Source organism: Diospyros lotus, chromosome 1, assembly GCF_014633365.1.
Source record: "Diospyros lotus cultivar Yz01 chromosome 1, ASM1463336v1, whole genome shotgun sequence".
Lineage (NCBI taxonomy): Eukaryota > Viridiplantae > Streptophyta > Magnoliopsida > Ericales > Ebenaceae > Diospyros > Diospyros lotus.
Window position 1 is genome coordinate 22,395,763 of NC_068338.1, and position 264,932 is coordinate 22,660,694.

At 37.3% G+C, this 264,932-nt stretch overlaps 7 protein-coding genes, 1 long non-coding RNA gene and 1 pseudogene across 18 annotated transcripts; 2 read left to right on the forward strand and 7 right to left on the reverse strand.

Annotated features, from left to right (window-relative positions):
• Window positions 1–10,654: 10,654 nt before the first annotated feature.
• Window positions 10,655–18,469, reverse strand: LOC127809786 (pentatricopeptide repeat-containing protein At4g28010-like; annotated as a pseudogene).
• Window positions 18,470–34,573: 16,104 nt separating this feature from the next.
• On the forward strand, window positions 34,574–127,010 carry LOC127799374 (protein CLT3, chloroplastic-like). Its single transcript, XM_052333363.1, is given in 11 exon segments — window positions 34,574–35,300; window positions 37,910–38,055; window positions 40,211–40,248; window positions 40,722–40,837; window positions 41,568–41,632; window positions 41,635–41,663; window positions 41,725–41,760; window positions 42,107–42,157; window positions 42,308–42,431; window positions 68,126–68,251; window positions 126,817–127,010. Coding segments are annotated over 11 exon segments (1,332 nt in total). The 5' UTR covers window positions 34,574–34,878; the 3' UTR covers window positions 126,996–127,010.
• LOC127799332 (pentatricopeptide repeat-containing protein At1g62350-like) lies at window positions 71,444–160,777 on the reverse strand. Of its 10 annotated transcripts, none has more exons than XM_052333299.1 (4): window positions 145,184–145,598; window positions 137,897–137,964; window positions 136,655–137,003; window positions 122,264–122,995 (listed from the first exon to the last, which is right to left on the reverse strand). In XM_052333299.1, the coding sequence occupies exons 3-4, from the start codon at window positions 136,994–136,996 to the stop codon at window positions 122,579–122,581; spliced, it is 759 nt and encodes a 252-aa protein (XP_052189259.1). In that variant the 5' UTR covers window positions 136,997–137,003; window positions 137,897–137,964; window positions 145,184–145,598; the 3' UTR covers window positions 122,264–122,578. The 10 variants fall into 10 exon arrangements, with proteins under 10 accessions (XP_052189235.1, XP_052189243.1, XP_052189259.1 ...); XM_052333291.1 differs by lacking the exon at window positions 122,264–122,995 and adding an exon at window positions 131,403–132,134 and having other exon boundaries at window positions 145,184–145,589; XM_052333307.1 differs by lacking the exons at window positions 122,264–122,995; window positions 145,184–145,598 and adding exons at window positions 131,403–132,134; window positions 138,184–138,202.
• LOC127799319 (pentatricopeptide repeat-containing protein At4g28010-like) lies at window positions 76,563–91,839 on the reverse strand. Its single transcript, XM_052333246.1, has 2 exons — window positions 91,393–91,839; window positions 76,563–79,168 (listed from the first exon to the last, which is right to left on the reverse strand). The coding sequence occupies exon 2, from the start codon at window positions 79,061–79,063 to the stop codon at window positions 76,892–76,894; it is 2,172 nt and encodes a 723-aa protein (XP_052189206.1). The 5' UTR covers window positions 79,064–79,168; window positions 91,393–91,839; the 3' UTR covers window positions 76,563–76,891.
• On the reverse strand, window positions 150,287–151,855 carry LOC127799381 (uncharacterized). The gene is made up of 3 exons (XR_008022613.1): window positions 151,357–151,855; window positions 150,972–151,024; window positions 150,287–150,380 (listed from the first exon to the last, which is right to left on the reverse strand). It is a non-coding gene; the product is annotated as an uncharacterized LOC127799381 (long non-coding RNA).
• A 1,289-nt stretch (window positions 160,778–162,066) lies between the features above and the next one.
• Window positions 162,067–162,888, reverse strand: LOC127809850 (pentatricopeptide repeat-containing protein At4g28010-like). Its single transcript, XM_052349028.1, has one exon. The coding sequence runs from the start codon at window positions 162,886–162,888 to the stop codon at window positions 162,067–162,069; it is 822 nt and encodes a 273-aa protein (XP_052204988.1).
• LOC127809927 (pentatricopeptide repeat-containing protein At4g28010-like) lies at window positions 162,889–163,629 on the reverse strand. Its single transcript, XM_052349146.1, has one exon. It carries the CDS (start codon window positions 163,627–163,629, stop codon window positions 162,889–162,891), a length of 741 nt encoding a protein of 246 aa, XP_052205106.1.
• Window positions 163,630–183,548: 19,919 nt separating this feature from the next.
• On the forward strand, window positions 183,549–212,141 carry LOC127799325 (protein CLT3, chloroplastic-like). Of its 2 annotated transcripts, XR_008022598.1 has the most exons (11): window positions 183,549–184,236; window positions 187,032–187,177; window positions 189,517–189,554; window positions 190,028–190,143; window positions 190,877–190,973; window positions 191,050–191,085; window positions 191,476–191,526; window positions 191,676–191,799; window positions 210,114–210,239; window positions 210,965–211,110; window positions 211,214–211,357. XR_008022598.1 is itself a non-coding variant. In XM_052333259.1 (10 exons), the coding sequence occupies exons 1-10, from the start codon at window positions 183,815–183,817 to the stop codon at window positions 211,390–211,392; spliced, it is 1,335 nt and encodes a 444-aa protein (XP_052189219.1). In that variant the 5' UTR covers window positions 183,553–183,814; the 3' UTR covers window positions 211,393–212,141. The 2 variants fall into 2 exon arrangements, 1 of the variants encoding a protein (XP_052189219.1); XM_052333259.1 differs by lacking the exon at window positions 210,965–211,110 and having other exon boundaries at window positions 183,553–184,236; window positions 211,214–212,141.
• A 1,386-nt stretch (window positions 212,142–213,527) lies between these two features.
• On the reverse strand, window positions 213,528–261,952 carry LOC127799283 (E3 ubiquitin-protein ligase KEG-like). The gene is made up of 16 exons (XM_052333197.1): window positions 261,064–261,952; window positions 236,514–236,873; window positions 236,205–236,435; window positions 228,212–228,337; window positions 227,790–228,120; window positions 227,541–227,698; window positions 226,069–226,226; window positions 221,885–222,006; window positions 221,619–221,753; window positions 218,041–218,165; window positions 217,797–217,901; window positions 217,479–217,712; window positions 216,701–217,034; window positions 216,368–216,556; window positions 215,967–216,272; window positions 213,528–215,205 (listed from the first exon to the last, which is right to left on the reverse strand). The coding sequence occupies exons 1-16, from the start codon at window positions 261,756–261,758 to the stop codon at window positions 213,922–213,924; spliced, it is 4,893 nt and encodes a 1,630-aa protein (XP_052189157.1). The 5' UTR covers window positions 261,759–261,952; the 3' UTR covers window positions 213,528–213,921.
• Between the last annotated feature and the right edge of the window lie 2,980 nt (window positions 261,953–264,932).

Here is a 264,932-nt window from a genome sequence, read left to right on the forward strand (position 1 = left end):
CACTATTCTCTTTATTGTTTTTAGGTCGTTTTTTAGTTTTTTTAAAATAATAAAAAAATGTTTATTTTAATATTTGTAAAGAAAACTCAAAATAATAAAAAGTTATTTTAGTTGTTTTCATCACGAATACATTTAAAATTTTAAAAACGTAAAAAATGCTACCAAAAAAAAATATTTTTAATAATTTTAAAACAAACACTCAAAATACAAAACTGAAAATTGAAACGTGACGACAATATGTGATTTTAAAATTTAAAATCCTCACAATCATAATAACTCTACATAATTGATTGATCAAAGATTAAGGACTCAATATGTGACCATAAAGTTATCATTAATAGGTGAGAAATGTTATTAAATTATTATGAAGTTATGTGTTAAGAGTGCTTTACAACCAGATAACTAAACCATTTGTCAATGATGTCAACCAGATAACTAAAATCATGGGTTTAAAGTCTTACCATCTGCAAGACTTTTTCAGCTTGACATAAATTTATAATTTTTTCTTTGATATAAATTGGTAATTAGGGACTTCATTAATTATATTTTATTAAGTGATTCGTGTACTGATTGATTAGTTATATTTTATTAAATGAGCCATTGGGTGAAGAATTTATCATTAGCAAAATTTCTCAATCCTTTGTTATTTAAACGTAAAACATTTTACATGTAAAATTATTTTTATGTAAAAATGAAACTAATATATTTTTACCTTAACTTATCAATTCATCATAATGATAATTTTACCTTAAATTAATTTTTAAAAATATATTTATAATGATATATATATATATTTTTTATAATTGAGGAACACTTCTTTGATCTTATTTTATATAAAATAAACTTAGTTCAAAAAAATTTACAAAGTCTCAAAAATCTTGGAATGCTTTCCAAACTTCTTTTATTCATTTCATGTATTGATCTGAAAAATATCTTAATTTTGTCTTGATATGACTTTATCTTAGTTATGGTCAAGATAAGATTGAAAAACATTACAAAATTTTTATTAGACTATTTGTTAATTTTTTTTTAAATACATTAGGGGTTGTATGAGTAATTTTTTTTTATCTGTAAGATTCAATATAAATTTATTTGGAGGAGCAGAAAAATAAATTTATCTAAACAATTCTAAATAAAAAGTCACGTGATTTCTTTTTCAAAGATTACCAGATAAATTTAACGAATACAATAAAAAATATTTTTGTATAAAATACTTTTTATATTCTATTTTTTTAACTTATATCTTAATTAACAAATACTATTTAAGTCAATGGCGGATCCAGGCAGGTGGGATAGGCTGGGATGGGCAAAATTGAAGGTGGGTTGGACTAAATTAAGGCTGGACTACTACTAAAAATTGAACAAATTTACATTAAAAAAAAAAATTTCTTATGAGTTGTCTTGGGCTGAAGCCCGGGATAACTCACTACTATATCCGGCCTTGATCTGAGTGAACAGTAAACATGCTTCGTCAATATCATTAAATATCTTAATAAAGACAAAGGAAATAAAGAAAAGAAAAAGTTTACACCTTTCATTATGAATAATCATCAATTGATGAGATAGCATTAAAAATGTTACTGGTCTTATCATATATGCCTATATGGAAGAGCTTCTAGCTTTTATCATTACTTACTGCCTTCATATCCCTAATTCACGTTGTTCACCCAAACGTCCTAAAATCATTTTCCTTGTAAAATATTTTATGGGAAAATTTGCTTTCCAAACACTACTAGGAAATATTAAATGTAAAAATTATCTAATTTCATATTTAATTTTAAAATTATCTAAGTTATTTTATTTAGAAATGAAAATTTCTCCCCCTTTACTATAAAATAATATTTGTTATGGGTATTCCCCGCGTTATTTCTCAGTGGCTGGGCTTGACCCAGCAGGCCAGCCCAATCGCCTAAAATCCAATAGGGCTGAGCTCGTCATAATAACATCACACGTCGCTGAAACCTGAACTCAAATCGCGGAACCAAACGAGCTCCCAGTAAGGTTTCCAACGAGCTCTTAGCGATATACCCAACGAGCTCCTTCTAGCTCGTTGGTCTAACCGTTCAGCTCGCCAGTCAAACTATTCAACTTGCATAACAATAAGAATGTGAAACAATCGGAGGAGGGGACTCACTTACTCTATGTGAGGTAAACCAGATCCCTGGTAATACGGAGTCCCCTCCCGATTTTATAGAGATAATAAAAACGCATTATCTCCCATGATATCATCTTTACACTTTTGTATTTTAATGAGGTAGAGGTAATATACCAGTGGAAGCCGAACAGAGCGAAGGCGAAAGAATTATGTGAGATAGAATCACAAATTGTTAGAGAATAAAGAAAAAAATAAAACCAGGAATAAGAAAATCAAGAAGAAGAAGACAAAACACACACCCACCGAATGCTAGTAATTATTAGTAGGGGTTTTTCGTGTAAATACAAGAAAAATGGTAAATGGCAAGAGAAAAGAAGAATCTGCAAATTAACAAGTAATCTTAAAATCAGGCTCACATTGCGAATGTGTCAATCTGTCAACATTGTCTAAATGAAGCACAATCGATCCTACTGATTTACAGAACCCAGAAAACCAAATTTCCTAGAGGCTCACTTCATAATATTGAATTTAATAATAGACGAAATGTCAGGCCAATCTCCAAATATAATTTCAAACAAATCATTCAAACTGCAAAAGGAAGTCGCTGACCCCATAAAAAGAGTGTTTATATCATCGCGTCCTTTTAGTTCATGCAAATCTGCACCCAGTTTTCTACTCAAATTATGTACCAGCGGGGGAGCTTTGGAGGTAACTCTATAACTTCTGGTTCTTGCCCAGTATGTGGCATTGAGTGCTATCAACTAGCTGGAATGGTCGCTCCCCAGGTATAGTCCAGTACAATGATTTGCTCACATTAATCCTCTTCGCTTTCCCTTCTCCGCTCCTGATGCTCAAAGAGGTCTTCAGGTAGGTCATACACAACCATATCTGGGAAAATCTCTCTCTGGTTCCAATGATTTTGGAACCCACCATCAAGCAATCTTCTAGCTAATGGTTTGAGCAGAAACAATCATTTCAGGCGAAGCTTCATCATTGGTGGCTGTTTTATTTTTTTACATTTTTCATGTTTTATTTTAACTTTAATTTAATATCATTTAATTATGACTAATTAACTTAATTAGTTTAATTAACACTGTTTGTAACAAAATGGGGTGTTTGAGCCAAAAAAATAAACCACAGAGACCTTCAAAGCCATTTCTTAACCACAGGGGGTCATTGTGCAAATGACACAATCCACGGGGGGTTTGGGTGCAATTTACACTTAAATTAAGCCTTTTAAAACAAAAAAAATCATTAGGTTACAAGCAATTCTGGAAACATTGGGTTAGTCTCCAAGAACAAAACTAAATAAATATATAAAATGCAGCAAAAATCCTTCATACCTCCCTGAATTGTTCAAGTCGATACCCCCCAAAGTAAGATTTACTTCACCACCCCTCTGGGGGAGTGCACTCTGCTTGAAAAAAAAAAGACACAAACAAACAATTAGTACCTTTCCCATAAAACAATGCATCTGAAGTTTTAGGCAGTACAGTGTCAGCAACCAGAGTCCCACGACATTCACACATTTGAGACATCAAATTTTGCAACTATGGAAGACATGCAGACTAGAAAACAATGTTTTACATGTATACCAACCAAATTATAGCATTAGGTGAAAACAAAGATTACAAGAAAAGGAAACTTCTTTTATAAAATTGGAATGCAAGGAACAGAAGTTTGTGAAAGTTACATAGAAATATGAAATTACCTCACTTGAGGCTTACAACAATTATGGACACCTACCAGTGATGGCCAGCCCCTAGAAGAGTAAACTCAGTGGAGAACGGCAAAGAATGGTTGTCAAATAGTAGATAAAAAGATTCAAATAGCCACACACGTGGTTGTCAAAATTGGGATCCTACATATGATCAGTGGAGGACTTTTCCAAATTGGATTGTAGGATCAGATCAAGTGTAAAATCCTACTAGAAGAGAAATATAAGCCTGGCAATTTTATAAAATAGGGTATATACTTCAAAATATATAAATAATAAGCCACATTTTTTTTTTTTGGGGGGGGGGGGGGGTGGGGGGGGTAGCTGAAATAACATGACAAATAGAAATAAAATGAATTTTTAATCTATAAGAACAAAGATGATGATAAAAAAATGCATTAGACTGTACATTCAGAAGAAGCGAAAGAAGAATAGCGCTGAGCTTTAAAGAAGAAGAAAAGAAAAATAATGAAGAAATGTTGCATCCACAGTAGAAAGAAGTAATTGCTACCACTGCATTGACAGTTGCAGCAAGGAAGAACTGTTGATGCTACAACAATGGAGAAGACAACAATATATATATATATATATGCAGCTGCTGCAAGGAAGAAGAAGAAATGCCACCACTGCTGCAGTTGCATTGAAGAAGAAGAAAAGATATGCCGTTGTCGCTGCAGCAGAGAAGAAGAAGAAGAAGGCACCTAATCTGCTCTGGGTCAGGATGTGATATGACGAAGCTTTTGGACTATAGTCTCTTGGGACAGAAGGCACAACCAAAAATAGGCCACATTTGAACCCAAAAAGTGGCTTAGGTACAATCATACAAGATTGGGATCGAAATCGCAGTCCTACACAATCTTAAAATCCTATAATAATCTTACAAAGATCTGTCCAAATAAATCCACGCAAAGGATGATAGGATTGTACAATCCCGTGATTCATATTGCTCAACCTACAAACTTCTCCAAACCTATAAATGAATTATTATTGTTTATTGTTCTACAAAAAATGCAAAGGAAATGTTGCTTATAAAATATAACCCTCTCCCCCAACCCTCACAAAACAGGGAGCCTCATGCACTAGGGACGCCCCCTTAAATAAATAGTTTTAATATATTATTCTACATATAAGCATTCTTATGGAGATAAGATTATTGGAGTTATTTTAAGTGCTTTAAAGAATGATTCTACATATTTAACTCTAAAATATACCTCATGCACTAGGGACGCCCCCTTAAATAAATAGTTTTAATATATTATTCTACATATAAGCATTCTTATGGAGATAAGATTATTGGAGTTATTTTAATAATATTTGTTATGAGTATCCCCACGTTACTTCTCATTAGCTGGGCTTGACCCAGCAAGTCAGTCCAATCGTTTGAAATCCAATAGGCCAGAGCTTATCAGAACAAGGTCACACGTCGCTAAAACTCGAGTTCAAATTGCGGAACCGAGCGAGTTCCCAGCAAGGTTTCCAGCGAGCTCTTAGCGATATACCCAACGAGCTCCTAGCGATACTTCTAGCTCACTGGTCTAACCGTTTAACTCGCCGATCAAATTATTCAACTCGCATAACAACAAGAATATGAAACAACTGGAGGAGGGGACCCACTCACTTTATGTGAGGCAAACCAGATCCCTAGTAATAAGAAGTCCACTCCCAATTTTATAGAGATGATAAGGATGCATTGTCCCCCATGATATCTCTTTTATACTTTTGTATTTTATGCAATTGTAAGCACCCCTCACTATAAATAGGGATCAAAAACATTATTGTAAAAGAGGATAACGATAATGATATATTGTTACTCTGTCGAAATAACCAGAGGATAGTCGTGGAGTAGGCATCGTTCTGGTCGAACCACATAAAAACCTCCCGTGTACGTTCTATTCTATTCCTCCTTCTTGCATTTAGACTTATTCCTTCATTGCAGCCCTACGAATTATGGTCAGCTAATTCTGAACGTCGATAATATTAAACTAATAAAAAAATTATTTTTCTCACAAAAAAAAATCATCTCTAATTATTTTTTAAGTTTAGAGTCGTAATCAATTAGGGGAAATATTTTTTTGTTATTGGAGACAAAAATTATTCTATTTTTGATGTTTTTTCTACATTCAAAGATGAAATCAAAGACAAATTTTATGTTTGAACTTAAAGATAAGAAAATTTCGTTTTCAATTTCTTTCGCTATAGTTAGAATATAAATTTTTTATTTTTTGTTTTTAAATTTAGTCTCTAATTCTGTTTTTAAAATTGGTCGTTAAGTTGAACTCTTTTTGTAGTGAACGAAGATGAATGAGAGAGATTGGGGGGGAACAAACTTGAAATTTGCACAAAACAAGATTGTAATGAGGTACAGGTAATATACCAGTGGAAGCCGAACAGAGCGAAGGCAAAAGAATTATGTGAGATAGAATCACAAATTGTTGGAGAATAAAGAAAAAAATAAAACTAGGAATAAGAAGATCAAGTAGATGAAGACAAAACACACACACCCACCGAATGCTGGTAATTATTAGTAGGGGGTTTTCGTGTAAATACATGAAAAATTGTAATTATTTCTACATTTTTTAAAAGAGCCAGGGAAGAAACCTAGTAACTATATATCAAAATAAATAATGTCATTCCTCCATGTTTGTTTTCTGAGATTTTTATTATTTTATCTAGTGTTTTAAGAACACTGTAAATTTCTATCATTTTATCTTCCTAGTTCCTTACATTTATTTTAAATGAGATTATCGATTTGATCATGTTAGTTTCTAGCATTTTATAACTTATTCTTAAATGCATTTTGGGAGGCCGTGCACTACAGGACTCGGGGGTGGGTCGAGACATTGACAAATGCAATAAGAAGTTTGGTTGTATCAAATGGAGTAGGAAAGGGTCACCTCGCAACAAACGCGTTGCAAAATTCATCACAAGCATGACTTTTGGGTGCTGAGAGCCAGCCAGCCATATGCCACGCACGAACATTCTTCAAGTTCCTACAAATTTACTGATAGAAAACACTACTTTGTCTGAGAGAGTTATCGACGGACTTATCGAATGAGGTTGAAAAAACTCAAATGCCCTCTCCAGTCTTCGCCTCTCTCTCTTCTCCCATAGTAGCGCGCAGAGCCCTCGCCTCCCTCCTCTCTCCCTTCTGTAACACCCCGTCTCGCCAGACGTGTCACTATAAGGGTATCCCCGGGATTTCTTTTTTTTTTCCTCCAAGCTCAACACGCGCGGTGTGTCAGAACAATCTTCTCATGTAGATACAAACCCCGAGAACCCCAGCCTTGCCCGTTTAACTACCAAGATCAATAATATTAAACTAAACGAGACATAATACAACGCAGCGGATACATTAATATCAAAACACCGTAGTTCTTACATTGCATTTCCTTAGCAAAATACGCAATACAGATCAAATGATAACATTGCTAATATACAACTGTTCATTTACAACCTGAAGTACGTATTAAAGCCTCCAAACGTTACAACGACTATCAAACTAAGCACCATTGGCCCTCAACTGGCCACGTCCTTGCCCTCGCAGTAGTCCCTGGCTGGAACATTAAACGTTCCAGGGGCATAGCCCAGGTTAGATGATAAAACATCTAAGTGACGGTATGAACAGTTTATACAATGCATGAAAGACACACGAGCATGGCATACGAAGACAACAATATGCAAGACACGTCTAGCTTGAGAAATCACCCTGGCATACTCAACCTCCCGTGGAAAACACCATTCCACACACCGTTGGGGTTGAGCTTGCCGCGACATACTTAATCCCTCGAATGCCCTACTGTGACACCCGTTCACCTGGTTTAATATTAATCCCTCGAGTGCACCGTCGTGACACCCGTTCACCTGGTTTAACATTATTCCCTCGAGTGCCTCAGTGTGACACCCGTTCACCTGGATTAACATTGTCCCAATCTCAAGTAGACCCCATCTCGTCCCATACGGACACAACACCAACACGAAGATCAATACCCCGATGATATGAAAATCACACGCCATGCACCGACTCTTTTATAAGTAAATATAGTTGATGCAATATATCACATGTTCAATATGCAAATGATGCCACAAATACATAAGTAAAACGCCTTTGCAGAACAACCCAAGTTCCGGAGGGTAAAACCGCTCACTAGAACTGGTCCCAATTGCGTGTAACCTAAGTTCGGGAGGGTAACACCGCCCACCTGAACCCACTACACACCTTCCAACATATTTTCAAGATAAGGTAAAGATAGGATCAGACCACTCACCTTGAACGAAACTCAATTGCCTCAAATCTTGTGCTGAACCTCAACTTTTGTGCAACTCCTCAAGTTTTTTGACCAAACCACCTCCTTACACGCCCTGACGCGTTATCCAAGTGCTCTGCGCGTGTGATGCTTCGCATATGCTTAAAAAGCCCTCTATCTACTAAACCCGAAGCTCTCTTATCTGGCACGAACTTCTCAAAATTTCAAATGAGAAACCTTTGGTTATGAACCCCTATTTATAGGTTTTGGAAACTTAGCTACCAAGAAACATATATTCTGCAATCATTTCAAATATTTCAAAATCTTTTACAATCATTCCAAATCTTCTAAAGATCTTTTGCAATCATTGTAAATCTTTTAAGATTTTCTATAATCATTTCAAATCTTCTAATATCTTTTGCAATCATTCCAAAATCTTCTAATATCTTTTGCAATCATTGTAAATCTTCAAAGATATTATATAAGAATTACTAAATCTTCTAAGATATTCTGCAATCATTCCAAATCTTTTAAGATTTTATATAATCATTACCATATCTTCTAAGATATTCTAAAATCATTCTAAATCTTCTAAGATTTTATATAATAATTGTTAACCAAATCAAATCTTATTCAAATCATATCCAACAAAATCTTATCCAATTAAATCTTATCCAAATCTTATCTTATCCAATCAAATCTTATCCTTAAAGTCATCATGAGCTTTCATCTTATCTCTAACATCATCATGAAACTTCATCTTTAGCACTAAAGTCATTTATGAGGCTTTTCCTGAATTTTCCAAATGTCCCTAGTAAAAAGGTTTCAATAATTACACTTTGACCCGAACTTTTGGATAATTGCACTTTAACCCTTTTCAACATGGTCCCCGGACTAATTTTTAATTTCATTTTAGTCCCTAAAAAATGGACTAATTACGCTAATGCCCTTAATTTTTAGGTAAATTACACTTTTACCCCAACCTCAAAAATTACGATTTTGCCCCTGGTTCAAAAACTGAACTTCTCTTTAAAGACCTTTATAACCCTTTGAAATATCCTAAAACATTCTCTTTAAAATTCCAAAAAAATATCGTTTCAATCTCCCTCTATCAATTTCGAAAAATTGCTCTTAGGCCCGAATCTTCGTTTTGGCTACAAACCCTTTTGTTTCTTTCAAAAACTACTGAAGGGTTACTCTATATGCCAAATATGAACTTATTCGGGGTTTCATTGACTTCCCGGATGCCTCGTACGATAATTTGATTTTTCAGCCTACATCATAATTGCCTTTTTAGCTGTACCGGAAGTCGTTCCCGATCCGACTTTTTTTTATGCCTAAAATCATAACTCGTATTACTTGTCGATACTATACCCTTTTCCTTGGCTATCTAGGGTCTAGGGTACTCCCTCTGACTAATTTGATCGTCCAAAGTTACGTTAGTGTACCCTATAGTCTTATTTTTCCACAAAGTCCATTTATGCCCTTCACTAAATACCGTTTATATCCTCAAATCATTCCTGGGTATTACACCTTCTCCTACGACCATCATGCCTCGCCTCGCCAACCGTCGCTCCAACGACGGTTGGTGAGACGAGGCGTGGTGGTGAGGCGAGGCGCGGCAGTCGCGCGGCCATGGGGGAAGGGGGGAGGAGAGAGGCGAAGCTGTGTAGTGGCATCCTTGCAAATTTGCATTAGGAATGAGAGTATTTTAGTCTTTTCAACCCTATTATGTAAGTCTCTTGATAAGATTTTCTGGCCGTAATAGAACTCTTTACTGATATATGGTTATGCATGCAGGCACGTCACAATACAGATTTCTTATTTGCCTCACATGGTCAAGCGAGGCGCTGCACGGAGACACAACTGCCAGCCTCGTGACAATTACAATAACGAATTACTTAAATGAATTTTCCCTATTAATGTTTTGTATTTTATCCGTCCCTCTTACTGGTGGAAATGTAGGTGGTGCAACCTCCAGTTAATGTTAATCCATATGGTGACATATTCTTCATAAAATTTATTTCTCAATTCTTTTTTTATAATTTTTTGTTCTGTTCCATACAATGCTAATTTGAAAACCTAAATGCAGAAGGTTTAATTTTCAATATAAGAACAATATGACCAAAGTAAACATAAGCCAAATGGCAAGAGAAAAGAAGAATATGCAAATTAACAAGTAATCTTAAAATCATGCTCACATTGGGAATGTGTCAATCTGTCAACATTGTCAAAATGAAGCACAATCAATCCTACTGATTTACAGAACCCAAAAAACCAAATTTCTCAAAGGCTCACTTCATAATATTGAATTTAATAATAGAAGAAATGTCAGGCCAATCTCCAAATATAATTTCAAACAAAACATTCAAACTGCAAAAGGAGGTCGCTGACCGCATAAAAGAGTGTTTATATCATCACGTCCTTTTAGTTCATGCAAATCCGCACCCAGTTTTCTACTCAAATTATGTACTAGCGGGGGAGCTTTGGAGGTAACTCTATAACTTCTGGTTCTTGCCCAATATGTGGCATTGAGTGCTATCAACTAGCTGGAATGGTCGCTCCCCAGGTATAGTCCAGTACAATGATTTGCTCACATTAATCCTCTTCGCTTTCCCTTCTCCGCTCCTGATGCTCAAAGAGGTCTTCAGGTGGGCCATACACAACCATATCTGGGAAAAGCTCTAAGAAGTCATCCTTCACTTTCTCCCTCAGTTCTGGGTATGGAATGAGCCCCTTCAATATGACTCGGTATGGCAAAGATAGTGGAGATTCAAGAGATCTTCTCATTTCATCATATATGTCCATTGCCTCTGAGGGCAAGCCATTATCAAGAAAGGCCCTAATAATGTCCCCAAATGTATGCTGGTCGAAAAGAACCTCCTCTTGCTTCAGATCCTCCCAGACTCTCTTTGCTTCATCCACTTTCTTGTTCCTTGCAAGCATCATAAGCATGTCTCTGTAGAAAAACATGTCTGGTCGGTACCATATTTCTTTACGCACCGCATCTTACAACTGCAAAATAAGATATGAATTAGAGCAAAAAAATGTTGAACTATTTCTTTATGGACATGAGCATGTCAGCAACAGCTCGTAATTACATTATCCAAACTAAGGGATAATTAGAGGGGTAGGTTGGAGATTAAGAGGAATTAATGTAAAAAATTTCCCTTTCCAAACATTATTTTTCTTCAATGTAAACCCTGCTTGCACTTTAACCAAATATTGCACGATGGAAGTTATCCCAAAGAATCTTGCAGCTCTATTAGCCCATCTGGTCTTTCAGTGCATGATGGGTTGAGCTGGAGTTTATTAAGGTTATCCCCAAAACCTCCATTTATACATGAGCATACTATTTTTAAGTTGGGTTTGTCAAAACAGTTCTCGTTTCATGAAAACTCTCAACTCAACGCATCAGGTGATCCATAAGGTGCCATTTCAAAAGCATCAGGTGCAGATTCATCCGTCTGGCAATTCTTCAATCACCTTATCCTCGCCTATTGGTCTATAGGACCTGATTCAATCACCTATCTTAGTGACCGTCGTTCCCGTAACGCATTTTTTCTTCCCAATTTCAACCTCAATCACTCTAAAGCAAGGACTTCATTGTAATGCACAACAACATCAAAATTTCGAGATCTACACTATCAACCTCCCAAATGCACAATATAAACCAAATATGCATATTTTCATGCTTCTAAGCTCCTAATCTCCTCACAACAATCATGAAACACTGTGTAGTATGGTATGAGCACAATGGCTTGGTAAGATTCCCATGTGGCATTGAAGACATAATGCGACTCATGCTTATCCCAAGCCTCTCCAAGGCTTCCAACCAAACCCCACTATTTTTCATCAAGATGGCAAAACCAGTATTCTCAACTTGATAATTAACACCACAAACTGATTTCCGCTAAGGCGATGGTCCTCTATGAACATATCCCACCTTGGAGACCCATATGCACTGGTCACTAATGCCTATTAACAACGACATTAATCCAACATAAAATAGCGATGCATCACAAAATCACACCTTCTCAAACTATATCATACTCTGTCATGACCCTAGGGGTATGCTTGTATTGGGGGGAAATTCTAGGTGTATAAGTTGTTAGGTGGGTAACTGAAAGGGGTTACGAGGTTAGGCAGGAAAAGGGAATAACTCATTGTACAACAGCTAGCATAGCCGTTAGGTTAGGTGGATGGTTGGATAACAGGTGATGATGTGGCTAGAGGCTCTATAAAAGAGACCTTCGGCAGAATGGAATGGGTATCAAAGAATACAGAAGTTTTTATTCCATATCATATCTCTCTCGTTCTCTCTCTCTTTCTCTCTTGTTTTCGATCTCTCTTTCTCATTCTATTATGTTCAAACCATTTGATTTCCATAATTGTCCCTCCTCAAGTCTTGGGGCTTGACATACTCTGCCAATGCCATTCATACAAATGAAGTGAGTCTGAGAACTTACATTGATGCAAGATAAAGCCATAGATATCCCAATATCAGTTCACACCTTGTCCCTAAGACAAGGATTACGTCCATTCACATCAAGTATTTAAGCTCCCAACATGTTTCATTCATGAAAATAAAACCCTGTTTGGTTTTGAGTTTCAAGGCAAGTTGAGGAGAGTTTGAAGCCAAACTCAATAAATTAGTTGTTTGGTCCAATGGTAGTGTTCTCAACTCAACCAAGTACAGGCGAGTTTAAGGGTTCAAGTTTAACCTCTTGGTGAGGTTGAGGCAAGCTGGGCGAGCTGAAGTCTTCTACTTTTATGATATTATTAATATTATCAATAATACTAGTATTTTACAATTATATTACAATATTGTATAATATCATATAAAAATAACATTACATTAATATTATACAACATAACATCATAATATAAGATAATATCATATCATAACTAAAACACATTATTATAATTTTATTAGTATAAAGTTAGATTAAATTATTAGTATATTAAAAATGACAAGATTAATATAACATTATATTACATAATATAACATCATATTTAATATATTATATTACAATAATATTGTATTGATAACTAAAACTAAACTCAAATTTATAAATTTACGAAATAGTTCTAACAAAAAGTCTAAAACTCATCTTGAGAGGATTGCCGCCTTAGTGGGAATTAGTTTGTGGTGGTCATTAACAAGATGACAAAGTTAAGTTTGCTACCTTGATAAAAACTGATGAAGTTAGGTTGGAAGCCTTAGAGAGGCTTTGGATGACTACGGATTGCATTTGTGTCTTGCATGTTGCATGTGGGACTTACTGAGCAGTAATGCCCATACCATACTACACAACGTTTCAGGTTTTTTCTTAGGGGATCAGAAGCTTAGGAGCATTTTTTCCAACTTTATTTGATTTCCTTTTCATGTTAAATACTAAAGAGTAAAAAAACTAACTTGTACTTTCTCCATGCATTACTTATACAATGACTACTCCTTTCTCCTCTCTAATTCTAACACTACTTTGCAAACAAACAATTATACATGTTACCATTGAATTACTAACCAACATGCCATCTAAAAGTTTAAGCTAGTAAATAGAGGGTTAACTTTATCTTTTATAGATATATATATATATATATCTTAACTTTTAACACACTCCCCTCATCTGTGGCTAGAACTTCATTATATAATTGATCCAAGCACATTCAACTACTTAAATATTTAGTTAAGGATGAGGTACAAACTTATAACCCTTGCCTACTCTGATATTATGTTGAAAAGTTGACCGTTATATCATTTAAAAGTTTAAGTGATAGATAGAGCGTTAACTTTATTTTTATATTATTATTTTTACACTCAACATAATCAACAAATTCAACCATTTAAATATATACTCATTATGATTTAATTAAATGCAAATAGATGCATTCATGATAGCTTTAAAAATTACGATGGCAACAATCAAATATTTAATTAATTTTACAACTCAAACTGATGGCCTTCCAATCAAAAAGGAGCAACCTTAACATTGTGACCAAACTTCACCTCATTATAATTTTTTAATTAATTTTGATATTTATAAAGGTGGGCAACAAGCCAAAGTCAATCTCTCGATCAATAAAGGCTCTATCATCATTACAACCCTTAATTCTCCTAGGTAGGATCAGATACAAGAATTCTAGCACTCTAATCATCTTTATCTATAATTATTCTTTTGTAAAGTAGTTAGCCTTCCTCCATTATTATAAATTTAAACTTTGCTTATAATTATTGTTTAGTATAGCAAAAAAAAATTTAACTCTAGCATCATTTTCATGTTTTTCACAACTTTACTTGAAATATTGAGATTTCTAAACATGACGATAGCTTTGTAAGTCCATTGTTCAATAATTCATAAAAGGAGTTGCTTATGATATCTCTATAGCACTTTTTTTGAATTAACCATTTAGACCCCACCCCAACTAGTCTAGCAATCTGTTCCACAAGTTTGCTAAAGAAAACAAATAAGAATCAAGTCAACTGGGCTCAAAGCAAGCAAGCAATTCAAAGTAACAAGTAAGGGATACTTGGTATTGCAATAAATTATTTATTGATGAAGGAACCATATTACGCTCTACCAAGCAGGTAACTTTAAAGAAAATTTGGGAAAAAGATTAGTTAAGTACACTGGAACTCTAGTCAAACAAGAACAACATGCCAAGACTTTATCCTACTATGTGGGGTGTCAGAACTCTTTTCATAACAAACCAAAAAAAAAAGAAGGAAAGTTATTTTGCATAGTTGAAAAGTTTAAAAGAAAAGGAATTGATAATAACACTATATTTTATTTTTATCACTGGGGTTCTATAGCTCAGAGCGAGTTTCATGAATGTATTTAGCAATAATAATGAGTTCGTAGAGTGTTTCCAAAGAGTTCTTAGTTCTAAATAATTTTAAAAAAGTAATATCACAAGTTTGGACAAATACTAGATGTTTTGGAGTGTTTCAGAAGTGGCAGAATCCAAAACAGCACCACTAGCAATATTCGTGAATGACACAAACCTAGCATCAAGTTTGTTGACAGTTGCACCTTCGTTAATGTCATCATGGCTATTTGAATAGCATAAAGAATATTTGAGTGTTATATGACATATATGAATGATATAAATGCATGGCATTCTAACATATCTATTCATGGCAATGATAATATTAGGGGCTTAATCCTTCCTTGAGTCTTTCGAAAGGTGGAGGAAAAAGTTGAAAAATTAACAAAGTAGAATTTAGACAAAAGCAATGTTAGCTGTGAGCTTCCAATGCGCACCTTCAAATTCAGCTACCAGAGCATTTCTTTCTGTCTACTTACTATCCTACATACACCTTGCACATTTGACACAAAGACATGAAAATGAAACAACACTCGCACAGAAGTATTTTCGCGGGATAAGAACTAAATGTTGATAGAGCTCAAAACAAAGCAACCCTAACATGTAAAAAAAAAAAAATTGTCCAAGAAACAGTGCAAGATTAGATTACCAGAATTGACCAATGAAAAATGGCTAATCTGTTGCAACTGTGTCCTTATTCCCATTAAATTCTAACAGTCGGGCTTAATATTTTAATTGGTAAATTATCTCAGCAGCCAAACAACAATGCAAGTAACGAAGAAAAAGAATAAGAGTTGGAAAACCTTCAAAGAGAGAAAGACGAGGTTCTGTCTCTTGAGCTTGGCGAGGACGGCTATGAGGTCGGACTTGAGGAGGCGAGAATCATGGGACTTCATGAACCGTTCGAACAGCACAGGATAGGACTACAGCCTCTTGAGCTCCTTGACGGCGATAAGTACTTCCTTGCTCATCTCTTTCTTGCGCCGCCATATCGATAGGCTCGGCCTTGATGCCGAAAGGGTGATGCAGCGCGTGAGCGGATCTGGACAACAGATCTCGGAATCTAGGGTTTTAAGAGGGCAGTGAGGGCTTGCAGGGAATGAAGATGAGCATCTCCGCATAAGATTTCTGCCCGCTCGCAGCATTCCAAGACTGTCATTGCCAGCAAGGCAAATAGATAGACCGAGGAGTTAAATAAGCATTTATCCCTACTCCACTCTCAATTTTGCGTTTTATGAGCTACTCATATTTTAATTTTTTAAATCTTATGTTTTTTTTATATTTAAAATAACATTCATGTATTAATATATAAATAAATTATTTTCAATCCAGATTGTATTTATCTTTTTGCAAATCGAATTATGAAATATTTTAATTTACACTATTTTTCATCAGCATAATACTCTTTCTCATTAGTTCTAACGTAGCATATATATTGAGTTAGAAGAAGAATAGTAATTTGTTAAATAATTTAAAATTTTATTAATTATTTAAAAAATTATAACATTTTTAAAAAATTCTTCTCTTTGGTGCTGCATGGTCAGGGAATTTTTTTTTTTTTATAATTTACGTTTTTTTATCTATTTTTATATTATTTGCCTAATATTTAGAAATATTGTCAAAAACAAAAAAAAATATTTTTTTTTTGTCATACAACAGAATTAGGCAGAAGTAGGAATTTTCAACTTCTACGGGGCCAGAAAATATATTATTAATGAAACAAATTAACTTTCTTAAATATTTAAATTTACAATTATTAAACTTTATATATATATTGAATATATATTCTAAAAAATATTTACATATATGTTAAATGCGTATAGCATTATATTTATATATATATGTTAACGTGTGTTTGTATATTGACTGAGTCTGCTATAGGGTCGATTAGAGCAATTGAGTATATCCTTAGACAGAAGCCCTCACAAAATATATATATACAAAAAAAATCAAAATAAATAAAGAGACTAAATAAACTAACAGTGGCATGTTTCAACAAATGGCTATGAAAAGAACTCTAATTCATTTAGCGGGTCCCGTCATTCAGAATTAAGATAATTAAAGAGCTAAGTATACGTACTCGACTCTACCTTACAGAGCTAAAGATCTAGATGGTGTTGCTGATCAAAATCAAAAGGATAATCTCACCTGCATTGTACAATACAGTGCCATGTTATAATCCGAAAAAGAAAATTACAAAATGCATCCTGACCTGTCAACATTAATACAACAATGGGAAAAAAAAGTCAATAATATAAAGAAGGAAAACTGTATATTGTGGTTATTCCTGTTAGGACCACCAACAAGCAAGCAAGCATTATAAAATAGATGCAAAAATAATCAGGCAGGGCTTAGCTGTTGGCTAGGATGAATTTTTGGAGTTTCGTGTGATGCTTTATCCTTCGGTGAAGTTTGCTGAGGAAAACTTGACAAAAGCTTTACAACATCAGGATCTTTGAGATCTTCAGATGTAAGACACGTCAAGATGGTTGAAGTTATTACTAGGTCGAGAAAAGCACCCAGAGCAGCCATTTTATGAAGCAGGTGAATGATTTCTTCCTTTTCACCCCATGAATAAAAACCCTTAAGAAGAGAATCAAATACGTAGGCATCTGGTTTAAAGCCATGAGCAATCATTTTCTCCAGAACACTCTTAGCATCATCCAACTGGCCAGCCCTGCAAAACCTATTTATTAATATGGAAAAGGTCACAGCATCAGGGGCCAAACCCCTTTAAAGCATGTCTTCAAGTACTCCTTTGGCAGATTGAATATCCCCTGCTTTGAGAGTTGCGTCAATTATTATATTAAATGACACAACATCAGGTTCACAGTCCAAACTCCTCATCTCATCAAACAGTCCTCTTGCCTGCACCAAGCTGGCTTCTTTGCACAAAGTTGCTATCAGTTGATTGTAGCTAAACAAGGTAGGGTAAAGCCCAGAAGCTCTCATTTTTTTAAGAATCCCTATCGCTATATTAGCCATATGCAATTTACAGAATCCATTTATCATAACACTATACATGAATGAATCTAGAGTTAGCCCTGACTGGAGCACCTGTTTCCAAAACCCCATAGCTTTCTCAACATTCCCTTCCTTTAGACAGCCCTGAATCAGCGAAGTATAAGCTACGTTGTCACAGATGTTCCCATCCACAACCATCTTATGGTGAATCTCCACAGCTTCATCAAGACGACCTTCTTTGCAAAGCCCTTGGATTAGCACACTAAGTGTGTATACATCTGGTTTAACATAGTTATTGTCTTTCAACATCATATCAAAAAGAATGATTGCCTGATTAACCTTCCCATTTTTGCAAAGTCCCGTGGCTAAATTGTTGTAAGTAACCACATCAGGCTTCTTCCCCCTCTCAATCATCATTTCAAATATTTTAGAAGCATCGCTTACCAAATCTTCCTTGCACAATCCATTTATTAGAACATTGTACGTTACAACACCCGGCTCTTCACCCTTCTCTAGCATCAAATCAAATAACTTGATAGCTTTGCTGGCTCTCCCATCCTTACAAATAGCACCAATTAAACTTGTGTAAGTGACAATATCAGGCCGAACCCCTCGTTCCATCATAGAGTTCAATATTGTTGTTGCTTCCTCCCATTAACCTATCCCACACAGACCATCTAACAGGCAACTATATGCGATCATATTTGGGGAAATTCCTTGTGCCAACATTTCATTAAAGAGTTCCTTGCCCCTAATAACATCCCATCTATGGCAGAAACCACTTATAAGTGTCCCATAGGCAACAACATCAGCAACCAATCCATTCATCCCCATCTCCTTGAACAATCTCATAACTTCGTCCATTCTACCCTCTTTGCATAATCCATCCAGCAAAATGGTGTACGTAGTCAAATTGGGGCTACAATTTGTTACCTCCATCTCATCTCTTAATTTCAGAGCTCCTTCCATGTTTTTTGCCTTGCAAAGTCCCCTTATAAGTGTATTAAAGCTAACAATATCAAATGAGATACAACCTCTACGCAGTTGTCGAAAAAGCTCCATTGCCTCAACAACCTTGCCATTTCGATACAAGCCCTTCAATACAATATTCACATTGTATACAGTAACACTAAAACCACGCTTGACCATCAGACTCAATACCCCAAAAGCAAATTCAACCTGATGTGTATTCACAAAGCAGTCAATCACAGCACTCAGAGTTAGAAAACCAGTGGAAATGCCAACATGGCTCATTGTATTGTACACTTGGAGAGTCAAATTGTGGTTCTCCGACTTGGCAAGGGCTCGAACAAGGAAATTGCATGTGGGATGCGAAGGAATGAGATTTAAATCAATGAGTTGGCTGAAAAGTGAAACCGCATCATCAAATTAGGGATTAGGTTTTTCACATAGGGATCTTATCCAGAATTCTGCTTCCTGTAGATAGTCGGTGACACTGGAATTGGCTGGTAGTTTTGAGAAGAAAAGTTTGATGAGCTCACGATGGTGCAAGTGGAGGCAGCGATTCAAGAGTGGTTTCATAATCATTTCAAGTGTGGATCCAATCCCTTGTGTATCAATAGAGTGACAAGGGCAATTGAGAAGGCTGAGTTACTACTTGCAGAGAAGAGAAGCTAAAGAAGAAATGGTTTCCTGAAACGATGAAATCATTATTGGTCATCTAGTGTGGTAAAGAAAAACAAAAATTTCACATAATATGGTTGCACAATCATTCCATTCACCAAGGAAAAATTGAATCCTAACCCCTTCAGAGGAGAACACAAAAACATCCAAAATAAATCTATCTTAAAAGCACTATGGACCATATCTGTACAAGTAGCCAAAAACAACAAACCTAAAATAACATGAGAAACCTAAGTAGGAACACCTTAGGGATAATTGGAGATGAACAAATGAACTACTTTCTCAATTTGCATTGCACGTAGATGAGGTATTTATACATGAGCAGACCTCGATTTTCTCCTAGAATACAAGAATACAAGATACAAATTTAAATTGGATACAACAGATAAGATATAAGATACGATTTAAACTTAAGTAATAGTCCTATCCTATCTTTATGGAGCTACTTTATCTCAAACTTCTTATCCCTTCTTTATCATCTCAACTTGCTTTAATTTTAAATCTTTCAAACCTCTTCTTATCATCCTATCTCCCTTTGGTACAACAACAAATATTTTCGTATCCCCTTTCTTCAACACTCTCCCCCCCCTCTCAAGCTGGTGAATAGATGTCTCTCATTCCCAGTTTGTCTCTAATCAATTCAAACCCTTGTTTAGCCATTACTTTGGTAAGAATATCAGCTTCTTGTGAACCAATAGGAATATAGGTAAGATTAATCCCTCCGTCTTCAATTTCTTGTTTAACAAAGTGGCGATCAATCCTCACGTGTTTCATCTGTTCATGTTGTACCGGATTATTCACAATGTTTATTGTTGATTTGTTGGCACTGTATAACTTGGTAGGAGTAGTTATTGACATCTTTAAGTCTTCCAATAGTTTTTCAAGCCAAATTATTTCACACACCCCTTAAGGTGTTTGCTAGTGGATGAATGCATAAATTGACTCAGTACACTCACTGCATAAGCTATATCCAGTCGTATAAGGGAAAAATAGATCAATTTGCCCACTAATCATTGGTATCTTTCTCTATCTACTGGACCCTCTGTTCCACCCTCTTTATCCTTCCAATTTGGTTCCAATGGTGTGCTAGTTAGCTTACAACCAAGTTCTCGATAGTTATGTGGAGGTGTGCACAATGGGACTTGGGGTTGAGACTTCAACAAGTATACAAGGTGGCGTCAAATGGTTGCGTAGGAGACGACATACTGAGCTGGAGGAATTGACACTAAAAGTTTAAACTGATAGATAATATGTTAACTTTATCTTAAAAATTATTATTTCTACATTTAACATTAATCAACAAACTCAACCATTTAAATATATACTCATTTTGATTTATTTAAATACACCGAGATGAATCCATAACAGCTTTAAAATTATGATTTATTTAAATATATACTCATTATGATTTATCTAAACCATACTACCATTGTCTTGAATTCATTAAAATTAGTTATCATAATGTTATAATTTTTAAATAAAGAGCATCTCCAATGCATGAAGCCCTTTGCTTTGCAAGACTTGAGAGAGGGTTGTATTTATGCAACCTTTCATTTGCTTTTTAGTAGAAAGTTGGTTTCTACAACTCAAACTCATGGCCTTCCAATCAAAAAAGAGCAACCTTGCAGTTGTGACCAAAGTTCACCTCATTATAAATTTTCAAGTAATTTTAATATTCATAAAACTGGGCGAACAAGCCAAAGTCAATCTCCCAATCAATAAAGGCTCTATCATCATTACAACCCTTAATTCTCTTATCAATTACATGAATTTTAGTACTCTAATCATCTTCATCCACAGTTATTCTTTTGTAAGGAAATTAGCCTCTATTACTATAAATTTTAATTTTATGTTTATTTATTGTTTAGTATACCAAAAAAAAAAATAATAATAATAATAATTATGGTATTCTTTTCATGTTTTTCACAACTTTACTTGAAATATTGGAATTTCTAAACATCATAACGGCTTTGTAAGTCCATTGTTCAATAATTCATAGAAGTAGTTGCTTATGATATCTCTATAACACTTATTTTGAATTAACAATGTAGACCCCACCCCAACTAGTCTAGCAATGTGTTCCACAAGTTTGCTCAAGAAATCAAATAAGAATCAAGTCAACTAGGCCCAAAGCAAGCAAGCAATTCAAAGTAACAAGTAAGGGATACTTGGTATTGCAATAAATTATTTATTGATGAAGGAAACCATATTACAAGGCTAAATAAGCTTTCTACCAAACAGGTAACTTAATAGAAAATTTGGCAAAAAGATTAGTTAGGTACACTGGAACTCTATTCAAACAAGAACAACATACCAAGACTTTATCCCACTATGTGGGGGGAAAGAAATTAATAATAGCACTATTATTTTATTTTAGTCACTGGATTCTATAACTCATAGCGAGTTTCATGAATGTATTTAGCAAATAGTGAGTTTGTACACTGGCCAAGTGTTTCCAAAGAGTTCCTAGTTCTATATACTTTTAAAAAAGTAATATCACGAGTTTGAACAAATATTAGATGTTTTGGAGTGTTCCAGAAGTGGCAGCATCCAAAACAACACCTCTAGTGATATTCATAAATTACACAGAAACCTAGCGTTAAGTTTGTTGATCATTGCAGCTCTATTAATGTCATCATGGCTATTTGAATAGCATAGAGAATATTTGAGTGTTATATGACAGATATGAAGGATATAAATGCAAGGCATTCTAACATCTCTACTCATGGCAGTGATAATATTAGGGGCTTAATCTCTCATTGAGTCATTGGAAATTTAGACAAAAAGTAACGTTAGTTGTGAGCTTCCAATGCGCACCTTTAAAGTCGGCTATTAGAGCATTTCTTTCTGTCTACTTACTATCCTATGTAAACCTCACATATTTGACACAGAGACATGAAAACGAAACAACACTTACACAGCAGTATTTCAGTGAATATGAACCAAAAGTTGATAGAACTCAAAACAAAACAATCCTAACAAGGAAAGCAAATAAAATTTGTCCAAGAAACAGGGCAAGACTAGATGACGATAATAAACCAAAAAAATTGGCTAATATGTTGCAATTACGTGTCCTTATCCCCAATAAATTCTAAGAGTCAAGCTTCATCTTTTAATTGGTAGATTATCTCAACAACCAAACAACAATGCAAGTAATGGAGAAAAAGAAGAAAGAGTTGGAAAACCGTCAAGGAGAGAAAGACGAGGTTCTATCTTTAGAGCTTGGTGAGGACGGTGACGAGATCGAACTTGAGGAGGCAAGAAACGTGGGACTTCATGAACGGCTCAAACCACACAAGATAGGACTGCATCTTCTTGAGCTCCTTGGCGGCGATAAGAGCTTCCTTGCTCACCTCCTTCTTGGGCCGCCTATTGACAGGCTCGATCTTGATGTGGAGAAGGTGATTCAGTGCACGAGTGGGTCCAGATGGCAGATCTTGAAATTTAGGGTTTTCAGAGGGCAGTGAGGGCTTACGGGGAACGAAGATGAGCTTCTCCGCATAAGATTTCTGCCTGCTTGAACATTCCAAGACTATTGTTGCCAGCAAGGCAGATAGATAGACAAAGCAGTTATGTTTGGATTCTTTTTGCAAATAAATCGAGGAGTGAATAAGCAGTAACATTCTGAATTTTGAGTTTTATGGGTTCCTCTTATATTTTAGTTTTTAAATGAGTGAAGGCATAAAAATACCTTTGTATTTTAGCAAAAATGTCATGTGGCATCTTGAACTTTCAAAACATCCCATTAGACACTTTTATTCCCAATAGGTGAAACTATTAAACACTTTTTTATATAATTAACAAATTGTGAAAAAGCACATGCTAGTGAGCGCATTTAGTAAGGGGCGCTCGTGGACTAGGCCAATAGGGGCGCGTCACGTGCCTTGTGTATATAAGTGTGTGTGTGTGTGTGTATGTGAGTCATCTGTGCGTACATTTCATGCTTCCAAACTATCTGTGTTGCTATGTTTAAAGGTATTTAATAGTTCTACTTTTTGGGAGTATAAGTCTCTTGTGGAATATTTTAAAAGTTCAAGGTGCCAAATGGTGTTTTTGGTAAAGCATAAGGGTATTTTTATGGCTTCAACATTTTTAAATCTTGTGCATTTTTTTTTATATTTTAAGTAATATTCATGGATTGATATATAAATAAATTATTTTCAGTCCAAACTGTATTTATTTGTTTGCAATTCAGATTATGGAATATTTTAATTTGCACTATTTTTCATCAGCATAATACACATGACGAATGGCATTTAGTCCCAGAAAAACATCAAGATTCGGTATCTCAACTATTAAAAATTATTTTGAAGTCTTCACTGTGATGAAATGTTAGCGCATGTATGAACCCGCCAGTTTCTACGAGTGATACACCTCATGGATGATCAGTTGGCACTGTTTGAATTGACTGACTGATTTGTTGTGATCCCTCAACAATAACATATCCAGCTTTTATCCCACTATGTGGGGTCGGTTACATGAATTCTAGACTTTCATGTATTTTTGTCTTTTGTCATATCTTCATTTAGGCCCATATACTTCATATCAAACTTTAATGTCTCTCCTAAAGTCTTCTTAGATCTGCCTCTATCTCTTTTTTTGACTAATTGTTCCATTTCATCAACTCTCCTCACAGGAACGTCTCTTGGTCTTCTTCTTACATGACCAAACCATCTTAGTCTAGTCTCTCTCATCTTCTCCTCGATTGGCACTACTCCTATCTTAATATGAATAACCTCATTTCTAATTCTATCTTTTCTTGGATGGCCGCACATCTATCTTAATATCCTCATTTCTGCTACGCTCGTCTTTTGCTCATGCTGGTATTTGCCTGCCCAACATTCTGAGCCATACAACAAAACTAATCTTATAGTTGTCCTATAGAATTTTCCATTCAGTTTTAATGGGATTTTACCATCACATAACACCCCGATACATTTCTCCATTTTAGCCAACCTGCCTTAATTCTATGCGTGACATCCTCGTGAATTTCTCCATATTTTTGAATCATTGATCCCAAATATCGAAAATGGTCTTTTCTTTGTATGATTTGATCTTCCAATTTTATTATAATATCCTCCACTCTTACATTCTTACTAAATTTACATTCAATATATTCTGTTTTCCTTCTACTTAATTTAAATCCCTTGGATTCTAAATTGTTTATCCACAACTCAATCTTAGTGTTCACTCCCTCTTTTGTTTCATCCACCAACACTATGTCATCTGTAAATAGCATACACCATGGCACCTATGTCTGAATGTGTTTAATAAGTTCATCTATTACTAAAGCAAATAAGTATGAACTTAGTGCAGAACCTTGATGTAGTCCCATTGTAATTTTAAACGGTTCAGGATCCCATCCGCGTGTTCTGACCCTTGTCTCTGCACAGTGATACATGTCCTTAAGGGTTTGTATATAGGCTATTCGGACTCCTATCTTCTCTAAAACCCTCCATAATACTTCTCTAGGGACCTTATCATAGACCTTTTCTAGATCTATAAACACCATATGCAGGTCCTTCTGATGATCCCAATACCTTTCCATTAAGCAACTCAGTAGGTATATAGATTTCATTGTTGACCTACCAGGTATGAAATCAAACTGATTTTTCGAGATGTCTGTTTCTTTTCTGAGCCTCTACTCTATTACTTTCTCCCAGAGTTTCATGGTATGACTCATTAACTTAATTCCTCTGTAATTTTCACAATTTTGAACATATCCTTTGTTCTTGTATATAGGAACCAAAGTACTTTTCCTCCACTTATCTGGCATCTTTTTTTATTTATGGATCGCGTTAAATAATTTTGTTAGCCAGGAAATGCCCTCTTCTCCCATGCATTTCCACGCTTCTATTGGTATATTATTTGGTCTCACCGTCTTATGATTTTTCATCTTTTTTAATGCTTGCCTTACTTCTTCTAAACTTATGCGTCGATAAAATGTATAACTCATGTTCCCTTCGGAGTTACTAAGATGTCCCAACCTAACTCCTGTGTCCCCACCATTATTGAATAATTTTGTGAAATACTCATTTTATCTATCCTTAATCGCTCCCTCATTCACTAATACATTTTGGTTTTCATCTTCTATGCATTTCACTTGGTTTAGATCTCTTGTTTTTCTTTTTCTTGCTTTAGCTAATTTATATATATCATTTTCTCCATCTTTTGTATCAAGTCGTTTATATAGATTCTCATATGCTTTTGACCTTGGTTCATTAACAGCTCTTTTTGTTGCATTTTTTGATTTTTTATATTTTTTAAAATTTTCTTCATTGCTGCACTGATATACAGCCTTATAGCAAGTTTTCTTATTTCTAATTTTCAATTGTACCTCTTCATTCCATCACCAAGACTCTTTAAGGTTTGAGACTCTACCATTTGTCTTTCCAATGACTACATTTGTTGTGCTTCTCAGGCAGTAACCATTTCCTTCCACATTTGGTTTGCCTGTCCTTCTCCATTTCATTCTTTTCTACCCCTTAATTTTTCTTTGAAGATTAATTGTGATCCCTCAACAATTAAAAAAATAAAGTTTTTGATCTCTAATGTACAAAAAGATTAAGATTTTGTATTTCAACTATTAAAAATTATTAATTTAGATACTTACCTTGAGTGAGAGTAAACGAAATTGTTAACTACGCGACGTAAAACATACACATAGAAAAGAAAAAGAGTCTTTATCATAAAAAAGTCACGTTAGTAAGACACATCAAATTAAAATTTAAAAAGATCAAATTACCCATAACTTAAAAAAAAAAAAACTAAATCTCAAATATCTAAGAATCACTAACCAAAAAAATCCTACCTTCTTCCATTTTCAATCACAGAATATAACATAACTAATCTTCATCATTTCTCTTTGTTGAACTCGATTCCATCAGTCTCTCACTCTCTTATTTATATCATCTTTTGTGGCTTAGGGTAAAGACTTAAAATAATAATTTTTAATAGTTGGAGTACAAAATCTTGATGTTTTTGTACAATAGGGATCAAACACTATATTTTTTAATCGTTGAGAGAGAATAACAAACCAGTCAGCCTATTCAAATACTGACAATTAGTCATCCACGTGGTGTGTCACTTACGGAGACTGGCTTGTTCATACATACGCTAACATTTCGTCACAATAAAGACTTAAACCAATAATTTTTAATAGTTAAGATATTAAATTTTGATGTTTACACATAAAAAATTAAACAACACATTTTTTAATGGCCAAATACATATTTTAACTCTTGTACTTGCACGTTTTTTTCATTTAGACACTTGAACTTTTTGTTACTTTAATTACACCCCTAAACAATGCAATTTCGAGTCAAATGCACCCTGAATTTTCTTTGTTTCAATTATGTATCTGAACTATGGAAATTTGAATTAATTGTACATCTCGACAAATTTGTTGAGAATAATGAATTTGAGGGTGTAATTGAAACAATAAAATTTTAAAGTTGTAATTGATTTGAAATTACAAGTTCAGAAGTGTCTTTGAAATAACAAAAAAATGTAAATATTTAAATTAAAAAATGTATAAGTACAAGAATTAAAATATATATTTTGCTTGGCGACGCCCACCACATTCCGTTGCCATCTCTCTCTCTCTCCCTATATATATATATATATATATATATATACACGCGTGCGCGTGCAAGGGGGTGCGTGGAAGCATACACGAAAAACACGTTCTCTTTTCATCACTTCATCCTTCTTTCCATTTCGATCACCATTTCCTTTCCCATAGTTCAACAACCCACCACCATATATACGCAAGCACACCAACGCAGAATCCATAAGCTACCATGTCAATGTGTTTCCGCCAGGTAGCCATCGGCATCTCGGCGTCACCAACAGCAAGTCATCAGCAGGACTACCTTCAGAGAGTAATCTGGCTGCTCCCGAACTAACGATGGTGCATCGTCTTCCAATCAGCACCGAAGAATCGAAGGCGACAGTGGTTGATCGACGCGAAAGGGGGAACCGAATAGGAGTCGCTGCAAGGGGAAGGAGAAGACAGGGCAACACATGTACGTGGTGAGGAGTTTGGTGGAGAAGGAAGAACAATGACGATAAAACAATGAACGACAGGGAAGACCCTAAAAGGCTATTTGGCTTACCGTTTTTTAAGATGGCTTTTAAGCCTTCCTACTTAAAAGCTATGTAAAACTTTATAACTGTCTACCTTTTAAGTTGATAACGTATTTGGATGAATGTGCTTTAAAATGTCATTTATATAGTTACGTGTTTGGTTTGAAAAAGCTTATAAGCTATTAGAACTTAACAAAAAGATTAAAATGAACATGTTGTAGAATAATACAAATAAAATTCATAAAAATACTAATTTTAATAAAAATAAATTATAAATTGATGTTCAATTAATAAAATATTTACCACTAGATTTTGATCAATTATATACAACTATTAAAAAATATATTAATATAATGTTTTATGTTAAAGTTTAGATTTAATTTATAAAAATGTTAAATATATATGTTGAGACATTAAAATATATATATGTTAAATATATATATAAGTTATATATATAAATATATACAAAGAGATGGAGGAGGAAGACGGAGAAGATGGAGGCAACATCAAGGGACAGAGATGGAGGAGGCGACAACAATAGGGATGGGGCTAGAGGTGGTAGCTGTCATGAAGGAGATGGAGGTGGCGATGGAAGGCACAAACGGAGGTGACAATAGAGATAAGGCAGAGAATGAAGGAAAGGGATAAAGTTGAAAATATGATTGTTGTTTAAGGGAAAAATCGTAAATCACTTGGTCAACGAAATAAGCTGATAACAATGTTTTCAAAAAAGCTAGGGTGAGCTTTTCTAAAATAGCGTTTAAGATCGGCAACGTTTAAGCTCTTTAATTTTTAACAAACGTATAACTAAATAAACCATACAATGTTTAAGCTGAAAGGGCAACTTATAAGCGCGGTCAAACCGCTAAGCCAAAAACCCCTAAATCTAAAAGGTTTTAGCAAAATGAATAAAATAAACAAGAGTCCGAGTAAAAATGAAATCTGATTTAGAGACGACAAGAATTTTGTATTCAAAATTAATATTTTTTATTCAAAGATGGAATATTTTCTTTTCTAATTCTATCTCTAAGACAAAGTTGTACTTTAGAGACGAAAATTATTCATATGTTGTCTTTGTTAAATGCTATTATTTTGTATAGAGATAGAAATTTATTGATTAGTAATTTTATCACTAATTGACAATTGTATATTAGAGACAGAATTATTGTGTGTGTGATTTCGTTCCTGTGCAAAAATTACTTTTTTAAATATAAGAAAGAGTTCATTTTAGAGAAAAAATTGCATTTTAGAACTGTTTGTTAATGACAAGGAAGAAAATAATTAACAATCATAAAACTTAAAAAAAGTTGATTGTAGAAAGAGAAAAATAATTTTACATCAATATATACAAATTAAGTTATATATAAATATATGAAGTATATTTTAACAAATATTTGTATAATTTGAACTGAGTTAAGTTGTGTAAAAATATTAAATGAATAAAAAGATTAATTATTTAAAATGTATTATAAATTGTTTTTTGAAAATTATGGAAAATAAAAGACAAAAAAGTATTTTTAATAAAGTATGATCGAATTGATTTTGGTATTTAAAACAAATAGATTATTTTTGAAATATATATTATTTTAAAAAATTAATGTATAACTTATAATTGCAAAATATGAGAATAGTATGAAAAAATATTTATTTTAACAAAAGAAAGGAAAAAAGAAAAGAAAAAAAAATTAAAAGAAAGGATGTAGAAGAATAAAAAATTCTATTAATTATTTTAAAAAGTATAAAATAATCAAACATATTGAAACATTTTTTAACTCATCGAAATCTCTTTGTTTTGGTGAGATCGAGCTCATCCACCGCAACAAAATCCAAATGAGTTAAGTTCAAAATTTTAAAATATTTTTAAACACTCAATTTTAATATTAACGTGAAGATCAAAACTCAACCCAACTCAATTAAACAACCGTTTATTTGAATGTAAGAGAGAATGTCTTTGATCAAGGTCATAAATGTCTAAAAATTACTATTTTCAATAGAGACAAAACAAATATATACATCTCTTTCAAAAATAATATTAACAAAATAAAAAAATATTTTTTAATGCTGTATTTGAGTCTGTATTTTGAACAGATACAAAAAAGTATATGTCCCCATACAAAAATAAAATTAAAAGAAAGAAATTTTTTTTTTTGTTCTCAAAGACAAAATAAATCTGTCTTTGGGAAGAAATTGTACAATAGAGATGGACAAATTCCGTCTTTGAAACTATTTTAGTTCAAAAATTAGTATTTTAAATAGAGATGAAAATTATTCATAATTATTCAAAAAATTAAAATTAAAAGAATACAAATTATTTTTTTCATGTCACAAAATTGGACAATACAGACAAAATATTCCGTTTTTGAGGCTATTTATATCCAAATATTTCTATTTTGTATAGAATCGAAATAGTGTTCATTTCTATTCAAAAAATAATATTAAATAGGTAAAAAAAAAATACCATTAGAGAGGGGCATTTTTCGTCTCAGATCCCTTCTCAATAATGCTATTCATAAAAATTATTTTCTCTTCAGAAATAAAAATATTTCATCTCTAATTCCATCTCAGATTTTAGAGAGAATTTTTTTTGTCTCCAAGCTATTTTACTTAAAAGACAAAAAAGTATCCATCTCGACTAGAAAATAATATTAAAACAATAAAAAAAAAATTCCTCATAGACAAAACAAAGTTTCATCTCTAACAACATTTTAAGTTACAGAATTAGAGAGAGAAGATAATTTTTTGCCATTAGAGACGGAAATCATTCCGTTTTTGGTGGTTTTTCTACACTTAGAGATGGAATCATTAAATCATTGACGAATTTTGTGTTTTAACTCAGAGACAATAAAATTTTGTCTCCAATTTCTTTCGCTAATGCTAAGAGACATTTTTTTTTATTTTTTCAAAATTTGGTCTATAATTCTGTCTCTAAAGTTGGTCGCTACATCGAAATTTTTTTAGTGAATGCAGATGAATAAGAGAGATAGAGAGAGAACGAATAAGGAATTGGGGGGGGGGGGGCGCCAAAAACAAAATTGAAATTTGCACAAAACAAGACTGATATGTGGTAATATACCGGTGAAACCTAAATAGAACTGAGTCAAAAAACCTATGAGAGATAGAACCACAAATTGTTAGAAAACAAATAAAATCGGGAATAAGAAAATCAAGAAAATGAAGAAGAGGAAGAAGAACACATAACAGACACCTACAAAATGTCGGTAATGGGTTGCAATCGAGCCAAGGCTCGGCTTGGCAAATTTGAGCTCACGGTTAACATAGTCCAAGCTCGAGTTCGGCTCGGGCTAGACAAGCTTTTGGCGAGCTCAAGCCGACCCGGGCTCGGGCCCGAAGGAACAAAAGATTTCACAGTAAGACATTTCAGCTTTCATAGGGTTTCTAAGGAACAAATAGGATCAAATTCTGTGTTGAATCAAACACACACTGTCCAAAAAGATTGAGGAACACTTGCACAAATGACGAATAGTTGATTACACATAATAAATTGAAGATTAATGGAAGAGAAGTGTTACCAATGTGCAGAGTGGATGGATTGAAGAAGAAGAAGAAGAAGAAATCTCTCTCTCTGAGACGACGAGGTGGCGAGTACAACGGGGATAACTGCCTTCGGCTGAGAGACCAACGGCGCTTCACCAGAAAGCACAGTCGGGTGAATGGGAGAGGAACCCTAGGTTTCCTTCCTTACAGTATGTCTGGGCCTTGGCCTGCCCACGGGTTCACAACACAACTGCCAACTGGGTCAAATTGGCCCCTGAATTTTGGGCAATGTGATTTCTTCCTAATGTAAATTAATAATGGCAATTGAAAAGTTTTATAATTAAATATATTGTAATCTAATTTTTATTTTATTTTGATGGTCGTACAAATATATTTTTTTAATTATGGAACTATTTTAATAACAGAGAAAAACTTTATAAACAAATATATAATTGTTATTAAATTAATTGAGGGTGTATTAAAAATAATTTAATTTATTCTTCATATATCACGTAAAATAGGGTAGTAAAATTTTAACAAAATGGTATAATAAATATTGATGAATCACTGCATCTTTACAAATACAAATAGCATAAATAAATGATTAGACTTAAAAAATAATATATAATAAATATGTATTATCTAAAAATTAATGTACGATATGTTTTGCAAAATATAATATATATAATAAAAATATTCTTTATTATGCATATTACTCAAAATATGTATAAATTTTATATCTTTTAAATAATTATTATATTTTCATAATAATATTATTTATATATATCGATATAATATTACATAATTTATAATAGTCTTATTTAAAATTAATAATAATTTTAATCACTATTATTAATTATTATTAATTTTTGATGTGACTATTATGGATTGTTATTGATTTTAAATAAAATTATTATAAATTTTACAATATCATACCAGTTTATAAATTTTATTTGTAGATAAAACACTTAAAATGTGCATTTAATGTTGCCTTTAATGATTAAATTTTAAAAATTTAATATAATATTAGTCGAGTAAATTAGGTATTACTCGAATGAAATACAATTATGTAAATCTTTTTGATACTCAATTAATATTTATTCTTAATCAATTAATGATATAAGTATAGAGATTTCTCATTTTAATTAATATTTATTATTAAATTAAATATTATAATTATTCAACTAATGTACTACTTAGTCAATTAACTCTTTAGTTATTCAAATAATATTATTCCATCATATATTAGAGTAAAATAAATATATAATCGATTAATCTTTTAAGTGTTTATATTTTACTCAACTAAATATTTTATTACTCTAATAAAAAGATAATTACTCTATTAAACTCATACATTGGCTAATTAATTTTCAATCATAATATATCATATTATCAACACATTATATTAATGATATTATTGTAGTAATTTAAAGTTTAATTTTATTATGTTAAATAATATTTTTATAAAATTATAAATAAATTTATTAATGTATTTATAAACAAATTATTCACGAATCAATAATTGATCTTGCTTGTGAACCTTTAAACTATCCAACTCGCTCAAATATAATTGAGCATATTTATGAACCTATAATCGAGCTAACTCGCCGCGAGCTATCGAACTGAGTATTATTGAGTTCAAGTTTGGCTCAATTACAAATAAAGTTTCAAGGTTAAGTTTAATTTTTGCTCGTTTACCTTAATAAATGAACTTTTAACGAGCCGAGTATCAAGCCGCTCGCGAACGGGTCAATTAGGCTTATTTGCGACCCTAATAATAAGTGAAATTTTATTAAGACTATTGCCAAGGGGTTAAGAGAGTATATACGTGCGTGCGTGTGTATTATACATGTATGTGTGAGTCATATACGTAGATATTTCACACTTCCAAATTATAATTGTTGTTGTATTTAAAGGTATTTAATAGTTTTATTTTGTGGGAGTATAGATGTTTAATGGAATATTTCAAAAGTTCAAGGTGCCAAATCATATTTTTGGTGAAATATAAGGGTATTTTTATGTCTCACCCTTTTTAAATCTTGTACAATTTTTTATATTTAAAGTAATATTCATGTATTTATATATAAATAAATTATTTTCAATCCAAACTTTATTTATTTGTTCGTAGTTCAGATTACAAAATATTTTAATTTACAATAGATTTCACCGATATAACACACACTATATTATTTTAACAATTAAAAAATATAGTGCCTAATCATTGAAAAATATTAAAATTTGATATATTAACTATTAAAAATTATTATTGTAAGACTTCACTATGATGAAACATTAGTAAATGTATGAACACACCAATTTATGCGAGTAACACACTTTGAGGATTATCAATTGACAGTGTTTGGATTGACTGACTAATTTGTTATGCTTCATCAATAATTAAAAAATGTAGTTTATGATCTATAATATACAAAAAGATCAATATTTTGTATTTCAACTATTAAAAAATATTACTTTAAATACTTATCCCACGTGGGAGTAAACAAAGTCGCTAACTATGCGACGTAAAACATACACATAGAAAAGAAAAATTGTCACATCATAAAAAAATTATGTTAATAAGACATATCAGATTAAAATTTATATTAATAAGAAAAATATCAAATTACCCATAACTTTGAAAAAACTTAAATCTCAAATATCTAAATATTTGAATTACTAACCAAAAAAATCTTACCTTATTATATTTTCAATCACAAAATATAACATAACTAACCTTAGTCATTTACCTTTGTTAAACTCGATTCCATTACTCTTTTGCTTATATCATATTTTGTGGTTTAGGATAAAGACTTAAAATAACAATTTTTAATAATTAGAATGCAAAATCTTGATATTTTTATACATTAAATATCAAACGCTATATTTGTTAATTATTGAGAGAAAATAACAAAATAATTAGTCTACATAAATAATAACAATTTGTCAACCGTGTGGCATGTTACTTACGGACACTGACATGTTCATATACGTGTTAACGTTTTGTCTCGATAAAAACTTAAATTAATATTTTTAATAATTAAAATATTAAATTTTGATATTTATACATCAAAAATTAAATATCATATTTTTTTAATGTCCCAATACATATTTTAATCCTTATAATTGCATATTTTTTTATTTAAGTATTTAAATTTTGTATTCTTTCAATTACATCAATAAATTATGTAATTTCGAGTCAAATGTACTCTGAATTTTTTTTGTTTCAATTATACTATTAAATTATATAATTTTGAGTTAATTGTATATTTTAACAAATTTATTGAGAATAACGAATTTATAGGTATAATTTAAATAATAAAAATTTAAAGATGAGTATTTCTGAATTAATAAAAAAATTAAATATATTTAAATAAGAACGTACAAATATAAAAATTAAAAAATATATTTTACCTTTTTTTTTTTAATTGTCGAAGCCACGCACCCATTTTTCATCCAATTATAACCTCTGCGTTGAAGCAAGACAATTCTAATTCATCTTCTTCTTCTTCTTCCTCTCTCTAGTTCGCCCCGGAAAAGGCCAAAACTCTTCTTTCAGACGGCGTCGCCCACCACAATCCGTTGCCATCGCTCTCTCTCTCTCTCTCTCTCTATATATATATATATATATACGTGTGTGTATGTGTGTAGGGGGGTGGTGGAAGCGTACACGAAAAACACGTTCTCTTTTCATCACTTCGTCCTCCTTTCCATTTCGATCACCATTTCCTTTCCGGCTTTCCCATAGTTCAACAACCCGCCACCATATATACGCAAGCACACCAACGCAGAATCCATAAGCTACCATGTCGGCGTGTTTCCGCCGGGTAGCCATCGGCATCACGGCGCCGCCAACGGCGAGTCATCAACGGGACTACCTCCAGCGAGCAATCTGGCTGCTCCCCGACCGACGGCGCTGGATCGTCCTCCGATCAGCGCCGGAGGATCGAAGGCGGCGGTGTCTGATCGATGTGAAAGGGGGAGCCGGAGAGGAGCCGCTGCGATCGGGCCGCGGCAGGGGGAAGGAGAAGACAGGGCGGCGCGCGTACGCGGTGGGGAGTTTGGTGGAGAAGGGGGAGGGCGGAGATGAGAGGGATCGGACGGTGGAGGTGTTGGTAGCAGCGGGGGTTACGGTGGTGCTGGGAGTAGGGAATCGGGTGCTCTACAAACTGGCATTGGTTCCCCTCAAGCACCATCCCTTCTTCCTGGCTCAGCTCGCCACTTTTGGGTACTAATCATAGCCCATTATTTCTTTTTTGCCTTTTAGTTTTCCGAACTATATCTTAAAAAATTAAATTTTAACTTATTTTAATTCTGAAATCTTCAGACAGTTTAATTCGGAATATCCACAAATTTATAATAGTATTATTTAAAAATTAGATTTATTGATAATTTTAAATAAATTATTATAAATTTATGTATCTTATATCAAGCATTTGTGAAACTTATTCGTAAATATAAGGCTCCCTTATTAATTTCCCGGTCAAGTTACATTTACATGTCACAGTCTTCCCTTTTTTCTCCTCAAAAGTTGATATTGATTATTGAGTCTTTTGATAAAATTGTGGGATGACCATCACTGCGTTTGATGTGATATTTTTATATTAATATAAACGTACAATACACTAATACAAGCCCATCACACTAAATGGCACTTGTGAGTATTCCAAGCAACATCTTGGAGATTAAAATTGGCGTGACAATCTTGGTTTGCTTCCACTGTTATTTTGGGATATTTTTCTTTTTTTTTTCCCCAATATTTTAGTGGGTCCGACGTGAATAAAAACCATCCAATATTGTTTAGTGTTGGAAAAAAAGAAACTCTTTCTTGCCGTCCATAGAATCTTCTGCTTTTAATAATGAAAAATGACAAAAATATCATTTTTATGAGGATGAAACGATGAAATACATGACTAAAATATCCTTTACTTAAGGTATTAAGGCAGTGCGAGACGGTGAGACGCGCACGTGTATAGTCTAAGGTGCAGTAGATTAACCCTTAATCTACGACCAGCATGGTTCTTTAACAATTTCTTTATGCAACTTGATGGGTTGGTGTTGTAGAAAATTAGAAATCGATTTCCATCACCCGCGGCTCCTTTAATTTAATGACATTTTGTAGTAGGTGCAGGGGAGACATGTGGGGTCCACCACGTTCTGTCTGAATCTTGTGGTCCTCGGAATATCGCATGCAGGTTGCTTTTTCCCAAATTTCATTTGCATCCCATTCTATTTCCCGTAATTACATTTGAAACCACCAGATTTCTTGACGGGCCCGCCTTCCAATTCAAGTCTGCATAATCAAAGTCAATCCTTCCTTCTCTCCCCACTTCTGGTTGATCCCCAATGGCTGGTGACATCAATTCAAGTTATGGAAATAACCTCTTTATAGAAATAGTGAACATAGAGAGCTGTTGTATTTAACTGGGTTGGAATTGGCTCGAGGGCTACCATTCCCACATCTGCCCTCACCTGTTCAAGTTTACCATTTGCACCTGCTTGCTCAACCTGCCCCTGATTAAATACTGCATGAACTTGTGTTAAGATTTTATTTGGTTAGAAACTTTAGAGGACTAGGATTGTTTGATTTCTATCAAGATGTATTTTAATTTTGTTAGGAGGACTTCTAATAGATTATGTGATTGAATCTAAGTGGTATGAGGTTATCATATTTGATACAATTAATTTTGAAAGAGTTGTATCACACTTATAAATATTACTTCTTGTTATAATCCAAAATTATAGTTCTTGCCAACCCTAGTCATAGCTAATTGCTTTTTCACCCAACTCTATTATATTAGTAACAACTCCAGACTGCACTTGAGTCTTTACTTTCAAGTGCCAAAAAGACTCCATTTATACCAATACCACAAGGACAGTTATCTGCACCTTTCGATCTCAGCGATTGAGATAGGCATTACATATAATGAGTTTTTACTCAAAATGGCTGCTTGCTAGATCAATATTTCAATTTCAGAATTCAGGGTTTATAGAATAAATTTCTCAAACTCAATGTGTTCATTAAACTTGTGATTCTGAACCAGAGTTTCAGTTTGAGCAATCTGGATTTCGTTGTATATTAAAAGTTGAAAATAGCAATACACTTCGCAAAAATATTGCTTGGGTGAGCAACAACATGGAAAATTTGAAAAATGATTGTCCAAAGCAATGATTTTAAGCTTAGGAACAGAACAGTTAATATTGTTTTGGTAAAAAATGATTCTCACACAACATGAAATGTATGGTTTTTAATAATATGTCACCACATACTACTTTGTAATTGGACAAGACTCCAGCTTACATTGAAAGGATTGTAAAGTTTTAGCGGGAGAACGCAACCACTCAACTTATACTTATGGTCCTTGACATCTATATTAAAAAATGGAGGAGCAAGAATGATATAAAACTAAACCCAAGAATCAGATGGTGATTAAAATGTGAAAATCAAGCTATCTTATAGGAAAAACATGTGACAGAACAGATGGGTCTATGGAGAGGCTAACCAAATGTGGGTTGAGAAGGTTACAGCGACGAGTCTTTGTGGAATAACAGTAAATCATGTTGTTGAATGGAAAGCCCAAAATCTATTTTGTTGTTTTCTTTTGGTGGGAAAACTACTATTGACTTGCTATCTCATCGAACAAAAGCCTATATGACTTCTAGAACTACTTGTTCCGTGAGCTAAACCATGTGGTTAACAACTTATTTTTTACTACCCTTATCTAGGTGCCCAGTCAACAAAAGTAGAATTAAAGCATCCCTACAAGGAGATGAAATCTTTTGTGCGTAAATCAATGGAATGAGCTAACCTCAGTATTTCTTTTGCATCCTTTTCAGATATGTTATTGTATACTTCTCAATCTTGTATCTCCGGTATCATGCTGGCATTGTTACTGATAAAATGCTTTCCTTGCCAAAAGCTCCATATATTTTCGTTGGTCTGTTGGAGGCTCTGGGTGCTGCTTCTGGAATGGCAGCTGGAGGTAGTAATATCTCATTGTTGTTTGATTCCTTTTCTTGTCCTTTTCTTATTATCATTTTCGTCGCCAATCAAATGCTTTTGATTTCTGTCATTTTATACCACTTTTATGGATTAATGTTTTGAAGTTAGTTGGAGTTAGGGTGTATGTTGTAACTTGAAGGTGTTAGAAAGTAAATAGTGTGGGTTTTCTAAAACTACAAGTAAAAACAAAGGACAGAGAGAATTCTTGGCTGATCTTTACTTTTGTTTTTTGTCATGAAAGAACTAAGCCGGGGGGAGCTAAGGTGCATTATGAAGGTCCATGACCTGCAAGAAGGCCCTTATACTTGGTTGAATTGCTTAATTCCAATTCTTTGTTATACCCACACGGGTCCCCCTAACATAAATTCATATTTTCATCTCCATTGAGTTAAACAAAACCTATATAATATGAGCTTATGAAAATGGAATCAACAAAATAAATGTTGAAGCAATGTTGTAAATCTGAATGTGTAACTCTAGAGTGAAAATGAAATAAAAAAATAGAAATAACATTATTGTAAAGACGTTTGTCAAAAGTTTGTATTGGGAAAGGTCTTGCAATAAATAATTCTAACCACCCACAGATTCCAAATACTTTCCCCTCTCTGTGTTAATGAAAATAAGATATTAAATAGCTCTCACTCCATTCAAATAAATTAACAAGTCATGCACAAGAACATGCAAATTTTTATGTAGAGAAGTCCTCAGTGTAGGGGGAGAAACCACTGACACTAGTTTAGGCAAAACTTTGACTATCAACAATAATGAGTTTACTGTAAAGTTATTCTCTAGCAATTCTAGAGGCCATCACACATCAAAGCATCAGGAAGATAGTATTCGTAGCTGCCTCAATCAATATCATTACCAACACAGGTTGTAGAAGAGAGCAATTTGAAACAGAAAACAATGATCCAAACTGGTGAAAATTGATCTTGTATCACCTGGAACAACATACTGAAATATGGCGTGAGCCAGTGAACGTTTCACTGTCAGATCTTCAAGTGATATGAAAAGTTTCTATTTCTTTTTATTTTCATCTGCTGTTTCATCTCTCCATAAGTTTTCTTGGATTATAAAGTGGTCACCTCATGACCTAAACAATGCAAGTTTCTTTTATTTTAGTTTTGCCCAAAAATTTATTCTTTACTCTTAACATCCACATGTGGTGGGACCCAACAGTTTGAAGCAGAACCAGTTGAAAATAAGATGAATCTTACTCTTCTAAGCTCAATGGTAATGGAAAATGTAGACTAACTAGCACTCCATTCCAACCAAGTGATGATTCAAAACGAAAATGTGAGGAGGAAGGAGAAAAGAATTTGGCTGAATTTATCAGTGAGGTTAAGTTGGCTGGATTTAATGTTGAAAATGCCCTACTTATAATTGGGGCGAGGACTTAACCCCTACAAAGTTTTTATCAAGTTGAGATGAGTTGTTTGAGGTTGTTTATTTTAATTCATAGATTTTCAGATTAGGATCAGCAGTCCAGAAGCTACTACTCTGAAGTTTTAATTCTTCTTTTAAAGTACAGAGTGCCTCCATAAATTGCAGATCCATATTACCAAGCCCTGCTTGTCTATCGGGCAATTATTTTTTTGATTTTTTTTTCTTTCTAAACTAGCACATGCTTTTTATTAGTAATTCAGAGTTAAGGTACTTGCAGGAATATAAAGTTCCCTTTAATGTAAAATGTTCTTACCTTGGGTTTTTATCCCTTAAATATAAATGTATTAAGGTTGAAGGTCTTGCTCCTTATCATAGTTGGTCCCAAGAAGAGGAGGGTTGTCTTAGGCAGTTGACAACCACTGGCAAAACTGTTGGACCTTTTAAACATTGATTTTAGTTACAGTATTATTTCAAATTTTATTGGAGGGTAGCCCTCTTTGTGGGGTGCTGTGCTGCCCAAGTGCAGTACAGAAGATATGGTTGTGGATCAAGATGATTGGTGAGCTAGAATACATATAGGCACCCCACTTCCGTAGGATTAAGGCTTTGTACTGTTGTTTTTGCTGTTGTTTTATCCATAACAAATCTCAAATGTGTAGCTAAATTAGTTCAACTTGATTAATAATTTCTCTGTATATGTGTTTAACTGTGATCTAATGTATTGTGTTCATTATGCTCTTCTTGAACAGCATTTCTTTCTGGGGCAGCAATTCCCATTTTATCCCAGGTATTAAAATCAGTGATTTGCGTAATCTCATTTATTTGTTCATCTTACTTATTGGTTTGGAAACCCTTGCTTTATTAGTCCTGTTAATTATCATAATACTGTTCTAAAACCGTGTTTCCTGAACCAGGAAAGCTGACACCTAATGATTAAGCACTTGCCCAATGATGATTGGCCATTAAAGCCAATATCTTGATGATACAAATAACATGTATCGTGAAAATCTTTGAATTTGAAGCTGTAGTAAACTGTCTTGATATAGTGGGGAGACAAATTTCATGTATCTTTACATAAATGAGTTTCAAGTACAAGGAATTTTTTGCTTACAGAACATATTAAATACTGCTTTTCATTCCCAACCAGGATAAAAAGAAACGAAACTTTAGAAAACCTGAAATCCTGTTTGAGTGGCTCCCTTTTAAATTAAGTTGCTTTGAAATATGAGATAATTTCATCACCAACTTCCTTGTTTGCAGAGCTTTTTGGTTTGGCAACTTCTCCTGTCATATATATTTCTTGGAAGGAGGTGTAGATTTAATCAGATACTTGGGTGCTTTCTGGTGGCTATTGGTATAATTATAACAGTAGCAAGGTATGCAACTTGAGCTGTTGAATATCAATCTTAATTTAATTTGTTAGCACATTTGTATTTCATTTTATAGATTTGTATATAGATCTTAATCAACATTGATTGCCAGTCATATTGACTGAAGTGAAAGTCATTTCAAACCTCTCATTCCTTTGTGTAAGAGATTAAAAGACAGCAATGACAAGAGGCTAAAACCTTGCAGCTGGGCATTTTAAGCCTCATACTCCTGCAGTTTTTTGTTTTAATCTCTAGTTTTTGTCTCACAGTGGTTGACAATAATTAATTAGAATGATAAGCAATGCTGCTCTTTTTTCCAGATTATCTATTTCTGTCTCTATCTTGTTTCAGTGTGTCTATTTCCCTCATTGACTCTCTTGCAAAGTACTTGACCCTTTGCTTATTGTCATGACAATATTGGAAGCTTGTTTGATGCCCCAGGAGGCCAATGATATTCTGTCTTGTAATTGTTATGAGATTACTTAAAAAGTTTGATACTCATGACTTATCATATGTCTATACTTTATAAACATTTTTTTTGTTATTATGGTGGGAATCTCACGTAGTCTCTGTTAATGTTGTGGAGAAATACTTACACTACTTTTATCAATTAATTTCATGTAACCAATCTAGCAAGAACAAACCAAGTTCCACTGTTTTATTGTGATCCTTGTGTTGTATCCCGACATCCATCAAATATGTGATTATTTATTCATAACAATGGTTAGTTCTGCAGTGGATCTAGTGCTGGTTCGTTGATGGAAGCTGGAATTTTCTGGAGCCTACTAATGATAATTTCCTTTTGTTTCAAGCTGCTGATACAGTATTGAAGGTTGTGACTTACCTATTGGGAGTCGTAATTTCCATTTTGTTGAAATAATTTTCATATGCAGGAAATAATTTTCTTAAATGCTACTCAACAATTGAAGGTATTGTCTTGGACTTGTTTTGGATGTTCTGAGCACCATAATAGGGTTGGATAACTTTATCTTTTTGCCTCTGAAAGTATGGTTCAATCTGTTGGAGGTTCATGTGGCTTGTAAAAGAATGTGCCCCTGTTCATGGGGGAAAAAAAAGAACAAGAAAACCAAGATTTAGACATCAAGATTGTTGCAGTTTATGGTTTTGAAGTACTGTCACCGCCCAAAGACTTCCACCTAGCCATTAAGATAGAATAACTTATGCTTTTCAAAGTTTGTGATGGCGGAAGTGGACTGTATAAAGCTTCTATGTTTTCCTCATTAATATTATTAAATTATCTTTCATTCATCACAGGGACGTTCACTGGATCTATTTGTTGTAAATTCTTATGGATCTGCTTTCCAGGTAATACCTTCTTGTGTTTAATAGCTTTTTTCTGTTACTTGGTAAAAGAAACTCCTGTTCTTCTGAATCCTTTATACATATGGTTCATTCAAATTCTGTTTTATGTTGCGCATTTGGGTGGGAGTCCGACAATTTTTATGCTTTATGCAGGCACTTTTTATAGGCCTCCTCCTACCTTTTCTATCCAAGTTGTGGGGTATCCCATTTCATCAACTGCCAAGCTATCTTAAAGATGGTGCAGCTTGCTTTTTGAACAGCGGCACTGTCTCAAGTGGTATACTTGATTTTCCACCTTTTTAACTTATTTTGGTGAAATAAATATGAGAACATAGTAGCAAGCTAGCAAGAAACTATTCTAGAATCATGTTATGAGTAGCACAAAAATAATTTTTGTGGTTATTGGGTTGGGTTCAGTTTTTGCTTCCCCTCTCTTCCTTTATGACTCAAAATTATATAAAATTGTTTAGGTGAAAAATTTGTTTTGTTAACCATGCAAATCAAATGCTACTAAAGAAAATATGATTGGTTTAGTGCCTCTTGTCTAACATTTATTCTCTCTTTGGACAAAATTATGATAGAGAGTTTATCTTGAACCAGTTAGATTATATATTCATTTAGCTGGTACATTGTCTGCAACCATGGATTCATGTTTCAAATCAGCTTGAATGCCTTCACCTACTTGGATAATAAATAAATAGTTCAATATTCACATGGAAAGATTGATAATTGAGAATTTCTTACCCAAATAGGAAGAAATAAATATATAATTGAGACAACAGTGTGCCTATCTGCCACTACTTGATAAATGTTCCTTAATGGAAGATATACTCGACTCGCATTCAGGGTAAAAAGGCCAAAATTTGTGACTGATAAATGTTTCCTTCTTCCCTGCTCCTTCTGATGCTAAGTTGCCATGTAAATGCATCATTTTCAGCATCATTCCAAGATAAGAAAATATTAAGCTACTTCCAATTAAACTGATTTTAGCATACATGATATTGGACCTGCAAATATGTTCTATTACTAACTAATGAAGATTGTCTTATTTTTACTTATAATCTTGTTGCATTAGTAGTTGTCTATGATAGTTAATATATTCAATAATTCTTTGTAGTGTCATAATGAAATTCCACAAGAATCTTTGCCTTGCAAAAGGAAAGTGGGGACAAGGCCCTTCTGGGTGTGAAATTTAACACATTTATGAGATATACAAGGATTGGTTAGAGAAACCACTTCTAAGGGTGAGGGAAAGCCTTTTTTTTTTTTTTTTTATCAAGATGTAAATATGTATAAAAATCAAAATGTACAGTATACACCGAGTATACCCGAGACAAAGAGAGACACCAAAACTAAAGCCCCTGAGCAAGAGACTCGTACTGGATTATGATAGAGTTCCCACTCAATTCTGCAGCTTCACTCTCCAAATCAGTAGATAACCATCTGATTTACAGTCTTCTAGTAAACTAATCAAAAAGAAGAAGAACAAAAAAAATGAAGAACAAGGCCAATTCGAGAGGGCCTCCTCTCCCAGAATCTTCTTCAAAATCCTTCACACCTTCTCTCCTCTTTCCTCTCCCTTTTGTATGGATTCTCCCGACGGTTACAGCCACGCGAGGTTGTTATTCCTAATCGCCTCTGACAATTCTACCCCTGTATTCTTTTCCTCAATTACCCTCTTGCCTCTTTTCTTTCCCTCCCCTGCACTAATGCATGTGTTGTATTGGTGCTCTATCATGACTCCCGCCCAAAAGACTCACCTTGTCCTCAAGGTGAAACTCGTGAAACTGCTGCAATATTTGATTGTATGGTTCCCAGGTAGCTTCTAAGGGTGGCAATCCTCTCCATTGAATTACCACATCAAGGCCCCTTAGGTTCTTCCCTCTGCCTGGACGTACTCCCAATAGAAATTCTGGTTCCACTATCATCTCTAACTTAGCCGTCAATTGAGCTGGAATGGAGGCAGCTACTGCTGGTACTGTTCCCTCGGCCTTACGTAGTTGAGATACATGAAATACGGGATGGATGGCACAGGTGGGTGGAAGTTCCAACCTATATACCACCTTCCCTATCTTTTTTTCCACAGCAAAGGGCTCATAATACCTTGGTGACAGCTTTTCATTTAACTTGGTAGCCAAAGTCCTTTGTCTATATGGTTGAATTTTCAGGTAAACCTAATCTCCCACTTCAAATTGAATGTCCCTCCGCTTTTTATTCGCTATGGATTTCATCTTGGCTTGTGCTCGCAACAGTTGGCCTTTAAGTTCTTCTAGCACTAAATCCCTTTTTACTAGCTGCTGCTCCAATCTGGATATGGTAGTGGTACCCTTCTCAAACCGTAGAAGAGGAGGCGGCTCTCGCCCATAGACTATCTGAAAAGGGGTTAGCTTAGAAGAGGCTTGATAGGAAGTATTATACCAATACTTGGTCCAAGGAAGGTAAGTGTACCACACCTTAGGTGTAGAAGAGGCAAAACATCGGAGATAAGTCTCTAATGTCCTGTTGAGCACTTCTGTTTGGCCATCGGATTGGGGGTGGTAGGCGGTACTCCTATTCAGCTGTGTGCCTTGTAGCTGAAATAACTCTTTGCAAAAATGGCTGATGAAAACTGTCTCTATCAGAGACGATAGAATTAGGAATCCCGTGCAGCCGTACGATTTCCTTGATAAAAACTCCTGCTGCACTGGCTGTTGAAAAGGGGTGCTTCAATCCAATAAAATGCCCATACTTTCCTAGCCAATCCACCACCACTAAAATAGAGTCCACTCCTCCTGCTTTTGGCAGTTCTTCTATGAAGTCCATTGACACATCCTCCCAAATTTGATATGGAATAGGGAGCGGTTGAAGTAGGCCCCCCGGTGACAAAGCCATATACTTGTGTTGCTAGCATATGGGACATTGGCGGACATACCGATGGATATCCTTTTTCATTCCTACCCAATACACATTAGCAGCCAGCCTTTTGTAAGTTCTCAAGTAACCCGAGTGGCCTCCAATCTGTCCGTCGTGACCCTCCTTCATCAATAATGGAATCAAGGTTGAGCCAAGGGGAAGCAACAACCTGCCCTTGAATAGTAACTGCCCATCCACCAAGGAATAGCCTGGCCTACTTGAAGGTGTAGCTTGCAATTCCTTGATGATCTGTTGGAAGTGGCGGTTTTCAGCCACTTCTTCCTTGAGCTGATCTAACTGCAGCACTTGAGGAGCAGTAAGAGCCATGAATGTGACCGGAAAGGAAAATTGGGAGAGCGCATCAGTAGCACGGTTCTCCAAACCGGGCCGGTATTGTATCTCAAAGTTGTAGCCCATTCATTTCATCACCCATTTTTGACATTCCGGGTTCATCAACCGTTGCTCCATCAGGAACCTTAGACTCTTCTGATCTGTTCGGATGATGAATTTCCTCCCCAATAAATAATGTCGCCATTTTTTTGCATTGGCATACAACCTGTTTTCAGCTAATATTCCCATTACGCAAAGCAAATGATCTCGATGTTCTTGCATTGTTCTCCTGTACACTAAAATGTCATCAAAAAATACGAGAACAAACTTGATAGGCAGCCCATAATATTCCGCTACCAGCAATAAGGACATAATAGGAATTGAAATAGGAGAAGGCCAATTGGTGCATGTGCAAACTAACAAATTCAGTTAAGGGGTAGAATGGGAAGAGCAAAGAGAATGGGGCATGTGAGGGCAACATATTCCTATAAATAAGAGAAGCAAATAGAGTAGAAGGGGGGAATATTTTAGTAAGGATATTGGGAGAGTGTGGAACTCTCGAAAGTCCACTTTCTTTTCATTTTGTTAATTTCTTGGTTGGGAATCCTGATAGTTGTTGATAATTGCTTGCTATTTGAAATTTTCTAATTGGGTTCCTATCAATTTGGTATTAGAGCACACTTCAATCCTAATGGTGAACTTAACGGATCGAGTTGGAGATTTAGAGACGAGATTGGATAGCATACAATTGAGCGTGGACGGCATGAGAAGTAAGGTTCGGTCGGTGGAGGAGAACGTTACTTCCCTGCTGAAACTGTTTGAATGGATGAGAGTGAGGTGGGAGGAATAACAGCGAGAGAGGAAGGGAAAACAGGGTGAGGAGAACCTACCTGTGGGCTCGTCCCTCACTAGGGAGGCCACGTTGGAACTTAGGGAACGGAGTGAGGAAGTAGGCAGTGGGTTCGAGATCTTGGGGAGGTCGGAAGTGAGAAGTCTACGCTTGGCGATGCTCATGTTTAAGGGAGACGGCCCTGATGGTTGGGTTTTTAGGGTCGAACAGTACTTCTCCGTGAATCAATTAACGGATGCGGAGAAGCTGGACTCAGCGACTCTTTGTTTTGAAGGAGTTGCTCTTTCTTGGTTCCAAGGGGAGCAAAGACAATGACGGGTGAGGAGCTGGGAGGAGCTCAAGGCGATGTTGAGGAATAGGTTCAGGCCCACGTAGGAAGGCACGATGGAAGAGAGGGTCCTTGCGCTTTGACAGTGGGGGTCCGTCAAGGACTACCGCCTTGGCTTCGAGACTCTGGCCTCACCGCTCACAGGCATGCCAAAGGCGTTGCTGGAGGGCCACTTTATCAACGGAATGGAGCCGGTCATCCGAGCCGAGATGAGGGTGTCGAGGCTGATTGGACTGGAGTAGATGATGGACCTAGCCCAACCAATTGAGGAGATGAATCCGGTGATTCGTGGAAACATTTTTGGACCCAACCCAAACAAAGGTCAGGCCCCTTCGTCCCCAATTTTGAATCACCAGCGGGTAGTGATATTGCATCCTCCGATGATGGCACAAAAATGGGTGATGCCCAACCTCGTCTCATCACACTGGCCTCCAGTTGTCACTAAGGCGACGGGTGAGGAGTGGGAAGTTGCGGTGCTGGTTGATGAGGAAAAGACGGACACAGCAACACTGTGTGTGGGGGATGTTGCACTTTGATGGGTCCAGTGCGAGTAACGGAGACGAAGAGTGAGAAGCTGGGAAGAGCTGAAGGGGCTGCTGAGAAACCGGCTAACGATCCCAATGGCGAATTTGTCGGACAGAGTTGGGATGCAGAAGAGAGTCGACGCCATAAGAGGGGAGGTGCAATCGATGGAAGGAATGTAGCAATCATGCTGGACCAACTTGCATACTCGAGGACAAAGTGGGTGGATTAAGAGCGAGAGCGGAAGAGCAAAGCGAAGGAGGGAGATAGACCTTCGGAACTTACCCAGAATTTCGAGGGATCACCTGGAATCGAAATGGGCAGGGAGTTCGAGGGTGGAATTGGAGGAAATTGGCGGTCGGAAGTGCGGGAATACCGCATCCTCTTTGAGATTTTGGCAGCCTTGGTGGGAGAAGTTTCAGTGACCATACTGGAGGGCACATTTGTTAACAAGTTGAAGCAAAAAATCAGGGCATAAGTTAGGGTGTTACAGCCATCGGGTCTATTGCAAATCACAGAGACAGCCCAGCGAATTGAAGACAAGATTCACATACTCCAAGCCCAAGTGGGTCCTGGACCACCTGGGAACCCTACAACAGTTCCTTGTTTTTCACCTTGAGGACAAGGTGAAAGTTGGGGGGGGGGGGGGGGGAGTATTGATAGGCAGCCCATAATATTCCGCTACCAACAATAAGGACAGAATAGGAATTGAAATAGGAGAAGGCTAATTGGTGCATGTGTAGACTAACAAATTCTGTTAAGGGGTAGAACGGGAAGAGCAAAGAGAGGGGGGCATGTGACGGTAACATATTCCTATAAATGAGAGAAGCAAATAGAGTAGAAGGGGGGAATATTTTAGTAAGGATATTGGGAGAGTGTGGACCTCTCGAAGGTCCACTTTCTTTTCATTTTGTTAATTTCTTGGCTGGGAATCCTGATAGTTGTTGATAATTGCTTGCTGTTTGAATTTTTCTAATTGGGTTCCTATCAAAACTGTCTCAATTGTTCCCTAAAAACTCATTCATCAAAAACTGAAATGTAGCGGGTGCATTAGTTAATCCGAACGGCATCACCATAAACTCATAATGGCCCTCATGAGTGCGAAAAGCAGTTTTCGGAATGTCATTAGGTGCAATACATATTTGATGGTAACCCGATTTTAAATCCAACTTAGAAAAGACTGCAACTCCATTCAACTCATCTAGGAGTTCTTCAATAATCGGAATGGGAAATTTATCGGGGATAGTTACCTTGTTTAAAGCCCGATAATCCACGCAAAACCTCCACCCTACGTCCTTTTTCTTGACCAGCAACATGGGACTGGAAAAGGGGCTGATACTTAGCTTGATGATACCTACTGCCAGCATCTCCCTAACAAGTTTTTCAATCTCAATCTTTAAGAGATGGGGGTATTGATAAGGCCTCACATTTACAGGAGAAACCCCGGCCTGCAGTGTGATGGCATGATCCCGTCTTCGTTGAGGAGGCAACCCACATGGCTTTTCAAAGACTGCCTTGAAGTCAGATGGTACCCCCTGCAAGCTGTTAGGGATTTTACCCTCCACTTCTTCAGCCATTAAACAACCCAACTCCAATAATACTCCTTCCCCACCCTTCCGGAATGCCTTCATCATAGACTTCATGGTCACTAAAGTCTTGCTAAGGTTGGGATCCCCATGTAAGGTAATGGCCGTGTCTCCCACCTTGAACCTCATGATCAGGGAACCCCAATCCACTTGTGTCTCTCCCAATGTGGCCAACCATTTCATCCCAAGAATGACATCAGAGCTGCCCAGCTCCAAAGGAAGGAAGTCCTCCACTACCCTCACATTTTGCAACAACAGGGGGACTCTCTTACATACTCCCGCCCCCTGCACCGCCATACTTGAACCCATTATCACCCCATATCCTCGGGTGGGCATCCTCAGCGGCTCTGAAATTGTGGGAAACCCTACTGTCGATTAAGACAATCACTTCTTGGCCTTCTATTGTCCCTTTAATCTTCATCGTTTGAGGAGGAGTTAACCCTACCACGGAGTTTAGTGATAACTCCACCATCTCCCCTTCCTTGACAGTATCTTCCCACTCCCTAGGAGCCTCCAATGCCTCATCATGTTTTATCTCTTCTTCTTCTCCCCTTTCTTCTTCATAAATAACCATCACTTGCAGCTCCTTGTTTTTACACCTATGCCCAATTGAATATTTCTCGTCACAGCGAAAACATAATCCCTTCGCACGCTTGGCTTGTAGCTCATTCTCACTCAATCGTTTGAAGGGTGGTGTGGTCAGCTTCCCGCTGATTAGTGATCTTGAGGAATTGGAGGAAATAGAGGAAATAGCTGTGACTGTCTTGGGAGAATGGGAGGCTGGAACCCTAGATTTCGCTGCACCATAGGGGTCGAAGCTGGTTGTGGGGTTACCTTACTTAGGCCGTAACCAAATCGATTCCCTTGGAGCACCTAATTCCGATCCTCAATCCTCTGGGCCATTTCCATGATATTCTCGAGGCCCAAGGGCCTAAATACCCTAATCTCCGCCCTGATTTCCGGTTTGAGCCCATTAACGAAGTGTCCCTCCAAGACAGCTTCGGGCATCTCTTCAATGGGCAATGCTAGAGTCTCAAAGCAATTCCGGTAGTCCCTCACCGTTCCCCACTGTCGAAGGGCCATGAATCGCTCCTCCACGATCCCTTCTTGTGTGGATCTGAATCGGTTCCTCAGCAACCCCTTAAGCTCCTCCCAACTCCTTACTCATCGCCTCCTTTGCTCCCACTGGAACCACAATAAAGCTCCTCCCTCAAGGCACAAAGTTGCCGACTCCAACTTCTCCGCATCTGTTAGTTGGTTTACGGTGAAGTAGCGCTCAGCCCTGAAGACCCAGCCATCTGGATCATCACCTTCGAAGATGGGCATTTCCAGGCGTCTCCCACGGAACTCTTGCCTTCCGTCACCATCGACCCAGTTGCCCCCTTTGCCACTTCGCCTTCCAGTCACCGGCGTTCCCTCCCTTGACAAAGAAGAACCCGCAGGTTGGTCTTCCCCATCTCGCTTCCCCTTCCTCTCTCTCTCCAACTCATCCCATCGCGCCATTAATAGGTTGAATCGGTCCATCATCCCTGCCATGTTTTTTTCGATATTTTGGACCCTCATGACTGCCGCCTTCACCGATTCTACCCTCTTGCAATCCCGCCATACGCCCCTCCAGCTCACCCACTCTTTCAGAGACCGTCATCCCCATGGATCGATTGCTCTGATACCAAAATGATAAGAGTTCAACTTCACTCTCCAAATTAGTAGATAACCATTTGATTTACAGTCCTCAATTTTAGTAAACTAATCAAAAAGAAGAAGAACAAAAAAAATGAAGAACAAGGCCAATTCGAGAGGGCCTCCTCTCCCATAATCTTCTTCAAAATCCTTCACACCTTCTCTCCTCTTTCCTCTCCCTTTTGTATGGATTCCACCGACGGTTACAACCACGTGAGGTTGTTATTCCTAACCACCTCTGACAATTCTACCCCTGTATTCTTTTCCTCAATTACCCTCTTGCCTCTTTTCTTTCCCCTGCGCTAATACGTGTGTTGTATTGGTACTCTATTAGATTAAAACACGGGGATACAAAGAAAGTATAGCTTTGTATACAAAGGTTTTAATCCTATAGGAAATGCTCTCATAGCAGGGCTTTACATTCTCAAAAACAACATGATTTCTAGTGACCCAAATGTGGTAGACCGTGGCTGCCAAAGCCATCCTTTTAACCCTGCTTTGCCAAGAAGAACCTTTGGCATGATGCTTAATACATTTTAATGCCCTTGACAACGAAGACATAGGACGAGCAAGACCAAGCCAAGCCTTGATTGAGCTCCAATTGTCCAAGCTAATCTGTCATTGAAAGAAAAGATGACCCACGGACTCATCAACAGCACCCCACACAAAGGGCATGAACGATCAATATCAAGGAACAAAAGCTTATCCTTCGTGAGAATTTTCGCCTTGGCACTCAGCCACAAAATGAAAGCATGTTTGGGAATAACATTGGACTTCCACACCACCGAAACCCATTTAGCTCTCTGCCCCTTGGGCCTAAAATATTCATACGTTGCCTTAGTGCTAAAGGACCCATTCTTGTTCCACCCTTCTAAAATAGATAGTGCACCATTGAGGGAACCTCCATCTTAAAAAAGAGAGTCCATGATACTCAGCAATTTCTTGAATAAAAAGGAATCATCCTCTCTGCGCTCCCTCTCCCATATGGAAGTTGCCCCTAAATATTGATGGCCAATCCATTTCACCCAAAGAGAGTCCTTCTTGGAGTTGATGTTCCATAAGATCTTGGATAGCAGCCCAGTGTTCCAGCTTCTAAGATCTCTGAGACTAAGGCCACCTTCAGTCTTCGGCAAACACATAGACCTCTAAGGAACCAATGAGAACTTAGAATTCCATAAGAAGAGCCTACACAACTGGGAGATATTGTCAATCATAGCACCTGGGACATTGAGGATTGAAAGCCAGTAACATTCGGTCCCCTGCAGAACAGCCTGAATTAGCTTAGCTCTCCCAACATACGATAATGAAGATGCTGTCCATGAACTGATGCAATCCGAAATTTTATCAATGAGAGGAGCATAAGGTGCCTAGTCTGAATGTTTTCATGGTGGCCTTCTTTTCTTATCATTTTTGAGTAGGTAGGTGGGGATTGTTGGCTATTGGCTGCCATTCGGGCTTTCTAGTTTCTACTGTTGGTTGGTTTCTAAGGAGTCTCAACACTTAGGTTTAGTTTGGGAAAGTCGAGCCTGCATGAGTTAAATCTTAGGTCAATTGATTTAATGAGTCATGTCAACTTGAGTTTTGCCTATTAAGTTGGAGGAAGTGGTGGAGAATGTTGTCATTGAGCAGCAAAATACTTTTGCAAGAAGCTTAATGTTGACTTAGTGTATTCAGTGGTTAATGGATGTATTCTATATTGAAAGCTTATGATCATGTGTTGGATTTCTGTTTCACACTTGGAAAAGATTGGGTTTGGGTTTAGAGGGTGTCACGGCTATGGCTACTTTTACATTTAATTTCAATCTTATTTCTGTTTGTTTAAATATGTACTGTTGTATTTTCCTTATTGCATTTATATTCTAGCTAACAGTTATATTCTAGCTAACAGATTCTGTTAGCCATAGGAGGCCACGTGTAAAGGCCTTAGAAAAAGACAAAACATTCTATTGTAACCGCTAGGGAGGGAAGGATCTGCTGCATCCACTCCCACTCCGTGCGCCTATATGTATTACTCCCATTCCACGAGAGGAGGATATGAAAAGATTGAATACAAAATCATTCCGTTTCTCTCTATCTCTCTCTCTCGCACCCCTTAATTCTCTCTAACTCTCTGTTCTTTCTACTCGACTCTCTTGTCATTTCCTTCTAAACCACCCAGCCCAGGATAGCTCATTGTCACCGTTGCCCAGGTCAGTGACAACTTGGTGTCAGAGCATTGATTCCGACAGAGACTTGTAGAAGCTTATGGCGGACGGAACCCGCATGAAGAATATGGAGTCACAGTTGCAACAAGCCAACTCGTCCATGACAGAGGTTTAGAGGCGGGTCGACCAACTGGAGCTGGGAAATGGTCGCAACCATGAGGCGATCATGGCAGTGGACCACAAGCTAGAAGGAGCGATAGACGGCTTGGAGAGAAGGATGGATGGAACGCTAGTCCAGATGCGAGAAGAAATGACACAAATGCGAGAGGAACTCGAGACGCAACTTCAGCAATTCATGCTGATGTTCACTTGCCAAAATTCGGTGAGTTTGGCCCCTGAATTCCCTCCTAGAGATAGAATCGAACTCCTCTTAAGGAACAATAGAACAATACATCGTCCAGAGACCCTTGATATAGAAGGAGTACAGGATGGAGAAGGGGAGACTAGTGTTATTAAAGGCGCGCCTTGATACCAGGCGCAAGCCTGGCGCCTAGAACCAAACTAGGCATGCGACATCTGCCCAGGTGCGACTAGGCGCATCCAGGCCCTCAGGCGTAGCCTTGGGCTTAGGCGTGCCAAGGTTGCGCCTGGTTGGTTTTAATTGAATTTCAGTTTAATGTAATTTAATTTTAGTATTTCTTGCTATATTTAATCAAATATAATCCTAATTCAAATTAAACCTAAATAAAAGAAAGCAAGATATTCTGAAAAGCTGAATTCAAAGAGACTTATGATAGAAGAAATCTCAAAAGTTAAGTTTGCAGTTGTCCTCTCCTCTCCCTTCTTGGCTATTCTCGACTATCCTCTCCACGGCAGTCACGGCACAGCAACAAGACAACCAGAACTCCTCCTCCTTCTCGGCTTTCCTCTCCCTCTTCAAACGGACGGCTGCAACAGCACAGCCCTCCCTTCTCGCTCGGCTCTCCTCTCCCTATTCAAACAGATAGGATCGGCTGCACAACCACCCTTCTTGGCTCTCCTCTCCCTCTTCAAACAGACAACACCCATCTCGGCTTTTCTTGCTCTCTTCAAACGGACAACACAGCTTCACTTCACAACTTATCTCCCTTCTCGACTCTCCTTTCTCTTCTTCAAAGCTGAAACGGACAGCATAGCTACAGCCTACTGCATCATCTACCTTCTCGGCTCTCCTCTCCCTTCTTCAAACGGCTTTCCTCTCCCTTCTTCAACGGTTTCTAGGTATGTTCATTGTTGTTTCCTCTCTTTATTTTTTTTCTAGTTTTGAGTTACAAGTTTCAACAAAAAAGGCAGCAAGCTAGCTGCCAGCAACTGTTGATTTCTTATTGTTGTTGGATATTTGTTTGTTCTTAGAGGAGTTATTTTATTACTCCAAACAGTTTATTACTATTCTATAAAAAGAATAGTGGTCAGCAACTCTTAGTAGCATGAGTTGCATGGCTCCAATGACCCTTAAGCCAGCTGCCAGCAACTATTGATTTCTTATTGTTGTTGGATATTTGTTTGTTCTTGGAGGAGTTATTTTATTACTCCTAACAGTTTATTACTATTCTATAAATAAAATAGTGGTCAGCATCTCTTACTAGCATGAGTTGCATGGCTCCAATGACCCTTAGGCCTTAGCAATTATGCCAATTCAATATTGTTCATGAATAGAACAGTGGTCAACTGCATCAGCAATCAGCCCCATGAGTTGCATAGCTGCAATGACAAATGACCCTTTGCGGTATTTTTTTTTTTTTTTCTTAAGATGGTCTTTAGAGTGGTATTGTTGTTGACATGTTGTGAATCTTGCAGGAATAAAAAATTTAAAATGTCATCCAACACTATTGATCCTAATCCTGATAGTAGCTCTGTTGGTAGAAGAAAAGATCCAGCATGGAAATATCATAGTTTGGTAAATCCCAAAGACCTTAACACTTTCAAATGTAATTTTTGTGGGAAATTAACTAAAGGAGGTGTATACCGAGCCAAACAACACCTTGCTGGAGGTTATAGGAATGTTGAAATTTGTTCAAAATGTCCTCATGTTAGAGACGAAATTATAGAGTTTATGTCAAAAAAGAAAGGGAAGAATGACTTTGATGATATGCCAGATTTTGATGATATAGACACACTAGGAGATGATGTCGATGAAATGGACGTAGGGGCCTTCCAAAACCGTGGTAAAAGGCCTATGCAAGGACAAGCATCATCTATGCAACAAAAAAAACAAAGGCAACAGCAAAAAGGGCCTCTTGATTTGTTTTTATCTGCTAAACCTAAAGTGAGTAATCAAAAGGATGCAAAAGGAAAGCAAACTATAATAAAAAGTCATGTCAACAAAGAGTTGAGAGAGAATGCATGTGTTTGGTTCAGTAGATAGATGTATGAAGCTGGTATACCATTTAATGCAGTCAATTACCCTAGTTTTAAGCCAATGATGGAGGCTGTTGGGCGAGCTGGTCCGGGAATGAAACCCCCAAGTTTTCATGAGGTTAGAGTACCTTATCTTAAGAAGGAGGTGGAACACACAAAAGAAATTATGAAGAGTCATAGGGAGGAATGGGCAAGATATGGATGTACAATCATGTGTGATGGTTGGAAAGATAAGCGAGATAGGTCTTTGCTCAACTTTTTGGTAAATAGTCCAAAAGGGAGTGTGTTTATTGAATTTATTGATACATCTTCCTATGCTAAAGATGGAATGAAACTTTATCAATTGCTTAATCGATTTGTAGAGGACATAGGAGAAACAAATGTTGTTCAAGTTGTAACTGATAATGCTTCAGCTAATGTTCTAGCTGGTAAATTTTACTTTTACTAATTTATTTTTTTCTTTTTAACTTTTACTGAAATTAAGGATGATTTTTTTCTTGAATTAATGTCTTGCAGGAGAGTTCTTAATGACTAAGCACAAGAATTTGTATTGGACGTCGTGTGCTGCCCATTGTTTGGACTTGATGTTGGAGGACATTTTTAAAATTCCTAGACTTAAGAGCACATTTCAAAAGGCATGTTCAGTCAATGGGTACCTATATAGCTCTGCACAAGTATTAAATATGATGAGATCATTTACACAAAAAAGAGAGATGCTAAGACCTGGAAAAACAAGGTTTGCCACAGCTTTCCTCACCCTTTCAAGATTTCATAAACAAAAAGCTAATTTGAGGAAGATGTTCACTTCAGAAGAGTGGACTAACTCTAGATTTGCAAAGGAAACACGAGGTAAGCAAGCAGCTCAAACAGTGCTCCAGGAATGATTTTGGAAAAATATTCTTTTTGCTCTCAAGGTGTCTGGGCCTCTTGTCAAGGTGCTTAGAGTGTTGGATAATGAGGAAAAACCTACTATGCCTTATATTTATGAGGCTATGGATAGGGCAAAAGAAGCCATTGCAAAATCTTTTGATGATGAGAGCAAATACGAGAAAATATTTAAAATCATTGATGAGAGATGGAATGTTCAGTTGCATCATCCTTCACATGCAGCTGGATATTATTTGAATCCAGAATTTTTTTACTCAAATGAAAGTATTAGAGAAGACAACGAGGTTATTGAAGGGTTGTATGCTTGCATAGAGAGGCTGGTTCCCACTGCAGAAGTGCAAGACAAACTTTCGAAGGAGTTGAGCTTTTATAAGAATTCTGAAGGGTTATTTGGAAAACAAATATGTATTAGAGGAAGGAATCAATTATCACCAGGTAACACGGTTTTCTAAATTATCTAATTTAGATTAGATCAATAATCTATATTTTTAATTGCTAATTTGTATGTGTTTTTCTCAGTTGAATGGTGGTCTCAATTTGGTACTGGAACCCCTAATTTGCAAAAGTTTGCCATGAAGATTTGTAGTCTCACTTGTAGCTCTTCAGGTTGTGAAAGAAATTGGAGTATCTTTGAGCATGTAAGCATTTCAATCTTATTAGTAATATTAAGTATTAACTAGATGATTTCTTATATCTTTTAACTTACTCTAATTCTAATTTAATTATTATGGCAGCTTCATAACAAAAAGAGAAATCGATTGGAGCAACAACGTCTTAATGATTTATTATTTGTGAAGTATAATAGAGATTTGAGACGTCGCTTCAATTTACGTAAATCAATAGATCCCATTTCCTTGGATGAAATTGATGAAAGTAATGAGTGGTTGCTTGGGACAATTGACCAACTTGATGATTCAGATAATGAACTTGTACATGAGGGCGATGATTTAACATAGGCTGATGTTTCTAGAGCTTCCGGTGTTGAAAAAGCTCACTATGCAACTAGATCAAATGCTCCAACTCTAAATTTGACAAAGAGTAGAAGAAGGGCTACTACTTCAAATGCTCCAATTGAACCTGATGAAGATGAAGAGGAAGAGAGATATGATGTGGAAGAAGAGGATATTGGAGATGATGTTTCTGATGATGGGAATATGGAAATGTTAGATCTTGATGTTGACAACGAGGATGATTTTTAGATTATCTAATCTTAATTAGGATTTAAGATCTACAAACTTCTTTTGAATTTAATCTAATTTTAGTTAAAGACTTTTCTTACAAATATTTTTAACTTCTGTGATACTTATATATTTTGGTTGCTGAAATATGTTTGGATTTGTTGTGCTGGAATTCACAGGTATGTAACTTGTTTTAATATTTATTTCTCTTAGTAGTTAGTATATGTTGAATTTTTTATTTTTTTTATAACATGCTTGTTAAAATATTATTAGAAGTTAAGACTTATTTTATACATTTTTCTTTAACTAGGACATATATATATATTTATTTTATTTTTTTTATTAATTTGCGCCTAGTTCCACCAGGCTCGCGCCTCACCTTGCGCCTCAGGCTCCAAGACCCTTGTGCGCCTTAGTGCACCTTGCGCCTTTAATAACACTGGGGGAGACGATGTTGCACTAGGGTCGCATGGAGCAGGCACCTCGACAATAGCCGGGATTTCCCATGCCCCGAATGGAGATACCCATCTTTGAAGGGGATAACCCGTGCTGGTGGGTGAGGAAATGCGAAAGAATGTTCGAATGGTATGACATCCCAGAGGGTAGAAGGGTGTCCTTAGCTGCCGCTTACTTGAATGATGTAGTAGATGCATGGTGTCAAGGGTGGATTAGTGTAAGGAACCATCCTACTTGGGGTGAGTTCATTGAGAAATTATGTGAGAGGTTTGGGGAAAGAAGTATGTCTGATATTGTTGAAGAATTCAACAAACTCAGACAGGTGGGGGAGTTGAAAGCGTACCTGAAAAGGTTTGAGGAGCTTAGATCTATTATGAGAAGCCATGACCCACATCTCTCCGAGGCCTACTTCGTGTCCAGTTTCTTGAGTGGATTAAGTGAGGACCTAAGGCATATGGTCAAAATGATCAGACCCCGAATAGTGGAGCAAGCGGTAAAGTGCGCGAGACTGTAGGAGATGGTGGTGGAGGCCTTGATGAAGAAGCAGAGGAAGCAAAGTAAGGCTATGGTGGCAGGGACCTCTCATCAGGGAGGCAGAGGATTTAACTGGGAGTGGGCACCTAGTAATCTCGGAGCTAAACCGCCGGGTGTACCCCAAGCCATGGGGAGGTTTAACGAACAAAGGAGGCAACTAGGTATGTGTTTTAAGTGCGGGGATAAGTACTTCCTAGGGCACCAGTGTAGGAGACAAATTCTCCTACTGGAAGGAGATCCAGGAGAAACAATAGAAGATGTAGAAGATGTTGATGAGTGTGAAGAATTGGGGGAGGAAGACAATGGGGAAATATCACTCCACGCGTTAAAAGGAGTGACTAACAACAAGATAATTAAAGTAGAGGGAAAGGTGAAGGACAAGAGCTTGATGATCTTGATAGATAGTGGAAGCACCCATAGCTTCTTTGATGAAGGCACTGCGAGGAGATTGAGAAGCCCGCTCTCGGATACTCCACCCCTTAGTGTGACAGTGGCTAATGGGGGTAGAGTGATTAGCAACTCGGCCTGCCCAAGGTTTAATTGGGAGATGCAAGGGGAAGAGTTCGAAGCTGACCTCAGGCTTCTGCAACTGGGGGGCTATGATGTGGTTCTAGGGGTTGACCGGATGAAGGAAGTTAGCCCTATCAGTTTTGACTTTAACCGTATGGAAGTATCTTTTGAAAAAGGAGGGAAAAAGATGACACTCAAAGGAGGGAGAGAAACTGGAGCCTGCAAGATGATGACATGAAGGAGCCTACAACGAGTCTTTTGGCACAACTGGAGTAAACTGATTCAGTTGTTTTCGATTATAGCGGTGGAGGAAGGGCAGGAGACAATGAGGACCCGGGAGCTCACCTTATCCATCAGCAGCCATCACAGAGAAGTTGGCAAGGTACACTCTAGCCATCTTATTAATGAGCTGTTGGTAGAATTTGGGGACTTATTTGTTGAGCCTAATACCTTACCGCCCAACCGAGACTTAGACCACTCCATCAACCTCAAACCAGACTCCGAACCAGTAAATATCAGGGCTTACCGGTATTCACCCATATAGAAAACAGAGATCAAAAAGATGGTAAAAGAAATGCTGAACCAATCCTTTATACGGCCTAGCCACAGCCCCTTCGCCTTATCGGTCCTTCTAGTCAAGAAGAAGAATGGATCTTGGCGCTTCTGTGTAGACTACCGACGATTGAATGCCCTCACCATAAAAGACAAGTTCCCCATACCCTTGATAGAAGACCTAATGGATGAGCTGCATAATGCCACCATTTTTTCCAAGCTAGACCTTAGATCGGGCTATCACCAAATCAAAATGAAAGCTGAAGATGTCCACAAAACTGCCTTCAGAACTCACTATGGGCATTTTGAATTTTTGGTGATGCCTTTTGGACTCACCAATGCACCAGCCACCTTTCAATCTCTCATGAACAGAATATTTGAACCTTATTTGAGAAAATTTGTATTAGTCTTCTTTGATGACATTCTCGTTTACAGCCCAAACCTTGGACAACACCTATCCCATCTCAGAACCACCCTAGAAGTCCTCAAATCCAACCAACTTTTCATAAAAAGGTCTAAGTGTTGCTTTGGCCAAGATCAGGTGGAATACTTGGGCCATATAATATCAGGGGGGGGGGAGTGAGGGCAGACCCAAGGAAGGTGGAAGCCATGATCAATTGGCCCAAACTCGCGAACTTGAAGGCTCTAAGAGGATTCCTTGGCCTCACGGGATATTATAGACGGTTTGTTAAGGGGTATGGCATCATCAGCCGCCCCCTAACTGATTTGCTAAAGAAGGGGAATTTTAAGTAGGGTGAGGAGGCCAAAGTAGCCTTCGGGAAGCTTAAGGAGGCAGTGAGCACAGTGCCGGCTTTAGGGTTGCCAGATTTTAATGAACCCTTTGTACTGGAGACAAATGCTTGTGGAGTTGGTGTAGGGGCAGTCCTAATGCAGAAGGGTAGGCCTCTGGCATTCTTAAGCCAGGCTTTGAGCGCCAGGCACTTGGGGTTGAGCATATATGAGAAGGAATTCCTAGCAGTCTTGATGGAAGTCGAGAGATGGAGACATTACCTAGAAGGGGGTAGATTCATCATCAAAACAGATCATGAAAGCCTAAAATTTTTACTACAACATAAGTTACAAACTCAACTACAAAAGAGAGGCATGGCCAAGCTGAGGGGACTTGATTATTCCATACAATACAGGCGGGGCAAGGAAAATATAGTTGCAGATGCACTATCAAGGTGTCAAGAGGAAGGCAGCTTGGCAATTATCACTACAATAGTTCCCGAATGGTTTCAGGAAGTGGTGGACAGCTATGTCGACGATGAGAAGATTAAGGAGCTAATGGAGAGGCTGGTGATGGAACCTAATGGGGCTGGAAACTATACCCTAAAGGAAGGGATGTTGAGGTTTAAAGGTAGGCTTATCATAGGGAGCAAGGGAGACCTTAAGCAAAAAATTTTACAGTCATTGCACGTCTCACCCGTGGGAGGGCATTCGGGGATCCAAAATACCTACCTCCGAGTTAAGCAGTTGTTTTATTGGCCTAAGATGAAGGCAGAAGTAAAGAACTTTGTGTTAGCATGCGATATATGCAAGAGATGTAAACTGGAGAATGTGGCTTACCCGGGTCTCTTACAACCTCTACCAGTGCCGGATCGAGCTTGGTTTAGTGTAACTATGGACTTCATCGAGGGGCTACCTAAATCAGAAGGGAGGGATAGTATTTTGGTTGTAGTGGATCGATTCACGAAGTTTGCGTAGTTTATAGGGCTGGCTCACCCCTACATAGCCAAGGAAGTGGCTAGAATGTTTAGGGACATAGTAGTATCACAACATGGAGTGCCGAGCACCATCATATCGGACCGCGATAAGATGTTCACAAGCCATTTTTGGCAAGAATTGATGAGATCTATAGGGATTAAGCTCAATATGTCAACAACATATCATCCCCAAACAGATAGACAAACTGAAAGAGTCAACCAGGTGCTGGAAACCTACCTAAGATGCATGAGTATACAACAGCCCAAACACTGGCATAGGTGGTTAGCATTGGCACAATGGTGGTATAACACCACCCACCGTACATCCTTAAAAATGTCCCCCTTTGAGGCACTGTATGGATGCCCACCGCCGCTATTACCTGCCACTGGAGGGCATGCAACAGAGATATCGATGGAAGAATACCTACAACAAAGGAGGATGGTCTCGCAACAATTAAAGCAAGAATTGGCATCGGCCCGGAATAGGATGAAACAGTATGCTGATAAAAGAAGAAGTGACCAGGAATTTAAAGTGGGAGAAATGGTGTATCTCAAGCTAAGGTACCCTCACTTGAAGGCTTTCAGCCAAGGGGCAGTATCCAAGTTGAGCCCCCGGTACTTTGGACCATTAGACATAGCAAAAAAAATAGGTAAGGTGGCTTACAGACTCCAACTACCCGAAGGCACTCACATACACCTTGTCTTCCATGTATCCTTGCTGAAGTGATCAATTGGGGCGGAGTTGGTAGACACGGTCCTACTAGCATCGCGTAGGGGTAAAAAGGGTCCTATGGAACCAGAAGCTATTATAGACAGAAGGGTGGTACACAACCAAGGGGTCCCTCTAATTGAAGTGTTAGTGAAATGGAAACAAGGGAGCAACAAGGACAACTTGTGGGAATATCTACCAGGTCTACTCCAGTGTTTCCCAAGAACAGCAAGCCTACTTAGCATTTCTTGAGGACAAGAAATGTTCCAAGGGGGGAAAATTGTCACGGCTATGGCTACTTTTACATTTAATTTCAGTCTTATTTCTGTTTGTTTAAATATGTACTGCTGTATTTTCCTTATTGTATTTATATTCTAGCTAACAGATTCTGTTAGCTATAGGAGGCCACGTGTAAAGGCCTTAGAAAAAGACAAAACATTATGTTGTAACCGCTGGGGAGGGAAGGATCTGCTGCATCCACTCTACTCCGTGCGCCTATATGCACTACTCCCATTCCACGGGGGGAGGATATGAAAAGATTGAATACAAAATCATTCTGTTTCTCTCTCTCTCTCTCTCTCTCGCACCCCTCAATTCTCTCTAACTCTCTGTTCTTTCTACTCGACTCTCTTGTCATTTCCTTCTAAACCACCCAGCCCAGGGTAGCTCATTGTCATCGTTGCCTAGGTCAGTGACAAAGGGGTGGATTCAATGGCTTATATCCATGATTGGGAGTAAAAATATTCATATAAATGGTAGATATTTCTCTCTCTGGTAACTTAAGCTTTTAGATGAGTTGATGGTCAATAATCTAATATGGTATTTTAGCAACCGAGGTCCTAAGTATTATTTTCCTCACCAGGCCAATATTTAAATGGTCGCACTTATTTGGCCTACTTATATAATGAAGTTCAGCACGTGAGGGTGTTTTGGGAGTGAAATTACTAATATAAACATAAAATTACCCTTCTTTTAACAGTTTAAGTTTTTAGAGGAGCTGTTAGTGAACAATTTAATGTCCATAATTGGATTTTCAGTGTTAGTAAATGGCATGTCTAAAAGCCTTTTTGATAGCTTTTTGAGATAGGGGTCATCCTTCTTTATTACTTCAGTTGTGGAAGTATGTAGCCTCAAGCTGCAGAAGGTTAAGGAAAAGTGGGGGGTAAATTCTTTTGGAGGGTATGTAACTGAAATAGGATCCATATTCTTTTGTCCGGTATTCTAATACTCTTATGTTTTAAAGGCCCATATTGTTTGAGATTTCCAAGGTATGTGAATCCCTGCCTTGAATATTTATTTAGGTGAGCATGGGCTTATTCACAGTGGCGGAATCATTGGTATCAAGGTCCTGGAGGCTACCTTAGCTGTTGGATTGGCTCATTGGTATCAATTTATTTAGGGTTGCCACTACTATCGTCTTTTAGAACTATGGTTATATGGTATGGGAGTGTTGTAGAGATTTGAGAAATGACTTGTATTCATCAAATGGTGTTTGGCTCACAGTTATTCAGAGTACCCTGTTGAGGATTCTTAGCCTTGCTATGTCTCTACTTTTTGTGCCTTAGTTCAATAATATCGCTGATGTAGGACAGAATAATAAATTTTAGGAATTAATATTGTTTATTTTCTTTTTTTTATTTATTTTCTATTTTTAATTTGTTTCCTGATTTCTTTTGATATCTTTTTGTTTCCTTTAGTTAGTAGAATCCTAATTAGTTTGGATTAAGGAATCCTAGTTAGAGTAGATTTTATCTATTGGTTATCTCTAAATAGTCTTTTAGATTGTAATTGAAGGTAGCTTTTGATTATTAACAATGATTAATAATATTGATTTGCATAAATGAGTTTACTCTTGTGTTTTGTTTTGGGTTCTGCATCTAACTTCTAACAGCTATCATCATCAACCATCAGTTTCAGCGCTCTTGAAGTGCATATTGTTCATCCGTGTCAGGATCCTGTCCTAACTTAGGGTTTGATGAAGAACAAAATGTAGAACGAGAGAGGGAAAGAGAAAGGAGAGGGAGAAAATTGAGAGAAATTAGCGAAAGACAGAGAGAACAAAGAGGGAGAATTGAAGAGAGAGAAAGGAATTTCAGATTCTTATTTCTCAACACCTTCAATACAGTTTCAAGCCTAGTTAGCAATTTGGCGTATGGAAAAAATTCGGGATGGTAAAAATACAAGTATTATTTGGCTCGACATATTTTAAATACGGTAAAAAATTCAATCAAATATTCGTCATATGGAAAATATTTGGGATATAATTAATTCATGTTTAATATGTTTCAACTGAATAAATTTGGCAATAAAAATTTGGCATATTATATATGCACACAAATATAATTATTATGTGCATTGTTCAGTGGAAGGAGACTCATGGTTCAAACTTCAAAGAGGGCAAATGAAAAGTTTTTGTGCTTTTTTCAATAGAAGGAGGACAGTTGGGTTTCCTAGACGAATTTTTCAGCCGAATTTTTAAAAAATTCGTTTGGTACACGTTTTAAACTTTTTAGTTTTAAAAGTCATGTATTAATCCGAATCTTTCAAATAGACGCGAGTATAATACTTTTCTGAAAAATACAGAATAATTCGTGTATTATACGTGAATTATTCGGCTGATTGCAAACAAGGGTCTCAAGTAGCTTTATATAGCTACTCTATATTTAGTTTTCAGTCACATGTTGTAACTGAAAATGTACAACTGCCCTACAACTAATCAACTAAGTTAACAGATATAACAGTTGCTAACTACTCCTGGGAATTAATCTGCTACAATTGGCTCTCTTGTAAGCCCAATACACCCGAGGTCTTGACATTTCCACTGTCCTTTAGAATTTTCTTGTCCTCAAGAAATTAAAGAAATTGGGCAGCCTGAGGGAATTGGGTGAGCAGGTCTGGCAGATACTCTCAAATGTTGTGATCTGGATGCAAATGGGATCATTGGACTAACACCTATGTAAGGGGCAAACTATCTTTATAAATCACCCTTCTGTCTAGTATAGCCATTGGTTGAATCTCAACCTGATTATCATCTTCTATAGCAGGTAAGGCTGTGCTAGATAGATCCTGTGGATCAATTGTCTTCTGAAGTAAAGAAAGATGGAAGACTGGATGTGTATTAGTGTTGGATGGCAGCTGCAATCTCTGGAAAGGACTGAAGTGCAGCATTGCAGGCTGCCATTGAATAGTCTGCCTCGAAAATCCACCGCTCAGGTTTTCTGTATCTTCAAATCCTTCCGCTTCCAGAGCTTGTACAGAAAACAACTGAGCCACTCGACTTATTTTATTTCTGAGGAATTTCTGTAGTTTCTTCCCTGAAACCAGTTTACAAGCTCCCATCTCCATGCTGCAAATAAGAGTCAACTTCTTCCCTTCTATTTCAAATGTCACCTCAAGTTTATTAAAATCAAAGATAATGGGGCTAACTGTCCTCATCCATTCCACTCCCAACACAATGTCACAGCCCCCCACTTTTGAGAATCTTCAGGTTAGCAATAAATTCATGCCCTTGCATCTCCCATCTGAAATCCACACATCTTGACTTGCTGTATGTCTTGTTCCCATTAGCCACTGTTACTGACAAGGGTAAAGTAGTTTTCACCTTGCAGTACAATTCCTTGGCAGTATTTTTATCCAAGAAGCTATGAGTGCTGCCACTATCGATCAATACCATCATTTTTCTAATCCCAACCAATGCTTCCACCTTTATAATCTTATTTGTAGGGCAACCTTTCAATGCATGCAAAGAAATTTCTCCATCTTCATTCCCCGGTACATTCTCAGCAGCCATTTCTGCCTCTTCTGAGATTTCTTCTTCTTCTCCATCCAAGCCTTCTATTCTCAACAACTGCCTCTTACATTGATGTACAGAGCTATATTTCTCTCCACATTTATAACACAGTCCTAGCGGTCTTCTCTGTTCTGAAGCATAGAGTTTCACCACACTAGGACCTTGAGGAGCCCTAGGATAGGAATTTCCCTTAGTCACCCCTTGGATATTAGCCCAAGAATTATTCAAAGACTGGTGACTGCCAAAATTATTTCCTTTGTAAGGAATCTGATGCTTCTTAAAGATGGCTTCTACTGTAAATTCTTGCAGTTTAGCATTCTCAGCTGCCTGTTTAACTGTCACAATTTGCAACATTTTTATAGTAGGCCTTAACTTCTCATTTAGTCCACTAATAAAGATAAGAGACAAAATAAGCTTCTGTTAGTGTAGGATGTGCCACTATCATCAAAGATTTTAATTCTTCAAACTTGATTTGATAATCTAGTACAGATCCTTGCTGTTTCAATTTGTTAAATTCCTTGACGACATCAGTCATATTCTGATCACCAAATCTTTCACAGAGAATAGAGAGGGAGAACATTCTGCTCACATAAAATAATGTTAAATTCAAAGTCACTGTGCATACCAAAAAGGTTTTTGTAGTTGGATCTTTGATTTAGGAGCAAATTCAAAGTAATGGGCTACCAAGAGGTTTATTGAAAGGTAAGGTCAGTTGTGAAACATTATTAACGGGCAGTTCAAGAAAAGGCAACTGGTAAAGGGGTTTAGAGAGTTCCTCAGGGAAAGTATCAAGAGATTTTTCAATTTCCTGACATGTTTCTTGCTGAGGTTCATGAGGACTTTCCTCATGTAAACAATTCCCCCTTGTGCTTCTATTACTTCTTCCTCTTCTTCAAAACATTCTAAAAGGATCATGAACAGATTCATTAGAATGAAGAGACTCAGTTGATTCACCTTCATTGGGTTGTATGCCCAGTAGTTTGAGGACTTGCGCCCTCTGTTCAATAAGTGTTCCCACTATACCCTAAAGACCCTTGAGTTTTCTCATTCTGGTTTTCAAGGGATTTTATGGAATTTTGCAATGACTGGAGATCAGCAGGTGTAGTGGAGGAAGGTTGGTCTAATTGATGAAAAATGAATGAACACTCTTCAGTTTGTGAGCAGTAAACAGATGGTAAGAATATTGTGACTCAACAACTGAGGGATGCATTCTAGGCAAAGGAGAACCTAAGATATACCTTTGGTTCACATAGGAGGTAGGGATCATGGGTGAATAATAATCCCTATGCTGGTGTAAGTGAGTAGCTATGAATCGTAGATTTTGATATATTTGGGGCATGGTTGGGGAAATAGGGTTATTGAAAACCTAAGCACACAAATCCAATTAGCATTATTTCAGAAAACAGAATATTTATTCCAAAGAAGGAAAGAAACAACCTGTTTTCTTTGCAAGAAGAAACATTATTAATTGGGTTAATTAGTTTTTGGGTTTAATTTGCAAGGAGTTGGGCATGGGTTATCAGATCAATAAATAAAAGTTATGGGCTGTATTGAAGTAGTAAATTAGGGTTAAGAAATTGAGCAAACCAGATGAGAGGTTCTGGCGAGGCAACAGAGAATGGAATTGGGTAAATGGGAAATTGGGTAGGGTCATTGCAGTTGGGTAAAGCAGAGATTGTTTGAGAGACAGCTTAAGGGGTGGACAACAGAGCAAGAGGATGCAACGGTGTGGTTGCAAGTGGTGGTCGATGATGGCTGAAGTTCTCGACTCTGGAGGATGTAACGACAGGCTACATCTATGTTGTCAGGAGCTCCAGTGAAGGTGGTCGACCTCAGTTGAGGGCTTCTGGAAAGGAAAGCAGAAAAATTGGTATAGTTGGCTTCTACAAAGGCTCTCAGCTCCAGCAACTCAGTTGGCTAGGATTCCAACTTCTCTGGCAAGGCTATGCAAGGATTCCAACCATGATGCCAGCTGCTGCAATGTCTTCAGAGGTAGGACTTTCACTTTGTGAAGGCTCTTCAGAATGCTAAAGGTTGCTGTGGATGGCTTCAGGCAATGGCTGAAAGTTGATGGTTCTGTTTGCTGAATGCTTGAAGAACTTCAACGATGCAGATTGTGTGTGCTCAAATGATGAAGGTGGTGCATCAGCAATGGAAAGACAGATGATTTTCTAAAATTAACTTTAGAAAGTCCTCTAATACAATTCAGAATTTTGGCTTTGATACCAATTAGTGCAGAATCTGAAACAAAACACAAAGAGTAAACTCGTTTACTCAAATCATTATCATTAATCAATGTCAATAATCAAACACTACCCTCAATTACAATGTGAAGGCCTATTTGTAGACAACAGATAAAAATTTACTCTAACTAGGATTGCTTAATTCAATCTAAATAGGATTCTACTAAAGGAAACAAAAAGATATTAGAAGAAATTAGGAAATAAATTAAAAATCGAAAATAAACAATACTAATCCATGAAATTTACTATTCTGTCCTACTAGCATCCTAAGAGGCTTCTTTGTGGGGATTATTTTATGGGGGATGCTAGTGATAAATTTTAGTGTGAAGGAGAGGATGGTCTGTCATGAGATTTTGGTCCACAAAAGAGGAACCTCATCCGTGGGATTTGGGAATTGGCAAGCTCATCCACACCATTGCTCTGATAACAATCCTATGGAATAGGAACCTCCTTAGTAAGTTGTGGAGATTGAGTGGATTCCTCCTAGATCTTTTCTTATTGTGGATAAGGCGCAGCTAGTAAATATTACATTTACACCTTCTGGAAAAGTAAAATATAATTTTTCCTTTGTGCTGCTGGAATTGTTATAGACTTCGTAATATAGTAGAATTCATGCAATTGATGTTTCAATAAGGCCAGAGTAATTGTTCTTATTTGTTTGGTATCTATATTGCAGGATGTGATGGTGCACCACTGCTGCCTTTACTCTTTGTTATAGTCAACATGGGTTTCAACATATCTTTGCTGCATCTGCTAAAAATATCCTCTGCTGTGGTATCTTGTCTTGCATCCACAATTTCAGGTATGCCATTCACTTGGCCAAAGCAGTCTTCATATTATTGTCAATGATATAACCCTCGGTGCTCTACATGGAGCCTGTGTAAAACTAAATTCAAGTTGACTTGGTGGTCAGACAGAATTATAAAATTCCAAGTAATAAAGCTTTGACAAAATCAATTGAGGTGTTCCATTAGCATGGCCTTGTAGTTTGTAAAGGTGCCACTCTGGCAAGGTCTGGTGTCCAGAGAGTCTACATTTAAAGTTGAAATAGTTTTGAGTTTCCCTGGAATGCCAACCTCAGCTAAATCCAATAGGACATGTATCACAACCAGATATATGATCTCTGATATATTGCTATCATCCATTTACATAAAAAAAGAAGATATATTGCTATCACCCAGTAATCATCACACAGGTCATTCTTTCTACCCACACCTACCTGAAGTATATATGGCTTACCAACTCATCCTTTTTGATTTCCGTTGGGGCCCTGCTTGAGCATGGCTAAGATTAAGTTGGTCTTGCTTTTTTTCTTTGAGGTGCAGTTTGCACATTGACCAATATAGTCTTTTGGCTTTACCGGGAGAGGCATAGCCTCAGTTCAGTTACTGTTAGGTGTGGTCGGCACCTACTCATTTATTGTTCTTGTTTCTAAATAGTTTTTGTACTTGTTTTTGGTGGTTGGCTTCTTAATGAGGGTAGAACATATTTTACAGTTAAATGACATTGGTTTGAACTAAATATATAGGAGAATATATAAATAGTGCTTCCAAGAGGAGAAACAGTAATCATCCCTGACTATTGGAAATGGAAATTATGCCCACATGAATCAACATGCGAAGCAACTAGCTGGATAGAGATAGGATCCTACAAAGCTTAAAGTACCTGGAAGATGTAAACAATCTCCTGTCTGTTGGATAATGGAGCATTTTTGTTGTTGTTTTGTTTTTTTATCCCCCTCTGATTTTTTTCTTCTCCATTTGGATTTTGCATCGCAGTGCCAATATCAGTGTTTCTCTTCACGCTCCCATTACCATACATTGGCGTTGCATCGTCCCTGCCACCGGATCTGTGGCTGGTGCTGTCGTCCTAATGGCTGGCATGCTGATTTACACTTGGTCTCCATCATCAGCTCCCCGTAACCATAGCGCCATCACTGGTCCGACTGAACCATGATATCATGATCATGATCATAATTGCCGCAACCGAGCCGACCCAGTGCCGGTTTGCTTTCAGTCGGGCAAGAATGTGGTTTTTGTAGCAGTTATCTTTGTTCAAACAAATTCAAATAAATTTGTTGGTCCAATAAAATGGCTTGATTTGCTTCCATTGAAGAGCAGTTCGAAATCTCATTTTACCATCCAATTTTTATGCGCGTACAGCTGCAGGACGATGAAGAAGATGGGATGGAACTTGAAAAATGGAAGCTGGTTGGGTTGGTTACATGTGAAAGCTGAAAGACAACATTCACTACAAGCTATTAGAATTCATGATGCTTAATCTGATAATTCTCCTACTAATATTTGTTGGTTACCTAAAACAACTTGTTCCTTCTATTCGAGTTTGGGTCTGATTAGAGGATGAGAGTAACATTTTTTAGAAATTCTGTAAAAATTATTCAATCTACAGGCCGAGTTCTATTCAGAACTAATGTGGAAAGTTTTCATACCAAGCTTCAAAACAACCCAAGGCCACAGCCAGTACTCCACAACACCAAGTGTTCCTCGCCAAAAATACATCATCATATTACATGAATGTTAGCACAAAGTGGAGGGCCAACTCATCTCGCATGTATTCAAGGGCTTATGACATATGAGCTAGAAATAAAATAGATAAAGACGCTTGATGTATTATTACACTATTTTTGATAAAAGAGGATTTTGGGTGTTTTGACTCCTTGTTTTGTGAAGGCTAAAGTAAGAGAAAGATCCTATTTTATGGATTCATTATTATATTTATATGTTGCTTCTTTCACTTTGAGATGGACTAATTAAGTATAATCAAATATCTTATTGTTTTATATAGCAATTGTTTATTAATTTCATCAAATATACTAAGATTTGAAAAATGTTAATTAACCTGAGTGTGAGGCCTACTTAGTAGGGTCCAATTGAAAATTTCACTTAAACATGTGAAAGTTGAGTTTTGAAAAAAATATTTCATATAACAAAATCCAAACAAAACTAGTTGCCACAAATCAATCACCTTGTCTTCTTCTTTAAAAGAGCATCCAATTCACAAGACTAAAAAGAAAGAAAGAAGAAACTACTAAATATAATTTTCACCTTAAAGGCATAATAAACCCTTTAGGAGGTTTCTCCTAAAATAAAGATACCACTAAAATAATTTTAGCCTAAACTTAAAATAGCTTTCGCAATTTTTTCTAAACACAAAAGAACTAAAAGCGTTTATTCTTTATTAACTTGTTAAGTTTTTTAAGGAAAATCTACCCAATGAATTTGTTCGGATGATTGTTCGCAATGCTTAATGAAAAGAAAAGGAAAGTACTTATCTAAATAATGTCTTTTTATAAAAATATAATATAAATTTGAAAGATATGTCTTTTGGTAAAAAAATATATTCAAAATAATATATCATGTTTTGTAGCTAAGATGATGCTCAACAAAAATTCTTTTAAAATATATACCTTTTCAATTAAAGTATAGAATCAAAATACTCTTTCTTCGATGAAGAAACCGTTTTGATTTATAGGTGAAGTAAAAACTTTTAAGTGGCAAGAGACTATAATGGTTTGCTTCTTTCTTTGTTTTTTTTTTCTTGTCAACAGATACCAAAGGTCTTCAAGCTCTTGCAATTTATTATATGACCTGCAACCAAGAATATCCATTTTAGGCAACAGTGTAGATTGACAAATGGGTTGAATCAAAGAACATCCCAAGTGTGTCAAACTTCCCAAATTATAAGAATCAATCGATCTTAGGCTTCAGCTTCGCAAATTCTTGAATATTTCAAAAACATAATGTCATGCTTAGCACTTGCCAATAGACATGGGATCCAATTTGAACCACCAATTTACATGAATATTCCCAATAATGCACGAGACCACTCCTTGTTTCACGAGAATCGGGAAACAAAGCACTAGTCTTCAGAAGTAGCTTTGTTTTTACTTCACAAAAAGGCTATTTTCACAATTTAAAGGGACAATTAAAATGGACCCTAAATTAGAACAAATAAATAATACACACACACATCAGTTCCATGCATCCTTAATTTAAAAATGGAAGAAGAAAAGGAATGGAGAAAACGTATCTTATTCCCCCACGATGTTGACCGTAAAAATTACAATCATCTATACAGATATTAAGTCAAAATAATTAACTGGTGTAAGAGAGAGCAGCCCAGATCATGGATCCCAACCCTGTACAGATCTATCTATGAGAGGCCAATTTAAGAAGTAATGCCACCCACAGTGGCTGCTTCAATCTAACATAGCATATCCATGACCCCCAACTTATGGACCAACCATAGTACTTGGCGACTTGGACTTGGATTTTGATACATCCCCCATCGATCTGAGAACTTGTAAATGAAATCTAGAAGCTTCTTTCGTCATGCATATCGATTTATCAGCCATAAAACAAGCCTACTTTCCATGCGGCAACGAGAGAAACCACCTGAAACCTTACAGATGCTCAGGCAGGCTTCCATAAGAATGGAAACACAAGGATTGATCCCTCAGGAAATGTTCACTAGAGCTCTGGTAAAGAACAAGATCAGCAGGGTCTCCAATCCAGGGGCGTCCTTCCCTCCATCTAAACATGATTCTTAACTTCCCGTTGGCATCAACTCCAACCACCTCGCCCTTGCTGGCAGGTGTTTCCATCCCCCATCCCCACCTCGGTTTTGTTAATCCCTCTCTAAATTTCACCTTATCACCCACCCTAAAAGGTCTCACCTTTTCCATCTCTCTTTCTTTACATACCCAAAGTCTATCCAGAAAACAAAATGAAACCCAAAGCTCTTCTCCCTCCATTCGGTGAACCACTCCAATACTCTCACGAGGTAACCTCTCCCCAGTGATGAAATGGTGTTGCTACACATGACTTAACCCTCACCCAATCTCCAGTTTTCATATTTTCTTCCACCACCAGATCAACTTCAGATGGATCAAGCATCCAAGTCTTTGAGCCAGCTGGGGTGTATATTCTTAGCTTACCATCAGCATCTATTGCTGTTACAGTACCTATGCTTGCATGGGTATGGCCTGACCACCCAAATCTTGGCTGCTCAACAGAGAGCTTCACCCGCACCTCTTGGCCTATTTGAAGCCTATTCACTCTTTCAAGCTCAGAAATGGACCCTACCCACAATTCTGGCTCTCCACAAAAACAAACAGAGACAGTGCCATCCCACTGATCGGTTTGATATCCTAGTCCTTGCACAACCCCAATACTGCCAGGTCCCAAGGATTTCCGCCTGGCAGCATGATCCTTCAGTTTCACCCATTCACCCACCTCAAGCATCTGCTCCACCTCAAGATCTGCAGGATCTCCCCTCCACAAGCCTGGTAAATTGAAAAATGAAACCTTAACTTCTCCATTATAATTTACACCAACTATGACACCTTTGTTAGTGGGACAGGCACCTCTCCAGCCCCATCTTGGCTCACTAAGTCCGACACGGAAGCTTACATGCTGTCCTGTTTTAAAGCATTCAACCTTTTCAACTTCGGAGTAGTGGACATCCCACCTTCCTTTACGATAACAACATGCCAACTCTAAATTGAAAAAATCGTGTACACTGTGCACCACTGCTAAATTCTCTCTTCCAGATACATTTCCCTCAGGACAAAGCCTATTTCCCAGAAATTGTTTCACCCGAACCCAGTCACCAACCACAAATCCTGGAAATTTTTCTGCATCACCTGGAGCAACTTTCCACAAACTATCTCTGCCAGCCACTCTTACCTACATAAAGGACAAGGCACAATTTTTCATTGCTGATTGTTCCAAAGTTCAAATGCTCAAAGCCCCAAAACAGTACCGTAAGGAATTATAGTACATAAGAGAGATACAAGCACAATGCTCTCTCAAAATCATCAAAATAGATTAAGGGTCGATTTCGCACCAGCTTTTTTAGCAAAAGGGCATGCTTAAAAAAAGTTAGAAAAATAAATAAAAAGAACTAGCTCGAGAAGAGTTGCACCATAGTGTTCGGTAACTGTATTAAGAAACTAACTTATTGGTAGTCATTCCTGTAATAATATGATTCCAAAATAATAATAATACCACTGTAATAAATCTACTGTTATATCTTACAAAAAGAGGTGCATAGAAATGTAGAATATATCTTATCTCTTCCATCACCTCTTCCATCACAGTGAAACCAAGCTAAAAAAAAGCATAATATTTTTGCTTTTGAGCTTTTTTGTCTGCACACCCCCCCCGCCCCCCCCCCCCCCTAAAAAAAAAAGAAGCAAAAAGGGCAAGCTTCCATCAAATTTAACTTTTTTAAATAAAAATTTAAAATCAAAACTAAATAATTGGTGCTAAACATACCCTTAAGTATTCTAATCAAATAGTAAGATACCATTGATGGGGAGCAATTTGTAGGCACATTGATTTATGCACAACAGAACAGCAGTCAGAAAACCTTTGGCCTACTACTGCCAAGTAAATGCACAGGCCAACTCAAAACACCCATGCCAAGCAAAATAAATTGAATCAAGAAACAAGAGACTTACATTAAGGGTCCCATCCATGTCGATTCTTGCAATTTTACCAAAGGTAGCTGGAGTTTCATTTGACCAACCAAGTTGGGGCTGAGAGATAGATGGCATCAGGCGAATCTCTTGGCCCACTTCAAATAGCAATACCTTCTCCATATCTGTTACAGAGCAAGGAAAAAGCTTGCTCGGAAGCAGAATGCAACACTCATGTCACCAGAATCATCCATGTTGTGGATTATACCAATGCTCTGTCGGGTAACATCCTCCCACCCATATTTGGGGGAAGGCACTGAAGTTTTCACTCGAACCCAATCTCCAATGTGCTGGGGTGTTGCTCTTTGGGCCCCTAGGTTCCGTGTTTGAACCCTGAGCAGAAGATAATTCAGCAAACAATGAGCAATCCTGAAAAATAAAAAATACTTACGGCCCTCACGTTTGCGGTTGTACTAGGGGTCGAAACTTGTCTGTTAAATTCCCTGATTTATCTCTCTTGCTGAAATCATGAGACCGAATAATGGAGACGCTCGTGATGATACGTTAACCAAAAAACAAAAAGTGTGATACATTTAAATGGAGTCATGCTAGATGTACACCCATTTTGTACATCTTGGGTTACACACACAGGGATATTATGACCAAAATACCCCTTGCCTTCATGCGCCTCTATGCGGCTCATGAGGGACATTTTTGTCATTGATATACCTTTGTATAGCCTAAGGTGTACACAAAGGTATACCAATAACATTATTTATTTAAATGTACACATCCAATTTGTTCAATACCAATAGTATACCATACCAATGACCATAGCATCTTGTCTTTTACAGCATCAAGTACACACGATATCATTAAAATAGCACAACATTACTGTTACAAAGTAGCAATGAACATTTTTCTCATTAGAAATGGTGAGTTGCCAGTCAAATTTTTTCTTCTTTAGATAAATCAACTCTTCTAGACACGAGATCCTCAAAAGCAACATGACTCGAGTGATATTGGAAAATTGTCCACCCAAACATGCCTTCCATGACACTGATAGCCAATATTACACTAAACAATGAAGGGGGCTACCTTGTCATCCCAACAAACATGTTTGAACTCGAAGTCATGATAAATATGAAACTTGCTTTAGAGGGCATCCACAAAATGGTTGTGTACACTCTTCGAAGAATTGGAGTGGATTTAGAAATCTAGGTTGGGGAATGACAAAATTTTAAAATGTTGATGTAATAAAATTATTATATAATTAATAATAAGATTTGAGTTTGAAATTAATGATAAAAGTTAATTTTAAAAAGTTATTATTTGTGTTTATTTGAAATTAATGATAGAATTTAGGCGAGTTTGATATTGGGCTTATAAGTTTTTACTTATAAATGGATTATGATTAGCAGTTCAGAGACATTTTCTCTACCTACATTCAAATCAAAAGGTATCCAGCTGGTGTTGTTTCATTCCTTATTCTCGATATATACTGCCCTTTTCTCGAGGTTCTATCTCTGGAGCTCGGCGAGGACGGCTACGAGGTCGGACATGAGGAGGCGAGAAACATGGGACTTCATGAACCGTTCGAACCGCACAAGATAGGACTGCAGCCTCTTGAGCTCCTTGGCGGCGACAAGTGCTTCCTTGCTCATCTTCTTGCGCCGCCATATCGATAGGCTCGACCTTGATGCCGAAAGGGTTATGCAACGTGCGAGCGGGTCCGGACGGTAGATCTCGAAATTTAGGGTTTTAAGAGGGCAGTGAGGGCTTGCAGGGAATGAAAATGAGCATCTCCGCATAAGATTTCTGCCCGCTTGCAGCATTCCAAGACTGTCATTGCCAGCAAGGCAGATAGATAGACCGAGGAGTTAACTAAGAATTTATCCCTACTCCACTCTGAATTTTGTGTTTTATGAGCTACTCATATTTTAATTTTTTAAATCTTATGCATTTTTTTATATTTAAAATAACATTCATGTATTAATATATAAATAAATTATTTTCAGTCCAGATTGTATTTATCTTTTTGCAAATCGAATTATGAAATATTTTAATTTACACTATTTTTCATCAGCATAATACTCTTTTTCATTAGTTCCAACGTAGCATATATATCGAGTTAGAAGAAGAATAGTAATTTGTTAAATAATTTAAAATTTTATTAATTATTTAAAAAATTATAACATTTTTTAAAATTCTTCTCTTTGGTGCTACACGGTCGAGGAATTTTTTTTTATAATTTATGTTTTTTTTTCTATTTTTATATTATTTGCCTAATATTTAGAAATGTTGTCAAAAACAAAAAAATAATATTTTTTTTGTAAAACAACAGAACTAGGCAGAAGCAGTAATTTTCAACTTCAGCGGGGCAATAAAATAGATTATTAATGAAACAAATTAACTTTCTTAAATATTTAAATTTACAATTACTAAACTTTATATATATATTGAATATATATTCTAAAAAATATTTATATATATATTAACGTGTGTATGTACGTTGACTGAGAGTGCTGGAGGGTCGATTAGACCAATTCAGTATCCTTAGACAGAGGCCCTCACAAAATATAAAAAAAAAAAAAATGTAACAAAATAAATAAAGAGACTAAATAAACTAACAGTGGCATGTTTCAACAAATGACCATCAAAAGAACTCAAATTCATTTAGCGGGTGGTCCCGTCATGTAGAATTAAGATAATTAAAGAGCTAAGTATATGTACCCGACCTTGCCTTGCAGAGTTAAAGTTTTAGATGATGTTGCTGATCAAAATTAAAAGGAAAATCTTACTTGCATTGTACAATACAGTGCCATGTATAATCCGAAAAAGAAAAATTACAAAATGCATCCTGACCTGTCAACATTAATACAATGATGGAGAAAAAAAAAAAAGAGTCAAGAATATAAAGAAGGAAAACTGTATATTGTGGCTATTCCTGTTAGGACCACCAGCAAGCAAGCAAGCATTATAAAATAGATGCAAAAATAATCAGGTAGGGCTTAGCTGTTGGTTAGGATGAATTTTTGGAGTTTCGTGTGATGCTTTATCCTTCTCTGAAGTTTGCTGAGGAAAACTTGACAAAAGCTTTACAACATCGGGATCTTTGAGATCTTCAGAGGTAAGACACGTCAAGATGGTTGAAGTTATTACTGGGTCGAGAACACCACCCAGAGCAGCCATTTTATGAAGCAGGCGGATGATTTCTTCCTTTTCTCCCCATGAATAAAAACCCTTAAGAAGAGAATCAAATACGTAGGCATCTGGTTTAAAGCCATGAGCAATCATTTTCTCCAGAACACTCTTAGCATCATCCAACTGGCCAGCCCTACAAAACCTATTTATTAATATGGAAAAGGTCACAGCATCAGGGGCCAAACCCCTTTGAAGCATGTCTTCAAGTACTCCTTTGGCAGATTGAATATCCCCTGCTTTCAGAGTTGCGTCAATTATTATATTAAATGACACAACATCAGGTTCATAGTCCAAACTCCTCATCTCATCAAACAACCCTCTTGCCTGCACCAAACTGCCTTCTTTGCACAAAGTTGCTATCAGTTGATTGTAGCTAAACAAGGTAGGGTAAAGCCCAGCAGCTCTCATTTTTATAAGAATCCCTTTTGCTATATTACCCATATGCAATTTACAGAATCCATTTATCATAACACTATACATGAATGAATCTGGAGTTAGCCCTGACTGGAGCACCTGTTTCCAAAACCCCATAGCTTTCTCAACATTCCCTTCCTTTAGACAACCCTGAATCAGCGAAGTATAAGCTACATTGTCACAGATGTTCCCATCCACAACCATCTTATGGTGAATCTCCAAAGCTTCATCAAGACGACCTTCTTTGCAGAGCCCCTGGATCAGCACACTAAGTGTGTATACATCTGGTTTAACATAGTTATTGTCTTTCAACATCATATCAAAAAGAATGATTGCCTCATTAACCTTCCCATTTTTGCAAAGTCCTGTGGCTAAAGTGTTGTAAGTAACCACATCAGGCTTCTTCCCCCTCTCAATCATCATTTCAAATATTTTAGAAGCATCGCTTGCCAAATCTTCCTTGCACAATCCATTTATTAGAACATTGTACGTTACAACACTCGGCTCTTCACCCTTCTCTAGCATCAAATCAAATAACTTGACAGCTTTGCTGGCTCTCCCATCCTTACAAATAGCACCAATTAAACTTGTGTAAGTGACAGTATCAGGCCGGACCCCTCGTTCCGTCATAGAGTTCAATATTGTTGTTGCTTCCTCCCATTGACCTATCCCACACAGACCATCTAACAAGCAACTATATGTGATCACATTTGGGGAAATTCCTTGTCCCAACATTTCATTAAAGAGTTCCTTGCCCCTAATAACATCCCCTCTATGGCAGAAACCACTTATAAGTGTCCCATAGGCAACAACATCAGCAACCAATCCATTCATCCTCATCTCCTTGAACAATCTCATAGCTTCGTCCATTCTACCCTCCTTGCATAGTCCATCCATCAAAATGGTGTACGTAGTCAAATTGGGGCTACAATTTGTTACCTCCATCTCATCTCTCAATTTCAGAGCTCCTTCCATGTTTTTTGCTTTGCAAAGTCCCCTTATAAGTGTATTAAAGCTAACAGTATCAAATGAGATCCAACCTCTACCCAGTTGACGAAAAAGCTCCATTGCCTCAACAACCTTGCCATTTCGACACAAACCCTTCAATACAATATTCACATTGTATACAGTAACACTAAAACCACGCTTGACCATCAGACTCAATACCCCAAAAGCAAATTCAACTTGACGTGTATTCACAAAGCAGTCAATCAGAGCACTCAGAGTTAGAAAACTAGTGGAAATGCCAACACGGCTCATCGAATTGTACACTTGGAGAGTCAAATTGTGGTTCTCTGACTTGGCCAGGGCTTGAACAAGGAAATTGCATGTGGGATGCGAAGGAACGAGATTCAAATCAATGAGTTGGCTGAAAAGCGAAACCGCATCATCGAATTGGGGATTAGGTTTTTCACATAAGGACCTTATCCAGAATTCTGCTTCCTGTAGATAGTCGGTGACACTGGAACTGGCTGGTAGTTTTGGGGAGAAAAGTTTGATGAGCTCACAATGGTGCAAGTGGAGGCGACGATTCAAGAGTGGTTTCGTAATCATTTCAAGTGTGGATCCAGTCCCTTGTGCATAAATAGAGCGAGAAGGGCAATTGAGAAGGCTGAGTTACTACTTGTGGAGAAGAGAAGCCGAAGAAGAAATGGTTTCCTGAAACGATGAAATCATTATTGGTCATCTAATAGTGTAAAGAAAAACAAAAATTTCACATAATATGGTTGCACAATCATTCCATTGACCAAGGAAAAATTGAATCCTAACCCCTTTAGAGGAGAACACAAAAACATCCAAAATAAATCTATCCTAAAAGCATTATGGACCATATCTGTACGAGTAGACAAAAACAACAAACCTAAAATAACATGAGAAACCTAAGTTGAAACACCTTGGGGATAATTGGAGATGAACGAATGAACTGCTTTCTCAATTTGTATTGAACTTAGATGAGATATTTATACATGGGCAGGCCTCAGTTTTCTCCTATAATACAAGAATACAAAATACAAATTTAAATAGGATACAACAGATAAGATAGGACATACGATAAGATTTAAACTTAAGTAATAGTCCTATCCTATCTTTACGGAGCTACTTTATCTCAAACTTCTTATCCCTTATTTATCATCTCAACTTACTTTAATTTTAAATCTTTCAAATCTCTTCTTCTCATCCTATCTCCTTCGGTACAATAGCAAATATTTTCGTATCTCCTTTCTTCAACACTCCCCCTCAAACTAGTGAATAGATGTCTCTCAGTCCCAGCTTGTCTCTAATCAATTCAAACCCTTGTTTAGCCATTGCTTTAGTAAGAATATCAACTTCTTGTGAACCAATAGGAATATAGGTAAGATTAATCCCTCCATCTTCAATTTCCTGTTTAACAAAGTGGCGATCAATCCTCACGTGCTTCATCCGTTTATATTGTACCGGATTATTCACAATGTTTATTACTGATTTGCTGTCACTATATAGTCTGGTAGGAGTAGTTATTGGCGTCTTTAAGTCTTCCATTAGTTTTTCAAGCCAAATTATTTCACACACCCTTTGATGTGTTTGCTAGTGGGTGAATGCATAAATAGACTCACTACACTCACAGCATGTGCTATATTCGATCGTGTAAGGGATAAATAGATCAATTTGCCCACTAACTGTTGGTATCTTTCTCTGTCTATTGGACTCTCCATTCCATCCACTTTATCCTTCCAATTTTGTTCCAATGGTATGCTAGTTGGCTTACAACCAAGTTCCCCATAGTTATGTGGAGGCGTGCACAACGGGACTTGGGGTCAAGACTTCGACAAGTATAGAAGGTGGCGTCGGATGGTTGCGTAGGAGACGACATAATAAATTGGAGGAATTGACACTAAAAGTTTAAATTGATAGATAACGCGTTAACTTTATCTTTTAAATTATGATTTCTACATTTAACATTAATCAACAAACTCAACCATTTAAATATATACTCATTATGATTTATTTAAATACACAGAGATGAATCCATAATAGCTTTAAAAATCACAAAGACACCAATCAAATATTAATCAATTTTACTTGCAAACCTTGAGTAAATTTGGCAATATGAATAATCATCTAAACCATACTAACAATGTCTTGAATTCATTAAAATTTGTTATCATAATGTTATAATTTTTAAATAACGAGCATCTCCAATGCATAAAGCTCCTTGCTTTGCAAGACTTGAGAGAGGGTTGTATGTATGCAACCTTTCATTTGCTTTTTAGTCGAAAGTTGGTTTCTACAACTCAAACTCATGGCCTTCCAATCAAAAAGAGCAACCTTACCATTGTGACCAAAGTTCACCTCATTATAAATTTTCAAGTAATTTTGATATTCATAAAAGTAGGCGAACAAGCCAAAGTCAATCTCCCAATCAATAAAGGCTCTATCATCATTACAACCCTTTCTCTTATCAATTACATGAATTTTAGTACTCTAATCATCTTCATCCACAGTTACTCTTCTGTAAGGTAGTTAGCCTCCATTACTATAAATTTTAATTTTTTTGTTTAATAATTGTTTAGTATACAAAATAATAATAATAATAATAACTCTGGTATTCTTTTCATGTTTTTCACGGCTTTACTTGAAATATTGGATTTTCTAAACATCATAATAGCTTTGTAAGTCCATTGTTCAATAATTCATAGAAGTAGTTGCTTATGATATCTCTATAGCACTTATTTTTAATTAACGATGTCGACCCCACCCAACTAGTCTAGCAATCTGTTCCACAAGTTTGATCAAGAAAACAAACAAGAATAAAGTCAACTAGGCCCAAAGCACGCAAACAATTCAAAGTAAAAAGGGATACTTGGTATTGCAAAAAAAATATTTATTGATGAAGGAAACCATATTACAAGGCTAAATAAGCTTTCTACCAAATAGGTAACTTGATAGAAAATATGGCAAAAAGATTAGTTAGGTACACTGGAACTCTATTCAAACAAGAACAACATACCAAGACTTTATCCCACCATGCGGGGGAAAGGAATTAATAATAGCACTATTATTTTATTTTTGCCACTGGATTCTATAACTCATAGTGAGTTTCATGAGTGTTTCGCAAATAATGAGTTTGTACACTGGCCAAGTGTTTCCAAAGAGTTCCTAGATCTAAATAATTTTTAAAAAGTAATATCATGAGTTTGGACAAATATTAGATGTTTTGGAGTGTTCCAGAAGTGGTAGCATCCAAAACAGCACCTCTAGCGATATTCATAAATTATACAGAAACCTAGCATCAAGTTTGTTGACCATTGCAGCTCTATTAATGTCATCATGGCTATTTGAATAGCATAGAGAATATTTGAGTGTTATATGATAGATACAAAGGATATAAATGCATGGCATTCTAACATCTCTACTCATGGCAGTGATAATATTAGGGGCTTGGCTGAATCTCTCCTTGAGTCATTGGAAAGGTGGAGGAAAAAGTTGAAAAACTAACAAAGTAGAAATTTAGGCAAAAGCAACATTAGTTGTGAGCTTCCAATGCGCACCTTTAAAGCCCTCATGAACCAGATATTTGAACCCTACCTACGCCAGTTCATTTTGGTCTTCTTCTATGATATCCTAGTTTACAATCCCAATTTATCCAAACACCTAGAGCACTTAAAGACAACTCTATAAGTCCTCAGATTCAATAAGTTGTTCATCAAGAAGTCCAAATGTGTTTGTGCACAAACCCAGGTGGAATACCTTGGCCATGTTATATCAAGAGCAGGGGTGAGCACAAACCCCCAGAAGGTGGCAGAAATGATTACTTGGCCAAGGCCGATGAATGTGAAGGCTCTAAGGGGAGTCATGGGCCTTACAGGCTATTATCGAAGGTTTGTTAAGAACTACAGTATCATCAGCAAGCCCTTAACCGAATTGCTGAAGAATGAGGGATTCCTTTGGGGTGAAGAGGCTGAAGCAACCTTTGAAAGGCCAAAGAGGGCCATGAGTGATGTTACCACATTGGGCCTCCTGGATTTCAACCAGCCTTTTATACTAGAGACCGATGCTAGCAATTATGAGGTGGGGGCAGTGTTGGCGCAAGGGGGCAGATCTCTAGCCTTCATTAGTCAAGTCTTAGCCCCTAAACAGTTGGGCCTCAGCATGTACGAGAAAGAACTACTGGCCATCCTAATAGCAATAGAGAGGTGGAGGCATTACCTAGGAGAGTAAAGTCATTATCAGAACAGATCACGAAAGCTTAAAGTTTCTACTATAGCAGAAACTCCATACACACCTCCAGAGAAAAGGTATGTCCAAACTAATGGGCCTTGACTATGTTATCTAATACAGGAAGGGACATGAGAGCAACGCAGCAGATGCCCTCTCCTGATGCATGGAAGAAGGAGCCTCAGGTGCAATGACCTCCATTACACCTGAGTGGTATCTGGAAGTGGCATCTAGTGATGGGAAGGGAGAATGGACCAAAGAGCTTATAGAGCATTTGACCTTAGATCCAACTAGTAGGTCGGGCTATTCACTAAGGAATGGGATGCTAAGGCACAAGGAGAGATTAGTGATTGAAAATGATGAGCCACTAAGGAGGAAGGTAATGACAGCCCTTCATGACTCCTCGGTTGGGGGCCACTAAGGGGTCCAAAATAATTATAGCAGAATCCATCAACTGTTTTATTGGCCTGGACTAAAGAAGGTAGTGCAAGAGTATGTGAAGGGTTGTGACATTTGTAGCCAGTGTAAACATGAGAACATTCACCCCCCAGGACTGATACAATCATTGCCTCTCCCGGAACAAGCATGGTCAAGCATAAGCACAGACTTTGTGGAAGGATTGCCCGAGTCAGAGGGCAAAGATTGCATATTGGTAGCCGTGGACAGACTTACGAAATACGCCCATTTTATGAGCCTAACATGTCCCTTTACCGCCCAAGAGGTAGCAACTAGCAAGGGTGTTTCTGGACCAAGTGGGAAAACATGGGTTGCCTCAAGTCATTGTATATGACCGAGACAAAGTCTTTAGAAGCCTACTTTGTAAGGAGCTAATGAAGTTGTTGGGAACACAACTCCATATGTCTTATGCCTACCACCTCGAAACAGATAGGCAGACAGAATGAATCAACCAATATCTAGAAACTTACCTCAAGTGTATGTGCTTAGTGCATTCAACAGGATGGCACAAATGGCTGCCCTTAGCATAATGGTGGTACAACACCAACCACCATACCACCCTAAAAATGACCCCTTTTGAGGCACTATTTGGGTATAAGCCACCCCTGTTACCCATCAATGAGAGTCCTACCTAATCTAGTGGCCACGGTTAACGACTACTTGGCTCAGAGGCAGCAGGTAGTGCAGACTTTAAAGGAGGAGTTGGCAAGTGCCCAAAATAGGATGAAACAATACGCAGATAAGAAGAGGAGTGAATGGTCTTTCTCAGTTGGGGACAAAGTGTATTTGAAGCTGAGGCAAGCTCAATTGAAGACCCTCTCTTCCAAGGCAGTGACTAAGCTCAATCTCAAGTTCTATGGCCCTCATGAAGTGTTGGCTTGGGTGGGTAAAGTAGTGTATAGACTACAGTTACCTGAAGGCTCCTGCATCCACCCCGTGTTTCACGTGTCCCTTCTCAAGCCATCTCCAGGCTATAACCCGGTGAGTGCTACCCTACCCCCAGCAACCCAGAGGTCCAACAGGTGGCTGAACCTATAGCTATTGTGGGCAAGAGAGTTATCCACAAACAGAAGCTACCCATCACCCAAGTGCTCGTGCACTGGTCTACTCTCCACCCGAAAAATAATACAAGGGATTACTTGACAGACTTACTCCAACAATTCCCGAAGGCGGTGGGACTACTCTGAACCTTCTTGAGGATAAGAAGAATTTCAAGGGGAGGGGAATTGTCATGTGACAAGGGTAATCATGTAATAGCATAATAAAAGAAGAGCATTATTGTAATAAAAGATTATGGTGGTTACGGGTAGAAGGCTATAAAAGAACGACAGTTAGAAGGTTGTATTTCAAATATTGGCACCAATCCTCTAAGGATTGGTATATAAGCTAGCAGCCGCGACATTAGTGGGCATGCTTGAATACAATTAAATTCTCATTTCCCTCTCTTCTATTGTTCTCTCTCTCTCTCTCTCTCTCTCTCTCTCTCTCTCTTTCTCTCTCTCTATTGTTCCTTTCCCCTCTCTCTATTCATCAATCCCCGCGCAATTCCTCTCTGAATTGCGAGAGAATCCCTTTGTCAGAATCGAGATCCGGCACGCGCATACACGGTGGGGAGTTTGGTGGAAAAGGAAGAACAATGAGAAGACGAACGGAAAGGAAAAGGAAGAACCATTGAGCCAACGATAGCCATATGTTCCAACTCTTTGGCTTGGCAAAGCACATGCACCTCAAATAAGCCTCTAGGCATTGGTTAACCCTCTTTCTCTGTCCATCCATCTCAAGGTGGTATGCCGTAGACATGTGTAATCCAACCCCTACGCTCTTGAACAACTCCTGCCAGAAGTAGCTAGTGAAAACCTTGTCTCGGTCTAAAACAATGGACTTTGGGATGCCATGCATCTAGGCCACTAAGTCTAGAAATAACCAAGCTACCTCTTGTATTGTGTAGGGAAGAGTTATCGAGGAAATGCCCAAACTTGATCAATATGTCAACCACCACCAAGATCACATCCCTACCCTCTAACTTTGGAAGTGTTTCAATGAAATCTATAGAAATACCTTCCCATGCTTGTTCAGGTACAACGAGTGGTTGTAGTAGGCCCAGGTGTGCCACCTGTTCATGCTTACAACATTGGCAGGTGGTGCAAGTTAGGACAAAATCAACCACATCCTTTTTGAGGGTTAGCCAAAAGAATAACTGCCTCGCCCGATAGTAGATCACCCTGACTCTTGAATGGCCCCCTAAGGGTGAATTATGCAGTGTATGCAGTATTCTTGCCTCCAATTCCTTGTCATCTCCCACCACAAGTCTTCCCTTGAATTTGATTAGTCCATTGGAGAGGAAGTACCCTTAGTTTCATGATGGTCGAATGGCCAACTGGGCGTGCATGTCCCTTAGCCACTCTGACTTTCCATAGCTGTCAGTCAAGTCCTTCACCCAATCTGGTACTATGGTAGTGATAGCCTAATAGGCCCCTTTTTCTTCTCTCCTTGAAAGAGCATCTGCCACCACATTTTCTTTCCCTTTTCGATACTAAATGGTGTAGTCAAGGCCTAGTAGCTTAGAGACCCCCTTCCTTTGTAACTAAATGTGCAACCTTTGTAGAAGTAGAAACTTTAGGCTTTCATGGTCAGTCTTGATAATAAATTGATTGTCCTCCAGGTAATGTCTCCATTTATCTATGGCTATTATCACCGCAAGTAATTCCTTATCATACACACTCATCCACAAGTATTTAGTGGCCAGGGCCTAGTTGATGTAGGCTAATAGCCTCCCTTCTTGTACCAATACTACTGCCACCCCACTATCACAAGCATTTGTTTCAAGGTTTAGAAAAATCTGGTAGGGGTAGGACTGGGGGCTTGTGTCAAGCTCTCTTTAGGGTTAAGAAGGTTGCTTTGGCTTGGGGGGTTCCATTTGAAGCTGCTTTCTTGAGTAGTTCTGTTAGGGGTTTACTTAGTATGCCATAATGCTGTATGAACCTTTAGTAATATCCTGTCAACCCCAAAAATCCTCTCAACTCCTTGATGGTCTCGAGCTTGGCCAATCCAACATAGTTGATATTTTATTCAGATTTGTGCTAACTCCCTTCCCAGATATCACATGCCCTAAGTACTCCACCTCCCCCCTTGCAAAGGTACACTTAGATAGCTTGACATACAACTGATTCGCTTTAAAAGATATCAAAGGTGGTTTTTAGGTGAGAGAGGAGTCCGGGCTATAGATCACGATATCATCAAAAAAACTAGTATGAATTACCTTAGGTAGGGAGCAAATAGGTTGTTCGTCAATGCCTGGAAAGTAGATGGGGTATTGGTCAACCCAAAGGGCATGACCTTGAATTCATATAGGCCCTATTGAGTCTAGAAAGCTATCTTTGGGATGCCAGCAGGGTTCATTTTGATTTGATGATACCCTGCCTTGAGGTCTAATTTGGAAAAGATAATGGCTCCAGGCAGCTCATCCAATAAGTCTTTGATCATAGGAATGGGAAATTTGTTTGTAATAATGATGGAATTGAGTTGGCGGTAGTCTACACAGAAACACCATGTGCCATCTTTTTTCTTTAACAAGGAGGATCGGTAAAGCAAATGGACTTTGGTTGATTGAGGAATTGAGCATACATTTGACTTGTTTCTCAATTTATGTTTTTTTTGCAAAGGGGGGTAGCAGTAGGATTTGATGTTTACTGGTTCAAAATTGGGTTTGAAATGAATAGAATGGTTATAGGCTTGGTTAAGGGGTAAGGTAGAAGGTTCAACAAATAGATCCTTAAATTTCAACAGTAGTAATTGTAGAGCTTTGGAGTGTGGTACTTGAGCAAGAAAAGGATCGGAAGTAGGGCTCTCTTGATGGTGTTCCAACTCTGTGTGCTCAACCGCCTCCATTTCCATGGCCTGAATTGAAAACATCTGAGATATCTGTTCCCCTTTCTTAGACATCAATTTCTACAACTTCTTGCCAATAATCATCTTACATTCCCCGACCTCCAAGCTACCTGCCAAAGTCAGCTTTCTTCCCTCAATATCCACTACCACTTCCAATTTGTAGAAGTCGAAGGTTAGAGGACTAACTGTCCTCATCCAATCCACCCCCAAAACGATATCACAACCTCCCATTAGGTCAGTCACAAACTATTGCCCATGCATCATCCATTTAAAGTTGGCACATTTAAAATGGTTGTACATTTTGCTCCCATTAGCCACTGTTACTGATAGGGGGTAGTGGCTGTCATCTTGCACTTCAACTCAGTGGCAGTGGCTTCATTTAAGAAGTTGTGGGTGTTGCCATTGTCTATCAGTACCAAGAGCTTCTTCTTACCCACTTGTCCCTGTACTTTAATGATCTTCCCTATAGGCCCCCTTAAGAGCATGAAAAGAGATCTCTCCTCCCTCATCTCCCAGTTCTTCCTCTAAAGTGTTTTCTTCCTCTTCTTCTCCTTTCTCCTCATCTGTCCCTTCCATGTTCAAAATTTGTCATTTGCATAGGTGGCCCTGGCTATATCATTCCCCACACTTATAGCACAACCCCAATTGTCTCCTCTGTTCCATGGTAGTATTTTTTATTGTGATAGAATTTGGATTCGCCTTAGGCAAAACCTGGGTTGACCCCAGCCACAACCACCTAGTGGCTTCCCCCTCTAAGTTGGTTCATAGTAAGCCCTGTCCTTAGCAATAGCTTGTGCCTCTTAAAGATGGCTTCCAGAGTTAGTTCTTGCCTTCTCTGCCACCTATCTCACCGTAGCAGGCATCATCATCTTGACCATGGATCTCAATTTATCTTTGAGGCCACTAATAAAAATTAATACAAAGTATTGCTCCGTGAGGGATGGTTGAGAACTCCACATTATGGCCCTTAGCTCCTCAAACTTCTCATGATATTCAATCACCATTCACTCTTGCTTCAATTTGCTGAATTCCTCGATTACATTGGCAATATTCTTTTCTCCAAAGCGTTTACACAGTTCCTCTGCAAAGTCAATCCACCTGGTGTCAACACCCCTAGATCTGGCCCATCCTTGGTACCAAGAGTCAGCCGCATCATTCAGATAGGTTGTTGCCAAATGAATCCGTTGATTTTCAGCTACATTCTAGTATTAAAAAAATCGTACACACTAACGGATCCACCACCTCGACTTTTATCCGTCAAACAAAGGTATCTCCAACCTCAACATGGGTGTATGGTTGGAAAAGGGAGGGGTTTGTTCCCTTACCTGATCCCTTGACTCCATGTTTGGTATTTCCTCAACCTCCATAACTCCTTGAGGTCATAGAAGAATGCCTTGACTAGCCAAGCCCAATTCAGAGACCGATCGGGGAGGAAATTCTGATGGTAACCGGAATTGGGGAAGGGATGACAACATATTGAACATGCTATTGATCCTCTGGTTGTATTGTTCCATCATCTCCCGATGTCTTTCCAATTCCCGTTGCATACTCACTTTGTAACTACCAAGTCCTCCTGCATGTTCTCTCCGATCGCAGCCACATCTTCGTTGCTTTGAGTGACCATCTCTTGCATATGATTCATGCCAAACTCCAATGCTTCCATTCTAGATTCAAATTGCTTCAACCTTGTCCCTTCCACCATGGTTTGCCGCACTGTACTGCCTCCTAATCAGAGAGATATGATTTCCCCAATCACTGATTGCAATCGCACCAAGATCCGATTGACTCTTCGATCTGCACCGAATCAATTCCCTTGTCAAGAATTGTCAACTCTGATACCAAAATGTCAAGCCTCGAATCTAAGCCTAGGCCAATTCCGGAATTATAGAACAGGCAAAGAATTTGGAGGGAGAATTTGAAAGGAGGGGGGAGAATTCGAGAGAGAGAGAAAGGGAAAAGAAGTTGGAGGGAAAGAATTAGTATTCTCATTCATGATTCTCATCCTCTTGCACATGGCCTTTTATAGGCTATTCCCCTTGGTTGAAATATCATAACTGAATAGGTACAACAGCTAAAGCTATAACTGCCTAGTACAATAGGCTTATTCACCACAACAATTACAATAATGCTAACCTTACAATTACAATAGTACCCTTAGGGTCGTGACAATGTGTAATTCTAGCAAGGACACAAAGATATCCAAGTAGACATGTAAGTATAAACATCATACATAGACCAAGTAGACATGAAGTGCTTATCAAGTAGGACCCATGGTTTGAAACTACCTCTCATGGTGTAGACTTCATATAAATTAATTTTATATTTCCAAATCTCAAGTTTACCCTCTAAATCTCCACTTCCACCAACTTAAATTAACCAACATTCTTTTCGCAAAAGCCTATTTGCAAACAAGGATAAGGCTGCCTACAAAAATGACCCTCCCCCCACCCGCCTACAAGAAACCTGGGAGCCCTATGCAATAAAGACACCCTTTTTCACAAAAGTGAGAATCAGTTCCAAGAACTTAAGGTAAAGTAATATATACTATCTCATGAGAAAGAACAACTTCTTGGGTTGTATGCTCTAATGAATGATACATTCGAAAATAACAAGCTTCATAAAGTGCTTGTACATCTTGAAGTGTCCAGCAGCTTATAATAACACTCTTTCTTCAAAAGCTCATCTTCAAGAATACATTTCAAGTGAAAGATCATTCCAATGTTATTCCCAGTCAGTTACAAGATTCTTTATCCTAAAACATGTGTATATATGTACATATTTATATATATATATATGCATATATCTTCTTGACTAACCAATTTTTTGCCACTTCCTACCATACCACATATAAGGCTCCACAACCCACTAACCAAGTTTTTCTCATTAGAGAGAAGCCACCAACCAATATCTTCCTCCATTTTTAACCATTATTTCCTACTTTTCCTCATTTTTCTGCCACCTTTTCTCTTATAGTAACATTATTTTGCATATGGAATGGCATTGTAGAAGCCTTTTTCTAGTGATTGTTTATATGCCATCTTCCTAACCTTTGACATCTTTTTTAATACAATTTTGACTCACTTTTACAAGCTATGACAAAATACTAGCTGAGTTGATGAGCCTAAAGATGCTAAAAACAAATAATTCATCAAAAAAGAAAATTGTTGCCCACTACCAGCATCCTCAAATATTCAAAATCTTTACGGCAACATAACTTTCCTGTCATCTCCTGCTTGTCCCTCTGTCTACATAGCTCTACTTTTATGGCTTAGAGAAATTTATCAAAAGAAAATGTCCTCTCACTAACCTAAAGTTTTGGGAATATATGTATTCTACTAACAAAATAAAACATGAATTTTTCTTTTTTTTTCTGTTTTCCTTTCTAATGAAATATTTTATCACAACAAGAGACGAGAATAAATCTATCAATTCAAGTATTTTAACACAATCTTTTCAACAAAAGGAAAATTCAAAAGGGCACAAAACATAACAAAAGAAAAAAAAAATGAAATTCTGAAGTTCAAAGCACCTCTAATCATTCTAAGTGCATGAAGGTATAATGTTATCTATTTTGCATGATTAATTATTGATCAGAGCTTACCCATCCCTAATCTAGATTTTGCATTTTGTTAAGCTTTATCATTAGCTGTTTTTTACAATGATTTGGAGTTGCAGCCTTTGTCTCAATTCCTTGGTATATGGATGCGAGCTAGCTCCTTAGTACGGTCCTCTCGAATAAGGGCACGTAGAGTGCAGTTATTTCAGCAACATTCACGTCTTCTATCAGATTAACTAAAATCTAGTAATTTGTTCAAATCAGAGATGGACATGTTTCTTTTTTCTTTTCTTTTCTTTTTTTCTGTGCACAGACATTGTGTGTGTAGTCCACACATAGGATCTACAAGAAGAATCATCTAATTTTTAAACACAATTCAGACAACAGCCAAACACGTGGGCGATGTATGAACGCGTGCCAAAATGAGGCGTCTTAACCGACTAAAAACGACAAGACGAGAAGATCTCGAGATAGAAGGCCCTAATGCTTCAACGGAACACGGAATAATTACGTGAAAGCAGACAACAGAAAGCCGCATTCTCCTATCTAGCACCCAAATGAGGAATCGACCTCGTAGCCACGCTCACGGGGCATTCCAATTGGACAACGACATCACGCGTAAAAAGAGACAAGCTCCAATTCTGAACTCCCCGATTTTCAATCAATTGAGCTCAGCATCACTACAATCACTCCATCGAGTCAAAAGACCCAACATTTTCATCTTTTCATCCCTCTTCTCCTCACCCAAACGGAAAGCCAGTATCCAGTAAAAGCAAACGGAACATACCGTATTAGAAGCCCCGACTCTGGGGCGCTCGAGCGCCGCCAACGAAGCCGACATTGCGAGACACTAACATCAACCGCGAGACCGCGCCATTGCGACCGCAATCAAACCAAAGACGAGTCCTCCGAGCCAGGCGTCGCGGCAACTCGGATCCGTGGCGGCGAACTAGCCGAGATCTGGCTGCTGGAGCGGGAAGAGAAGAGCTAGGGTTTCGATAAAGGACAGATGGAGACGAAGAAGCAAAAAAGAGATCACACTCCCTGTCTCTCTGTCTCTGGTTTGGCTGTATCTTTGGCCTGGATGGGGGGTAATTTGGGGGAGTAGATTAGGTAGAGAGAGAGCAAGAGTGGTTGTCGTAATACTATGGCAACCTATTTGTTTTCTTCTCTCTCTCTCTCTTTCTTTACTCCTTTGCTTTTCACCTACTTCTGCTGGTTTTTCTATTCTCTCTCCCTCTATCTGTGTCTGTGAAATGGGTCCGGGTCAACCCGTTCAACCCTTCTTCCTTCCCTGGTAAGCCTCCAGTCCATCCGTGATCTGCCCGCTCAATTACTACTTAAATTCTTAATAAATTTGGTTCCGGTCAAAATATCGAATAATATTGAAAATGTAATTACTTCATAATACAAACTAATAGAGATTTTTGTTATCTTTTGTGTCTTCGTTTAGAGTCTTTTTTATATGTATTCTTAATATTTTATTTAAGCAATGTTTAGTAATAGCAATATTTTTTTTTTTCATGTTTCTATGATTTGATTTTTGTTAGGATACTTAAATTATTAAGAAATATAATTTTTAGTCGCTCGCATAAAATTTTATTATATTTTATTTTTTAACAATTTATTTTCGCTTCTTTAGTCTTTCAATTAATTAAGAATTAATGACTAAATTAACAATAACACGTAAAACGATGTCAAATAAATTTTTTTAAACTAAATATATAAAAGATCCATAAATTATTAAAAAATAATCTTTTATCCCACAATTAAATATTTAACTAATTCTCTCGTTCAACCATTTATTTCATTCTCTTTAGTCTTTCAGTTAACTGAGAGTTGGCGATTGAATTAACAATAATAAATAATACAAAACTTCTATTATAACACGAGTTTAGTTTTGATGAAATTGTCAAAATTATAACACGAGTTAATTGAAGGAATAAAATGAACAAAAATAAATAATTTAATGAATGAATATGTCAAAATTTTCGTTGAAGGGTCATGGGCCATATTTTTTAATGGTCTAGAGTCTTCGTTTGTATTCAACCTGAAAAAATTAATCTGACGTGTAATAAAATTTTCTTCCCGTGTGTCACTGTTAGCTCGACTGTTAACTTTTAATTAATCGAAAGCTTAAAAAGAATGAAAACAAATAATTGAATAATGAAATATAGTAAAATTTTAGTTAACGAACTAAATGTCACATTTATTAATAGTGCATAACCCTTTCCTTATGTATTAAGTCATTTTTGTTTAGAAAATTCTATTATGGTTACACATGTATAAATTTAAAAGAGTGATGAGTAACAATGTGTTGGGGTGTTGCTCTTTGGGCCCCTAGGTTCCGTGTTCGAACCTTAACCAGAAGATAATTCAGCAAGCAATGAGCAATCCTGAAAAATAAAAAATACTTACGGCCCTCACGTTTGTGGTTGTACTAGGGGTCGAAACCGGCCTACTAAATTCCCTGATTTATCTCTCTTGCTGAAATCATGGGACCGAATAATGGAGGCGCTCGTGATGATACGTTAACCAAAAAACAAAAAGTGTGATATATTTAAATGGAGTCATGCTAGATGTATATCCATTTTGTACATCTTGGGCTACACACAGGGGTATTATGATAAAAATACCCCTCGCCTTCATGCGCCTCATGAGGGACATTTTTGTCATTGATATACCTTTGTGTAATCTAAAGTGTACACAAAGGTATACCAATAATATTATTCATTTAAATGTACACATCCAATTTGTTCAGTACCAATAGTATACCATACCAATGACCATAGCATCTTGTCTTTTACATCATCAAGTACACACGATATCATTAAAATAGCACAACATTACTATTACAAAGTAGCAATGAACATTTTTCTCATTAGAAATGGTGAGTTGCCAGTTAAATTTTTTCTTCTTTAGATAAATCAACTCTTCTAGACACGAGATCCTCAAAAGCAACATAACTCGAGTGATATTGGAAAATTGTACACCCAAACATGCCTTCCATGACACTGATAGCCAATATTACACTAAACAATGAAGGGGGCTACCTTGTCATCCCAACAAACATGTTTCAACTTGAAGTCATGATAAATATGAAACTTGCTTTAGAGGGCATCCACAAAATGGTTGTGTACACTCTTCGAAGAATTGGAGTGGATTTAGAAATCTAGGTTGGGGAATGATAAAATTTTAAAATGTTGATGTAATAAAATTATTATATAATTAATAATAAGATTTGAGTTTGAAATTAATGATAAAAGTTAATTTTAAAAAGTTATTATTTGTGTTTATTTGAAATTAATGATAGAATTTGGGCAAGTTTGATATTGGGCTTACAATTTTTTACTTATAAATGGATTATGATTAGCAGTTCAGAGACATATTTTCTCTACCTACATTCAACTCAAAAGGTATCCAGCTGGTGTTGTTTCCTTCCTTACTTATTCTCGATATATACTACCATTTTCTCGAGGTTCTGTCTCTGGAGCTCGACGAGGACGACTACGAGGTCGAACTTGAGGAGGCGACAAACATGGGACTTCATGAACTGTTCGAACCACACAGGATAGGACTGCAGCCTCTTGAGCTCCTTGGCGGCGACAAGTGCTTCCTTGCTCATCTCCTTGTTTAGCCATTGCTTTAGTAAGAATATCAACTTCTTGTGAACCAATAGGAATATAGGTAAGATTAATCCCTCCATCTTCAATTTCCTGTTTAACAAAGTGGCGATCAATCCTCACGTGTTTCATTCGTTCATATTGTACCGGATTATTCACAATGTTTATTACTAATTTGCTGTCACTATATAGTCTGGTAGGAGTAGTTATTGGTGTCTTTAAGTCTTCCATTAGTTTTTCAAGCCAAATTATTTCACACACCCCTTGATGTGTTTGCTAGTGGGTGAATGCATAAATAGACTCATTACACTCACAGCATGTGCTATATCCGGTCGTGTAAGGGATAAATAGATCAATTTGCCCACTAACTGTTGGTATCTTTCTCTGTCTATTGGACTCTCCATTCCATCCACTTTATCCTTCCAATTTTGTTCCAATGGTATGCTAGTTGGCTTACAACCAAGTTCCCCATAGTTATGTGGAGGCGTGCACAACGGGACTTGGGGTCAAGACTTCGACAAGTATAGAAGGTGGGGTCAGATGGTTGCGTAGGAGACGACATAATGAATTGGAGGAATTGACACTAAAAGTTTAAACTGATAGATAACGCATTAACTTTATCTTTTAAATTATGATTTCTACATTTAACATTAATCAACAAACTCAACCATTTAAATATATACTCATTATGATTTATTTAAATACACAGAGATGAACCCATAATAGCTTTAAAAATCACAAAGACACCAATCAAATATTAATCAATTTTACTTGCAAACCTTGAGTAAATTTGGCAATATGAATAATCATCTAAACCATACTAACAATGTCTTGAATTCATTAAAATTTGTTATCATAATGTTATAATTTTTAAATAAAGAGCATCTCCAAAGCATGAAGCTCCTTGCTTTGCAAGACTTGAGAGAGGGTTGTATCTATGCAACCTTTCATTTGCTTTTTAGTCGAAAGTTGGTTTCTACAACTCAAACTCATGGCCTTCCAATCAAAAAAGAGCAACCTTACCATTGTGACCAAAGTTCACCTCATTATAAATTTTCAAGTAATTTTGATATTCATAAAAGTAGGCGAACAAGCCAAAGTCAATCTCCCAATCAATAAAGGCTCTATCATCATTACAACCCTTTCTCTTATCAATTACATGAATTTTAGTACTCTAATAATCTTCATCCACAGTTACTCTTCTATAAGGTAGTTAGCCTCCATTACTATAAATTTTAATTTTTTTGTTTAATAATTGTTTAGTATAGAAAAAAAAATAATAATAATAACTTTGGTATTCTTTTCATGTTTTTCACGGCTTTACTTGAAATATTGGATTTTCTAAACATCATAATAACTTTGTAAGTCCATTGTTCAATAATTCATAGAAGTAGTTGCTTATGATATCTCCGTAGCACTTATTTTTAATTAACGATGTCGACCCCACCCAACTAGTCTAGCAATCTATTCCACAAGTTTGATCAAGAAAACAAACAAGAATCAAGTCAACTAGGCCCAAAGCACGCAAACAATTCAAAGTAAAAAAGGATAGTTGGTATTGCAAAAAAAATATTTATTGATGAAGGAAACCATATTACAAGGCTAAATAAGCTTTCTACCAAACAGGTAACTTGATAGAAAATATGGCAAAAAGATTAGTTAGGTACACTGGAACTCTATTCAAACAAGAACAACATACCAAGACTTTATCCCACCATGCGGGGGAAAGGAATTAATAATAGCACTATTATTTTATTTTTGCCATTCGATTCTATAACTCATAGTGAGTTTCATGAATGTTTCGCAAATAATGAGTTTGTACATTGGCCAAGTGTTTCCAAAGAGTTCCTAGATCTAAATTATTTTAAAAAAGTAATATCATGAGTTTGGACAAATATAAGATGTTTTGGAGTGTTCCAGAAGTGGTAGCATCCAAAACAGCACCTCTAGCGATATTCATAAATTACACAGAAACCTAGCATCAAGTTTGTTGACCATTGTAGCTCTATTAATGTCATCATGGCTATTTGAATAGCATAGATAATATTTGAGTGTTATATGACAGATACAAAGGATATAAATGCATGGCATTCTAACATCTCTACTCATGGCAGTGATAATATTAGGGGCTTGGCTGAATCTCTCCTTGAGTCATTGGAAAGGTGGAGGAAAAAGTTAAAAAATTAACAAAGTAGAAATTTAGACCAAAGCAACATTAGTTTTGAGCTTCCAATGCGCACCTTTAAAGCCCTCATGAACCAGATATTTGAACCCTACCTACGCCAGTTCATTTTGGTCTTCTTTGATAGTATCCTAGTTTACAATCCCAATTTATCCAAATACCTAGAGCACTTAAAGACAACTTTATAAGTCCTCAGATTCAATAAGTTGTTCATCAAAAAGTCCAAATGTGTTTGTGCACAAACCCAGGTGGAATACCTTGGCCATGTTATAACAAGAGCAGGGGTGAGCACAAACCCCCAGAAGGTGGCAGAAATGATTGCTTAGCCAAGGCCGATGAATGTGAAGGCTCTAAGGGGAGTCATGGGCCTTACAGGCTATTATCGAAGGTTTGTTAAGAACTACAGTATCATCAGCAAGCCCTTAACTGAATTGCTGAAGAATGAGGGATTCCTTTGGGGTGAAGAGGCTAAAGCAACCTTTGAAAGGCTAAAGAGGGCCATGAGTGATGTTACCACATTGGGCCTCCTGGATTTCAACCAGCCTTTTATACTAGAGACTGATGCTAGCAATTATGAGGTGGGGGCAGTGTTGGTGCAAGGGGGCAGATACCTAGCCTTCATTAGTCAAGCCTTAGCCCCTAAACAGTTGGGCCTCAGCATGTACGAGAAAGAACTACTGGCCATCCTAATAGCAATAGAGATGTGGAGGCATTACCTGGGAGAGTAAAGTCATTATCAGAACAGATCACAAAAGTTTAAAGTTTCTACTATAGGAGAAACTCCATACACACCTCCAAAGGAAAGGTATGTCCAAACTAATGAGCCTTGACTATGTTATCTAATACAGGAAGGGACATGAGAGCAACGCAGCAGATGCCCTCTCCTGATGCATGGAAGAAGGAGCCTTAGGTGCAATGACCTCCATTACACCTGAGTGGTATCTGGAAGTGGCATCTAGTGATGGGAATGGAGAATGGACCAAAGAGCTTATAGAGCAATTGACCTTAGATCCAACTAGTAGGTCGGGCTATTCACTAAGGAATGGGATGCTAAGGCTTAAGGAGAGATTAGTGATTGGAAATGATGAGCCACTAAGGAGGAAGGTAATGACAGCCCTTCATGACTCCTCGGTTGGGGGCCACTAAGGGGTCCAAAATAATTATAGCAGAATCCATCAACTGTTTTATTAGCCTGGACTAAAGAAGGCAGTGCAAGAGTATGTGAAGGGTTATGACGTTTGTAGCCGGTGTAAACATGAGAACATTCACCCCCCAGGACTGATACAACTGTTGCCTCTCCCGGAGCAGGCATGGTCAAGCATAAGCACAAACTTTGTGGAAGGATTGCCCGAGTCAGAGGGCAAAGATTGCATATTGGTAACCGTGGACAGACTTACGAAATACGCCCATTTTATGAGCCTAACATGTCCCTTTACCGCCCAAGAGGTAGCAACTAGCAAGGGTGTTTCTAGACTAAGTAGGGAAACATGGGTTGCCTCAGGTCATTTTATATGACCGAGACAAAGTCTTTAGAAGCCTACTTTGGAAGGAGCTAATGAAGTTGTTGGGAACACAACTCCATATGTCTTATGCCTACCACCTCGAAACAGATAGGCAGACAGAATGAATCAACCAATGTCTAGAAACTTACCTCAAGTGTATGTGCTTAGTGCATTCAACAGGATGGCACAAATGGCTGCCCTTAGCATAATGGTGGTACAACACCAACCACCATACCGCCCTAAAAATGACCCCCTTTGAGGCACTATTTGGGTATAAGCCACCCTTGTTACCCATCAATTAGAGTCCTACCTAATCTAGTGGCCATGGTTAACGACTACTTGGCTCAGAGGCAGCAGGTAGTGTAGACTTTAAAGGAAGAGTTGGCAAGTGCCCAAAATAGGATGAAACAATACATGGATAAGAAGAGGAGTGAATGGTCTTTCTCAGTTGGGGACAAAGTGTATTTGAAGCTGAGGCAAGCTCAATTGAGGACCCTCTCTTCCAAGGCAGTGACTAAGCTCAGTCTCAAGTTTTATGGCCCTCATGAAGTGTGATTAGTGATCAATTTTGTAAAAATTTTATTATAATTTCACCCTTATTTTGATCTTAAAATGGTTTAAATTGAATATTATTATGCATTTTGTAATTTTGTGCATGTTTAAAAATATTAATATAAAAATATATAAAATATAAAAATTAAATATAATATATATAATAATATAATATATATAATAATATAAATATGGAAAGCCCAACACAAGGAAGGCCCAAGCCCAAGCCCAACACAAGGAAGCCCCAAGCCCAAAAATATGAAAAGCCCAAGTTCCACAAATTGATGACATCATCGCTTACATCATGGGTTGGAGTGACATCATTGTTTACATCATGAGTTGGAATGATATCATCGCTTACATCATGTGTTAGATATTTTATTTATCTTTGTATTTTTAAATTAGTTATTTTATTTTTCTTTAGATATTTTGTATTATTAAATTATATAATTGAGTGGTCTCTATTGCATCTTTTACCCTATAAATAGAGCACTTGGGGTGCATTTGTAACCATTCAATTTTCCTATAATGAAAGTATAGTTGTGTTCTTGAGATTTCTCTCTCAAAATTTTCACTTTAGTTTCAATATGATTTCGTTCTTAGAATTTCTCTCTTAAATCTTCAACCTTTGTTTCCATATAGTTGTATTATGTTATTCATATTATCTTTTTATTATATACTGCCTATATGGTCGGTTGAATATTGTCTTTAAATATTGTCTTTTCATTATAAACCGCCTATATGGTCGGTTAAAAAATAGTCTTTCAATTCTTGTCTTTTCATTATATACCGCCTATATGGTCGGTTAAAAAATAGTCTTTCAATTCTTGTCTTTTCATTATAAACCGCCTATATGGTCGGTTAAAAAATAGTCTTTCAATTCTTGTCTTTTCATTAGAAACCGCCTATATGGTCGGTTAAAAAATAATCTTTCAATTCTTGTCTTTTCATTATATACCGCCTATATGGTCGGTTAAAAAATAGTCTTTTAAATACTGTCTTTTAATTCCCGTCATTTAAATTCCTGCCAATTTATTTTAAAAATGAAGATGAGTAACTGAATCCGATCTTGGGTTAAGGCAAGGACAGTGTCCAACGCCAATGATTCCTAAAGAAAGCTGCGCTTCAATTGTGTAATATTAATCTGATTTAATTTGAGCAGTGTGCGTATAGTGTATCATTGAGTTTGGATTGGAGCATAAGCCTAACTTAGAGTTTCCATGCCACGTATGGAGATTGCTAGACCTGGAAATGTTTTCATACCCAAGCCCAAATGATTAATCTGTACCTATAAATTCTATCTGTGGGATATAATTCAATTTATGATAATTGCTTGACTTAGAATTTCCATGCCATGTATGGAGATTGCTTAAACAAGAATTATCATTATCTTGAACTAAAATTACTCATAGATCTGCAAAACTTAATTCAGATGAATATTATTGATTTTTTCTATTAAGTTGGGAATTAATTGGTTTTGACACTGAAATTGTCTTGACCCAAGCTACTTAAACTCATTGTTAATTTAGTTTTAATCATTTCCTTTAGATTATCTTAATCACCTCTTAAAATCAAATATTCAGTGATTTCTGTTTTCATCCAAAATAATCTCCCTGTGAACCGACTCGGACTCACCGAATTATAAATTTAAAATTGTACTACACGCACACTCGCACACTGGCGAGTATAATCGCGCTATACCTGCTTTAACAAAAGGATTAATGTTTGAGAAATTTGGTTGTTGTTTTGATAAATAAATGTGCAGGGTAGCGTAGCAGTCAGTTTTTGGCGCCGTTGCCGGGGAGATTAATTGGTAACTTAGTGTGTTATTTTTGTTGTTTTACTACTTTTAAAAAAAACAAAAAAAAAATAAATATTTTAAAGATAAAGAAAAAAATCTATATACTTAAAAAAAAAAAAAACTTGTTAGGTAACTTTTAGTTACTAAATAGTGTATGAGACTTAAATCAGGTAGAGTGCTAGAACAAGAAGTCCATTCACAATCTCTAATGTCTCAACAAAATGATAACATGTCTGCTCAAGGGGGTGATCATGTTGATCAAGATCCCTTGGGAGCTGAAATGCTTGGACCTCTCAGGGACTATTTGCACCCTCCGAGGCAAACTACTCCCTCTTGCATTGTACTTCCAGTTAACCATCATAGATTCAACTTTAAACCGGGTACCAGTCAGATGTTACCTACTTTTCATGGTATGGATTCGGAAAATCCGTACACTCACATGAGAGAATTTAAAGAGGTCTGCGGCACTTGTGTCGATCAGAATGTCAATGAGGATACTGTGAGGCTAAAATTGTTCCCATTTTCATTAAAAGACAAAGCTAAAATGTGGTTAAACACATTAGAGTCGAGATCAATAGGAACATGGAGAGAAATGCAAACTAAATTTTTAAAGAAATACTTTCCGGCCAATAGGACAGCATCCCTTCAAAGACAAATGATGAACTTTGCTTATAAACCCACCGAGTCATTTGCTCAAGCTTGGGATCGTTTCAAAGATCTACTTCTTACTTGCCTACATCATGCTTTTGAGCAGTGGCGGGTGGTTAGTTTTTTTCATGATGCCTTAACCCCCAACCTTAAGATGTTAGTGTCGACCATGTGCAATGGTGAATTTTATGAGAAGACACCTGAAGAAGCTTTTCACTTTTTCGACACTTTAGCTGAGAATACTAGGAATTGGGAGGTAAGTCCATTGTCTTTGGAAGACTCAAGAGAGCATGTCAGTCCACAACCTCGAGGAAAATTTCAAATAAGTGAAAGTGATAACATCAATGCCCGGTTAACAGCATTAACAAAGAAGATGGAAGAATTAGAGTTAAAAAAAACCAAGGCCGTTCATGAGGTGGAAGTCCTTTGCGTGGTTTGTGAGACGAATGGCCATATGACAGAAGATTGTCCTACCATTCCTGCTTTTAAAGAGGTCCTCTATGGCCAAGCATTTGGAGCACAACCACGTCAGACAGAGGGTAGGCCTTATCAGAATCAGAATCAGAGTGGGAACTACTTAGGGTACAATCCTAATTCCAATACATACCACCCCAACTCCCGTAATCACCCTAATTTTTCATGGAGAAATGATTCTGCCGCCCAACCCCATGCACCATTCCCCTCACAGCCACAGTCTTACCAACCAAACCAAGGGTCATCTGGTGCATATCAACCTCCTCATAAGAGATCTCTAGAGGACACCCTACAACAATTCATGCAAGGTCAAATAGGAACTAATACCCAAGTAGCCAAGTTTCAAGAACAAACAAATAGGGCTCTAGAAGACATGAGAAGTCAGCTAACTAAGTTGACTCAGACCTTGAGTGTTAGAGAACCAGGAAAGTTTCCCTCACAACCAAGTCCGAACCCCGTAGGTCAAGCCCATAGAGCTGAAGGGTCATCTAGTGAGAATCATGAACAAGTCCAGTCTGTCACTGTCCTTAGGAGTGGGAAAGTAATTGAGAAACCTAAGGACCCTAGGACAATGTGGCCTACCACTAGTAAAAAAGACCAAGGGCATGATGAAATGAATGATGAGGAAGTGAATGAAGGAAGTAAAGAGGGTAAAAAGAAAGCTGAGAAGGAAGAAAGAGAGCAAGAGAGAAAGCAAAAGAAAAAAGGGAAGAGTGTTGAAGAGAGATCCAAATTTGAACCTCGACCACCCTTTCCTCAAAAATTAACCCAATCAAAAAGAGATAAAACAAATGCAGACATATACGAAGTATTCAAACAAGTAAGGATAAACATTCCTTTATTGGATGCAATTAAGCAAACACCTTCGTATGCTAAGTTTTTGAAGGATCTCTGTACAGTCAAAAGAAAAATCAATGTGCGAGAAAAAGCATTCTTGACAGAACAAGTAAGTGCTATCCTTCAATTTAAGACCCCTCCAAAGTACAAGGACCCAGGATGTCCTACCATTGCTTGCATAATTGGAAGCCAAAAAGTCGACCAAGCACTTCTTGACCTAGGGGCTAGTGTCAATCTGTTACCTTTCAGTGTCTATCAGCAACTAGGGTTAGGAGAACTCAAGCCCACTAGGGTCACTCTTCAATTGGCTGACCGATCAGTAAAAGTTCCTCGTGGGATTGTGGAGGATGTCCTAATCCAAGTGGACAAATTCTATTTCCCAGTGGACTTTATTGTCTTAGATACCCAGCCCCACCAGGGTCCTCAATCACTTATTCCCGTTATCCTAGGGAGACCATTCCTTGCTACTTCGAATGCAATCATCAATTGTAGGAATGGGATCATGAAACTATCATTTGGGAATATGACGGTGGAGATGAATGTTTTCAAGGTAACTAAGCAACCAAATGACGAAATGGAATTGGAGGAAGTAGATTTAATCCAGACCTTAAGTGAAGAATACTTTGAGGAGGCTCTTTATGAGCAGGTTATTTATAAATTAGAGAAGCAAACTTCGAAAGGGATAGAGCCTGACGTTGAGTCAGCCAGGGTGATCACACAACTGATGCTTGGCCTAGAGCCATTGAAATTACCTGGGAATGAAACCACACCATCTTTGGTTCGCCCACCCCAACTTGAGAGAAAACCATTGCCGAATCACCTTAAGTACGCATTCTTAGGTGAAAGGGAGTCTTTGCCAGTAGTGATTTCATCAAGCCTAGAATTGCATCAAGAGGAAGCATTACTAGATCTCCTCAGAATGCACAAAAAAGCTATAGGATGGTCTATCTCTGACCTACATGGCATTAGCCCCCTCACCTGCACCCATAGGATATTCTTAGAGGAAAATGCGAAACCTGTAAGGCAAATGCAAAGGCGTTTGAACCCGAACATGAAAGAAGTTGTCCGGGGAGAGGTTCTTAAACTGTTAGATGCAGGTATCATCTACCCCATCTCAGATTCCAAATGGGTCAGTCCGACTCAAGTTGTACCTAAGAAGTCAGGAGTCACTGTGATAACAAATGAGAACAATGAGCTCATCCCTACGCGCATCCAGACTGGATGGCGTATGTGCATTGATTATAGGAAGCTCAACTCTGTGACAAGGAAGGATCATTTTCCGCTTCCATTTCTAGATCAAGTCTTAGAGAGAATAGCGGGACATGCCTTCTACTGCTTCTTGGATGGGTACTCTGGGTATAATCAAATTGAAATTGCGTTAGAGGATCAGGAGAAGACCACATTCACTTGTCCATTTGGGACATTTTCTTACAGACGAATGCCATTCGGTCTATGCAATGCCCCTACAACATTTCAAAGATGCGTGATGAGCATTTTTAGTGAATTGGTAGAGAATGTGGTGGAAGTTTTCATGGATGACTTCTCAGTGTATGGAGACAGCTTTAATAGTTGTCTGAAAAATTTAGAAAGAGTCTTAGAGAGGTGCAAGGAAACGCATTTAGTGCTAAATTGGGAGAAGTGCCACTTCATGGTCACTCAAGGAAGTGTCTTAGGACACATTGTTTCTTCTAAGGGTATTGAGGTCGATCAGTTTAAGGTTGAATTAATTCAAAAATTACCCGCCCCAAAGAATGTGAGGGATGTTAGGTTTTTTCTTGGCCATGCTGGTTTTTATAGGCGCTTTATTGCTTCATTCAGTGCCATAGCCAAACCTTTATGTCGCCTTTTAGTCCTAGACATGCCCTTTGAGTGGACCAGTAAGTGTCAAGCTGCTTTTGAGAAATTAAAAAACTCACTTGTTTCTGCACCTATCATTCAGTCCCCTGATTGGTCCCTACCATTTGAGCTGATGTGTGACGCCAGTGATTACGCGATAGGAGCCGTGTTAGGGCAGAGGAAAGACAAGAAACCTTATGTGATATATTACGCTAGCAAAACTCTTAATGAGGCTCAAAAGAACTACACCACGACAGAGAAAGAGTTGCTAGCAGTTGTCTACGCCCTAGACAAATTCCGGTCTTACCTCGTGGGGTCACTGGTGATTGTTTTTACTGACCATGCTGCTCTTAAATATTTATTAACAAAGCAAGATGCAAAACCCCGTCTCCTTAGATGGATCTTATTGTTACAAGAATTCCATATCGAGATCAGAGACAAAAAAGGGGTAGAAAATGTGGTAGCCGATCACTTGTCTCGTCTACCATGCCAAAATCTTAATCAATTTGAAAACCCAATCCAAGATTCCTTTCCTGACGAACAATTGTTTCAAACAAACACTCAAACTGAACCACTCACCTTTCCATGGTATGCTGATATAGCAAATTATCTAGTCACTAGACAGATCCCAGATTATTGGTCCAAACTAGATAAAGAAAATTTTTTTAGGAAGGTGGTGACATTTTTCTGGGATGACCCGTATCTGTTCAAATATTGTCCTGACCAAATCATTCACAGATGCATCCCTAATCATGAACAACAAAGTGTCATAAATTTTTGTCACACTCTTGCTTGTGGAGGCCATTTTTCCATCAAGAAAACAGTTGCAAAAATTCTACAAAGTGGATTTTATTGGCCAACATTATTTAAGGATGTGTACAGATTTTGTTCAAGTTGTGATCGATGTCAAAAACTAGGCAGTCTATCCAAGAGAAACATGATGCCATTACAACCAATCCAGGTGTTAGAAGTCTTTGACTGCTGGGGTATAGACTTTATGGGTCCATTTGTTAGTTCGTTTGGGCATGAGTATATCTTACTTGCTGTTGACTATGTGTCCAAATGGGTTGAGGCAATCCCGACAAGGAGCAATGACCATAGGATTGTGGTGAAATTTTTAAGGGAAAACATTTTCAGTCGGTTTGGGATGCCACAAGCGATCATTAGTGATGGGGGTTCCCATTTTTGTAACAAGGTCGTGGCAGGTCTCATGAAAAAATATGGTGTGTTGCACAAGATTTCCACGCCGTACCATCCCCAAACCAGTGGTCAGGTTGAGCTAGCTAATAGGGAGATTAAACATATCTTAGAAAAGACCGTTGCCACCAATCGCAAAGATTGGTCTTTGAGATTAGTAGACGCTCTTTCGGCATATAGGACTGCATATAAAACGATCTTGGGAATGTCTCCATATAGATTAGTGTATGGTAAACCTTGTCATCTTCCCGTGGAAATTGAACATAGAGCATATTGGGCAATTCAAAGAATCAACAAAAGTTTGACCGAAGCAGGCTTCTCTAGGAAGCTCCAATTAAATGAGCTTGATGAAATAAGAAACGATGCATTTGAAAATGCACGACTGGCTAAGCTTCGCATGAAAGAGTTACATGACCGACGCATCATTAGGAAAAGCTTTCATGTCGGGCAACAGGTACTTCTATATGATTCTCGATTGCATTTATTCCCAGGAAAATTAAAATCAAGATGGGTTGGCCCCTTCATAATCAAGTCCATCTCGGAATATGGGGCTTTCGAAATTGAAAATCAAGAGTCAGGGCAATGCCTTAAGGTCAATGGTCATAGGTTGAAACCTTATCAGTATAGTTATGAGGAAGACGAAGGAAGTGTGGATTTAGGGGATCCACCATTAAATGAGTAAAAGAGGTTTCGTATCGTCTGGGAATCTGACGTTAAAAAACCACCTTTCCATTTAGGTTAAATGGATGTCTTTAGGTCCAGGACATTAATAACAACCCCTGTAGCTATTCAGGGTGAAGAAAACATCACATATTCATGCATCGATGACCGCCAGGTATGTCTATCCTCTATCTTTTCTATTATTGTCGATTGAGGACAATACGCAATTCAAGTTGGGGGGTAAGGTGGGAATTGTTGTTTTGTGTGGTATATGTGATTTTGATTTTATGAGGCCCCTTAAAAAAAAAAAAAATTATTAAAAAATATATAATAAAATAAAAACTTTATTTTCTTAATATATATATATAACGATATAAGAAGGAGACAAACTCAACGCCGATGACAACTATTTATTTATTTTTTGGGCAGAGCAATCACACTGCCCTATAAAGGAAACGACACACTGCCCTATAAAGAAAAAGGAGACGCGGAACGTTGAAAAGAAACGCCGAACGTTGAAAAAGGAGACGCCAGAAATGACCCTGCACTTGTGGCACGTCTCGAGCCAAGTGTAGTTGTTGGAATGGTGACTTCCACAGCCCTATAAGAGACCCCGTATCTGCATGAGGCAAGCCACACTTCTTTGAGCTCAGTCTTCTCTCATTTGTGTTGTTCTCCGATTAGGTAATCTTGTTCCTTTTGTAAGGTTCATTATTTTGTTTTACTTTTCTTTTACTATAGTTCTGTTTTAAAAAAAATGAATCTTCAGCTCTTGAAAATTCGTAAGTACTATCCATCTCTCCCACAAAATGATTTAAAAAAGATTTATGCCACTAGGTGTGAAAGACTTCGGATGTTGATGTATAAAAATATCCTTGAGGATATTCACTGGTTAATTGAAGCAAAAGTTCGATTTCTTGGCGAAACCTCACCTAGTTTTAAGCATTTTCCAAGATTGGGAAAGAGTAGTTTTTCGAAAAAAAGAAGAGCGAAAAGATTAAATGGTTGTCACAAATGTACTCGATGGACTTGTAACACACGATGTAAATCTGTGGGGTTTACTTCCATAAATCGAGATGATAAAATTTGTTTCATAAAGGATGGGCTGAGTAAGGAGTCTTTGGATGATATCCGATTGACTCTTGAGACGCATCCGTGTGGAATAGTGCAACGAGAAATTCTTGCTTTATGGACCCAGTTTAGAAGTGACCACCAACGCTATAGTCTTGGGAATCTGACTATAATTGACCCTATTTGCCAATCTATAAGAAAATTGGATGGGAAGCCTATCCCCGCTTCATAGAAGGTGTTTAAGCCGTTTCTGGACGTAAAACCAGAGGAAGATGTGAGCCACAATCACAACTACTTGTATATACGCATGATTTTTGTTTATGTTTATTTATTGTTGAATTTCTATGTAGTTACTTTTGATTGCCAAACCTCTTTAACCAGTTCTACTTTCAGGGCATACATAAAGAACTAACATAAATGGAAGGCCAGCCAGTTCGTCGAATCAATACCATATGTGTACTATGTGGCTCTCAACCTGGGAGCGATATTTGTTACACACTTGCAGCAAGCGAACTTAGCATAAAATTGGGAGAGAGAAAAATTAATTTGGTCTATGGAGGGGGAAGTCGTGGATTGAATGGATGTGTTTCACAGGCTGCACATCTTGGGCAATCATATGTGGTAGGTATTATGCCAATCCCTTTGGCTGATCCACAGATTTCCGGGTACACACGAGTTCAACTTATAAGAACGACTTCTATGTCTGAGCGCATGGCTTGTAAGATTTATCAGTCAGACGCCTTCATTGCTTTGCCAGGAGGTTTTGGTACACTTGAAGAAATCTTTTGTATAATCTCCTGGGCCAAGAGCAATCTCCATACCAAACCCATTGGACTTTTAAATATTAACCATTTTTTTGATGGGTTGCTCTCTTTTCTTGATCAGGCTGTGGAACAAAAGTTCATTTCTCTTTCTGCAAGAAATATTCTCATTTCCGCATCCACCATTGAGGAGCTACTAGAGAAATTACACACTTATGTTCCACAGCATGATCCTTACGAGCCTCGGATAAACTGGTCTAAGGTAATTGGAAGCAAGTGCAAAAGGGGTCCGATTAATTTAGATTTATCCCTCTAAGGAGAGCAAGTCTATGATAACATGGCTGAGTAAGGAGTACTTTTCTGTACTCTTGAGACGCATCTGTTTATTTTGACTTGCATGAATTTTTTTATGTTTTGTTTTAAAAAATTATGGAATGTTGTTATTCTCACTTGTTTGTTGAAGATTTAGCAGTTCACAGTAAACTTACAGACTCGTGGAGTTACAGGTATTCCTAACAAACCCTATTTTATTACTACAATTCAAGTTGGAGGGAGTAAGGTATATTTATGAACTATCTAGTCCATGTTTAACTGTGAATTTGTAACTGCATGCTTGTAGTTTTATGTGAATTATTTACTTTTATCTACTCCTATTAAAAATCAAAAAATTGTGCGTGCTTTAAATAATGCTATCCCTAAAGCTTTGGAGTTATAAACTGATAGCCAATTGAATTTGCAGTATGAATCATGAATGCATTAATTTCTTATTTGAAACTGTAGATATATGGGATTAGAATAAGTGATTTGCATGCATCGGGTGTTCAATAATTAGAAATTGGTTTATCGGTCATAAAGTCAAAGGCAATGGTAATTAGCACACTGCATGATCCCTTAACAGAAGTGGAGACTATTACCCGAGTGAGTGTTTGAGCCTAATGATCATTAATTCTGAGTGAAATAACACTTATTCTAAATGCGTTTTATTGTTGATCTCATATTTTCAATAGGTTCAAAACATCAATTTGCTTTGAATGTCTAGTATGATGGCGGATGAATTTGGCTGATTTCAAACTCTGAATTAGTTGACTGAGTAACATCGTTTTATAGAAGCATGATAGGGGATCAATTTCTTTCAATTTGGACCTATTAACCTTTTTCTTTCTTCACATTAACCCCCTTGCTAGCCCATTTGAGCTGTTCTTAGCATAATTCCTTTCATTACCCTTGTCTAACCTAGAACCATATGAAGTTTATCCAACCTGGTGTGTTTTTAGGAATCAGTTTATCTCGGTACTTTCATATTAAAAAGAAACACAAAAAAAAAAGAGAAAGAAAAGAAAAAAAAAAAGAAAAAATGGAAGTTCTCTTAGCTTTTCAGCACGAGTGTTTCAAAATAAATGCTGAAGAAAAAAATATGTTTAATTTGATATTAGTGTAAAAAAAAAAAGAAAAAGAAAATCCCAACACACCCTTTGCACACTTTACCCTTTTCTTTGACAACCCATATTAACCTCATAGCCCCATTACAACCCGGTCTGGTCCCTCTTGATGCTATAAATCATGTGATCTTAGGATTCGAGTTCAGAGTAAAGAATTCTGTTTAAATTCAGAAGTTATTTATCTATGGCATTATTCCAGTCATGAAGCTATGTTAAATTCCCTATTCTTTCATGAAAATACGTTCTTTGTATTTGGGACGACACCGAGTTTGAACTTGTTTTACATTTACTCTTAAAACGGTGGCTCCCTTGTGTGTACACCCAAGGAATCATTTTTTTTATTTGAGGGAAAATTCATAGTAAGGTTTGAAGTCGAAACTTCGAGGGAATAAGGTAGAATAATGATCATCCTAATTGCCATTCCTAAGATTGTATAACCTTTGACCGAAATCTAATTTAGAATATTCGACTGTATGACAGATGGCTTGTTCTGTTCTATGTATTTCCGTCTTGAATTTGAAATTTTTATATTCATGTGATTATTGTGAATAAATCTGGCCAGTGTAAAGTTTAATTGCTATGGGACTAGCAATGTTTAAGTTGGGGGGTGTGATTAGTGATCAATTTTGTAAAAATTTTATTATAATTTCACCCTTATTTTGATCTTAAAATGGTTTAAATTGAATATTATTATGCATTTTGTAATTTTGTGCATGTTTAAAAATATTAATATAAAAATATATAAAATATAAAAATTAAATATAATATATATAATAATATAATATATATAATAATATAAATATGGAAAGCCCAGGCCCAAGCCCAACACATGGAAAGCCCAGGCCCAAGCCCAACACAAGGAAGGCCCATGCCCAAGCCCAACACAAGGAAGGCCCAAACCCAAGCCCAACACAAGGAAGGCCCAAGCCCAACACAAGGAAGGCCCAAGCCCAAAAATATGAAAAGCCCAAGTCCCACAAATTGATGACATCATCGCTTACATCATGGGTTGGAGTGACATCATTGCTTACATCATGAGTTGGAATGACATCATCGCTTACATCATGTGTTAGATATTTTATTTATCTTTGTATTTTTAAATTAGTTATTTTATTTTTCTTTAGATATTTTGTATTATTAAATTATATAATTGAGTGGTCTCTATTGCATCTTTTACCCTATAAATAGAGCACTTGGGGTGCATTTGTAACCATTCAATTTTCCTATAATGAAAGTATAGTTGTGTTCTTGAGATTTCTCTCTCAAAATTTTCACTTTAGTTTCAATATGATTTCGTTCTTAGAATTTCTCTCTTAAATCTTCAACCTTTGTTTCCATATAGTTGTATTATGTTATTCATATTATCTTTTTATTATATACCGCCTATATGGTCGGTTGAATATTGTCTTTAAATATTGTCTTTTCATTATAAACCGCCTATATGGTCGGTTAAAAAATAGTCTTTCAATTCTTGTCTTTTCATTATATACCCCCTATATGGTCGGTTAAAAAATAGTCTTTCAATTCTTGTCTTTTCATTATAAACCGCCTATATGGTCGGTTAAAAAATAGTCTTTCAATTCTTGTCTTTTCATTACAAACCGTCTATATGGTCGGTTAAAAAATAGTCTTTCAATTCTTGTCTTTTCATTATATACCGCCTATATGGTCAGTTAAAAAATAGTCTTTTAAATACTGTCTTTTAATTCCCATCATTTAAATTCCTGCCAATTTATTTTAAAAATGAAGATGAGTAGCTAAATCCGATCTTGGGTTAAGGCAAGGACAGTGTCCAACGCCAATGATTCCCAAAGAAAGCTGCGCTTCAATTGTGTAATATTAATCTGATTTAATTTGAGCAGTGTGCGTATAGTGTATCATTGAGTTTGGATTGGAGCATAAGCCTAACTTAGAGTTTCCATGCCACGTATGGAGATTGCTAGACCTGGAAATGTTTTCATACCCAAGCCCAAATGATTAATCTGTACCTATAAATTCTATCTGTGGGATATAATTCAATTTATGATAATTGCTTGACTTAGAATTTCCATGCCATGTATGGAGATTGCTTAAACAAGAATTATCATTATCTTGAACTAAAATTACTCATAGATCTGCAAAACTTAATTCAGATGAATATTATTGATCTTTTCTATTAAGTTGGGAATTAATTGGTTTTGACACTGAAATTGTCTTGACCCAAGCTACTTAAACTCATTGTTAATTTAGTTTTAATCATTTCCTTTAGATTATCTTAATCACCTCTTAAAATCAAATATTCAGTGATTTCTGTTTTCATCCAAAATAATCTCCCTGTGAACCGACTCGGACTCACCGAATTATAAATTTAAAATTGTACTACACGCACACTCGCACACTGGCGAGTATAATCGCCCTATACCTACTTTAACAAAAGGATTAATGTTTGATAAATTTGGTTGTTGTTTTGATAAATAAATGTGCAGGGTAGCGTAGCAGTCAAAGTGTTGGCTTGGGTGGGTAAAGTAGTGTATAGACTACACTTACCTGAAGGCTCCTGCATCCACCCCGTGTTTCACGTGTCCCTTCTCAAGCCATCTCCAGGCTACAACCCGGTGAGTGCTACCCTACCCCCAACAACCCAGAGGTCCAACAGGTGGCTGAACCTATAGCCATTGTGGGCAAGAGAGTTATCCATAAACAGAAGCTACCCATCACTCAAGTGCTCGTGCACTGGTCTACTCTCCACCTGAAAAATAATACATGGGATTACTTAACAGACTTACTCCAATAGTTCCCTAAGGCGGGACTACTCTGAACCTTCTTGAGGATAAGAAGAATTTCAAGGGGAGGGGAATTGTCATGTGACAAGGGTAATCATGTAATAGCATAATAAAAGAAGAGCATTATTGTAATAAAAGATTATGGTGGTTACGGGTAGAAGGCTATAAAAAAATGACAGTTAGAAGGTTGTATTTCAAATATTGGTACCACTCCTTTAAGGATTGGTATATAAGCTAGCAGCCGCGACATTAGTGGGCATGCTTGAATACAATTAAATTCTCATTTCCCTCTCTTCTATTGTTTTCTCTCTCTCTCTCTCTCTCTCTTTCTCTCTCTCTATTGTTCCTTTCCCTTCTCTCTATTCATCAATCCCCGCGCAATTCCTCTCTGAATTGAGAAAGAATCCCTTTGTCAGACCCGAGATCCGGCACATGCATACATGGTAGGGTGTTTGGTGGAAAAGGAAGAACAATGAGAAGACAAACGGAAAGGAGAAGGAAGAACGATGACGAGATAACAATGAACAAAGACGAAGGGGACAACAAATCAACGGCTGTGACACGACAGGGAAGATCCTAAGAGACTGTTTGGCTTACCGTTTTTTAAGATGGCTTTCTACTTAAAAACTATGTAAAACTTTAAAATTGGCTAGCTTTTAATTTGATAACGTGTTTGGATAAATGTACTTTAAGATGTCATTTATATAATTATGTGTTTGGTTTGAAAAAACTGATAAGATATCAAAACTTAACAAAAAGACTAAAATGGACATGTTGTTGAATAATACAAATAAAATTCATAAAAATACAATTTTTTAATAAAAATAAATTATAAATTGATATCCAACTGATAAAAATTTTATCATTAGATGTTGATCAATTATATACAACTATTAAAAATTATATTGGTACAATGTTTTATGTTAAAATTTAGATTTAATTTATAAAAATGTTAAATATATATGTTGAAATATTAAAATATATATATGTTAAATATATATATATAGAGAGAGAGAGAGAGATTGAAGATGCAGACGGAGGAGATGAAGGCAATGATGAGGGACAAAGATGGAGGAGGCGGCAATGGAGGCGACGGCGATGGACGAAGGGCATAGCTACAACGATAGGGATGGGGCTAGAGGTGGTAGCTGCCATGGAGAAGATGGATGCAGTGACAACAATGGAGAGCACGGACGGAGGCGGCAACAAAGAAAAGGCAAAGGATGAAGGAGAGGGATAAAGTTGAAAATATGATTGTTGTTTGAGGGTAAAATCGTAAATCACTTGGTCAACGAAATAAGCTGATAACAACATTTTGCAAAAAGCTGGGGTGAGCTTTTCTAAAACAGCGTTTAAGATCAATAGCATTTAAGCTCTTTAATTTTTAACAAACGTGTAACTAAATAAGCTATACAACGTTTAAGCTAAAAGGGCAATTTATAGGTGCGGTCAAACTACTAAGCCAAAAAACAAGAGTCGGGGTAAAAAGCTTTTAGCAAAATGAATAAGAAAAACAAGAGTCGGGGTAAAAATGAAATTTGATTTAGAGACGAAAAGAATTTTGTATTTAAAATTAATATATTTTATTCAAAGATGGAATATTTTCTTCTCTAATTCTATCTCTAAGACAAAGTTGTACTTTAAAGACGGAAATTATTCGTATGTTGTCTCTGTTAAATGCTATTATTTTGTATAGACACAGAAATTTATTGATCACTAATTTATCTCTAATTGACAATTGTATATTAAAGACATAATTATTCTGTGTATGACTTCGTTCTTGTGCAAAAATTACTTTTTTAAATATACAAAAGTGTTAATTTTAGAGAAAAAATTGCATTTTAGAACTGTTTGTTAATGACAAGGAAGAAGATAATTAACAATCATAAAACTTAAAAAAAGTTGATTGTAGAAACACAAAAAAATATTTACATCAATATATACAAATTAAGTTATATATAAATATATAAAGTATATTTTAACAAATATTTGTATAATTTGAACTGAGTTGAGTTGTGTAAAAATATTAAATGAATAAAAAGATTAATTATTTAAAATGTACTATAAAAATATTTTTAGAAAATTATGGAAAATAAAAGACAAAACAAAATATTTTTAATAAAGTATGATCAAATTGAGTTTGGTATTTAAAATAAATACATTATTTTTTAAGAATATATTATTTAAAAAATATATTTAACAAAATTAGTGTATAACTTACAATTGCAAAATATGAGAATAGTATGAAAATATATTTGTTTTAACAAAAGAAAGGAAGAAAGAAAAGAAAAAATTTAAAAGAAAGGATGTAAAAGTATAAAAAATTCTATTAATTATTTCAAAAAGTATAAAATAATCAAACATATTGAAACAAATTCTTTAGCTCATCGAAATCTGTTTATTTTGGTGAGATCGAGCTCATCCACCGCAACAAAATCCAAATGAGTTCAGTTCAAAATTTTAAAATATCATTAAACACTCAATTTTAATATTAACATGAAGATCAAAACTCAATGTAAGAGAGAATGTCTATGATCAAGGCCACAAATGTCCAAAAATTACTATTTACAATAGAGAACAAAAAAATATAAGTCTCTATTCAAAAATAATATTAACAAAATAAAAAAAATATTTTTAATACTGTTTTTGAGTCTGTATTTTGAACAGAGACAAAAAAAGTATATGTCCCTATACAAAAATAAAATTAAAAGAAAGAAAATTATTTTTTTGTTCTCAAAAACAAAATAAATCTATCCTTGGGAAGAAATTGTACAATAGAGATGGACAAATTTCGTCTTCGAAACTATTTCGGTTCAAAAAATAGAGATGAAAAATATTCATATTTATTCAAAAATTTAAATTAAAGGAATAAAATTTATTTTTTAAAGTGGACAATATAGACAAAATATTCCATTTCTGAGACCATTTATATCTAAATATTTCTACTTTGTATAGAATCGAAACATTGTTCATTTTTATTCAAAAAATAATGTTAAAAGGGTAAAAATAACTATTTTTTTCCATTAGAGACGGACATTTTTCGTCTCAAATTCCTTCTCAATGATGCTATCCATAAAAATTATTTTTTCTTCACAGATAGAAATATTTCATCTCTAATTCCATTTCTAATTTTAGAGACAGAAAAAAATGTACTTAAAGACAAAAAAGTATCCATCTCGACTAGAAAATAATATTAAAACAATAAAAAAATATTTTTTTCCTCATAGACACAAAAAAGTTTGGTCTCTAACAACATTTTAAGTTTAGAGACAGAATTAGAGAGGGAAGATAATTTTTTTCTATTAAAGATGGAAATTATTCCGTTTTTGGTGGTCTTTAGAGATGAAATTAGAAATAGATTTTTTGTTTTAACTTAGAGACAATAAAATTTCATCTCTAATTTCTTTTGCTACTGTTAAAAGATAATTTTTTTTATTTTTTCAAAATTTGGTCTATAATTCTGTCTCTAAAGTTGGTAGCTACATCGAAATTGATTTTAAGTGAATGTAGATAAATTACAGAGATAGAGAGAACGAGTAAGAAATTGAAGGGAGGGGGGAACAAACTTTGAAATTTGCACAAAACAAGACTGAGTTGAGGTAATATACCGGTGAAACCTAAATAGAACTGAGTCAAAAAACCTATGAGGGATAGAACCACAAATTGTTAGAAAATAAAGAAAACAAATAAAACCATGAATAAGAAAATCAAGAAAATGAAGAAGAAGAAGAAGACAAACACATAACACACACCTACAAAATGTCGGCAATAAGTAGGGTTGCAATCGAGCAGAGTCGAGACGGCAAATTTGAGCTCAGGCTCGAGCTCGAGCTCGAACTCGGTTAACATAGTCTCAGCTCGAGTTTGGCTTGGGCTCGAAAAGCTTCTGGCGAGCCCGAACCCGAGCCGGCAAGGGCTTGGGCTCGAGTTCGAAGGAACAGAAGATTTCACAGTAAGACATTTCAGCTTTCTTGGGGTTTCTAAGGAACAAAACATGATCAAATTCTGTGTTGAATCAAGCACACTGTCCAAAAAGATTGAGGAACACTTGCACATATGACGAATAGTTGATTACACATAATAAATTGAAGATTAATGGAAGAGAAGTGTTACCAATGTGAAGAGTGGACGGATTGAAGAAGAAGAAACCTCTCCCTCTCTCTCTGAGACGGCGAGGCAGCGAGAGGGGCGAGTACAATGGGGATAACTGTCTTTGGCTGAGAGACTAACGACGCTTCACCGGAAAGCACAGTTGGCTGAATGGGGGAGGAATCCTAGTTTTCCTTCCTTACAATATATTTGGGCCTTGGCCTGCCCACTGGTTCACAACACAACTGGGTCAAATTGGCCCCTAAATTTTATGTGATTTCTTCCTAATCTAAATTTTATATGATCAAGTTCGAGTGCAGATTCTTGGAAGGGAATTCCTTAATGAAGTGTTTTCAGTTGTTCGAAGTGAAGAAAAGAGGAGGATAACAATGCTGGGTGATATGATTTCTGAAGGATCAGCAATGTTTACAAACAAAGGAGCTGGGTCCAGATTTAAACCACTGCAAGGAAGAGGTGATGTGCAAGGTAGGCTGCATGGAAAGGAAGGTATGTGGACTGATGGACAAAACAAAACGCATAGAACAGAAGGATTATGGTGTTCCCATTGCAAGAGGCCGGGGCATACTCGAGAGACATGTTTTAAATTGCATGGGAAGGAGGCTGTGTTGCAGAAACTAGGGGGCTTTAAGAATATGACCTCTCAAAATCAAGCCTATTTTTCAAATAGGCAAGAAGAGCTGGTGGAAAAAACTGAGGCAGCACCCGAGTTGGAGCAGAATCAACTGAAAGCTGATGAAATCAGCAAGCTTGCTGATGAAGTTAGCAAACTCAAGATGTTCTTGAAAACTCTCCAGGATTGATCATGTTCTATTGCCCAGCAAAATAATCAGCCAGGTAATAGTTTCCATTTGAGTTCTTTAACAGCCTCTAAAACCAATAGGAATGATATGTGGATTCTAGATTCAGGAGCTACAGACCATATGTCCTCTAATCCAAATGTTTTTGATACCTATTAGCCTCTTGTGACACCTAAACAGATTATTATTGCTAATGGGACTTCTATTCCTATCAAAGGTCAGGGACAAGTCACTATCAATCCTAAACTTTCTGTTCAAAGAGTCTTGCATGTTCCTAATTTGTCCACTAACTTGATTTCAATTCATCAACTCATTAAGGATCTAAATTGTCGAATCATTTTCTCTCCTTATTCTTGTGAGTTTCAGGAAATGGCTACGGGGGGGATGATTGGAGCTGTTGAGGAGAAACATGGGCTGTATGTTTTGAGAAAGGAGACCTTGCAGCCCCATCACATTCAGTCCAGATTTTAGCCTAAATCAACCTGCACTTCTCAGTCTTCTAGTAGTGACATTTGGTTTCATCACTACCGCTTCGGGCATCCACATTTTCCCTTACTCAAAGCTATGTTTCCTGTTTTATTTGAACATGTGGATCCTGGTGTTTTGCATTGTGATGTATGTGAACTTTTCAAACATCATTGTGTTTCCTATCCTATTAGTAATAAAAAATCCTCACATCCTTTTGCTCTCATTCATTCGGATGTTTGAGGTCCATCTAGGATTCTCAATTGTTCTGGGGCTAGATGGTTTGTTACCTTCATAGATGATTGTACTAGAATGACTTGGGTTTTCCTTCTTAAGGATAAGGCTACTGTTAGCACTATGTTACCGCACTTTTATTCAATGATGCTAACTCAATTTGGTACTCCTATTCAGAAATTTTGAACTGATAATGCAAGGGATTATTTTAATCAACACTTGCATAAGTTCTTTCAAGACAAAGGGGTTATTCATGAGTCTTCCTACATCAACACTCCACAACAAAATGGAGTGGCTGAGCAGAAGATGAGACACCTCCTCAATGTCACTAGAACACTTCTTCATCATCATAATGTTCCAAAAATCTTCTGGGGAGAGGCTATCTTGACCGCAACCTATCTAATCAATCGGGTACCATCTAGGGTTCTTGGGAACAACAGTCCTTTTCAATGCCTTTCTACATTTTTTCCCTCTCTTAACCTACATACCCCTATTCCTTTTAGGGTCTTTGGTTGTGTAGCCTTTGTTCATGTTCCACCTCATACTCGAGACAAGCTGGACCCTAGGGCACTTAGGTGTCTTTTCCTTGGTTATTCTCCTACACAAAAAGGTTATAAGTGCTATCATCCCCCTACTCGAAAATTTCTTGTTTCAAAAAATGTGACTTTTGTTGAGTCACAACCCTATTTCGGTCATTCTACCCTTGGTTTTCAGGGGGAGAATCATACGATTGAAGACCACGTGTCCAATCTCCTTCCTAGTCTTGACCTTGGTCCACATTCTTCAACATCAATAGACCCTAAACATTCTATTCCTAATCCTGCCCTGCATACTGGTTCTGTCCCAAATGAGTACCCAAGCCCTCAGCAAACTCATCAACCTGGATTATCAACATCTCCAGTAAGGTTCAAGGTCTCTCCTTTTGTGTATCACAGGAAACAACAGTTCATGCCTCATTCTCAGCATGAAACAACATCCAATCCCCAGCCAGATTCTATGAAGGTTTGTTCCCTTGATCCTGTTCACTCCTTTGCTACTAATTTGGATATTCCTATTGCCGTTAGAAAATGTGTTAGAAGATGCACTCAACATCCTCTAAGCCAACTATCTCTCCTATCACAGGTTGTCCTCAAAACATATAAGTTTTTTTACCACTCTAGATACCATTGTTATTCCTAATTCGGTGGAAGAGGCTTTAAAGGATAAAAAATGGGAACTAGCCATGTAGGAGGAGATGCGGGCATTAAAGAAAAACAACACATGGGATTTGGTACCTAAGCCAAAGGGAGTGGTTTCAGTGGGCTGTAGGTGGGTGTTCAACCTAAAGTACAATGCAGACGACTCATTGGAGAGGTATAACGCTCAATTGGTGGCCAAAGGCTACACCCAGACATATGGAATTGATTACCTGGAGACTTTTGCTCCAATGGCCAAGATGACCACGATAAGAATTCTCTTGTCCTTAACAGCTCATTATGGATGGCAATTATACCAACTAGATGTGAAGAATGCATTTCTTCATGGTGATTTAGAAGAAGAGTTCTTCATGGAGTAGCCACGAGGATTTAAGGAAGGAAAAGGAGATGAGGTGTGTAGACTTAAAAAGGCACTATATGGCCTCAAGCAGTCACCAAGATCTTGGTTTGACAAGTTCTCTAAAGCTATGAAGTGTATGGGGTATCACCAAAGTAGAGGAGACCATATTCTCTTCTTCAAGCACTCGGGAAAGGGAAAAATGATTGCATTGTTGGTTTATGTGGATGACATCATTGTGACAGGAAATGATATGGATGAACAGCAAGACCTAAGGAGCAAACTGGCCCAAAATTTTGAGATCAAAAACTTGGGATTACTTAAGTATTTTTTGGGAATAGAGGTAGCCTACTCCAAAGAAGGTATATTTCTATCCCAATGTAAATATGTATTGGATCTTTTGAAGGAGACAGGTTTATTGGGAAGCAAAGGAGTATGTACTCCAGTAGGGCCTAATGTGAAATTAGGAGAAGACACCGAAAGCCCACCAGTGGATAAAGGCAGATATCAGAGGTTAGTAGGGCGTTTGATTTACTTATCACACACTAGGCCAGATATAGCCTATGTAGTGAGTTTAGTAAGTCAATTTATGCATTGCTTGACAGAGAGTCATATGCAGGCTGTAAGGAGAATATTGTGCTATTTGAAAACAGCCCCAGGTAAAGGAATCTTATTTAAAGTAGGAAGTGTTTTGGATATACAGGGGTATACAGATGCAGACTATGCTGGATCTGTAAGTGATATGAGATCTACTATAGGGTATTGCATGTTTTTAGGAGGGAACTTGGTCTCTTGGTGAAGTAAGAAGTAGAGCATAGTGGCAAGGTCAAGTGCTGAAGCCGAGTTTAGGGCTTGGCACTTGGCCTATGTGAGTTACTATGGATGAGGATTGTGCTAGAAGATTTGAAGATTGATGTCAAGGAACCAATCAAGTTATTTTGTGACAACCAATCAGTCATAAGCATTGCACATAATCCTGTACAGCATGACAGGACCAAGCACGTTGAGATTGATCGACATTTTATAAAGGAAAAGCTTGAAAAATGTATCATTCAAATTCCATGTGTTTCTTCTGAACAACAGGTAGCATATTGTTTGACAAAAGGATTAACAACTAGAAGATTTGAAGATCTAATATGCAAGCTAGGAATGATAGATATTCATTCACCAGTTTGAGGGGAAGTGTTAACATAAAAGGAAAGGAAATAAGAAGAGGTTGCAGCCTGTTTTGGAATGCTTTATTTAAGGAATGATTTATTTAAGATTTTGATTAGATTAGTTTCTTAAAACAGATTAGGAATCTTTCCTAATCCCATTGTATCATAATCTTTCCTAAATGTGTTGTAATCCTTCCTATTGTAAACTTTCTATAGCTGTAATTTCCAACCCTATAACTAGGGTTGCACATAATGAATATTTATGCTTTTTGTTCAAAATCTTCAGCAACTTTTAAATTCCTTAATTCTTTAAGGAATTTCATGCACATTACCATGAATCAGGAACACATGAATTTTTTAGTAAAATGACAAAGAACAAGGAGGGAAGAGTTGAATCATTTTTTTCAGTCAGAAAATAAAAAAGAACTGAAATTTTCCAAATATCTATTCTTAGTTTCTTGCAAGATCAACCAGAAGATAAAATGGAAAGTATAATCTTGCATATATGTTCCCCTTTTAGTCTAATGAACCTTTAAAAGGGCACTCACCATGATAGAGTAAATATAGCATTAGCAACAACCAATCCAACCACTGGACACAAACTATGCTGTAAGGAATTGTGACAAGTCAGTAGTCACTGATACTGACTTCCACACCCCACCCCCCCCCCCCACCCCCCCAAAAAAAAAAATGCGCAACATAAACTTTGCCATAGTACACATACTAGAATTAGTAGCAAGTAAAGCAATTTGCATTGACATAAATTTTGCCATATTTTGGACCTTTTTTTGGATTTTGTGGATCTCTGGAAATAGCATTGAAGAACGTGAGTTTAGGAATTTAAGTTCCTTCATTTTCAATGAGCAACAGCAAATCCAACCATTGGACACAAACTATGCTGTAAGGAATTGTGACGAGTCAGTAGTCACCGATACTGACTTCCACACACCCAAAAAGCAAAAACAAAAACAAAAACAAAACAAAAAAAAGTGCAACATAAACTTTGCCATAATACACACACTGGAATTAGTAAATAGAAAAGCAATCTGCATTGACATAAATTTTGCCATTTTTTGGATTTTGTGGATCTCAGGGAATAGCATTGAAGAATGTGGGCTTAGGAATTTAAGGTCCTTCCTTTTCAATGAGCATGGGCTTAGGAATTTTGGACCTATTTATTTTTTAGTATATTTATTGGTATTACTTATAAAAATGTCTGTTTAAATTCAGATTTCAAACCAATGCGAGCACATAAAACTAGTTATATGTACCTAAGTACTATGGTGGGACAGCAATATACCTAAGCATAATCAATGACAATAAATAGACGGTCGACGAGGCGAGGCGCGACAGTCGCGCGGCCATGGGAGAAGGGGGGAGGAAGAGGCGAAGCTGTGCAGTGGCATCCTTGCAAATTTGCATTAGGAACGAGAGTATTTTAGTCTTTTCAACCCTATTATGTAAGTCTCTTGATAAGATTTTTTGGCCCGTAATAGAACTCTTTACTGATATATGGTTATGCATGTAGGCACGTCACAATACAGATTTCTTATTTGTCTCACATGGTCAAGCGAGGCGTTGCAAAGAGACAACTGCCAGCCTCGTGACAATTACAATAACGAATTACTTAAATGAATTTTCCCTATTAATGTTTTGTATTTTATCCGTCTCTCTTACTAGTGGAAATGCAGGTGGTGCAACCTCCGGTTAATGTTAATCCATATGGTGACATATTCTTCATAAAATTTATTTCTCAATTCTTTTTTTATAATTTTTTGTTCTGTTCCATAAATGCTAATTTGAAAACCTAAATGCAGAAGGTTTAAATTTCAATATAAGAACAATATGACCAAAGCGAACATAAGCCAAATGGCAAGAGAAAAGAAGAATATGCAAATTAACAAGTAATCTTAAAATCATGCTCACATTGCGAATGTGTTAATCTATCAACATTGTCACAATGTTTATAAATGAAGCACAATCGATCCTACTGATTTACAGAACCCAGAAAACCAAATTTCCCAGAGGCTCACTTCATAATATTGAATTTAATAATAAACGAAATGTCAGGCCAATCTCCAAATATAATTTCAAACAAATCATTCAAACTGCAAAAGGAGGTCGCTGACCGCATAAAAAGAGTGTATATCATCGCGTCCTTTTAGTTAATTCAAATCAGCACCCAGTTTTCTACTCAAATTATGTACCAGCGGGGGAGCTATGGAGGTAACTCTATAACTTCTGGTTCTTGCCCAGTATGTGGCATTGAGTGCTATCAACTAGCTGGAATGGTCGCTCCCAAGGTACAGTCCAATATAGTGATTTGTTTACATTAATCCTCTTCGCTTTCCCTTCTCCACTCCTGATGCTCAAAGAGGTCTTCAGGTGGGTCATACACAACCATATCTGAGAAAAGCTCTAAGAATTCATCCTTCACCTTCTCCCTCAGTTCTGGGTATGGAATGAGCCCCTTCAATATGACTCGGTATGGCAAAGATAGTGGAGATTCAGGAGATCTTCTCATTTCATCGTATATGTCCATTGCCTCTGAGGGCAAGCCATTATCAGGAAAGGCCCTAATAATGTCCCCAAATGTATGCTGGTTGAAAAGAACCTCCTTTTGCTTCAGATCCTCCCAGACTCGCTTTGCTTCATCCACTTTCTTGTTCCTTGCAAGCATCATAAGCATATCTCTGTAGAAAAACATGTCTGGCCGGTACCATATTTCTTTACGCACCGCATCGTACAACTGCAAAATAAGATATGAATTAGAGCAAAAAAATGTTGAACTATTTCTTTATGGACATGAGCATGTCAGCGACACCCCGTAATTACATTATCCAAACTAAGGGATAATTAGAGGGGTAAGTTGGAGATTAAGAGGAATTAATGAAAAAAATTTCCCTTTCCAAACACTATTTTTCTTCAATGTAAACCCTGCCTGCACCTCAACCAAATATTGCACGATGGATGTTATCCCAAAGAATCTTGCGGTTCCATTAGCCCATCTGGTCTTTCAGTGCATGATGGGTTGAGCTGGAGTTTATTAAGGTTATCCCCAAAACCTCCATTTGTACATGAGCATACTATTTTTAAGTTGGGTCTGTCAAAACAGTTCTCATTTCATGAAAACTCTCAACTCAACGCATCAAGCGATCCATAAGGTGCCACTTCAAAAGCATCAGGCGCAGATTCATCCGTCTGGCAATTCTTTAGTCACCTTATCCTCGCCTATTGATCCGTAGGCCATGATTCAATCCCCTATCTTAGTGACCATCGTTCCTATAATGCATTTTTTCTTCCCAATTTCAACCTTAATCACTCGAAAGCATGATATGCTTTACACAATAAATTGCAAGGACTTCGTTGTAATGCACAACAACATCAAAGTTTCGAGATCTACACTATCAACCTCCCAAATGCACAACATAAACCAAATATGCATATCTTCATGCTTCTAAGCTCCTAATCTCCTCACAGCAATCATGAAACAGTGTAGTATGGTATGAGCACAATGGCTTGGTAAGATTCCCATGTGGCATTCAAGACATAATGCGACTCGTGCTTATCCCAAGCCTCTCCAAGGCTTCCAACCAAACCCCACTAGTTTTCATCAAGATGGCAAAACCAATATTCTCAACTTGATAATTAACACCACAAACTGATTTTCGCTAAGGCGATGGTCCTCTATGGACATATCCCACCTTAGGGACCCATATGCACTAGTCACTAATGCCTATTAACAATGACATTAATCCAACATAAAATAGTGATGCATCACAACAGGAGGTAGGGATCATGGATGAATAATAATCCCTATGCTGGTGTAAGTGAGTAGCTATGAATTGTAGATTTTGATATATTTGGGGCATGGTTGGGGAAATAGGGTTATTGAAAACCTAAGCACACAAATCCAATTAGCATTATTTCAGAAAACAGAATATTTATTCCAAAGAAGGAAAGAAACAACTTGTTTTCTTTGCAAGAAGAAACATTATTAATTGGGTTAATTAGTTTTTGGGTTTAATTTGCAAGGAGTTGGGCATGGGTTATCAGATCAATAAATAAAAGTTATGGGCTGTATAGAACAAGTATATTAGGGCTAAGAAATTGAGCAAACCAGATGAGAGCTTCTGGCGAGGCAACAGAGAATGGAATTGAATAAATGGGAAATTGGGTAGGGTCATTGCAGTTGGGTAAAGCAGAGATTGTTTGAGAGACAGCTTAAGGGGTGGACAACAGAGCAAGAGGATGCGACCGTGTGGTTGCAAATGGTGGTCAATGATGGCTGAAGTTCTCGACTCTGGAGGATGTAACGACGGCCTACATCTATGTTGTCAGGAGCTCCAGTGAAGGTGGTCGACCTCAGTTGAGGGCTTCTGGCAAGGAAAGCAGAAAAATTGGTATAGTTGGCTTCTACAAAGGCTCTCAGCTCCAGCAACTCACTTGGCTAGGATTCCAACTTCTCTGGCAAGGCTATGCAAGGATTCCAACCATGATGCCAGCTGCTACAATGTCTTCAGAGGTAGGACTTTCACTTTGTGAAGGCTATTCAGAATGCTAAAGGTTGCTGTGGATGGCTTCAGGCAATGGCTGAAAGTTGATGGTTCTGTTTGCTGAATGCTTGAAGAACTTCAACGATGCAGATTGTGTGTGCTCAAATGATGAAGGTGGTGCATCCGCAATGGAAAGACAGATGATTTTCTAAAATTAACTTTAGAAAATCCTCTAATACAATTCAGAATTTTGGCTTTGATACCAATTAGTGCAGAATCTGAAACAAAACACAAGAGTAAACTCGTTTACTCAAATCAATGTCATTAATCAATGCAAATAATCAAACGCTACCCTCAATTACAATGTGAAGTCCTATTTGTAGACAACAGATAAAAATTTACTCTAACTAGGATTGCTTAATTCAATCTAAATAGGATTCTACTAAAGGAAACAAAAAGATATTAGAAGAAATTAGGAAATAAATTAAAATCGGAAATAAATAAATAAAATGAAATAAACAATACTAATCCTTGAAATTTAGTATTCTGTCCTACTAGCATCCTAAGAGGCTTCTTTGTTGGGATTATTTTATGGGGATGCTAGTGATAAATTTTAGTGTCGCCCTGGTTAACCTTTGTGGAGAAGAGGATGGCCTGTCATGAGATTTTGATCCACAAAAGAGGAACCTCATCCATGGGATTTGGGAATTGGCAAGCTCATCCACACCATTGCTCTGATAACAATCCTATGGAATAGGAACCTCCTTAGTAAGTTGTGGAGATTGAGTGGATTCCTCCTAGATCTTTTCTTATTGTGGATAAGGCGCAGCTAGTAAATATTACATTTACACCTTCTGGAAAAGTAAAATATAATTTTTCCTTTGTGTTGCTGGAATTGTTATAGACTTAGTAATATAATAGAATTCATGCAATTGATGTTTCAATAAGGCCAGAGTAATTGTTCTTATTTGTTTGGTATCTATATTGCAGGATGTGATGGTGCACCACTGCTGCCTTTACTCTTTGTTATAGTCAACATGGGTTTCAACATATCTTTGCTGCATCTGCTGTGGTATCTTGTCTTGCATCCACAATTTCAGGTATGCCATTCACTTGGCCAAAGCAATCTTCATATTATTGTCAATGATATAACCCTCGGTGCTCTACATGGAGCCTATGTAAAACTAAATTCAAGTTGACTTGGTGGTCAGACAGAATTATAAAATTCCAAGTAATAAAGCTTTGACAAAATCAATTGAGGTGTTCCATTAGCATGGCCTTGTAGTTTGTAAAGGTGCCACTCTGGCAAGGTCTGGTGTCCAGAGAGTCTACATTTAAAGTTGAAATAGTTTTGACTTTCCCTGGAATGCCAACCTCAGCTAAATCCAATAGGACATATATCACGACCAGATATATGATCTCTGATATATTGCTATCATCCATGTACATAAAAAAAGAAGATATATTGCTATCATCCAGTAATCATCACACAGGTCATTCTTTCTACCCACACCTACCCGAAGTATATATGGCTTACCAACTCATCCTTTTTGATTTCTATTGGGGCCCTGCTTGAGCATGGCTGGATTAAGTTGGTCTTGCCTTTTATCTTTGAGGTGCAGTTTGCACATTGGCCAATATAGTCTTTTGGCTTTGCCGGGAGAGGCATAGCCTCAGTTCAGTTACCGTTAGGTGTGGTCGGCACCTACTCATTTATTGTTCTTGTTTCTAAATAGTTTTTGTACTTGTTTTTGGTGGTTGGCTTCTTAATGAGGGTAGAACATATTTTACAGTTAAATGACATTGGTTTGAACTAAATATATAGGAGAATATATGAATAGTGCATCCAAGAGGAGAAACAGTAATCATCCCTGACGATTGGAAATGGAAATTATGCCCACATGAATCAACATGCGAAGCAACTAGCTGGATAGAGATAGGATCCTACAAAGCTTAAAGTACCTGGAAGATGTAAACAATCTCCTGTCTGTTGGATAATGGAGCATTTTTGTTGTTGTTTTGTTTTTTTATCCCCCTCTGATGTGTTCATCTCCATTTGGATTTTGCATCGCAGTGCCAATATCAGTGTTTCTCTTCACGCTCCCATTACCATACATTGGCGTTGCATCGTCCCTGCCACCGGGATTTGTGGCTGCTGCTATCATCCTAATGTCTGGCATGCTGATTTACACTTGGTCTCCATCATCAGCTCCCCGCAACCATAGCGCCATCACTGGTCCGACTGAACCATGATATCATGATCATGATCATAATTGCCGCAACCGAGCCGACCCAGTGCCGGTTTGCTTTCAGCCGGGCAAGAATGTGGTTTTTGTAGCAGTTATCTTTGTTCAAACAAATTCAAATAAATTTGTTGGTCCAATAAAATGGCTTGATTTGCTTCCATTGAAGAGCAGTTCGAAATCTCATTTTACCATCCAATTTTTATGCGCGTACAGTTGCAGGACGATGAAGAAGATGGGATGGAACATGAAAAATGGAAGCTGGTTGGGTTGGTTACATGTGAAAGCTGAAAGACAACATTCACTACAAGCTATTAGAATTCATGATGCTTAATCTGATAATTCTCCTACTAATATTTGTTGGTTACCTAAAACAACTTGTTCCTTCTATTCGAGTTTGGGTCTGGTTAGAGGATGAGAGTAACATTTTTTAGAAATTCTGTAAAAATTATTCAATCTACAGGCCGAGTTCTATTCAGAACTAATGTGGAAAGTTTTCATACCAAGCTTCAAAACAACCCAAGGCCACAGCCAGTACTCCACAACACCAAGTGTTCCTCGCCAAAAATACATCATCATATTACATGAATGTTAGCACAAAGTGGAGGGCCAACTCATCTCGCATGTATTCAAGGGCTTATGACATATGGGCTAGAAATAAAATAGATAAAGACGCTTGATGTATTATTACACTACTTTTGATAAAAGAGGATTTTGGGTGTTTTGACTCCTTGTTTTGTGAAGGCTAAAGTAAGAGAAAGATCCTATTTTATGGATTCATTATTATATTTATATGTTGCTTCTTTCACTTTGAGATGGACTAATTAAGTATAATCAAATATCTTATTGTTTTATATAGCAATTGTTTATTAGTTTCATCAAATATACTAAGATTTGAAAAATGTTAATTAACCTGAGTGTGAGGTCTACTTAGTAGGGTCCAATTGAAAATTTCACTTAAACATGTGAAAGTTGAGTTTTGAAAAAAATATTTCATATAACAAAATCCAAACAAAACTAGTTGCCACAAATCAATCACCTTGTCTTCTTCTTTAAAAGAGCATCCAATTCACAAGACTGAAAAGAAAGAAAGAAGAAACTACTAAATATAATTTTCACCTTAAAGGCATAATAAACCCTTTAGGAGGTTTCTCCTAAAATAAAGATACCACTAAAATAATTTTAGCCTAAACTTAAAATAGCTTTCGCAATTTTTCCTAAACACAAAAGAACTAAAAGCGTTTATTTTTTATTAACTTGTTAAGTTTTTTAAAGAAAATCTACCCAATGAATTTGTTCGGATGATTGTCCGCAATGCTTAATGAAAAGAAAAGGAAAGTACTTATCTAAATAATGTCTTTTTATAAAAATATAATATAAATTTGAAAGATATGTCTTTTGGTAAAAAAATATATTCAAAATAATATATCATGTTTTGTGGCTAAGATGATGCTCAACAAAAATTCTTTTAAAATATATATCTTTTCAATTAAAGTATAGAATCAAAATACTCTTTCTTCGATGCAGAAACCGTTTTGATTTATAGGTGAAGTAAAAACTTTTAAGTGGCAAGAGACTATAATGGTTTGCTTCTTTCTTTGTTTTTTTTTTCTTGTCAACAGATACCAAAGGTCTTCAAGCTCTTGCGATTTATTATATGACCTGCAACCAAGAATATCCATTTTAGGCAACAGTGTAGATTGACAAATGGGTTGAATCAAAGAACATCCCAAGTGTGTCAAACTTCCCAAATTATAAGAATCAATCGATCTTAGGCTTCAGCTTCGCAAATTCTTGAATATTTCAAAAACATAATGTCATGCTTAGCACTTGCCAATAGACATGGGATCCAATTTGAACCACCAATTTACATGAATATTCCCAATAATGCACGAGACCACTCCTTGTTTCACGAGAATCGGGAAACAAAGCACTAGTCTTCAGAAGCAGCTTTGTTTTTACTTCACAAAAAGGTTATTTTCACAATTTAAAGGGACAATTAAAATGGACCCTAAATTAGAACAAATAAATAATAAACACACACATCAGTTCCATGCATCCTTAACTTAAAAATGGAAGAAGAAAAGGAATGGAGAAAACGTATCTTATTCCCCCACGATGCTGACCGTAAAAATTACAATCATCTATACAGATATTAAGTCAAAATAATTAACTGGTGTAAGAGAGAGCAGCCCAGATCATGGATCCCAACCCTGTACAGATCTATCTATGAGAGGCCAATTTAAGAAGTAATGCCACCCACAGTGGCTGCTTCAATCTAACATAGCATATCCATGACCCCCAACTTATGGACCAACCATAGTACTTGGCGACTTGGACTTGGATTTTGATATATCCCCCATCGATCTGAGAACTTGTAAATGAAATCTAGAAGCTTCTTTCGTCATGCATATCGATTTATCAGCCATAAAACAAGCCTACTTTCCATGCGGCAACGAGAGAAACCACCTGAAACCTTACAGATGCTCAGGCAGGCTTCCATAAGAATGGAAACACAAGGATTGATCCCTCAGGAAATGTTCACTAGAGCTCTGGTAAAGAACAAGATCAGCAGGGTCTCCAATCCAGGGGCGTCCTTCCCTCCATTTAAACATGATTCTTAACTTCCCGTTGGCATCAACTCCAACCACCTCGCCCTTGCTGGCAGGTGTTTCCATCCCCCATCCCCACCTCGGTTTTGTTAATCCCTCTCTAAATTTCACCTTATCACCCACCCTAAAAGGTCTCACCTTTTCCATCTCTCTTTCTTTACATACCCAAAGTCTATCCAGAAAACAAAATGAAACCCAAAGCTCTTCTCCCTCCATTCGGTGAACCACTCCAATACTCTCACGAGTAACCTCTCCCCAGTGATGAAATGGTGTTGCTACACATGACTTAACCCTCACCCAATCTCCAGTTCTCATATTTTCTTCCACCACCAGATCAACTTCAGATGGATCAAGCATCCAAGTCTTTGAGCCAGCTGGGGTGTATATTCTTAGCTTACCATCAGCATCTATTGCTGTTACAGTACCTATGCTTGCATGGGTATGGCCTGACCACCCAAATCTTGGCTGCTCAACAGAGAGCTTCACCCGCATCTCTTGGCCTATTTGAAGCCTATTCACTCTTTCAAGCTCAGAAATGGACCCTACCCACAATTCTGGCTCTCCACAAAAACAAACAGAGACAGTGCCATCCCACTGATCGGTTTGATATCCTAGTCCTTGCACAACCCCAATACTGCCAGGTCCCAAGGATTTCCGCCTGGCAGCATGATCCTTCAGTTTCACCCATTCACCCACCTCAAGCATCTGCTCCACCTCAAGATCTGCAGGATCTCCCCTCCACAAGCCTGGTAAATTGAAAAATGAAACCTTAACTTCTCCATTATAATTTACACCAACTATGACACCTTTGTTAGTGGGACAGGCACCTCTCCAGCCCCATCTTGGCTCACTAAGTCCGACACGGAAGCGGACATGCTGTCCTGTTTTAAAGCATTCAACCTTTTCAACTTCGGAGTAGTGGACATCCCACCTTCCTTTACGATAACAACATGCCAACTCTAAATTGAAAAAATCGTGTACACTGTGCACCACTGCTAAATTCTCTCTTCCAGATACATTTCCCTCAGGACAAAGCCTATTTCCCAGAAATTGTTTCACCCGAACCCAGTCACCAACCACAAATCCTGGAATTTTTCTGCATCACCTGGAGCAACTTTCCACAAACTATCTCTGCCAGCCACTCTTAACTACATAAAGGACAAGGCACAATTTTTCATTGCTGATTGTTCCAAAGTTCAAATGCTCAAAGCCCCAAAACAGTACCGTAAGGAATTATAGTACATAAGAGAGATACAAGCACAACGCTCTCTCAAAATCATCAAAATAGATTAAGGGTCGATTTCGCACCAGCTTTTTTAGCAAAAGGGCATGCTTAAAAAAAGTAAGAAAAATAAATAAAAAGAACTAGCTCAAGAAGAGTTACACCATAGTGTTCGGTAACTGTATTAAGAAACTAACTTATTGGTAGTCATTCCTGTAATAATATCCAAAATAATAATAATACCACTGTAATAAATCTACTGTTATATCTTACAAAAAGAGGTGCATAGAAATGTAGAATATATCTTATCTCTTCCATCTCAATTCTTTTTTTATAATTTTTTGTTCTGTTCCATAAAAGCTAATTTGAAAACCTAAATGCAGAAGGTTTAAATTTCAATATAAGAACAATATGACCAAAGCGAACATAAGCCAAATGGCAAGAGAAAAGAAGAATCTGCAAATTAACAAGTAATCTTAAAATCATGCTCACATTGCGAATGTGTCAATCCGTCAACATTGTCACAATGTTTATAAATGAAGCACAATCGATCCTACTGATTTACAGAACCCAGAAAACCAAATTTCCCAGAGGCTCACTTCATAATATTGAATTTAATAATAAACGAAATGTCAGGCCAATCTCCAAATATAATTTCAAACAAATCATTCAAACTGCAAAAGGAGGTCGCTGACCGCATAAAAAGAGTGTATATCATCGCGTCCTTTTAGTTAATGCAAATCAGCACCCAGTTTTCTACTCAAATTATGTACCAGCAGGGGAGCTATGGAGGTAACTCTATAACTTCTGGTTCTCGCCCAGTATGTGGCATTGAGTGCTATCAACTAGCTGGAATGGTCGCTCCCCAGGTACAATCCAGTATAGTGATTTGTTTACATTAATCCTCTTCGCTTTCCCTTCTCCACTCCTGATGCTCAAAGAGGTCTTCAGGTGGGTCATACACAACCATATCTGGGAAAAGCTCTAAGAATTCATCCTTCACCTTCTCCCTCAGTTCTGGGTATGGAATGAGCCCCTTCAATATGACTCGGTATGGCAAAGATAGTGGAGATTCAGGAGATCTTCTCATTTCTTTGTATATGTCCATTGCCTCTGAGGGCAAGCCATTATCAAGAAAGGCCCTAATAATGTCCCCAAATGTATGCTGGTCGAAAAGAACCTCCTCTTGCTTCAGATCCTCCCAGACTCGCTTTGCTTCATCCACTTTCTTGTTCCTCACAAGCATCATAAGCATATCTCTGTAGAAAAACATGTCTGGCCGGTACCATATTTCTTTACGCACCGCATCGTACAACTGCAAAATAAGATATGAATTAGAGCAAAAAAATGTTGAACTATTTCTTTATGGACATGAGCATGTTAGCGACACCCCGTAATTACATTATCCAAACTAAGGGATAATTAGAGGGGTAGGTTGGAGATTAAGAGGAATTAATGAAAAAAATTTCCCTTTCCAAACACTATTTTTCTTCAATGTAAACCCTACCTGCACCTTAACCAAATATTGCACGATGGATGTTATCCCAAAGAATCTTACGATTCCATTAGCCCATCTGGTCTTTCAGTGCATGATGGGTTGAGCTGGAGTTTATTAAGGTTATCCCCAAAACCTCCATTTGTACATGAGCATACTATTTTTAAGTTGGGTTTGTCAAAACAGTTCTCGTTTCATGAAAACTCTCAACTCAACGCATCAGGCGATCCATAAGGTGCCACTTCAAAAGCATCAGGCGCAGATTCATCCGTCTAGCAATTCTTCAGTCACCTTATCCTCGCCTATTGATCCGTAGGCCATGATTCAATCCCCTATCTTAGTGACCATCGTTCCTATAATGCATTTTTTCTTCCCAATTTCAACCTTAATCACTCGAAAGCATGATATGCTTTACACAATAAATTGCAAGGACTTCGTTGTAATGCACAACAACATCAAAGTTTCGAGATCTACACTATCAACCTCCCAAATGCACAACATAAACCAAATATGCATATCTTCATGCTTCTAAGCTCCTAATCTCCTCACAGCAATCATGAAACACTGTGTAGTATGGTATGAGCACAATGGCTTGGTAAGATTCCCATGTGGCATTCAAGACATAATGCGACTCGTGCTTATCCCAAGCCTCTCCAAGGCTTCCAACCAAACCCCACTAGTTTTCATCAAGATGGCAAAACCAATATTCTCAACTTGATAATTAACACCACAAACTGATTTCCGCTAAGGCGATGGTCCTCCTCTATGGACATATCCCACCTTAGGGACCCATATGCACTGGTCACTAATGCCTATTAACAATGACATTAATCCAACATAAAATAGTGATGCATCACAACATCACACCTTCTCAAACTCTATCATGACCCTAGGGGTATGCTTGTAATTGGGGGGAAATTCTAGGTGTATGACGATGTGGCTAGGGGCTCTATAAAAGAGACCTTTGGCAGAATGGAAGGGGTATCAAAGAATACATAAGTTTCTATTCCATATCCTATCTCTCTCTCGCCTCTCTCTCTTGTTCTCTATCTCTCTTTCTCATTCTATTCTGTTCAAACCATTTGATTTCCATAATTGTCCCTCCTCAAGTCTTGGGGCTTGACATACTCTACCAATGCCATTCATACAAATGAAGTGACTCTGAGAACTTACATTGATGCAAGATAAAGCCATAGATATCCCAATATCAGTTCACACCTTGTCCCTAAGACAAGGATTACGTCCATTTACATCAAGTATTTAAGCTCCCAACATGTTTCATTTATCAAAATAAAACCCTGTTTGGTTTTGGGTTTCAAGGCAAGTTGAGAAGGGTTTGAAGCCAAACTCAATAAATTAGTTGTTTGGTCCAATGGTAGTGTTCTCAACTCAACCAAGTACACGCGAATTTAAGGGTTCAAGTTTAACCTTCTTGGTGAGGTTGAGGCAAGCTGGGCGAGCTGAAGTCTTCTAGTTTCATGATATTATTGATATTATCAATAATACTAGTATTTTACAATTATATTTCAATATTGTATAATATCATATAAAAATAACATTACATTAATATTATACAACATAACATCATAATATAAGATAATATCATATCATAACTAAAACATATTATTATAATTTTATTAGTATAATGTTATATTAAATTATTAGTATGTTAAAAAATGACAAGATTAATATAACATTTTATTACATAATATAACATCATATTTAATATATTATATTACAATAATATTGTATTGATAACTAAAACTAAACTCAAATTTATAAATTTACGAAATAGTTCTAACAAAAAGTCTAAAACTCATCTTGAGAGGATTGCCACCTTAGTGGGAATTAGTTTGCGGTGTTCATTAACAAGATGAGAAAGTTAAGTTTGCTGCCTTGGTAGAAGCTGATGAAGTTAGGTTGGAAGCCTTAGAGAGGCTTTGGATGACTACGGGTTGCATTTGTGTCTTGCATGTTGCATGTGGGACTTCTTGAGCAGTAATGCCCATATCATACTACACAGCGTTTCAGGCTTTTTCTTAGGGGATCAGAAGGTTAGGAGCATTTTTTCCAACTTTATTTGATTTCCATTTCATGTTAAATACTGAAGAGTAAAAAAAACTAACTTGTACTTTCTCCATGCATTACTTATACAATTACTACTCATTTCTCCTCTCTAATTTTCTAATTCTAACACTACTTTACAAACAAACAATTATACATGTTACCATTGAATTACTAACCAACATCCCATCTAAAAGCTTAAGCTAGTAAATAGAGGGTTGACTTTATCTTTTATAGATTTATATATATCTTAACTTTTAACACACTCCCCTCATTTGTGGCTAGAACTTCATTATATAACTGATCCAAACACATTCAACTATTTAAATATTTAGTTAACGATGAGGTACAAACTTATGACCCTTGCCTACTTTGATATTATGTTGAAAAGTTGACCGTTATATCATTTAAAAGTTTAAGCGATAGATAGACCGTTAACTTTATCTTTTATATTATTATTTTTACACTCAACATTAATCAATAAATTCAACCATTTAAATATATATTCATTATGATTTAATTAAATGTAAATAGATGCATTCATGATAGCTTTAAAAATTACGATGGCACCAATCAAATATTTAATCAATTTTACAACTCAAACTCATGGCCTTCCAATCAAAAAGGAGCAACGTTAACATTGTGACCAAAATTCACCTCATTATAATTTTTTAATTAATTTTGATATTTATAAAGGTGGGCAACAAGCCAAAGTCAATCTCTCGATCAATAAAGGCATCATTACAACCCTTAATTCTCCTAGGTAGGATCAGATACAAGAATTCTAGCACTCTAATCATCTTTATCTATAATTATTCTTTTGTAAAGTAGTTAGCCTCCCTCCATTATTATAAATTTAAACTTTGCATATAATTATTGTTTAGTATAGCAAACAAAAATTTAACTCTAGCATCCTTTTCACAACTTTACTTGAAATATTGAGATTTCTAAACATGATAATAGCTTTGTAAGTCCATTGTTCAATAATTCATAAAAGGAGTTGCTTATGATATCTCTATAGCACTTATTTTGAATTAATCATTTAGACCCCACCCCAACTAGTCTAGCAATCTGTTCCATAAGTTTGCTAAAGAAAACAAACAAGAATCAAGTCAACTGGGCTCAAAGCAAGCAAGCAATTCAAAGTAACAAGTAAGGGATACTTGATATTGCAATAAATTATTTATTGATGAAGGAACCATATTACAAGGCCAAATAAGCTCTCTACCAAGCAGGTAACTTTAAAGAAAATTTGGAAAAAAGATTAGTTAAGTACACTGGAACTCTAGTCAAACAAGAACAACATACGAAGACTTTATCCTATTATGTAGGGTGTCAGAACTCTTTTCATAACAAACCAAAAAAAGAAAAAGGAAAATTATTTTGTACAGTTGAAAAGTTTAAAAGAAAAGGAATTGATAATAACGCTATATTTTATTTGTCACTGGGGCTCTATAGCTCATAGCGAGTTTCATGAATGTATTTAGCAATAATAATGAGTTCGTACAGTGTTTCCAAAGAGTTCTTAGTTCTAAATAATTTTAAAAAAGTAATATCACAAGTTTGGACAAATACTAGATGTCTTGGAGTGTTTCAGAAGTGGCAGAATCCAAAACAGCACCACTAGCAATATTCGTGAATGACACAGAAGCCTAGCATCATGTTTGTTGACCGTTGCACCTTCATTAATGTCATCATGGCTATTTGAATAGCATAGAGAATATTTGAGTGTTATATGACAGATATGAATGATATAAACGCATGGCATTCTAACATATCTATTCATGGCAATGATAATATTAGGGGCTTAATCCTTTCTTGAGTCTTTGGAAAGGTGGAGGAAAAAGTTGAAAAATTAACAAAGTAGAAATTTAGACAAAAGCAATGTTAGCTGTGAGCTTCCAATGCGCACCTTCAAATTCAGCTACCAAAGCATTTCTTTCTGTCTACTTACTATCCTACGTACACCTTGCACATTTGACACAAAGACATGAAAAGGAAACAACACTCGCACAGCAGTATTTCCGTGGGATAAGAACCAAATGTTGATATAGCTCAAAACAAAGCAACCCTAACATGTAAAAAAAAAAATAGTCCAAGAAACAATGCAAGATTAAATTACCAGAATTGACCAATGAAAAATGGCTAATCTGTTGCAACTGTGTCCTTATTCCCGTTAAATTCTAACAGTCGGGCTTAATATTTTAATTGGTAAATTACCTCAGTAGCCAAACAACAGTGCAAGTAACGAAGAAAAAGAATAAGAGTTGGAAAACCTTCAAAGAGAGAAATACGAGGTTCTGTCTCTGGAGCTCGGCGAGGACGGCTACAAGGTCAGACTTGAGGAGGCGAGAAACATGGGACTTCATAAACCGTTCGAACCGCACAGGATAGGACTGCAGCCTCTTGAGCTCCTTGGCAGCGATAAGTGCTTCCTTGCTCATCTCCTTCTTGCGCCGCCATATCGATAGGCTCGGCCTTGATGCCGAAAGGGTGATGCAGCGCGCGAGCGAGTCCGGACGGTAGATCTCGGAATTTAGGATTTTAAGAGGGCAGTGAGGGCTTGCGGGGAATGAAGATGAGCATCTCCGCATAAGATTTCTACCCGCTCGCAGCATTCCAAGACTGTCATTGCCAGCAAGGCAGATAGATAGACCGAGGAGTTAAATAAGAATTTATCCCTACTCCACTCTGAATTTTGCATTTTATGAGCTACTCATATTTTCATTTTTTAAATCTTACGCATTTTTTTATATTTAAATAACATTCATGTATTAATATATAAATAAATTATTTTCAGTCCAGATTGTATTTATCTTTTTGCAAATCGAATTATGAAATATTTTAATTTACACTATTTTTCATCAACATAATACTCTTTTTCATTAGTTCCAAAGTAGCATATATATTGAGTTAGAAGAAGAATAGTAATTTGTTAAATAATTTAAAATTTTATTAACTATTTAAAAAATTATAACATTTTTAAAAAATTCTTCTCTTTGGTGCTACACGGTCAGGGGAATTTTTTTTTTTATAATTTAATTTTTTTTTCTATTTTTATATTATTTGCCTAATATTTAGAAATGTTGTCAAAAACAAAAAAATAATATTTTTTTTGTAAAACAATAGAACTAGGCAGAAGCAGTAAATTTCAACTTCTGCGGGCAATAAAATAGATTATTAATGAAACAAATTAACTTTCTTAAATATTTAAATTTACAATTATTAAACTTTATATATATATTGAATATATATTCTAAAAAATATTTATATATATATTAATGTGTGTATGTACGTTGACTGAGTCTGCTGGAGGGTCGATTAGACCAATTGAGTATCCTTAGACAGAGACCCTCACAAAATATAAAAAAAAAAAAAAATGTAACAAAATAAATAAAGAAACTAAATAAACTAACAGTGGCATGTTTCAACAAATGACCATCAAAAGAACTCAAATTCATTTAGCGGGTGGTCCCGTCATGTAGAATTAAGATAATTAAAGAGCCAAGTATACGTACCTGACCTTGCCTTGCAGAGTTAAAGTTTTAGATGATGTTGCTGATCAAAATCAAAAGGAAAATCTTACCTGCATTGTACAATACAGTGCCATGTTATAATCCGAAAAAGAAAAATTACAAAATGCATCCTGACCTGTCAACATTAATACAATGACGGAAAAAAAAAAAAAAAAAAAAAGAGTCAAGAATATAAAGATGGAAAACTGTATATTGTGGCTATTCCTGTTAGGACCACCAGAAAGCAAGCATTATAAAATAGATGCAAAAATAATCAGGTAGGGCTTAGCTATTGGTTAGGATGAATTTTTGGAGTTTCGTGGGATGCTTTATCCTTCTCTGAAGTTTGCTGAGGAAAACTTGACAAAAGCTTTACATCATCGGGATCTTTGAGATCTTCAGAGGTAAGACACGTCAAGATGGTTGAAGTTATTACTGGGTCGAGAACACCACCCAGAGCAGCCATTTTATGAAGCAGGCGGATGATTTCTTCCTTTTCTCCCCATGAATAAAAACCCTTAAGAAGAGAATCAAATACGTAGACATCTGGTTTAAAGCCATGAGCAATCATTTTCTCCAGAACACTCTTAGCATCATCCAACTGGCCAGCCCTACAAAACCTATTTATTAATATGGAAAAGGTCACAACATCAGGGGCCAAACCCCTTTGAAGCATGTCTTCAAGTACTCCTTTGGCAGATTGAATATCCCCTACTTTCAGAGTTGCATCAATTATTATATTAAATGACACAACATCAGGTTCGCAGTCCAAACTCCTCATCTCATCAAACAACCCTCTTGCCTGCACCAAACTGCCTTCTTTGCACAGAGTTGCTATCAGTTGATTGTAGCTAAACAAGGTAGGGTAAAGCCCAGCAACTCTCATTTTTATAAGAATCCTTTTCGCTATATTACCCATATGCAATTTACAGAATCCATTTATCATAACACTATACATGAATGAATCTGGAGTTAGCCCTGACTGAAGCACCTGTTTCCAAAACCCCATAGCTTTCTCAACATTCCCTTCCTTTAGACAACCCTGAATCAGCGAAGTATAGGCTACGTTGTCACAGATGTTCCCATCCACAACCATCTTATGGTGAATCTCCAAAGCTTCATCAAGACGACCTTCTTTGCAGAGCCCCTGGATCAGCACACTAAGTTTGTATACATCTGGTTTAACATAGTTATTGTCTTTCAACATCATATCAAAAAGAATGATTGCCTCATTAACCTTCCCATTTTTGCAAAGTCTTGTGGCTAAAGTGTTGTAAGTAACCACATCAGGCTTCTTCCCCCTCTCAATCATCATTTCAAATATTTTAGAAGCATCGCTTACCAAATCTTCCTTGCACAATCCATTTATTAGAACATTGTACGTTACAACACTCGGCTCTTCACCCTTCTCTAGCATCAAATCAAATAACTTGACAACTTTGTCGGCTCTCCCATCCTTACAAATAGCACCAATTAAACTTGTGTAAGTGACAGTATCAGGCCGGACCCCTCGTTCCGTCATAGAGTTCAATATTGTTGTTGCTTCCTCCCATTGACCTATCCCACACAGACCATCTAACAGGCAACTATATGTGATCACATTTGGGGAAATTCCTTGTCCTAACATTTCATTAAAGAGTTCCTTGCCCCTAATAACATCCCCTCTATGGCAGAAACCACTTATAAGTGTCCCATAGGCAACAACATCAGCAACCAATCCATTCATCCTCATCTCCTTGAACAATCTCATAGCTTCGTCCATTCTACCCTCCTTGCATAGTCCATCCATCAAAATGGTGTACGTAGTCAAATTGGGGCTACAATTTGTTACCTCCATCTCATCTCTCAATTTCAGAGCTCCTTCCATGTGTTTTTGCTTTGCAAAGTCCCCTTATAAGTGTATTAAAGCTAACAATATCAAATGAGATCCAACCTCTACCCAGTTGTCGAAAAAGCTCCATTGCCTCAACAACCTTGCCATTTCGACACAAACCCTTCAATACAATATTCACATTGTATACAGTAACACTAAAACCACGACCATCAGACTCAATACCCCAAAAGCAAATTCAACCTGACGTGTATTCACAAAGCAGTCAATCAGAGCACTCAGAGTTAGAAAACCGGTGGAAATGCCAACACGGCTCATCGAATTGTACACTTGGGAGAGTCAAATTGTGGTTCTCTGACTTGGCAAGGGCTCGAACAAGGAAATTGCATGTGGGATGCGAAGGAACGAGATTCAAATCAATGAGTTCGCTGAAAAGCGAAACCGCATCATCGAATTGGGGATTAGCTTTTTCACATAAGGACCTTATCCAGAATTCTGCTTCCTGTAGATAGTCAGTGACACTGGAACTGGCTGGTAGTTTTGGGGAGAAAAGTTTGATGAGCTCACAATGGTGCAAGTGGAGGCAGCGATTCAAGAGTGGTTTCGTAATCATTTCAAGTGTGGATCTAGTCCCTTGTGCATAAATAGAGCGAGAAGGGCAATTGAGAAGGCTGAGTTACTACTTGCGGAGAAGAGAAGCCGAAGAAGAAATAGTTTCCTGAAACGATGAAATCATTATTGGTCATCTAGTAGTGTAAAGAAAAACAAAAAATTCACATAATATGGTTGCACAATCATTCCATTGACCAAGGAAAAATTGAATCCTAACCCCTTTAGAGGAGAACACAAAAACATCCAAAATAAATCTATCCTAAAAGCACTATGGACCATATCTGTACGAGTAGACAAAAACAACAAACCTAAAATAACATGAGAAGCCTAAGTAGGAACACCTTGGGGATAATTGGAGATGAACGAATGAACTGCTTTCTCAATTTGTATTGAACTTAGATGAGATATTTATACATGGGCAGGCCTCAGTTTGCTCCTATAATACAAGAATACAAAATACAAATTTAAATAGGATACAACAGATAAGATAGGACATATGATAAGATTTAAACTTAAGTAATAGTCCTATCCTATCTTTACGGAGCTACTTTATCTCAAACTTCTTATCCCTTCTTTATCATCTCAACTTACTTTAATTTTAAATCTTTCAAACCTCTTCTTATCATCATATCTCCTTCGGTACAATAGCAAATATTTTCGTATCTCCTTTCTTCAACACTCCCCCTCAAATTAGTGAATAGATGTCTCTCAGTCCCAGCTTGTCTCTAATCAATTCAAACCCTTGTTTAGCCATTGCTTTAGTAAGAATATCAACTTCTTGTGAACCAATAGGAATATAGGTAAGATTAATCCCTCCATCTTCAATTTCATGTTTAACAAAGTGGCGATCAATCCTCACGTGTTTCATTCGTTCATATTGTATCGGATTATTCACAATGTTTATTACTGATTTGCTGTCGCTGTATAGTCTGGTAGGAGTAGTTATTGGCGTCTTTAAGTCTTCCATTAGTTTTTCAAGCCAAATTATTTCACACACCCCTTGAGGTGTTTGCTAGTGGGTGAATGCATAAATAGACTCACTACACTCATAGCATGTGCTATATCCGGTCGTGTAAGGGATAAATAGATCAATTTGCCCACTAACTGTTGGTATCTTTCTCTGTCTATTGGACTCTCCATTCCATCCACTTTATCCTTCCAATTTTGTTCCAATGGTATGCTAGTTGACTTACAACCAAGTTCCCCATAGTTATGTGGAGGCGTGCACAACGGGACTTGGGGTCAAGACTTCGACAAGTATAGAAGGTGGCGTCGGATGGTTGCGTAGGAGACGACATAATGAATTGGAGGAATTGACACTAAAAGTTTAAACTGATAGATAACGCGTTAACTTTATCTTTTAAATTATGATTTCTACATTTAACATTAATCAACAAACTCAACCATTTAAATATATACTCATTATGATTTATTTAAATACACAGAGATGAACCCATAATAGCTTTAAAAATCACAAAGACACCAATCAAATATTAATCAATTTTACTTGCAAACCTTGAGTAAATTTGGCAATATGAAGAATCATCTAAACCATACTAACAATGTCTTGAATTCATTAAAATTTGTTATCATAATGTTATAATTTTTAAATAAAGAGCATCTCCAATGCATGAAGCTCCTTGCTTTGCAAGACTTGAGAGAGGGTTGTATACATGCAACCTTTCATTTGCTTTTTAGTCGAAAGTTGGTTTCTACAACTCAAACTCATGGCCTTCCAATCAAAAAAGAGCAACCTTACCATTGTGACCAAAGTTCACCTCATTATAAATTTTCAAGTAATTTTGATATTCATAAAAGTAGGCGAACAAGCCAAAGTCAATCTCCCAATCAATAAAGGCTCTATCATCATTACAACCCTTTCTCTTATCAATTACATGAATTTTAGTACTCTAATCATCTTCATCCACAGTTACTCTTCTGTAAGGTAGTTAGCCTCCATTACTATAAATTTTAATTTTTTTGTTTAATAATTGTTTAGTATACAAAAAAATAATAATAATAATAACTCTAGTATTCTTTTCATGTTTTTCACGGCTTTACTTGAAATATTGGATTTTCTCAACATCATAATAGCTTTGTAAGTCCATTGTTCAATAATTCATAGAAGTAGTTGCTTATGATATCTCTATAGCACTTATTTTTAATTAACGATGTCGACCCCACCCAACTAGTCTAGCAATCTGTTCCACAAGTTTGATCAAGAAAACAAACAAGAATCAAGTCAACTAGGCCCAAAGCACACAAACAATTCAAAGTAAAAAGGGATACTTGGTATTGCAAAAAAAATATTTATTGATGAAGGAAACCATATTACAAGGCTAAATAAGCTTTCTACCAAACAGGTAACTTGATAGAAAATATGGCAAAAAGATTAGTTAGGTACACTGGAACTCTATTCAAACAAGAACAACATACCAAGACTTTATCCCACCATGCGGGGGAAAGGAATTAATAACAGCACTATTATTTTATTTTTGCCACTGGATTCTATAACTCATAGTGAGTTTCATGAATGTTTCGCAAATAATGAGTTTGTACGCTGGCCAAGTGTTTCCAAAGAGCTCCTAGATCTAAATAATTTTAAAAAAGTAATATTATGAGTTTGGACAAATATTAGATGTTTTGGAGTGTTCCAGAAGTGGTAGCATCCAAAACAGCACCTCTAGCGATATTCATAAATTACACAGAAACCTAGCATCAAGTTTGTTGACCATTGCAGCTCTATTAATGTCATCATGGCTATTTGAATAACATAGAGAATATTTGAGTGTTATATGACAGATACAAAGGATATAAATGCATGGCATTCTAACATCTCTACTCATGGCAGTGATAATATTAGGGGCTTGGCTGAATCTCTCCTTGAGTCATTGTTTGAAACTACCTCTCATGGTGTAGACTTCATATAAATTAATTTTATATTTCCAAATCTCAAGTTTACCCTCTAAATCTCCACTTCCACCAACTTAAATTAACCAACATTCTTTTCGCAAAAGCCTATTTGCAAACAAGGATAAGGCTGCCTACAAAAATGACCCTCCCCCCACCCGCCTACAAGAAACCTGGGAGCCCTATGCAATAAAGACACCCTTTTTCACAAAAGTGAGAATCAGTTCCAAGAACTTAAGGTAAAGTAATATATACTATCTCATGAGAAAGAACAACTTCTTGGGTTGTATGCTCTAATGAATGATACATTCGAAAATAACAAGCTTCATAAAGTGCTTGTACATCTTGAAGTGTCCAGCAGCTTATAATAACACTCTTTCTTCAAAAGCTCATCTTCAAGAATACATTTCAAGTGAAAGATCATTCCAATGTTATTCCCAGTCGGTTACAAGATTCTTTATCCTAAAACATGTGTATATATGTACATATTTATATATATATGCATATATCTTCTAGACTAACCAATTTTTTGCCACTTCCTACCATACCACATATAAGGCTCCACAACTCACTAACCAAGTTTTTCTCATTAGAGAGAAGCCACCAACCAATATCTTCCTCCATTTTTAACCATTATTTCCTACTTTTTCTCATTTTTCTGCCACCTTTTCTCTTATAGTAACATTATTTTGCATATGGAATGGCATTGTAGAAGCCTTTTTCTAGTGATTGTTTATATGCCACCTTCCTAACCTTTGACATCTTTTTTAATACAATTTTGACTCACTTTTACAAGCTATGACAAAATACTAGCTATGACAAAATACTAACTTGTCCCTCTGTCTACATAGCTCTACTTTTATGGCTGAGAGAAATTTATCAAAAAGAAAATGTCCTCTCACTAACCTAAAGTTTTGGGAATATATGTATTCTACTAACAAAATAAAACATGATTTTTTCTTTTTTTTTCTGTTTTCCTTTCTAATGAAATATTGTATCACAACAAGAGACGAGAATAAATCTATCAATTCAAGTATTTTAACACAATCTTTTCAACAAAAGGAAAATTCAAAAGGGCACAAAACATAACCAAAAAAAAAATGAAATTCTGAAGTTCAAAGCACCTCTAATCATTCTAAGTGCATGAAGGTATAATGTTATCTATTTTGCATGATTAATTATTGATCAGAGCTTACCCATCCCTAATCTAGATTTTGCATTTTGTTAAGCTTTATCATTAGCTGTTTTTTACAATGATTTGGAGTTGCAGCCGTTGTCTCAATTCCTTGATATATGGATGCGAGCTAGCTCCTTAGTACGGTCCTCTCAAATAAGGGCACGTAGACTGCAGTTATTTCAGCAACATTCACGTCTTCTATCAGATTAACTAAAATCTAGTAATTTGTTCAAATCAGAGATGGACATGTTTCTTTTTTCTTTTCTTTTCTTTTTTCTGTGCACAGACATTGTGTGTGTAGTCCACACATAGGATCTACAAGAAGAATCATCTAATTTTTAAACACAATTCAGACAACAGCCAAACACGTGGGCGATGTATGAACGCGTGCCAAAATGAGGCGTCTTAACCGACTAAAAACGACAAGACGAGAAGATCTCGAGATAGAAGGCCCTAATGCTTCAACGGAACACGGAATAATTACGTGAAAGCAGACAACAGAAAGCCGCATTCTCCTATCTAGCACCCAAATGAGGAATCGACCTCGTAGCCACGCTCACGGGGCATTCCAATTGGACAACGACATCACGCGTAAAAAGAGACAAGCTCCAATTCTGAACTCCCCGATTTTCAATCAATTGAGCTCAGCATCACTACAATCACTCCATCGAGTCAAAAGACCCAACATTTTCATCTTTTCATCCCTCTTCTCCTCACCCAAACGGAAAGCCAGTATCCAGTAAAAGCAAACGGAACATACCGTATTAGAAGCCCCGACTCTGGGGCGCTCGAGCGCCGCCAACGAAGCCGACATTGCGAGACACTAACATCAACCGCGAGACCGCGCCATTGCGACCGCAATCAAACCAAAGACGAGTCCTCCGAGCCAGGCGTCGCGGCAACTCGGATCCGTGGCGGCGAACTCGCCGAGATCTGGCTGCTGGAGCGGGAAGAGAAGAGCTAGGGTTTCGATAAAGGACAGATGGAGACGAAGAAGCAAAAAAGAGATCACACTCCCTGTCTCTCTGTCTCTGGTTTGGCTGTATCTTTGGCCTGGATGGGGGGTAATTTGGGGGAGTAGATTAGGTAGAGAGAGAGCAAGAGTGGTTGTCGTAATACTATGGCAACCTATTTGTTTTCTTCTCTCTCTCTCTCTTTCTTTACTCCTTTGCTTTTCACCTACTTCTGCTGGTTTTTCTATTCTCTCTCCCCCTATCTGTGTCTGTGAAATGGGTCCGGGTCAACCCGTTCAACCCTTCTTCCTTCTCTGGTAAGCCTCCAGTCCATCCGTGATCTGCCCGCTCAATTACTACTTAAATTCTTAATAAATTTGGTTCCGGTCAAAATATCGAATAATATTGAAAATGTAATTACTTCATAATACAAACTAATAGAGATTTTTGTTATCTTTTGTGTCTTCGTTTAGAGTCTTTTTTTTTTATACGTATTCTTAAATCTTTTATTTCAGCAGTGTTTAGTAATAGCAATGTTTTTTTTTTCATGCTTCTATGATTTGACTTTTGTTAGGATCCTTAAATTATTAAGAAATTAATTTTTAGTCGCTCACATAAAATTTTATTATATTCTATTTTTTAACAATTTATTTTCACTTCATTTAGTCTTTCAATTAATTAAGAATTAATGACTAAATTAACAATAACACATCGCTCGCATAAGGGGACAATTAGAGGTGGGGCACAAGTTTCTTGCAACGGGTTCATCTGGGAGATGGTTGGCACTTACAGAAACTCCGACGGTTTAATGCGTAAGAGGATAAGATGAGACAGTGAATCAATAAGTCAAAAAAGAGAACACACTTTGGCTCTGAAAAGAGCTAATTGATATAGAAGGAAGAGATATCCTCCTGCATACATGAGACGTGCACTTGCAGGTGATAGGACTAGCTATTTGGCACCGGTGGTGGTTCCCAAGTGGTAGTATGGTGGCGACAGAACCTTCATTAATGTAGATGGGATCCGTCATTAATGAGGATGAGATCTGAGATGATTGAGCGGATACCCAATGAGTTTGCAATGATGCTATGGCAGACTGGCGTTGGGCCAAAGCTGCGTCCAAAAGGTAGATCAAATTGGGCCGAGATTGGGCCTGGACGGTCCAACACGTAAAACGAAAATTTTATTACATGTCAAATAAAATTTTTTAAGCTGAATATATAAGAGGTCCATAAACTATTAAAAAATAATCTTTTGCCTCACAATTAAAATTTTGACATATTCCCTCATTCAACCAATTAAAATTTAGACATATTCCCTCGTTCAACCATTTGTTTCATTCACTTTATTCTTTCAGTTAATTGAGAGTTGGCACTTGAATTAGCAATAATAAATAATACAAAACTTATATTATAACACGAGTTTAGTTTTGATGAAATTGTCAAAATTAATCTTGTGTGCCATAGAGATTTCATCTTATTTATTATCATTAATTCAATAGCTATCTCTCAATTGAAGGAATAAAATGAACAAAAATAAATGATTTAATGAATGAATATGTCAAAATTTTCGTTGAAGGGTCAAGGGCCATATTTTTTAATAGTCTAGAGTCTTTGTTTGTATTCAACCTAAAAAAATTAACCTCGTGTAATAAAATTTCCGTCATGTGTGTCACTATTAGCTCGACTGTTAACTTTTAATTAATCGAAAGATTAAAAATAATGAAAACAAATAATTGAATAATGAAATATAGTCAAATTTTAGTTAACAAACTAAATGTCACATTTCTTAGTGTAGAACCCTTTCCTTATGTATTAAGCCATTTTTGTTTAGAAAATTCTATTATGGTTACACATGTATAAATTTAAAAGAGTGATATATTTTGGTAAAGGAAAAATGTGTTGAGGCGTTGTTCTTTAGATTTATAGATTCCGTGTTTGAATTTTGACCATAAGATAATTCAGCAGGCAATGAGCAACCCTGAAAAATAAAAAATGCTTATCGCCCTCATATTTGCGGTTGTGTTAAAGATCGAAATCTGCCTGCTGAATTCCCCGATTTATCTCTCTTACTAAAATCATGAGACTGAATAATGGGAGCGCTCGTGATGATACGTTAATCAAACAACAAAAAGTGTGATATATTTAAATGTACACATCAAATTTGTTCAATACCAATAGCATACCATACCAATGACTATAGCATCTTGTCTTTTACAACATCAAGTACACACGATATCATTAAAATAGCTCAACATTACTGTTACAAAGTAACAATGAACATTTTTTTCATTAGAAATGGTGAGTTGCCATTTAAATTTTTTTCTTTTTAGATAAATCAACTCTTCTAGACACGACATCCTCACAAGCAACATGACTCAAGTGATATTGGAAAATTGTCCACCCAAACATGCCTTCCATGACATTGATAGCCATATTACACTAAACAATGAATGGGGCAACCTTGTCATCCCAACAAACATGTTTGAACTCGAAGTTATGATAAAGATGAAACTTGCCTTCATCCACAAAATGGTTGTATACACTTTTCCAATAATAGGAGTGGATTCAAAAATTTATGTCGGAGAATGATAAAATTTTAAAAAGTTAATATAATAAAATTATTATATAATTAATAATAAGATTTGAGTTTGAAATTAATGATAAAAGTTAATTTTAAAAAGTTATTATTTGTGTTTATTTGAAATTAATGATAGGATTTGGGCAAATTTGATATTGGGCTTATAAGTTTTTACTTGTAAATGGATTATGATCAACAGTTAAGGACCACATGTAACATATTTTTGAGTGGGCTATTTTTTTTTTAATTTTTTGAATTGAGCTATTATTAAAAAAAATTATACTAAAAAATTGAATCTAATAGTAGATTGTTCATAGGCCAAAGAGAGCGATCGGAATCATGCCTGCAACGACAAGGGACAGACTCCGACGATCGATCTATTAGGGGGTGGTTGGCACCTGTAAGCACTCTGACGCTTGAGTGAGTAAGAGAGTAAAAATAGTAGAGTATTAGTAGGTCAAAGAGAAGAATATACATTAACTCTGAAAATAGTTGATTCATATAGAAAGAGGAGAGGTCCTCCTGCATGCATGCATCGTGTGTTTACAGGGTGATGAGACTGGATATCCAATATCGATGGAGGCTTCCAAGCTATAATATCGTGTCGACGAGACCCTCATTAATGTGAACGAGATTCGTAATTAATGAGGATGTGATATGCCTTAAATGATGATGAGATCTTGAGCGAGCGCGCGAGTACCCAGTATACGATTGCAATGATGCTTCTGCAGGCTGGCGTAAGGCCAGGATCGAGCCAAGAGCCGAGGGTCCTGAGACGAGATTAGGCTAGGCCAATCCATAAGCTATCCTAATCTTTAGCCCAAAGCAGCTCATTAGTAGATCCACTTCTTTCGAAGAATTAAGATTGATTATTACAATACTAGAGTGGCATTTGATTTGCATGTTATCCACGTTGTTGATATAGCCAATTTCGCGCCTGCATGCATACCCAACTACAATGTCAGTGCAATCAACATCGCTTGTAAATGCATAGTTTCTACCCTTAACTATTGGCGAAAATTATAAACTTTTACGATTTTTTTTATGACTTTAAATTTTTTATAATTTTGAATGTGTCCTAAACTTTAGTTAAACTTTTTATATATATTTCCAAATATACTTATAAACTTTACAAAATTACTCATTAAAACATCTGGCTAACAAGTGAGCTAGGGATACATTTCAAATGTCAGTGATTTTGCACAATTTAATAGCATATTTAAAATTACAAAAAGTTTTGGGTTCCACAAGAAAAAATATTTAAGTTTAGGAACATAAATATGCCTTCAGCTAAAATTTAGGGACACGTTTAAAATTATAAAAAAATTAAAATTTTATAAAAAAAATAAAAATTTAGGAATATAAATATACTTTTGGCCATCAACCCTTCAACTCAACGTTACAATAATAGAGACCAATTCCAACACCAGTCACATATGGTTATTGCACTATCAAAATTCATTTTGAATACATTTGGAGGACAACTGTAACATCTAGTTCGAGCGATAGAAAGAATCGGAACAACTTACCCTGATGGGCCTATGTGAACTTCCCAGGGGGGTCACCCATCCCTGGATTACCCCAGGTTAAGCACGCTTAACTTGGGAGTTTTTTGCCAACATTCAACCCAAAAGATATTCAGCTGGTGTTGTTTCTTTTCTTACACTATCCTCGATATATACTAACTTCTCTGGGCTCTTGGGGTATTACATTCTCCCCCCCTTAAGCACATGACGTCCTCGTCATGCGACCTTACAACCGGTCCCAGATCTCCCCCCGATACATGGCTGATGTGGGATTCACCTAAAGTGCCTACACGCACCCCCCTCAGGGACTCAGCCTCCTCGCTGAGGTTTGCCCCACCACCACGCTCAGAGGTCGGCTCTGATACCACCTGTAAAGACCCGATGGAGCGATAGGAAGGACCGGAATAACTTATCCTGATGGGTCTACGCGAACTTCTCAGGGGGGTCACCCATCCCTGGATTACCCCAGGTTAAGCATGTAACACCCCAAATTTCTTGAGCGTGTTATAACTTAGGATTTCAGGAATATAAAAATTTTTCATATAACAATAGCTGTCATACATCACACAATATCCTAAAAATCCAAATTTACACATTCTCAGCTTAACAAACCCAATAATCGAATAGCTAAGACAGGCGTTAAAATCTTGAATGCGAAAGATAGATCGAACCTGATATGGTTCACAACCATAATACTTTATTTATCATAAAATTGTTCAAGACGTTTACAAAATGAATTACATGGACATCATCTCTCGCAAGATATAACTGAACGTCTTAAACATATTCAAGACATACATAGGTTCGCATATAAATGAAAATATTCTAAACATGCTATAGACAGCAAATTAAACTTATTCTTCGGCTACCTCCTTTCCTTTAGAGCCGCTCGTCGAACCTGGAACGTTTGAATATTCTAGGGACATAGTCCAATTAGAAGATGAATCTTCTAGTGAGAAACTCCAAAAACAGTTTATATCGATGCATGATCAGGTATAAAATGTATGAGGAAACAACGAGAACTACTCCGAAGTGCCTCGTGAACACGTTAGCCTCCTCCAACGAGAGCTTTCTCAATGGCGCACGCATAGCGCCTCTCGGGAGGTCCCTAACCATGTCACTTTGGCCCGACTTCATAGCACTCATGCAAGCACCACATCCGTTGTTCCTTAAGCTCACGGTCTTCCCCACGAGAGCTTTCTTGATGACGCACGCATAGCGCATCTCGGGGGATATCCGACTTTTGCCCTCGGCCAACAACAGATAGGTACAACAGTATGGCCACACGAATTTTATAAATGCAACAGTTAAAAAGTCAATAGCATATAATTTTCAGAAAAATACATTTCATATATGCATCATGATTTCACGTAAGAGAATAACATGCGTTTATGTGTAAGAACTTCATGAAACACGTCTCATGTAATAGAAGTCTCTCATAAGAGAATAAAAATAGGATTTGGAGTATAGGAGTCTCACGGAGTCTCACCTTGTTGAGTTATCTCTTCGACGATATAATTTTACAGCAAACGGCCTAGGTTTCTGCAGAAAATATGTGTTTTGGTAAATCTAACCTCAAATATTTTTATATGGAGTTGAAGGGTATTAAAGTAGGGGTATAAGTGAAAAATTTCATGTAAAAAGTACCTCTCACGCTCCCTCACGCGACCCAAGAAGGCTGGACACGCGCCCCCACGCGCAGTCATTATCCGGCGCGTGTAACTCACGCGCAGGCACCAGATTCCGAACAGTAACGTGTCGGTTTGGTATTTCGGCCATATCTCCCTCGTTTTAACTCCGATTCGACCCCCGTTTGAACCTACGCAACCCTCTCTTCCCCGTCTACAAGATTATCAAACAAAAATTGGACTTACCTTGCCTTTTTGCTGACTGATTTTGGCGAATTCCGACGAAGACCCGCAACTCCGACGAGGCTCGTTCTCCGCCGCTTCTTCGCCGCTTTCTTCCCGCCTTCTTACCGAACGTCCTTCTCTCTCTCTAGAGTAAGCTCCTCCTCTTAGAGTGCTTCACTCCTCAAATTTGTTTGGAATGGTTTGAGAGCAACTCAAGGTGCCTATTTATAGAATCCTTCAACCAATGGTGTTATGCCACTTGTCACAATCTTAGCCATGGACTCCAAAGACTCAAAGCCATAATTGAGTGGCTTTTGAAATCCAAAACTAGAATTAATCCATCTTTTGAAATCCAAGCTAAAACCCTAAACTTCTTTCAAATAACACTTTGGCCCATATTTCAAGTTTTCAACTTTAACATTTCACCACCTAAGCTCATAATTTCATCATTCTTTCATTTGGATAATTTCTCTAATTAGAATTATACCCTCAAACATCAAATTTATCGAGATACTTAAAATCCCAGAATTATTAACTCAAAATTACTCAATATATACGATTTTTCGGAAGCCCCTTACCATTATTCGATATTTTTAGGTTATAACTTAGCTTAACCGAAAACCATTTCTGATTTGATTTCTTTCAGTGTAATAAGTCTCATCTCGAGACGCTCGTTAAAATTATACCTTTGTCCTTAGGTATCTAAGCTCTAGGGCACTCCCTGCGACAAAATTGTACCTTTGTCTTAATTAACAAATACTATTTAAGTCAATGGTGGATCCAGGCAGGTGGGATAGGCTGGGCTGGGCAAAATTGAAGGTGAGTTGGACTACTACTAAAAATTTAACAAATTTACATTATAAAAAAAAAATTTCTTATGGGTTGCCCTGGGCTGAAGCCCAGGACAACTCACTATTATATCCGCCCCTGATCTAAGTGAACAATAAACATGCTTTGTCAATATCATTAAATATCTTAATAAAGACAAAGAAAATAAAGAAAAGAAAAAGTTTACACCTTTCATTATGAATAATCATCAATTGATGAGATAGCATTAAAAAATGTTACTGGTCTTATCATATATGCCTATATGGAAGAGGTTATAGCTTTTATCATTACTTACTGCCTTCATATCCCTAATTCACGTTGTTCACCCAAACGTCCTAAAATCATTTTCCCTGTAAAATATTTTATGAGAAAATTTGCTTTCCAAACACTACTAGAAAATATTAAATGTAAAAATACCTTCTGTATGCATACATCTATCTATCTATCTATATGAGCCGAGATTTGCTATCTCAAAAACTTGTCTTATTTTCTGTCCATCCAATCAAATGCAATCACATCACCTATTTTTAAATAATAATTTTTTTAAAAAAGTTATAAAATCAAATTATAAAATTAAATAATAACATATATATATATATAATCAATATATATAGATATATATATAGAAGCGAAGGTGACATTGGATGATTATGTAGGAGATGACATAATGAGATGGAGTCATTCACACTCCATCAAATTTATGTGCGAGTGTCAAATTTAAATTTTATGTGATTCTCTCTGTTGATAGTTAAATCTAGATATTGCTTGCGATTTTTATTATGCTTTTCGGCCATATTTTTCAGAGGGCAGCGAGGGTTTGCAAGGTAGATGGATAGGTAAAGCAGTTCTATTTGGATTCTTTTTGCAAATAAACCGAGGAGTGAACAAGCAGTATGGATAGAGAAAAAACAGTTTTTGTCTCAGATATTCCTTATAAGCATAAAAATTATTTTTGTTAGGTAAAAATATTTCATCTCTAATTTCATATTTAATTTTAAAAATTATCTTAGTTATTTTATTTAGAAATGAAAATTTCTCTCCCTTTACTATAAAATAATATTTGTTATGGGTATTCCCTGCGTTATTTCTCATTGGTTGGGCTTGACCCAGCAGGCCAGCCTAATCGCCTAAAATCTAATAGGGCCGAGCTCGTCATAATAAGATCACACGTCGCTGAAACCTGAACTCAAATCGCGGAACCAAATGAGCTCCCAGCAAGGTTTCCAACGAGCTCTTAGTGATATACCCAACGAGCTCCTTCTAGCTCGTTGGTCTAACCGTTCAGCTCGCCAGTCAAACTATTCAACTCGCATAACAATAAGAATGCGAAACAATCGGAGAAGGGGACTCACTTACTCTATGTGAGGTAAACCAGATCCCTGGTAATACGGAGTCCACTCCCGATTTTATAGAGATAATAAGGACGCATTATCTTCCATGATATCATCTTTAAACTTTTGTATTTTAATGAGGTAGAGGTAATATACCAGTGGAAGCCGAACAGAGCGAAGGTGAAAGAATTATGTGAGATAGAATCACAAATTGTTGGAGAATAAAGAAAAAAATAAAACCAGGAATAAGAAAATCAAGAAGAAGACAAAACACACACCCACCGAATGCTGGTAATTATTAGTAGGGGTTTTTCGTGTAAATACAGGAAAAATGGTAATTATTTCTACATTTTTCAAAAGCGCCAGGGAAGAAACCTAGTAAGTATCTATCAAAATAAACAATGTCATTCCTCCATGTTTGTTTTCTGAGATTTTTATTATTTTATCTAGTGTTTTAAGAACACTGTAAATTTCTATCATTTTATCTTCCTAGTTCCTCGCATTTATTTTAAATGACTCTATCGATTTGGTTATGTTAGTTTCTAGCATTTTATAACTTATTCTTAAATGCATTTTGGCAGGTCGTGCACTACAGGACTCGGGGGTGGGTCGAGACATTGACAAATGCAACAAGAAGTTTGGTTGTATCAAATGGAGTAGGAAAGGGTCACCTCACAACAAACTCGTTGCAAAATTCATCACAAGCGTGACTTTTGGGTGCTGAGAACCAGCCAGCCATATGCCACGCACGAACATTCTTCAAGTTCCTACAAATTTACTGATAGAAGACACTACTTTGTCTGAGAGAGTTATCGACGGACTTATCGAATGAGGTTGAAAAAACTCAAATGCCCTCTCCAGTCTTCGCCTCTCTCCCTTCTCCCATAGTAGCGCGCAGAGCCCTCGCCTCCTTCCTTTCTCCCTTCTCCTACGGCTATTATGCCTCGCCTGGCCAACCGTCGCTCCAGCGACGGTCGGCGAGACGAGGTGCGGCGGTGAGGTGAGGCGCGGCAGTTGCGCGGCCATGGGAGAAAGGGGGAGGAGAGAGGCGAAGCTGTGTAGTGGCATCCTTACAAATTTGCATTAGGAACGAGAGTATTTTAGTCTTTTCAACCCTATTATGTAAGTCTCTTGATAAGATTTTCTGGCCGTAATAGAACTCTTTACTGATATATGGTTATGCATACAGGCACGTCACAATACAGATTTCTTATTTGCCTCACATGGTCAAGCGAGGCGCTGCACGGAGACACAACTGCCAGCCTCATGACAATTACAATAACGAATTACTTAAATGAATTTTCCCTATTAATGTTTTGTATTTTATCCGTCCCTCTTACTGGTGGAAATGCAGGTGGTGCAACCTCCAGTTAATGTTAATCCATATGGTGACATATTCTTCATAAAATTTATTTCTCAATTCTTTTTTTATAATTTTTTGTTCTGTTCCATAAATGCTAATTTGAAAACCTAAATGCAGAAGGTTTAAATTTCAATATAAGAACAATATGACCAAAGCGAACATAAGCCAAAGGGCAAGAGAAAAGAAGAATCTGCAAATTAACAAGTAATCGTAAAATCATGCTCACATTGCGAATGTGTCAATCTGTCAACATTGTCTAAATGAAGCACAATTGATCCTACTGATTTACAGAACCCAGAAAACCAAATTTCCCAAAGGCTCACTTCATAATATTGAATTTAATAATAGACGAAATGTCAAGCCAATCTCCAAATATAATTTCAAACAAATCACTCAAATTGCAAAAGGAGGTCGCTGACCGCATAAAAGAGTGTTTATATCATCGTGACCTTTTAGTTCATGCAAATCCGCACCCAGTTTTCTACTCAAATTATGTACCAGCGGGGGAGCTTGGGAGGTAACTCTATAACTTCTGGTTCTTGCCCAGTATGTGGCATTGAGTGCTATCAACTAGCTGGAATGGTCGCTCCCTTGGTATAGTCCAGTACAATGATTTGCTCACATTAATCCTCTTCGCTTTCCCTTCTCCGCTCCTGATGCTTAAAAAGGTCTTCAAGTGGGTCATACACAACCATATCTGGGAAAAGCTCTAAGAAGTCATCCTTCACTTTCTTCCTCAGTTCTGGGTATGGAATGAGCCCCTTCAATATGACTCGGTATGGCAAAGATAGTGGAGATTTAGGAGATCTTCTCATTTCATCATATATGTCCATTGCCTCTGAGGGCAAGCCATTATCAAGAAAGGCCCTAATAATGTCCCCAAATGTATGCTGGTCGAAAAGAACCTCCTCTTGCTTCAGATCCTCCCAGACTCTCTTTGCTTCATCCACTTTCTTGTTCCTTGCAAGCATCATAAGCATGTCTGTGTAGAAAAACATGTCTGGCCGGTACCATATTTCTTTACGCACCGCATCGTACAACTGCAAAATAAGATATGAATTAGAGTAAAAAAATGTTGAACTATTTCTTTATGGACATGAGCATGTCAGCAACAGCCCGTAATTACATTATCCAAACTAAGGGATAATTAGAGGGGTAGGTTGGAGATTAAGAGGAATTAATGAAAAAAATTTCCCTTTCCAAACACTATTTTTCTTCAATGTAAACCCTGCCTGCACCTTAACCAAATATTGCACGATGGAAGTTATCCCAAAGAATCTTGCAGCTCCATTAGCCCATCTGGTCTTTCAGTGCATGATGGGTTGAGCTGGAGTTTATTAAGGTTATCCCCAAAACCTCCATTTGTACGTGAGCATACTATTTTTAAGTTGGGTTTGTCAAAACAGTTCTCGTTTCATGAAAACTCTCAACTCAACGCATCAGGCGATCCATAAGGTGCCACTTCAAAAGCATCAGGTGCAGATTCATCCGTCTGGCAATTCTTCAGTCACCTTATCCTCGCCTATTGGTCCGTGGGACCTGATTCAATCACCTATCTTAATGACCCTCGTTCCTATAATGCATTTTTTCTTCCCAATTTCAACCTCAATCACTCTAAAGCATGATATGCTTTACACAAAATAAATTGCAAGGACTTCATTGTAATGCACAACAACAAAATTTCGAGATCTGCACTATCAACCTCCCAAATGCACAACGTAAACCAAATATGCATATCTTCATGCTTCTAAGCTCCTAATCTCCTCACAGCAATCATGAAACACTGTGTAGTATGGTATGAGCATAATGGCTTGGTAAGATTCCCATGTGGCATTCAAGACATAATGCGACTCGTGCTTATCCCAAGCCTCTCCAAGGCTTCCAACCAAACCCCACTAGTTTTCATCAAGATGGCAAAACCAGTATTCTCAACTTGATAATTAACACCACAAACTGATTTCCGCTAAGGCGATGGTTCTCTATGGACATATCCCACCTTAGGGACCCATATGCACTGGTCACTAATGCTTATTAACAACGACATTAATCCAACATAAAATAGCGATGCATAACAAAATCACACCTTCTCAAACTGTATCATACTATGTCATGACCCTAGGGGTATGCTTGTATTGGGGGGAAATTCTAGGTGTATAAGCTGTTAGGTGGGTAACTGAAAGGGGTTACGAGGTTAGGCAGGAAAAGGGAATAACTCATTGTACAACAGCTAGCATGGCCGTTAGGTTAGTTGGATGGTTGGATAATAGGTGATGATGTGGCTAAAGGCTCTATAAAAAGACCTTCGGCAGAACGGAAGGGGTATCAAAGAATACAGAAGTTTCTATTCCATATCCTATCTCTCTCGTTCTCTCTTGTTCTCTATCTCTCTTTCTCATTCTATTCTGTTCAAACCATTTGATTTCCATAATTGTCCCTCCTCAAGTCTTGGGGCTTGACATACTCTACCAATGCCATTCATACAAATGAAGTGAGTCTAAGAACTTACATTGATGCAAGATAAAGCCATAGATATCCCAATATCAGTTCACACCTTGTCCCTAAGACAAGGATTACGTCCATTCACATCAAGTATTTAAGCTCCCAACATGTTTCATTCATCAAAATAAAACCCTGTTTGGTTTTGAGTTTCAAGGCAAGTTGAGGAGGGTTTGAAGCCAAACTCAATAAATTAGTTGTTTGGTCCAATGGTAGTGTTCTCAACTCAACCAAGTACAAGCGAGTTTAAGGGTTCAAGTTTAACCTCTTGGTGAGGTTGAGGCAAGCTGGGCGAGCTGAAGTCTTCTAGTTTCATGATATTATCAATATTATCAACAATACTAGTATTTTACAATTATATTACAATATTGTATAATATCATATAAAAATAACATTACATTAATATTATACAACATAACATCATAATATAAGATAATATCATATCATAACTAAAACACATTATTATAATTTTATTAGTATAAAGTTATTTTAAATTATTAGTATATTAAAAAATGACAAGATTAATATAACATTATATTACATAATATAACATCATATTTAATATATTATATTACAATAATATTGTATTGATAACTAAAACTAAACTCAAATTTATAAATTTACAAAATAGTTCTAACAAAAAGTCTAAAACTCATCTTGAGAGGAATGCCGCCTTAGTGGGAATTAGTTTGTGGTGTTCATTAACAAGATGAGAAAGTTAAGTTTGCTGCCTTGATAAAAACTGATGAAGTTAGGTTGGAAGCCTTAGAGAGGCTTTGGATGACTACGGATTGCATTTGTGTCTTGCATGTTGCATGTGGGACTTATTGAGCAGTAATGCCCATACCATACTACGCAGCGTTTCAGGTTTTTTCTTAGGGGATCAGAAGCTTAGGAGCATTTTTTCCAACTTTATTTGATTTCCTTTTCATGTTAAATACTAAAGAGTAAAAAAACTAACTTGTACTTTCTCCATGCATTACTTATACAATGACTACTCCTTTCTCCTCTCTAATTCTAACACTACTTTGCAAACAAACAATTATACATGTTACCATTGAATTACTAACCAACATGCCATCTAAAAGCTTAAGCTAGTAAATAGAGGGTTAACTTTATCTTTTATAGATATATATATATATCTTAACTTTTAACACACTCTCCTCATCTGTGGCTAGAACTTCATTATATAACTGATCCAAGCACATTCAACTATTTAAATATTTAGTTAAAGATGAGGTACAAACTTATGACCCTTGCCTACTCTGATATTATGTTGAAAAGTTGACCCTTATATCATTTAAAAGTTTAAGTGATAGATAGAGCGTTAACTTTATTTCTATATTATTATTTTTACACTCAACATAATCAACAAATTCAACAATTTAAATATATACTCATTATGATTTAATTAAATGCAAATAGACGCATTCATGATAGCTTTAAAAATTACGATGGCAACAATCAAATATTTAATTAATTTTACAACTCAAACTCATGGCCTTCCAATCAAAAAGGAGCAACGTTAACATTGTGACCAAAGTTCACCTCATTATAATTTTTTAAATTAATTTTGATATTTATAAAGGTGGGCAACAAGCCAAAGTCAATCTCTCGATCAATAAAGGCTCTATCATCATTACAACCCTTAATTCTCCTAGGTAGGATCAGATACAAGAATTTTAGCACTCTAATCATCTTTATCTATAATTATTCTTTTGTAAAGTAGTTAGCCTCCCTCCATTATTATAGATTTAAACTTTCCATATAATTATTGTTTAGTATAGCAAAAAAAAAAAATTTAACTCTAGCATCATTTTCATGTTTTTCACAACTTTACTTGAAATATTGAGATTTCTAAACATGATGATAGCTTTGTAAGTCCATTGTTCAATAATTCATAAAAGGAGTTGCTTATGATATCTCTATAGCACTTTTTTTGAATTAACCATTTAGACCCCACCCCAACTAGTCTAGCAATCTGTTCCACAAGTTTGCTAAAGAAAACAAACAAGAATCAAGTCAACTGGGCTCAAAGCAAGCAAGCAATTCAAAGTAACAAGTAAGGGATACTTGGTATTGCAATAAATTATTTATTGATGATGGAACCATATTACGAGGCCAAATAAGCTCTCTACCAAGCAAGTAACTTTAAAGAAAATTTGGGAAAAAGATTAGTTAAGTACACTGGAACTCTAGTCAAACAAGAACAACATGCCAAGACTTTATCCTACTATGTGGGTGTCAGAACTCTTTTCATAACAAACCAAAAAAAAAGAAGGAAAGTTATTTTGTATAGTTGAAAAGTTTAAAAGAAAAGGAATTGATAATAACACTATATTTTATTTTTATCACTGTTGTTCTATAGCTCAGAGCGAGTTTCATGAATGTATTTAGCAATAATAATGAGTTCGTACAGTGTTTCCAAAGAGTTCTTAGTTCTAAATAATTTTTAAAAAGTAATATCACAAGTTTGGACAAATACTAGATGTTTTGGAGTGTTTCAGAAGTGGCAGAATCCAAAACAGCACCACTAGCAATTTTCGTGAATGACACAAACCTAGCATCAAGTTTGTTGACAGTTGCACCTTCATTAATGTCATCATGGCTATTTGAATAGCATAGAGAATATTTGAGTGTTATATGACAGATATGAATGATATAAATGCATGGCATTCTAACATATCTATTCATGGCAACGATAATATTAGGGGCTTAATCCTTCCTTGAGTCTTTGGAAAGGTGGAGGAAAAAGTTGAAAAATTAACAAAGTAGAATTTAGACAAAAGCAATGTTAGCTGTGAGCTTCCAATGCGCACCTTCAAATTCAGCTGCCAGAGCATTTCTTTCTGTCTACTTACTATCCTACGTACACCTTGCACATTTGACACAAAGACATGAAAATGAAACAACACTCGCATAGAAGTATTTCTGCAGGATAAGAACCAAATGTTGATAGAGCTCAAAACAAAGCAACCCTAACAAGTAAAAAAAAAAAAAATTGTCTAAGAAATAGTGCAAGATTAGATTACCAGAATTGACCAATGAAAAATGGCTAATCTGTTGCAACTGTGTCCTTATTGCCATTAAATTCTAATAGTCGGGCTTAATATTTTAATTGGTAAATTATCTCAGCAGCCAAACAACAATGCAAGTAACGAAGAAAAAGAATAAGAGTTGGAAAACCTTCAAAGAGAGAAATACGAGGTTCTGTCTCTGGAGCTCGGCGAGGACGGCTACGAGGTTGGACTTGAGGAGGCGAGAAACATGGGACTTCATGAACCGTTCGAACTGCACAGGATAAGACTGCAGCCTCTTGAGCTCCTTGGCGGCGATAAGTGATTCCTTGCTCATCTCCTTCTTGCGCCGCCATATCGATAGGCTCGACCTTGATGCCGAAAGGGTGATGCAGCGCGCGAGCGGATCCGGATAGCAGATCTAGGAATTTAGGGTTTTAAGAGGGCAGTAAGGGCTTGCGGGGAATGAAGATGAGCATCTCCGCATAAGATTTTTGCCCGCTCGCAACATTCCAAGACTGTCATTGCCAGCAGGGCAAATAGTTAGACCGAGGAGTTAAATAAGAATTTATCCCTACTCTTCTCTGAATTTTGCGTTTTATGAGCTACTCATATTTTAATTTTTTAAATCTTATACATTTTTTTATATTTAAAATAACATTCATGTATTAATATATAAATACATTATTTTCAATCCAGGTTGTATTTATCTTTTTGCAAATCGAATTATGAAATATTTTAATTTACACTATTTTTCATCAGCATAATACTCTTTCTCATTAGTTACAACGTAGCATATATATTGAGTTAGAAGAAGAATAGTAATTTGTTAAATAATTTAAAATTTTATTAATTATTTAAAAAATTATAACATTTTTAAAAAATTGTTCTCTTTGGTGCTGCACGATCAGGGAATTTTTTTTTATAATTTACGTTTTTTTTATCTATTTTTATATTATTTGCCTAATATTTAGAAATATTGTCAATAAAAAAAAAAAAAAATTGTCATACAACAGAAATAGGCAGAAGCAGGAATTTTCAACTTCTGCGGGGCAAGAAAATAGATTATTAATGAAACAAATTAACTTTCTTAAATATTTAAATTTACAATTATTAAACTTTATATATATATATTGAATATATATTCCAAAAAATATTTACATATATGTTAAATGCGTATAGCATTATATTTATATATATGTTAACGTGTGTTTGTATATTGATTGAGTCTGTTGTAGGGTCAATTAGACCAATTGAGTATATCCTTAGACAGAGGCCCTCACAAAATATATATAAAAAAAAATCAAAATAAATAAAGAGACTAAATAAACTAACAGTGGCATGTTTCAACAAATGGCCATGAAAAGAACTCTAATTCATTTAGCGGGTCCCATCATGAAGAATTAAGATAATTAAAGAGCTAAGTATACGTACTCGACTCTGCCTTACAGAGCTAAAGATCTAGATGGTGTTGCTGATCAAAATCAAAAGGATAATCTCACCTGCATTGTACAATACAGTGCCACGTTATAATCCAAAAAAGAAAATTACAAAATGCATCCTGACCTGTCAACATTAATACAACAATGGCAAAAAAAAAAGTCAATAATATAAAGAAGGAAAACTGTATATTGTGGCTATTCCTGTTAGGACCACCAGCAAGCAAGCAAGCATTATAAAATAGATGCAAAAATAATCAGGCAGGGCTTAGCTTTTGGCTAGGATGAATTTTTGGAGTTTCGTGTGATACTTTATCCTTCCGTGAAGTTTGCTGAGGAAAACTTGACAAAAGCTCTACAACATCGGGATCTTTGAGATCTTCAGAGGTAAGACACGTCAAGATGGTTGAAGTTATTATTGGGTCGAGAAAAGCACCCAGAGCAGGCATTTTATGAAGCAGGCGGATGATTTCTTCCTTTTCACCCCATGAATAAAAACCCTTAAGAAGAGAATCAAATACGTAGGCATCTGGTTTAAAGCCATGTGCAATCATTTTCTCCAGAACACTCTTAGCATCATCCAACTGGCCAGCCCTGCAAAACCTATTTATTAATATGGAAAAGGTCACAGCATCAGGGGCCAAACCCCTTTGAAGCATGTCTTCAAGTACTTCTTTGGCAGATTGAATATCCTCTGCTTTCAGAGTTGCGTCAATTATTATATTAAATGACACAACATCAGGTTCGCAGCCCAAACTCCTCATCTCATCAAACAGTCCTCTTGCCTGCACCAAGTTGCCTTCTTTGCACAGAGTTGCTATCAGTTGATTGTAGCTAAACATGGTAGGGTAAAGCCCACAAGCTCTCATTTTTATAAGAATCCCTATTGCTATATTAGCCATATGCAATTTACAGAATCCATTTATCATAACACTATACATGAATGAATCTGGAGTTAGCCCTGATTGGAGCACCTGTTTCCAAAACCCCATAGCTTTCTCAACATTCCCTTCCTTTAGACAACCCTGAATCAGCGAAGTATAAGCTACGTTGTCACAGATGTTCCCATCCACAACCATCTAATGGTGAATCTCCACAGCTTCATCAAGACGACCTTCTTTGCAGAGCCCCTGGATCAGCACACTAAGTGTGTATACATCTGGTTTAACATAGTTATTGTCTTTCAACATCATATAAAAAAGAATGATTGCCTCATTAACCTTCCCATTTTTGCAAAGTCCTGTGGCTAAAGTGTTGTAAGTAACCACATCAGGCTTCTTCCCCCTCTCAATCATCATTTCAAATATTTTAGAAGCATCGCTTACCAAATCTTCCTTGCACAATCCATTTATTAGAACATTGTACGTTACAACACTCGGCTCTTCACCCTTCTCTAGCATCAAATCAAATAACTTGACAGCTTTGCTGGCTCTCCCATCCTTACAAATAGCACCAATTAAACTTGTGTAAGTGACAGTATCAGGACGGACCCCTCGTTCCGTCATAGAGTTCAATATTGTTGTTGCTTCCTCCCATTGACCTATCCCACACAGACCATCTAACAAGCAACTATATGTGATCACATTTGGGGAAATTCCTTGTCCCAACATTTCATTAAAGAGTTCCTTGCCCCTAATAACATCCACTCTATGGCAGAAACCACTTATAAGTGTCCCATAGGCAACAACATCAGCAACCAATCCATTCATCCTCATCTCCTTGAACAGTCTCATAGCTTCGTCCATTCTACCCTCCTTGCATAGTCCATCCATCAAAATGGTGTACGTAGTCAAATTGGGGCTACAATTTGTTACCTTCATCTCATCTCTCAATTTCAGAGCTCATTCCATGTTTTTTGCCTTGCAAAGTCCCCTTATAAGTGTATTAAAGCTAACAATAATATCAAATGAGATACAACCTCTACGCAGTTGTCAAAAAAGCTCCATTGCCTCAACAACCTTGCCATTTCGACACAAGCCCTTCAATACAATATTCACATTGTATATAGTAACACTAAAACCACGCTTGACCATCAGACTCAATACCCCAAAAGCAAATTCAACCTGATGTGTATTCACAAAGCAGTCAATCACAACACTCAGAGTTAGAAAACTAGTGGAAATGCCAACAGGGCTCATCGTATTGTACACTTGGAGAGTCAAATTGTGGTTCTCCGACTTGGCAAGGGCTCGAACAAGGAAGTTGCATGTGGGATGCGAAGGAACGAGATTCAAATCAATGAGTTGGTTGAAAAGTGAAACCGCATCGTCAAATTGGGGATTAGGTTTTTCACATAGGGATCTTATCCAGAATTCTGCTTCCTGTAGATAGTCGGTGACACTGGAACTGGCTGGTAGTTTTGGGGAGAAAAGTTTGATGAGCTCACAATGGTGCAAGTGGAGGCCGCGATTCAAGAGTGGTTTCGTAATCATTTCAAGTGTGGATTTAGTCCCTTGTGCATAAATAGAGCGAGAAGGGCAATTGAGAAGGCTGAGTTACTACTTGCGGAGAAGAGAAGCCGAAGAAGAAATGGTTTCCTAAAACAATGAAATCATTATTGGTCATCTAGTAGTGTAAAGAAAAACAAAAATTTCACATAATATGGTTGCACAATCATTCCATTGACCAAGGAAAAATTGAATCCTAACCCCTTTAGAGGAGAACACAAAAACATCCAAAATAAATCTATCCTAAAAGCACTATGGACCATATCTGTACAAGTAGACAAAAACAACAAACCTAAAATAACATGAGAAACCTAAGTAGGAACACCTTGGGATAATTGGAGATGAACGAATGAACTGCTTTCTCAATTTGTATTGAACTTAGATGAGATATTTATACATGGGCATGCCTCAGTTTGCTCCTATAATACAAGAATACAAAATACAAATTTAAATAGGATACAACAGATAAGATAGGACATACGATAAGATTTAAACTTAAGTAGTAGTCCTATCCTATCTTTACGGAGCTACTTTATCTCAAACTTCTAATCCCTTTTTTATCATCTCAACTTGCTTTAATTTTAAATCTTTCAAACCTCTTCTTATCATCCTATCTCCCTTCGGTACAACAACAAATATTTTCGTATCCCCTTTCTTCAACACTCTCCCCCCCCCCCCTCAAGCTGGTGAATAGATGTCTCTCATTCCCAGTTTGTCTCTAATCAATTCAAACCCTTGTTTAGCCATTGCTTTGGTAAGAATATCAGCTTCTTGTGAACCAATAGGAATATAGGTAATATTAATCCATCCATCTTCAATTTCTTGTTTAATAAAGTGGCGATCAATCCTCACATGTTTCATCTGTTCATGTTGTACTGGATTATTCACAACGTTTATTGTTGATTTGTTGGCACTGTATAACTTGGTAGGAGTAGTTATTGGCATCTTTAAGTCTTCCAATTGTTTTTCAAGCCAAATTATTTCACACACCCCTTAAGGTGTTTGCTAGTGGATCAATGCATAAATTGACTCATTACACTTATTGCATATGCTATATCCAGTCGTATAAGGGAAAAATATATCAATTTGCCCACTAATCGTTGGTATCTTTCTCTGTCTACTGGACCCTCTGTTCCATCCTCTTTATCCTTCCAATTTGGTTCCAATGGTGTGCTAGTTGGCTTACAACCAAGTTCTCGATAGTTTTGTGGAGGTGTGCACAATGGGACTTGGGGTCGAGACTTCGACAAGTATAGAAGGTGGCGTCAAATGGTTGCGTAGGAGAGGACATACTGAGCTGGAGGAATTGACACCAAAAGTTTAAACTGATAGATAATATGTTAACTTTTTCTTATAAATTATTATTTCTACATTTAACATTAATCAACAAACTCAACCATTTAAATATATACTCATTTTGATTTATTTAAATACGCAGAGATGAATCCATAACAGCTTTAAAATTATGATTTATTTAAATATATACTCATTATGATTTATCTAAACCATACTACCATTGTCTTGAATTCATTAAAATTAGTTATCATAATGTTATAATTTTTAAATAAAGAGCATCTCCAATGCATGAAGCCCCTTGCTTTGCAAGACTTGAGAGAGGGTCGTATTTATGCAACCTTTCATTTGCTTTTTAGTAGAAAGTTGGTTTCTACAACTCAAACTCATGGCCTTCCAATCAAAAAAGAGCAACCTTGCCGTTGTGACCAAAGTTCACCTCATTATAAATTTTCAAGTAATTTTAATATTCATAAAACTAGGCGAACAAGCCAAAGTCAATCTCCCAATCAATAAAGGCTCTATCATCATTACAACCCTTAATTCTCTTATCAGTTACATGAATTTTAGTACTCTAATCATCTTCATCCAGAGTTATTCTTTTGTAAGGAAATTAGCCCCTATTACTATAAATTTTAATTTTATGTTTATTTATTGTTTAGTATACAAAAAAAATAATAATAATAATAACTATGGTATTCTTTTCATGTTTTTCACAACTTTACTTGAAATATTGGAATTTCTAAACATCATAACGGCTTTGTAAGTCCATTGTTCAATAATTCATAGAAGTAGTTGCTTATGATATCTCTATAGCACTTATTTTGAATTAACAATGTAGACCCCACCCCAACTAGTCTAGCAATCTGTTCCATAAGTTTGCTCAAGAAATCAAATAAGAATGAAGTCAACTAGGCCCAAAGCAAGCAAGCAATTCAAAGTAACAAGTAAGGGATACTTAGTATTGCAATAAATTATTTATTGATGAAGGAAACCATATTACAAGGCTAAATAAGCTTTCTACCAAACAAGTAACTTAATAGAAAATTTGGCAAAAAGATTAGTTAGGTACACTGGAACTCTATTCAAACAAGAACAACATACCAAGACTTTATCCCACTATGTGGGGGGAAAGAAATTAATAATGGCACTATTATTTTATTTTAGCCACTGGATTCTATAACTCATAGCGAGTTTCATGAATGTATTTAGCAAATAATGAGTTTGTACACTATAACTCATAGCGAGTTTCATGAACGTATTTAGCAAATAATGAGTTTGTACACTGGCCAAATGTTTCCAAAGAGTTCCTAGTTCTAAATAATTTTAAAAAAGTAATATCACGAGTTTGGACGAATATTAGATGTTTTGGAGTGTTCCAGATGTGGCAGTATCCAAAACAGCACCTCTAGTGATATTCATAAATTACACAGAAACCTAGCGTTAAGTTTGTTGACCATTGCAGCTCTATTAATGTCATCATGGCTATTTGACAGATATGAAGGATATAAATGCAAGGCATTCTAACATCTCTACTCATGGCAGTGATAATATTAGGGGCTTAATCTCTCCTTGAGTCATTGGAAATTTAGACAAAAAGTAACGTTAGTTGTGAGCTTCCAATGCACACCTTTAAAGTCGGCTATCAGAGCATTTCTTTCTGTCTACTTACTATCCTATGTAAACCTCGCATATTTGACACTGAGAGATGAAAACGAAATAACACTTGCACAGCAGTATTTCAGCGGATATGAACCAAAAGTTGATAGAACTCAAAACATAACAATTCTAACAAGGAAAGCAAATAAAATTTGTCCAAGAAATAGGGCAAGACTAGATGACGATAATAAACCGAAAAAATTGGCTAATATGTTTCAATTACGTGTCCTTATCCCCAATAAATTCTAAGAGTCAGGCTTCATCTTTTAATTGGTAGATTATCTCAACAACCAAACAACAATGCAAGTAATGGAGAAAAAGAAGAAAGAGTTGGAAAACCGTCAAGGAGAGAAAGACGAGGTTCTATCTTTGGAGCTTGGTGAGGACGGCGACAAGATCGAACTTGAGGAGGCAAGAAACGTGGGACTTCATGAACGGCTCAAACCACACAAGATAGGACTGCATCTTCTTGAGCTCCTTGGCAGCGATAAGAGCTTCCTTGCTCACCTCCTTCTTGGGCCGCCTATTGACAGGCTCGGTCTTGATGTGGAGAGGGTGATTCAGTGCACGAGTGGGTCCAGATGGCGGATCTTGAAATTTAGGGTTTTCAGAGGGCAGTGAGGGCTTGCGGGGAACAAAGATGAGCTTCTCCGCATAAGATTTCTGCCTGCTCGAAGATTCCAAGACTGTTGTTGCCAGCAAGACAGATAGATAGACAAAGCAGTTATGTTTGGATTCTTTTTGCAAATAAATCGAGAAGTGAATAAGCAGTAACATTCTGAATTTTGAGTTTTATGAGTTCCTCTTATATTTTAGTTTTTAAATGAGTGAAGGCATAAAAATACCTTTGTATTTTATCAAAAACGTCATGTGGCATCTTGAACTTTCAAAACATCCCATTAGACACTTTTATTCCCAAAAGGTGAAACTATTAAACACCTTTTTATACAATTAACAAACTGTGAAAAAGCACATGCTAGTGAGCGCATTTGGTAAGGGGCGCGCCACGTGCCCTGTGTATATAAGTGTGTGTGTGTGAGTCATCTGTGCGTACATTTCATGCTTCCAAACTATCTGCGTTGCTATGTTTAAAGGTATTTAATAGTTCTACTTTTTGGGAGTATAAGTCTCTAGTGGAATATTTTAAAAGTTCAAGATGCCAAATGGTGTTTTTGGTAAAGCATAAGGGTATTTTTATGGCTTCAACATTTTTAAATCTTGTGCATTTTTTTTATATTTTAAGTAATATTCATGGATTGATATATAAATAAATTATTTTCAGTCCAAACTGTATTTATTTGTTTGCAATTCAGATTATGGAATATTTTAATTTACACTATTTTTCATGAGCATAATACACATGATGAATGGCATTTAGTCCTAGAACATCAAGATTCGGTATCTCAACTATTAAAAATTATTTTTAAGTCTTCATCGTGATGAAATGTTAGCGCATGTATGAACGCGCCAGTTTCTACGAGTGACACACCTCATGGATGATCAGTTGGCAGTGTTTGAATTGACTGACTGATTTGTTGTGATCCCTCAACAACATATCCAACCTTTATCCCACTATGTGGGGTCGGTTACATGAATTCTAGACTTTCATGTATTTTTGTCTTTTGTCATATCTTTATTTAGGCCCATATACTTCATATCAAACTTTAATGTCTCTCCTAAAGTCTTCTTGGATCTGCCTCTACCTCTTTTTTTAACTAATTATTTCATTTCATCAATTCTCCTCACAGGAGCGTCTCTTGGTCTTCTTCTTACATGAGCAAACCATCTTTGTCTAGTCTCTCTCATCTTCTCCTCGATTGGCACTACTCCTATCTTATTACGAATAACCTCATTTCTAATTCTATCTTTTCTTGGATGGCCGCACATCTATCTTAATATCCTCATTTTCGCTACACTCGTCTTTTGCTCATGCTGGTATTTGCCTGCCCAACATTCTGAGTCATACAACAAAACTAATCTTATAGTTGTCCTATAGAATTTTCCATTCAGTTTTAATAGGATTTTACCATCACATAACACCCCTGATACATTTCTCCATTTTAGCCAACCTGCCTTAATTCTATGCGTGACATCCTCGTGAATTTCTCCATCTTTTTGAATCACTGATCCCAAATATCGAAAATGGTCTTTTCTTTGTATGATTTGGTCTTCCAATTTTATTATAATATCCTCTACTCTTACATTCTTACTAAATTTACATTCAATATATTATGTTTTCCTTCTACTTAATTTAAATCCTTTAGATTCTAAATTGTTTATCCACAACTCAAGCTTAGTGTTCACTCCCTCTTTTGTTTCATACACCAACACTATGTCATCTGCAAATAGCATACACCATGGCACCTCTGTCTGAATGTGTTTAATAAGTTTATCTATTACTAAAGCAAATAAGTATGGACTTAGTGCAGAACCTTGATGCAATCCCATTGTAATTTTAAACGATTTAGGATCCCATCCACGTGTTCTGACCCTTGTCTCTGCACCGTGATACATGTCCTTAAGGGCTTGTATATAGGCTATTCGGACTCCTATCTTCTCTAAAACCCTCCATAATACTTCTCTAAGGACCTTGTCATAGACCTTTTCTAGATCTATAAACACCATATACAGGTCCTTCTGATGATCCCAATACCTTTCCATTAAGCAACTTAGTAGGTATATAGATTTCATTGTTGACCTACCAAGTATGAAATCAAACTGATTTTTCGAGACGTCTGTTTCTTTTCTGACCCTCTACTCTATTATTTTCTCCCAGAGTTTCATGGTATGACTCATTAACTTAATTCCTCTGTAATTTTCACAATTTTGAACATATCCTTTGTTCTTGTATATAGGAACCAAAGTACTTTTCCTTCACTTATCTGGCATCTTTTTTTATTTATGGATCGCGTTAAATAATTTCGTTAGCCAGGAAATGCCCTCTTCTCTCATGCATTTCCACGCTTCTATTGGTATATTATTCGGTCTCACCGTCTTATGATTTTTCATCTTTTTTAATGCTTGTCTTATTTCTTTTAAACTTATACGTCGATAAAATGTATAACTCACGTTCCCTTCGGAGTTACTAAGATGTCCCAACCTTACTCCTGTGTCCCCACCATCATTGAATAATTTTGTGAAATACTCATTCCATTTATCCTTAATCGCTCCCTCATTCACTAATACATTTTGGTTTTCATCTTCTATGCATTTCACTTAGTTTAGATCCCTTATTTTTCTTTTTCTTGCTTTAGCTAATTTATATATATCATTTTCTCCATCTTTTGTATCAAGTCGTTTATATAGATTCTTATATGCTTTTGACCTTGGTTCATTAACAGCTCTTTTTGTTGCATTTTTTGATTTTTTATATTTTTTTAAATTTTCTTCATTGCTGCATTGATATACAGTCTTATAGCAAGTTTTCTTATTTCTAATTTTCAATTGTACCTCTTCATTCTATCACCAAGACTCCTTAAGGTTTGGGGCTCTACCATTTGTCTCTCCAAGGACTACATTTGTTGTGTTTCTCAGGCAGTAACCATTTCCTTCCACATTTGGTTTGCCTGTCCTTCTCCATTCTATTCTTTTCTACCCCTTAATTTTTCTTTGAAGATTAATTGTGATCCCTCAACAATTAAAAAATAAAGTTTTTGATCTCTAATGTACAAAAAGATTAATATTTTGTATTTCAACTATTAAAAATTATTAATTTAGATACTTACCCTAAGTGAGAGTAAACGAAATTGTTAACTACGCGACGTAAAACATACACGTAGAAAAGAAAAAGAGTCTTTATCATAAAAAAGTCATGTTAGTAAGACACATTGAATTAAAATTTAAAAAGATCAAATTACCCATAACTTAAAAAAAAGAAAAAAAAACTAAATCTCAAATATCTAAGAATCACTAACCAAAAAAATCCTACCTTCTTCCATTTTCAATCACAGAATATAACATAACTAATCTCCATCATTTCTCTTTGTTGAACTCGATTCCATCAGTCTCTCACTCTCTTATTTATATCCTCTTTTGTGGCTTAGGGTAAAGACTTAAAATAATAATTTTTAATAGTTAGAGTACAAAATCTTGATGTTTTTGTACATTAGGGATCAAACACTATATTTTTTAATCATTGAGAGAGAATAACAAACCAGTCAGCCTATTCAAATACTGACAATTAGTCATCCACGTGGTGTGTCACTTACGGAGACTGGCTTGTTCATACATACGCTAACATTTCGTCACAATAAAGACTTAAACCAATAATTTTTAATAGTTAAGATATTAAATTTTGATGTTTACACATCAAAAATTAAACAACACATTTTTTAATGGCCAAATACATATTTTAACTCTTGTACTTGCACATTTTTTTCATTTAGACACTCGAACTTTTTGTTATTTTAATTACACCCCTAAACTATGCAATTTCGAGTCAAATGCACCCTGAATTTTCTTTGTTTCAATTATGCATCTGAACTATGGAAATTCGAATTAATTGCACATCTCGACAAATTTGTTGAGAATAATGAATTTAGGGGTGTAATTGAAACAATAAAATTTTAAAGTAGTAATTGATTTGAAATTACAAGTTCAAAAGTGTCTTTGAAATAACAAAAAAATGTAAATATTTAAATTAAAAAATGTATAAGTACAAGAATTAAAATATATATTTTGCTTGGCGACGCCCTCCACATTTTGTTGCCATCTCTCTCCCTCTCCCTATATATATATATATATATACATGCGTGCGCGTGCTAGGGGGTGCATGGAAGCATACACGAAAAACACGTTCTCTTTTCATCACTTCATCATTCTTTCCATTTCGATCACCATTTCCTTTCCCATAGTTCAACAACCCACCACCATATATACGCAAGCACACCAACGCAGAATCCATAAGCTACCACATCAACGTGTTTCCGCCAGGTAGCCATCGGCATCTCGGCGTCACCAACAGCAAGTCATCAGCAGGACTACCTTCAGCGAGTAATCTGGCTGCTCTCGAACTAACGATGGTGCATCGTCTTCCAATCAGCGCCAAAGAATCGAAGGCGACAGTGGTTGATCGACGCGAAAGGGGGAACCGAATAGGAGTCACTGCAAGGGGAAGGAGAAGACAGGGCAACACATGTATGCGGTGGGGAGTTTGGTGGAGAAGGAAGAACAATGACGATAAAACAATGAACGACAGGGAAGACCCTAAAAGGCTATTTGGCTTACCGTTTTTTAAGATGGCTTTTAAGCCTTCCTACTTAAAAGCTATGTAAAACTTTATAACTGTCTACCTTTTAAGTTGATAACGTATTTGGATGAATGTGCTTTAAAATGTCATTTATATAGTTACGTGTTTGGTTTAAAAAAGCTTATAAGCTATTAGAACTTAACAAAAAGACTAAAATGAACATGTTGCTGAATAATACAAATAAAATTTATAAGAATACTAATTTTTAATAAAAATAAATTATAAATTGATGTTCAACTAATAAAATATTTACCACTAGATTTTGATCAATTATATATAACTATTAAAAAATATATTAATATAATGTTTTATGTTAAAGTTTAGATTTAATTTATAAAAATGTTAAATATATATGTTGAGACATTAAAATATATATGTTAAATATATATATAAGTTATATATATAAATATATACAAAGAGATGGAGGAGGAAGACGGAGAAGATGGAGGCAACATCAAGGGACAGAGATGGAAGAGGCGACAACAATAGGGATGGGGCTAGAGGTGGTAGCTGTCATGGAGGAGATTGAGGTGGCGATGGAAGGCACAAATGGAGGCGACAATAGAGATAAGGCAGAGGATGAAGGAAAGGGATAAAGTTGAAAATATGATTGTTGTTTAAGGGAAAAATCGTAAATCACTTGGTCAACGAAATAAGCTGATAACAATGTTTTCAGAAAAGCTAGGGTGAGCTTTTCTAAAATAGCGTTTAAGATCGGCAACGTTTAACCTCTTTAATTTTTAACAAACGTGTAACTAAATAAACCATACAATGTTTAAGCTGAAAGGGCAACTTATAAGCGCGGTCAAACCGCTAAGCCAAAAAACCCCTAAATCTAAAAGGTTTTAGCAAAATGAATAAAATAAACAAGAGTCCGAGTAAAAATGAAATCTGATTTAGAGACGACAAGAATTTTGTATTTAAAATTAATATTTTTTATTCAAAGATGGAATATTTTCTTCTCTAATTCTATCTCTAAGATAAAGTTGTACTTTAGAGACGGAAATTATTCATATGTTGTCTTTGTTAAATGCTATTATTTTGTATAGAGACAGAAATTTATTGATCAGTAATTTTATCACTAATTGACAATTGTATATTAGAGACAGAATTATTGTGTGTGTGATTTCGTTTCTGTGCAAAAATTACTTTTTTAAATATACGAAAGAGTTCATTTTAGAGAAAAAATTGCATTTTAGAACTGTTTGTTAATGACAAGGAAGAAAATAATTAACAATCATAAAACTTAGAAAAAGTTGATTGTAGATAGAGAAAAATAATTTTACATCAATATATACAAATTAAGTTATATATAAATATATGAAGTATATTTTAACAAATATTTGTATAATTTGAACTGTTGTGTAAAAATATTAAATGAATAAAAAGATTAATTATTTAAAATGTATTATAAATTTTTTTTAGAAAATTATGGAAAATAAAAGACAAAAAAATATTTTTAATAAAGTATGATCGAATTGATTTTGGTATTTAAAACAAATAGATTATTTTTGAAATATATATTATTTTAAAAAATTAATGTATAACTTATAATTGCAAAATATGAGAATAGTATGAAAATATATTTATTTTAACAAAAGAAAGGAAGAAAGAAAAGAAAAAAAAATTAAAAGAAAGGATGTAGAAGAATAAAAAATTCTATTAATTATTTCAAAAAGTATAAAATAATCAAACATATTGAAACAAATTTTTAACTCATCGAAATCTCTTTATTTTGGTGAGATCGAGCTCATCAACCGCAACAAAATCCAAATGAGTTAAGTTCAAAATTTTAAAATATTATTAAACACTCAATTTTAATATTAACATGAAGATCAAAACTCAACCCAACTCAATTAAACAATCGTTTATTTGAATGTAAGAGAGAATGTCTTTGATCAGGGCCATAAATGTTTAAAAATTACTATTTTCAATAGAGACAAAAAATATATATACATCTCTTTCAAAAATAATATTAACAAAATAAAAAAATATTTTTTAATGCTGTATTTGAGTCTGTATTTTCAACAGATACAATGTAAGGGCCCACTCTTGAATATTCCCGCTAGCATAGGATATTCGAAAGGAGGTCATCACAGAGATGATATAGAACAACCACAATTAAACAAACAACTCATTTCATTCATTAGCAGCGGAAACCATGCTTAAGTTCAATGACACTTCCAATAGCTCAAGAGTCGGGCTCAACGGCCATACAAAATAGATAAAAGACTCTAATGTTAACTAACAAAATAAAACTCATTTCATCTCAAGTCTCACCAAAATACTAACAGGATCTTCAAGTTAGGACGCGTCCCTGTACACCTCTATCCTCAGGCCTTAGTCCCACTGGACTCACCCCTAATAATAGCTTTCCCTTTACCTGGAATGGCAAAGAAGATCAAGTGAGCCACAAGGCTCAGCAAGTTCTAGGGTAATAAACAATGATCATGAACCAAGAATAAGGTGACACCAAAGAGAGTACTCCAGAACATCACTGATGTATACAAATATCACATTTTAAGACTTGATCAATTCCAAGTTAAATGTATCATGCCACCATGTACTATTATGCAAATGTGCATATAAATGTAATATCAAAATCAAGTCTCATAGGCTCGCGAGCCATAAATCAACACATGCCAAAGTGTATCACATAGACAAAACCTCACAATAAATATGGAGCCAACTTGCCGGGCTATGGCCACCTCATCCCGTGCCAAGTGCTCTAGGGTACCCTTTCTCCCTCCGCACAAAATAATAGGTGCGCAAAACATATATATATGGAACCTGTACATGTATGCATCATGTATGCATTTGCCAACCACATGTATTTAAGTTCCTGATTTTGCGATATTCATGCTGTTAACATCACTTACCCATACCGGGTATTTTCCCCATCATCAGATAAATTCAACATATCTTACTTCATAATGTTTACCACATTCAAGATGTAATTTATGGCACAAAAATGCTTAATGTAATTTACAACACAAGAATACTTCTTTGAGAGATGCTATTTAATATTAAATCTCGATTCACCAGTTGAGGTGTATTATAAATTTAATAGCTATCATTACCATCATATGATTGTTGTGATTTCATTTAACCAGTGATAGTATACATTTACTTGCATTCATGCTCATAGCTCAAATTCATTATTCGATCCCATGCAATCAAATGACCACACCACGTGAAATTGCTGACCAAACATAATCCTGAAATTTTTCTAAGGTAATGGACCAAATAGAACATTTTTTGAAAATGTCTTCATCTTGAAAAACTAACTCCCGGTAATTTGATTACTAGCATTTATTGTTGTAAAAATGATTTTTAATGAATTTTTCAAGAAACAGAAACTATGTATTTCGATGGTGGTAAAATTGCAAATTCATGGATTTGTACTAAAACCAAAATTCTAACTTTTTATTTTTATGGATTTTGATTTTTTTGATATTTTTATTGAATCCAAATGGGGGGGTACTTTCTTATTTACATTTATGTATTAAAGTAAAGGAAAGTAAAATATAAATTAAGGAAAATGCAAGAGCTCGCTGGACGAGCTTGAGGTCAGGCGCGCGGCAAGAGCTCGCGGCCAAGAGCTTAACAGATGAGCTCGCGATTAAGCGGCCAGGGAGCTTATAGGTGTGAGCTCGCGGTTAAGAGCTGGAACGAGCTCGCGGCAAAGAGCTGGAACGAGCTCGTGGAAAGATCTGGAACGAGCTCGCTAGAACATCAATGAAGTTGAACGTGTATATATATATAACTGGGTTTGCCGAACAGAACAGAACAGGGGCATTCGAATGACTGTTTAAGCATAATATATTGTGGATTAGCTAGGCAGGGCATGCTTTAATAAGCTTTTCAAATCTCTGGGGGGGGGGGTATCAGCTCGTTACGCATATTGAATATAAGTATTCACAAGTGGGTCTCATATATATAGGCGAACAGTTTATATATATTTTCAGTTGAGGCTTTTGCTGTTTGCTCCAAATACCTTAATGAAATCATTTAATGGTGGCTTAGCACTCTACATTCAGCTATGGGTGAGAGCTTCCAAAAGTGATGCAACATGTACATATATAAATGCCTGAACAGGGAGCAACGAGCTAAACAAAAACCCAGCTGTAAGTAAGAAGGAAAGCCATTCACTGAACAAATATTAAGGTGAATCAAACCCCGCTCGAGACATCAAATGGACTTCACAGCAACTAGGAACTTTATAAACAAAATAGACACAGTGGAAAACACTAACAGCGAGGTGACACAATAAGCAACAGTTTGCAAATCAAGGAAACTTGCATTTCAATATAGAATATATCTAAGAGGGAGCTCGCACTGAAAGATAACGTGGTTGCATTGGAATAAAAATGGGTAAGAGAACTTGCCTGTTGAGAATGAAATCAGAGAGAGTTCCACCCGCGCACATGAAGCAAACAGCAGCAAGAAACAGAAGTGATGGAATAGGATGGAGAGGGTGAAGAAGAAGAAGAGTACGGAGATGGACTTAAATAAGCAATGGAACAGTGCATTCAAAAAGAAAGGATACACCTTGCACTGAAATAGGATATTTGTGCACAGAGGCTGCTGGGAAAAATGAGTGCGCACAGGTTTGCATGCCAGCTCTAGAATTTACTGAAATAACCCTCTTTTCATATTACAAACAAAAAAATATCCAGGGGCTTGAGTGACAAATGCTACTTAATTTATTTTCTTTTCCCCATTTTCTTATTACACCATCAAGCCCATTATTTCCAAATAATTTCTCACCATGGGCCTAAGCCCAAATCACATATATCCCATATACATATATTCCAAGCCCACCAGGCTTAATTCTCTACTTGGGTTAGACATCTCATTAACTATTTAATTGAGGCCCTTTCACTTAAATTTCTGATTCCATGCACTATAGAATAAAATTATGTAATCTAAATTATTTCTGTGCCACCAAGGAAATTAACATTAAGCATTAATAAAAATATTTAGTCCAACATTCTAATTGCGAAACACTGACGTCAAGTATTAAAACACCTAGACCCACTTTAGGGTCGTTACATACAAAAAAGTATATGTCCCCATACAAAAATAAAATTAAAAGAAAGAAAATTATTTTTTTGTTCTCAAAGACAAAATAAATCTGTCTTTGGAAAGAAATTGTACAATAGAGATGGACAAATTCCGTCTTTGAAACTATTTCAGTTCAAAAATTAGTATTTTAAATAGAGATGAAAATTATTCATAATTATTCAAAAAATTAAAATTAAAAGAATACAAATTATTTTTTTCATGTCACAAAATTGGACAATACAGACAAAATATTCCGTTTCTGAGGCTATTTATATCCAAATATTTCTATTTTGTATAGAATCGAAACAATGTTCATTTCTATTAAAAAAATAATATTAAATAGGTAAAAAAGAAAATACCATTAGAGATGGGCATTTTTCGTCTCAGATCCCTTCTCAATGATGCAATCCATAAAAATTATTTTCTCTTCAGAAATAAAAATATTTCATCTCTAATTCCATCTCAAATTTTAGAGAGAAATTTTTTTTGTCTCCAAGCTATTTTACTTAAAGACAGAAAAGTATCCATCTCGACTAGAAAATAATATTAAAACAATAAAAAAAAATTTCCTCATAGACAAAACAAAGTTTCATCTCTAACAACATTATAAGTTACAAAATTAGAGAGGGAAGATAATTTTTTGCCATTAGAGACGGAAATCATTCCGTTTTTGGTGGTTTTTCTACACTTAGAGATGGAATCATTTAATCATTGATGGATTTTGTGTTTTAACTCACAGACAATAAAATTTTGTCTCCAATTTCTTTCGCTAATGCTAAAAGACATTTTTTTTTTTTTCAAAATTTGGTCTATAATTCTGTCTCTAAAGTTGGTCGCTACATCGAAATTTTTTTAGTGAATGCAGATGAATAAGAAAGATAGAGAGAGAACGAATAAGGAATTGGGGGGGGGGGCGCCGAAAACAAAATTGAAATTTGCACAAAACAAGACTGAGATGAGGTAATATACCGGTGAAACCTAAATAGAACTAAGTCAAAAAACCTATTAGAGATAGAACCACAAATTGTTAGAAAATAAAGAAAACAAATAAAACCGGGAATAAGAAAATCAAGAAAATGAAGAAGAGGAAGAAGAACACATAACAGACACCTACAAAATGTCGGTAATGGGTTGTAATCGAGCCGAGGCTCGGCTTGGCAAATTTGAGCTCACGGTTAACATAGTCCAAGCTCGAGTTCGGCTCGGGCTAGACAAGCTTCTGGCGAGCCCGAGCCGGCCTGGGCTCGGGCTCGAGTTCAAAGGAACAAAAGATTTCACAGTAAGACATTTCAGCTTTCATAGGGTTTCTAAGGAACAAACATGATCAAATTCTGTGTTGAATCAAACACACACTATCCAAAAAGATTGAGGAACACTTGCACAAATGAAAAATAGTTGATTACACATAATAAATTGAAGATTAATGGAAGAGAAGTGTTACCAATGTGCAGAGTGGATGGATTGAAGAAGAAGAAATCTCTCTCTCTCTCTCTGAGACGACAAGGTGGCGAGTACAACGGGAATAACTGCCTTCGGCTGAGAGACCAACGGCGCTTCACCGGAAAGCACAGTCGGGTGAATGGGAGAGGAACCCTAGGTTTCCTTTCTTACAGTATGTTTGGGCCTTGGCTTGCCCACGGGTTCACAACACAACTGCCAACTGGGTCAAATTGGCCCCTGAATTTTGGGCAATGTGATTTCTTCCTAATGTAAATTAATAATGGCAATTGAAAAGTTTTATAATTAAATATATTGTAATCTAATTTTTATTTTATTTTGATGGTCGTACAAATATATTTTTTTAATTATGGAACTATTTTAATAACAGAGAAAAACTTTATAAACAAATATATAATTGTTATTAAATTAATTGAGGGTGTATTAAAAATAATTTAATTTATTCTTCATATATCACGTAAAATAGGGTAGTAAAATTTTAACAAAATGGTATAATAAATATTGATGAATCACTGCATCTTTACAAATACAAATAGCATAAATAAATGATTAGACTTAAAAAATAATATATAATAAATATGTATTATCTAAAAATTAATGTACGATATGTTTTGCAAAATATAATATATATAATAAAAATATTCTTTATTATGCATATTACTCAAAATATGTATAAATTTTATATCTTTTAAATAATTATTATATTTTCATAATAATATTATTTATATATATTGATATAATATTACATAATTTATAATAGTCTTATTTAAAATTAATAATAATTTTAATCACTATTATTAATTATTATTAATTTTTGATGTGACTATTATGGATTGTTATTGATTTTAAATAAAATTATTATAAATTTTACAATATCATACCAGTTTATAAATTTTATTTGTAGATAAAACACTTAAAATGTGCATTTAATGTTGTCTTTAATGATTAAATTTTAAAAATTTAATATAATATTAGTCGAGTAAATTAGGTATTACTCGAATGAAATACAATTATGTAAGTCGTTTTGATACTCAATTAATATTTATTCTTAATCAATTAATGATATAAGTATAGAGACTTGTCATTTTAATTAATATTTATTATTAAATTAAATATTATAATTATTCAACTAATGTACTACTTAGTCAATTAACTCTTTAGTTATTCAAATAATATTATTTCATCATATATTAGAGTAAAATAAATATATAATCGATTAATCTTTTAAGTGTTTATATTTTACTCAACTAAATATTTTATTACTCTATTAAAAAGATAATTACTTTATTAAACTCATACATTGGCTAATTAATTTTCAAGTCATAATATATCATATTATCAACACATTATATTAATGATATTATTGTAGTAATTTAAAGTTTAATTTTATTATGTTAAATAATATTTTTATAAAATTATAAATAAATTTATTAATGCATTTATAAACAAATTATTCACGAATCAATAATTGATCCTGCTTGTGAACCTTTAAACTATCCAACTCACTAGAATATAATTGAGCATATTTATGAACCTATAATCGAGATAACTCGCGAGCTATCGAACTAAGTATTATTGAGTTCAAGTTTGGCTCAATTACAAATAGAGTTTCAAGGTTAAGTTTAATTTTTACTTGTTTACCTTAATAAGTGAACTTTTAACGAGCCGAGTATCAAGTCGCTCGCGAACGGTTCAATTAGGCTTATTTGCGACCCTAATAATAAGTGAAATTTTATTAAGACTATTGCCAAGGGGTTAAGAGAGTATATACGTGCGTGCATGTGTGTATTATACATGTATGTGTGAGTCATATACGTAGATATTTCACACTTCCAAATTATCATTGTTGTTGTATTTAAAGGTATTTAATAGTTTTATTTTGTGGGAGTATAGATGCATGTTTAATGGAATATTTCAAAAGTTCAAGGTGCCAAATCATATTTTTGGTGAAATATAAGGGTATTTTTATGTCTCACCCTTTTTAAATCTTGTACATTTTTTTATATTTAAAGTAATATTCATGTATTTATATATAAATAAATTATTTTCAATCCAAACTTTATTTATTTGTTTGCAATTCAGATTACAAAATATTTTAATTTACAATAGATTTCACCGATATAACACACACTATATTATTTTAATAATTAAAAAATATAGTGCCTAATCATTGAAAAATATTAAAATTTGATATATTAACTATTAAAAGTTATTATTGTAAGACTTCATTATGATGAAACATTAGTACATGTATGAACACACCAATTTATGCGAGTAACACACTTTGAGGATGATCAGTTGACAGTGTTTGAATTGGTTAACTAATTTGTTATGTTTCATCAATAATTAAAAAATGTAGTTTATGATCTATAATATACAAAAATATCAATATTTTATATTTCAACTATTAAAAAATATTACTTTAAATACTTATCCCACGTGGGAGTAAACAAAGTCACTAACTACGTGACGTAAAACATACACATAGAAAATAAAAATTGTCACATCATAAAAAAATTATGTTAGTAAGACATATCAGATTAAAATTTATATTGATAAGAAAAATATCAAATTACCCATAACTTTGAAAAAACTTAAATCTCAAATATCTAAATATTTGAATTACTAACCAAAAAAATCTTACCTTATTATGTTTTCAATCACAAAATATAACATAACTAACCTCAATCATTTATCTTTGTTGAACTCGATTCTATCATTCTTTTATTTATATCATATTTTGTGGCTTAGGATAAAGACTTAAAATAATAATTTTTAATAATTGGAATGCAAAATCTTGATATTTTTGTACATTAAATATCAAACGCTATATTGGTCGACGGTGATTCATTGGCCCGCACTGGTGTGGTGGATCCGTGAAGAAGAAAATAGGATATCTGGTTCGATTTGTTGACCCGTCGACCTGTCCTTGCACGGTGCTCTGATGCCCAAGTTAGTGAGCGAGTAAATAAGTGCAAGATATTCGTAAGTGGGCTGAAGAAAAAACATACATTGGCTCTCAAAAGAGTTGGCTGATATATAGGAAGATGTGCTCTCCTACACGCGCTATACGTATGCAGATAATGGGATGGAATAATCGACGTTGGTGGGAACGTCCATGCAGCAGCAAGGTGCCGACGAGACTCTCATTAATGTGGATGGGATCCGTCATTAATGAGGATGAGATTTGAGGTTAATGCACGAAAACCCAGACACGATTGTAATGATGTTGTTGCAAAGGGCCATGATGGGACTGACATGGGCTAGTCAGGTGGGTTGAGAGACTAGGGCTAGGTTGGGCCTGCGCCTAGCCTACTATTATTTTTTGGCGAATGATCTTCTCGTTATACAAGCTAATTGCCTAGGCCAACGAGCTGTAAAAGTCGCTGGGAGCTCGCTCGAAGCGTAGTTGGGAGCTCACACGGATAGGTTGACGAGTTAGAGGCATTTTCGGGAGCTTGCTTGGCCCCGTGATCTGAACTCAGGCTCCAACAATGTATGAGCTCGCTTCAACGAGCTTAGCTTGAGGTCTACTAGACCTTGTGCGATTGGGCCGGCCCGCAAAATTAAGTTCAGCCCATATGGAGTAGAGCGGGAAATACCCGCAACAGTAAGACATATCAGATTAAAATTTATATTGATAAGAAAAATATCAAATTACCCATAACTTTAAAAAAAATTAAATCTCAAATATCTAAATATCTGAATTACTAACCAAAAAAATCTTACCTTATTATATTTTTAATCACAAAATATAACATAACTAACCTTAGTCATTTACCTTTGTTGAACTCGATTCCATCACTCTTTTGCTTATATCATATTTTGTGGTTTAGGATAAAGACTTAAAATAACAATTTTTAATAATTAGAATGCAAAATCTTGATATTTTTATACATTAAATATCAAACGCTATATTTTTTAATTATTGAGAGAGAATAACAAAATAATTAGTCTACATAAATAATAACAATTTGTCAACCGTGTGGCATGTTACTTACGGACACTGACATGTTCATATACGTGTTAACGTTTTGTCTCGATAAAAACTTAAATTAATATTTTTAATAATTAAAATATTAAATTTTGATATTTATACATCAAAAATTAAATATCATATTTTTTTAATGTCCGAATACATATTTTAATCTTTATAATTGCATATTTTTTTATTTAAGTATTTAAATTTTGTATTATTTCAATTACATCAATAAATTATGTAATTTCGAGTCAAATGTACTCTGAATTTTTTTTGTTTCAATTATACTATTAAATTATATAATTTCGAGTTAATTGTATATTTTAACAAATTTATTGAGAATAACGAATTTATAGGTATAATTTAAATAATAAAAATTTAAAGATGACTATTCCTGAAATAATAAAAAAATTAAATATATTTAAATAAGAACGTACAAATATAAAAATTAAAATATATATTTTACCTTTTTTTTTTTAATTGTTGAAGCCACGCACCCATTTTTCATCCAATTATAACCTCTGCGTTGAAGCAAGACAATTCTAATTCATCTTTTTCTTCTTCTTCCTCTCTCTAGTTCGCCCCGGAAAAGGCCAAAACTCTTCTTTCAGACGGCGTCGCCCACCACAATCCGTTGCCATCGCTCTCTCTCTCTCTCTCTCTCTCTATATATATATATACGTGTGTGTATGTGTGTAGGGGGGTGGTGGAAGCGTACACGAAAAACACGTTCTCTTTTCATCACTTCGTCCTCCTTTCCATTTCGATCACCATTTCCTTTCCGGCTTTCCCATAGTTCAACAACCCGCCACCATATATACTCAAGCACACCAACGCAGAATCCATAAGCTACCATGTCGGCGTGTTTCCGCCGGGTAGCCATCGGCATCACGGCGCCGCCAACGGCGAGTCATCAACGGGACTACCTCCAGCGAGCAATCTGGCTGCTCCCCGACCGACGGCGCTGGATCGTCCTCCGATCAGCGCCGGAGGATCGAGGGCGGCGGTGGCTGATCGATGTGAAAGGGGGAGCCGGAGAGGAGCCGCTGCGATCGGGCCGCGGCAGGGGGAAGGAGAAGACAGGGCGGCGCGCGTACGCGGTGGGGAGTTTGGTGGAGAAGGGGGAGGGCGGAGATGAGAGGGATCGGACGGTGGAGGTGTTGGTAGCAGCGGGGGTTACGGTGGTGCTGGGAGTAGGGAATCGGGTGCTCTACAAACTGGCATTGGTTCCCCTCAAGCACCATCCCTTCTTCCTGGCTCAGCTCGCCACTTTTGGGTACTAATCATAGCCCATTATTTCTTTTTTGCCTTTTAGTTTTCCGAACTATATCTTAAAAAATTAAATTTTAACTTATTTTAATTCTGAAATCTTCAGACAGTTTAATTCGGAATATCCACAAATTTATAATAGTATTATTTAAAAATTAGATTTATTGATAATTTTAAATAAATTATTATAAATTTATGTATCTTATATCAAGCATTTGTGAAACTTATTCGTAAATATAAGGCTCCCTTATTAATTTCCCGGTCAAGTTACATTTACATGTCACAGTCTTCCCTTTTTTCTCCTCAAAAGTTGATATTGATTATTGAGTCTTTTGATAAAATTGTGGGATGACCATCACTGCGTTTGATGTGATATTTTTATATTAATATAAACGTACAATACACTAATACAAGCCCATCACACTAAATGGCACTTGTGAGTATTCCAAGCAACATCTTGGAGATTAAAATTGGCGTGACAATCTTGGTTTGCTTCCACTGTTATTTTGGGATATTTTTTTTTTTTTCCCCAATATTTTAGTGGGTCCGACGTGAATAAGAACCATCCGATATTGTGTAGTGTTAGAAAAAAAGAAAAGTGATGCTACATGTACATCATTTTTGTATATCTTGAGCTACACAAGGGGTATTATGACCAAAATACCCTGCGCCTCTCCATGCGCCTCACGCGTCTCTATGCGTTTCAGAGGGATATTTTTATCATTGATACACCTTTGTGTAGCCCAAGGTGTACACAAAGGTGTACCAATAGCATTTTCCAAAAAAGAAACCCTTTCCTGCCGTCCATAGAATCTTCTGCTTTTAATAATGAAAAATGACAAAAATACCATTTTTATGGGGATGAAGCGATGAAATACATGACTAAAATATCTTTTACTTAAGGTATTAAGGCAGTGCGAGACGGTGAGACGCGCACATGTATAGTCTAAGGTGTAGTAGATTAACCCTTAATCTACGACCAGCATGGTTCTTTAACAATTTCTTTATGCAACTTGATGGGTTGGTGTTGTAGAAAATTAGAAATCGATTTCCATCACCCGCGGGTCCTTTAATTTAATGACATTTTGTAGTAGGTGCAGGGGAGACATGTGGGGTCCACCACGTTCTGTCTGAATCTTGTGGTCCTCAGAATATCGCATGCAGGTTGCTTTTTCCCAAATTTCATTTGCATCCCATTCTATTTCCCGTAATTACATTTGAAACCACCAGATTTCTTGACGGGCCCGCCTTCCAATTCAAGTCTGCATAATCAAAGTCAATCCTTCCTTCTCTACCCACTTCTGGTTGATCCCCAGTGGCTGGTGACATCAATTCAAGTTATGGAAATAACCTCTTTATAAAAATAGTGAACATAGAGAGCTGTTGTATTTAACTGGGTTGGAATTGGCTCGAGGGCTACCATTCCCACATCTGCCCTCACCTGTTCAAGTTTACCATTTGCACCTGCTTGCTCAACCTGCCCCTGATTAAATACTGCATGAACTTGTGTTAAGATTTTATTTGGTTAGAAACTTTAGAGGACTAGGATTGTTTGATTTCTATCAAGATGTATTTTAATTTTGTTAGGAGGACTTCTAATAGATTATGTGGTTGAATCTAAGTGGTATGAGGTTATCATATTTAATACAATTAATTTTGAAAGAGTTGTATCACACTTATAAATATTATTTCTTGTTATAATCCAAAATTATAGTTCTTGCCAACCCTAGTCATAGCTAATTGCTTTTTCACCCAACTCTATTATATTAGTAACAACTCCAGACTGCACTTGAGTCTTTACTTTCAAGTGCCAAAAAGACTCCATTTATACCAATACCACAAGGACAGTTATCTGCGCCTTTTGATCTCAGCGATTGAGACAGGCATTACATATAATGAGTTTTTACTCAAAATGGCTGCTTGCAAGATCAATATTTCAATTTCAGAGGGTTTGTAGAATAAATTTCTCAAACTCAATGTGTTCATTAAACTTGTGATTCTGAACCAGAGTTTCAGTTTGAGCAATCTGGATTTCGTTGTATATTAAAAGTTGAAAATAGCAATACACTTCGCAAAAATATTGCTTGGGTGAGCAACAACATGGAAAATTTTAAAATGATTGTCCAAAGCAATGATTTTAAGCTTAGGAACATAACAGTTAATATTGTTTTGGTAAAAAATGATCCTCACACAACATGAAATGTATGGTTTTTAATAATATGTCACCACATACTACTTTGTAATTGGACAAGACTCCAGCTTGCATTGAAAGGATTGTAAAGTTTTAGCGGGAGAATGCAACCACTCAACTTATACTTATGGTCCTTGACATCTATATTAAAAAATGGAGGAGCAAGAATGATATGAAACTAAACCCAAGAATCAGATGGTGATTAAAATGTGAAAATCAAGCTATCTTATAGGAAAAACATGTGACAGAACAGATGGGTCTATAGAGAGGCTAACCAAATGTGGGTTGAGAAGGTTACAGCGACGAGTCTTTGTGGAAGAACAGTAAATCATGTTGTTGAATGGAAAGCCCAAAATCTATTTTGTTGTTTTTCTTTTGGTGGGCAAACTACTATTGACTTGCTATCTCATCGAACAAAAGCCTATATGACTTCTAGAACTACTTGTTCCATGAGCTAAACCATGTGGCTAACAACTTATTTTTTACCACCCTTATCTAGGTGCCCAGTCAACAAAAGTAGAATTAAAGCATCCCTACAAGGGAGATGAAATCTTTTGTGCGTAAATCAATGGAATGAGCTAACCTCAGTATTTCTTTTGCATCCTTTTCAGATATGTTATTGTATACTTCTCAATCTTGTATCTCCGGTATCATGCTGGCATTGTTACTGATAAAATGCTTTCCTTGCCAAAAGCTCCATATATTTTCGTTGGTCTGTTGGAGGCTCTGGGTGCTGCTTCTGGAATGGCAGCTGGAGGTAGTAATATCTCATTGTTGTTTGATTCCTTTTCTTGTCCTTTTCTTATTATCATTTTCTTCGCCAATCAAATGCTTTTGATTTCTGTCATTTTATACCACTTTTATGGATTAATGTTTTGAAGTTTTAGTATCTTGTCGAACAATTAAGCCAAAAGTTTGGCATCTTGGGATGGTTAACATTGTTGTGAACGTAACATGAAGTATTTATTCTTTTATTGAAATCTTAATTAATTGTGTCTTGTTGACGAGACAATTATATAGCAACTAAGTTAGTCGGAGTTAGGGTGTATGTTGTAACTTGAAGGTGTTAGAAAGTAAAGAGTGTGGGTTTTCTAAAACTACAAGTATAAACAAAAGACAGAGAATTCTTGGCTGATCTTTACTTTTGTTTTTTGTCGTGAAAGAACTAAGCCGGGGGGAGCTAAGGTGCATTATTAAGGTCCACCTGCAAGAAGGCCCTTATACTTGGTTGAATTGCTTAATTCCAATTCTTTGTTATACCCACACGGGTCCCCCTAACATAAATTCATATTTTCATCTCCATTGAGTTAAACAAAACCTATATAATATGAGCTTATGAAAATGGAATCAACAAAATAAATGTTGAAGCAATGTTGTAAATCTGAATGTGTTAACTCCAGAGTGAAAATGAAATAAAAAAATAGAAATAACATGATTGTAAAGACGTTTGTCAAAAGTTTGTATTGGGAAAGGTCTTGCAATAAATAATTCTAACCACCCACAGATTCCAAATACTTTCCCCTCTTTGTGTTAATCAAATAAGATATTAAATAGCTCTCACTCCATTCAAATAAATTAACAACTCATGCACAAGAACATGCAAATTTTTATGTAGAGAAGTCCTCAGTGTAGGGGGAGAAACCACTGACACTAGTCTAGGCAAAACTTTGACTATCAACAATAATGAGTTTACTGTAAAGTTCTTCTCTAGCAATTCTAGAGGCCATCACACATCAAAGCATCAGGAAGATAGTATTCGTAGCTGCCTCAATCAATATCATTACCAACACAGGTTGTAGAAGAGAGCAATTTGAAAAAGAAAACAATGATCCAAACTGGTGAAAACTGATCTTGTATCACCTGGAACAACATACAGAAATATGGCGTGAGCCAGTGAACGTTTCACTGTCAGATCTTCAAGTGATATGAAAAGTTTCTATTTCTTTTTATATTCATCTGCTGTTTTGTCTCTCCATAAGTTTTCTTGTGGCGGGCGTCTTTTTGGATAGAGATCAACATATATAAGATTATAAAGTGGTCACCTCATGACCTAAACAATGTAAGTTTCTTTTATTTTAGTTTTGCCCAAAAATTTATTCTTTACTCTTAACATCCACATGTGGTGGGACCCAACAGTTTGAGGCAGAACCAGTTGAAAATAAGATGAATCTTACTCTTCTAAGTTCAATGGTAATGGAAAATGTAGACTGACTAGCACTCCATTCCAACCAAGTGATGATTCAAAACGAAAATGTGAGGAAAGAGGAAGGAGAAAAGAATTTGGCTGAATTTATCAGTGACGTTAAGTTGGCTGGATTTAATGTTGAAAATGCCCTACTTATAATTGGGGCGAGGACTTACCCCTACAAAGTTTTTATCAAGTTGAGATGAGTTGTTTGAGGTTGTTTATTTTAATTCATAGATTTTCAGATTAGGATCAGCAGTCCAGAAGCTACTACTCTGAAGTTTTAATTCTTCTTTTAAAGTACAGAGTGCATCCATAAATTACAGATCCATATTACCAAGCCCTGCTTGTCTATCTGGCAATTATTTTTTTGATTTTTTTTTCCTTTCTAGACTAGCACATGCTTTTTATTAGTAATTCAGAGTTAAGGTACTTGCAGGAATATAAAGTTCCCTTTAATGTAAAATGTTCTTACCTTGGGTTTTCATCCCTTAAATATAAATGTATTAAGGTTGAAGGTCTTGCTCCTTATCATAGTTGGTCCCAAGAAGAGGAGGGTTGTCTTAGGCAGTTGACAACAACTAACAAAACTGTTGGACCTTTTAAACATTGATTTTAGTTACAGTATTATTTCAAATTTTATTGGAGGGTAGCCCTCTTTGTGGGGTGCTGTGCTGCCCAAGTGCAGTACAGAAGATATGGTCGTGGATCAAGATGATTGGTGAGCTAGAATACATATAGGCAGCCCACTTCCGTAGGATTAAGGCTTTGTACTGTTGTTTTTGCTGTTGTTGTATCCATAACAAATCTCAAATGTGTAGCTAAATTAGTTCAACTTGATTAATAATTTCTCTGTATATGTGATTAACTGTGATCTAATGTATTGTGTTCATTATGCTCTTCTTGAACAGCAATTCTTTCTGGGGCAGCAATTCCCATTTTATCCCAGGTATTAAAATCAGTGATTTGCATAATCTCATTTATTTGTTCATCTTACTTATTGGATTGGAAACCCTTGCTTTATTAGTCCTGTTAATTATCATAATACTGTTCTAAAACCGTGTTTCCTGAACCAGGAAAGCTGACACCTAATGATTAAGCACTTGCCCAATGATGATTGGCCATTAAAGCCAATATCTTGATGATACAAATAAAATGTAACGTGAAAATCTTTGAAATTGTAGCTGTAGGAAACAGTCTTGATATAGTGGGGAGACAAATTTCATGTATCTTTACATAAATGAGTTTCAAGAACAAGGAATTTTTTGCTTACAGAACATATTAAATACTGCTTTTCCTTCCCAACCAGGATAAAAAGAAACGAAACTTTAGAAAACCTGAAATCCTGTTTGAGTGGCTCCCTTTTAAATTAAGTTGCTTTGAAATATGAGATAATTTCATCACCAACTTCCTTGTTTGCAGAGCTTTTTGGTTTGGCAACTTCTCCTGTCATATATATTTCTTGGAAGGAGGTATAGATTTAATCAGATACTTGGGTGCTTTCTGGTGGCTATTGGTGTAATTATAACAGTAGCAAGGTATGCAACTTGAGCTGTTGAATATCAATCTTAATTTAATTTGTTAGCGCATTTGTATTTCATTTTATAGATTTGTATATGGATCTTAATCAACATTGATTGCCAGTCATATTGACTGAAGTGAAAGTCATTTCAAACCTCTCATTCCTTTGTGTAAGAGATTAAAAGTCATACCAATGACAAGAGTCTAAAACCTTGCAGCTGGTCATTTTAAGCCTCGTACTCCTGCAGTTTTTTTGTTTTACTCTCTAGTTTTTGTCTCACAGTGGTTGACAATAATTAATTAGAATGATAAGCAATGCTGCTCTTTTTTACAGATTATCTATTTCTGTCTCTATATTGTTTCAGTGTGTCTATTTCCCTCATTGACTCTCTTGCAAAGTACTTGACCCTTTGCTTATTGTCATGACAATATTGGAAGCTTGTTTGATGCCCCAGGGTGCCAATGATATTCTGTCTTGTAATTGTTATGAGATTACTTAAAAAGTTTGATACTCATGACTTATCATATGTTTATACTTTATAGACAATTTTTTTGTTATTATGGTGGGAATCTCACGTAGTCTCTGTTAATGTTGTGGAGAAATACTTACACTACTTTTATCAATTAATTTCATGTAACCAATCTAGCAAGAACAAACCAAGTTCCACTGTTTTATTGTGATCCTTGTGTTGTATCCCGACATCCATCAAATACGTGATTATTTATTCATAACAATGGTTAGTTCTGCAGTGGATCTAGTGCTGGTTCGTTGATGGAAGCTGGAATTTTCTGGAGCCTACTGATGATAATTTCCTTTTTGTTTCAAGCTGCTGATACAGTATTGAAGGTTGTGACTTACCTATTGGGAGTTGTAATTTCCATTTTGTTGAACTTTATCTTACAGCAGCAACTTTCATATGCAGGAAATAATTTTCTTAAATGCTACTCAACAGTTGAAGGTATTGTCTTGGACTTGTTTAACTTTTACAGGATTTAATTAATATTTGACTCAGAAGGCATGTTTTGGATGTTCTGAGCACCATAATGGGGTTGGATAACTTTATCTTTTTGCCTCTGAAAGTATGGTTCAATCTGTTGGAGGTTCATGTGGCTTGTAAAAGAATGTGCCCCTGTTCATGGGGGAAAAAAAGAACAAGAAAACCAAGATTTAGACATCAAGATTGTTGCAGTTTATGGTTTTGAAGTACTGTCACCGCCCAAAGACTTCCACCTAGCCATTAAGATAGAATAACTTATGATTTTCAAAGTTTGTGATGGCGGAATTGGACTGTATAAAGCTTCTATGTTTTCCTCATTAATATTATTAAATTATCTTTCATTCATCACAGGGACGTTCACTGGATCTATTTGTTGTAAATTCTTATGGATCTGCTTTCCAGGTAATACCTTCTTGTGTTTAATAGCTTTTTCTGTTACTTGGTAAAAGAAACTCCTGTTCTTCTGAATCCTTTATACATATGGTTCATTCAAATTCTGTTTTATGTTGCGCATTTGAGTGGAAGTCCAACAATTTTTATGCTTTATGCAGGCACTTTTTATAAGCCTCCTCCTACCTTTTCTATCCAAGTTGTGGGGTATCCCATTTCATCAACTGCCAAGCTATCTTAAAGATGGTGCAGCTTGCTTTTTGAACAGCGGCACTGTCTCTAGTGGTATACTTGATTTTCCACCTTTTTAACTTATTTTGGTGAAATAAATGTGAGAACATAGTAGCAAGCTAGCAAGAATATAGTAGCAAGCTAGCAAGAAACTATTTTAGAATCATGTTATGAGTAGCATAAAAATATTTTTTGTGGTTATTGGGTTGGGTTCAGTTTTTGCTTCCCCTCTCTTCCATTATGACTCAAAATTATATAAAATTGTTTAGGTGAAAAATTTGGTTTGTTAACCATGCAAATCAAATGCTACTAAAGAAAATATGATTGGTTTAGTGCCTCTTGTCTAATATTTATTCTCTCTTTGGACAAAATTATGATAGCGAGTTTATCTTGAACCAGTCAGATTATATATTCATTTAGCTGGTACATTGTCTGCAACCATGGATTCATGTTTCAAATCAGCTTGAATGCCTTCACCTACTTGGATAATAAATAAATAGTTCAATATTCACATGGAAAGATTGATAATTGAGAATTTCTTACCCAAATAGGAAGAAATAAATAGATAATTGAGACAACAGTGTGCCTATCTGCCACTACTCGATAAATGTTCCTTCATGGAAGATATACTTGACTCGCATTCAGTGTAAAAAGGCCAAAATTTGTGACTGATAAATGTTTCCTTCTTCCCTGCTCCTTCTGATGCTAAGTTGCCATGTAAATGCATCATTTTCAGCATCATTCCAAGATAAGAAAATATTAAGCTACTTCCAGTTAAACTGATTTTAGCATACATGATATTGGACCTGCAAATATGTTCCATTACTAACTAATGAAGATTGTCTTATTTTTACTTATAATCTTGTTGCATTAGTAGTTGTCTATGACAATTAATATATTCAATAATTCTTTGTAGTGTCATAATAAAATTCCACAAGAATCTTTACCTTGCAAAAGGAAAGTGGAGACAAGGTCCTTCTGGGTGTGAAATTTAACACATTTCTGAGATATACAAGGATTGGTTAGAGAAACCACTTCTAAGGGTGAGGGAAAGCTTTTTTTTTTTTTTTTTTATGAAGATGTAAATATGTATAAAGATCAAAATGTATAGTATACACTGGGCATACCTGAGACAAAGAGAGACACCAAAACTAAAGCCCCTGAGCAAGAGACTCGTACTGGATTAAAACATGGAGATACAAAGAAAACATAGCTTTGTATACAAAGGTTTTAATCCTATAGGAAATGCTCTCAGAGCAGGGCTTTACATTCTCAAAAACAACACAATTTCTAGCAACCCAAATGTGGTAGACCATGGCTGCCAAAGCCATCCTTTTAACCCTGCTTTGCCAAGAAGAACCTTTGGCATGATGCTTAATACATTTTAACGCCCTTAACAACGAAGACATAGGACAAGCAAGACCAAGCCAAGCCTTGATCGAACTCCAAATGTCCAAGCTAATCTGACATTGAAAGAAAAGATGACCCATGAACTTATTAGCAGCGCCACACAAAGGGCATGAACGATCAATATCAAGGAACAAAAGCTTATCCTTTGTGAGAATTTTCGCCTTGGCACTCAACCACAAAATGAAAGCATGTTTGGAAATAACGTTGGACTTCGACACCACTAAAGCCCATTTAGCTCTTTGCCCCTTGGGCCTAAAATATTCATACGCTGCCTTAGTGCTTAAGGACCCATTCTTGTTCCACCCTTCTAAAATAGACAGTGCACCATCGAAGGAACCTCCATCTTGAAAAAGAGTCCCTGATGCTCAGCAATTTCTTGAATAAAGAGGAATCATCCTCTCTGCGCTCCCTCTCCCATATGGACGCTGCCCCTAAATACTGATGGCCAATCCATTTCACCCAAAGAGAGTCCTTCTTGGAGTGGATGTTCCATAAGATCTTGGATAGCAGCCCAGTGTTCTAGCTTCTAAGATCTTTGAGACCAAGGCCACCTTCAGTCTTCGGCATACACACAGACCTCCAAGGAACCAATGAGAACTTAGAATTCCATAAGAAGAGCCTACACAACCGGGAGATATTGTCAATCACAACACCAGGGACATTGAGGATTGAAACTTGAAAGCCAAATAACATAGCCAAATAACATTCAGTCCCTTGTAGAATAGCCTGAATTAGCTCAGCTCTCCCAGCATACGATAATGAAGATGCTGTCCATGAACTGATGCAATTCGAAATTTTATCAATGAGAGGAGCATAATGTAAGGGCCCACTCCCGAATGTGCCTGCTAGCATAGGACATTCGAAAGGAGGTCATCACAAGGATGATATAGAACAATACCTCATAATAAACACACACATTTATCTATTTTCACGCAGCGGAATATCAATAACTTTCATTACAAACCAATGTTGATACATCTAGGCTCTTAGGCCATACAAACCGAATATGAGGCTCTAATGTAAAACAACAATTTAAAATCTCATCAATCTTCCTCACCAAAACGCAACTAGGATCTCCGAGTTGAGTGCCTTTGTACACCACTACCCTTGGGTTGTAGTCCCACTGGACTCGCCCTTAATGACTGCTTTACCTTTACCTGGAATGGCATAAGAAGATCAAGTGAGCCACAAGGCTCAGCAAGTTCTAGTACAAAGGAGCAGTATGAAGAAAGAGAAATCATGATGATACCGAGAGGAGTGTACAACGACTTCATATCAATATTCAATTATAGAAGTCGGAAATCATATCTCATAGAATTATAAGTTTCAAATTTTTGTTCATGTATAATCATACAAGTGCATACATCATAAGTATAAGTCCCATAGGCTCATAAGCCACGATGCAAAATATGCGTTAATCATCATATCAGTAAATCAACACATAATGTATTGAGCACAACCTGCCGGGCTATGGCCACCTCGTCCCGCGTCAGGCGCTCCTAGGGTACCCTTTATTTCCGCGCAAAATAATAAGTGCGCTAAGAACATATATATATATGAGCATCATGTACATGTATGCATCATGTATGCATTTACCAGCAATGTAAAATTTAAATTCTCGTTCTCAATATACATTTAATACCATTGAAGAATGTTATGGCAAAAATTGTTATTTTTCCACCATACAATCGCTCTAATACATTAAGTAAATGTTTAATTAATATTAATAAAAATTTTCGGATGGGTACTGTAGCGGGGTACTATACGGATACGGTATGGTACTGTAGCAAGATACTGTATGTATACTGTACGAATACGGTATTATACTATAGCGAGGTACTATATGGTATTGTATCGAAATACTGTATAGGTACTGTATGGTACTGTATCGAGATACTATATGGTACTGTATCGAGATACTATATAGGTACTGTATTGAGATATTGTATAGGTACTGTATGGTACTGTATTGAGATACTGTATAGGTACTGTATCAAGATACTGTATGTATACTGTACGAATACGGTATTATACTATAGCGAGATACTATATGGTATTGTATCGAGATACTGTATAGGTACTGTATGGTACTGTATCGAGATACTGTATTGAGATACTGTATAGGTACTGTATCGAGATACTATATAGGTACTGTATGGTACTATAGCATCCGAATTTTTCACACATTAACTTGATATTTTTCCACAATTTCATGGGACATTCGGGTATAGACATTAATTATCCAGACATCATTCACATATAAGATATACCAATAAATATACTACAATGAGCAATGAAGGTGAACAAACTCCCATCATAATGGAGGCGAAAAATGCCATTCACAGAATAATATTGGGGTGAATCAAACCCCTTTTGAGACATCAAATAAACTCACAATATTTAGGAATTTTTATACTATGTAGATAATAAAAAAAAAATTAATAGAAATGCTATACATGGAAGGGGAGAAAAATAAAAGAAGAAGAAGAAGGGATACTTGCCTGAGGATGAATAAATCAAGATGAAGCACCCGCACAGAAGCTCCAATTGCCACAGAAAATTTAACAGAATAGAAGCAGTAGAGGAGAAAAAGAATGCGTATCAGATGAGGAAGAAGAAGAGGAAGGAGAAGAAGAAGAAGAATAGAATAAGAAGAAGAAGAAGAAGAAGAAGAAGTCGGGAGGGAGAAGAAGAAAAGGAAATAAAGATGAAGAAAAAGAAGGTGTAAAAGAAGAAGTGAAAGAAGAAAGTAGGAGTAAAGGAAAAAGAAGAAGTAAAAGGAGGAGTGAAAGAAGAAAGGAGAAGTAAAAGAGGGAGTGAAAAAAATAAAGAAGAAGTGAAAGAAAAGGTGAAAGAAGAAAAAGAAATGGGGGTTGGGAAATAATGATGCGTAGATGGTTTTGTTTTGTTTTGTTTTTTTTTTTTTTTTGTATTGGGCTTAAGCCCAATAAATGGCCCATCTTCTATTTCCTTAAAGGCCCAAGCCCAACTCTTAGCCCACTTGCCTTAAATAAATTGAAGCCCAACTCATTATCCCATCCATTTAATTTAAACTCATACATACAAGCCCATAGATCTATTTCAACATTAAGAATCAAATTTGCTCAACTTATATAAAATAACTAAAATAAGTTAATATATCATTCTAAAATTCTAAACCCAATAATGGGTCGTTACAGTTTCTCCCCCCCTTCAAAGAATTTGGTCCCCAAATTCCTGTCTGGTCACTCGAATAACTGGGGGAAAAGACACCTCATCTCCTCCTCGCGCTCCCAGGTAGCCTCATCCAAAGAGTGACGCTGCCACTGAATTTTAACAAATGGAATCGATCGATTTCGTAGCACTTTCTCTTTCCGCTCCAAAATACTAACAGGTTTCTCCTCGTATGTGACATCCTCCTTGACTTCTATAGTCTGATAGTCGATGATATGCTGGGGATCCGGCACGTACTTCCTTAACATGGACACATGGAAGACATTATGAACGCCAGCTAACTGTGGTGGCAAGGCCAACCTATAGGCCAAAGGGCCAACTCGTTCCAAGATTTCAAACGGTCCAATATAGCGAGGACTAAGCTTCCCCGACACCCCAAATCTGCGTACGCCCTTTATGGGCATCACTCTCAGCCATACGTGGTCCCCAGCTGAGAACTCCAAGTCTCGACGTCTTTTATCCGCATAGCTCTTTTGTCGGTCCTGTGCGACCTTCATTCTAGCCCTGATAATCCGAATCTTTTCTGATGTCTGCTCAACAATCTCTGGCCCCAATAATGCTCTGTCTCCAATCTCCTCCCAACAAATGGGTGATCTACACGGTCTGCCGTAAAGTGCCTCATAAGGCGGCATACCAATACTAGAGTGGTGACTGTTGTTGTAAGCGAATTCTACTAGTGGCAGATGATCATCCCAACTACCATGGAAATCCAACACACATGCCCTCAACATGTCCTCTAATGTCTGGATGGTCCTCTCTGACTGTCCATCTGTCTGAGGGTGGAACGCGGTACTAAACTTTAGCTTCGTCCCCAAAGCATCTTGCAACGCTCCCCAAAAGTGTGAAGTAAATCGAGGGTCCCGATCCGACACGATACTAGAGGGAACTCCATGTAATCTCACCACTTCCTCCACATATAACTTCGCAAGGTGGTTCAAACGGTAAGTCTTCTTAATCGGTAGGAAATGGGCTGATTTCGTCAAACGGTCTACTATCACCCAAATAGCATCGCACCCCTTCGCTGTTCTTGGTAGCCCTGACACGAAGTCCATGGATATGTTATCCCACTTCCACTCTGGAATGGGCAACGACCGTAGGAGACCTGCTGGTTTTTGATGTTCTGCCTTAACCTGCTGGCACACTGCACACTGGGATACATATCTTGCCACATCTCTCTTCAAACCATCCCACCAAAACTGCCTCCGTAGATTCTGATACATCTTCGTCGTGCCGGGGTGAATCGTATAGCGGGACTTATGAGCCTCTGCCAAAATCTCGTTCCTGATCTCCGCATCATCTGGTACACAAATCCGATCTTGGAATAGTAGCATCCCATCGCCCCTTTGGCTGAAACCCACTGGGGAAAACTTCCCCACATCTGCCAAGATCTGGGCCAACTTCACATCGTGTGATTGTTGCACCCTAATCTGTTCCATCACATCAGGTTGTACCCTTAGGTACGAACAATACCCCGTAGGTCTCTCTTCAGGTCCAGAGATAGATAACTCCCCCATCTGACTCAAAAGCATCCATTCCTGGGTCTTCATAGCCGCCATATAAGCCCCTCGGCGACTCAATGCGTCGGCCACCACGTTGGCCTTCCCCGGATGGTACAAGATCTCACAATCATAGTCCTTCAAAAGCTCCATCCACCTACGTTGCCTCATGTTCAACTCCTTCTGGGAGAAAAGGTACTTTAAACTTTTATGGTCAGTATAAATCTCCACCTTCTCTCCATAAAGGTAATGCCTCCAAATCTTGAGAGTAAACACTACTGCCGCTAACTCCAAGTCATGGGTAGGGTAGTTCACCTCATGTTTCTTCAATTGTCTCGAGGCATAGGCATTCACTCGTCTATCCTGCATCAATACACATCCGAGACCTGAGTGTGACGCATCACTGAAGATGGAAAATGTCTCTCCACTCCTAGGAATAGCTAATACTGGTGCTGAGGTTAGCCTCTTCTTCAACTCCTCAAAGCTACGCTCACAAGCCTCGTTCCATTCGTACTTGACTCCCTTCCGAGTCAACTTTGTCATAGGAGAGGAAAGCCTAGAGAAACCCTCAATGAATCTTCTGTAGTAACCTGCTAGCCCCAAAAAGCTCCTGATGCCGGTCACTGTAGTCGGTTGTGGCCACTCAATCACTGCCTTCACTTTTTCAGGGTCTACTGAAATACCCTCACCAGATACTACGTGTCCCAAGAAGTCAACCTGTCGCTGCCAAAAATCACACTTACTGAACTTGGCATACAACTGCCTCTCCCTCAGCCTCTGCAATGCCAGCCTAAGGTGGGTCTTATGGTCCTCCAAACTCGGCGAGTAGATGAGTATGTCATCAATGAACACTATAACAAAGCTATCCAAATACTCTCTAAACACCCTGTTCATCAAATCCATGAAGACTGCCGGGGCATTAGTCAACCCAAATGGCATGACCACAAACTCGTAATGGCCGTACCTAGTGCGAAAAGCAGTCTTCTTTACATCTTCTTCTCTGACCCTCACCTGATGGTATCCAGACCTCAAGTCAATCTTCGAAAAGACGGATGCTCCACGTAACTGGTCCAACAAGTCATCAACACGGGGGAGGGGATACTTGTTCTTCAACGTCACCTGATTCAACTGCCGGTAGTCAATGCATAATCTCATGGATCCATCCTTCTTCCTCACGAATAAAACTGGAGCACCCCAAGATGAGGCACTCGGGCGGATGAATCCCTTCTCAATCAATTCCTCCAACTGCACCTTTAGCTCTTTCAATTCATTTGGAGCCATCCTGTAAGGAGCCCTAGAAACTGGCTGCGTACCTGGTACTAAGTCAATAGAGAATTCAACCTCCCTCGATGGCGGCAATCTTGGCAACTCTTCAGGAAATACATCGGGAAATTCACAGACCACCGGAATATCTGGCAATTCCATCTTGTCCTCATTACCAGTCGTCACTAAAGCCAAATATGCTTCGCAACCATGTCGCATTAATTTCTCCGCCTTCATCACCGAAATCAAGGGTGTGGAGCTCATTGGTTTAATGCCTCTATACACAACAATTGGCTGATGAGGCAACTCAAAATGAATTACCTTGTGCCGACAATCAACCTTAGCATAGTGTTGGGATAGCCAGTCCATGCCCAAAATAAGATCAAAATCTTTTATGTCTAGCACCACCAAATTCCCCGGAAACTCCTTATCGTGCACCATGATTTTACAATCCCTATACACCTCACTACCCACCATTTTCGTATCTCTCGGAGTAGTCACAATCAAATAATATGGTAACAATGTACTGGAAATTGGAATATGACATACCACCCGAGGTGCAACAAAAGAGTGTGTGGATCCCGTATCAAATAAAACACAAACATCAATATCATATAAGGATAAGATACCTTGCACTGTGTCTTTCCCTTGCTCTGCTTCAGCTGTAGTCAAGGCGAACACTCGCCCCTGGATGTGGGGTCTATCAGCATCTGCGGTGCTCTGTCCTGATGGTAGTGCCAATGATGGTGCCATCCCCTGAAGTCTAGGCACTGACTGCCTCTGCCCAGATCTATCACTCTGATACCCCGGCCTTTGGCCTCCTCGCTGAGGTGGCACTGAGCAAACGTTGGCCTTATGGCCCTTGCGCCCGCATTTAAAACATGTCACCTCCTGGCTACCTGCTCTACCTGACCCTTGAGGGCAGTCCCTCTGTACGTGCCCCGCCTGACCACAAGTGTAACATGTCACCCCTCTGTCGTAGCGGCATGGGTCACGATGCCTCTTTCCACATGTCTTGCATGGGGGGATGTCTGGCGTGCCTCTCGAAGGCCCTGGTGCACCCTTCCTCTTCCTGTCATTGCCCTGGCCCTGGGCTGAGCCTGACCCCCTAGAAGCTGTCAGGGCTGCTCTCAGCTCGCTCCTCTCCCTCTCAATGATGTATGCCCGATGTACCAGTGTAGAATAGTCAGTGAACTGCGCACCTGCCAGCTGAAATCGAATCTCCACTCGTAACCCTCTCAAGAACTTGGTCGCTTTCTTCTCATCAGTGTCTACTAACTCGGGGGCAAAGCGTGCTAGGGAGGTGAACTCCTCCTCATACTGAGCCACTGACATGTTGCCCTGGGTCAACTCGATGAACTCGTATGTCTTCTGGCTACGAACCCAGGCGGGAAAATAATTGGCGTTGAAGAGCTCCCTAAATTCAGCCCAAGATGGCTCCCTATTCCTGAATCGCAGTCTGGCCGTCTCCCACCACCTCTCAGCTGCTCCCCGAAATAGGTATGTGGCCAGCTGTACCTTCTGTGCATCAGTGCATCCTATGGTCCGCAGATGTTTCTCTATTGCCATCAGCCACTCTTCTGCAACCAGAACGTCGTTTCCCCCTCTGAATTCTGATGGCCTGAGTGCTATGAAGTTCCTCACCAACTGACTGCCAGCATTACCATCCATACCCTGAGGCTCGACCTCCTGCTGCACTGGGTTCGACGTCTGACCACTAACATTTTCTTGTAAGACTGGCTCATTCCCTGCTACCGGCGGCGCCTGTCCTGTCCTGCCCTGATGGGCCATGAATTCCTCGAAATGCCTCAACATGGAAGCCATCGTGCCCCTCAACTCAATAACCTCTTGGCGCAACTCTGCCACTGAATCTGTAGGAGTAGGCGATGCTGGGGGTGGTGTAGGGTTAGGTACAGGTGCAGGCTCCGGAATGGGATCATGACCTGGAGCAAGAATTGCCCGGTTGCCTCGGGCTCGTGTCGGCGGCCTTCCTCGACGTCCACTCATTTCCTGTACAACCAAAAGACCTTTTAGTACTCCATCTTAACTTAGTCTCACTAGACTACTAAACACACATCTACTCTACCCACCAATCCTAAGTGTACAGAGACTCTCCTCACTCCTATACCTAATCGCTCTGATACCAAAACTGTAAGGGCCCACTCCCGAATGTGCCTGCTAGCATAGGACATTCGAAAGGAGGTCATCACAAGGATGATATAGAACAATACCTCATAATAAACACACACATTTATCTATTTTCACGCAGCGGAATATCAATAACTTTCGTTACAAACCAATGTTGATACATCTAGGCTCTTAGGCCATACAAACCGAATATGAGGCTCTAATGTAAAACAACAATTTAAAATCTCATCAATCTTCCTCACCAAAACGCAACTAGGATCTCCGAGTTGAGTGCCTTTGTACACCACTACCCTTGGGTTGTAGTCCCACTGGACTCGCCCTTAATGACTGCTTTACCTTTACCTGGAATGGCATAAGAAGATCAAGTGAGCCACAAGGCTCAGCAAGTTCTAGTACAAAGGAGCAGTATGAAGAAAGAGAAATCATGATGATACCGAGAGGAGTGTACAACGACTTCATATCAATATTCAATTATAGAAGTCGGAAATCATATCTCATAGAATTATAAGTTTCAAATTTTTGTTCATGTATAATCATACAAGTGCATACATCATAAGTATAAGTCCCATAGGCTCATAAGCCACGATGCAAAATATGCGTTAATCATCATATCAGTAAATCAACACATAATGTATTGAGCACAACCTGCCGGGCTATGGCCACCTCGTCCCGCGTCAGGCGCTCCTAGGGTACCCTTTATTTCCGCGCAAAATAATAAGTGCGCTAAGAACATATATATATATGAGCATCATGTACATGTATGCATCATGTATGCATTTACCAGCAATGTAAAATTTAAATTCTCGTTCTCAATATACATTTAATACCATTGAAGAATGTTATGGCAAAAATTGTTATTTTTCCACCATACAATCGCTCTAATACATTAAGTAAATGTTTAATTAATATTAATAAAAATTTTCGGATGGGTACTGTAGCGGGGTACTATACGGATACGGTATGGTACTGTAGCAAGATATTGTATGTATACTGTACGAATACGGTATTATACTATAGCGAGGTACTATATGGTATTGTATCGAAATACTGTATAGGTACTGTATGGTACTGTATCGAGATACTATATGGTACTGTATCGAGATACTATATAGGTACTGTATTGAGATATTGTATAGGTACTGTATGGTACTGTATTGAGATACTGTATAGGTACTGTATCAAGATACTGTATGTATACTGTACGAATACGGTATTATACTATAGCGAGATACTATATGGTATTGTATCGAGATACTGTATAGGTACTGTATGGTACTGTATCGAGATACTGTATTGAGATACTGTATAGGTACTGTATGGTACTATAGCATCCGAATTTTTCACACATTAACTTGATATTTTTCCACAATTTCATGGGACATTCGGGTATAGACATTAATTATCCAGACATCATTCACATATAAGATATACCAATAAATATACTACAATGAGCAATGAAGGTGAACAAACTCCCATCATAATGGAGGCGAAAAATGCCATTCACAGAATAATATTGGGGTGAATCAAACCCCTTTTGAGACATCAAATAGACTCACAATATTTAGGAATTTTTATACTATGTAGATAATTAAAAAAAAATTAATAGAAATGCTATACATGGAAGGGGAGAAAAATAAAAGAAGAAGAAGAAGGGATACTTGCCTGAGGATGAATAAATCAAGATGAAGCACCCGCACAGAAGCTCCAATTGCCACAGAAAATTTAACAGAATAGAAGCAGTAGAGGAGAAAAAGAATGCGTATCAGATGAGGAAGAAGAAGAGGAAGGAGAAGAAGAAGAAGAATAGAATAAGAAGAAGAAGAAGAAGAAGAAGAAGTCGGGAGGGAGAAGAAGAAAAGGAAATAAAGATGAAGAAAAAGAAGGTGTAAAAGAAGAAGTGAAAGAAGAAAGTAGGAGTAAAGGAAAAAGAAGAAGTAAAAGGAGGAGTGAAAGAAGAAAGGAGAAGTAAAAGAGGGAGTGAAAAAAATAAAGAAGAAGTGAAAGAAAAGGTGAAAGAAGAAAAAGAAATGGGGGTTGGGAAATAATGATGCGTAGATGGTTTTGTTTTGTTTTGTTTTTTTTTTTTTTTGTATTGGGCTTAAGCCCAATAAATGGCCCATCTTCTATTTCCTTAAAGGCCCAAGCCCAACTCTTAGCCCACTTGCCTTAAATAAATTGAAGCCCAACTCATTATCCCATCCATTTAATTTAAACGCATACATACAAGCCCATAGATCTATTTCAACATTAAGAATCAAATTTGCTCAACTTATATAAAATAACTAAAATAAGTTAATATATCATTCTAAAATTCTAAACCCAATAATGGGTCGTTACACATAAGGTGCCTAGTCTGAATGGTTTCATGATGGCCTTTTTTTTTTTTTTTTATCATTTTTGAGTAGGTAGGTGGGGACTGTTGGCTATTGGCTGCCATTCGGGCTTTCTAGTTTCTACTGTTGGTAGGTTTCTAAGGAGTCTCAACACTTAGGTTTAGTTTGGGAAAGTCGATCCTGCATGAGTTAAATCTTAGGCCAATTGATTTAATGAGTCATGTCAACTTGATTTTAATGAGTCATGTCAACTTGATTTTTTCCTATTAAGTTGGAGGAAGTGGTGAAGAATGTTGTCTTTGAGCAGCAAAATACTTTTGCAAGAAGCTTAATGTTGACTTAGTGTATTCAGTGGTTAATGGATGTATTCTATATTGAAAGCTTATGATCATGTGTTGGATTTCTGTTTCACACTTGGAAAAGATTGGGTTTGGGTTTAGAGGGGTGGATTCAATGGCTTATATCCATGATTGGGAGTAAAAATATTCATATAAATGGTAGATATTTCTCTCTCTGGTAACTTAAGCTTTTAGATGAGTTGATGGCCAACAATCTAATATGGTATTTTAGCAACTGAGGTCCTAGGTATTATTTTCCTCACCAGGCCAATATTTAAATGGTCACACTTATTTGGCCTACTTATATAGTGAAGTTCAGCACGTGAGGGTGTTTTGGGAGTGAAATTACTAATATAAACATAAAATTACCCTTCTTTTAAAGGTTTAAGTTTTTAGAGGAGCTGTTAGTGAACAATTTAATGTCCATAATTGGATTTTCAGTCTTAGTAAATGGCGTGTCTAAAAGCCTTTTTGATAGCTTTTTGGGATAGGGGTCATCCTTCTTTATTACTTCAGTTGTGGAAGTATGTAGCCTCAAGCTGCAGAAGGTTAAGGAAAAGTGGGGGGTAAATTCTTTTGGAGGGTATGTCACTGAAATAGGATCCATATTCCTTTGTCCGGTATGCTAATACTCTTATGTTTTAAAGGCCCATATTGTTTGATATTTCCAAGGTATGTGAATCCCTGCCTTGAATATTTATTTAGGTGAACATGAGCTTATTCACAGTGGTGGAATCATTGGTATCAAGGTCCTGGAGGCTACCTTAGCTGTTGGATTGGCTCATTGGTATCAATTTATTTAGGGTTGCCACTACTATCGTCTTTTAGAACTATGGTTATATGGTATGGGAGTGTTGTAGAGATTTGAGAAATGACTTGTATTCATCAAATGATGTTTGGCTCACAGTTATTCAGAGTACCCTGTTGAGGATTCTTAGCCTTGCCATGTCTCTACTTTTTGTGCCTTAGTTCAATAATATAGCTGATGTAGGACAGAGTAATAAATTTTAGGAATTAGTATTGTTTATTTTCTTTTCTTTATTTATTTTCTATTTTTAATTTTTTTCCTGATTTCTTTTGATATCTTTTTGTTTCCTTTAGTTAGTAGAATCCTAATTAGTTTGGATTAAAGAATCCTAGTTAGAGTAGATTTTATCTATTGGTTATCTCTAAATAGTCTTTTAGATTGTAATTGAAGGTAGCTTTTGATTATTAACAATGATTAATAATATTGATTTGCGTAAATGAGTTTACTCTTGTGTTTTGTTTCGGGTTCTGCATCTAACAGCTATCATCATCAACCATCAGTTTCAGCTCTTGAAGCGCATGTTGTTCATCAGTGTCAGGATCCTGTCCTGACTTAGGGTTTGATGAAGAACAAAATGTAGAATGAGAGAGGGAAAGAGAAAGGAGAGGGAGAAAACTGAGAGAAATTAGGGAAAGACAGAGAGAATAAAGAGGGAGAATTGAAGAGAGAGAAAGGAATTTCAGATTCTTATTTCTCAACACTTTCAATACAGTCTCAAGCCATGTTAGCAATTTGGCATACGGAAAAAATTTGGGACAGTAAAAATACAATTATTATTTGGCTCAACATATTTTAAATACGGTAAAAAATTCAGTTAAATATTCGTCATATGGAAAATATTTGGGATATAATTAATTCGTGTTTAATATGTTTCAATTGAATAAATTTGGCAATAAAAATTCGCATATTATATATGTACACAAATATAATTATTATGTGCATTGTTCAGTGGAAGGAGACTCATGCTTCAGACTTCAAAGAGGGCAAATGAAAAGTTTTTGTGCTTTTTTCAATTGGAGGAGGATAGTTGGGTTTCCTAGGCAAATTTTTCAGCCAAATTTTTAAAAAATTCGTTTAGTACATGTTTTAAACTTTTTAATTTTAAAAGTCACGTATTAATCCGAATCTTTCAAATAGACACAAGTATAATACTTTTCTGAAAAATACAGAATAATTCGCATATTATACACGAATTATTCGGCTGATTGCAAACAAGGGTCTCAAGTAGCTTTATATAGCTACTCTATATTTAGTTTTCAGTCACATGTTGTAACTGAAAACGTACAACTGCCCTACAACTAATCAACTAAAATAACAGATATAACAGTTGCTAACTACTCCTGGGAATTAATCTGCTACAATTGGCTCTCTTGTAAGCCCAATACACCCGAGGTCTTGACATTTCCACTGTCCTTTAGAATTTTCTTGTCCTCAAGAAATTAAAGAAACTGGGCAGCCTGAGGGAATTGGGTGAGCAGGTCTGGCAGATACTCTCAAGTGTTGTGATCTGGATGCAAATGGGATCATTGGACTAACACCTATGTAAGGGGCAAACTATCTTTATAAATCACCCTTCTGTCTAGTATGGCCATTGGTTGAATCTCAACCTGATTATCATCTTCTATAGCAGGTAAGGCTATGCTAGATAGATCCTGTGGATCAATTGTCTTCTGAAGTAAAGAAAGATGGAAGACTGGATGTGTATTAGTGTTGGATGGCAGCTGCAATCTCTGGAAAGGACTGAAGTGCATCATTGCAGGCTGCCATTGAATGGTCTGCCCCAAAAATCCACCACTCAGATTTACTGTATCTTCAAATCCTTCCGCTTCCAGAGCTTGTACAGAAAACAACTGAGCCACTTGACTTATTTTATTTCTGAGGAATTTCTGTAGTTTCTTCCCTGAAATCAGTTTACAAGCTCCCATCTCCATGCTGCCAATAAGAGTCAACTTCTTCCCTTGTATTTCAAATGTCACCTCAAGTTTATTAAAATCAAAGATAATGGGGCTAACTGTTCTCATCCATTCCACTCCCAACACAATGTCATTGCCCCCCTACTTTTGAGAATTTTCAGGTTAGCAATAAATTCATGCCCTTGCATCTCCCATCTGAAATCCGCACATCTTGATTTGCTGTACATCTTGTTCCCATTAGCCACTGTTGCTGACAAGGGTAAAGTAGTTTTCACCTTGCAGTACAATTCCTTGGCAGTATTTTTATCCAAGAAGCTATGAGTGCTGCCACTATCGATCAATACCATCATTTTTCTATTCCTGACCAATGCTTCCACCTTTATAATCTTGTTTGTAGGGCAACCTTTCAATGCATGCAAAGAAATTTCTCCATCTTCATTCCCCGGTACATTCTCAGCAGCCATTTCTGCCTCTTCTGAGATTTCTTCTTCTTCTCCATCCAAGCCTTCTATTCTCAACAACTGCCTCTTACATTGATGTACGGAGCTATATTTCTCTCCACATTTATAGCACAGTCCTAGCGGTCTTCTCTGTTCTAAAGCATAGAGTTTCACCACACTAGGACCTTGAGGAGCCCTAGGATAGGAATTTCCCTTAGTTACCCCTTGGATATTAGCCCAAGAATTATTCAAAGACTGGTGACTGCCAAAATTATTTCCTTTGTAAGGAATCTGATGCTTCTTAAAGATGGCTTCTACCGTAAATTCTTGCAGTTTAGCATTCTCAGCTGCCTGTTTAACTGTCACAATTTGCAACATTTTTATGGTAGGCCTTAACTCCTCATTTAGTCCACTAATAAAGATAGAGACGAAATAAGCTTCTGTTAGTGTAGGATGTGCCACTATCATCAAAGATTTTAATTCTTCAAACTTGATTTGATAATCTAGTACAGATCCTTGCTGTTTCAATTTGTTAAATTCCTTGATGACATCAGTCATATTCTGATCACCAAATCTTTCACAGAGAATAGAGAGGGAGAACATTCTGCTCACATAAAATAATGTTAAATTCAAAGTCACTGTGCATATCAAAAAGGTTTTTGTAGTTGGATCTTTGATTTAGGAGCAAATTCAAAGTAATGGGCTACCAAGAGGTTTATTGAAAGGTAAGGTCAGTTGTGAAACATTATTAATGGGCAGTTCTAGAAAAGGCAACTGGTAAAGGGGTTTAGAGAGTTCCTCAGGGAAAATATCAAGAGATTTTTCAATTTCCTGACATGTTTCTTGCTGAGGTTCATGAGGACTTTCCTCATGTAAACAATTCCCCCTTGTGCTTCTATTACTTCTTCCTCTTCTTCAAAACATTCTAAAAGGATCATGAACAGATTCATTAGAATGAAGAGACTCAGTTGATTCACCTTCATTGGGTTGTATGCCCAATAGTTTGGGGACTTGCGCCCTCTGTTCAATAAGTGTTCCCACTATACCCTAAAGACCCTTGAGTTTGCTCATTCTGGTTTTCAAGGGATTTTATGGAATTTTGCAATGACTGGAGATCAGCAGGTGTAGTGGAGGAAGGTTGGTCTAATTGATGAAACATGAATGAACACTCTTCAGTTTGTGAGCAGTAAACAGATAGTAAGAATATTGTGACTCAACAACTGAGGGATGCATTCTAGGCAAAGGAGAACCTAAGATATACCTTTGGTTCACATAGGAGGTAGGATCATGGGTGAATAATAATCCCTATGCTGGTGTAAGTGAGTAGCCATGAATTGTAGATTTTGATATATTTGGGCATGGTTGGGGAAATAGGGTTATTGAAAACCTAAGCACACAAATCCAATTAACATTATTTCAGAAAACAGAATATTTATTCCAAGGAAGGAAAGAAACAACCTGTTTTCTTTGCAAGAAGAAACATTATTAATTAGGTTAATTAGTTTTTGGGTTTAATTTGCAAGGAGTTGGGCATGGGTTATCAGATCAATAAATAAAAGTTATGGGCTGTATTGAACAAGTAAATTAGGGTTAAGAAATTGAGCAAACCAGATGAGAGCTTCTGGCGAGGCAACAGAGAATGGAATTGGGAAAATGGGAAATTGGGTAGGGTCATTGCAGTTGGGTAAAGCAGAGATTGTTTGAGAGACAGCTTAAGGGGTGGACAACAGAGCAAAAGGATGCGACGGTGTGGTTGCAAATGGTGGTCGATGATGGCTGAAGTTCTCGACTCTGGAGGATGTAACGACGGCCTACATCTATGTTGTCAGGAGCTCCAGTGAAGGTGGTCGACCTCAGTTGAGGGCTTCTGGCAAGGAAAGCAGAAAAATTGGTATAGCTGGCTTCTACAAAGGCTCTCAGCTCCAGCAACTCACTCGGCTAGGATTCCAACTTCTCTGGCAAGGCTATGCAAGGATTCCAACCATGATGCCAGCTGCTGCAATGTCTTCAGAGGTAGGACTTTCACTTTGTGAAGGCTCTGCAGAATGCGAAAGGTTGCTGTGGATGGCTTCAGGCAATGGCTGAAAGTTGATGGTGCTGTTTGCTGAATGCTTGAAGAACTTCAACCATGAAGATTGTGTGTGCTCAAATGATTAAGGTGGTGCATCCGCAATGGAAAGACAGATGATTTTCTAAAATTAATTTTAGAAAATCCTCTAATACAATTCAGAATTTCGGCTTTGATACCAATTAATGCAGAATCTGAAACGAAGCACAAGAGTAAACTCGTTTACTCAAATCAATATCAATAATCAATGTCAATAATCAAACGCTACCCTCAATTACAATGTGAAGGCCTATTTGTAGACAACAGATAAAAATTTACTCTTAACTAGGATTGCTTAATTCAATCCAAATAGGATTCTACTAAAGGAAACAAAAAGATATTAGAAGAAATTAGGAAATAAATTAAAAATCAGAAATAAATAAATAAAATGAAATAAATAATACTAATCCTTGAAATTTACTATTCTTTCCTACTAGCATCCTAAGAGGCTTCTTTGTGGGGATTATTTTATGGGGGATGCTAGTGATAAATTTTAGTGTCGCCCTGGTTAACCTTTGTGGAGGAGAGGATGGTCTGTCATGAGATTTTGGTCCACAAAAGAGGAACCTCATCCGTGGGATTTGAGAATTGGCAAGCTCATCCACACCATTGCTCTGATAACAATCCTATGGAATAGGAACCTCCTTAGTAAGCTGTGGAGATTGAGGGGCTCCCCCCAGGATAGCCTTCTTTATTTGGATTCCTCCTAGATCTTTTCTTATTGTGGATAAGGCACAGCTGGTAAATATTACATTTACACCTTCTTGAAAAGTAAAATATAATTTTTTCTTTGTGCTGCTGGAATTGTTATAGACTTCGTAATGTAATAGAATTCATGCAATTGATGTTTCAATAAGGCCAGAGTAATTGTACTTATTTGTTTGGTATCTATATTGCAGGATGTGATGGTGCACCACTGCTGCCTTTACTCTTTGTTATAGTCAACATGGGCTTCAACATATCTTTGCTGCATCTGCTCAAAATATCTTCTGCTGTGGTATCTTGTCTTGCATCCACAATTTCAGGTATGCCATTCACTTGGCCAAAGCAACCTTCATATTATTGTCAATTATATAACCCTCGGTGCTCTACATGGAGCCTATGTAAAACTAAATTCAAGTTGACTTGGTGATCAGACAGAATGATAAAATTCCAAGTAATAAAGCTTTGACAAAATCAATTGAGGTGTTCCATTAGCATGGCCTTGTAGTTTGTAAAGGTGCCACTCTGGCAAGGTCTGGTGTCCAGAGAGTCTACATTTAAAGTTGAAATAGTTTTGAGTTTCCCTGGAATGCCAACCTCAGCTAAATCCAATAGGACATGTATCACAACCAGATATATGATCTCTGATATATTGCTATCATCCATTTACATAAAAAAAGAAGATATATTGCTATCATCCAGTAATCATCACACAGGTCATTCTTTCTACCCACACCTACATGAAGTATATATGGCTTACAAACTCATCCTTTTTGATTTCTATTGGGGCCCTGCTTGAGCATGGCTGGATTAAGTTGGTCTTGCTTTTTATCTTTGAGGTGCAGTTTGCACATTGGCCAATATAGTCTTTTGGCTTTACTGGGAGAGGCATAGCCTCAATTCAGTTACTGTTAGGTGTGGTCAGCACCTACTCATTTATTGTTCTTGTTTCTAAATAGTTTTTGTACTTGTTTTGGGTGGTTGGCTTCTTAATGAGGGTAGAACATATTTTACAGTTAAATGACATTGGTTTGAACTAAATATATAGGAGAATATATAAATAGTGCATCCAAGAGGAGAAACAGTAATCATCCCTGACTATTGGAAATGGAAATTATGCCCACATGAATCAACATGCGAAGCAACTAGCTGGATAGAGATAGGATCCTACAAAGCTTAAAGTACCTGGAAGATGTAAACAATCTCCTGTCTGTTGGATAATGGAGCATTTTTTTTGTTGTTTTGTTTTTTTATCCCCCTCTGATGTGTTCATCTCCATTTGGATTTTGCATCGCAGTGCCAATATCAGTGTTTCTCTTCACGCTCCCATTACCATACATTGGCGTTGCATCGTCCCTGCCACCGGGATTTGTGGCTGGTGCTGTCGTCCTAATGGCTGGCATGCTGATTTACACTTGGTCTCCATCATCAGCTCCCCGTAACCATAGCGCCATCACTGGTCCGACTGAACCATGATATCATGATCATGATCATAATTGCCATCATGATCATGATCATAATTGCTGTCGCCGAGCTGGACCCAGCGCCGGTTTGCTTTCAGCGGGGCAAGAATGCGGTTTTTGTAGCAGTTATCTTTGTTCAAACAAATTCAAATAAATTTGTTGGTCCAATAAAATGGCTTGATTTGCTTCCATTGAAGAGCAGTACGAAATCTCACTTCACCATCCAATTTTTATGCCCGTACAGCTGCAGGACGAATACGGTGAAGAAGATGGATTGGAACTTGAAAAATGGAAGCTGGTTGGGTTGGTTACATGTGGAAGCTGAAAGACAACATTCACTACAAGCGATTAGAATTCATGATGCTTAATCTGATAATTCTCCTACTAATATTTGTTGGTTACCTAAAGCAACTTGTTCCTTCTATTCGAGTTTGGGTCTGGTTAGAGGATGGGAGGAACATTTTTTAAAAGTTTTATGAAAATTATTCAATCTACAGGCCGAGTTGTATTCAGAACTAATGTGAAAAGTTTTCATACCAAGCTTCAAAACAACTCAAGGCCAAGGCCAGTACTCCACAACACCAAGTGTTCCTCGCCAAAAATACATCATCATATTACATGAATGTTACCACAGAGTGGTGGGCCAACTCATCTCGCATGTATTCAAGGGCTTATGATATATAGGTTAGAAATAAAATAGATAAAGACGCTTGATGTATTATTATACTACTTTTGATAAAAGAGGATTTTGGGTGTTTTTTACTCCTTGTTTTGTGAAGGCTAAAGTTAGAGAAAGATCCTATTATATGGATTCATTATTGTATTTATATGTTGTTTTTTTTACTTTGAGATAGACTAATTAAGTATAATCAAATATATCTTATTGTTTTATATAGTAATTGTTTATTAGTTTCATCAAATATACTAAGATTTGAAAAATGTTAACTAACTCGAGTGTGAGGGCTACTTAGTAGAGTCCAATTGAAAATTTTACTTGAGCACGTGGAAGTTGAGTTTTGATAAAAATATTTCATATAACAAAATTCAAACAAAATTAATTGCCACAAATCAATCACTTTGTCTTCTTTAAAAGAGCATATAATTCACAAGACTAAAAAAAAAAAAGAAACTACTAAATATAATTTCTACCTTAAAGGCGTAATAAATCCTTTAAGAAGTTTTTCCTAAAATACCACTAAAACAATTTTAGCCTAAACTTAAAATAGCTTTAGCAATTTTTCCTAAACACAAAATAACTAAAAACGTTTATTCTTTATTGATTTGTTAATTTTTTTCAAGAAAATCTGCCCAATGAATTTGTTCGGATGATTGTTCGCAATGCTCAATGAAAAGAAAAGAAAAATATTTATCTAAATAATGTCTTTTTATAAAAACATAATATACAATTGAAAGGTACAACTTTTCATAAAAAAATATATTCAAAATAATATATCATGTTTTGAGGCTAAGATGATATTCAACAAAAATTCTTTTAAAATATATATCTTTTCAATTAAAGTATATAATTAAAATACTCTTTCTTCGATGAAGTATTTCTATATTATTTCTAACATACTCTATCTTCGCTGAAGAAACCGTTTTGATTTATAGGTGAAGTAAAAACTTTTAAGTGGAAAGAGACTATAATGGCTTGCTTCTTTCTTTGTTTTTTACTTGTCAACAAAGGTACCAAAGGTCTTCAAGCTCTAGCAATTTATTAAATGACCTGCAACCAAGAATATCCATTTTAGGCAACAGTGTAGATTGACAAATGGGTTGAATCAAAGAACATCCCAAGTGTGTCAAACTTCCCAAATTATAAGAATCAATCGATCTTAGGCTTCAGCTTCGCAAATTCTTGAATACTTCAAAAACATAATGCCATGCTTAGCACTTGTCAATAGACAATGGGATCCAGTTTGAACCACCAATTTACATGAATATTCCCAATAATGCACGAGACCACTCCTTGTTTCACGAGAATCGGGAAACAAAGCACTAGTCTTCAGAAGCAGCTTTGTTTTTACTTCACAAAAAGGTTATTTTCACAATTTAAAGGGACAATTAAAATGGACCCTAAATTAGAACAAATAAATAATAAACACACACATCAGTTCCATGCATCCTTAATTTAAAAATGGAAGAAGAAAAGGAATGGAGAAAACGTATCTTATTCCCCCACGATGCTGACCGTAAAAATTACAATCATCTATACAGATATTAAGTCAAAATAATTAACTGGTGTAAGAGAGAGCAGCCCAGATCATGGATCCCAACCCTGTACAGATCTATCTATGAGAGGCCAATTTAAGAAGTAATGCCACCCACAGTGGCTGCTTCAATCTAACATAGCATATCCATGACCCCCAACTTATGGACCAACCATAGTACTTGGCGACTTGGACTTGGATTTTGATACATCCCCCATCGATCTGAGAACTTGTAAATGAAATCTAGAAGCTTCTTTCGTCATGCATATCGATTTATCAGCCATAAAACGAGCCTACTTTCCATGCGGCAACGAAAGAGACCACCTGAAACCTTACAGGTGCTCAGGCAGGCTTCCATAAGAATGGAAACACAAGGATTGATCCCTCAGGAAGTGTTCATTAGAGCTCTGGTAAAGAACAAGATCAGCAGGGTCTCCAATCCAGGGGCGTCCTTCCCTCCATTTAAACATGATTCTTAACTTCCCGTTGGCATCAACTCCAACCACCTCGCCCTTGCTGGCAGGTGTTTCCATCCCCCATCCCCACCTCGGTTTTGTTAATCCCTCTCTAAACTTCACCTTATCACCCACCCTAAAAGGTCTCACCTTTTCCATCTCTCTTTCTTTACATACCCAAAGTCTATCCAGAAAACAAAATGAAACCCAAAGCTCTTCTCCCTCCATTCGGTGAACCACTCCAATACTCTCACGGGTAACCTCTCCCCAGTGATGAAATGGTGTTGCTACACATGACTTAACCCTCACCCAATCTCCAGTTTTCATATTTTCTTCCACCACCAGATCAACTTCAGATGGATCAAGCATCCAAGTCTTTGAGCCAGCTGGGGTGTATATTCTTAGCTTACCATCAGCATCTATTGCTGTTACAGTACCTATGCTTGCATGGGTATGGCCTGACCACCCAAATCTTGGCTGCTCAACAGAGAGCTTCACCCGCACCTCTTGGCCTATTTGAAGCCTATTCACTCTTTCAAGCTCAGAAATGGACCCTACCCACAATTCTGGCTCTCCACAAAAACAAACAGAGACAGTGCCATCCCACTGATCGGTTTGATATCCTAGTCCTTGCACAACCCCAATACTGCCAGGTCCCAAGGATTTCCGCCTGGCAGCATGATCCTTCAGTTTCACCCATTCACCCACCTCAAGCATCTGCTCCACCTCAAGATCTGCAGGATCTCCCCTCCACAAACCTGGTAAATTGAAAAATGAAACCTTAACTTCTCCATTATAATTTACACCAACTATGACACCTTTGTTAGTGGGACAGGCACCTCTCCAGCCCCATCTTGGCTCACTAAGTCCGACACGGAAGCAGACATGCTGTCCTGTTTTAAAGCATTCAACCTTTTCAACTTCGGAGTAGTGGACATCCCACCTTCCTTTACGATAACAACATGCCAACTCTAAATTGAAAAAATCGTGTACACTGTGCACCACTGCTAAATTCTCTCTTCCAGATACATTTCCCTCAGGACAAAGCCTATTTCCCAGAAATTGTTTCACCCGAACCCAGTCACCAACCACAAATCCTGGAAGTTTTTCTGCATCACCTGGAGCAACTTTCCACAAACTATCTCTGCCAGCCACTCTTACCTACATAAAGGACAAGGCACAATTTTTCATTGCTGATTGTTCCAAAGTTCAAATGCTCAAAGCCCCCAAAAAACAGTACCATAAGGAATTATAGTACATAAGAGAGATACAAGCACAATGCTCTCTCAAAATCATCAAAATAGATTAAGGGTCGATTTCGCACCAGCCTTTTTAGCAAAAGGGCATGCTTAAAAAAAGTTAGAAAAATAAATAAAAAGAACTAGCTCAAGAAGAGTTACACCATAGTGTTCGGTAACTGTATTAAGAAACTAACTTATTGGTAGTCATTCCTGTAATAATAATGATTGCAAAATAATAATAATACCACTGTAACAAATCTACTGTTATATCTTACAAAAAGAGGTGCATAGAAATGTAGAATATATCTTATCTCTTCCATCACAGTGAAACCAAGCTAAAAAAAAGCATAATATTTTTGCTTTTGAGCTTTTTTGTCTGCACCCCCCCCCCCCCCCCCCCTAAAAAAAAAAGAAGCAAAAAGGGCAAGCTTCCATCAAATTTAACTTTTTTAAATAAAAATTTAAAATCAAAACTAAATAATTGGTGCCAAACATACCCTAAGTATTCTAATCAAATAGTAAGATACCATTGATGGGGAGCAATTTGTAGGCACATTGATTTATGCACAACAGAACAGCAGTCGGATAACCTTTGGGCTACTACTGCCAAGTAAATGCACAGGCCAACTCAAAACACCCATGCCAAGCAAAATAAATTGAATCAAGAAACAAGAGACTTACATTAAGGGTCCCATCCATGTCGATTCTTGCAATTTTACCAAAGGTAGCTGGAGTTTCGTTTGACCAACCAAGTTGAGGCTGAGAGATAGATGGCATCAGGCGAATCTCTTGGCCCACTTCAAATGGCAATACCTTCTCCATATCTGTTACAGAGCAAGGAAAAAGCTTGCTCCGGAAGCAGAATGCAACACTCATGTCACCAGAATCATCCATGCTGTGGATTATACCAATGCTCTGTCGGGTAACATCCTCCCACCCATATTTGGGGGAAGGCACTGAAGTTTTCACTCGAACCCAATCTCCAACCTGCTTTTTGGAGAAGACAGTAAACAATAGTCACTATCCATATTTTTCCCTAGAAATTATAAACATACCGTTCAGAGTTCACTACTAAAAATCACCTTAAAATCATCCAATTTTTCCATATCTGATGGATCAGCCTTCCATGGTACAGCCAAATTAGGTATTTCAATTATCAGCCGGCCATTGCTCTCAATATCAATTATCCTCCCAACGCTATGATGAGTCTCACCACGCCAACCAAATCTGGGTTCTGCAACAGAACGCTTCACACATACCTTGTCCCCAATCTAAAAACCAACACAATCAATGCAAGTGTGAAGAAGATAAAAAGAATAAAGAGAATCACAAATTTTAAATCTTTAAAGTTTTTCTTTTTCTCCCCCTAAAGAATTAAAGGACGAAAAAGATGAAAACATTCATGTCTTCCTCACCCTGAAAGCAACAACAGATTCAACCTCCTCTGGTTCACAAAGCCATAGGCTGGGCAAATAGCTAAATTCCAACAGCAGGCTATAATCTGGTCTAATACAGTACACTATTCCAATGCTCCCTGGAGTGACAGCTCCAAGTCCATGCTTCGTGGTTGTCAAAGCAGAGCGAACACGAACCCAGTCACCAACCTTGAATTCTTCTACTCTTTGAATTTCTGCAGGATCAGCTTGCCATCCTCTGGATGCACCACTAAACCCGATACGTACAATCCCATCATCATCAACACAAAGAACAGTTCCAATGCTGTCCAGTGATAGACCCCTCAAAGCATACCTGGTAAACAGAAAATTACAAACATTTATTGTTTTTGCAACTTAAATTTCTTGGTCCATTCTGGGAAATGAGTTGGTGAAAGTTCTAGGCAGAAAGAATAAAATTATTATAAAAGATATGAAAGAAAAATGTTAAGCGATTTCAAGGTACATGTGCTGCACAATTCTATTGGTTTCATAAGTCAACATCAGAATCACAAGAGTAAGGTAAAAGGTATAATGATCTTTGCCAATATGAATTCACACTAAGGAGTTAAAGCACATATGGAAGAAAAAAACTATAAATCCTATGCAGTTGAGATATCTCAAGACAAATATCTTGATCCAGCATGAAAAGAATACCGTGTCAGTGCTCTTATAGCATGGTGTCATACTGATAATGGTTCACACACACACACAGCGAATGCATTTGAAAGAATAGATGGGCAATTATATAGGTTCAAACCTTGGCTCTCTAACATTAGGTTTTAGCCGCACAAGCTGCCCTCTGTCCAAAGGGATCACTTTAATAACCTCATTTGCCAACACATGAGCCACTCCGGAGCAAAATGACACAACGAGATTGTCGCTGTCAAGAACTCTTTGTACAAAACCAACACTCCCATGCTTTGCACCTTGCCATCCATGTGTAGGGGAGATAACATTTCTTCTAAATTTCACCCAGTCTCCTATATCAAATCTAGAAACCATTCAAAGCAAAAAATGAGTATAGTGCCATAAAGAATCATTAATGAAACATATTGAAAGTAATTGCTATACCCACGTTGTTGGAGAAAGATGAATTCCTTTATCCATGAGTGCTTCCTTTAGCTCTTCCGAAATCCATTCCCGTGGCAAGGCTTCCAAAAGATCACACAAAGTCTTACCACTGTTTCAATCATAAATATACCAAAACAATCAGTGATATAGGACCACTGTTGTTCTTATATCATTAAGTGATCTTGGAATACACATCAATTAGTTCAACATATAAAATTGATGAGGAGTAACCCCTTAAGATAGCTTGCCTATGATTTCTTGCTTCAATAGCAGCAGCTGGATCTTGCATCATCAAAACAATGCATTCAATATTTTCCCGTATCAATTTTGCTGCATCAGCAGCTATATGGAAAGCATTGTCACCATCATCATCCTGATCATAATTGCAAAAACAATAAAAAGTCACAATAAAATAGAAAAGAAAATATTGGAAGTATATTTACAAAACAGTAGAATCAACAATATCTTGCTGGCTACTATGAAGGAAAGAAAATCTCTGTTCAATTTGAATAAGAACCGTGCAGTGAGCCAAGTTGGGCCAGAATGAATATAGCAGTGGATTTTTATGTTTGGTTTGATAAGCTGAATGCATCTTAAAAATATTTTCAAACTTGCATCATTCAATTTTCCAGTGGATCTTGAACAAGTTTTTATCAAGCAGATCACAAAGAAGTAATGTGCCTAATTTATTTTATATAGTTTTACATATATCAAGCTGCAGTTGGAAAATTAACAAGCTCCTAAATGTCTTCAAGCATGAGTATGTAGATAATACGTCAACCTCAAACATGATTCCAACAAACTAAACATAAGTCAAACTCCAGTAGCTTGATTCATCCAACACAAGGAGTATCCTTAATCCAAGGAGAAGAATGAATAGGAACAAGGGGGAAGGTGCAAGGTGCCAACTAGAAGCAATAACTACAAAGGAAGACCATAACCCCACTAGTCAGTTGGCCAACTCACAACAGTTGGGAAAGCAAAGGTCTCCATCAACAAGGGAAGTGGTGATTTGGAAACAAAGTACATCCCCTTCCTCTTTTTTGGTATCTCCTATCTTTTTCCTTTCTTTAGTCTTCTCCATTTATTTTTATTTTTTATTTTTTTACTTTCCCTTCAAGTAGGGTGGTGCCTATTGAAAATAAGATACTTAAGCCACAATTAAGATGCTTTAGGTCTTCGAGAAAAAAAATTATAATGGCTTTACAGAAGATATAGCCATAGATTGAGATTATTGGCAAGCTAAGAGTCTATGTAGCAGATCCCACTTGGTGGGATTTTAAGGCTTAATATGTTGTTATTGGGTATATGAGAAAAAAACCAATAGACGCACCTGTGAAGTGAGTGAATAGAATGAAATAATTTTGAAGCAAAATGCACCATCCTTGTATATTTCCTACCTTTATTTATATATACATTTATCTTTTTCCTTTAATTCAAGTGGAATAGCAAGATATTTTCTGATCATTCTTACCTCCAAACCAAAACATTCTCTCTAGTCTCTCCATAAAGAAAACCAGTTGAAGCAAAGTTCTCTACTAAAAATAAGATACATCTTAGTTTCAGCCAAAAACATCAGTATGTGGTTTAGAGTATAAAATGAAAAATATAGTAACCAACGAAACTCTATTCCTTTACTGCAGTAGAATTTTAACATCCAAAGTGTAAGAATAAATAATCCACAACATATTCCCAGACTATGTGAAGCCCATTAATAACCTAATTTGTTTATCAGGTGCACCAAAAATGAGATACTCCAAAATTGAACTGTATCTTAAAAAGTGGCACAAGTTAGAAGGTCTCTTGTTGAGTCTTGGATCAGTTTCCTCACAATAATAAACACTATCTCCCACCCCTATCTCCCACCCAAACCCTCGCCCGATAGTAATAGAAACAATAAAGAAATGTAAACAGAACAAATAACAAGCAATAACAGAAAAAGAACAAGAAGACTTATCCTGGTTCGGGCAAGAATTTGCCCTACATCCAGACTGCCAAAAGCTGCTGACAGAATCCACTAGAGAAGAATCAAGAATACAGCACCCCCTCACTGTTCTCTCTCGCACACACTTGGACTAGAAATCAATAGCCTCTCTCCCGAGAATACAAGGACCGAGCATTAGCTCTCTCTCAATTCTCTAACTCTCATGTGCGAAAACAAAAGAATAGAATGAATGCTGATCGTTTAAGCAGAACCTACCCGCCTCTATTTATAACTAATAGAGGCGGTTACTAACCAAGGACTAAAATGACAAATTAGAAGAAATAGAAGGACTTCCGGAACTAATTCCAAGGATATTAGTTCCGTTGCATTTTAACTCATTAAAACATAAAATACAATCATATTTCTAACTCTATTTAAATCCTTCACTGAGACTGATGCTAACTATTGCAAATCTTAACATTTCTTTATATGAATCTACTTTTATAATAAACGTGACAATCAAAATTTTCCCATAAGCATAAATTTCTTCCAATAATTCATGTTTTGGTGTATCTTAATCCATGCCCTTGTGACTTGGTAATTCAGCAGCTCCTTAATGCTGAAAACAGCAAAATCATTAAACTGTGAGCAACTCTTTGGCTGAACAAGCAGTCACTACTCACACATCTTTGCCACCATAAAACTATGCTAAAAAAGATATACAATGTTTTTCTTCAGGGCAGTGGTTTCTACAGGAATTTTCAGGGCAAAGCTTTTTCCAGCAAGTGTATGTTGAGTTTCCATACATTCATCAAGTGGGTAGCATGTCTAAGAGAGAGACATCTCTGGTAAAGAAAGCGAGGCAGGAAATATTGAGCATCATATAAAGAAAACAAAGAAACAAGGGAAGACGAAGAAGAAAGGGAAGATGGATTCCAAGGGGTACAAGATTGGTAACTAAGCTTCCAAAAAGCTTGACTAAAGCTCTGAGCCAAAGGATGCGGCTTCTTGTGACAGTGGCAACAATGAGCGCCATGATTGAGTCAATGGACCAGGCAAAGGCAAAGGTGGCTAACAGCCATAAGATGGGGGAAGATATTCTGCAAGACCCACAAATATGCTGTAAATGATTAACAGGCTTTCTTAGGGATATTAGGGATCCTTTTAGAACATGAAACACTTGATGGCTCTGGCTCACTATTGCCAGTCCCCAGTGGCATGAATCAAGCTTTTCCCGATCACTTGCTAGCTTATCCTGGTCTCTTTTCCCGCAAACTTCCAGCACTATAACCAGGGAAAATTGCATTGTAGTTGAGCCCTAAGAAACATAAATATTGATACTGATATAAAAACAGATATTGCTGCATGTCTGAAAATGAAAACAATAATAAAAAGACCAGGACATGCCATTTAATGTGCCCCCTCCCTACCTCTCTAATGCCAATGTGCCAGGATTGTGACAATGGAAATTTTTTTAGACGAACAAGGAATAAAATTAATTTGCTGTTATATCCTCTTGTTTCCTTTCAAACTAATGTTAATGTGAATTTATTTTTATTTAACCCTTTCTAGGTGGTCATTTAGAATAGTGATGATATAAATATTGAACCTTGACCTTCAGTTTTTCTGTTTTATTTGAGGACATGATTAAGAATGAAATAATGATGATGGTGATAAAAAAGATTCATGTAGACAACTGCAAATAGTTAGAGAAAGGCTTAATTGAAAAGAACATTTGTCAAAAATTTTGGTCAATGTAACATGAAAAATAATATCCCAATCTCAGCAGTGTTGTGTCAAACTAACTCAATACAACAACTAATAACTAAGCAAATAAAGGAATTGTATTCAGTCCTGATAGATATTACAAGACGAAAAATAATAATAAATGAATGAACCAACCTGCAAATTGCAATTTGCCCCAACAGATAAGAGCAATTCAACACATGATTTTGCACCTTTGGCCAATGCTAAATGAAGAGGAATTGTATTGTGCAAATTCCTGATGTTAACATCCACTCCGGCATCAAGAATAATCTACTCAAACGAAGTTTAGAAACCATCATATTGAGTAGAAGATAGATAAATAACCAATAAAATTTTAATTTCATGATTAAAAATCAGCAGTGTTCATTTTAAATAGGAAGTGAAGAAGCCAATAGACTCACCTTGACCAACTCAACGTCATTAGCCATAGCAGCTGTATGCAAAGCTGTTCGCCAATTTTGGGTATCTTGGGCCTCAGGATTTGCACCAGCTTCAAGTAATATCCTTACTAGCTCCCTACCCTCTATAAAATTAAATGGATAGTAAGAATTCATCCAGTTTCAATGAGTTTCCTTTTGTAATAGCTAGGTAAAAGTATAAAAAATTAGAAAGACAAAATAACTAGCCAAAAATAAATTACGACCCAAATCAGGGACCCCCATTAGGACCCAAGTCAGAAAAAGCTATTAGGTACTGTCATTCTTGTCTATAACTGTTCAAAAAATGATTGACAGGAAATGACAAACAGAAGTTTTAACACAGTTCAGGAGGAGAACAAGAAAAACAAACCAAAATCATCTAAAAAGGCATTCTTAATGCATGAGGTTCCCCAGTCTGTGAGGGTTGAGGGAGTGTTGCTTCTGTATGCAGCATTACCCTTACTTTGCAAAGAGGCAGTTTTCACAGCTCAAACTCATGACCAGCCAGTCACAAAGGAGCAACCTTACCATCCCTACCAAGACTTGTCCTCAAATCAAAATTATCTACTAAAAAAATTTATTAGTTTCACACAAACCTCTCTCCGGAATAATTTAAATCATGTGCAGATAAGCTTTTAGTCATAGGAGAGTCTTATTTATAGTTATATCTGAACTGTATTCTATATTTTGTTTGATAGGGGCAGGAGGATATCAGTAATTTCAAAATTTAAAGAAAGCTTCAAGTCTAAGTTCTGGTCCATTTAATTGGTTTCATTGGATTTATTACATGGTTTTTTATAAACGTCAGAGAACTCCGAATGCTACTTGAGTATTTTTTTTTGGCTTGTTTTCAATGATACTTATGTAATTAGAACCATTAGATTCATTACATGGCTTTAGCCTATGTCGAACTACTAATCCTAGTTAAATCTAAGATATGAAACTGATAAAACCAGGTAAGTCCGGCAAATGAAAACTCAATTAGGAAATTACATAACTTGCTCCAACTGATGACCAATGGGTGAGACTCTCGGAGCTATGCACTAACTGGGAGATGCAATTGTTGCCTAAGGGAATCCAAATGTAATCATGCCCAGTTCTAGACTTCTAGTAGTGTATCTATATTGTTGGAAGATTGGAAGCTTCAAATCAGATCAAGGAGATTTATTCTGTTTCTTTTTTTTTTTTTCAGTATTTTCTGTCTCAGTTTGTTTCCTCTTTTGTGTCATTTCCTAGTTTAGAGATTGAGTCGTCAACTGTTTCCAAATTTACTCCTTAATCTTTGCTTCCCTCTATCTATATATTGTTCTTGAATCCAATGAATGAATTATCAGTGGTATTATTTTTCAACATACCTATTGATTTCATGGTATCAGAGCATGGCTGCAATAAACATAGCCATCCAGGTTCCTAAAGCCCAGCCGTCCAACGCCACTGCCGTCACGACCAACCCTAGCTGCACCCAAGCCAGCTGTCCAACGTCGCTGTGGTCAACCCTAGCTGACCAGGCCAGCCATCCAATGTCATCATCCACCACCTAATGAAAACCAGATTTGGCCTCATGGCAAACATCCCTCCATTGCTGACCAACATGGAGTTTGTGGACTCCTTGTCAAATCATATCCCGAACCCAACTCGATCACTCCTTCCAATCCAGCGAGTTTTATTCAATCAGTTCCAAGCCTCCAAACCTCCAACTTTAATCCCTTCATTCAAATAACCCAACACAAACTAAAAGGGTTGAACTTCCGTGAGTGGTTCCCGTTGGTTCTTCTAGTAATCAAAGGGAAAGGGAAGATGAGCTACTTAATGGGTGAAATTGCTGCTCCACTTGCAACTGATTTGGCATAGAAGACGTGGGAGGCCGAAAGTTCCATAGTCATGACGTGGTTGATCAACTCCATGGATCCGAAAATCGGCAGGGCGTACCTAATTCTTCAACACAGCCCATGGGATCTGAAGAATAGTTCAAGAAATGTACTCCGATCTCCAAAATTCTGCCCAATGCTTCGAAATGCGTTCTGCCCTCCATAACACTCGGTAAGGAAATAGGTTAGTCACTAAATTCTTCAACATTTTAATTGAGTTATGGCAAGAAATGGATTTGTTCTATACAATCAAATGAAAGTGTTCCAATGATGGTATGCTATATAACCAAATGTTCAAGAATTCAAGAAAGAAAGAGTTTGATTTCCTTCAGGGGCTTAACAAGGAACTAGAAGAAGTTAGAGGGCATATTCTTGGGATATAGCCACTACCGCCAATCAAAGAAGCGTTTGTTGTGGTAAGAAGGGAAGAAAGCTGGAGGAAGGTGATGTTGAACACAAATCCGAAGGGGGAAGAGGCCCAACTTGGATCTGCCCTAGTCACAAACCAAGGAGATGTGAACAGTCACTCTTGAACCCAATGCCCTAAGGAGAACAAATCTTGGTGTGAACACTATCACAAGCCATACCACACCAAAGATACATGCTGGCACATTCATGGGAAACCTGCAGATTGGAAACCTAGAAGTCAATGAAAGTAAAATGCTGCTACACGTAGCAGAGATGACTGGAGAACAAAAAAGGCCAGCTGCAACCCCTTTTACTGATGAGCAAATGGAGATTTTGAAGAACCTGCTAACTCAGTCCAGATCGGAATTGCCTGCTCGATCTGCCTTTGCTACAAATGTCGCACAAAAAGGTAATACTCAGTCATTCCTCTCGTCAAAACAACAAAACACTAGTGAATGGATTGTTGATTCAGGGGCCTCCGACCACATGACTGGGTCATCCGCCCTCTTCTCTTCATATAGACAGTGTGATGGAGAGGTAAAAATTATTGTGACTGATGGGAGCTCTTCAATTGTTGTTGGGATCGGAAATCTAAACCTATTTGAATTAAATCTGAAATCTGTCATTCATGTCCCGAGCTTACAATATAATCTCATTTCTACCAGTAAGTTAACTAAAGATAAACAATAACCTTTTTTCCTACTCATTGTGAATTTCTAGATTTGTCTACGAGGATGATGATTGGCAATGCCGATGAACAAAATGACCTATTACTTTTTTGCTTCTCCTTCAAGACTAGGTTCACTAAAAAAATTCTCTCTGTCTAGTGTTTTAGATTCCAATATCTTCCTTTGGCATACTTGTCTTGGTCATCCCAATTTTAATTATTTGAAGTACTTGTACCCAGATCTATTTATCAACAAAGATGTTTCTTCTTTCAGTTGTGAGCATTGTATTTTTGCTAAACAATCACATAAACATTATCCAAACCACTCTTATCATGCATCCATAACATTTCATCTCATCCACAGTGACATTTGGGGGCCAACTCGTTTTTCAAATATTACTAGAGCTCGATAGTTTATTACTTTCATAGATGACCATACACGTGTGTGCTGGATTTATCTTTTGAAAGAAAAATCTGAAACCAACACCATATTCAAGCAGTTTCATAAACTTATCGCCAATCTATTTCAATCATCTATTCAAATTCTTCATTTTGACAATGGTAGGGAGTATTTCTCCCATGAATTCAATGACTATCTTGCTGAACATGGTATTCTTCATCAAAGCTCTTGTCCCCATACTCCTGAACAGAATGGTATTGTTGAGTAGAAAAATCGTCATATTCTTGAAGTTGCCCACTCCCTCATGTTCACCACTAATATTCAGAACCAGTATTTGGGGGGGGGGGGGGGGGGGGAGTTGTTCTAACTGTCCATGTTCGTGAACAGTGTCTAAACTTCCTGGAAATTATATCTTCCATTCCCAGGTCTTCACGTTATTTGTAATCAGGAAACTTCTCAAGAAAGCCACATACTTTGCTGGCCCTTCAGCAACAAACGCATAAACCAAAATCCATAATATATCATTCTTTTATAGTGCCAGAAAAAATGTGAGGTTGAACATGCACTTATTCTACATCAGCTTCAAAGTACTAAAGAAAATCAAATTTCATATATACTAGCTGGACTTGGGTTTAAATTTCATTCTGATGTGGGAGAATCATTTCTCCAGGACAAGGGTCCAAGCAGCAGCTCTATGAGAAAAGTTTAGAACATAAAACATAGGTGAAACGAGGAATTTCCGGTTTTCTAAACATAAAATGGAAAAGGTAATACAGAGGAATCAAAAGAGAAAGAAGAACCAAATGGCATAATTAAATTTTACCAGGCTCACGATCCTTCTTTAGGGAAGCTGCCATACATAATGCAGTTCCAGCTGGACTTGCCACATCAATTGCTTCAGCAATCTCTTCAGTTGTTGCAACTTCTACCCACCTTTTGATAACTGCTATGTTCAATGTTTCTATACACGAGTGTAGAGGTCTGCATAGAAGGGGAAATATGCAACTCAGAGAGAAAACCTAGTAAATGTTAAAGTAACTATGCTGAATTTTGTATACAAAAAAAAGACATAACAACAATCACAAGCCTTCATCCCACTAGGTGAGATTGGCTACATGAATTCTGGCACTCCACCCATCTCTATCCATGGCCATATCCTATTTTAACACAAATGCTTGCCTGCCTACTCACATAATGTCTTGAGTATTTTTTTCTTTTCTTGTTATGACTTCGATTTACTTTTCCTTGTTTTTTTTTTAGGTGGGGGGGGGGGAAGGAAGGCTGCAATATTGGCATTGTATAAGCATGCAATCATGAACGTAATCTGTTGGGGAATTTTAGTGGTTATATTTTCATTCACCCTGATGGTAGATATAAAAGTCTCATACCTCCTATCTTGGCTGTTGGATGATGGCCGATTTTATATCCCAGTTACTTTTACTTTTGACATGGGACACTCAAGTGAAGAAGAATTAACAATCTCTCACAGGCATCAAAGAGCCAGCCAGTGCAGAGACTCAAGCATTATTTTCTTTATGCTGTCATTTATAATTAGTAGCAGGGAACATTAGTCCTTCCCTTGACAGGATGTTGTGTTTATAGAGAATATGAATTGCTACTCTTCTATATAGGGGCATGGTTTATGCCCTTTAGTGTCTTTTCAAAAAGACCTCCATCTTATGAGGAAAAGGAAGAAGAAACTTCTGTTCATTTGTAGCAAATACATGCATTTTTTACTATATGTGTCTATTTAAACCAATTCCTGAGTAAGCAGCAGCTGTCTTAGAATGTGAAATGGAAGCATGCCATTAGAAGACAACAAAAGACAGAAAATTGCTTCTAAACTAAACGACAATATTCTTTATGTACATGGCAAGGAAAAACCTCCTTTCATAACGAAAAAGAAAGGAGATAAGAAAGAAAGGAGATAAGAAAGAAGAGACTGTTGTTATTCATCTACAGCAACAACATGCATTTTCCAGTAAATGCATCCATTTATAGTATTCAATAAATGCTTCCCCTTATGAGGAAAACAAAAAGGAAATAAGGAAGAACAAACTGTAGTAATTTATCCATACAAATTACATGCATTTTCAGTAAATATATCCATTTAAAATTCATACCTTCATAAGCAATAATTATCTTAGAATGTCAAATTGAAGCATGCCATTAGGAAACAACAAAATACACTTCAAAAAGACGCTTCTAACTAGCTGTTCATTATATACATGGAAAGCAAATCTAGGAGGGGTTTCCATCTAAAACAATTGAGCTCTCACAGTCAACAGATCTTACGTCATGTCTTTTGAGTTACGGACACCCATTAGTCTGCAGCCCCGATTTTCCAGTATTGCGATAGCACATTCTGTGAATTTCTTAGAAAGGGCTATATGTAGTATAGTCTCACCATTATCATCCACTTGACTGGGATCAGCTCCAGCTAATAATATCTCCTGTGATCATCAGGAGATGTTTGTTATTGTTTTGAAGAATGAAGAAGGAACAGCATTAACTAAAAAGACAGTGGTTGAGTCAGTAACTTACGCGCATGCAATCTGGCTGCCCATAATATGCAGAGACATGAACTACAGATAGACCTTCCTTTAACCTACATATGACATTAGAAGACTTTCTGATGAGAGCACGAATGCATTCTGGGGACCCAGCTGCCAAAGCAAATATAATGGGAGGATTCCCATCTCTGTCTGGGACATCAGCATCTGCATCACTGTATTCTAAGATGGCATCCACTAGCTCAGGGCAACCCCGTCTACAAGCCAAGTGCAGCGCTGTCTGACCATCAGCATTATGGGCTTCCAAAAGAGAAATAATGGAGCTGCTACTGTTTCCTGAGGCAGTCTTAGCAAGAAGATCTCTACAAATTCAAACAAAGAACATTTACAAAAATGTCCGAGACAAATAAATCAATGAAACAGCAGAAAGTTGGTTGCAACGTCAAAACTGACCTAACTCCATAAAGATCCCCTGCAGAAACCAGCTGATGCAGACAGTTGGAACTAACCTGGAAAGCATCCAAAACAGATGTGGGGGACCGTCCCGCCATATCTATTTGAGGACTTTTAGCAGGTTGACTGTATTCCAGACAAGAAAGTGTGGCTCACATGTCAAGATACTTTTAGTTTCTTCATGGTAATGATTAGATATTTATAGGAGATTCATGCTGATATATAACAAAAGGTTCAGCAAAGAAATTGGCAGAAGTAGGCAAGTTTCAATCTTATCATAGAGAAGAGGGAGGGATTCATAATAACAATTCCCTCAGAAAAGCAGATATGCATGTTATTGTGTAGTTGCACCAACCCTCTATCAAGATCATGCTTCTTTTGTTTTAGCACATTTCTTCAAGTGATTGGACATTTGCAATGATTCAAACATTAAAATCTGATAATAGCCTATCAAAGAATTCGGGTCCATTTGATTTCGTTTCCATTTCCAGTTTTCTGTTTTTGTTTTAAAAAAAATCTAAACATTTCCAATATTCTGGGAAAAACAAAAACGTCTTGTCAAATTTCATGTAAGGTTAAAAACATTTCAAGCCAACACAGAAAAGAAATTTTTTAAAGAAATGTACCCCAACCCAACACAAAAATGGAAATGCCTTTTAGCATTTTCATGTGGTTTGAAAAGGAAATGCTTTGGCATTTCTGTGTGGGGTTGATCATTTCAACCCAACATAGAAACCAAATGCCAAAAAGGTGTTTTAGTGTTGACTTGAGTTTGTTTCAACCCAACCCCAGAAATATTTAAGAAACATACCTCTACCCTCCCAACAGTTCCCATCCTCATCATGACCAACAGTCACCACCTAAGATGATCAACCACCCCCCTCCAGCGACCATTCTGCCCCTTAGATGACCCCTTAGACCACATTTTCAACTGCTCAACAAGACATCAATGTGTACAAAAGCTCCTCAGATAGCCCAATCATGTTGAAACACCAAGATTTGGCCAAATCCAATGGTTGATGGCCTCCATCCCCATTTTCAACAGTGAAGAAGTGTGTAGATCTACATTTCTTGGTTCTCTAGTGAGCTTTGACAGACACCCTTCACTGCTTCCCCAACTTTGACGACCTTCAAGTTCACACTCCCCCAATTTTGGTAACCACTTTGTCCACTAACCTTCCTATCGCTCCCACTCCCCTTTCTGACAATATAACTTATTGTTCTATTTGTTACTTTATTGGATTTTTACCTATAAACAATTGTGAAAATTAGGTGAAAATTTTAAGGTAAATTGCCCCCACACCCCCTGTGGTATGGGTCTTTTGCTCAGACACCTCTTGTGATTTGTTTTTTGTACAGCAACCTCCTATACTTTCCCTAGATTACCAAGACAGCGCTTCTGTGAGAAATGACGTTAATTAGGATAAAATTAAATCAAAATCATTGTTAATCTCTAACTCATTAAGAAATAATAAACAAAATACATTTAAAAAGAAAACCTGGGTTTCACCACTGGTTGACAGAACCAGGGGGGTCTTTGCCAACCAACACCGCAACTGGTCGCTGGGTTCTAGTCATTGCTGGAATCCAGCCAGGGAAACCTTGTTGTCAAGGAAGAAGACAAAGGTGAGAGGGTTCCACTGCCAACGCCTTCTTCCTCTTTGTCTTTGAGACAACAGCAGTGCAGGGAGAGGAACAAAGAGAAACTTGAGAGGGGACACAGAGAGAGCTCAACAATTGTCAGATTTGCAGAAGGGTTGAGCCACAGGCAGTCAGTCAAAAAATCAGAGCGGAGATAAAGGGAGAGAGGGAGATGCGGAAAGATCAGTGGCCATGGGTGAGCAGAGATGGAGAGATTGGTGGCAGTGGGTGAGCAGAGACGGAGAGAAGATGAGGAATCACACAAGAGATTAAGACAGAGGAAGAAGACTACAATGGCAGTATAACATTCTCCACTGTTGTATTCTTCCTTGACAGCAAGGTTTCCCTTGCTGGGTCCCAGCCATTTCTGGAACAAAGAGATGAGTTCTGGCGTAGGTTGCCAGAAACGCTGGTTCCAACCAAACAGTGCCAGAACCAGGTTTTTTGTTTATTATTTTTAATTAGTTAGAAATTAGAATAATGTTGATTAAATTTGATCCTAATTAACTTTGTTTCGAATATAATGAGTGTCTTGGCAATTTAGGGAAAGTACAGGGACTTACTCAACTAAAAACAAACCATAACAGGTGTCTAAGCAAGTTTTGGGGGCAATTTACCCAAAAATTTTATATATATACATATGATACATAAAATTATATTACATGAACATACAAAAGTTCCACCATTATATGAAGAAAAAAAAGATAACATAAATAGAATTATCAAATGATTTTTTTTGTTTTTTGTCTGCAAATTTTTCAAAATGACTGCAAAAGTTATTTTTTTCAACTGAATACAGAAATCCAAAAACAAAAATTGAAAACGAACATATAGCTGATGACAAACCTTTAACAAGGAAAATCCTATTTATTTCCAGCAAAAAGAACTCAATATATACAGTTTTGAAGGTTAACAACTCACCTCCTTAAAAATAGGACACACTACCAAACCAACTATCTTGAAACAAACAAACAGATAAGGTCCACTTAGACCATAACCATTAGATAAGGATAACCAAAATAACCAACAAATAAAGGATAAAACAATAAGACACAAGCCACTGGATAAATTCTTTAAAATTGATAAAACCTCACTACTTATCTTCTGACACTCCCCCTCAAGTTGGTGAATGGATATCCTCCATTCCCAGCTTGCTTGTTATACTTTGAAAAACTACACCTAGAAGTCCTTTAGTGAGTAAGTTTGCAAGTTGATTTCTTGTAGACACAAATGGTGTACAAATTAGATCACTTTCAAGTTTTTCTTTTATAAAATGCCTGTCAACTTCCACATATTTAGTGCAGTCATGTTGTACCGAGTTATGTGCAATATTAATAACTAACTTATTATCACAATATAGCTTTAAAGGAGCCTTCCATATGAGTTTTAGATCTTCTAGAATTATTTTTACCCATAACAACTCACACATCTCAAGGGCCATTGACTTGAATTCAGCCTTTGCACTTGACTTTGCCACAACACTCTATTTCTTACTCCTCCAAGCCACAATATTCCCCCCTAGGAATGTATAATATCCAGATGTTGACTGTCTATCAACCACTGACCCTACATAGTTAGCATCCGTATAGGCTTCAACAGTTAATTCTTGCCCTCTTTTGAACAAAATTCCCTTACCTAATATACCCTTAAAATACTGCAAAATTTGATGCACTGCTTTCGGGTGTATCTCCTCAGGATTGTGCATGAATTGATTGACAACTCCCATAGCACATGGTATGTCTGACCTAGTATGTGAAAGATAAATGAGCCTCCTAACTAATCTTTGGTAGAGGCTCTTATCTGTTACTGTATCTTCTAGGTTGTCACCAAGTTGATGATTAGGCTCAATAGGGGTTTCAGTAGACCTGCATCCTAGCATGCTTGTATTTTTTATTAGGTCAAGAAAATACTTTTGTTAGGATATGAAAATCCTTTGCTAAGAGTGTGCCACTTCTATACCTAAGAAATACTTTAGTTTGCCTAACTACTTAATTTCAAATTCTTTTATCAAACACTTCTTTAGACTTTCAATTCCTTCCAAATCATCACCTGTCATTATAATGTCATCCATATAGACCAATAAAACAGTTACCTTTCCGAAAATATAATGTCTTACAAACAAAGTGTGATCACCTTAGCTTTGCTTGTTTCCCAAAGTTAGCATAGCTTCGGTAAATCTTCCAAACTATGCTCTTGGAGACTACTTCAAACCGTATAGAGCTTTATTCAATCTGCATACAACATCCTTTCCTACTTTTGAATTTGAACATAATCCTGGTGGTACTTCCATATAGATTTCTTCCTCTAGATCTCCATGTAAGAAGACATTTTTCACATCAAATTGTTGTAGTTTCCAATTAAGGTTAGTTGCTAGAGACAACAATATCCTTATGGTGTTCATTTTTGCAACAGGAGCAAAGGTTTCAAAATAGTCTATACCATAGGTTTGGGTATAACCCTTAGCAATCAATATTGCTTTATATCTTTCAAAATAGTTACTTCCCTTTAGGCAACCTTACAAGATCCCATGTCCTGTTTTTCCCAAGTGCCTGCATCTCTACCCTCATAGCATTCCTCCAATTCTCACTACTTAATGCCTCAGATAGTGTTCTTGGTATAGGAATGGAGCTTATGTTGGTAAGAAAAACTTTATGACTAAGCGATAGATTTTTGTAGGACATGAATAGGTGTAGAGGATGCTTTGTGCAAGTTCTAGTTCCTTTACAATTAGCAATAGGAAGTTCACTATTATTTGAGTTAGATGGGTCAAAAATAGGTTCAATCTCATTAGGAGAGATGGAAGGAGAAGTGTTTACCTCATTATGATCCATGTCAAGACCAGGTGTGGATTCGAATGCTTGAACAAGTGCCGGATGAGCAGCTGGTCTCTTTCTTCTTGAGTATACTTGAAGTGGACAGTGTATAGGTTCTTAGATTGGACCATCTGGTATCTGTTCTTGAGGTTTGGACTGGGTATTAGATGCAGGTTGTGATGATGAAACAGTAGGTTGTAAGTGTGGAACAGAGGGGGTAATGAGGATGGGAATTCAAGAAGAAATAGGTATCCATCCTTATCCTCAGTTAGTGAGGTCTCCCCCTGAAGGGAATGCTGAGCAAAATATTAATTTTATTCAGCTAATGTAACATCCACTAATACAAAGAATTTTTTGGTTGGTGGATGGAAACACTTATAGCCTTTTTCAATAGGTGAATACCCCACAAAGATGCATCTAAGAGCTCTAGGATCAAGCTTCCTCATGTGTTGGGAGTGTAAATGAACACTCTAGGTACAAGACCATTAGAGATTGAGACCTATGGAAAGAATTGAGACAACAATTTGAGTGGGCTTTGGGAATTTAGATTTTTCAAAGGCAATCCATTCATAAGGTGAGTAGTAGTTCAAATAGCTTCCCCCAGTAAGTAGGTGTCCATTCTTTCTCTCGGCCACCCCATTTTGTTGTAGGGTATTAACACAAAAGGATTCATGGATTATGCCTCTTGCTTGAAAATAGGAAGTAAGGAATTGATTGAAATAGTCTTTAGCATTATCAGATCGAATTCTTTTGATTTCAACATTGAATTGAGTTCTCACCATATTATAGAAAACTAGAAATATGGAACTCACTTCAAATTTGTTCTTTAAAAGATAAATCTAGGTGACACATGTACAATAATCATCAATAAAAGACACAAACCACCGAGCCCTAGTGATGATAGGAATAAGAGAGACCCCATATGTCACTATGAATAAGAGCAAATGGAAAAGAACTCCTTTTCGTATTAACTAGAAAGGATGTTCTCTTATGCTTTGCAAATTCACTTATGTCATGCTAAAAGTCTTCTCCAACTAATCATTTGAACAATAAAGGATACATTAATCTAAGAACATTAAAAGATCAATGGACAAAACGTAGGTGTTGTAACCAAATTCTCTCTTTTTGAGACTTTAGGGACCCAATCAACAAAGATAGTGGGGAGAACTTAGTTGTCCTATTCTATTGTCCACTTTGTTCCTCAAGATAATAGAGATCTTTTTTCTCTCTAGCATGTCCAATCATACTCCTCGTGTCCTATGGGATGAAAAACCACCCTACAATTAGAATTTGTGGTGAGTTTTTGGATTGAAACAGATTAGCAAACAATTTAGGTACATGCAGGGCATTTTTTAATATAAAACTTAAAAAAGTCACCGATGTAAACATCTCCTTGGCCGACAACAATAGTTATACCATCAACTACAGTAATCTTTCTATTGTTAGGACAGGGGGTATATGAAATGAACTTTTTGGAGGAACAGGTCATATGATCTGTGGCTCCTGAATCAATGATCTAGACATCTAAGAGAGTAGTATTTAAGGCATTTAGTGCATGCGAGTAGGAAGAAATACTTGAAAAGGTTAAAGTACAAGTACTTGATCCAGTTGGTTTCTCTAGGGACTCAAGTAACTGCTTCAATTTTGTAACTTCTTCCTTGTTAAATTCAGCTAGTGATTTTGGAGAATCCCCTTCCCCAGATTGCTAGGTGTTTGCCACATATGTTTGCTCCTGTCTTTTCTACTTGCCTAATGTCCCTTTGTTCTTAGTTTGAGATTTTCCATGTAACTTCCAACATTTATCTATGGTATGTCTAGGCTTCTTACAATAAGTACACCATGATCTTCGTTTGACCGAGACCCATCTGGTGTTCTTTTAGCCTCACCTCCATGTTGTTCAAAACTAGAATGTTGGGGGTTCATTCTTTTGGTCATTAGGGCTGAATTCTCTACTGTAGGAGTCTCAAGCATAACTCCTCTCCTTCCTTCCTCAACACGAACTATGGTCAGAGTCTCATTTAGGGATGACAAGTCTTCTTTCCCAAAAATTTCTACCCTCATTGCATCAAACTCAATATTTAAACCAGCAAGAAATACATAAATCCTATCCTTTTCAACAAACCTTTTTAGAAGGGTTGCATCCTCACTGCAAGTCATCTTGATACGCTGATAATGATCCATCTCCTATTATAAAGTTTGCAAGAAATTGGTGTATTCAGTGATTGACCAATTTCCTTACTTTGTAGCTGAAATTTTTGTTTTAATCTCATAGATCTGGGCTGCATCTCAAACTTAGAGTAAGGCTGCTTAATTGCATCCCAAATTTCTTGAGTTGTACTTAGAAACATGATAGTGTCACTTATCTCTAGAAGCATTGAATTCCATAGCCAAGACATTACCATTGAGTCTTCTTCATCCCAAACCTCAAATGTAGGATCCCTTTTTTTTGGTCCAGTGCCGAGTAGATGGCTCAATTTGTCTCTCTCTTTCAAGAATGTGCGTATCAACTGGAACCATTTCATATAATTTTTACCATTTAGCCTATAGGTCGCTTGGATATTTTGTAAGTTTTTTATTAGAGTTGTACCTTTGATCTCTCCGCTGATAGTTGTTGTAACAGGGGCCTTAGATGCACCATTAGATTCTATTGCAGTAGACATGGTCTCTAGGTGACTCTTGCTTGATTGCTTGGGTCAAAAAAATGGGGTAGAATCTGATCTTGCAATAGTGCAAGTTTACAGGGCTCAAGGACACGAAAAATGGTAGTACCGGTTTCCAAGAAAAAAAACCGCCTATAGCTCTGATACCATGACAAAACTCTAGCAAGGAAAATCCCTCTTTATTTCCAGCAAAAAGAACTCAATATATACAGTTCTGAAGGTTAACAACCCACCTCCTTAAAAATAGGACACACTACCTATCCAACTATCTTGAAACAAACAAACAGATAAGGTCCACTTAGACCATAAACATCAGATAAGGATAAATAAAATAACCAACAAATAAAGGATAAAACAATAAGACACAAGCCACTAGATAAATTCAATAAAATTGAGAAAATCCCACAACTTATCTTCCAACAGCTGACAACAAAATCAACTATCAAATGAGACTTCTATTTTCCCCTTTTCCCCAGGTAAGTAAACTTGAGACTTCATAAAATATATAAAATCTAGTTGACCTTATTAAAGAAACACCCACACACCTGTGCTTAAAGTAATCCCTCTAGGAAAGGGTGAAATTCTTTCTCTATATTTTAACTCAACAAAGTTTCAATCAAAAGAAAAAAGTATGAAAAGGCATATACGAGAAGCATATAAGACACTCAAAATCATAATTCAAGTTAGTAAAGTAAGGACTTTTGGTTAGAACATAAAAGTTTCCTAGTCAAGCCTCAGCAAGTTCTCCAAGTGATAACAATTCATGTTTGTCAGTTCTAATTTGCTTAACCTTACCATTACCCACATATCCATGTAACAACAAAGAAGGTTTAGATGTCAAAAGAATGTACCAACTTAGGGCAGATAAAATGCTCTTACTTCTTGGGACTTTCTGGAGGACTACAAGGAATCCCTTGCAGATGGCGTAGAAATACAGCAAGCATTGCATGAAAAGTTGGCCTCCTTGTTGCCTTGAACTGTAGGCATTCACCAATCATCTTCCACAATTCTGTAGGAATACCAGCTCCTACTACACTAGCATACTGAGGTGGCAGCCTTCGATCCTTAACAACAGCACGGTAAATTTCCTCTGCACTTAAACCAGCCCACCTGCAGAACAATAACAATCTCTTACTAGTGATATTTAATGATCTATTACAAAGTAAAATCAAACTTTTCTCCACGTACGGAATTGAACCAGTGCACATTTCAACAAGGGCACAACCAAAACTCCAAGTGTCTGAGACTGCAGATAAAGCAACAGCATCATCCCTAAATAAGTGCAATGACTTCTTTAATGGCTCCCACATTTCTGGAGCTGTATAATGTGGACTCAACAGCATACAATCCATGCACCAATGTCCTTTCGATGTGTCAAGTTCTCGAGCTTTTCGGCAATAAGGTTTCTTCAAAATCACCGGAAAGCCATAGTCAGAAACCACAGCACGGCCACTTAGATCTAAAAGAAAATTGGATGGCTTCAAATTCATGCACACAATTCCTGCCGCATGTAGTTCAGCAACTCCACGAGCAATGTCAGCTCCGAATCTACAACCAAGTAACATGTAAAAGGCCAAAAACATTCATAACTAATGGAAAGTTTTTACTGAAAGTACTTTATAACAAAGAGCTGGAGGAAAAATGTCTTCTTTCTTCTTATTTTCTTTTCTTTTTTCTTAACAAACCTTAAAATGGAAATGACTGGAAAGACGAATGCTTGTGTTTGGAAAAGAGGCTTGGTAATGAACAGAATATAATTCAAATTCTGCAACCAGGTATAAATGACATAAGACACAAAAGCTTCACACAGAACTTTTAACATGATTGCACATTGAAAGCAACTGCAGTCCTCCGACATTAGTTCAAGTCTCTTAGCTGCCAAAGTCAATGTGTAAAAACAGAATCAATACTCTCTGCTTCCCACTTGGAAGCAAGAGGCTTGAAAAAGTGGATGAGTTTCATGGAAGTTAGAAGTACATTACATAGAATACTACATAGTCTAGAAAAAAGTACAATTATTTGCAACAAAAGATGCAGCTATATTTGCTTATGTGCATACATCAAGGAAAATACCTATTAGATCAAGTGTGCCCAACTCAAAAATCAGATACGTGCATCTTTTCCATCACTTGCACCCATACCTAAACCAAAGTAGGCCAAAGAGTAGACATAACATCCATCTAAATAATGCTCTTCCTGTCCCTCCACCCTACCCAGATAAAACGCCACTTACATGGACTAAATCACTCTTCCTCATTGATATGCCTACTGAATGATATTGAATATCACCAGATTTTTCTACATTTACATTGATGCTAAGCTAATTTATCTTTAATGCAATCTTTGCTAGTTTTTATTTATCCAAATCAGGACCAGCCTTTCCTGAAAACTAGAATGTGTTCACAAGCAATTTCCAGGATCAAATCCCACATTAAATGAAGAGACAGAGAAAAAGAAACATGATAGGAAAATTAGAGTAGCTTAATATATTTACATTTGCCACATTGTTCATTTGTTGTCAGGGATCTAGACCTGACTTAGGGTGTTTAGTGGAATTTGGAAGAAATCGAAGGAGAGAGAATAGAAAGGGAGAGAGAAATCAAAAGAACAGAGAGTAAGATCAGAGAGAACAGAGAGAGAGAGAATTTGAGAGGGAAAGAGTTCTGTTATCATTCAAGTTTCAACAATAATTCCCATCCTCTAAGATTTAGCCTATTTATAGGCTTCTAATTTCCAGTTTTAGTTGTAACTGAAAGGTATAAAATGAACGGTAGCACTAGAGTACAATGCAGTAATTGCATTAAACTACAATTACTATTATATCCTTGGAGTCATGACAATCGCCCTCCTTGAAAAATTTCTTGTCCCCAAGAAATTACAGCAACTGGGCTACCCTTGGGAATTGCTTTAGTAAGTCTGCCAGATATTCTCATGTGGTATGATCCAAATGCAAGTGTGACCACTACACCAAAACTTTAGTAAGGAGCAATGTATTCTGATATATCACTCTTTTTTCCAAGATAGCCCGGGGCTCAATGTCCACTGTAAGGTCTTCATTGACTGGAGGGAAATTAGTACTGATGGTTGCATTGGGTTCCATTGATTTCTTAAGTAGAGATACATGGTGGAACATAGGGTGAGTATTCACATCAGCTGGCAACTGCAATCTATAAGCTATATTTCCCACCTTAGCCACCACTGGAAAAGCCCATAATATTTAGGACTCCGTTTAGAAGCAGGATGATTAGAAAAAGAATCCTGCTGAAATCGTTTTACGCTCAGGTATACCATATCACCCACACTAAATGTTTTCTCACTTCTTCCATCAGCAAACTACTTCATACGATTTTGGGCTGTAGCTAACTCCTCCTTAAGTAGTGTTAGCATCTCCTGCTAGTGCTGCAAGCATTGATCCACCATAGCCAATGAATTAAGATAGTTCATCACAGCAAGTAAGAGAGGGGCTTTGTATCCAAATAGTGCCTCAAAAGGAGATCTCTTTAAAGAACTATCATAGCTGGAATGGTACCACCACTGGGCCAATGATAACCACCTATTCCAGCTTTGTCCATCAGTCTCAAGATGATAATATGTGGACATATACAGTCCAACCCCCAAACTTTTAAACATTCCCAGCCAAAAAACACTGGTAAATTATTTTGCCCTTGTCAAAGACGATAGATTTCGGAACCCCATGTACTTTCACCATTGAATCTAGGAATAACCGAGCCACCTCTTGTGCTGTGAAAGGGTGAGTCAAGCTCAAGAAATGAGAAAATTTAGCAAGCCTATCAACTACTACCAAAATCACAACTCTTTTTCAAACTTTGGTAGTCCTTCCACAAAATCCATAGAGATTCCTGTGGAAGCATCTAAAGTTTTGTTATGTTGTTGATGTTTTTATCCCTTACGTTTCATGCTGTTATTTGATGCTTTGTTATATTAGTTATTGATGTAATGAGGCGGTGCCTCTTCCATGTGTAATGAGGTGCCTATTTAAGCAGCTATTATATTCTTTCTCAAGTAATTCATTTTTGTAATTTGATCCACATTTTCTCTCGTTGTTTCTTCTCTACAATTTGTTTATGTCATCACGTTGTGCCCTAGGGTTTACTTTACATGGTATCAGAGCCACAGATCTAACCTAATGGCCTCGAATCACACTCTTGGCTCCTCTTTATCTTCTCCTCCTCGATCTTCCTCCTCCTTATCAATGGCTACTCAATCGGAATTTTCAGCAGTAGCCAAAGCTTTTAATTTCATTCCAATCAAGCTCGACTCTAGTAATTACATTTTCTGGAAAGCACAAATTCTTGCCATAGTTCAACCTTTTGATCTTGTGTCATTCCTCAATAAATCATCTCCTCCATCAAAGTTTCTGCTCAATTCAGAAGGAGGAGAAGCGGCAATTAATCCAGGGTACTTGAGCTAGATTCGGTCTGATCAACTTCTATTGGGATGGCTCTTCTCCACAATTGATAAAGAAGCGCTTGCGCAAGTGATTCATTGTGAATCAATTGTCGAGGTATGGATTTCTTTAGAAAACTTAGGCTACGCTCTCTTTGTTGTTTTCAACCCATTTTGAGTTTTCAGTTTTTCAAAACATTGAAAACGCGTTTAGTTTACTATTTTCAAAAACGCATTTTCGAAAACAAGGCAAAAATTGTAAAGAAAACTCAAAACAACAAAATAGCTGTTTTCAGCCAAAACAAGTGAAAAACTCAAAACGCGGAAAACAGGTCACTGATTTCCGTGGAAACATCCGAGCGAATGACTGAGGGAGGGCAAATTCCATAGTAAGTCACTGAGGGCAGCTTCCCTGGAAAAAAGGGGGCAAATTTCAGAATCGAAAATCCGCAACTCAGATCCATCGCCAGTCTTCTGCAACTTAGATCTGCCGCCATCGTCGTTCGGGCTTCCGTTGCTGCTACTTCACCCACCACCACCGATCTTCCGCGATGTTGCTTCGCAATTATCAGCATTCCACGACCATCGTTCACTACCGTTGGTACTATCGCATGGCGTTTTGCCATGGATTTCGTTAATGTGGCCTTTGTTTGTTGTTTGCCTTTTTCCATTTTTTTTCATTGAAGAAGCTTCCACCCAGCTTCCACGGGAAGCCATTCATTATAATATATATATATATGTCTCATGATTTCCTTTTTTAATTTTCTTTTTTTTTTTTAAGTAAAGTAATAATCAAAAAAATAAAATGATGATAGGTGCAAAAATATTAAACGAATTAATATATTATTAATGATTATCACATACGTATAATGTCTTCTTTCCCAATTGATTTGATTAGGCTTCTTGTGGCTTGAGATTATGTGAAAGTCGTCGTATTCATAAGTTTTTTGGGACAATATTGCTGAATATGATTAGCAAGAAAGAGACATAGAAGATACAATATTGTTGGCTCCTCAAAGTCCTAAAGTGTATGATAACTAAATTCATTGAATTAAATGTCATTAAAAAATTATTCTAAAAATTTTAAACGGAACGCACTTTTTAATTTTCTGTTTTGAGAAACAGTTTTTAAAAATGACAAATAGAACGTGTTTTTAATTTTTTGAAAACAAACTACCAAAACAGAAAACTGAAAATGAATTCAAAACTCAAACTGAAAAAAATGCAAAGAGAACGGGCCCTTATATTCTCGTCAGACAATAGCGAAATCATTTCAATTGAAATGGCAGTTAAGATCAATAAAGAAGGATTCACTCTCTATCAATGATTATATACTAAAGATTAAGACGGTAGGACATGCTTTGGCAGCCATTGGAGAATCGTTGAATGATAAAGACATATTACTTGCATTACTTAATGGGCTAGATTAGGAGTATGATAGGGTCGTGAGTGTTATAACATATTAGATGGATGATATAGATCTAGAAAATGTGCAATTTTTACTGTTAATGCATGAACAACGATTGTTGGTCAAGAATTCGCCTAATTCTGCTGTAACTTTTGATTTTGTGTCTTCTATGCACGTGAATGTGACGTCAATATAATAACTTTGGTGATAATAATAGAGGAGGATATTCTTATAGAGGGAATGGATCTATTAATAGAGGAGGAGGTAGAGGTCAAGGGAGATCATCTAACAAGAGAGTTTATTGTCAATTATGTGGAAAACCAGGGCATTTTGTGGATCGATACTATCACCGATTCGATAGAAATTTTCAGCGTATGCCTAATCAAGGATTTGGCAGATCTAGTAATGCTAATCAGTCAAAGTCTAGAACTTATATGGCTTCCCTTAGTGATTCTAATGGAGCCTATATGAATGACACGAGTTCAATACAAGGATCTCAATATACACATTACACACCTGATAACTTTGTTGTTTAGCCTTCTCTTTCAGATCCAACCTAGTTTGTTGATTTTGGGGTAACTAATCACATCACTTCAAACCTTAACAACCTCTCATTGCATGCTCCTTATACCGATGGGAACAAAGTTGCTATAGGCAATGGTAAGCAACTGCCTATTACTGATATTGGTACTAGCTATTTACAAGCCAAGTCCAAGTCAAATTTAGTTCTTCCATTAGCTAATGTTCTTCATGTCCCGAGTATGAAGAAAAATTTGATTAGTGTGTCACAACTTACTCATGATCATAATGTTGTGGCTGAATTTGATTCGGATGCTTGTTTGATTAAGGACAAAGCTTTCGGATTGGTGCTACTTTGGGGACATCTTAAGGATGGCCTCTATAGGCTGACTCCAGCAACTTGTTATGTTGTTGGCAGCACTTCTACCCAATCCCTAGCATATACATTTGTTCCTTCAATGTTTTCTTCTTTAGCTACATGTAATAAACAAGATTCATGTAAATGGCAAACCTCATTTTGTCATGAGCTGCCAAGTGATGTAAATGTAGTTTAGAATACTAGAATTTGTCAATAGTGGCATAATAGGCTGGGACATCCATCAATGAATGAACTAAGATTTCTATTGAATAAAATCGGGATTTCTTGTTCAATCTCAGATATGTCCTTTTGTGATTCTTGTAAGATTGAAAAATTAAGTCAACTTCCTTTCCCAAGACACGAAATTAATGTTGTTAAACCTCTAGAATTGGTTTATTCTAATCTATGGGGACCTGCCCCTGTTATATCCGTTGAAGGATTTAGATACTATATAATCTTTGTGGATGCATGCACTAGATACACTTGGTTTTATCTCTTGAAACTTAAGTCTGATGCCTTGAATATCTTTATTACTTTCCACAAGTTTGTTGAACTTCAGTATCAAACTAAGCTCAAAGCATTACAAACTGATAATGGAGGGGAATTTAAAGCTTTCTTACCCTATCTTCGTGCAAATGGTATTCAGTCTCGGTTTGCTTGTCCACACACTCATCAACAAAATGGTGTGGCAGAGAGGAAACATAGACATATAGCTGAGATGGGTTTAACTTTGTTGTCTCATGCTCATATACCTCTTAAATTTTGGGTTTAATCCTTTCAAACAGCAGTGCATCTTATTAATCTGCTTCCTTCATCATCACTAAAGTCTGGTATACCATTTGAATTGTTGTATCACAAACAACCTAACTACTCTATTCTTCAACCTTTTGGTTGTGCTTGCTTTCCTTACCTTCGTCCCTATCAGAAGCACAAATTTGATTTCCATTCTACCAAGTGTGTTTTTCTTGGTTATAGTCACACCCAATCTAGATATAAGTGTTTGCATCCATCGGGGAAAGTGTATGTATCTGAACATGTAAAGTTCAATCCTAGTGAATTTCCCTATCTTACTTTGTTTTCTACTACTTTTTCTTCACTATCTCAGTCATCGGGATTAAATAGGTATTCTGCTGCCTTTTTAGAACCTATTTCTTCAATTTTTAATTCTTCAATGTGTCCTCAAGTAGCACAATGTCCAATTCTAGCACTGTCTAGTGTTGTCTCTGGTGGAACATGTGACAATTTGGCTCCACCTACTATTACCTCACAAGATCTCCAACCTTTTATTATTCAGTCCCCAAAACCTCCAATTTCTTTACCCAAGCCTAAACCTATTCCAGCACCTTCCGTTCACCCTATGATTACAAGAACAAAATCTAGACAGCTAGTTACCCCTTCACCAAATGCGTTAGTGAGTTCCCTTGAACCTAGTTCAGTTCATGAGACTCTTTTAGACTCACGATGGGTTAAGGCCATGAAAGAAGAATACACAGCATTGCAGAGAAATAATACCTGGGAGTTGATTCCTTTCTCTCATAATATGAACTTAATTGATTGTAAATGGGTTTTTCGGGTGAAGTATAATACTGATGGGTCTATTCTTAAGTATAAGGCTAGGTTGGTTGCCAAGGGATTTCTTCAAACTCTAGGAGTGGATTATGCTGAAACTTTTAGCCCGGTAATTAAGGCTCCAACCATTAGAGTTCTCTTTTCTTTAGCAGCCACTTTTGGTTGGGAGATTCAACAAGTTGATGTAAACAATGTTTTCCTTAATGGTGATCTAACTAAGACTATTTTTATGATTTAATCAGAAGGGTTTATAAGTTCTCAGCTTCCTAATCATGTGTGTCAGTTGAAGAAATCCTTGTATGGGCTTAAACAAGCTCCTCGAGCTTGGTATATGAAACTGAAAATAGCATTACAGAATTGGGGATTTGTTAGGGCTGTGTCAGATGCTTCTTTGTTTATCAAGAAGACAGTTGGTTATGTGCTCTTTGTCTTGGTATATGTTGATGATATACTTATCACAAGTTCAGATTCCACAACCCTTAGATCATGTATTCTTGATTTGGACACACATTTCGCTCTTTAGACCCTTGGCTCAGTGAATTACTTTTTAGGATTTGAAGCATATAGAGATAGCAGTGGTATATATCTAACTCAGTCCAAATATGTGTCATGATCCTGCTGCTGCTTTTAAATTTTTGCTTTTAGCCTAGTTAATTTTCTGTTATATTGTAATTGTCCATTTCGTTAGAATATTCCGCTCCAGCTAGCAGTCGAGTCAGGCCACGTGTAGGGCCTGAGGAAACGATAAATGAGTTTGTTAGGGAATAGGACAAAGGTAATCGATTGTAACCGTTTGCATGGGAAAGATTCTCCTCCACCGAGCGAGCATATTAACTACTCCATCAATGGTGAGAGGACATGAATGATTAAGAACTTTTCTCTATTACCCTCTCTCTGTTCACATTTTCTTCCCCCTCATTAGCTATTCTGTTTCTTTCCTCCCTCTCCACTTCAGTCCGTCCTTGTATCGCACTGATTCAAGGAATCTCTGTTTGTCCACCGTGACAAATTGGTATCAGAGCTCGATTCCGGGCTAGGATTATCGCTAGTTCATGGCGGAAAGAACTCGCATGAAAAACATGGAGGCCCAGCTGCAACAGGTCTGCTTGTCCACGGCCGAGGTCCAGAGACGAGTAGACCAGCTCGAACTAGGAAATACTCGTAACCACGAGGCGATCATGACGATCGATCAAAAGCTGGATGGAACACTGGTTCAGCTGCGCGAAGAGATGGCGCAAACGAGGGAAGAGCTGGGTAACCAGCTTCAACAATTCATGTTGATATTTACACGACAAAACTCAGTCAGTATGGCCCTCGACTTCCCTCCCCAGGACAGAACGGAACCCCTATTACGTCACGAGAGGGGTCTAAACAGGCCTGAAACTCCTGATATGGAGAATGGTCAGGACATAGGGGAAGGAATAATGTTGGAAAGGAGACGTGACGAGCAAGGACAACGCCAACCAGCAGGTTTCCCCATGCCTCAAATGGAGATACCTGTTTTCGAAGGTGACAACCCCCGTTGGTGGGTGCGGAAGTGCGAAAGAATGTTTGATTGGTATGACATACCAGTGGGACGGAGAGTTGCCTTAGCAACTGCCTATTTTGATGATGTCATGGATGCATGGTACCAAGGTTGGGTTAGTGTGAGAGGTCAGCCTATGTGGGGAGAGTTCACTGAGAAGCTGTGTGAGAGATTTGGGGAAAGAAGTATGACTGACATTATTGAAGAATTTAACAAACTCAGGCAAGTGGGTGAGCTGAAAACCTACTTGAAGAGATTCGAGGAGCTGCGATCGCTCATGAGTAGTCAAGACCCACACCTTTCCGAAGCATATTTTGTATCGAGTTTCTTGAGTGGCCTCAGCGATGATTTAAGACCAATGGTTAAAATGATCTGACCTCGGACGGTGGAACAAGCAGTAGAGAGTGCCAGGTTGCAAGAGATGGTAGTGGAGGCATTGATGAAGAAACAGAGGCAACAAACTAAAGCTATGATGGCAGGGCCCTCCCACCAAGGCGGGAGAGGGGTAGGCCGAGAGTGGACCGGGGGCAATACTGGAACGAGGCCCCCAACGATGCCCCAACCAAGTGTGAGGCATAATGACCAGCGGCGACAACTCGGACTATGCTTCAGATGCGGAGATAAATATTTTCCAGGGCATCAATGTAAACGCCAACTTCTCCTTTTGGAGGGAAATTCAGAAACACTGGGAGAAGAGGAAGGAGATAGAAGTGAAGAAGAGGAGGAGTCTAGGAATGAAAATAATAGGGAGATGTCATTCCATGCCCTGAAGGGAGTGACCGACAATAAGATAATCAAGGTAGAAGGGAGAGTGAAGGACAAAGGCTTGCTGGTCTTAATAGATAGTGGAAGCACCCATAGCTTCCTAGATGGGGAAATCGCTAGGAAGCTGAAGTGCCAGCTCTCTAATACCCAGCCCCTTAGTGTGACAGTAGCTGATGGGGGTAAGATGCTGAGCAATTCGGCTTGCTATGGGTTTAAGTGGGAGATGCAAGGAGAAGAGTTTGAAGCTGATCTTAGGCTGTTACAATTGGAGGGTTGTGACATGGTGCTTGGGGTTGACTGAATGAAAGGGGTAAGCCCCATAAGTTTCGACTTCAATAGGATGGAAGTCTCCTTCGATAAAGGAGGAAAGATGATAACATTAAAAGGAGGAAGGGAGACTGGGACATGCAAGTTGATAACGGGAAAGAGGCTGCATAAAGCTTTCAAGAATAACTGGAGCAAGTTGGCTCAATTATTCTCAGTGGTAGTTGCGGACGAAGGATGGGAAAGGCTAGCGATGGGAGAACTGAACGTGGTTACATGCCGTCCACAAGGGAAAATTGACCAAGTACATCTCAGCACCTTATCGATGAACCGCTTGTTGAATTTGGGGACCTATTTGCTGAGCCCAATACCTTACCTCCTACCCGTAACTTGGACCATTCCATCAATCTCAAGCTAAATTCCGAACCCATTAACATCAGGGCCTATAGGTATTTGCCAACCCAAAAATTAGAAATCGAAAAAATGGTTAGGGAAATGCTGAACCAATCCTTCATAAAGCCTAGCCACAGCCCATTCGCCTCACCAGTGCTCTTAGTTAAAAAGAAAGATGGGACTTGGCGTTTTTGTGTGGATTATCGCCAATTAAACACCATAACCATAAAGGACAAGTTCCCAATACCCTTAATAGAAGATCTCATGGATGAACTACACAATGCAACCATATTTTCCAAGCTGGATCTTCGATCCGGTTACCACCAGATCAAGATGAGGCCTGAAGACTGATGAGATTCAACACAATAGGTAGGATTTTCCAGAGGATTAGGTGAGTTTCTGCTGTATTGCAACTCTCAATTACAAAGAAATCAATGGAAATAAGCAACAAAACTGGGCATTCGAGAGGCCCAGGACTCTCCTACTAGAAACTCCAAATTCTTCCCACCTTCTCTCCCTTCTAACCTCCTTTTTAAAGGTTGTTATCCCTCCAACCCATGCACATGCTGGTTTGTGTAACAAACCAGCTAAGTGCCTATTCTAACCCTGACGCACATGCTGGCCTTTACTCCCTCTCGCGGTGTCACCCATATTCCCTTGATTCTTATTACGCCTTTGGTATGTTTGCTGTATTGGTGGCCTAACATTACTCCCCTCCCCAACTTTCACCTTGTCCTCAAGGTGGAAAGAGGGAAATTGCTGCTGAATGAGGTTATAAAGCTCCCAAGTGGCTTCCAAAGGAGGTAACCCCTTCCACTGGAGTAGGACATCCATTCCCTGTACATTACTTCCTGTTCCAAGCCTGACCCCCAGCACTGCCTCTGGTTCAACCAACATTTCCAATTCTGCACTTAACTGATCAAGAATTTCCCTAGTGGCTTGCAATGCACCTCTGGCTTCTCGTAGCTGGGACACATGGAAGACTGGGTGAATGCTGCAGTGTGTAGGCAGCTTTAATTGGTAAGCTACAGGCCCAATTTCCTTTTCCACTTCAAAGGGACCATAGAATCGAGGAGCCAACTTCTCATTGGAACGACCAGCCAATGTCTTTCGCCGATAAGGTCTTAATTTCAAGTAAACTAAGTCCCCAACCTTAAACGTCACTGCTCTTCTTTTCATATCAGCCCCCTTCTTCATTACTGCTTGAGCCCTTAGTAGTTGTGCCTTAAGTTCCTCCAAAATCTGATCCCTTTCAACCAGTTGTTGCTCCACTACTGAAACAGGAGTGGAACCCACTGCAACCCTCAATATTGCTGGCGGTTCGCGCCCATAAACGGCCTGGAATGGTGTAATTCTCGAGGCTGTGTGGTACGAAGTGTTGTACCAAAGTTCAGCCCAAGGCAGCCACACAAACCAAGCTTTCGGTTTAAAGGAAGCAAAACAGCGTAGGTATGTCTTCAATGTCCTATTCAGCACCTCCATTTGTCCATCCGTTTGTGGATGATAAGCTGTGCTGCGGTGGAGCCTGGTGCCTTGGAGGCGGAACAACTCCTCCCAAAATTTGCTCATGAAGATCTTGTCTCGATCGGAAACAATGGACCGTGGTAAACCATGAAGCTGCACCACTTCCTTGATGAAGATTCCTGCCACCTCTCCAGCTGTAAAAAGGTGTTTAAGCCCGATGAAATGTCCATACTTACTGAGTCTATCTACTACCACCAAAATCGAGTCCATTTTGCTCGATCTTGGTAAGCCTTCGATAAAGTCCATAGCAATGTCGTCCCAAATTTGGTTTGGGATAGGAAGGGGCTGCAGGAGCCCTCTCGACTTCAAGGCTAGTACCTTGTTTTGTTGGCATACAGCACAAAGACTCACATACCTATGGATGTCCCTCTTCATACCTAGCCAGTATACATTGGTTGCAATCCGCTTGTAGGATTTCAAGAATCCTGAGTGCCTTCCTACCTTCCCATCATGTCCCTCATGTAAAAGCAATGGAATGAGAGAAGAGCCCTTCGATAGGTACAGCCTACCCTTGTAGAGGAGGTGGCTGTCCACCAACTGGAAATGGGGCCTGGAAGTAGGATCAAGCTGGAGATCCTTGACCACCCCTTGCAGCCACTCATTTGCTTCTACTTCCCGAGCTAGTTGATCAAGTTGGAGAACCTGAGGAACGGTTAATGTTAAGAGGGCAGCAGAGTGGCTGATGCGGGACAATCCATCTGCTGCCTTGTTTTCCATTCCCGGCCTATATTGAATTTCGAACTGAAATCCCATTAACTTGAGCATCCACTTCTGATATTCTGGGCTAACCAACCTTTGCTCCATCAGAAATTTGAGGCTCTTCTGGTCGGTCCTGACCACAAACTTTTGTCCCAACAAATAATGCCGCCACTTTTGCACCGCAAATACAATGGCCATCAATTCTCTCTCATAAACTGATTTCCTCTTCCCCAACTAATTAAAGGCATGACTGAAATAGGCAATAGGTCTATGATCTTGCATTAAAACTGCCCCCATACCATGTCCAGACGCATCCGTCTCAACCACAAATGGCTTGTCAAAATTCGGTAAAGCCAAAACAGGTAGTGATACCATGGCAGCCTTGAGCCGTTGGAAAGCTTGCTCAGCTGCCTCATCCCAGAAAAAATTGTTCTTTCGAAGTCGCTCCGTGAGAGGCCATGCTAACCTGCCATAGTCTTTAACAAAACGCCGATAGTATCCCGTGAGACCAAGGAAACCACGCAACTCCTTTAATGTGGTGGGAGTGGGGCAATCTAACATAGCTTTTATCTTGCTACAATCAACTGAAACCCCTTGCTGTGATATAATGTGGCCTAAGTACTCAATTTCCAGTTGTCCAAACAAACACTTCTTCCTATTTGCAAATAGTTGGTTAGCTGCCAGCACTTCCAGAACACAACATAAGTGTTGTGCATGCTGTTCAAAATCCTTGCTAAAAACCAATATGTCATCAAAAAAAACTAACACAAAACGCCTCATTTGCTCCCTAAAGATGTCATTCATCAGCAACTGGAACGTGGCTAGTGCGTTAGTCAGTCCGAAGGGCATTACGAGGAACTCGTAATGGCCTTCATGCGTCCGGAAGGCAGTCTTTGGGATGTCCTCAGCTCTAACACGAATTTGATGATATCCAGATTTAAGGTCGAGTTTGGAAAAAACCTTGGCCCCATGAAGCTCATCCAATAACTCCTCAATCATCGAAATGGGAAACTTGTCGGGCACGGTCACCTTATTCAAAGCTCTATAATCCACACAAAAGCGCCACCCGCTATCCTTCTTCTTGACAAGCAGGACCGAACTAGAGAAAGGGCTGGAACTTGGTTGTATAATCCCCGCCGCTAGCATCTCTCCTACCATCTTCTCAATCTCGTTTTTCTGTAGATAAGGATAACGATAGGGCCGCACACTAACCGGTACCGTGCCTGGTAGTAGGTTGATTGCATGATCTTTTTTTCTGGAAGGAGGCAGCCCTTCAAGTGTTGTGAACACCTCCTCAAACTCGGCTAACACCTCCTTTAGGAACAATGGAACCTCTACCTGACTGTCATGGTATTCAGCTGCCAGCGTCCCAAGTTCAAGCAACATTCCTTCTCCATTCTCCTTGAAGGCTTTCATCATAGCCTTCAAGGATACCAAGCTTTTGCTCAAGCTGGGATCCCCTTGCAAGGTCACAGCCAATCCCCCAATCTAAAACTTCATAGTCAAAGCCTTCCAATCCACTCTCATCTTCCCCACTGCTACCAGCCACTTCATCCCAAGGATTACATCAGAATTACCCAATTCCAAGGGCAGCAAATCCTCCATGATTTGTAAGTTTTGCAGGTGCAACTTCACCCCCTTGCAAATGCAGGCCCCTTGCACCGCCATTCCTGTCCCCATGATCACCCCATATCCGGTAGTTTCTGTTCTTGGCAACCCCAACCGCTGCACCAGCTCTGTAGCTATAAAGTTGTGCGTTGCCCCTCCATCAATAAGTACTACCACTGGTTGCCCTTCTATATCCCCTTGCAGCTTCATTGTTTGTGGTGTTGTTAACCCCACCACTGAATTCATTGAAAGTTCAATGACCTCACTGCCATGCCCAACTTCCTCCTCTTCTTCTCTTCCATATCCTGTTTCCACCTCGGCTCTTTCCTCTTCCCTTTCTTCATCGTAAATCATCATAACGTGCAGCTCCTTGTTCTTACACCTGTGGCCAACTGAATATTTCTCATCACAACGAAAGCATAATCCCTTTTCCCTTTTGGCTTTCCATTCGGCCTCACTGAGTCGTCTAAAAGAGCCATTGCTGCCACTACTAGCCACTGGCAGCTTGTTGCTCACCTGGCCAAAAACTCTCGAATGAGGAGTCGGGCTTCTTGATTGTATGGGAAAGGTTCGAACAACATTGGTTGTAGAGTGGGTAGGAAAATTGCTCCTCGCTGGTCCGAACGCCCTACTGCAGCTGAGCATGGCTGCATTTTTATCCTCAATACATTGCGCCGTCATCATGATCCGATCCAACCCCCTAGGTTGCAGCACCCTGATCTCCGCTTTGATTTCTGGCTTAAGGCCGTTGATGAAATGGCCTTCCAAGAACGCCTCAGAGATGTCCGACACTGGCGCAACCAATGTCTTGAACATCAGCCGGTAATCCTTGACATCACCATCTTGTCGTAGAGCCAAGAACCTCTCCTCTAGCGACCCCTCTTGAGTGGAACGAAATCGGTTGAGAATTCCTTGCTTGAGCCCTTCCCAACTGCGGATCCCCCTGCACCTAGACTCCCACTGGAACCGAGCGAGGGCCCCTGCCTCGAAGCACAACGCTGCGGACTCGATCTTCTCATCATCAGACAGGTGGTTGATCGAGAAGTACCTCTCCGCCCTAAAAATCCAATCGTTCGGGTTGTCTCCCACGAAGGTTGGCATTTCCAGTCGCCGACCTCTCCCTTCCTGACGCCATGCAGCACTCATGCCCCCCTCCATTCCTTGGTTCATGCTGCCCCTCGGAGTCACTTCGGAATTTGGGGTAAACTCCGTTGGCCATCCACCCCCATGGGCCTTAGCCTTCCTCTCCCGTTCCTGTTCGTCCCACCTTGTTCGTAGGATGGCGAACTGTTCGAGCATTTCTGCTACGTTGCGGTTTATTATTTGAATCTCTCCCCTCATCGTGTCTACCTTCTCCTCCAGGTCCCCCACCCTCTCGGTTAAGTTCACCATGGTGATCGACGAATGCTCTGATACCAAATTGATGAGATTCAACACAATAGGTAGGATTTTCCAGAGGATTAGGTGAGTTTCTGCTGTATTGCAACTCTCAATTACAAAGAAATCAATGGAAATAAGCAACAAAACTGGGCATTCGAGAGGCCCGGGACTCTCTTACTAGAAACTCCAAATTCTTCCCACCTTCTCTCCCTTCTAACCTCCTTTTTAAAGGTTGTTATCCCTCCAGCCCATGCACATGCTGGTTTGTGTAACAAACCAGCCAAGTGCCTATTCTACCCCTGACGCACATGCTGGCCGTTACTCCCTCTCGCGGTGTCACCCATATTCCCTTGATTCTTATTACGCCTTTGGTATGTTTGCCGTATTGGTGGCCTAACAAAGACATCCATAAGACTGCTTTTAGGACCCATCATGGGCACTTCGAGTTCTTGGTGATGCCCTTTGGGCTCACTAATGCCCCAGCCACTTTCAGTCTCTTATGAACCAAATTTTTGAACCATATTTGAGGAAGTTTATACTAGTCTTCTTTGATGATATTCTTGTGTATAGTCCTTCCCTTGACCAGCATTTAAAGCACCTGAAAACTACCCTAGAGGTCCTTCGATCCAATCAGTTGTTCATCAAAAGGTCTAAGTGTTCTTTCGGTCAAAGCCAAGTTGAATATTTGGGTCATCTGATCTCTGGAGAAGGGGTGAAAACAGATCCGAGGAAGATCGAGGCTATGCTCAATTGGCCCAAACCCACAACCCTTAAGGCATTAAGGGGATTCCTGGGTTTAACCAGCTATTACAGGAGGTTTGTAAGAGGTTATGGGGTGTTGAGTCGGCCACTAACTGAACTATTGAAGAAGGGGAATTTCAAGTGGGGAGAGGAGGCCGAGGAGGCTTTCCAAAAGCTCAAGGAAGCAATGGGAACAGTCCCCACTCTAGGGTTACCTGATTTCAACGAACCCTTCATACTGGAAACTGATGCATGTGGTGTAGGCATTGGTGCCATTCTCCTTCAGGGGGGTAGACCGCTGGCATTTCTGAGCCAGGCCTTAAGCACAAGGAATTTGGGGCTTAGTATCTATGAAAAGGAGTTTCTAGCAGTGCTGATGGCAGTAGAGAAATGGAGGCATTATTTAGAAGGCAGTAGGTTCATTATCAAAACAGATCATGAGAGTCTCAAGTTTCTTCTACAGCAAAGATTACACACTTAATTGCAGAAAAAGGGAATGGCTAAGCTGATGGGGCTCGATTACTCTATACAATACCGAAGGGGCAAGGAAAATGTGATAGCTGATGCCCTATCAAGGCGCCAAGAAGAGGGCAACACTTCAGCAATTACTGCGGTAGTACCGGCATGGTGCCAGGAGGTGATTGATAGCATGCTGAGGATGAGCAAATGAAGAAGACGATAGAAGAAGCGGTGGTATCTCCGAGAAGGGCTGACGGCTATACTTTAACAGAAGGGCTGTTGAGGTACAAAGGGAGGATTGTGATAGGGAATGGAGGAAACCTAAAACAGAGAATACTGCAAACTCTACATGAGTCACCCGTGGGGGGGCATTCTGGCATCCAGAATACCTACCTGAGGGTTAAGCAGATATTCCACTGGCCTAACTTGAGGAGTGATGTCAAGAAGTTTGTGTTAGAGTGCGATACATGCAAAAGGTGCAAGCTAGAAAATGTGGCCTACCCGGGCCTCTTACAACCTCTGTCTATACCAGATAGAGCTTGGACTAGTGTGGCTATGGATTTTGTCGAAGGAATGCCTAAGTCAAAAGGAAATGACAGTGTGATAGTGGTGGTGGATAGGTTTACCAAATTCGCTCAGTTTATTGGGTTAGCTCACCCTTACACAGCCAAAGAAGTGGCTCGGCTGTTCATGGATAGGGTTGTTTCCCAATATGGAGTACCAGGAATCATTGTATCAGATCGAGATAAGGTGTTTACCAGTCGTTTTTAGCAAGAGCTCATGGGATCAATGGGAATCCGGCTCAATATGTCAACAGCCTACCATCCACAAACGGATGGGCAGATGGAACGAGTGAATCAGGTACTGGAAACCTACTTGAGATGCATGTGTATCATGCAGCCAAAGCACTGGCATAAGTGGCTTCCCTTAGCCCATTGGTGGTATAATTCAAAATGTCACTCAGCCTTAAAGTCCCCCTATGAAGCATTGTATGGGTTTAAACCCCCGCTACTGCTAGCTGTAGGAGGGCCTTTTACGGAATTATCAGTGGATGACTACCTGCAACAGAGGAGGGAAGTGGTGCAGCAACTAAAGAAGGAGTTGGCTTCTACCAGGAACAAGATGAAACAATTCGCGGATAGGAAGAGAAGCGACCGAGAGTTTGAGGTGGGCGAGCAAGTATACTTGCGGCTAAGGCACCAGCATTTGAAGTCTATCAGCCAGCAACCCGTCACAAAATTAAGCCCTAAGTACTTTGGCCCATTCACCATAATAGAAAAAATAGGCAAAGTGGCCTATAAACTCCAGCTACCGGAAGGTACCAACATACACCCGGTTTTTCATGTATCGCTTCTTAAGAAATCCACCGGGATCGAACAAGTCAATTCCGCGTTGCCAGCACTACCTAAGGGAAAAGAGAAGGAGGATCAAAAGGAGCCAGAGGCCATCATGGATAGAAGAGTGATTTACAACCAAGGGGTTCCCCTCATTCAAGTTTTGGTGAAATGGGGGCAGGAGGACACTCACGATAACACCTGGGAATATCTTCCAAGCCTACTGCAATGTTTCCCAGGAGCTGCAAGCCTCCTCAGCGTTTCTTGAGGACAAGAAACGTCTCAAGGAGAGGGGGGGGGGGGGGGGGAAGTTGTCACAATCCTGCTGCTGCTTTTAAATTTTTGCTTTTAGCCTAGTTAATTTTCTGTTATATTGTAATTGTCCATTCCGTTAGAATATTCCGCTCCAGCTAGCAGTCGAGTCAAGCCACGTGTAGGGCCTGAGGAAATGACAAATGAGTTTGTTAGGGAATAGGACAAAGGTAATCGGTTGTAACCGTTTGCATGGGCAAGATTCTCCTCCACCGAGCGAGCATATTAACTCCTCCATCAATGGTGAGAGGACATGAATGATTAAGAACTTTTCTCTATTACCCTCTCTCTATTCACATTTTCTTCCCCCTCATTAGCTATTCTGTTTCTTTCCTCCCTCTCCACTTCAGTCCGTCCTTGTATTGCACTGATTCAAGGAGTCTCTGTTTGTCCACCGTGACAATATGTTGGAGATTTGTTGAAAAAGGCTGCTATGCAAGATTGCAAGCCTTGTGCAACTCCTATGGCTGTTGGAAATTCTTTAACTGATGAAGGCGAGTCATTTTCTAATCCATCTTTATACAGAACTCTTATTGGTTCCTTGCAGTACTTAACATATACTCGCCCTGACATAGCCTTTACAATGAATAAATTGAGTCAATTTCTATCCAATCCTAAGGCTCAACATTGGTTAGCTTGTAAGAGATTACTTCGATATCTTAAAGGGACTATTGGCTTAGGGTTGGTCTTCTCTCCATCACCGGATGATATGTCTTTACAAGTTTACATAAATGCAGACCATGATGGCTGCAAAGTGACTCAACGGTCTACTTGTGGCTTTTGTGTCCATCTTGGAAGAAATCTTATTGTTTGGGGGTCCAAGAAACAATCGGTTGTTGCTAGATCAGTTGGGGAGGATGAGTGCCAAGCAGTTGCCTTAGGTGTAACAGAGTTGATGTGGCTGAAATCTTTATTTTTGGAATTGGGATATCCATGTGTTGCTACTCCTATAGTGTGGAGTGACAATTTGGTTGCCAAGAGCATGGCTGAAAATCTAGTCTTTCATTCTCAAACCAAGCTTGTTGAGATTGATGTAGGTTCGTGAGAAGGTAGAGAATGGTGAAGTGGAAATCAGATATGTTCCAACATTTGATCAGGTGGCTGATATTCTCACTAAAGGATTGTCTAGAGATCGGTTCCTGTTTCTGTGTCAGAAACTTGGGTTGAAGATGTCTCCTGTATATGATGATTCTAGGGGTGCTGCAGGACTGCCCAAGAATAAGTGCTCAATCTCCATGGAGCCTGGTTTGAAGGGGAGTGCAGAAGCATCTAAAGTTTTGTTATAGTATTGTTTTGTTGTTGCTGTTTTTATCCCTTATGTTTCCTGCTGTTATTTGATGCTTTGTTATATTAGTTATTGATGTAATGAGGCGGTGCCTCTTCCATGTGTAAATGAGCTGCTATTTAAGCAGCTCTTATATTCTTTCTCAAGTAATTCATTTTTCACTCTGCAATTCGATCCACATTTTCTCTCGTTGTTTCTTCTCTACAATTTTGTTTCTGTCATTACGTTGTGCCCTAGGGTTTACTTTACAATTCCCTCCCAAGCCTGTTCAGGAATATCTAATGGCTGCAATAGACCAGGATAAGCAACCTGTTCATATTTGCAGCATTGACAGATTGCACATGTTAATACAAAATCAGTCATCTCTCTCTTAAGGCCAGGCCAAAAGAATAGCTGCCTCACCTTATAATAAGTAGCTATCGGTCCAGAATGACCCCCAAAAGGAGTTATGTAATGACTGTAAGATTCTGTCTTTTAACTGCTCATCTTCTCCTACCACCAATCTTCCTTTGAACCTGATTAAACCATTGGATAGTGTATAACCAGGTTTACTGGTTGGCCTGATTGTTAGCTGTGTCAAAAGATCTTTCACCTAACCAGTCTTTTCATAGCTCCCCAAAATCTCTTGCACCCAATCTAGCACAACTGCAGTTATAGCTTGGCAATTTCCCTTCTCTTCCCTCCTTGAGAGTGCATCAGCATTCTCCTTTCCCTTTCGGTACTGTGTTACATAGTCCAAGCCTATCATTTTTGACACTCCTTTCTTCTGCAGTTATGTGTGTAGCCTCTGCTCAACAAGAACTTGAGGCTTTCATGATCAGCTTTGATGATAAACTGATTCCCTTCTAAATAGTGCCTCCATTTATCTACAACTATCAACACGGCAATCAATTCTTTGTCATAAACACTGAGTCCCAAGTGTTTTCAAGCAAGAGCTTGACTGGCATTGATGACATTCTTGTGTATAACCCACCCTAGACCAGCATTTAAAACACCTGAGAACTGCCCTAAAGGTCCTCCGGTCCAATCAGCTTTTCATCTAGAGGTCTAGGTGTTCTTTTGGCCAAGGGCAGGTGGAATATTTGGGTCATTTAATATTTGGAGATGGGGTTAGAATAGATCCAAGGAAGATCGAAGCTATGCTCAATTGGCCCAAACCTACAACACTGAAGGCATTAAGAGGATTCCTCAGTTTAACCGGCTATTACAAGAGGTTTGTAAAAGAATATGGAGTGCTAAGTCAGCCACTAAAAGAACTCTTGAAGAAGGGTAATTTCAAGTGGAGAGGGAAGGCCGAAGAAGTTTTCCAAAAGCTTAAGGAAGCAATGGGGACAGTCCCAACTCTAGGATTGCCAGATTTCAATGAACCCTTTACATTGGAAATTGATGCTTGTGGGGTAGGCATAGGGGCAATCCTATTACAAAAGGGCCGACCACTGGCATTTTTGAGCCAGGCCCTAAGTGCAAGACACTTGGGATTAAGTATCTACGAAAAGGAGTTCTTAGCGGTGTTGATGGCTGTAGAGAAATGGCGGCACTATCTAGAGGACGGAAGATTCATCATTAAAACAGATCATAAGAGCCTCAAGTTTCCACTACAACAAAAATTACACACTCAGCTACAAAAAAGAGGAATGACCAAGCTGATGGGGCTCGATTATTTGATACAATATAGGAGGGGCAAAGAAAATGTGGTGGTCGTTGCACTATCAAGGTGCCAAGAAGAGGGCAGTACTTCAGCAATTATTATTGTTGTAGTGTCGGAATGGTGCCAAGAGGTTATTGACAGTTATGCTAATGATGAGCAGGTGAGAAAGATATTAGAAGAAGTTGTGGTGATCCCTAGTGGGGCTGACGGCTATACCTTAATAGAAGGGATGTTGAGGTACAAAGGGAGGATTGTAATTGGGGGTGGAGGAAACCTCAAACAAATAATATTGCAAACTCTACATGAGTCACCAGTGGGTGGACACTCAGGTATTCAAAACACCTACCTTAAGGTTAAACAGATATTTTATTGGCCCAACTTGAGAAGAGATGTCAAGAAGTTTGTGCTAGCGTGTGACATATGCAAGAGGTGCAAGCTGGAAAATGTGTCCTACCCCAGTTTGTTACAACCCCTGTCTATACCGGACAGAGCCTAGACTAATGTAGCCATGGATTTTGTCGAAGGAATGCCTAAGTCGGAAGGAAAAGATAGTGTTATGGTGGTGGTGGATAGGTTTACCAAATTTGCTCAGTTTATCGGGTTAGCTCACCCTTACATGGCCAAAGAGGTAGCCCGGGTGTTTATTGATAGGGTTGTGTCCCAATATGGAGTGTCAGGGACAATTGTTTCGGATCGTGACAAAGTGTTTACAAGCCACTTTTGGCAGGAGCTCATGGGATCTATGGGAATTCAGCTCAATATGTCAACAGCCTACCATCCACAAACGGAACGAGTTAATCAGGTGCTGGAAACCTACCTAAGGTGTATGTGTATCATGCAGCCCAATAGTGGTACAATTCCACATACCATACGGCCTTAAAGATGTCTCTCTTTGAAGCATTATATGGATTTAAACCCTCGCTGCTGCCAGCTATAGAAGGGCAATTTACAAAACTGTTGGTGGATGAATATCTTCAGCAGAGGAAGGTGGTCTTGCAACAATTGAAACATGAGTTGGCCTCTGCTAGGAATAGGATGAAACAATTCGCGGATAGAAAGAGAAGCGATAGGGAGTTTGAGGTGGGTGAACAAGTATACTTGTGACTCAAGTACCAACATTTGAAGTCCATTAGCCAGAGACCATTATACTTGTGACTCAAGTACCAACATTTGAAGTCCATTAGCCAGAGACCATTTACTAAATTAAGCCCTAAGTATTTTGGTCCGTTCACCATAACAAACAAAATAGGCAAGGTGGCCTATAAGCTTCAGCTACCTGAGGGAATCAACATACATCCGATTTTTCATGTATCTCTCCTAAAGAGATCCATCGGGACCGAGCAGATCAACCCAGCCTTGCCCATATTGCCTAAGGAGAAGGTCGAGCAAAAGGAACCAGAAGCTATCATGGACAGGAGAGTGATTTACAACCAAGGGGCTCCCCTCATCCAAGTCTTGGTAAAATGGGGGTAAGAGGGCACCCACGACAACACCTAGGAGTATCTCCCGAGCTTACTGCAACGTTTTTCAAGAGTTGCTAGTCTCCTTAGCGTTTCTTGAGGACAAGAAACGTTCTAAGGAGGGGAAGTTGTCACTAGGGCTGGCAATGAGCTAAGCTACTCGTGAGCTGGCTCAAGACTCGATTCGAAAATTGGCTCAATAAGCTAGCTCATGATACAAATGAGCCAAGTTTGAGCTCAAATATTTGGCTCATTTAGTAAATGAGTCGAGCTTGAGCTACCATTAGCTCGACTCATTTGCCTCACGAGCCAGCTCGATATACTTATATATATATATTAATTTTATAAATTTATTAAATAAAAAAATATTTATTACTTAATACTCAATAATATAAATATATACTTAATAATTTTATAAATATATTACTTAAATATATATTATATATCGCATATATTATTTAAATATATATATACATAAAAGTAAGGTAATAGTCAATTTCGAGCCGAGCCAGCTCATAGTCATCATCAAGCCGAACTCGAGCTAAGAAAATCAGCTTATATCGAGCTCGAGCCGAGCTACGAGCCAAGCTAAAATCAATCGAGTTGGGCCTAGCTTGGCTCAGCTCGGCTTATTGCCAGCCCTAGTTGTCACGGAGATGCCACTTTTAAATTTTTGCTTCTTATATTTACTGTTAGCGTTGTTATTCCCTACTACATTGTAGCTTCTTTATTTCAATTATTGTATTTCAATTCCAGCTAGCAATCGGTTAGAATGTCTGGCCACGTGCGAGGCCTTAGGAAAAGGACAAGAGAATCTGTTTCAGAAAAGGACAAGGGAATCAGTTGTAACTGCTTGGAGGGTGTGATCCACTGCATCTGGGCCCACCCGAGCGAGTATATTAACTCTCCCAACCTTTTGGGAGAGGGCGTGAAATGAATAAAACTTTTTTCTGAATTACTCTCCCTTTACAAGCTCTCTGTTCTCGTCTTCTCCTCCCTCTCTTTCTCTCTTTCTCTCTCTCCATTATGTTCTCACACTATCTATCCTTGAAATCTCACGAATTAAAGGTAATTCTTATTGTCATACCGTGACATACGGAAAAGAAGAGCTTGAAATATAAAATGTGAAAAAAAATTAAAAAAAATCTGTTTTAACATAATTGAGTCACTGAAAATGATACTTAGAAGGGTTGATGCTACTTATGTTAGGGCCTCTTGGCACATAATGCTTCTCCATAAACAAAAACTAGAGAGAGAGAGGACTAGGTAAAAACTTGATAGGAAATAATGATTTGTGAGTGAAATACCATTATCATCCAATTGAGCAAGTCATTGTAGATCATGAGATTAATGCTTGAGACAACTAACAGAAATGGTAACTAACACTTATTTTATAATACTGTGGGGAGAGGGGGATGCAATGGAAGGAAGAAGGCTTCTATTAACACTTCATACTTAATATTGCACCCATTCTTACTAAAGACCATGTAGCTGACTGATATCCTCTGTCAAAAGTAATTGGTGACTACTTAAAATACTCAACAGTATGGTCTTAAGTTTTTTTTTTTTCCTTCAGCTCTACACGTCTTTCTATGGTAGCCGACATGAACACCAGAGGACCCGTGTTCTTGTGCTTATGCATGCTAAAGGATGTGTCTTTGGGCTAGTAATCTTGTTGAATCAGTAGGCTAGTCTGAAAAGCCTCAACCAAACTTAGACTAAAGAAAGAAAGAAAGAAAATGTTCTTTTTTTCCTATTTATGAAGTTCAGTATTTGAGCAAAAAAATCAATTTTAAGACATTTGAAGTTGAAACAAACGTCCCGTTCATATAGTTTATCTGGGAGCTTTATTCATGCAACTTAGACAGCAATAGCTGCATTTCAACAACTTCGGCAAAGACCACACTGCAAACTCTGTTAAGCACAAAATATAAAGAGGCAGTGGATGAGAATATCTTGTTCTTAATACAGATATCCTACATCATCATGCCAATAATTTAGGATTTGAAGACAAATGCATACATAAATAAAGCAAAAAAAAAAAAAAACTCGATAGCTTTCAAGGATCAGAAATTAAAACCTGAGTATCTGCTCGAGAGTAAGCCGGCCTTCACATCTCTGCATCTCCGACTGAACAGAACCACAACACCTGTCCATGACAAGACAAATATGGCCATCCACCACCATCGCTCCATGAAAATTGCACACATTTCTACACCACATAGAAGCCCGCTGCAACTTGTCCACTTCCTGAAGAACCCAATCCACATCCCCAATCCCGTCCCCGATCTTCACCCTCTTCACCGCCACTTGATGGCCGCCGCCGCCGCCGCTCAAAACCCCCTGCCACACCTCCACTCCCGCCCTCCGCCCCTCGCTCAATTTCTGCACGAGACTCAAATTCCGATGCGTCCCAACCCTAATTCGATCCCCGATGCCGATGCCGCTGCCGCTGCCGCTGGAAACTTTGCTGTCATCGTCGTCGTCGATGAGTTCGTCGTCGGAGTCGGAGGCGTCGTCGCCGGGGTGGAGGAGGGGGAGGAGAGAGAAGTTCTTGGGGAGGGCGGAGACGGAGTTGCCGACGGAGGAGACGTGGCGGCACTTTGGGCAGGATAGGGTCGTGGAGGCCGAGGCCGTGAAGAGGCGGCCGAGGCAGTCTTTGCAGAAGGAGTGGCCGCATTGGAGGGTGAGCGGGACTCTCTGGTCTTCGTCGAATTGGGATTGGCAAATCGAGCAGCTCAGCCCCGCCATCCTGTTCTTCTTCTTCGTCTTCATCTCTGATCTCTCTCTCTCTCTCTCTCTCTCTCTGTGCCCGATTGATCAGTAAGCAGATTGTAGAGAGAAGAGAGAAGGCAAACGCAGACAGGGAAGAGTCGTCGTCGTCGTCGTCGTCGTCGTCGTAGGTGCCTGAGCTCCCACGCGTATCGATTCGGCAATTTTGATTTGTTTTGTTTTGACTGTCGCTTCAATATTTCACAGACACATACTAAACACCGACCTATTAATAAACCAGCAAACGTTACTAACAACAATAATAATAATATAAATATGCTCAAAGTCAAATAATATTTTTTATATTTTAAAAAATACAGTCAGTCTCCTTACTGTTCCAACCACCCTATAATAATTTTAAACTCCCTTTAACTCTTCTCTTTTTATTTTGCTAAATTGAATAAAATAAAGAAAAATGGACTTTTAAATTCGCAAAGTCTGTAACTAAAATTAAATATAACAATTGATAATATTAAAATTGAGTATAAAATTAAAAATTACGTAACAATTGAACTTTTTTTCGATGCACGTACTATTAATAAAATATCTATAATATTATAATTTTTAATAATAATAATTTGTTTAATAATATCGTGGCCCAGTTCCACCTAAAATATTGAACGATATTTAATAATGATTTTTAGTCTTCTCAGGTAATTTTACAGAAATTATTTTTTTTTTTTGCATTTTCTTACCTTTTAATATGTTTTTTAAATATTAAAATACAAAAAGAGAAATCAAAGACAAAATTTGAGCATAAAACCATCTATCTAGTATTAGTATTTTAAAAATATTCTCTATAACTAAACAAACACTTGCAAATTACAATCTTGATTGCTTAACAAGGGACACAAAATCTTTTATTTATATAGTTTTATTATATATAATATAAAATCTTACAAATTCTCCAACTTCAAATGTGCAAGTGAACCTCTCTTGGTGCAACAAGATCCCTAGCTCATGAAATAGAGTAAAATCCCCTTATGCAAGGTGAGACTAAGCATTTTTTTTTTTCTCTTGAAATGTTTTTCTACTTAATTTGAGGGGAACACAAAGAAAAATACATTTTCAATCATGCAACTTTCATGACCCAAAAAAAAAGACTATATTTATAGTTACATGACATATCAAATGGTAGGAAACTCTAGTTTTAAACCACTTTGGACAAATCATAAAAAAAATAAAAAATAAAAAGATTATATTGGGGTTGAGCAAAAAAGTCACTTTGATGCCTAAGTTACATATAATGCAATTATGAATAGAAAATATCCTCTTTTACTTTTAATAATGTAGAGATAATATTTCACTTAGAATTAGATTTTCTTGTTGGACATAGCTTTAAAAATAATTATCCTAAGTCATATTGAGGAGATGCGTATTTTTTTTTATAAATACAAATTTAATTGAACGAAAACCATTGTAAAGACGTTTGCATCATTAATTGAGGCATACTCACAATGATAACATGAATGAAAAACTAACAAACAACTAAAGAAACTCTTTAAGGGTGCATTTGTTAATTAAAATATGAGATAGAAAAGTTAAGACATGAAATGTATTCCAAACTTCTATCATTTCTAACATATTTGTTAAGCTTATCTAATCATTTTTGAAAAAATCATTAATGACCTCTTATCTTGATCTTTCAAGATATACTTATTTTTCTCCCTCGTCAAGATAAAAGCATATCTTGGTTTTTATAGATAAGAAAAAAATGACATTTGTATCATCTAGTCCATTTTAAAAAATTTAACAAACAAGTTAATAAAAATCTTAAAATGTTTCCCAACTTTATCTTGACCATTCAATATCTTGGTCCAAAAACCATTATGGGGCTTATTTTGATACTTTCTTATCTTACTCATTTTAACAAACGCTACCTAAATTGGGGAGAAAATACAAGATTTTATATACAATACTATATAATGGTCAGAAGAAGTCTTTAGAAAATGATTAGGAAGAAAATGAAGACTTTAACACCTGGTAGTGAGTACTGGCAGAAGTCAATAAGTCAAAGCTAGGGTCCAAGGAGTATGCTAACTTTAGTCATCTAAAGTTCATTGTGGATGCTCCGAGTGTCGCGTTTGTGTCCCTAGTACTAGAGGAAACTTTTATCTGTCCAGGGGGTGGTCAGAGATAAGTTTGGGTGGAAAATGGGGGACGACAGTCGTGTTTTTCTGTGGTACAATAAGTAACACCCCCTTGGGATTTTTGTCGATTGTTTCTCCTATCAGCTCTCTCGCATGGCTTGATATCTCGATTACAACTCATGTCTTCGAAATCATTGTTGATGGCAGATGGGAGTGGGCATCGGACTGAACATCTCCATCCCTATAGCTTATCCAGCATCGGATGCTAGGCCCCCCTAGGGTGGGTTGCCACGATGTGCTCGTTTGGACCCCGACCCAAGATGATGCCTTATCTGTTAAGTTTGTTTTACAAGGGTTGTCAGAGCAACGGGACTGGGTCCCTTGGTATCAGCTTGTGTGGTTTAGGTATGGAGTCCCTGCGCATTCATTTATTCTATGGTTAGCAGTTAAAGAACGATTATATACTCTTGATCATGTTAATCTATTTCTTCCATTTCCCAATAGGTGTTTTCTTTGTAAGGCAGAGTCCGAGAGTCACAACCATCTATTCTTTGATTGTTCTTATTCTAGGCAAGTGGTGTCTTTTTTTCGACGCTCGATGAAGTTTGCATGGCCCTAGCATCGATAGGAGACGGGGGTCTGATGGGTCACAGCTCGGTGGAAAGGTAAAAATCCTTGGCATGTTGCTAATAGTTTAGTTTTGCAGACGATGGTCTATTTTTTGTGGTGTGAGTGCAACAACCGATGTTAGCGAGATTTCGAGCTATCTGCGAACTAGCTTGCCCATCAGATACAGTGTGCAGTGTGGGCATGATTAGTCACCATCCATTTTTCACATACTCTACAGAGCTGTGCGCTTCAACATTTCTGGCAACTCCCTGCCGACCAGCACTCCTAGCTTAAGTCCACTTATTGACAGTTATGGCCCTGAGTGTGTGTTCTTGTATGCATCCCAGGACTAGTTGATACATGCACATCCTCCTGGTCCTATGGTTTCTCTCTGTTCGCATTGTCAACTTGGTAGCTCTTCCGTGGTTGCCTTCAGATTTGTTGTTTGTTCCTAGTCTTCTCTTTGACCACGATGGCA

Excerpts from the sequence above, each read along its gene's own strand:
- LOC127799325 (XM_052333259.1), top strand. The coding sequence starts at position 183,815 with ATGTCGGCGTGTTTCCGCCGGGTAGCCATCGGCATCACGGCGCCGCCA. Across the intron at positions 184,237-187,031 it reads GCTCAGCTCGCCACTTTTGG|ATATGTTATTGTATACTTCT; the intron begins GTACTAATCATA and ends CATCCTTTTCAG. Across the intron at positions 210,240-211,213 it reads TCTTGCATCCACAATTTCAG|TGCCAATATCAGTGTTTCTC; the intron begins GTATGCCATTCA and ends TTTGCATCGCAG.
- LOC127809850 (XM_052349028.1), bottom strand. The coding sequence starts at position 162,888 with ATGGTTGTGGATGGGAACATCTGTGACAACGTAGCTTATACTTCGCTG.
- LOC127809927 (XM_052349146.1), bottom strand. The coding sequence starts at position 163,629 with ATGAAGGTAACAAATTGTAGCCCCAATTTGACTACGTACACCATTTTG.
- LOC127799332 (XM_052333275.1), bottom strand. The coding sequence starts at position 74,074 with ATGGAGAAGGTATTGCTATTTGAAGTGGGCCAAGAGATTCGCCTGATG. Across the intron at positions 73,158-73,933 it reads ACATGGATGGGACCCTTAAT|GTAAGAGTGGCTGGCAGAGA; the intron begins GTAAGTCTCTTG and ends TCCTTTATGTAG.
- LOC127799283 (XM_052333197.1), bottom strand. The coding sequence starts at position 261,758 with ATGAAGACGAAGAAGAAGAACAGGATGGCGGGGCTGAGCTGCTCGATT. Across the intron at positions 236,436-236,513 it reads ATGTGCACTGGTTCAATTCC|GTGGGCTGGTTTAAGTGCAG; the intron begins GTACGTGGAGAA and ends ATTGTTCTGCAG. Across the intron at positions 218,166-221,618 it reads GGGCAAATTGCAATTTGCAG|GATGATGATGGTGACAATGC; the intron begins GTTGGTTCATTC and ends AATTATGATCAG.
- LOC127799319 (XM_052333246.1), bottom strand. The coding sequence starts at position 79,063 with ATGATTACGAAACCACTCTTGAATCGTCGCCTCCACTTGCACCATTGT.